The following is a 287,287-nucleotide window of genomic DNA, read 5'->3' on the forward strand; positions in this document are numbered from 1 at the left end:
AAACATGCTTCGAGATGTCTTATTCAAACATACACATATCTGATGGGTCCAATACTTTGCACACACATCAATGCCACATATCTTGAGGTGTGTGGATATGGTTTACATGGTCGAAGTCGCATTAAATCATATTTTTCACCATGTTTGATGCAGAACGGTGGTCAAGAAACACGCTCCGGAATGTCTTATTCAAACATGCACATATTTGATGGACATGATACTTTTAATGCATGTCATTCACACCTATCTTGAGGCATATGTAGATTATCATTGCCATTGGATATGGTTTGCATGGAAAAATTGCATTAGACCATGTTTTTCACCAAGTCTTATCCACAACAGGGAAAAAACCCTCCGGGTTGTGTTATTAGAATGTGCACATATTCGATGGCAACAATACTTCTCATATGTGTCAATACCACCTATTTTGAGAAATTTGCAAAGTATCTTGTGCATCGGATATGGTTTGCATGGTCGAAGTCACATTATACCATGTTTTTTATGAAGTCTCATGTAATCAAAAAACACGCTTTGGGTTGTTTTTTTCAAATGTGCACGTATGCGATCGGAACAATCCTTTACATGCATGACCACCCCACATATATTAATATCTGTGCAAATTATCGTATACATCAGATATGGTTTGCATGGTTGAAGTCACATTTGACCTTGTTTTTCACCAAGTGTCATGCACAACAGCTAAAAAACACAATCCGGGGTGCCTTATTCAAACACGCACAAACCCATGGCCACAATACTTTGCGTACACATCAATACCACCTATCTTGAGGCACATGAAAAATATTGTTTCCATCAGATATGGTTTGCATGGTCAGGGACACATTACATATTTTTTTTCACCAAGTGTCATGCACAACCATCACTGAACACGCTCCGGGGTGTCTTATTCAAATAGACACATATTCGATGGCCACAATAATTTTAAAGTAGGAACATGTATTCGATGCCTGCATCCGACATTCCATTCAGGGGGTGAGTTGGAATACTAGTTAATGTTTTATTTGGTCTTCCACTTTCAAGCTTCCATACTGGTGTATGTTTTATTTCTTGGTTTGTTTCAAAAATAAGATGGTTGGCTCGAGAGGTCTTTTTGGATAAGATTAAGAAACATGCAATAGCAGTGCTTGAGGGATTAAAGACAGTGGCAAACAATGGCCATCTTTTTGCCCTACCTCAGAAATATCCTCTAAGCTGGTATTACGATGACATTAAATTGGAGGGAAGGAAACACACGTTCATGTCTCTTAAGATAAGGGAGTCTAGTGAGTTGCGGGGTGTTTCAAAGACTGAGAATCTTACTGCAAAAAAAAGATAAGTTGACCAAGCAGCACATAGGGTAGCCTTCAAGTACAGACCAATTTCCCTAAATTGAATTGCCATTCTCCTTTGCAAATTATTGGATATATATTCTTACTTATATACTTATTTTCCTTGTAAAATTTTTAGATATCTCACCCATCTAAATTCTGAGGAAAAGATAGAAGATCTCCCACGCCATTTAGGGGTTGGACAGGGATTTCCAACCCTACCACCTCTATGTATCCTATGACAATGCATGACCGTCCACAATGGGAATTGGCAAACTGTCCATGGTGGCTAGACTTCTCTAGTGGTGATGTCCTCAGAGCTCGACCTTTATATTAGGTATTCAACAACCAAGAAGATGAAAGAGTCCACAATGGGTAAAGATACTGCAAGTAGGTAAAGGATGCAAACAAAGGAAAATAAAGATGGTAAAGAAGAAGGTGTGTTTTTGTTTTGTGTTGCAAGAGGAAGAGTAGTGTTGTTAAAACCATGGATGATCTTAATGCATTAATGATAACTTTGTTATCTCCATCTTGTAGCTGTGGATGTGAACCACACACCATCACCACCACACGGGGAATTAGATCTTGGTTTTGGAGAGGACAGTGATGGGCAAAACTTCACACTTTTGGTCAATTGATATGGACCTACTTCTATGAACTTCAAATGGATGTTTTTGATACTATATTGATTCTTTTTGGTTTTTAAGTAGATAAGAAAATGGTAAATATCGTTACACCCTTTGTCTTTTTCCCATCTCCCTTGTCAAACCATTCCTTGGGTCCAGGAGGATCGGCCATGTAGGCATGCTCTATAGGAGATTAGATTGGAATGGGTCAAGACTTTACACGTGGGAAAAAGAATGACATGTATGCTAAGATACATGACTTCTTTTTTCTAGCATGTGACCCTGCACGAGAGTATAAGAAAAAGGGAAGGGTTTTTAAATGGGCTGTAAACTTTGTTTTTCTAGATTTACATATGGGAGAGGACTTGGGCATCAATATTCCATTGCCTTCCTGGAATATGCTTTCAAAGGAGCACGTGAAGTATGGCTTGGCTACTACTGTAGTAGCTAGTCTTGGAGATAGCGGGTGGCTTGTGATTCTGTGTCTCATTTCAGGTACTTGGTATATTGAGATCTTTTTTACTAAGGAAAAATCTCTTCTATTTCATTTATTAGAAGTTGTGAACTACTATAATGTATTGGCAAGCCTATGCTTGACATTCATGGAGAGATACATTCACATCCAAGACCTTTAGGTGGTGAGGCAAGTAGGGGCCATGGACAAGAATGACTATGGAGGTGTCAAGCAAAACATGGGGAGACTATGACAGTATGTGAACACTATCATTGCAAAGGTTTGATGTTCCTTAACTTCTCTATGTTACATGCTTTAAATTCTCTTGTGCAGCTTCGGTCATCTATATTGGTATTTGTATTCTACATGGGAGCCACACCACCCATATTCATAGCTGAGAGTCGATCCATATTTGATATGCATCGGGTACGGGTGAGTGATGATGTGTGGACTCATTACCTGCCCGAGGCTTGTTGGACTTGAGGACACTCGTCTTCCATGGCAACTTGTGGGTTAGTGTGATAAGCCCCAACTCCCGAAGGTGTGGTTGGACTTCAGGATTTAACGATCTCCCTTTTCATTTAGGATTCTAAGTGCAATGGCTAGGAAATGTAATCATGTTGGGTAACCTGAGGGCGATGCAATAGAAGTATGTAATGTTGCCACTACTGGGTTAGATGCTAATTTTAATTTTGGAGAGCAATCACTACTTTAATACATATACATTGAAAATGCGTAAACTTATAATGTAAGCGTGATCACAACATATTTTGAGAGACTAGGATATACAAATAAGTATCCATCCAATCACAATTCTGCTGTATTTACTCAAGTGGAAGTCCATTTGCAATCACATTTCTTTCATTGTGTAACTATATAGGTTCACCTTCTATGAATTCATTTCTCATTATACTATTGTGGATTGGCAATTGTAAAAGAACTTGGAATTGTAAAAGCCTTCAAATGGTCTTTAAAAGTATACAATGGCATAGATTCTAGGAAAATTTGCTCGAACTTTAGGCTCGCTCAAATGCAATCACTCGATGTTTTGACTTACTTGAGCTTGGTTTATTCATGCAAGAGATTTAGAGCTTATTTGTTGCCCCTGTATTGACCAGTTACACACTTTTACCCCTGCTACACAATAGTACTAATGTTTTCGAAAGCATGATAAAGTGGATTATTGAGTTGCAAGAATTTGATTTCATGTTCTTGATTGAGGAGTCCACTTGAGCTTCCTTGGCTGATCTTCTTACATATAAGGAAGGCCCAATCTTGGTGAAGGAGGTGGAACAAACAAGTGAAGGCAAGGAGGTAACCTATCTCACAAATGCTCCTATTCTTTGGTTTGATGGTTCTTTCACGAGGAGTCTAAACTAAGCCATTGGAGGATGGTACTTTATGATCCCCATGGAGAGGAGATACACAGGTAGGGATTTCCACTCAATGCTAAAAGTAATAACGAAGCAGAGTATTCAATTTGTGTCAAAGTCTCAAGGTATATGCCTCAAACGTAGAATCCAAAGACTTGTCATTAAAGGGGATGCTTTCTTGATAGCAAAGTAAGTATTGGGAGTATGGTGAACAAAATATATGCATCTCAAAGCTTGGGTTCGAGAGGTGAAGAGGCTGTTAGGATGCTTGAAGCTTGAAAAATTCAACATATGGATAGAGAAGGGAACCATAATGCACATAAAGTAGCTCAGCAAGCCATTGTGGGGATGGTATATGCAACTAAGGTGGATGGACTGTTAAATCATGAGAGGGAGTATCTTGCCAAGGAGGAAGCATTTCTACTGAGACAGGAAGGGTACTTCAGGTATGACAAAACAAGGGAAGTATCAATTTGTGAAGAAATGTCAAATTTTTTGTATTATTGGTGATGCTCTTTTCATGAAAGGACCAGATTTGGTATCGAGAAGGGTGCCTTGGAAAGAGAAGATTTATCATATATTGGAAACCAATTATGAGGGAGTATGTGGAGGACATTTTGCTTTCAAAATCACATTGCATAATATATTTTTGGAGGGCTATGTGTGGCCTTGTATTCAAAAGGATGTGCAACATTTGTGTAGATCCTGTTTCCAATATCAGAGAATGGCAACAAGGGTGTCGAATTCCTAATCTAAGGAATATCATACTTGCTTATAACCTTTTGAAAGGTGGGGGATGTATGCCATTCGACCATTGCCTATAACTCCTCGTCGAAAATGGTACATTATTACATCCATTGACTACTTATCCAGATGGGCATAAGCTAAGGCAATGAAAGCAGTCAATGCAAAGGAGGTATGCAAGTTCATGTATGAGGAAATTTGCTACCAGTTTGGAGTACCATTGGAGCTTTTGGCAGATAGAGGACTTGGATTTCAGAGTGAGTTGATGGATCATTTATGTGAAAAGCTGAAAATCAAACATAAATGTGCTACTCCTTAGTATCCATAGTGTAATGGGACGAATGAAAATTTCAATGGTGAACTTACGATCATGCTTAGCAAAATGACTCAATCTCATGAGAAAACATGGCACTTGGAGCTTCGTTGTGCACTATGGGCTCACAAGATTATAGTAAAAGGAAGCGCCTAGTTCTCTCCTTTCCACCTTATCTATGGAGTTGAAGCTTTGCTGCCTATTAAAGTAGAGGTAACGGCATTAAGATTCTTGATGGAAATAAATGAGGAGCCTCAGCATTACTTCAGAAACCACCTTTTGGAATTGCAAACAGTAGAGTTGGATTGGATGCAAGCATTGGAACATTATCAAAGGACCCAGGAGTAAAATCAGCATACAGCTAATGAGAAGATCAAGGACAAGAACATTAATAAGGGTGACCTTGTGCTCCACTGTGACAAAGTTGGATAAAACTTTCAAAACTAAGTTTAAGACAAAGTGGGAAGGCCCATTTTGAGTGCAAGAATGATTCTCTAATGGATCATGCTAGTTAGAGAACTTAGATGCTACCCTATGCAAAAAGAGAGTTAATGGATATCGGCTTAAGAAATACAGTCTGGTTAATGATGATCACTATAGGACAGGTACACAAACAAGAGGATGAGGCATGGTCTACAAACACTATGAAGGAGGAGGAGGACTACACCAACTCACTACATCAACTTTTTGAAGACTATTGGACATGAATGTCCGTAGTTGAGGGGTGTGCAAAAATGATTGGCAAATTTCGAGGACACCAATTTTGAGCTTCTAGTGATAGGAACTAGATAGATTTGACACTATCATACATCTTAGGTCATGTTTGGCATGCTAGGACTAGATGTTTATTTGCATGAAGAGGTAGATACATCTTAGGTCATGTTTTGCATGCTAGGACTAGATGTTTATTGTTGATTGTGGAACTAATGGTAGATAGGCCAGTGGAGGTGTGGTTAAAGAGCATGCTCCCCCAAAAAGTAGTTGCACCTCCCAAAAAAGTAGTCATTATTTTTGCAATAACTTTTGATCCATAGCTCAACCATAGCTCATATTTGGGAGTTTTTGTTATCAACACAAAGTTGAGATCCATCTCTATGCCTTTCTAGAAGAATATGGGGCCAAAATCTATAGAGAAGTGGGTCAAAAATAGAGAATACGATAGCCAATTGGTTTATCTTGATAGGCTACTCCTATATGTTATGTATGCTTGTATTTATGGGAAATCAACTTGAGGTATTTCATATATATGTTTATGAATATTATGTTTCTGGCATAGCACACTCTAGAGAGCGTGGGATGTTGCAAGCGATTGAGAGGTTGATGAAATATATAGGTTATGGGTTCATCTATGATGCGCTTATTGTGTTTGTGAGTTGAAGAGCTGTTATAGTGGTCACTTACAGTCCCTCAGTTTCTCTTATTAATGTATAAATATATTCTTTCAAATTATAACCATATGCTCTTTAACTTTTGAAAACCTTTGCACATTTGTCATGCTTATGCTTTCAGACTTTTCTAACATCTTTTGCTTCATTTTAAAATTGAAACAAGAATTCACCTTTGATTTTGTACTCCTCTTTTATTACTTTTTAGGATATTTATTTTGACAAAATTTGTAATACCATCTTGACATACAAGATTTATATAAATTTATAGCTTTGCATGCTTATAAAAATTCATTGCAATCAAATTGACAACATTGCATTCCACCATGTTCTAATACCCCACGAATTTAGTTTGACTTGGGTAAATTATCCAAATATACTAGGAATACACCCCAATTTATGCTAGTGGGGTTAGGATATTGTATTCCACTATGTTATAAGCACCAAGTTTGGTCCAAACATGCCAATGATACACCCTAGCCTAATGGCAGTAGGTTTACAATTTTAAAAAAAGAAACCTCGAATATAATGAGGGTGTGAATAGGCCCAAATGGCACAAAACTCAGTAATATGCTAGCTCATACATGGTTCTAAAATCCTACAATCTAAACTTAGTAATATGCTAGCTCATACATGGTTCTAAAATCCTACAATCTTTGGTCCCACTTGGATTACTCTAGCCTAGCATGCCAATGATAGGTGGCATTAAGGTTTAAGAAATGGAAATGTTCATTAAACATGTGCCTGCATAAGTCCAAGTAGGACTAAACTTGGAAGTATATTGGGACCCACCATGTTAGCCCCCCCAAATTTGCTCCCACTTGGGTCACTCGAGCCCAATATGCCAATGATATACCCTAATTAGTGTGTATGTGGGGTTAGAATTTGAAATACAAAAACATCCTTTAAAAACAAGGCAAGCATAGGTCCAAAGGAGACTAAATAAAGTAGGAAACTAGGTCCTACTATTTTCTAGTTTCTCATCAAGTTTCATCCCTCTTGGGTCACTTTGTCCTTACATGAGATGGCACACTCCAATTTAGCACTTGATGGAGTTCGAATTTTAAAAACATAGCAACATCCAAGTACTAGGTGTGCACAGGTAGCTTCCATTGAAACTTGGGTGTGAAATAGGTCCAAATGGCACAAAACTTAGTAGTATGCTTTCTTTTGCCTTGTTTCAGAATCCCACAATGTTGGTTCCACTTGGATTACAGTACCTTATCGTGCCAATAATACACACAGTTTAGTGCTAGGTGGTGTTAGGATTTAAAAAACGGTAACGCTCATTAAAAAGCAAGTGCGTAAGTCCAAGCTCAATCCAAACAAGGCATTTTGGAAGCATATTGGGCCCCACCATATCTAGAGCCCCACATAATTTTGTCCCACTTGGCTCACTCCAACCCAACATGCCAATAATAGACCACTTTAGTGTGTAGATGGGGCCAAACACACAAGCATCCATTAAAAAGTAGGTATGCATAGGTCAAAATAAGACAAAATATAGTAAAATGCTAGGCCCCACAATTTCTATTTTCTCACCAAGTTTCATCCCGCTTGGGTGAATTTAACTCAACATGCCAATGGCACACTCAATTTTAGTGCCTGGGTGGAGCTATTATTTTAAGAAAACATTCATATCTATAAAAAAACAAGTGTGCAAAGTTTTAGATATGATTTAATTAGGAAGAGTTTGGGTTTAATAATGTTCTAGCGACTAATTTTTATTTTACTTGGTTCATTGTAGCCTAATGATACACCCTAATTTATTACCTAGGCGCGATTAGGGTTAAAAATTGTTACATTAATTTAAAAGAAGTTGTCCATATTTCCAATAGGATTAGAAATGATGACATCCATTAAAATGAAGTTGTGTGTAGGCATAAAATTACCAAACTTTATAGTTCTTAAATACTAATATAAATGTCAAAATCAACCTCCAAATGTAGCATACCTAGCATCAATATAAGCATCAAGATAACGCTTTCATAGAGGCAATATAAGACAATATGCCTCTTGCACCCTATACTACCTTTGTAACAAGGGAAGACAATCCAAAGGCAAAAAGTGAAAACAAGGCATGCATACTTCTAATGTCTTGACTTTTTGGTATTTTGGAACATTTGAGACTCTTTTCTTATCAAACACATTCACACACTTCTTACATTAAAAATAGTGAACGTTTGGAACATTTTATAAAAAAAGTAGATATGGATGCATGAAGGGATGTTTGTATTAGTTTTCACTTGATGTTCATGAAGTTTTTTTGCTCTTTTGAACACCTCGTAAATTATATGTTAGGTTCAATTTTTGGGGAAAGGTGAGTTAGATGTGGATGCATGGAAGGGGGTGTGAGTTTTCAAAGTTATGTTCATTTTACTATTGAGATTCTCTCTTGAGTTCTTTGCGAGGTTTCCTTCTATTGTGGCTAGTTCCCTCTCTCATGAAGTTGAGGTTGATTTGTTGTTGTTTGGCCATGGCTACATGATCCAATTTCCAACTCCTACCACTCTTACAAACGTCATTTTCCTAAAGATAGGGTATTTTCTAGCTTCAATAAAAATAGAGAAATATAAAAGTGAATTTAATGTTTGAATGGATTTCTTTAAGGTTTCAATGCTCATAGTAAACCTCATCAAAGATCAACTTGAACAAACAGACAAACTACTCCCTATAACACCAAACGCAACAAAGACTCACAATAGCTACAACACATCAACTCTAGCAGACCTATAGAGAACACACACAATAAGCAAAAGATGAGCAGAAAGATGTTATAGCAAGAACAACTGATGTAACTTCAAAATTGAGAGTAACGACTACTATAGCTAGCCATTTAACAAAGACAAGTAGTAGTTGTTGTCAATAGCAACAAAATGACTAGCAACCAAGCAACCCAAAGAATGATGGCTACAAGTACTTCAGAATGCGACTCCATAAGAGCAACAAACATATAATCAACACATAAACGTAGACTAGTATAGCCTCAAAGGAGATTTAACTCCATTAATCTCTGTGAGCCATTATTTGAAACACCCGACTGGTTCCTAATGGAGTCAATTCCCTCAGATCTATTATCAGATTCACATTCATACACCTGATTTCATATTAGTACCTTGGTAGTAGACAATTCATCACATTGATGATACACTTGGCAAAGTGACCTTCTATTGGACATAGGATCATTGCACACATTTTTCACTACACATATGCCACCCTTGTAAAGTCACATTTTGCCTATTTTTGTCGTTGAAATACATCATCATTATAAAGTCTCTTGGCTATTCCTAACACATTGTTATTATCATTTTATTATCGGCTTGATCTTTGGTACCTTTAGTACATTGTTCTTTTATGATGTAGACCATACATTTTTTGAGTGCTCTTCTCATATCCACATAAGTTGGATTATATTTTACCAAACACTTTGTCTTCAGAGTTAGTATTATAGATTGAGTTGGTGTAAGACCCGCAATGATAACTCAAAGCATAAGCCCCATAGTGAGACAACTCAGATATTCATACTTAGGTTTATGGATGCTCAAAGATAAACATTCCTTGTTTCCACAATCAGTAGCCTTCCACCACCATGAAGCATTCAATGTTCCCATGGGTAGACACTCTCATTGGAATATGGATAAGCCTGTAGCACAAAGCATTAGATAGTATCCAACATGGAGCCATTCTCAAAGCATAAGCCCCATAGTGACAACTCAGATATTCATACTTAGGTTTATGGATGCTCAAAGATAAACATTCCTTGTTTCCACAATCAGTAGCCTTCCATCACCATGAAGCATTCAATATTCCCATGGGTAGACACTCTCATTGGAATATGGATAAGCCTATAGCACAAAGCATTAGATAGTATCCAACATGGAGCCATTCACATTGTGATGATATTCTAGTTATGGATCCATAAGAGTTCTGTGTATGGAAAGAGCAATCCTTTCGTCCTTTGTTGCCACTTCAATACAACATAGTATATAGATTATCATTGCTTGTGCACTCTAATCTCTCTCCCCTAGATCCTCCAACAAATCCAAAACCTTACAGAACTCATGAAATCATTTAAGTGTTGGGAAGGTCACCTCCCTATTTGTAACCCACATATGAGGAGAGCATGGGGGGGGGGTGAACCTAGTGTTTAAGAGAGTCTTCATTGTAGGTAGATGGGTCATTTAACTAGAGACTGCCCTTGCAGCCAAGGCCGGGCTCCACCCCCCCACACTTGTAGGGCAGGAAGAGCCAGCAAGCCAAGGCCCCCAACACCCCCCGGACAATAGCAACAGGAGTCTCAGACCCCCTAGGTGACACCCTTCAGAAGGGGATTGGACCGGAAAAAGCAAAAGAAACCAAGCAAACTGGCTTGAAAGTGCCACAGGCAGTGGGCTAGACACAAGAAGCGAGAGAGAGTAGTTTGAGAGACACCCGCAGAGGAGCAGTTGCTACAGGAGCCCATAATTGGAGACCCCCCTCAACGACAAGGGCCACTGTACAGCCAGTTGAACCTCCCGTGATGGAGGTCCAATGTCGACAATCACCCTTGTATTAGTAGTGAGCCCCAGTGGCTCCTGATGCTGCGATGGCGGAAGCTATAGAGGTTAGCTCGGTAGCGATTGAGGAGGAGCAAATCCAGAGCCCTAGCAAGCTTGATCAACAGGGTGGGCCTATGGTTGCCCTACTCCCCCCGCCCCCTCCTCCCCTAAATCCATCTCCCTCTCCACTCTCTCCTCTTACGACACCATCTCCTTCTGGCGAGAGGCTCAAAGGTGTGGTCCCTGCCGTAGGATGGAGTGGAGGGGTTTGCATCTCGATCTCACAAACGGTGGTTCCAAAGGTCTATGATCAGGACGAGCTTGGATGGGAGTCAGATGAAAGAGTCTTGAGGGGATTCAACAACGGAAGCGGAAACGGAAACGGAAACGAAAGAGGATGAGAGGAGAGCCACACAAGTTTTAGTGGGTGCAGAACACCCTAATCTTTCATGTCATCCATATACATATATGTATTTGAGTATTGTACATAACCGGGGTTAAGGCACGGTGGCCTTTAACCCCCCCAACTTCCCACTTAAAAGACCAATGTGCCTTTAAGGGAGAATAACCAGTGAGCATACTATCCAATGCCCATGAATACATGACAATACTCAAACTGCTGACTAAGTAGACTCTTTGTCAGCATATCTACACGGTTATCATATGTATGAACCTTGACAAGCTCTATGCAGTTGTCCTCAAGTATCTCCCTAATGAAATGGTACCTGCCCTCAATGTATTTGGTCTTTCCATGTAAGACCGGATTCTGTGCTAGCTGAATAGCACTCATGGAATCACTATGCAATGTTGTTATACTTGTATGTAATTGCTTCTATCTCGATGTTAATGAGACTTACAATAGATGAAATCTCAACAAAGATGCTTTGAAACACTTTGCTAAGAATAGAAAGCCGCTCTAGAATATCCGCCATAAAGTGAAGATTATATATAAATTCAGATGTTTTTTAAAAAACAAAAGCAGTTCTCTATTTTTGTTAGTGCCAATAATGGCTAAAGAGATTCACAAACTTATGAACCACGTGGTGTCTATTCAACTAGTGGACTTTATGAATGCGACTCATATGCAATATGGTGCAACCAAACTCAATTTCCAACTCCTTTAAAAGTGTTGTTTTTAAAGCACTTTTTGAGAATAATCCAGCAATTGAGCTCACACATTCATCGAGATATTGTGTAGTTAGAGAATCTTTAACTACATCTGATACACATAGATACAAATAGACTAACTCTATGTTCAACACAATGAATATTTATCATAAAGAGAGTATTCTTTTTCAAAAGAGTGGATAATCCTCGATGATGACCAGTCATAGCAGAGGCTCCATCAGAGCCAAGAAAATCATTTTTCTTATATCAAGACCTAGATGAGATAAAAATTGCATGGTTGCATTATGAAGACTCTCTGATGTTCCACTCTCAATCTCTAACAATCCTAAAAAAGTCATTTTTGGGCTAGAGTCCTCCAAAAAGGATGCATAGACAATACGATGCCGAGTCACTGCAATGTCAGTATACTCATCCATCATTAGACTAAAGAAAGGAGACATATTTAGTCTTGAGATATGTGTATTATGATGGGATATCTCAAGGTGTATGCCCCAGGCACACCTTGGTTTCTATGTGTGTGTGCTAGAGGCACAGTTAGGTGCCCATAAGCATTGTTAGGTGGTGGTAGAAGCCACATAGGATGATTGAGAGAATCTAGGAGCAGATTGAGGAGATGATTGTGGAGATCAGAGGTCATCAGTGATGTCAGTGATCATGTAAGAGGTGCCTACATAAGGACCTCACCTTTCTTCATTCTATAAGCAAGAATTCTCAGTTTCTGTTCACTCCATGCTTTCCTTTCAGTTCACCAACATGGTATCAGAGCCCTTTGATCCTCCTTGAGCCCATTTGTGCCACATCATCTTCTTCTTCTCCATCTTCTTCTTCTTCATCTTCACCATTTCTTCCCTTTCTTCCCAAATCTTGCTAGAGCTTGTTCTCCCTCGTTTCTCCGCCATTCTCCAAGCCCTTCCTGCTGGAGATACCCCTCGTATGGGCGAACTTCCACCTGCAAGCAATTGAAGAAAGGTTGTTGCTGCTGGTCATCATTCCATGAAAATTGTCAAAACTATCTTCTGCGTTTTCTCTGTGTCTGCTCCACCTTTCTCTAATTCCTTTCAGGGGAAGCTTCTCCATATCTTGGGCTATCTTGTGTTGAAATCTAAGCAGCAATGGTTGCATATTCAAGGAGAATAGAGCCAAAAACTAGTCGATTTTGACGATGCTCCAGCCAGCGATATCGCGCGCCATTTCGCCCAATCTCTGTGCTGGATCTTCTCTGGTATATGAGCTTTCTTTTGCTTCAGAAAGCCCTGTTTTCTTTGCTTTGAAGAGTGAGATACAAGCCCTCCAAGTTCAGGCCTCTGTTTTGGACAGTTTTTGACAGGTTGTGAGTTTGATGCTACGTTAGATGCTACTTTAGCATTTCTGATACTTTAAAGTATTGAATAGCATCAATACAATTGTGGCTACAACTTTCCTACAAGTTGCTATACCTGGATTTTCTTGGAATACTTTCATTTAGTCACCTCTATGAAGCATGCAAGTGAAAGCATCATTGATTTGCAGTATGGATTTTGGTTGCAAGCCTTTACTACTCTAAATGCTTGTATTTTGAAGCTCTTCAACTCTTTCTAGCCTTGTAAGAGAGTAGACACTACCCATTCTGGGTTAGACCCTCTCATGGCTACCATCTTGAATATGGATAAGTTAAATGGTAAGGGCTTTTACATGGAAGATGAAGGTTAAGTTTGCATTGATGAGGGAAAACCTCTGGGGGCTTGTCAAACCGGCTTCAACTTCTTCTGCAACAGCCTCCAATGCTGGAGAATCCTCAGCTCCGACACGCTCGGCAAGAGATCCTGCTAGAGAGGAGAAAGCCTATGGCATCATTGCTCTTGCCTTAGGAGATGACTATATTCATCACATCTTTGATTTGGAGTCTCCTTCTGAAGCTTGGCAGAAGCTTGATATTATTTTTGGTGCTAGGTCTCACATCTCAAAATTGTCACTTAGGATTGCTTTCTTTAAATTAAAGATGGCTAGTGGCACTCCTTTGGCTGCCCCTGTCAATCATATGCGAAGTCTCATGACTGAACTTGCTTCCATCAACTCTCCAATCACTACAGATGATGCAATGGCAGTGTTGCTCAAGAGTATGCCTGAAGATTATGATCATGTTGTTACCACTTTGAAAATCTTCCTAATCCTAATCTTGAGGGTCTTATTTCTGCTCTTCAAGAAGAAGAAAGGCACATGGAACTCCGGAGAGGCAATGACACAGCCTATGCCATAAAAATCCAGAAGGGCAAGTTTTCACCTTGCAAACATTGTGGGAAGACTAATTACCTCTCAAAAGACTGCTTCAAGATCAATCCATGTAAACACTGTGGCAAAAACAATCACCATGAAAAGTTTTGTAGAGCAAAAAAGGAAGCAACTACAAAGTCAGAAACTGCCAATCTACTTTTAGTTGATGTGCCTCCACAAGATGAGGCATCCTATGAAGATTATGCTTTTTGAATCATCTCCATATATGCTCCAGATCTCTTTTTTTAATGTTGAGTCAAGATACTCAGCCTGGATAGTCCTCCAAAATGAATGAAATAAACTATTGTAAACACCTCTGGTCACCATATGATGTAGGCCATGTGTTTGTGTTTTTGCTCCATGGTACCTCCTGCAGACATTGTGTGCATGTACATGCAGGGGAGATAACCATTGGAAGGTCTTTTGTATCCCTTTTGTTTACTTCACACCCTTGGGAACCCCTTGCTAGCATGAGAACCTAGCCATAGATTTATCCTTGACCACCATGAGATGGCATGAGAAACTATGAGACTAGATGTATCCTTGACATAGCCTCAGGCATTCCCTTGAGGGGAGGTATGATGGGATATCTCAAGGTGTATGCCCCAGGCACACCTTGGTTTCTATGTGTGTGTGCTAGAGACATAGTTAGGTGCCCATAAGCACTGTTAAGTGGTGATAGAAGCCACATAGGATGATTAAGAGAATCTAGGAGCAGATTGAGAAGATGATTGTGGAGCTCAGAGGTCATCAGTGATGTCAGTGATCGTGTAAGAGGTGCCTACATAAGGACCTCACCTTTCTTCATTCTATAAGCAAGAATTCTCAGTTTGTGTTCACTCTATGCTTTCCTTTCAGTTCACCAACATATTAAAGATTGATTGACTCATGTATTCAACGAACATAGCACAACCTTTGTCATTATGATATGTGCCAAGTAGCAATGCTGGGCATTTACAAAATTGAAGTAACTCTAAGACAGGGGTGTACTGGATAAATGCAAGATCCTGATTTGCTACATGATATGTAGTAGCAAAAAGATTTAAAGTTGCAAGATAGCCTTATCTTTGTTTTTGCTTAAAGTCTCAGCTATAACTACCTTTTCTTTTCCATTTAAGTATGATGCTATTTTATGAGCTCGATTCTTCGCATGTCAGTAAGAGCACTATGTTGGATATTAATGGATCCAGACTTACCAAACTCACTCTTGCACCCTTTATTTGCTTTGCAAAAGATGCAAAAAATCCTATCCACCTCTCTATCAAAGCATACCTAGTCAAAAACTTTAGTCCATCCCAAACTCTAGTCCATCCCTCATTCCACTCACGATGTGCCCTTCTTCTGCGACTAGCTTCCTCATTTCCAACATCATCATCTTGATCTTTTATTTATTCGTTCTCTAAATCTATTCATGCTCAATAACTGAAGATCATCTTCAATAATTGAAGATGTGTGCTTCAAAGTTTTTATTTTCTTAGATTTCTCCAATGCACCCTTGTTTGTAAACCCACGCATCCCAAGCAAAGATGATTGAACGAAAGACATAATGCTCCCTTCACATGAAGGAAAAAGAAGAACATAAAAAAGAATTATTCATGTACTCAAACGAACTTTATAAGTGATGATAGTTTTTGTTTTAAGGCTAAAACAATCACTAGTAAATAAAGAAATAAAGAAATATGAAATCATTTATCTAAAGATAAAATAAAGATTGATAATGATGTTTCTTTTACATGGGGAGTATGCTCATAAAATTACTTGTAAAACCATGTATTTTTCTTTTAAAGAGAAAACCATAAATAAATAAGGCTCAAGAAACAAGGTTACACTTGAGTGTGGCATTAAGTCTTCATTCCAGTCTCTTTAAGTGATATAGATTCAAATGCAATATCATAGCGAAACTAAATTGCTAGACAATTGAAACTCAAGAGCATTTTAATCTTTTAATTGGGAAGCAAAATTTGCCTATTTCATACTGACATGGAATCAGGCATGTGGTCTAATATTGGGTAGTTAGATCTTGATATTGACCATCTTTTATTGCTTAATCGTATAAGTATTCATGTGTTGTATCTATTCCACTTGCACAAAAAGGTTTCCGAAAGAAATATAGACTCGAATGTCCAGTTATTGGAAAGCCCAGCTAACTTCTAAGTTGCAGCCTAGCGTAAGGATAGAGAATTTTTGTCATGAACAAGCTTGGCAAATCCAAATGGCCCAAATAAATCCTCATGAGTCATGACCTGTGGGCGGATTGGACGAATCTCTACGTAGGGAAGTAGGGACCTCGTGATCTAACTTTTAAGCGTTCACATAGTAAATTAGGAGAGCTAAGCACTCTCCTTTGTCTTCGAGAATTTCTCAATGCACGCAACAACAAATCCCAAAGATAGGCGGTCATGAGCATTGAGGATCACGATTCACCAGCACCGTTGCGTTTATTGTGACCGCCTTCTTCCAATCTTGCTTAGCATTCTGGAGCGCTCGGTACTAGGCAAGAATTGCAATTGAAGCACAACTTGCTTATTCCATGCCTTACAGTCAGGATCTATGGTAATGTTCATCGAGATTCTGATTCTTCCAACGAAGTTGGACTCGCATAAGTGAAACTGCAGGCTTGCAGCATCCGAGTTCGTGAGTCTGTACTAGCTAATTTTTGCACTAAAAAGTCACATTTCTATTAGCTCGTGCACTGCCGCAATATTGTTAAAGAGGCATAGGCGACAACAAGTGACAAGGGATATTGGAAAATCGCTGGCTCTTCTTTCACCAGCCACCACTAATGTTTCCATAACCATGTAGAAAAGCTGAAAGATCAAATGCTCAAGGCAAAGTTTGAGGCTTCTACATAGAAGCTTATAATCAAGAAAATGAGCTAGGTGTTAAACAACAACGCTGAGCGAACCGATCAAAGCTTTGCAAATGATTTAGAGCCTTTTACGCAAGGACTTGGGCGGCAGCATGCTCAATTTACAAACTAATTTTCGGTTTGGGGGGAAGAGCATTAAGCAAGCAACAAGCAGCCAGCTACGAAATTAAGAATAGCAAATGAAATTGAATGTTGAAGCATTGAATCAAGCTTCAAAGTACCTGGAGTTTAAGTTTGGACTGTGGAGGTTCTTGATTTCTTGGAAGTTGGGAGTCCAGATTCACGAATCGAGAGTAACTTTCTTGAAGTTTGGTGAACGAGGAAGTTTGGTCTTTCAACGTTGCATGCAGTGTGAGCAACTGAGCTCTGAATATAACTAGTTGCAGAGTGTACTATGTACTAGTTAGAAAGCTGTTAAAGACTGTGGAAGATGAGATACTATGAGTGACGAGTCTAGACTCTGGAGGCTCGCGTTTGCGGCCGAAGAGTGAAGACTGAAAACTACAAGAAAGTCCTTGCTAGCCCCAAGAGAAATAAGATCATAGGTGGCTTGATCTATGGCTATAAAGAAATTAAATCTACAGGTATGAATCGATCTACTATTTAGTGTTAATTATTTTAAATGTTATCTCTTTTATATTATATAGATGACTAATTTAACGAAAAGATCGTGAAAGCAAACTCCGACATATGTGAAGCTTACCAAGCAGCCACAGAGATGACCATGTGGGTGACCTTCCATATACAGTATCACGCAAGGTGCTCCATCATGGAGTTGGGCACCCTCGTTGCGGTGGGCCATACCGCAAAGCTAGGCAAGGAGCATCAAGCTATGGAGACGCTAAAACAATGTGCAACGGTGGAATTTACCTGGCTCCCTCATCAAGGAACTGCAGACGGCGCAGGACAAGTATGCTGATGTGATGAGGCTGTACAATGAAACTCGCAGGCAGGTGCATGGAAGCAATCAAACCAGTATATGTTTGCTTGTGCATGGGGCTAATTGTGGCAAGCGGGGTAATGCTAGCGATTGGCATTGCATTTCCGCCTATACTTTGGGTAGCGATAATTGTAGATCACTCGGGCGTGTCGTTTGTACACATGGACGCACGGGTCCTCAACCAAACTATTTATGTTGTGATGGCTTAAATAGCTTTGTGTCCCAATGCACATGGCAAAATTTGATTTGATGCCTTCAATAGCTTCATAACGCAATGCACATGGCGACATACGGTGTGATGGCTTGAATAGCTTTGTGTCCCAATGCACATGGCAACTTATGAATTGATGGCTTGAATAGCTTCATGTCCCAATGCCTATCGTGACATACGGTGTTCCGAGTAGGTACACATGTCTTAAATGCACATGGCGACATATGAAGTGATGGCTTTAGTAGCTTTGTGTCCCAATGCATATGGAGACACATGGAGTGAAGCCTTCATTAGCTTCATGTCCCAATGCAAATGGAAACATGTGGAGACAAATGGCTTCAATGGCCATCAGTCCATACGTCTAGACGTGACAAACTGAGAATAGCCTTATGTTTGGCTTCTTGCTGGTCATGTCCCTACAAAGCCGTGTGATGTCTTGACCTTGAAGAAAAAGGGGCCTTCAATGGTTTGGTATTCGCATGCCTAAACATTTTGGAATGGTCTTGAATGTGGACAGATGATGGCCATATGGAGGAGTGAAAGTTCTAAAGCTTTCAACTCTATCTTTGTATTTTATAGTAATCCAATAAATTTCCATCAGCACGTGTAAATATGCATAGGGTTTATCACTCTCTTACCATCATGTATTGTGCAATTGTAGCAGAGGAAGATGAAATTCCCAGTGGAAGCAATCCGATAGATTTATGCAGCCCTGATGTGGAGAAACACCTTGATGTGGAAGGTGTGTACTATTTTATTCATTGTATGTTTATGACTTGGCATTCCTATCCCACCACTAAAGCACATGTATTTAAGAATGACAGCTTTCAGTTACTGTGTCCAAGCAAGGATTTTGCATGACGACTTGCTTGACTCGGCTCCGCATGTGGATGCAGCAGCTTCACAGAGAACTCCGATGGATCATGGAAAAGATATAGATGTTACCATTCTGTAGAATATTGCATGCCTCTTGTTTGAGAGTCTGGCTGCTTGAATTGGCATTCATAAACTACCACTCGGCACCTGTGTGTTCAAAAATTAATATATTTAATGTTTTGTGTCCATGCAGGCATTTTGCATGACGACTGGCATGTGACCCGACTCTGGATGTGGATGAAGCAGCTTCACAGAGAACTCCCGTGGATCATGGAAAAGGTATAGATGTTCCCATTCTGTAGAATATTGTATGTCTCTAGTTTGAGAGTCTGGCTGTCTGAATTGAAAGCGTCAGATTAGGAGTGCAGGGTACAGGAATGCACTGCATTGGCGCGCTTCTACCCTACCACAATCTCCCCTCATGTCACAAGGCTTGGGTCCAAGCAGGCTGCAACATCTGGAGTTACGGGGAGTCCACCGGATCAAGATTTGCGGAAGTCTCCAAAGAAGAAATGCCTTGCTGATCTGTGAACATCCCATGACATATGATAGTTTCTTGTAACCGAGACTTGCTTTGTAAGTGAGACATATTTTATTTATAATATAGCCACGACATATGGCTCTTTTTTATCTTGAAGTCATGAAGGCATTCAATGTATGCAATTTCTTGATGAGAAGTGTATTCTATGCCGTGTACGCGTGTGTTGGGGGCTTGAAGTAGATATTGCAGGCGGGCTGCTCATCCACTTAATGTTTTGAGCCAAAGCATATGTGCAAACATGAATTGGGGCAGAAGCTAATGGCCTCAGGTTAATTTCTCAGGGTTGATGTGTGTTTTGTGGGGTTGAATTAGATGTCGAGAGCATGTTGCTCATCCACTTAATGTTTGGGGCTGAAGCATATGTTAAGCGAGGGCTGAAGTTCATGTTGAGATGATAAGGCTATGGGGCTGAAGTTGTTGTTCAGATGTTAATGTTCAGGCTGCTCATCCACTCAATGTTTGGGGCTGAAGCAATGTGCAACAAGGCGTGAAGTTCATGTTGAGATGATAATGCTATGGGGCTGAAGTTGTTGTTCAGATGTCAATCTTCAGGCTGCTCATCCACGTAATGTTTGGGGCTGAAGCATATGTTAAGCGGGGCCTGAAGTTCATGTTGAGATGATAATGCTATGGGGCTGAAGTTGTTCAGATGTTAACGTTCTCGCAAAGTTAATGTTCTTAGATTTGGTGTGTGTGTTATGGGGCAGAAGTAGATGTTGAGGGCAGCTTGCTCTCATCCACTTAATGTTTGAGGCTGATGTAGATGTTGAGGGTGTGATTCTCATCCCCCTAATGTTTGGTGTTGAAGTAGATGTCGAGGGCGGGCTGCTCGTCCACCTAATGTTTGGGGCTGAAGCATATGTTAAGTGGGGCATGACGCCATGTTGAGATGATAATGCTATGGGGCTGAAGTTGTTGTTTAGATGTTAATGTTCTCGTGAAGTTAATGTTCTCAGATTTGGTGTGTGTGTTGTGGTTCTGAAGTAGATGTTGAGGGCGGCCTGCTGCTCATCCCCCTAATGTTTGGGATTGAAGTAGATGTTGAGGGCGGGCTGGTCATCCACCATATGTTAAGTGGGGGATGAAGGCCATGTTGAGATGATAATGCTATGGGGCTGAAGTTGTTCAGATGTTAATGTTCTTGGATTTGGTGTGTGTGTTGTGGGGCTGAAGTAGACAATGAGGGCGGCCTACTCATCCACTTAATGTTTGGGGCTGATGTAGATTTTGAGGGCATGCTGCTCATCCACCTAATGTTTGGGGTTGAAGTAGATGTCGAGGTCGGGTTGCTCATATACTTCCCATGCTGCATGATTTGGGGCTGCTCCTATACTTCCCGTGTACAATGCACACACTGTGTACGGTTGAAGTACAATGTACACACTGTGTACAGCTGAAGTACAATGCACACACCGTGTAAGGCTGCTTACAACAAGCATGTGTTCGGGCTGGAACCAAGCATGTCATCAGGCTGCTCATGTACTTCTCATGCATGCATCATTTGGGGCTGCTCATATACTTCCCATGCTGCATGATGTATGGCTACTAATGTACTTCCCATGCTGCATGATTTGGGGCTGCTCATGTCCTTCCCATGTTATTGTATCGCTTGGGGCGCTCACGTTCTAAATGTTTGGGTTTGGGCCATGGGATGACAAACATATAATGAACACAATGCTCATGTGTAGAGGACAATGCAAACAAGGCATGCGAAGCATACCACAAAGCATATAATGCCTCGGGAGTATGGAGTGCACACAATGCATACAAATGCATCCCATGCATAGAATGCACACAATCCATTAAGAATAGAATGCATGTAATGCGAGAAAAGCTCCGAGCATCCAATTTGTGTGAAAAACCAAAGTGTTGGCTAGAAAGAGACGTGTTTAGTTGGAATGATACAAGGTTCAAGCAGGCTGCAATGAGACATGGTTTTGGACTGAAATGAATTGATCTTGGGATTGGAATGACATAAGGTTGGGTCTGGAATACTATCTCTGTATTGGAATACAATGCATAGCATGCATGGGCATGTGTACAATGTCTTGGGGCTGAAATACACTGCATAGCAATAATGAAGCATATTTTGAAACCTCTTTTTGTGCTGGAAATAGAAGAAACTATACCATCCATAAAGGTCATATTATCCATAAATCTGAAAACAAATAATTGTGGGCTGTGTTTCCAGAAAATACATGTGGTCAAGTCCATTTCATTCCATACATCTAACAAAATATTCTCCATAAACTTACAGGCTGCCCAATTTCCGAGATCCATAGAATAAAGTGGTGTGAGGCCACCACACAATATTGGATTGCAATGTTTTGGAAACAGTGCAAAAAAGTTACAAGGCAATACTCAGATGTGAAGTCTCAGAACTGCAAATCACAGCACTATCTAATGATGTGAAGCCCTTGCATCCATGGTCTCATTCATTGTTCTTCGTTACACGCGACACACAGCTTGGAAGGTGGGCGAGCTTCCACTCGGCTCGGCTTCCTAGACCTCTCTCTTTCGCCTCGTAACTTTCTCGATTAGAGGGCGTGCCCTTTGTAGCGAGGTACCAAAGCCATGCTCAATGGCTTGCAAGGCAATATAAGGATGCAATGTTTGATCGGTGGCACGTGCCTTGAGCTCAATGAGTGTGATCAGGCTCTTCTACATCATGTGCAACAGTTGTGCACATAGGAAATTGTCTTCCCTTGCTGAAACAAAAGACAAAACAATAAGAAAAGCACGTAGTAGTCAAAACATAACGAAACTCACAAGAGCAATCTAGAAGTAGGACCTGCTACACTCATGCACTCGGTCCAGAGTTTCCGTTAATAACTATGTACTTGTGTCGTGCATTGCTCTAGATCGTGACATGGGCCACATCAATACTACCATCAACAAACAATACATGTGAGTCAGGCTTGTCTAATTGCATGCTCCACAACCTCCTCTATGGCATTATTCTTTCTAAAACCATATTTTTCCAGCATGTCCACACACCAAAAATATGCAACGAAACTGTGAACAACTTATGTATCAGCCAATTAACACGTCTGCCATACATGGTCCTCTTTCCAGTGAGAAACTTGGACTTTAGTGTGTTGTGGAAGGACTTTGTGGGGCCATTCGTATCCTGGTTAGAAAGAGGTATGGTCCTTGTTGCATGCACCCACATATCTACCACATCAAACAACCAAATAGAAGCATTGGTATTCGGAGCTTTATTTATAACATACTTTCAGTGCTATTTGGAGCTCTGCATTGGTATGACCTTCAGAGACCTGATCGTATTCTTTCTCGATTTTCATCTTTGCTGAAATGTTTGCTGGATACTAATGCTTCTATTTGGCCGTTTGATGTGGTAGAATGGGGCCATAGAGTCCTTCCACAACACTTTGAAGTCCAAGTTCTAGAGGACCATGTATGGCAAGCGTGTTGATTGAGTGATACATAAGTTGTTCACAGTTTGCTTGTCATATTTTTGGTATGTGGACATGCTGAAAAAATGTGGTTTTAGAAAGAATAATGCCATAGAGAAGGTTGTGGTGCATGCAATCAGACAAGCCCAAGACATCCGTGACTCACATGTACTGTTTGTTGATGGTGGTGGTGCTGTGTCTGATGTCACGAGCCACAGCAATGCACGACACAAGTACATAGTGCTTAATGGAAACTCTGATTGGGCTTGCTGTAATTGCGATTAGGCACAAAGAGGGAACCTGTGCAAGCATCAGGCCAAGGTTATGATGATGTGTGGCATTCCAATGGTGACCATTGTAGACAAATGCATAAATCTTTACAAGGAGGCACTAAGGGAACTTGAAGGCACACCGGCACGAGCACGGGATATGGGAGAAGGTCCATGTCAACTTCTTCAGTAAATCTTTTTGTTGGATACATGTTTTTTGCTAAGCATTCATGCTAACTGCTGTTTTCTCATTATTTTAGCGGGACCGGTCTTTCTAGGCAGCTCTACCGTCTCCATGCCATCCACTTCGGTTAGCACACCACTCTTCCAAAACCTACATGAAATCAAATTCTAAGGTTTTGATCTTTAATATGATGATGACACATGGCAAGTTGATTTTCTCGACATGCTTTGTCTTGGATTGTTTACAAGAACATCAACACAGGGTTATGAATCCGTTGGCCGGTCTTCTCTGTTGAGTAGAGTTGTTGGCAATGTCAAATGCATGTGTTTCTCTTGCTACCCATCCCCTCTTACAGCCCATACTTGCATAGGACTAACATGTCCTTATATCATGTAGATGTGTCAGGTTTCAAACTAACGAGAAAATGGACCGAATACATGAGTGTAGCAGGTTCTACTTCTAGACTTCTCTTGTGTGTGTTATTATGTTTTGACTACGTCCTTTTCTTACTGTTTTGTCTTCTGTTTGAGCAGGGGAAGACAATTTTCTGCGTGCACAACTGTTGCACATGATGCAGAAGAGCCTGGTCACACTCACTAAGCTCAAGGCACGTGCCACCGATCAAACATTGCATCCTTCTATTGCCATCGAGGATCGCTTTGGTACCTCGCTACAGAGGGCACACCCTCTAATCGAGACAGTTATGAGGCGAAAGACGAAGGTCTAGGAAGCTGAGCCGAGTGGAAGCTCACCCACCTTCCAAACTGAGTGTCGCGTGCAACGAAGGACAATGCAGGAGACCATGGATGCAAGGGCTTCACAACATTAGATAGTGCTATGATTTGCAGTTCTCAGAGTTCACATCTGAGTATTGCCTTGTAACTTTTTTGCACCGTTCCCAAAACATTGCAATCCAGTATTGTGTGGTGGCCTCACACCACTTCATTCTATGGATCTCGGAAATTTGACAGCCTATAAGTTTATGGAGGATGTTACGTTACATGTATGGAATGAAATGGACCTAACCACATGTATTTGCTCAAAACGCAACCCACAATTGTTTGTTTTGAGATTTATAGATAATATGATCTTTATGGATGGTATAGTTTCTTCTATTTCCAGCACAAAAATAGGTTTCAAAATATGCTTCATTATTGCTAATGCAATGTATTCCAGCCCTAAGACATTGTATGCATTGTACGAATGCCAAACATTGCACACATTCTATGCATTGTATTCCAATTTCCAATATATAGATAGTATTCCAGACCCAATCCTATGTCATTTCAATCCCAAGATCAATTCATTCCAGTCCCAAACCATGTCTCATTGCAGCCTGCTTGGACCTTGTATCATTCTAGCTAAACATGTCTCTTTCTAGCCAACACTTTAGTTTCCACATAAATTGAATGCTCGGAGCTTTTCTCGCATTACATGCATTCTATTCTTAATGGATTGTGTGCATTCTATGCATGGGATGCATTTGTATGCATTGTGTGCACTCCATACTCCTGAGGCATTATGTGCTTTGTGGTATGCTTCGCATGCCTTGTTTGCATTGTCCTCTACACATGAGCATTGTGTTCATTATAAGTTTGTGTCACGGGGACGTGAAGTTATGAACCGTGACTAACTTTGGCTTAGGGAGCTAGCCCAGGGAAGCGACACTTCCCAGAAGTCCCTAGGTGCACACACTAGGCCTACTTGCTAGAGGCAAGGCAAGGTTTAGAGGGGTCCTAAAGTTAGGCCCAAGGAAACCAATGTTTCATTGGTTAGAAGGGGTGAGGATTTTAATGTGAGGGGCAAGGGTTAGAGCTTTAATGAGGGGGCCATATGGCACTCCCTCATGCACACCTACACTCTTTCTCTCCTTCCAAGGCTAACGTAATGTTTCTTTTTGGTGGCTCATTTTTTCACGCATCTCGAGACATGCCGTACGAATTCCAAGGACCCATTCCAAGGATTGACTCCTTGCATTTTTTGTCTACACGCATCTCGAGGCAGTTCGTACGGCTGTACGGACTACATGAACTGCATTCAAGGTGTCCGTACCTGCTGTACAGTCTCTTTCAATGCTGCTGTATGGGTCTTTTATTACTGGCTGTACGGAAAGATGCACGCTTTTCTGGGCTGATTGTACGGACTCTAGTTTGCTGCTGTACGGGATTCCACTGCTGGCTGTACGAACGCCATTAATGCTGCTGCTGTACGGATACCAAAGGCTGATGTACAGATGTCCATTCACAGTTGTACTGCCCTTTTCCCCTACTATACGGCCTGCTCACCTTCTCTCTCCTGCCCGTGATCCTCTTGCTCTCTTCTGTCTCTGATTCCAGCCCATTATCCCTCTCTTTCTTCCCCTCTCCTAGCTGCCAGTTCCTCTTGCTAGCCTCAACACTGGATGTGTTGCTTCTGGAGGCGTTTCGGAGCTGGATTGAAGTCCGTGGAAGCTGGTTTGAATTCTCTTGTCGCTATCCCTTTCATGTGATTCCATATGGTGATTTTTGGAAGCTTGTTGTTGCTCCGTTTGCTGTTTGGAGCTTCCTCTGGACCTTACAGGCTTAAGCAAACACTCAGTTACAAAGGGTGTGCCTGGGAGAGTGCCAGAGGGGCAGTGTATTGCATTTGGAAGTTTTGAGGCTGCTTGAGCATTTTGGAAAGTGTATGGATGCCTTGTCATTAACAGTTGGTTACAGTCTTTATGCTTGGGCACCTTTATAGTTGGTCATGGACAAATGGTGAATGCCTTAGCTTTGCCTTGGCACTTGGGTACTAGTGTGTGCACTAGGATGGAATGTAGGTTATAGCCAAGGTTTGGCTTGGACAGTGGAATTGCCCATGGGGTAGAGCACAAGGGTGAGCCCTTCTTGTATGAACAAATCTCATTCTTAAAGAAATAAATAAATACCGGAAGGGGCGCCAATAGTTTGGGACCAGTGTGGTGTCTTGTACTTGGTTTCATTGAGCAGGGGCACTCTAGCCTCCATCTAGTTATTTCTCAATTGTTTCTAAGTGGTATTGTTTAAAGTTAAGTGGTTGGAAATGATGCGATGTGGCTGTGAGTAATGAATATGCAATGCAAGTTATGGTCTACTGTCCTTTAGGAAACTAAAGGCTGGTTACAGTTTGTCATCCCATGGCCCAAACCCAAAAATCTAAAACGTGAGCGCCCCAAGCGAAACAATAACATGGGAAGTACATGAGCAGCCCCAAATCATGCAGCATGGGAAGTATATGAGCAGCCCCAAATGATGCATGCATGAGAAGTACATGAGCAGCCTGATGACATGCTTAATTCCATCCCGAACACATGCTTGTAAGCAGCCTTACACGGTATGTGCATTGTACTTCAGCCGTACACAGTGTGTGCATTGTACACACGAAGTATATGAGGAGCCCCAAATCATGCAGCATGGTAAGTATATGAGCAGCCCGCCCTCGACATCTACTTCAACCCCAAACATTAGGTGGATGAGCAGCATGCCCTCAATATCTACATCAGCCCTAAACATTAAGTGAATGAGCAAGCCGCCCTCAACGTCTACTTCAGTCTTCAGCCCCACAACACACACCAAATCCGAGAACATTAACTTCACGAGAACATTAACATCTGAACAACAACTTCAGCCCCATAACATTATCATCTCAACATGGCCTTCATCCCCCACTTAACATATGCTTCAGCCCCAAACATGAGGTGGATGAACAGCCCGCCCTCAACGTCTCTACTTCAAACCCAAACATTAAGTGGATGAGCAGCCCGCCCTTGACATCTACTTCAACCCCAAGCATTAGGGGATGAGCAGCACACCCTCAACATTTACATCAGCCCCAAACATTAAGTGGATGAGTAGGCTTCCCTCAACATCGACTTCCGCCCCACAACACACACACCAAATCTGAGAACATTAACTTCAAGAGAACATTGACATCTGAACAACAACTTCAGCCCCATAGCATTATCATTTCAACATGAACTACAACAAAAGGGTGCAATGCACCATGTATATATTATCTATCTTTTTCATTATGTATATACTTCATAGTTAGGAGAAACGGAAACGGGGAACGGAAACGGAAACGTTTTGGGATTTCTGGGAGGGTTGAAACGGGGAAACGCCACGTCAGCAAGGGAGGTTTAGAAAAGGGAGTTTGGAGATGAGAACACACACATTTAGAATGCTACAGCCTACAGCCTACCTGTAACTTAAAATATAGTGCATAATACTTACCACATGGCACAATGTCACTTAGAAGTTAGAAGTTAGAACAAGTTACAAATTATAACTTAGAACTTGGAGCTTAGAAGTTAACTTAGCAGTGAGCAATACATATTACAAATATAAATGACAAATCTGAAATCAATGAGAAAAGCTAAAGAATGACAAGTTACAAAATGCCAAAGGCAATATAATATATGATTCATATATTATTATGTCTCATTGTCAAGAGTCAAGAGTCAAGACTCAAGACTCAAGAGTCAAAAGTACAAAATTCACATTCCCAAAAGCCTAGGCTCTAAGCCTTAAGGCCAACCGCTACATCACTGATGATATGATCAAAATCCATAATGTAGATTCTCGAATCTAGATAGCTCAGCTGCTCAAGAGTCCTCCTCCTCCTCCTCCACTGCCACCTCCTCATCGTCGTTGTCGTCGTCGTCGTCATCGTCCTCCCCCTCCTCATCATCATCAGTGAGGGTGTCATCAGGCTTATGAAAACCAATGAACTTGTCATGAGTGTACTCCTGTCTCATCCTGTTAAGCAAACGCAAGTTTGCATTAACAAAGACAAGATCGTTCGCCTTGTGTGCTTTGAGACGGTTCCTCTTCTTTGTATGGATGTGGGCAAAGCTGCTCCACATGCACTCACAAGAGGAGAAGCTACAACCCTGGCTGAGAATCCGAATGGCAAGCGATTGCAGCTGTGGGGAATCAGCTCCATAATCCTCCCACCATGTAACAGACCCAACTCGAAATCTGAAATTTGAAAGATCATAAAATTCAGATATATGGCAAAGCTCATGAAATCTGAAAATTATGAATCATTAAATAGTAAAATTTAAGAATTTAAATGAGTTAGGATTACCTGTCATGCTGGGCATCTGGCCATCCAAATATGCCCTCCTTATTGCTGTAATTGGCGAGCTGGTCCTTCACTGTCCGGCGAGCCTCTGGCATTTGCACCATCTTCTGAAGAGTGAGGTTCCAACCACGGACCACCTCTGCATCACTTTGTTGTGCAGTTGCCTTGTGTTGAAACTCTGGGTCCAACACAAATGCAGCCGCATGAATGGGAGAGTAGTACTGATTCCACCTAGTCACAGCCAAGTCCTCCAGCTCTTTCAACCTGTGGGGATCTTTCTCTAACACTCTGATATTTTCTATCATACGATCCATCCCCTCATATACCTTGCCAATAAAAGGCATGTCTCCATCAACCTTTTTTAGCAACAAGACAATCGGCTTACACAAGTCATACAAGTGTGATGCATCAGCCCAAAAGTCATCGCTGCCTATGCACAAATCGTACACCAATATCCCAACAGCCTGCTTTGAAGTGGGCCATGCATCCCACTGTGGGCTTGCCACAACTTGCCTAAGAGCAGGTCTATAGTCTGCGAAGCATCATATAATTGTATGCAAACCTTGTCTATGCATACTTCAAAAGCTCCTTCCTTGCATAGGTGCGATACAAAGAGAGAGAAAAATGATGGTGTGTAATGAACCCAACTATCTCTCTTCCATTATCAATTACAATTTTTACCCAAGGTAATTTGCCAATGTCTTTCAACAAATTATTCAAACAATGGGCAACACAAGAACTCCATTGAATATGGGGGTACCTTTGTTCCAATAATGCACCTGCAGCCCTATTGGTATTTTCACCATCTGAAACCAACTGCACAACATTAGACGGGCCCACATACTCCACTTCATCTGCCCACATCTGCATCAAAACATTTGCTGTTTTTTGTTGTACTCCGCACTCTATGGAGTGTATGTACAAAGAAGATCCTCTGCAATATGCCAAAATACCCTCTAGTGATCGACTATGTACATCACTCCAGCCATCTGCTACCCAAAGTGACCCCATACTTATGCCATTTCTCCTTAACATGCTGAATGGCCTCATTAACTGCCTTCACCTCATCCTCTAGAAGCTTTCCCCTCAATGCATCAAAAGTGGGAGGGGTGTATGTGGGCCCAAAGGCTGTAATTTCAGTCACCATCTCCTTGAAATAAGCAGACCGTGCCACATTGAAACTAATCCCATTCGAGTAAAAGAAACGGGCCACGGCTGCATCTACCTGTGCCTTCCTTTGTGGATGCCATGCAGTATAAAGGGTGCTTTGCCTTCGTGTAGGTGGGAGAGGTGAAGGAGATGCAATAGGAGTAGAACCTGTAGCTCCAAGAACATGTGCACTCCCAGAAGATGAAATTGTAGTAGCAGCAGCAGAGGAAAGAGGACTCCTTTTTGAGCACCTGAAGTAGCTCCTCCACCAGTGGATGCAATAGTCCTACCTTTCTTCGCGGAAGGAAATGCCTCAACCTCTCGTGCCAACCTTGCTTTCTCTTCCTCGGATATTTCATTGCATATTGTAATCCCCTCTCCCTTGATGCCAAGAAGATGGGCCTTCACCCTATCAGGAATCCCACCTCTTTTCAATCCACAACGCCTGCACATGAACTTGCGAGTGCGTCCTTTCTTGGAGTCGTAGGCACCCATGAGATCGACTTGACTCCACCAAAAATCTGATTGGGTGAATTCTACCTCGAAATGAGACTCAGGGGTACGGTGTCTTGAAGCCATGGAAGCTTGTTGCTTGAAAGGGGAGCTGAAACTACAAAGAGAGCCAAGGGTTGAAAGAGAGGGCTGAAACTTGAAAGTGGGGCCTGAAAGAGGAGGGAACAGAAGGCTGAAAGAGAGGGCTGAAAGAGGGGGCTGAAGGAGGGCTGAAGGAGGGCTGGAGGGAAGTAGATGATGATGGAGGGCTGAAGCAGGCTGCAAGAGAAAGGAGAGGAAAGGAGTGAATGGGGCTGAAGGAGGGCTGGAAAACCTTGAGGATGGAGAGAGTATGTACTATGAGGCTGAAGGAGTGGAAGGAGGCCAAAATCGGAAGCAGAAAGACAAAAAACGGGGCTGGCAGCGGATTTCGCAAGATGTTGGAGACCTAGCAGCCTGTCTTGTCTCAAACGTCACGTTTTAGGGCTCTGAAATGCGTTTCAGACTGGCTGAAACGTTTCAGCCAGCCGTTTCAGGGTCTTGAAACGTTTCAGACTCTGAAACGCGTTTCAGGAAATGGCACTTCTCTGAAACGGCGTTTCAGGCCTGGCTGGGCTCTAAAACGCGTTTCAGCGTAAATGTGATATACTTAGCGCACCATGCATATACTCATGTCCTCTCTAGCTCTTTTTTTGTGTTGGGAGGTAATTTTTTTCCTATAAGATTATTTTCACCATTTAGTTGGATAGATTTTTATAAATATATCTTTTTACATCTCATCAATCCGAGCTACGGTTGGAGAGTTATGAACATTTTTAATTCTCATCACATCTCCACGGACCCTTTCATTGGCGAAAGGATACTAGAAGGATGCAAAGAGTTAATTTTGATTTCATGGCTAGATAGAACAAAAAATAACACAATTTTTCTTTATTCAAAAACTTACTTTTGATTGCATGGTTAGATAGACCACAAAAATTCCATCTTTTTTTCTTTTTGTAGCTCATCAATTCGAGCTACAGTTTGAGAGTTATGACCATTTTTTCACCATCATCACATCTCCATGGACCCTTTCTTTGGAAAAAAAAGTCTTAGAAGGATGAAAAATATTATTTTTAACTGCATGGTTAGATGGACACAAAAATTATATCACTTTTTCTTTTTACAGCTCAGCAATCCGAGCTACGGTTTGAAAGTTATGACCCATTTTTTGTGTTCATCACATCTCTATGAACCCTTTCGCTAGTGAAAGGGTCCTAGAAGGATGCAAAAACTAACTTTTGATTGCACGGTTAGATAGAGAAAAAAAAATTAAATCACTTCTTCTTTTTACATCTCATCATTCCGAGCTATGGTGTCAAAGTTATGACTATTTTTTCACCGCTATCACGTCTCCATGGACCCTTTCGCAGGCGGTCTCGAAGAAATATTATATTTGATTGCATTATTAGATGGATCACAAAAATTACATCACTTTCTTTTTATACCTCACCAAATTCGAGCTACTGTTTGAGACTCGTCACATATCCATGGACCCTTTCACTAGTGAAAGGGTCCTAGAAGGATGCAAAACACTACTTTTGACTAAATCTTGGCTAAGAAAAAATCTCTCCTCGGATCCTTTCAAAAATGTTTGTTGCCCAAAGTGTGAATAAACTAATATAAGTTTTTTAGGCTCTTCAGTAAAAAATAAGCTCATAGGACCCTTTTGCTAGCAAAAGGGTAATTTGAGCTTTTTTTGGATGCATTCAAATTGAAAATAAATAAATGAATTTCGGTCTTTAAAAAGCCCATGAGATTGGATGAAAGGGTCCTATGAGCATTTTTTCGTTGCATTCAAATAAAAAATAAGTCAATAAATTTAGTTCTTAAAATGGTCAAAGTGAACCTTTAGCCAGTGGAAGGTCCTATAAGCAATTCCTTTTTAATAATTTGAGGCATAATGCAACAAAAAAAGGACAAAGAATCTTTTCCCGACCAAATAGTCCTATGGTCTTTTTCCAAACCAAACTTGATTTAATTTCTTGAGACTCAATACAACAAAGAAAAAATCCAGGAGACCCTTTGCCCAACAAAAGGGTCCTATGGGTATTTTTAAGACCTTAATTTAAGAACAACTCTCTATGTATTACTAGCCCTTCTCCATTGCAACTTGCATTGCTTCTCTTTTGGAGCATCCACTTCAACCCCCCTTTTGACCTTCACCTCATCATCTCCCCTTCATTAAGGAGTATGATAAATGGAGGTGACCTTTCAAAAACCATGGAAAGTTATCATGATGATGGTTAACAAAAGTGCTCATAACTCTTTAACTATAGCTTGAGTTTATAAGATGTAAAAATAAAATGTGATGTACTTTTTGTGTTGTATCTGACTACGTACTCAAAAATAAAATTTGGCATCTTTCTAGGACCCTTTCACTAGCAAAAGGGTTCATGGAGACGTGATGATGGTCATAGCTCTCAAACTATAGCTCAGATAAAAAGGACAAATGACAATCTAATTTTATAAAAAAAGTTGATCCTCCCAACATTATAAAAGAGAGAGAGAGAGAGAGAAAGAGAGAGAGAGAGAGGATTACCATGCCAAACATGAGTATATACATGATGCAGTGCACCAAAAGAGACTCTTCCTCTAGAAAAATAGGAAGAGGAAGAGGAAATACTAAATTTTCTAATAAGAGTGGAGGCAAGAGGGCTTCAACTAGCCAAGATGTTAGAGTCAAGAGATTTGGTGGGACACATGAAGAGCTTCTCCATGATATTGAGGGGGAAGACCAACATCATGATGAGAAGGAGGAGAGCAAGCCTCAAGTATGTAGATGATAGTGAGAGAGGTGGGGATCACATTGGTTTGGAGACCAATGATGCCAACTTTGACTTGGTAAGTGGGGGAGATATCATTAGCAAATGGAGGGTTTTAGTTCAAATTAATATCCTTGAATACCCTTACGCACACCAATCATTTGTTCAAGGGTTAGGTGGTATGTAGTAGTCCTTAAGGTGTGTGGGGACTCCATATGTCACGATCTGTGACGTATTCCTTTCTCCATATCTTAGACTTATGGATGGTTTGATGAATGGACACTTGTGGAAGGGTATGCCCTTTTGACGGGACACTTCCTATGAGGCACAACCCTTCATAAGAGAGATTCTATTAAAGAGACACTCCTATTGTAATGTACCCTCTCACACACCCTACACAAGGGGTACACACCTCTTCATGCACATACACTTTGGGAGTACACACCTTTTTATGTGTGACTCTTCACTCTCTATATAAGAGAGGCCCAACTGTATGGACAGCCACTACAGACACTCAAGCAAGACATTCTACTCCAAGTCAGGGATCATATGCGAAAAGCGCAAGAGCGGTATCAACGGTCTGCCAACAAGCATAGACGTCACTTGGAATTTGACACTGGTGACATGGTGCTATTATTTGTAGCCCCACATCGCTATGAAGCAGTTCCTCCTGCAATTCTGCATATAGCACGTAGTAACTTGAATTTGGCATATAGCACTTTGCATTTGGTACATAGCACTTTGCATTTAGGTCATAATGTTATATTATATTTATTATAAAATGCACACAAAATAGCATTTCCATGATGTATTAAGAAATGTTCTATTATTCAAGAAGTCTATTGATTAATTACCATGAGGAAAAACTTCATTTTTTACTTTTTTGAATGCTAATATAAGAAGCTACTTTTTCTTTTTTACTAATTGATGTTTTCATGTTTGAGTAGGTGAACTTGGAAGATATACCTGGCCAACGATTTAGCCTACAAAAGGAGGGGGCAGCCCCAGCCTCAGCTATTACAGCAATAATAAATCAAGACACTAATGCTAAACTAGAAAAACTACCGAGTAAGTGAACTAGGAAGATACACTCGGCTGACCATTAGCCTACGAAAGCGGGGGCAGCCCCCAGCCTCATTAAACCTCCAGTTGCAGCCTTCAGACACCAAGATGGACCTTCAAAAGAGTATCAGATAGCGTCTACATGTGCAATTAAACTATAGTAACAGCATCCCCTCAACTGAAACATGAATTGATGAGCTAGATTCAATGTGATAAGCCAAATCCAGGTCAAGTCTTCGCTATTAAGCAATTGAGGCATTCGTATTTAGATCTAAAAAGTACCATGGCTGACTTTTGGCATGCTAGAAGCAAGCTCTCCTCACCAGTTTTTCCCCACTGTTGTATTCTCAGTTCATGTTATACTTCCCCAGCTTGGAGTTTTTTGAGTGCACCAATTTTGAATGTTCATAATACGATGTGCATTCACGTTGTCCATCAAAGTAAATCCTAGTCAGCACCATCTACTGCTGAATGAGTTAAGTCTAGTGGCACCAGCCCGCATTTCTAGTCACAGTAGTTCTAAGAACCAGAATGCTAAACAAAAATGTAAAAAAAAGCCAAAGCTGAGGACACTCTAAGTGCATATTCAGAAGGGCCCTTGGCTCACCACAAAATTCAGCCACAGCTTCACCGTTCATCATAAAAATACACATAATGAGATGATCCATAGCAAGACAAACATTGCTATGCACCAATGTAGAAGCCCATGATGGACTCAGAAGGGACTTGAGAGGGTGAATTATCCATATCCATGTAACACCATGCCAAGGCATCACTAGCTTCAAGCTGACTTCAAGCCTGCCTTATAGGCTCAAGTCATCAAAGCCATTAACCCCATGCTCTATGCAATCTGGTTCAATGGCTTAAAAATGGATCCTTTCAGCTAAGCTTCCAAGTCCAAGCGAATCAAGATCAAGAGTCTCTCTACTAATGGCATGTCTGGAGCAAACAGAAACTCATGCTTGGTGATGCCCCTGCACATGATCCACAAGAGCAGCCTGTAGGACCCAACTACTGTCTCTGTTGGAATGGTCACCTCCCCATCTGTAAGCCCCCATATGAAGAGACCATGGGGGAGGTAGACCTGGAGATATTGGGGCTGTCACATGGGCAGCACATGAGCTGCCATGTGGGAAGCTGTCAAAGCAAAAGACAGGCGTACGGCCTGCAACAGGACCCTGTGAAGGGCACGCTGATGTCAGCTGATGTACGGACCTGTGCCGGTGCACACAGCAGGGTGTACGGAGCATGAGCAGGTGACTCTAGGGCCAGAAGGAGGCTGAACAGAGGCGGAACCACAGAGGCAAGAGGCACAACAGATGGATAGGTTTTGGGCAGCAAAAGAGGACCATTGCATGTCGGGATATAGGGCTGCATTGCCTGGGCCAATGGCTGAAAGCCACGTGGCTAGGCGGGGTCCACAAGGGCCCTAAACGGGGCTGCCTACAGCATGTATTCCTGCAGACCAGGGTTGGCCCAAACAGACCCTGAAGTCAGCCAGTTTGGGTCGGCTATTTTGACTCGGGCTTTGCCCTATAAAAGGGGTCCCTAGGGGCCTCCATAATCATTCCTTGGAACAGCCCTCAGGACAGCAGACAGGAGCAGCAAAGGGGGAGCCTTAGGCCTACATTCAGGAGGACAAGGTGACCCAGGAGAAGCTGCAGACTGAGCTAGAGTGGCAGCCCACCTAGGCTGGCTTCCGGACAGCAAGGTGGATGCTCGAGGTGGAGCATGCGCGCTCAGACATCTAGAAGTGTCAAGCTTGTAGTAGAAGGACCTTTTGGTATTGTATCCTGTCCTAGTTTCTGGACGGACGGAAATATAAAGTGTTGCTTCTATATTTGTCTCTGAGCATTGTCTATTTACTGTTTTGCACATCTATGCACATAAGTTAAGAAGTTTGTGATTCCACACCCCACATCACACTGTGTGAGCTCCTAAGCATTACTATCAGTCGTCCACTGTGCGTACCCTCTGTTGGGCCATTTCTAACATGGTATGAGAGCCCAAGTAGGAGGCTCACAGGTGTGGGAGCTTGAAGGCAGGGACCTTGTTGAAGGACGACCCTGATTCGGAAGCTCTTGGGAATCGACTTCCACGACTTGAGGACAGTGCCCTTGCGAGAAGGAGGGTGACTCAAGTTCAGTTAGGTGCATTCAGAGTTCTGGTCTACTGAAAATTGAGTTTGGTTGACTTTGTTCTGTGGTAAACAGCAGAGATGTCGACTGCTACAGCCTCTTCAGCCCCTGCTCTCCCTTCCTCCTCCCCCAGTTTTCTCTCATTCACTATCCCTAACTTTGGAGAGTCTGGAAAGTGAAGATTCGGAGTCATTTAGTGGCTCGGAAGTTGTGGACGCTGACGACGGAAGTGGAGGCAAAGCCGGAGGACATGGTGGATAGGCAAGGGAACATACTCATGACAGTTGACAGAGAGGAGCTCGAAGCTTGGGAAGACAAAGATGCCCATGCCCTGGCATTAATCATAGGGACTATGCGGACTCTGTTCTTCCACATATCCAGATGGCCGAGACGTAAGTAGAGGCATGGGTCACTCCGAAGGATTTATACGAGACGGACAACACCTCCCGGATTTTGCTTCTTCAGCATCAACTTTACAATCTTGATATGGAAGAAGGAGATACGGTACATAGCCACTTCATCAAGGTGGTGAGGGATCAACTAGCGGCAGTTGGTCAGAAGACGGACTCATGCCATTTGGCCTTGATGGTACTGAGGAGACTACCTCGGAGTTTCAAGAGATTTGTTACAACCGTGATAGCAAGACACAGGACCAAACCTCTGACGTTTGAGGAGTTGGAGTCAGATGCCTTTGTGAAGGTGAAGGACAGCATGGAGCGCTTGGTATCTTCCACGTGCATGGCTGTTGACACTGACACGAGGGTGGATTCCATGGAGGGCCTTGGGGTCTCATGGTCAGATGGATCCTGTACTTCAGAAGGGGACATTACAGGATTACACATGCTTTTGGTTAGTGCCTCGATGAGGTATAGGGTTTGCCTTCAGAGCAAACACACAAGCAGTACAACAGTCTGGTATGTACTTGATATTTTTCATTTGAGCCTTTATAGCATGCTGTGGAGAGACTCTGCTCTTCATTTGTCTCAAGTGATACGAGATTGAAAGGAATTGGCCTTCTTCGAAGGCAAAAGGGGAAGTGTTGGTGTTTCTTCAAATCTCGGATGCGGATTGCTGAAGGTAATGGACAAAGAGTCCTGAAGCCAGAAGAGTAGCTGCTTGAGAACTCAGCGAGAGTTCATGGTCCAGGTTATCTGGAAATATTCATTGGTTGCAGACCTTGCCAAAGGAAGGACGGGTTGAAACAAACCCTCAGAGCATGGTGCCTGGAAGACTCCAGGTTGTTCACTCATTATGAGGGGGACAACTGGAAGATCGTGACGGTTGGATTGCTCGAGTTTGAAGGCGGGAACGTGACTGAAGGAGGTGGTGCCAAGAGGTGCTACCAAAGATGGACCTGTGTACTAGGATGGTGTGCGGGAGCGGAACCAAACCTAGTGGAGTAGGAGCCACAGGATGAAAAGCCAGGAAAAGATTTTGACATCGAAAAGTTCCAGACGACTACGACCAAGGAGTTACTGGAGCATCATCATCGACGTGTTGGCATTGGGCCTGGATGTGTTGGTGAGAGGGGGTGTTGGAATGGTCACCTCCCCATCTGTAAGCCCCCATATGAGGAGAGCATGGGGGAGGTAGACCTGGAGATATTGGGGCTGTCACATGGGCAGCACATGAGCTGCCATGTCGGAAGCTGTCAAAGCAAAAGACAGGCGTACGGCCTGCAACAGGGCCCTGTGAAGGGCACGCAAATGTCAGCTGATGTACCGACCTGTGCGGGTGCACACAGCAGGGTGTACGGAGCATGGGCAGGTGACTCTAGGGCCAGAAGGAGGCTGAACACAGGAGGAACCAGCAGAGGCAAGAGGCGCATCAGATGGACAGGTTTTGGGCAGCAAAAGAGGACCACTGCAGGTTGGGATATGGGGCTGCATTGCCTGGGCCAATGGCTGAAAGCCACGTGGCTAGGCGGAGTCCACAAGGGCCCTAAAAGGGGCTGCCTACAGCATGTATTCCTGCAGACCAGGGTCAGCCCAAACAGACCCTGAAGTCGGCCAGTTTGGGTTGGCTATTTTGACTAGGGCTTTGCCCTATAAAAGGGGTCTCTAGAGGCCTCCATAATCATTCCTTGGAGCAGCTCTCAGGACAGCAGACAGGAGCAGCAAAGGGGGAGCCTTAGGCCTACATTCAGGAGGACAAGGTGACCCAGGAGAAGCTGCAGGAGTGGCAGCCCACCTAGGCTGGCTTCTGGACAGCAAGTGTGGAAGGGATCTAGACAGAGAGTCTAAATATGCTCGAGGTGGAGCACGTGGGCTCAGAGATCTAGAAGTGTCAGGCTTGTAGTAGAAGGACCTTTTGGTATTGTATCCTGTCCTAGTTTCTGGACGGACGGAAATATAAAGTGTTGCTTCTATATTTGTCTCTGAGCATTATCTATTTACTGGCTTGCACATCTATGCACATAAATTAAGAAGTTTGTGATTCCACACCCCACATCACATAGTGTGAGCTCCTGGGCATTACTATCAGTCTTCCGCTGTGCGTACCCTCTGTTGGGTCATTTCTAACAGTCTCAGCATATGCATAATTTGGTCCTTTGACAGACAGATTGGTGACCATTCTTGAGGTCACAAAAATAAGGTGGGTGGAGCTGCCTGTTGCTCTCATCAGCCTCCCTCTCTAAGATGGAGAAAGATCACAATGGGAGATAGTATGATCTCTAATGGGAGAGCATCCGGACCCTCCACAACCAATTGTAACTTTGAGACTTTGTCATCCATCAAAACTGAAGCCACCATTGTTGGGGTCTCCAGCACTCTGCCAAAATGCATACCAATCGATAAAAGAATGGCCCTATACTCCCCAAGAAGGCAACGAATCTCAAGGCAACTAGAACCAAAGGAACATGGTGCATGGTGCAATAGCAAGTCGTAAGGAGTTCATCTCATGTAGCTCCATTGGCGTGTAGTTCCCGATAACTGTTCCAGAAATATTTTTTGAACCTACGTCCTGCATCACTTGATGCAGCGACTTTGTAGTTTACTCTCAAAAAAATGCCTCTCCTCATAGAACTGAATGCTTCTGCTGGAGATGGAGAAATAGAAAATATGAGCAGCTCCCAATAAGTTAACTTTGAAATTCTATCCGCAACTAACGAAAGGACGCATGGCTGATTTTGGTAGGAGTTAAAGTTTCAGATCTTTGCAAATAAACAATGCATGGAAGAAAGGCATAGGTAATCATGAATTGTGCATGCCTTGCATTCCAAAAAAATGTTCATTTTGAATGATGCGAAGGAGTGAGGGCAACAAACGAACTTACTTTCAGAATTGAAAGTGTAATTTCCAGGAAATCGATGGATAGACGAATTCTGCCCACTTGCTGAACCAAGGAAAGTCAGGACAAGCTGGACCTGCTCGTAAAAACGAGAAGAGCGGTAAGGTCACATAATAAGGCTCATATCCACGCAATGCTTGATGCTTGGCTTGTAGAAAATCTCACGGTATTTCCCGTACAACTCTCGGGCAGGAGTGACGAGACTAGTGCACTTCTGGCTTTGCCTGGGCCTCTCTCCGCAGTGTACAAAAGAAAACCGGATGTAGAGACTGGGGATTATTCATACTCCGATTGAAGCCACAATTCGATCGTCTCTCAAAACAAGCTTGCTTTAGGATGAGATGCGACGTCATTATGTTACTGGATTCCCTAATCCAAGAATCTGAGATGCTGCGAGCATGATCCTCCCAAAATCTGCTTCTTGTTCGTGAACATCGCTCTCAATTGCCCAGTGTAACAAACCATTGATGGAGATGAAAGGAGATGGAAACGTTGACATTGGAAACATCCGCCACGCAACTATGGTGACGAGACGGTTGGTTTGAAGAAAATTAGAACTAATATATAAAATTATGACACGTGGTTCAATCACAAGGCAATTCATGTCACAATGCTACCTTCCTAAAGAGAGAAGTCATGCCGAGCACTAAATTTTTTAAACAAAGAACTTAAAGCTTCTAAGGGTAGTCCCTTGCTCAAAATTCTCATTTATGTTTGATGAAAACACGAACTGTTACAGGGATCGATCAATGTTGTTGCAATCACCTCCAGTATGTGTTTCACAGTGAAGCCTTTGGCATTCCGGAGACTCTCATAAGCTTGAGACACAGTCTACATGAGCTCGTGACAATTTGCCTTGAGTTGGGACACACTTGAGAGTTGTTGCTCGACTCTTCCCAAGAACTCATCCGAGTGTATTGTATAAGCCAAATTTTCACTCTGGCTTGCACATCCCGTGCTCTTCCCAATCTCCTGTAACTCAATCTGTATGATTCGAACCTCATCCTGTAGACTACGTACGTCCATACACATGTCTTTGGCCTGTCTCTCTACCTGTGATAGAAGCTCTTGTTGGTGGGTCTAAGCTTTCTCCACTAGCTGCTGCAGCCGTTCGGATTGAGAAATTGCGATGCTCCAAGTAGGCAGAGGTTAACGAAGCTCCAAGTAATGTCACACAAAGAACCTAGCTGGTAACGATAATTGTAGATCACTCGGGCGTGTTGTTTGTACACGTGGGTGCATGAGCCTCATTGCCAATCAACCAGACTTTTCGGTGCCTTGTCTCTAAGGCACAATGTGTCCACGTGGCACGCGCGCTCCATTTTATCCCCACTCGCCCTGTCACCAGCCTCGTCACATGTCCTTCACATGCCATGTCATCACCATGTGGCATTCTTCCTTTATGCATGCTTGCACGTCACACCACGACGTGGCGATCTCCCATTGTGCCAACTTGTCGATTGAACTGGCCATGCAAAGTGTCAGTTAGGAATGAATTCTGCCATTTCCATTTACTCTCGCGTCGTCTTCCAGACTGAAACTTGTTAGAAATGGAGCATGAGCAAGTGCAAGTGAGCAAATGAGAGCAATAGCAAGTATGATTTCATTCATGTGTAGAGTTACATATAGTGGAATGCCCCTGAGTAGGTGGCTCCAAATCCATGATTATCGCCCTGATTGTCTCCATCAGTAACATCCCCAAGTCCTCCATCAAACTGGCCACCAAGTCCCTAACTTATCTTAATCACACCTAGATGGGTGACACCTAACTGATGAGTCACCTGACACACCTACCATGGTGCTCACTAGCACTCACACCATGTCCTACACAAGCACTAGCACACTGGCACACACACACCACATGACCATGTCCATAAGTGTGTCCCCTAAACATCAATTTATCCAACGTCCCCCCCCTTAAATTGATGACCTTCTACCCTGGTAGTAGACAATGGGATACTACATGGTTTTCATGCTCCCGACCTTGTTCTCACTCCAGTTGCATCGGCAATAGACTCATGTGGACACCCAGTCTCCACCATGATCTCACTCCAAATCAGGTTACCTCGCTTTACAATAAGAGAGTCCACCTGGAATATGTGTCTTTGGGTATCACCATAGGACATATGACTCAAAGCAGGCAAACATGGCTAAATAACATATCATTTTAGGATGGACTATCCATGGCAGAGCACCTTATTGACTCAATCACACAACATAAAACTAGGTGATAGGGTCAATGCCCCCCTGGATGAAATCTCCCTTATTGATGACAATCATATCATCACAGTAGACTTCATACTTCTTGTTGCTTGGATCCTTTTCCCGTAAGGCCTTGTCCTTCATGACCTCTTCTTGCTCTTCTCTTTAGGGCAGAAGAAATCTCCTTCTCCATACATGTGTAGATTGCTTGCCATAAATTCAGAGAAGCCTAATTGCTTAGCATAATAATAACTAGTGGGTTTTTCCCATAGCCGCTTCGGTGATGTCTTCTTGATGAGCTTGTACTTGGGCTTTTCTTCCTTCACTTTTGAGGGATCCATAATGAGTAGGTCTTACTTTCAATAGAAAGCAGTGTCTAAACTCTTACAAGATTTGATTATCTTTTTGAGGAGCTTGGAGAATCAAACCAAAAACAATGATAACATTAAATGCGAGGTAGATACTCAATGCATTTCTGGAAATCAGACTTCAGGGAACTAAAACACATATATGAGCAAACTTTTGGATGGTCAACTGTAGGAAATAGTCAAACTTTAACCATTACCTCCCAAAATTCCCCAAACTGAGAAATCAGAGACTGGAGGCCAAAATTGGAGAGCTATCGTGCATTATTCAGAGGGCTTTTGAGTGGAAAAGATTGCCCTTGTAGCCGCCCATCAGTAGCAGAAAGCATTCGCTTAGAATCGCACCATGTTGCTGCGCATTACATAGTGAATCCTAACTATAAAATCAATGAGTGTGGCTCGAATACTTTACCAACAAAGATGAAATTCCATCAAGAGGTAGCCCTTGGGGTCGCCCAGCCTCCTGTCAGAGGAATTTGAGAATGGTTTAGTATGCAGCCAACATTGCAAAAATCCCGCCATGAAGAAGAGGAAGCGACACACAAAATCGGCGACAATTTGGGGAGATCCCTTCAGTTAGTTGAGCAAATGAGAGCATAAGCAAGTATGATTTCATTCATGAGTAGAGTTACATACAGTGAAAGGCCCTTGAGTAGGTGGCTCCAGATCCATGATTATCTCCCTGATTGTCTCCATCAGTAACACCCCCAAGTCCTCCATCAAACTGGCCACCAAGTCCCTAACTTATCTCAATTGCACTTAGATGGGTGACACCTAACTGATGAGTCACCTGCTAACACACCTACCATGGTCCTCACTAGCACTCACACCATGTCCTACACAAGCACTAGCATAGTGGCACACACACACCACATGACCATGTCCATAAGTGTGTCCCCTAAACATCAATTCATCCAACAAAACTTTCGTCCTATGAGTTGAGTGATACAATCTTTGGAACTGCACACCAGGAGCACACATACCAGGTTGTGGCCAGCAAAACCTGTTTCACAACCACCACTCTAGATGCAAGGTCCAGCCTAGCTAAACTCCAGAAAAGGAGTTTCCTCCTAATGCTCTCCAACACAGGAACAAAGTGCTTCGAAGTAGAGATACCCAAACCGACCTAGCATCCTAGGTATTTGACTGACACCCCCCTCTAAATCCAGGTGAAATCTAAATCAGCCACCCCAATCTAGAGTGTCATCGTCACAAATCCAAAAGTCATTGGACTTGTTCCAAATGATGTGACCACCCGTTGTTGCAGTACAATACAAATCCAAAGCTGTCCTAAAGGAAGAGAGAGTCTAAGGAGAGCCCTCCAAGAAGATAGCAGTGTCATCCACTAACTCATAATCCACGAGGTCCTCTTCCCGTTTGAGTGGAAGTCTGAGCCCAAGAATGTCAGCTTGAGACCTAAGAAAAATGCTCATAGCCTCAACCACAAAGATGAAAAGAAAAGGCACAAGAGGGCATCCCTGACGGACTAATTTGGAAATTTGAAACGTGTCTCCCCTAACCCCTCCTATGAGCACAACTGACCTATACAAGGTTGAGACCCCTCTGATTCATGCATCTAAAAATCAATGTGATGAAGGAAGCATCTCGCCGGAGTCCCAAATGCCCTGCAGGGCTGAGATGATGTGATCCCCAATCATATCCCAAAAGGTTAAGAAAAAGGAGGGTGTAAGCCCATCTGAACCTGGGCACTTACCCTTATGAAGGGAAAGAATAACAGTCCTGAATTCTAGGTTGGTAAAAGATGCATTAAGAGAGACTCTCATATCTGGACTCACCAACCTAGGGATACACTGCCAAATGACCTGTTGGCATCATCTATAGCCACACTAAAGGAAGGCATAAAAATCTGTAGCTATGCGCATGACGATCGTCATCTTTTTTGCCTATGGGTGTAGTTGGCTATGCATGTTGGCCTTTGTAGCATTGTCTCTATGGGAGGTGTATGTCGATGGAGTCGATGGACGTTGAAGATTGGTGAATGCATCATGTAGATGGGTGGTATGCAGTGGTCATTGTCATGTGCCCTAGATGTTCGTTGTAGTCGCGATTCAATCTATGGGATGAGCGTTGATGAAGGCACTTTGTAGTTGCAATAGATGGTAGAGGCCGTTGCACGTCTGCTGGAGTGTGGACGTCGACTATGTGATTGACGAGTACTCTTGGCTATGGCGAGTTTGAGCATTACAGTTGTTGAATGTGTTGGGTGGCTTGGCCAGTTCGTTTGAGGTGTGTGAGATTGGTGCTACTATGGTCGAGGGGCTAGCCCATTTTGGCTTAGCGTGGTCACAGCCCACCACCTCAAGAGTCGTCCTACGTAGAGTCGGCTAAGGGTCACTACAGCCTGTTGTTCATTGCCCATTTGTTTGTTTGATGGAGCCTTTTGCTGGTTATGTTGTAGTCGACTGCAAAATTCCATCTGAGTCAATATGTTGAGAGACGCTCTCTCTACTATGTCTAGGGCCATGAGTAGAGAAGAACTGCTTATTGACTCTACCCCCCACTTGTATCTAGAAGGACTCTCATGCATGAAAGGAAAACTCTGCTCTCTAACCTAACAAAATCTATTGATGAGCCCTTGCTGCAGCAAGGCACTCCTGAATCCAAGCATCAAGTGGCCCCTTCTGCTCTTCCCTCTGCAAACTGCCAATTTTTGATGAATATCAATCTCTCGCCTAAGAGCATCACGTCTCCTGGTACTAGCAACTAGATGATAAAAGTCGCTAATATCAGAGAGGGCTACTACCATATGTGAAGGGGAGGGCACTCTTGAGAAACCCAGATCTGCAAAGATGCCTCTGAGAGGTCCTCCTCTACATAAAGAGTATCAGGAATCCTAATGCTGGTAGACCATCTTCTCAAATGCAGCTCGAAAACCATCAGAACCATCGGAAAGTGATCCAAAAGTGGCAATCCCAGGGGCAATGCAAATTGATTCTCCTCTATTCAAGGCCCAATCATCAACATAAAACAGATCAATCCGTGTATGGATAGGCATCTGCGGCCTTCTATTTGACCAAGAAAATAGGAGTGATTATGACTGAGTGTGAAAAGCATCGTCAAGCCAAACATCTTTGCCGCTGAGGAAGGCATCCCAAGCTGCCCTCTCCAAAGAATGGATGCCGCCCTCTCTGCCCACTTTTTTATCTGAGGGTAACTCTACCATGTTGAAGTCCCCTCCTATGACCCATGAATCTGCAATGGGGGCCTAAGAGAGTAACTCCTTCCAGAATAGTACACAATTCCCTCTGTTATTGGCGGCATAAAGGTTGAGGAGTCCCACCTTGCGACTCCCAACCAAAAGAAGAACCCATTGGGCTCTAAGAGGGTAAGATCACACCATGTCCGACAACCAAGGGGAGAAGAGAATCCAAAACTAAAATACAAGTACCTCTGCAACGGGAAACGCTCACGGAACCTGCAAATCCTTGAAAAACACAGCAACACTCTTCAAACTCTCAAAACTGACAAATGGAAGAGACAGAACAAGCGTGCTGGGTACAATCTCCCCCCATAGGAGTGCTGCTCTCCTTCCACCTCCTATGTATTTATGTATATTCCTCCAAAAAGCTTCCGAGCAAAAATCATACAAAAGCCTTTGTGCTTTCCTCCATGCACCCTTTTACAAAAAGCCCATCCACCTTCTAGAATAACTGGCTTTTTCTAAAAATAAAGCTTTTTCTACCTTTAGTTTATTCACTTAGCCAAGCCACTAATATTCCAAAATTCAAGTATGTACATAAGCTTTTGTAATATAAAAAATTAGGCATAAGCCTTATTCATCCCCGCATCACTGAAGTTGCGCCTACACGCCCAAAATATGGCAGATCATGCTTGCCAGATGCCATTGCCCGATCAATTACTCTTCCCCTGGATTCACACAATCAATAGTAATGAAATATTTCAAGCATAAGATAACCTTGGAATTAATCACCACAATCAATCAACCTTTCAGTATTATAGCAATGCGAAATCAATAAATCACAGATGAATGGTGCACACATGCGACACATACCATCTCATGGTGCACCTGATGCTACACATGAATAAAATTGTATGGATGGTGCACACATGCTACACATACCATCATTGCATAAGTGGTGCACACAATGCTACACACTCATACAGCCGCAGCTATATATCCAGCCATGTAGGAGCACACATGCATCACTACGGAACAACGAGCACACATGCATCAGCTGCGCGACAAAAATGCTGGATCTCACTAAACTAATTACTGAAGGATTAAATTAATGGGATAATTCCAATTCTTGTAACATCCCTCTTGCTTGAAATCGCAATTGCCCTCAATTGCGCGACAAAAACGGGGTGGTTCTTAAATGTAAGAAGATAAATAGGATATGAGTTTCCACATCTTGTTTGAGTGATTCGTTGATCAATGATTAGTCTGGCTCTAAGAGCTGGGTCTCTCCTTGAAGCAATGGTGCATCGTCTAAAATAGGTCGAACTGGTGGGTCTCCATGGAAAGGTTTCAGGAGGTGCACATGAAAAGAATTATGAATTTTCCAATTGGGTGGTAATTTGAGCGGATAGGCATTGTCATTAATGCATTCCAAAACTTTAAAGGGACCATAGGATTTAGGAGCAAACTTAACTACAGGGTGTGTCTCAATACTCTTAAGTCTACGCTTCTCAATACGTAACATAACTAGGTCACTTCAGCAAATACAACTTTCTTTCTACCCTTGTTTGCACGTGCAGTATACACAGCTTGAGCATGATCGATATTCTTTTTGACAGTAGCCAAAATGCTAGAGAAATCTTTAGTAAATCGATCAGCAGCCTCTACTTAGTGCTTAAGGTGGGTCAATGGAGTAGGAATGGTCTTTCCATAGACAATTTGGAATGGAGATTTTCCTGTAGCAGAGTGCTTAGTGGTGTTGTAGGCAAATTGTAATATGTGTATAAATTTGTCCCATTTGCCTGGTTGACCAAACACGTAAGCACGTAACATGTCACAAATAGTATTTTGTGTGACCTCGATTTAGCCATTAGACTCGGGATGAAAAGCAGTGGAAAAATCTAACTTCGTACCAAGATTGTCAAAGAGTGCGATCTAGAAGGCACTACAAAATTTACTATCCCAGTCTGACACGATTACTTTAAGAAGGCCATGGTGTATAAAGATGTGCTTGATGAACAAATGAGCAGCCTGAACTACGGTCAAGGTCTTCTTACAAGGAATAAAGTAAGCCTGCTTGCTAAATCTATCAATGATAGTCTAAATCATATCAAAACCTGAGCTAGTTGTAGGAAATCCAGTAATAAAGTTCATAGAAATTTGCTCCCATGGGCCATCAGGAATTGGTAAAGGCATAAGTAAACCTTGATATTTGCCCTTGTAGCTCTTGACTTTTTGACAAATAAGACATTGTGCAACAAAAGTTGCAACATCAACTTTAAGCTTAGGCTAGAAAAAAAATCTTGAATTACAGTCTGATATGTAGCAGCAATGCTCTATGTCCCATGTAGGGTGGCTGATGTACCTCTTCTAGTACCAAGTGTCGTAATGGTGCAGTGACACACAAGCGCTTTTTGTAGAATAGATAGTCATTATGAATGGAATACGAGGCCATAGGGGTGCTATTAGCTTGCTTAATCTTATGCCAAATTTTTGAAAAGTCTCGATCAGTAGGATAGTCCACCTTCATAGGCTCGAAAGGGTCTCCCTCGATGACTGAGATATTATTTATGCTAGGTCAATGGCTCAGTGCATCGGCAACTACATTGTCTTTGCCTGGTTGATATTGGATCATTGGTTTAAAGCTGTCAATAAAGGCAGCCCATTTAATGTGCCAATCCAAGATCACCGGCTGAGTAAGGAGATGTCTAAGACTCTGGTGATCAGTATAAATGAGTAACTCGGAACCCATAGGATAGTGTTTCCAGAGTTTAAGGGCATGCACCACAGCGGCTAATTCTTTATCATACGTGGAATAGTTTAGCTCTGTTGGTTTTAATTTACATGACTCGAATGCAATTGGATGGTTATCTTGCATGAGCACAGCCCCAAAACCCTGTCCACTAGCATCAGTAACCATGAAAAAGAAGGGTCTCGTAAAGTCCGACATGGTCAAAACTAGTGTGTGTCATTGCACCCTTAAGTCGTTGAAAAGCTAAAGTGTGCTGCTCACCCCAAGAGAAAGCACAAGTCTTACACAGTAGTTCGGTCAATGGATGTGCCTTGTGTGCAAAATTTCTAACAAATCTTGTGATAGAAACTACACAAACCTAGAAAAGATCATAACTCATGGATATCTTTAGGCTGTGGCCAGTTTACTATCACTTCTACCTTCTTGGGATCTACTCGAATGCCTTCAGTTGAAACAATGTGTCCAAGATATTCAATTTTAGGTTGGAAAAAAGAACTTTTCTCTGAGTTAGCATATAGTTGGTTCTCACGTAAGGGAGAGAAAACAAGATCTAAGTGTTTCTCATGTTCCTCTCGACTCTTGCTATAAATCATGATATCATCAAAGAAAACTACCACAAAGTCTTGATAGGGTAGGAAGATACGATTCATCATAAATGTGGCAGGTGCATTGGTTAATCCAAAAGGCATAATAAGAAATTCATAGTGACCAGTTTGGGTTCTAAAAGCAGTCTTGAAAATATCGGGCTTGATCACTCTCACTTGATGATATCCTAACTTAAGATCAATCTTGCTAAAGATTGTGGATCCTTTCAACTTGTCGAGTAGATCATCAACTCTCAGAATAGGGTATCAAATTTTCACTGTGATTTTATTTGAGTTACAGATAATGCCATGGCACTGAGTTATGAATAATCCCACAGATGGTTGACTTGCGGTTAACTCAGCGCACAAAAATCGATGCACATTTGGAAAGTTCCATTTTTCTTCTTGACAAGAAGAACGGGTGCCCCAAACGGTGAGCTACTAGGTCGAATTAGGCCTCTAGCCAAAAGATCTTCTATTTGGGATTGAATCTCTTGTTGCTCAATAGGATTGCATCTATATGGTGATTTACACGGTGGTGCACTACCTGGAATAAGGTCAATCTTATGATCCTCAGGTCTAGATTGAGATAGGCCAGGGGGTAAGTCTTCCATAAAGCAGTCATCATATGTAGCTAGAAAAGGATCTAAAGGCTCTTGCTTAGTTTTCTTAGTCTCCGGACTAGTCTCAATCTTATTGACCATAACCAGATATGTCTTCTCATGTTTACGCAAAGCTCTTTTAGCTTGGGTATGTGACAATATAGGCTAAGAGGAAAGATTCTTGTTGCATTCTAGAGTCATAGTCTCAATGCCTTGAGTCAAAGTAATGGTGCATTCAAGATAATCAGGTTTGGCATTATGATCGACGTGCCAGGGCATCCCTAGAATGAGATCTTGCTCACGCAAAGGAGCAACTAAGAAATCAAGGCTCTTAACTAATGGCCCTAAAGTCACCTCAAGATCCTTAACCATTTGCAAACAATTATAATTCGATCCTTGAAAAGCTGATTTGACTTTATATTTTGTTTTGATGGTTGCGAGCCCTAACTTTTCAACTAAACGTTGCGAAATGAAATCATGGGTGCTTTCATCATCAAAAAAGACACCATGTTCTTTTTTGTGCAATAGTGCAGTCATATGTAACAAAGAAGTATGAAAATAGGATGCACTTTTACTTTAACACTTACCTGAAGGGGTGTAGTCGGCATCTTCAGCATCATTGTCCTCATCCTCGCCCTCTTGCTTGAAAGATTTATCATGGGATCCATCATCAATGTAGTTGATCCGTATGGAATTGTTGCACTGACTATTACCATTGGTTCTCCCTCCACTGCCTCCGTTGTTGTTGGTAGCATTCTTGGCTTGGGTACTTGTCATGTGTAGCAAGTGGATTCTTTGGACATTCATAAGAGTAGTGTCCTTTCTCTTTGCATTCGTAACATGTGGTAAGTTCTTTGGTTCTTTGACTAATACGTGACTTAGCAGATTTCCAATTAGACTTACCATCATATCTACCAACTTTACCTCTTACACATGTGCGAGTAGCAAAGCTTCTTCCCTGCTTTCTTTCTGACTCTAATGCCAAATCCATATCATCAGAAGCTATAGATGGTCGAAGCATACGTACATCAGCATGAATAGTAGGACGTATACCCTCAACAAAGGTACGACATTGCTCCTTTCAGGACACTTTCTCAATGGTTTGCAATTGAAGTAGAGAGGAAATATATTTCTCGGTGTATGCGTCCACACTCTCATTATTAACTGCCTCAATCTTTGCTATTGCCTTCCAGTATCCTCTTCAAACTGTGTAGGTAGGAAGCGCTTCTTGATTTTATCTTTGAATGCTTCCCATGTCTTTGGAACATGAGTGCTTTCAGCAACCACACTCCACCATATTTGTGCACTGCTTGTCATGTGACTTGTAGCAAGTTTTACCTTCTCGATCTCTTTGTACCGTTATCCCAAAAAGTATTGATTGAAAGAACTAATCCATGCAAGTAAAGCTTGTCGATCTCTTTTACCATCATATTTTGCAAAAGAAAAAGTTTTGCGATTAATCTTACCAGAATTCTTCTTATCATGAATCTTGAGTGCTTTCAAGATGGCCTTTCCCACTTTGTCTTCATCGCTAGACTCATGTGAAGGAGTAGTGTCATGATGTCGTCGTAGTGAAGTCTTCACATGTCGCTTCTTTTTCCTTTGATGTCTCGTCCTGCTTCTTCCATGCTCACTATCACTGGTGTCTGATGATTTGCTGCTTTCACTTTTTTCATCATCTCTATCCTTCATACGCTTCTTTGTGACTTTAGTCATCTCTTTTAACACTCAATTTGCACGTTCTTCATTGGCTTTATGCATGTCGCACATGTTGCGCATGTACTCAAGTTCCTACTCAAGGTCCCGTGCATGATGTTTCCATGCATCTAGGGAATCTGATGCATGCATATGTTCCTCATCCTCAATCGATATAGGTAGCTTCCAAGTTGTCATCACTTGGCATAGAGCATCTTCAATCTCTTGACGTTGTTGCTTCTCATGCTGATAGCGTTCTTGCCATTCTTCCTCAGTAAGTGTCATCGGTGTTGAACTTCTTCTTGACCGATGATGATCGTTTTTCACATCCTCATCATGATGTAGATCTTCAGGATAACCTATCTCTGATGGAATACACCTTCTAGACATAGTTAAGTATGTGCACGGTGCAAAGAAGAAATCACTATGAAAGGAAATACACACAAACACAAGACTTATCTCAATTTGGTTTCCAAGCTTTGAAAGCAGCTATTTGTCAAATAGTCTCTCTGTGGGCTCTCGAACTCACATGATTCCAACAAGTGAATCCATGTTGCGAGGTACAAAGCAAAGCTTGTGTCCGATAGCACTTCTAGACTGCCTCCTGCTCTTGTGAACACTTGCTTTTGAGATTCTCCTCTTCCAAAATCCGTTGGGTTGCTCCCTTGGTGCATAGTCACCAATTGTTAAGTGGACTTGAGCTAGAACAGTACCGAGATGGGGGACCTCTCGGAAAGTTTTAAGAGCAATCTCCCAAGGCTTCCTCGCATGCAACCAATGGTGCCTTTAGTGCCAAGTATGCCAGGGACTATGCCTTGGTCACCGCCTTTGTGGAGGAGCTAAGGTGAGGGTGTGCGTTCACAAACTTCGACCTCTCTACGTATGGCCGACTTCTTTTGCGTGATTTTTTTCCTTCATCGCACGTTTTTCTGGCGAGCCGTTTTGCACTGTTCGCTTCTGCTACTTCGAACTTCGTTACACTCTTGTATGCAGTGTCAGTAATCTGATGCGTGTTGCGGTTTCTTGTTCGAGGATGTGGGGTGCATGTGCTTCCCATGCTATGGACAACGAAACCTTGGCTCTGATACCACTACGATGGAAAACGCTCGCGAAACCTGCAAATCCTTGAAAAACACAGCAACACTTTTCAAAAATACACAAACTCTCAAATCACACAAATGGAAGAGACAGAACAAGCGTGCTGGGTACAATCTCCCCCCATAGGAGTGGTGCTCTCCTTCCACCTCTAATGTATTTATGTATATTCCTCCAAAAAGCTTCTGAGCAAAAATCATACAAAAGCCTCTGTGCTTTCCTCCATGCACCCTTTTACAAAAAGCCTATCCACCTTCTAGAATAGCTGGCACTTGATGCTACACATGAATAAAATCGTACGAATGGTGCACACATGCTACACATACCGTCATCGCGTAAGTGGTGCACACAATGCTACACACTCATACTGTGGGGGTTAAAGGTCACTGTGCCTTTACCTCGGTTATGTACAATACTCAAACACATATATAAATGAATGAAAAAGAAGATTAGGATGGTTCTGCACCCACCAAAACTTGTGTGGCTCTCTGTCTCTCTCTCTCCCTCTTTGGTTCTTGCTTCCGTTGAGAGCATTCTCAACTGGTATCAGAGCCCGGGTGATCTAGCTGAGCGTGCATGAATGCTTAAAGCTCAGCAACTCTGTGGGAGGAAGGAGAAGCTCTGTGAGAAGCTTTGTGGGTGACTTTACTTGCATCTGAGTGTGTAGAGACCTTGGAGGAATCTTTGGAAAAGTCACTTTGGTTTTACAAAGTGGTTTTGAGAGCCTGTTAACTGTTTTCAAAGAAAAAGTCGTTTTTTGAGCTTTTTCCTATTCCGTTCAATGATAGAGACTCTGTATTGACTTGTAGAGGCAACTATTGCTTGCTTTTGGTGTCCACATCACTTCAGGAGCTTGGAAACATCTTCATTCTTGAATCTGGGATCATTCCATTGGATTTCTGACTCACTGTGTCAGTTTCTGCGTTTTTCTGCCCGAGTATTGGAACTCAAGTTTGGAGCAACCATTTGTAGATCTGTTAGTTCTGGTGGACTCAGGAGGTCCTAAAACTTCTATGTTGCTCATCATTCGCACTCCAGTGGAGTTTACAAATAGCTCTGTTTCCAAAAACGTTTTTCAGTCCGTGTGTTGGACCCAGTGAATGAGACTACGGTTTCCAAAACCGTTTATCCCATTGCGTTTCGGACGCCCAAAAACCCCTACCTGTCAGTTCTTATGTGATTCGGTGGAGGATTTTTAGAGTTATAGATCTTTGTGTATTCGATTTCGTCTCTCTGTTATGCATTTTTCATTCTAAGGTTTTGAACCCTTAGATTTATGCCACATGGCAGTGGAAAAGTGTTGACTCCCATTTCTCACTCATCGGTTGGGATTTTGGAGTTCTGACAGAAGAGAGATATTTGTAGATTTTCTTGCTGAGTCCGATATGCAATGGCACCCATGTTTTGAGGCATCTCAGGTTCTATTTTCAGTAGCGGTCATTACTGTGGGACTATGATTTCTTGAGCATACCTTATGCAGATCACTCTGGTTGTAGTTTGAGCAGTGTGCGCTCATTCGTGGTGTGCATTGGGTTGCAGTGGATGATTTATAGGCCATTTGGATGCATTGCGGTCCTTATTGGATGTGCTGATAGGCCTAAATTGCCTTGTGGGATGCTATTTTTATGGACGCTTTGCACATGGATGCTATTTTATGTTGAGGGAGAGCTTTGACACATTGCAGGTGATGCACTGATAGTGCTATGCTCTCTTGGATGAGATATTATTAATGCATATGCCAGTGGATGGTGTTTATGCTTGAGTCATTTGGCACTTATTGGCATTTTGGATTGCCATTGCAGTTGGCATTTTCTTTTGGGCTAGATTTGCTCATATGGATGCATAGTATATGCACATGAGTCAGATGCTTTGAGACATGAGTTTTGGTGATATTTCACTCTATTGTGGCATACACATTTGGATGCACTTGGTATTTGGTGTGATTCTCTCTTGTAGGCACTAGCATTTGGGGATTTTTGCTTCATTTGCATCATGGCATCCTCTTCCATGTTTGAAAAGGAGGATTTTAGCATTAAAAAGTTTGATGGGACAAACTTTTCTTTATGGAAAGAACAAATAAGGGATGTGTTTATTCAAAAGAAGCAAATTAAACCCTTGGCAGGGATTGAAGCTAAGCCTGCAAATATGTATGAGGATGATTGGAATGAGTTGGATGCATTAGCAAAATCTACTATTAGACTTCATCTTGCAGAGTCAATTTATTTCACAGTAGTAAATGAGCAGACTACGGAAGATTTGTGGAAGAAACTGTGTGCCACTTATGAAAAGGAAATTGCCTCTAATAAAGTTTACCTCATGAAGAGGTTGTTTGAGCTGCAGATGAAGGAAGGGGTCTCCATTGCTTCTCACTTGAATGAATTCAATATTATTTTCAGCCAGCTTCAGGCTTAGAAGATGAATTTTGATCCAGAGACTAAGGCAATATTTCTCTTATGTTCATTGCCATCCTCATGGGATACCTTCCATACAGCTGTCAGTAACTCTGCACCTAGTGGAGTACTAAAATTTGATGATGTTGTGGGTAGCTTGTTGGCCGAGGAGATTAGATGGAAGTCTATGGACAGCAACAAGCAGGATGCAGCCTTAAATGTGCAAAGGGGCAGATCACAGTTCAAGGGGAAGTCCCAAGAAAGAGGGAAGTCTCATAGCAAATCCAGGGCACGGAACATTGAGTGTTACTGCAAATTGGGTTGCAAATCAAAAGGAAGAGAGTCCAAGGGAGGACAAAGGAAAAGTGAAGATCGAGGAGATCAATGCAGTCACACATGATAGTGACAATGATGTTCTCTTCATGTCTAGTTTATCTGCAGAGTTGCTTACCACTTCACATGATGCATATTCCCAGGATTGGATTTTGGATTCTGGTGCTTCATTCCATGTTACTCCCCATAGGGAATGGTCCTCCACTTATGACAGTGGAAAGACAGGTTGTGTGCATCTTGGAAATGACTATGCATGTGAAATAGTGGGAGTAAGTGACATAAAGTTTTCTTTTGCAAATGGGTCTGCATTTATTTTGAAACATGTGAGACATGTGCCTAAGTTGACCAAGAGTCTTATTTCAGTGGGTCAACTAGATGATGCTGGTTTTCACACCACTTTTGGCTTTCAGAGTTGGAAAATTCAGAAGGGCTCTATGCTTTTGGCCAGGGGTGCCAAGTGTGGGACTTTGTCATGTATCAAGGGCATTTGATCATGTTGTTGCAATAACCGAGCAGCCAAGCACTTCTTTGTGGCATTGGAGGTTGGGGCACATGAGCGAGAATGGAATGAAACTCTTATGTTGTTTGGGTTATGTATCGCATTTGAGTTTCTCTGATTTTGAATTTTGTGAGCACTGTCTCTATGGGAAGCAGACTAAATCAGCCCATGAAAGAAGGGGAAAGAAAGAGTTTGAAAAGCTTGATTTGGTGCATTCAGACGTATGTGGTCCCATGCTTACACGGTCATTAGGCGGGGTTGAATACTATGTGACATTCATTGATGATGTAACTAGGAAAGTGTGGGCTTATGCTATAGCTCAGAAGAGTGATGTGCTCCAAGTATTTCAGAAATGGTTGGCCTTGGTTGAGAATCAGTCAGGTAGAATGCTTAAATGCCTATGGACTGACAATGGTGGAGAGTATCTCTCTCATGACTTTCAGCATTTCTTTGATACATGTGGGATTAAGAGGGAGCTCACATCCCCTCGTACTCCAGAGCAAAATCTAGTTGCAGAAAAGATGAACCGTACCATTCAAGAAAGGTTGCAATGAATGCTTTCCAATGCAAGTCTTTCTGGTGGTTTTTGGGCTGAGGCAATGAAGACTGCAGTGCATGTGATCAATAGATCACCTAGTAAGAGTTTGGATGGTGGTATTCCTGAAGAGGCATGGAGTGGCAAGAAGCCCTCTTACTCTCATTTGCGTATATTTGGGTGTGAGGCATATGCACATGTGCCAAAAGAGCTTCGAAAGAAGCTAGATCCTAAGTCTAGGAAATGCATCTTTCTGGGTTATGGTGAAAGTGGAGAGATGGGCTATCGTCTCTAGGATACAGAAGCAAAGAAGATCATACGCACCCATGATGTAGTCTTCAATGAGAAGAAGATGCATAAGGCACCCATGAGGGATGTGGAAATGAGGACAATCACTTTCCAGGATGTGAATCCACCTGCATATGTTGATAGACAGCAAGCTGTCCATGCACCAAATGTGCAAGAAATGGTACCACCAAGTACTCCCACAGCAGGTATACAATCAAGGGTTGATGATGGATCATCTATTGGTGGAAATGATGAGCCAAATGTGGCTGATATGCAGGTGGGACAGCAAGCTGAAATGCCCTCGAGAAGATCATCTAGAGTGTCTAAACTGCCTGATAGGTTTGTTCCAGAGGTAGACTATGTGATGCTTACTGATTGCGGGGAGCCTTCTTGCTACAGAGAGGCTATGATGCGCGAGGATCAATGCAAGTGGGAGTATGCTATGCAATCAGAGATGAGTTCACTTATGAAGAATAAGACTTGGGACTTGGTTTCTTTGCCACATGGAAAGAAAGCATTGCCATGTAAATGGGTCTATAAAATGAAGGTCACACGTGACAATGTGCCTAGTTACAAGGCCCGTTTGGTCGCTAAAGGGTTCAAGCAAGAGAAGGGTGTGGACTTTGATGAGATATTCTCTTCGGTTGTGAAGTAGACCACACTTAGATGCATGCTTGGACTAGTGGCATCAGAGGATATGGAGCTTATGCAGATGGATGTCAAGAAAGCTTTCTTGCATGGGGATTTGCATGAGGAAATTTACATGGTGCAGCTGGAAGGCTTTGAAGAAAAGGGCAAAGAGCATCTAGTTTGCAAGCTGAAGAAGAGTCTCTATGGTCTTAAGCAAGTGCCTAGAGAATGGTATCAGAAGTTTGATGTTTTCATTCGGTCCCAGGGTTTTAGAAGGAGTGAAATTGATCACTGCCTCTACACTAAAAGGGCTAAGGATAATAGCCTGATAATCTTGGCACTATATGTGGATGATATGCTATTGGCTAGCAAGAATACTTATGAGCTAGATGCATTAAAGGCCAAGTTGCATGAGGCCTTTGATATGAAGGATTTGGGACTTGTAGGTCATATTCTTGATATGTGCATCACAGGTGATCGGAGTAGGAAACTCCTTTGGCTTTGACAAAAAGAGTATGTTACAAAAGTATTGCAGCGTTTCAATATGGAGGGGGGGAAGGCAGTGAGTACTCCATTGCCTCCATATGTGAAACTGAGTCATACAGATAGTCCCAAATCAGATGAGGAAAGGGCCATAATGGCCAAGGTTCCTTATGCATCAGCAGTTGGGAATCTTATGTATGCTATGATAGCTACTAGAGCAGACATTGCATTTGCAGTGGGAGTTGTTAGCTGGTATATGGCTAATCCAGGAAAGAGGCATTGGGAGGCAGTTAAGTGCATCATGAGGTACATGAAGGGTACCAAGGAGATGTGCATCTGCTTTGGTAGAGGAGACATGTGTGTACTTCGGTACATAGATTCAGACTATGTAGGGCATGTGGATAGTAGGAGATCCACTTCTGGTTATATCTTTGCAGGTGGTGTAGTGTCATGGATGTCTCGTGCACAGAAGTGCGTTGATTTGTCTACCACAGAGGCTGAGTATGTTTCAGCCACAGAGGGTTGCAAGGAGGCTATATGGCTTGATCGGCTAGTGGGAGATTTGGGGATTCATACAAGTGTACCAACATTGCATAGTGATTCCATGAGTGCTATTTAGTTAGCACGGAATCCGGTCTTTCATGCAAAGACCAAATGCATTGAGGTCAGGTACCATTTCATCAGGGAGGTACTTGAGGACAAGCGCATAGAGCTTGTCAAGGTTCATACAGATGATAACCCTGCAGATATGCTGACGAAGAGTCTACCTAGTCAGTGGTTTGAGTATTGTCATGTATTGATGGGCATTGGATAGTATGCTTACTGGTTGTTCTCCCTTAAAGGCACATTGTCCTTTAAGTGGGAGGTTGTGGGGGTTAAAGGTCACTGTGCCTTTACCCCGTTATGTACAATACTCAAACACATATATAAATGAATGAAAAAGAAGACTAGGGTGGTTCTGCACCCAGCAAAACTTGTGTGGCTCTCTGTCTCTCTCTCTCCCTCTTCCGTTCTTGCTTCCATTGAGAGCACTCTCACATACAGCCGTAGTCGTATATCCAGCCATGTAGGAGCACACATGCGTTAGCTGTGCGACAAAAATGTTGGATCTCACTAAACTAAATACTGAAGGATTAAATTAATGGGATAATTCCAATTCTCATAACAACCTCCCCTAGTACCAAAGGTAGGTGACCAAAAGGTGTGACCTGAAAGTAGCTTGCCTAACTTTGTATAATCATTGGCATCTAGTTTGTGCTCCTACAAGAGTAAAACATCAACAGAGCCACCAATAACACCTAGATGAAGCTGATTTCGAATTAGCTGTCTACGGGGTAATGGGGAATGCCACCAAGGATCTGTATGTTTGAGCTAACCTCTCTAACTCCTTATGGTGTAGCTCTAATGCCTTTGAGCTCCTCTACTTGACTGGCATGACAATTGTTCATGAACAGGTGTACTTCTTTCAAGCACCACTACTGGTTATCCAAGTTCTCAAGGCTATTGGCTGTTCATGAGCCATCTTAGATTGCCTTATGATTTTCTCTAAGCTCTTCTCAATAGTTCATCTTTACGGAACATGTGGGCTGAAGCTCTTCTACAGGCTAGGGCTATCTTGCACATAGGTGATCTGCCAACTACAAAAAGTGATATGGGTGTGACAGTCAAAAAGACTCGCACACAAAACAAAGAATATTATCTTAAGTGTTGTTGATCCTTCGTCTCGATTCTTCAGGCTGTCATATTGTGTGTTGTGTCCCTGTCCACAACAGAGCACACAATCATGTAAGAGAGGGCTCGTTGGCACTTTATCTATTATCTCAATGAATAGCTTGCATGAGAGACGTTGGAAGCAATGGAGCATGATCACAATAATCTTACTGACTTCATAACAATGTCTACTTTCGCAAAGGCAAAGGTAAGTCTAGAGTACTCTACTCTAGCCATGAGGGCGTAGGAGTTTGGGTGTTTCCACAGAGGCCTAAGAGTCTCAACATTGTTGTGACCATCCGTGCATGCTCCTTTTTGACTTAGGGTATGCACATGACATCTCCTGAAGGCAAGATGAGCCATTTACACATGTAAAGAACTCCAAAAGATCAACAGTATTCCCGCCCCTAGACATTCAGCAAGTTAGAAGGAAGCTTGAAGCTTGAGGAAGAATGTGGCCGCCTAGCCTTCATGACCACACTAGATCTTACTGACAAGAGAGAGCTAACACATCACATTGAGAAAAGAGATGCAACTATTAGGGATGACCTAGGGGTGGTGAAGGAAGTGAGGGTTGCACACACAATAGAGCTGACAAAGACGAAGAATGAGTTAGCTTATTCCAGACAACAACTGTTGGTGTGCAAGATTCTTTAAAAAAAGAGTAATGTATGGGTGCAAAAAACTCACAAGATACCACGCATGCATCATTCCTAGCCTTTTTTGTTTTGACAGGCCTTCGCAAGCTCTTCAATGAAAAGAATGAAGCAAATGGAAAGAACTAAGTAATTGTCAATATGAAAGAAAGCATGAAGTTCGAAGTTGAAGTATGAAGTCTAAAGAGAAGATCAACAGCAAAGAACTATGTCCATAGAATCGTTATAAAGTTGAACCTCTACCACCTCACTCTTTGAATCGCATGATTTGAAGGTCAACCTTGGTAAAATAGAGGTCATGATCTTCAGTAGATCTAGGGCACCTTTGCATAGAGAGCAGTTCACTTTTGATGGCTCACCAATTGAGATTGTTTCATCATACACTTATCTAGGGGTTCTCTTTTCTGGTCCTATTTTCATGATGCAGCCGCCAACGATACAGGCCCATTTGAGTAGAGGATATGCCTCGTTGGCCAAGTTGGAGAGACAGTGCCTCCACTCATGCTTTCAGGACCCTCAGACCAAGGTTCTCTTTGATTCCCTGGTTTGCCCAATAGGCATGTACATTAGCCCTTCCTAGGGACCGGATCTCTTGGATGTAGAGTGGTGGGTTCAAGTAGAGCGTCTCCACGTTTTCACATTGTCAAGGATGATACCATCGATCCCGCACTAAATCCTTTAGGCTGACTTTGGGCCATCTCCACTACAACTTGATGTAGCTTTCATGTCCTCACTTATCTATACGGAGTCAAAGGATACTGTGAACTGCACTTCAGGTTGATGTAGACTACCATGGCTAGCACTATCCTTCTCCATGGCTCTAACTGTGAGAGATCAGAGAAGTGGTTTGAGAGACTGGGGCTACACATGGACAAATTATCCCTCTTCCATGCTCAACTTTTATAGAGATCACTGTTTGTGTTTTTTTAATGATCACTGTTTACAGAGATCACTGTTTGTGTTTTTTTAATGATTGCTTTATTGACCACCTAGGATATACCTGGATTCATCTCCCCCTCATCGAGGACCTCTATTGGGTAGTTTTTGGGTTTCATCACATCGACTCTATATTGAGAGTGGATGAGCTGAGGGAGTACCCAAAGAGTGCGTTATGTGATGTACAGACATTGAGTCAGAGGAGCAATTTATCCCCAGATGCCCTGTATTTATGAGATCCAAGGCCACTACTATTATCTCTTCAGAGATAGCTCTGAACTGTTCTACCGCTTTCTTTCCTATCGGAATTAGAGATGCTTAGCGACCTTCATTCATGAGGCAGTTAAGCATTGAGAGTGCTTGATCAGAATATAGAGGCACGGGTAAAGCCACACAAGCAAGCTCAGTTCTTTGAGCCAGATCACATAGACCCTCATACTTCTATTTTGTATGATAGAAATGGCCAAATAGCAAAGCACCCAAGGCACAAATACATCATGCATAACATGAGAAACCAGTGATGAATCGTCTACCCAAGCCTAAGAAGATGTCACTTCCCAATCACAAAAGGATCAACTGTGGACGTCGAAATCGATGCTCTGACTGTAGAAGAGTGTGGAGTAGAAGAGATGCATCATGGCACAAAGAGAGAGAGCTCAAGTGAGGCAAAATCCATGTATTAGAATAAAGGAATGCCCTCCATTATATAGAAAGAGAGGATGGTGTAGGCACCTCCCCTATATCAGTGGCAAGCAGCCCCTACACGTCCCCTGTATCAGTGGCAATCAACCCCTACATCAGTGGGACTAGCCTAAATCAAAGGAACCTCCCATGTGGTGGGCTTTGGCTTACATCATCACTTAGGTCACACACTAGACACCTCATAGCACTAGATGTGCTTCTACAACACACACACACACACACACACACATGTGACTCCCCTAGATGCACACATGCACCTTAGAGCAAGCCCTTGACCATACTTATCCCAACATACCCCCCCTCAAGGGTTTGCCTCTTGCAATGTCAAGGATTCATCTAGTCACATAGTTTCTCATGCCATCTCATGGTGGTCACACATGGCCATCTCATGGTGGTCAAAGATAAATCTATGGCTAGGATCTCATGCTAGCAAAGGTGCCCAAGGGTCAAGGTTTACAAAACTAGGATAGACCAAAAACATATCACATGGCCTACATCATATGGTGACCAGAGATGATTTACAAAAGACAAAACACATGACATTCTTTTTGGAGTACTACTTCAGACATAGAACCTCAAAATTTGACCAAGTGATGATAAACAAAAATTCATAGACAAGTTGCTCAAAAGGGAAAACCCTTGTCGTCTGCCACAAAGTTGGATGCCTCATTTTTTTATGGAGTTCTCTCTTCAACCAGATTTGTCATAGTCCTCTTTTTCTCATTGCAAAACTTTTCAGAGTGATTATTCTTGCCACAATAAGAGCAGAGGTTGATTTTATAGCAATCCTTCTCAAGATTGTTTTTTCCAGTGTTTACAAGCCTTGTACCTGCTCTTTGAATACTTCACTGAAAGTGCTTCTGTGTGCATTTTGCCCATTCTTGAAGTGTTCTTTCTTTCCTCTTCTTGTAAGGCACTGATGATGCCTTCTAATGTGGATTAAGGAAGATTCTTCAAAGTAGTAACCACATAATCAAAGTCTTGAGGCATCCTCTTTAAAAGCACTGCCTTAGCACATCCTTAGTGACAAGAGAATTAATTGAGGCTAGTTGTGTCATAAGACTCCTCATAGTGTTGACATGTGCAGCAACATTATCTCCCTCCATTTTAAGTTCAAAGAACTTAATTTTCAGATTTAATTTGGAAGTATGAGAGCTAGCACCAAACAATATGTCTAACTTATGCCATGCTTCAAAGGAGATTCCAATCTGAAATGTGGTGTACATAATCATCACCCAAACCTAATGCAATGATTGCATAGGCTTTCTCTATCCTTTTTGCATCTGCAAGTGTAGAAGTAGAGTCAGTGGCCTTTCCTTTACCTTTGGTTGTAGTTGATTCACCTTCTTGAGAGGTTTGAGTTCCTGCCTTAACTAAGTCCCATAAATTTTATTTCATAAGCATAAACTTTATCTTCATCTACCAAGTATGGAAGCCTTGGCCATTGAACTTGTCAATTTTATAAGTAGCCATGAGAGGGTGTTACCTTTTTCAAGCAGTGTCTACTCTCTTACAAAATGACTAATCTTGTTGAACAAAGAAATCTCCCTTACCATACAAATGTAGATTGCTAGAGATGAATTCAAAAAAGCCTAATTGTTTAGCATATTCATACCTAGTTGGCTTCTCCCAAAGTTTCTTGGCTGGGGTCTTCTTCACTTTGAACTTTGTTCTTCTTATAGTCTTCTTCAAGTGCTTAGCATTGGAAGAACCTTCAGAGCTTGGCATTTTGACAAGAGATCAGTCCCAGCTGAATTTCAATCTGAAATTGCATTCTCTAATCTGTACTTTAGCATTACTTCAATCCTCAAACATCACTCTAGCATTTACTCTAGCATCAAATGTCCAAAACTATCAAAAATGCTTTGCAGAAGACTAGCTCTCAACTTGGAGGGCATAATTCACACAATTGAAGAAGAGTTTGAGAGGGCTTTCTGTGCAAATCTAAAGCTTGAATACCAAGGTAGCTTCAACACAAAGCATAGGCGAAATAGTGCACCTTCTTGTTTGGGAGAGCTACGAATTCTTTGACTGTCTTTTCCTTGATTTCTCCTTGCTCCAGCAAGCATTGGCCTTCAAAATTCACCAGCAACAGGCTCTAGACATGGACCAACTCGTGCTAGAAGGGCTCCGGCAATGGATGAGCAGAAGGGCATAATTGTGCGTTTTTTTGTCAGAGCTTGCTTGGATCAACACGGGTGATATACTCCCATCTCTGGGGAAATGCTTTGAGCCAGAGAAGCGTCTCATAGGGTAGAGTCTTCAGATAGGAGGGCTTAGCAAAAGACGCAAGGAATGAGGAGAACAGAGCTAAGCCATTTCTAAAGAGGAAGAAGGAAGAAAGCTCAAAAAGAGATGATGGAGAAGATGATGAGGTGGCACTACCAAAATGAGTTCTCCAAATCCTACCAACTCTGATAGCAAATGTAGAAGAGTGTGGAGTAGAAGAGATGCATCATGGCACAAAGAGAGAGAGCTCAAGTGAGGCAAAATCCATGTATTAGAATGAAGGAATGCCCTCCATTATGTAGAAAGAGAGGATGGTGTAGGTACCTCCCCTATATCAAAGGCAATCAACCCCTACATCAGTGGGATTAGCCTATATCAAAGGAACCTCCCATGTGGGGGCCTTTGGGTTACATCATCACTTAGGTCACACACTAGACACCTCATAGCACTAGATGTGATTCTACGACACACGCACACACACATGTGACTCCCCTAGATGCACACATGCACCTTAGAGCAAGCCCTTGACCATACTTATCCCAACACTAACTATGGACCTTCTCTACCATTTCCTTTCCTATCCGAAGTAGAGATGCTTAGCCGCCTTCATTCATGAGAGAGTTAAGCATCGAGAGCACTTGCTTAGAATACAAAGGCAAGGGCGAAGCACATAGATTCTCAAGCATGATCACAGAGTTATTTCAACCGGATCACATAGACCCTCGTACTTCTATTTTGTATGACATAAACGGCCAAAGAGTAAAGCACCCAAGGCACAAATACATCATGCATAACATGAGAAACCAGTGATGAAGTGCCTGCCCAAGCCTAAGAAGATGTCACTTCCCAATCATGAAAGGATCAACTCTGGATCTCAAAAGCGATGCTCCGACTATGGACTTTTGTCATTCAAACACTTGGTTTGTATGCCTCGAGAGCTATGAGGACACAACCCAAGATAAGCCGAGGCGAATGTTAACCTTAGATTAACATGGAAGGTCAATCTCAGGTCGAGAGCACACACGCTCCAAGTGAGGCTATACAGGTGAGCAGAATTGGAATTTGGCCAACACAAAAAGCTAGGTGGTGTGATCACGAGTTTATTGAAGAAGGCAAAGGTCAAGAACATCAACACACCAATCTTGATCAACAACATAATGGATTGGCAGGTCCAAATATAGATGCAACAAGCTCGACTGCCTGAGTTTGTTGGTGCCACTGATAAAAACTACATGGATAAAGAGAAGAGGAAGAAAAAAACAAAGGCAAATAGTGAGGAAACAAAGATACCCACACTTCATTTGCTATCCATGGTGCTCTTTTGTAATAAGGTTTTCAACATCTCACGTGTGTAGATTGTTCCTAGGGGAGTCTCTTTGAGATCATGCACAAGTCTCAAACAAGCTTTTGTTAAACGTTTTCAAGATAGAATTTTAGTAGAAAACTACGCGCTCGTGTTTTGCTTGCTTTTCTCAATGGTGCTAGACACAACAAGTGCTCCTAATTTTCTTAGGATGTTGCTTTGTGAGAGACAGGTTTTGCAAAATAAAACTTTGAAACTTATTGCTTTGCCATACATTTGGCTAACCCAATCTACATGTAGTCTCTTCTTAGTTCTTACATGTAGTACCATGTAGTAAAACAGGAATTTAGAAAAAAGCCTTCATTACATGACCATTGTTTAAGCTAGGCCTCCCCTAATATATGTCAGAGACACTATCAACCTCCTGAAACTTATAATTTCAGTTATTTGCATTCCCTTCCCCTCATCTTAATGATAAAAATAAAAATAGAAACAAACAAGATGAATGATAAAGAGGAGGAAGAAAGAGAGAGAAAGGAAGAGAGGGAGTCTAGACTCGGAGGGAGGGGCGGAGAGAGAGAGAGAGAGAGAGAGAGAGAGAGAGAGTAGGAGAGAAAGGGGCTAAAAATGTAGAGAGAGAGGAGACTCTAGATTTCTACCAAGTGGCACAAATCCCTTAAAAAAAAAGAGCTTCTCAACGCCATCGCTTTACTTAGGCCTCCATTTATGGCAGGCCAAAAAGCATTTCAAACAATATAAGGCTGGTGGCTGGTCGAAGACTGATTCCCACAAAGCATCAAGCTCTATTTTTGTACCAACTCTTACAATAAACGTATGTTAACCTTTAATTTGCCTACAGCACGAATTTATTGAGCACCATACATTCAGATACAAACTACACAACGATTCATCGTCAACCATATGACTGGCTATGATAATAAACCACGTGGCATTCTCCTTTTTATTGACAGCAAATTCACGACTCACATCGAACAGCGATGTATAAGCTTAGTAGTGTTATTGCTCTAGTCGACAACGGTGAGATAGGCTTTAAGGTTTAGCTCTAATTATGCACCCAAAAATTGCCAAAGCACCCTCAAAAACTTGATACAAGTAAAAGAGGAGCTGTCTAATCAGGCTGTTACTCTTTCTGAATTCAAACCAAGCTCACAAATAAGAGTAAACGCTCTGCCGTACAAAAGAAAGACTTATTCCCTAGGATATTTTAGTCACAAGCAAAGCCAGTTCAAAAGCCGACTGCACAGCACGTCCATTTACAAATAGAAATATGTAGCTGTTCTGCAGCCTTAGTTTGAGATTGTTTGAAATAATCCAAGAGGAAATCACGCCGTTACCCTAGGGATACCCAGTGGCTCCCTGATGGAAGTGGCTCGTCCAGGACTGACAGCATCGCAATTGCATATTCTTTCTTTCCCTTTTTTTTCGGCCAAACGGTAAAGCAAAAGGAAAGCGTACATCAACTGGTTTACAGCAATTAGCGTTGCACGAAGCTAGATATTTCCCAGGGTTCCATTTGCTTCTATGTGTTTCCCACCAACGAGTAGTTACAGCTCCGCATCTGAAAAGTAAGGTAGGTATCTGCCCCTGAATTACAATTTCCCCGGAAAGCAGAGATATTTAAAGCTACCGGAGGCCAATATCATGGGGTCCTCATGGACAAATATAGGCAAGCTTGTGCTGTGTATGAGATATATCAGCTTGTCAAGACAAGATCTTCCTTTACAAAATATTATTTCCATCATCTTTCAGAGCATACAAAATCCTTTCTTTTGGCGCAGGCTGAATGAAGCTTTACACACTGTGAGTCATATCAGATTTAAAAATCAATTTCTGTTTTAGCCCAAACTTGGAATTAATACTTTCAGAGTTCCAGGCTATTACTAAAATTTTGATACAGTATGTTTTCATATATAATTTACAGATAAAAGTGGTACGAACTCAAGTATGTTTTCAGAGTTCTGTGATATTACTAAAATTTTGATACAGTATGTTTATACATCCTCACTAGGTTGCAACTCCAAAGTCCGACTTATACAGAGATCCTCTATTTGCATGAACAACATAGATAAGCAAAGTGCACCTTTATTTCCTCCTATGAGGTTGAGATCCTTGAGTTCAAACAAAACTACGTAACTTCCTAAAAGGAATTGTGTCAAAATTTCAAGGTATGATTCTTGTGTACTGGCTACATAAATGAATAACTGACTGGCATTTATAGATTCTCCTTTTTGTACGTCCAACTCCTCAGTCACACACCTAGGTGTACCCCTGATGTGGTTGCACAGCAAACTAGAGGACTTTCAAACCCAATTACAAAAGGCCCTCACTTTTTGAACATTTAACCTGGCGTGCAAATTCAGAGTGGAAGCAAAATGCAATGCATGTTACGTGTCTGTAACTCCCTCTGCTACGACCAGGTGTTGTTACACTTTGTGAACAGTTGGAGAGTCCAAGTGACAGATCCTTCCATGGAATGCTATGAATTTGGGACTTCGAAGGAGCTTACATGCCAAAATATTCTGAGCCTTCAAGAAGAAAACTGCTCAAGTAGTTCTTCAAACAATAAAGCAGCCTTTGTTTGGTTCCCGTATCTATACATCTCTGCGAGCCTCTCAGTTACCCTTCTGATAGCTTCTTTTCTTTCGTATAATGTCTCATTTTTACAAGTAACATTTCCTTCATCATTCAAAGCATACCAAATCCTCTCCTTTGGAGGAGGCAGAAGTTTTTCTCTATGCATGGAACATCTAGTAAGATGACTGCTACTGTTTCCGTCATGAGCTTTGTTCTCCTGGAATTGACAGCCTGTGGTAACTGCCGGTAGAGCTGAATTGTATGCCGTTTTGAGCCACCCTTCAAAGAAAGGTCTTCGCTGTTGCAAAAATATTCTCTTTTAGGTAAAGGATGGTGTTTCTCCATAAATTCTACATGAAAGAGCACATAGAAAAAACATTTTGCCTTGATACCAAACCTTAAGTAAAAATTCTTGAAGGCTGTGATATTCTTCAGGAGCCAACAAACCAAGAACATGAATAAAGGTAGCTGTCAGCTGCAATCAAAGTTTCAGAGAATGAGAACTGCTGTCATTGCAACAAGGGCAGATGAAGAAATAAATCACAAAGGGAGACCCAATTCGAATTAGAAACAATCTTTCACACCTGTTCATTCAGAGCATTCATGTACTTGAAACTTGATGGAGCAACAATTTGATATGAATCAAGGGAGTCAACTGCAAGCGCCAGGGCTTGAATGACATCATGAAATGATTCTCCATAATCTGAAAATCAGAGGTGTTCCACATCATGAGCTACAGACATGATTTGATAACAAAATTAGAAAACTATCTGATCAGCTGGAAGCAACATGTAATTACCTCCTCGAGACTCTGGCACAGCTAATGCTGATGCTGCTTGAATACGTATCTTGAAATTAGCAGAATCCCGAAGCAATAGTAGAAGAATGCTAAATACAGATGCTGCCCTGGTAAGACAACATTTCATAAACATTCCACAAGAAAATTCTCTGTCATTAAGCAAATCACTTTGAAAATATAAGATACATCTGCCAGCATGTAAAAATTGTAAATACATATAGATATAAATGTGTGTGTGGCCGATGTCTGTCCCTGCGAAAGTCTATGCCACATTTACTTTGGCATTGCCGAGGATCACGGAACTTTTGCTTTTCCTACAACAGCGGCTTCAGGCCTGTTTCCCCACTGCTTGATTTGGTAAGCTATTCTGGCTGTTTGGTTTTTATGCTGTCAGGCAGGTATATGATCTTCTCTTCTCTTGGGTTCATAATTGGGCATTCGAATTCTGTTTAAGGATCAAAACCATAGGGTCTTTGGTGCACTGTCCCTGGCTAAATATCATTTCTTCCGCGCATCTCTGCAGCAAACCTTCTACGATTGCCTTCATGCGCAGGATGTTGATTATGTCATATACTGAGATCTTTCGATGATTGTAATTGGCCGTCCTTTTCTTGGGGACCATTTTTTCTAATATAAATACAACTGGATTTCACCCCCAAAAAAAAAGTGTGTTAAGAGAATATGCCTGAACTCATCCTGTGAAAGCACAACAAATAGTGCAGTTTTGGAGCGATAATAGTATCCTACAAGGTAAAAACCATTAACCCCATTACACATAGCACTGACATCCCCACTGGCATCAAGACCATAGGTGAATGGCAGGTGAATGTCATGATGAAGGCTAGCCTTGAGGAGAAGCTCCAGAAGAAGCTGCTTGTGAATTTTTGTCTCTTCTTCTAAGCAAAGATACATCACTGATATTGCATAAAGAAGAGGAAGAGTGAGCACATGAGAAGTTTTTATTTCTAGCAAGTCGCCTTTCAGTCATATCCTATGCAATATGAGAAGCAGTTTTGGGGGAATGTGCTTTGGTGACAGAGTTTAAAAGCAAGACTAGTTTTGAAACGGACTACAATCGATGTCCATAATCGGTTTTTTGCAGACATTCTGTCAATGCAAGGAAATCCTTTCTTCCTTGAAGTCTTTGGAAAAATGTATTTTGTCAACAATGCCATGTTCCACCAAACTTTTTTTCCCCCTCCTTGGGAATATCTAAAGAAGTGTGAATATGAGAAACTTCAAAGTTTAGATTGAACTCCTCTATTGATTGCATTCAAACTTGAAGGTGTGCTCACCAAGTCATTTCAGACAAAGAAATGGATTTGTTTAGAAATAGATTGCCTAAGGCATGGCACACATTCCATTGCACCTGTTACAGGCAAAATACGAGGCATGTGTTATAGGAATTCCCCCACTAGAAGATCCACAGCCTAAGAACACTGATCAGAAATTTGATCATGAATCATTCTCGGCAACAATGGTGCAGTATTTCAAACCTTGACATTTCCTGTTGTGACACACAAAACCAGGGTCTGTACCATCCTTTCAAGCCAAGGAAATGCTTCAGGTGTTCCCTCCTTCAATCTTGTTAGTTCACCAGAGTCCTTGTTGCAAGTCCCAAATGCATTTTGACCACCAAACCTAACAAATCTAGCAAGGTTTCCGAGTGCTCTTACAGCATTTGCTCGTACCTATAAAGAGAGGACAAAGTTCCTTAGTGAAAATTAGTCACATTTTGCAAGCATCACAAAATCTTTATCACAAGATAGAGGGGATTTAATATGACACGGATGTACAGATTTAATAAATATCAAGGTTTGCCGCAGAGAAATATCAGAAAAGTTTAAATACCCAGTTCTGTAATATTTGGTATAACATAAGGCGGTTTGAGTTAATGTTATTTGTGTCTACTTATATTTGGATTCTCTCTCTCTCATATATATATATATATATATATATATATATATATTATAGAGAGAGAGAGAGAGAGCAATATCCAAGGTGAGAAAATTTATGCACGACCCAAAGACTTCACATTCGCAAGCTGTGAAGCGTGTGTTCAGATACCTACAATGTACTCGGTCTCTTGGTTTGCTATTTCCCAAGGGGTAGCTTGCATTTACATTTACATACAAGGATTCGGATTGGGATGGTGACTTTGACACTAGGCAGTCAACCAATGGTAGTTGTTTCTTTCACGGGCACTAGTACATTTCTTGCTTGTACAAGAAACAATTGATGGTTGCTACCTCACCATGCGAAGGTGAGTATAGGCAAGCTTTCACAACCACAAGGTTTCACTGCAAAGCATCTTAATTGCTAAGACGATGGCCAATGTAAAAAGGGCCAGCGGCAATGTTTGCCTTTCGAAGGTCTTTTTCCCTAACCTCAATTACAAGCTGAGTATATGGTGAGTTAGCCATCACACATGTTTCGATCCTAGTTAGGGTCCATCCTAGGGTTTTGTCTCAATGTGACTACCTAGTGTACTCTTTGATTTTTGTTGCTATAATTTCATTTCAGCTTCCTTCAACTTTGTGTTCTCTTTAACTCTTGCTTCCAATTTCCCACAATGCGTTGACCCTAAAGCTTGCATCATTCACGCTCTCAAGAGAATGATGACATCTACAGCTTTCTTAGGGAGGATATGCTCTGCTTTCGACGCTTGATGGCTCCAAGTCGTGGCCGTAAGATAAGAGTAGTTTGAGCTGTAATGGACACATCTGCACGTGGTACAGAGTCAGTCGTTATAGTACCCAACTAGTTCGTAGTTATCAACATCAATTATGAGGAGCTCGCGACATGGGATGAGTGGCTAGGGCTTCATCATCATCGACGTTGAGGTAGAGTTGAGATTCACGAGCAAGAGAAGTAACAAGTCACATCGAGCAGGTTACCGAGCTTGCATCTAGGTTGGGAAGGTAGTTTAGGTCCCTGGGGCGGCACCATAGATGTCAGTTCATTTTGGCAACGAAGTCAAAGCGGATATGATCGGTTGATTGATTTGAGGATTGACGGGATAAAAAATTAGTGATCACACTCGAGGTGGAATCTGACTAAGCACCTTGAACATGTCTATGTGCCTTGCAGCTGGCATCTATATCGTATTGCCTCATGAATGAAAGTCACCAAACATCCCTGGTAGAGATATGTGATCACTGGAATGCTGTGTCAAGTTGTAGTGGGGGTATCCCAAACTCAGCCAAAATGATATGGTGTGAAATTGACGTCTTACTGCAGATCATCCTTGACAACAAGGAAACCTTGAGCTTCTTCACTCGAACCCAGTCTATTTATGATAGATCAGGCCCCTAGCAAGGATTGCCACACATGCCTGCTTAGTAGACCAAGGAGTCAAAGATTAGAGACTGGGTCTGGGGATCCTGGAAATGAGAGTGAAAGCTCTGCCGCTCAAGTCTAGCAAATGCAGCGCATTATCCCCTACTCAATCAGGCATATAGATACATACATACATACATGTGTGTGTGCGGGTTCTTCCTCCGGAATCCCTCCTTCATAGTATTTCTAAGGCACATCAATATGGTATCTACCTCTACTTCATGGGTCGCATTATGACAGTGGATACACCTCGAGCTTGGTCATCGGCGGCTATTGGAATTAATCGCATTACTTCTTTCGTTTTCCTTGGAAAGGGGTTCTACTATGCTCGTTGTTTAGATGTGGCCACGGTTTATCAGCTGGTTAGCATGGCAGGGGTTCCTGGTGCTAGTTTTTTTGCCTATGAGCCTTGGGATCCCCTATTTGGTCCTGCACAGAATCTTTTGCATTACTGTCCTGTTTGGATTACCCTCAAAGCTTTGCCGGTTCCTCTTATTCCTCATCTTTTCTCTATTGCCCCCCTTCTCGGAAGAGTGTTGCATCTTCCCAAGCAAGATTTCCTAGTCAAGAGCAGAGATATTCGAATCTGTGTGCTATGGGATATGGCCCAATCTATCCCTACTTGTTTGGATATTGATTTTGGCTTTACTCATCCGTTGCGCATAAAATTGCATTTTGCTTCATTCCCCAACGCCTGTTACAAGTGTAAGCAACTAAGTCATTTTGCTCGGAGCTGCCCTTCTTCTATGGTTCAACCAGCTCCTAAAGAGGCGGTCCTGTCTCCCCTTGCTATTTCTTCACATAAATCTAAGTTCATACAGGAATGGAGAAGGGTACAACCTCCGCTTGTTACTCCATTGTCAAATGTCTCTTCTCCAGTGGTCTCTCTTGGAACTTCTTCAGCATCTCCGCCTGGTCTGAATGCAGAGAACTCACATGTTTTGTCAGAACAAGTCATGCCGATCCTGGGTCCTCATACAGCTCCTAATGACACTTTTGCTACTTTGGTGGACTCTAATGATGATCATGGCGACGTGATGCATTTTGTGGATATGCCTACTACTGATGCTATGCCCGATGATGCCTTACCTATTGTGGATACAATATCTTCTGCCTCTTCTGATGCTCTTTTAGCTTTACCGATTCATGATGACACGATAGATGGAGGTCGCTACTCTTGTAATATAATCAATCAAAAGTTTCCACTAAAAAAAAAAGAGTCTGTGTGTGTGTGTGATCTTTTCTTTGTTTGGGTTCATCATTGGGCAATTTGGACTTTGTGGAAAAACAAGAATTGTAAAGTCTTTGGTGATCCAATATTTTCTTTATTTGCTTTCTTCAAGCATTCTCTGCAGCAATCTTTTTTTGATTGCTTGTAGACTCGCTACATCAATCATGATGTATATTTAGCATATACAGAGATTTTCAGCTGATGTAATTTCTAACTCCTCGCTTTGAGGTGGCTTTTCTTGTAATATTAACAATCATGGCTTTCACTTTTTTTATTAAAAAATGTATGTGTGTGTATACATATATGGTCTGTGAGACAAGGATGCCCACTTAGTGCTTTGCTTTATGCGATGGCTACGCATCCAATGCATCCAATGCTCTGTTATATTGATCACCTTGTTGACACATTTGTTTTGCATGGCCTGCAACATGGCAGCAAGACCATGCTTGGGTAAGCTTATGCTGATGACTCTTTTTTTACTCGTAAGAACACAATAAAGGATCTTGTTCAGCTCATGAATGCTTTATCTTTATATGGTTTAGCTATTGGTCTGCAGGTGAACTTCCAAAAATCTACGCTTTTGCCCTTGCATGCCAAGGATTGGTATAGCTTTTTGTGGCCAGGTCAGATTGTTCCGCCCAATCAGCTTGTTTGTCATCTTGGATATCCTTTGGGCTGGAATATCACTCATCGGCAGCAAATAGATTGGGTGCTTGAAAAACTCTCAAAGATACTAGAGTACTGGAAATTAGCCACATGGCCTCTTCATGTTTGTCTTCGAATTGTGCAATCGATTTTGGTGGCTTACATTCAGTTCTTTTTGCCCTTGATGATGTTTCAAAAGAAAGATATTTCTGATTTCATGTCCATCATTATGGAGACTTTTTGGTTACTCAAAGCGTGGTCGTAAGAGTATCAAACTACTCTCTATGCAGCATTTGTGCTCACCTAAGATGCATGGTGGCTTGAACATACTTGATATTCACATCCACCTCCTTGCGCACAAGGGAAAAATGATGCTGCATTTTCTACAAGGTGATCTTGGACAGCCATGATCTCTCATTTACTTTTGCAGTTGTCTACTCCCATTTTTGGGCATTGGCATCCCACTTCATGGGACTTCATTATGGGGCACCTTCATGGCAGGATTAAGGGCCGTCCCTTTGTTTCTCAAATGCTCTTAGCATAGAAGGAGATTCTATCTCATCTTAAATGGACTGGGCGTGACTCTTTGCAAGGCAATTCTTTAAGGGCCGAAAATTTGCACTGGTCGAAAGTCTTTCAACCGCTGCTTGCTCTACAGGAACCTAGGCGTTCCTATTTCCGTTCTTCTAAAGGTATTTCACTTGTTGGTGATGTCCTTCGTGATGATGGTACTTTATTGCCTTTTCCATTGGCCACCAGACAGTATGGATTGGGGATGCATTACATTCCACTTTGGCATTCCCTCTCTCATATGCTTTTTCCTTTTCTGCCAGCACTCACAGATCGGCTTACTGATTGGTCTTTGCATCACCAGGGTTCTTCTATGCCCCCTTTGCGCCTGGCTGATATTTCAGTGAAGATTTGTAGTGGAATTGTATTGAATTGTTGCCCATGTCTGGCATAGATTCTCTTGTTCATTAATAGGGATTATCGGGATTATCTATTACAAGTATAGGAGATATCCAAGGGCATTTTATGCTTATTTAAAGACAGGTGCCACTGCTTGTCTTGATTGTTGCAACCATGAAATTGATGTTCTCAGGTTGCACGTGCATGTGACATCGCATGCAGTTGAAAGCGTTTCCCTATTTTGTGTACTGTTTTATACATGGTTCTGCTCCCTCCTCATTGGATTATGCAGCATGCTAACCGATTCTGGTCTCAATCGTAGTGCCAAATGGTGGCGTAAAAGATTGCATCAAATTTAGTCTTGCAAACTGTCCCTTCGCCAACAAGTTTTTCTATGGAGAGTGCTGCTTGGTGTCATTCCCTTTGGCCAACTCCTAGCTCGTCGGCATATTGCTCCTACAGTATGCAACAGATGCTTGGCTCCTAGGGAATCTATGCTTCATCTGTTCTGAGGACTTGCCCCGCCACTTGGGATTTTTTCTTCCTGCTTCGGCGGTGTCTTCAAGCACACTTTCCCTCTACTACATTTGGAAAGCTTTTCTGGCTCTTTGGGATTCACCTGCAACGACCAGAGTTTGATTTGTTCTTTATATGGGTCAGATATTAGGCACTCTGGACTATATGAAAAGATAGGAATCAAACTGTCTTTCATGATCCCACTGCTTCCATGTTCTTTTTTCGGATGTCACTCAACCAATCTTTCTACGATTGCTTGTCTGTTTGCCAGATAGACTATGCTGTCTACTTATCTTATACTGAAATTTTCTGATTTTGTATTGGCTGATCTCCGCTTTGGGGACGGTCTTTTTATGATCTAAAGAAACATGGTTTTCACCAAAAAAAGTGTGTACATATATACACATATATGCATATGTGTGTATATATATGCACACACACATACATATGTATGTATGTATGTATGTTAGTATATATACACACGCCTAATGTGAATTCTTCTTTGTGCATGGCTTCCCAAGGTCCAACCAAAACATAAGGATGGGCTATCAAGAAGATGTAGTCACCCTGCCATTAAAGAAGAAATGTATGGAGTTCCAGTACCTCTTGTAGCCAGCTCTGCAAAATACTACGTTGCTCACCATCAACTCCCATCCCCTTATTAGGCTAGAGGTGCACAGGGGTTCCAGAAGGCTAGAGTGCTACAATTCAGGCTGGGATTGCTTACCTTTAAGGTGACCTATAATCTTCTCCTCAAGGTTGCAAAGAAGCACAGCCACCTGTGTGACACAAAGGATAATTTGATGGCACCAGATATGCTTTTAGATATAGAAGACAAAATTCTTTGGCAACCATAATAATGACTTGACCACATGTATGGAAATATCAAATCTACATCACCACCACACAGATCCCATCATTAACACTAAAAGGGGAAGCTAGAAGCCATGAGCATTATGCGAAGGCCTTCGTTAAAAGTTTGAACTAGCATGGTGCGAACCATTTTTACAGTGGCCTTAGAAAAGGATGAAGAGATCCTTGGCCAGATCCTTGGCCATTACTGAAAGGACAGAAATAGGGGCTGCAAATCTGCAACCACCATTCCAAAAGAATTGGCGTTCCACAAGGACATATGACTCCTTGCACAATGAGCTGAATGGAGCTACAATTCTTGAGAATTCAGTTTACTGTATGAAGCTGCAAAAGAGCAATACTGAGCCTCCATAGATTGCACAAGCACAGAGGCATTTATGAAATCCTCTATCTAGGAATCATCCTATGTTGGAACTTGGAGACCTGATAAAAGAAGAAACCCTCCTATGTGAAACGAGTCTATAAAAGCAAGCAAGGCCCCGTAGAAACGACTAATCATCATTGAGCCCAGACTAGCTTCACATGCCCTTAGGGATGGCTTCACGTGAGGATACTCTTGTGGTGTGTCTTGGTGGTATGACACACCAAGGGTTACTATATGAAACGCTGCCCTAGGTGAGACCCAAGACTTGCTACCCAAGGATGGTCTTGGGCTAGCTCTATGACTGAAGGTGGTGAGCCCCTGCACTATATTTCACTAGGCCAATTTAACTCACATCCTTGCAAACAGTTCTCCTTCTTGTGTCCATCACAATCTAATTATTTCTGACCATACTGAGTACATAAACAACTGGGGCTTTCCTAACTCTCATCAGGTACAAGTTAATCCATCTTAGCTTGGATCTCAAACCTATCTACTCATGCTTGTTAGTAGGCCAAGCTGAGATTGGTTGCTACTCCCTCAACCAATCTCAAGTAGCCAAGCCTGGAAGCCTAGCCAGAAGTGGATGTCCTATGAGTAGTCAAGACCATAGTGTCTCCTAGGCCAAGGCAACACTCAGCATGTAGCACCACCTGGCAACCCATCATCTCATCAAAAGAAAGATATGCAAACCTTTGCTCCACCAATTGTAAAGAAAAAGCTCATAGATGGACAATGCAAGCTCCCAACCACACCTCCTACCCTCTTGACATAGACTAGAATAAGTATTGAGTCTCCTAGTGAGGTGGGTTTATTGATCACAACATTTTGAAAAGGTAAATATGAACTTTCTTGCATCTGTACTAGTTCTATTTTTTGAATTTCACTTAATGGTCAGATAGCAAGAACTTTTGTATGAGAGAGTCGTAGAGCTATCAGAGGAGAAAGCTTTTGATTATTTGCATTTTCCATGAAAACAGATGGTGCTTTGGACGTAAGAAGGAAAAGGAAATAGTAAAGTTTAATGGGATGCCTAGTAACATAGTGTCTGACAGAGATTCTAAGTTTACTTTCAACTTTTGGCAATTAGTTTTGGAAGCAACAAGAACACTGTAACAGTGACTACAACAATTCCATCCAGAGACTCATGAAGATATAGAGGTTATAGAGAATTGAACATACAAACCATAGGGAAAAAAATCCTATAACTAGGATAAATGATCTATTGGATCAGTTCAAAGATAGAACCTTCAAGCCCCTTAGGGCTTGTCCTCATGACATCTTACCTCCAGCTACATGACTCTAAAGGAGCTTGAGGGAACAATGCTTCAAGCATGTCCTTTTGGGAAGAAGCCTATTGCAAATGATGTTTCCAGGGAGTACTTCACACTAAATTTTATTTGATGCCAAAAAAAAAAAAAAAGAAACATCAACATCATGATAATTTGGAAAAAGAAAATTGACTCGGAAAGGAGATTCAACCTTGTCACCATCTTTTGATAATTTTATCGCACATTCTGCCAAAGCTGTCAAGGTAGTAGAGCTGACAGGACACACTGCATAAAAGATTTTAAAGTAGGCTTAATAAATTCTCATGGCACCATGGTTAGCAGATGTGCATTCTGTAGCTAAGCACAACAAAATCCATGATAATGACAATTCAAAATCAATTTTCTTACAAATGCTACTTTCAGCAGCACTGCGAAGAGCATCACAAATATTTGCCAAAGCCCAGGACGCTGTGATCCGTACCTGGAAACATCTACTGATAAGAAGTTCAAACATGCATGACCCAAAAAGTGATACAAATCAGACTGGAAAACAAACATGTGCACAAATTTTAGCATTGATACCATACCGCAATAGATACATCACCAGTGGAGGCAATTATCACATCCATTGCAGATGTTAAGACATCATTCCTGCCATGCAAAACACAGATTCTCTTGTTGAAAGCAGATATGTTCCGGAAAAATTGCAAGGGAATCAGATGAAAAACAATAAAAGAACATTCCATAAAGATGATACATCAGACATCACCTCCAGGACAGTAATGCTGCAGACAGTTAAGCCATGCACAGATAAAGAGATTATTCCGGCAACAGCAAGACCTATGCACTTTTGTCCTTAACAATACAATATCAAAGAGGAAGGGAGCATTAAAACCTTGCAACAAGTTTTGGGAAGCTTATAAGAACACCAATTGCTCGACATGCAGCTGATCGCACAGATGGAGTTTCATCTTGTAAAACTGCCTCCAACTAACCAAAGAAGAAAAGCTAATAGAAACAAAATCATATGCTGGTCCTTGACACAAAACCGTAAGTAGCAAAAACTCTGAATCATCTATAGAGGTAAACTAGAAAGGAAATTTCAAAGTACCAAAATCAAGCACATGAAACTGAAACTTGCAAGGTACTTACTACAGTAGCAATAATCCAGCTTTGCTTTCTGTCTGGTAAAGCAGAGAATATGGCATAAGTTAATCCGGCAAAGCAGGTAATGGATCCACCACGAACCTGTTCAGTCATTCACAAAAAAAGTATGACAATGATCCTCACAGACAAAGCAATCTGCCGGTCCTGCATGTTACTTCCTGGCGCTCTGCTTTGAGCACCTACTGGACAATTCTTATCACCAAAACTAAGAACAAGATACTAGCATACGCATTATGAAGTAAATTAATATGGATGGTGAAGATCTCTTAGTGGTGATATCGACAAACAACGAATAAAGCCAGACAAAACAGGAATTTAAGCAGAATACATGTGATTATGGTTCATGGTTACAATGGCAGCGATAGATACACACACTCTGGCATGACTTTCTCACGATCTAGGCTGAGGCCACTAATCTCTGGAAGGAGGTAGCGGACCTTCGACCACGAGCAGATTTAACTCCAGTGAGCAGCCAAGCTATAGAAAAAGGCCTCCAAGTGGGTAGATGTAGTGAGAAGAGAACCTGCAAAGGCAACACCTTACTTGAGGAGCAGTAGAGAGCCAGTGAGGCTCTCAACATCATAGTCCGTGGGATTTCCTGCAGCACCTCCACTGTCATAGATGCTACTACCATTGTGATCTCCACCTTGGGGGTACCATAGCATGGCATTGAGGGAGCCTGGCATGTAGGACCAGACCCCACCAAACAAAAAGTCTACTAGATGTTACATGTTTCACATTTGGTAGTATTTCACGTGTGAGTGAAAAGCAACATACTATTCTCCTTCGTCTATAAAGGCTAAATACATGGCAGAAAATATGTAACAAAGGGGCTAGTTTAGTTGGCTAGTTAATTGGCTTCCTAGTCCCACATGAGGCATCTCACTGAAGTCCTCAGAATGCAACTCAAACCTATCATTGCTTGACACTATCATCTCCCCCAACTTTGATCTAACTCTATCACATTCCCATTGCCAAAGTTCAAGAATACTTGGGCTCAACAACTACTAGAAAGCTTTGAATACATGTTCACTTGAGCTTCAAGATTTGCTTCACCAACCCGATTGAGTGCAATGTCCTTTACATGGAGGAAGAGTTTCCTTTATGTTGCATGAACTCCTCATTGATTGTCCCTCGTTCGTCTTTCCATTTGGTTATTGTATACTCATCCCTAACAAAATCAAGGGTTTCAATAGAACCTCATTGACCAAACCGTGTGTATCCATTGCCAATGAGGGATTCAATAGAAAGCAATGCATCAGACTCCCAATTCACAATGCCGGCAATCACACAAAGCAGGTGATGCCACATGGCACTTTTGGGGTATTATCCCACACGCACTCTGACCATCTCAAGAGAAGCCAGATTCAAGAAGGGAAGAGACCCATGGAGACTATCTCGAATTGTGTTAGTAGTTGATGTTGGGAAAATTTGTTTCTAGGTGGCTGTGGGTGGTTGTCTAAACTAGCATGTGAATGTGTGTGTGTAGGAGAGAACAACCGCTATGCAAGGGTTCTCTTCTAAAAGTGGGCACTTTCGACAAACAGATCACACTGATGAGCTTCAAATCTCCTAAGTTGACAGTTATACCATTAAGGAAATTGGCAAGGGATCTGAAAGATGTTTCTATATTCTATCATGTACATTTTGCTAAAACAGAGGACCGCAATGGACTGTTCGTGGAGAATAAAGAAATGCAGGAGTTTCCACATTAGTTAGTAGATGTTTTTTATGATCTTCCTCATCATCTACCTCCATGGAGGGATATTGACTATTCAATTATTCTTGAGCTAGAATCAAACCAGTGAATAAAGCACCCTTGGACTTTCAGAGGTTTATCTCAGTTCAAGGTCATGGCATTTGGCCTCACTAATGCTCCAGCAACATCAAGCAATGCTGAAGCAGGGACATGGTGTAATAGCCTATGAAAGTTGTAAGGTGCTGAGCTACCAAATATGACCAAGAGATGCATGCTATCAAGAAATCGAATCATTTCATATATGCGAGTCATTTTAAGGAAAAGAGTGATCATCGAACTCTCAAAAATTTCCTATCTCAGTCTGATTTATCTCCTAATGTAACATGCAACGGTTAACTGATCGTGTAATCACAGCAAAACCTTCTTTAAACCTTTAGCGAGGAATTAGCGTTATGCACCATAGAGAGAGAAAGGAGATGAGGGTAGCGAGAGAATAGAGTCGACAACCGATAGGGTCCCTGTACCCACTGAGGGCCCCCTAGGAGAATTTGCTTTATACTTGGAGAACTGAAAGATACAAATAACACTCTTCAGGAGAGCACGTAAATGCGCTTCTGAAGTACACTGTGCACATTTTGCAAGGCAAGGAAGAGGATTGTGATGTCCACCAGCATGCAGGGTTATTGCGTGAGTGAGAGAGTGAAAGCTAAGAGTAATAGATTCTAAAAGAGAGCTGAGATGTAGAGCTGTGAAGTGAACTGTGTGCAAAACTGTAAAAGAGAACTGTAAATAGCTGCTTAAACAGTACCCCAAACCTTACTCTGTTTGCTGGTCCGAATCCCCAACTGTTGTGCTGCATAGTCACCTCCCAAGAGGACTGAACTGAGGCCAAGAGCTGAGGCTGATCAGGAGCCAAACTCTAGAAGTGTCAGGGCTGCACAAGGGGCCGAAGAGGAGCTTATAGGAGTGCTGAAGGCTGGAAGGCTGAGTGAGGAATGAGGGCAAGGAGCCCCCCTTTATATAGGGGGCTGGAACTGAGCCAACCAGCCCCAAAACTGGCCGAAGGCAGCCTATAAAGGCTGCCCTTCCCCAGCCCATTCCTCTTCGTATGTTCCAGCCCTGAGGAGGCCCAGAAGGGCTCCTATCCTAGTCTTGACCTAGACCTATCTAGAATCCTAATATGGAAACACTACCCTACTGTTCTCCAGTGTGTAGCACTGAACAAGGACTGACTGTCTAACTTGACCTAAGCCTGAGAGACTGACCTACGTAGCTTGTGCCTAACTGTCCCTGGACAAGGGCTCACAAAGGGTCACAGCGTACGACAAAATCTCCTATTAGGGAACTATAATGCACTTGTCGATGTAGCCAGTGTCACCTTGAACCCAAGTGCAGGGGTGCATGTGACACCTAAGCAGAGAAATGGCTTTCCATTGTGCAAAACCATGGTCTTGACATTGAATACAAGGTGGGACAGAGAATATAGTTGCTGATTGACTCTAGAATGTGGGCATGCACTTGATCTTCTATAACAGAAATTTAGAAAGGTTGGATCCATGGGGTTCAAGAGGAATAGATTGCAGATCCAGCAAGCTGCAACTTTTATTTCAGGACCTGCAGGACCCCGATGGCCTTGACCAATTAAACTATAAGCTCTATAATGGGCTGATCTGTTACCATGACAGAAAATCCTTGTAAAAAATTCAGTGTTTAGGCGGCTAGTGTCAGCTTCATTCTTCTCTCTTGGCTGGTCATAAAGGGCTGTTCAAGACCTATGAGAGAGTGAAGCAAAGTTTCCATTGGAAGGGACTTTCGAAATATGTGCACAATTATGTGCAAAGCTGCAAGCCCTGTGAGCAGAACAGAACCTAGTCTCCAACCTCTACCCATTCCAAAGGGGAAATGGACACAAATTTCCATGGATTTTAGAACGGTGTTGCCTGTGACTGCTAGAGGCTGGAACAACATTTGTGTTGTGGTTGACAGGCTTACTAAGGCTGCTCACTTCATAACCACCAAAACTCAACACTCAGCCTCCATGATTGCTTCCCAATTTATGGAGAATGTATTCAAATGGGATGGGCTGCCACAAGATATTGTCAGTGATCATGATGCGAAATTCATGGGACATTTCTGGCAAGAATGTTCAGATCTATGGGCACACTTCTGACTCATAGTATAGCTGATGATCCTCAGACAGATGGCCAAACAGAGAGGGTAGAAGGATGGCTGAAAGAGTATCTTAAACATTCCTGTTTTGACACTCGAACAACTTGGGATAAGTGGCAGCATTTGGCTGAGTTCTGCTATAATGATACTAAGCATACCTCCATTGGGATAAGTCCATTCGAAGCTCTGTATTGCTGCAAAGTTCATGTACCTTACATAGTTGTTGATAGAGCATTGACGAACCAACAAGCAATGGATGCAGCAAATAAAGATAATATGATAAAGGACCAAGCCCGTATAAAAGTTTATGCAGATCAGAACCGCAGGGAACTTTGTTTTGAGGCGGGAAACCATGTGTTTCTTAGGGCCCACAAGCCCCAATATGCTTCCTTAACGGGGGACAATATACTAAGGGTGGCTTGCCAGTTGGAAATGCCCCTATCTTCTAGAATTTATAATGTATTCCATGTCTCATTGTTGAAGAAATACTTGGGCCCTTTGGAGCACGTCCTTGAGGAATTGCCTCCCATGGATGAGGAAGGGTATGTCTAGTACATTCCAAAGAAAATTATTGGATTCGAGAACTACATCAAGTGGAGGGGCCTTCCAGATGATGAGCCTTCTTGGCAGCCGTCATCTATTGTGGAGCAATATCCCTATCTGCTAAGCTGATGCACTATTTGGGAGGCTGTAGCATCAACATTGCTGCATCGAGAGATCTGGTCCATCTATCCTTATTATTTTCCCCTTACTGTTCCCGTGACTTCAGAATTTGAGGATAAATTCTTTTTGGGTAGGGAGGACTGTATGGCTAGTTGATTGGCTTTATAGTTCGTGCTGTGTAGTCTAGGCTAAGCAGGTGATGCCACATGGCACTTTTGGGGTATTATCCCACATACACAGCTGTTGAACAGCCCGCCTTAATTCTATAAAAGCCTTGGCTGTCCCATTTGTACATTACTTACATTCTATCACCGTGAAATTGGGTTGTACAGAAGAGCTCATTGCTAAGCTGGGAATTCAAGGAGGAATTAACCTTTACTATCCTTGTGCATCCCATCTCAAGTTCCTGTGGTACATTCCCTAAATCTAAAAGGTAGTCTCTGTCAACTTCAGCATTGCAACTTTAAACTAAAATAATTAAAGAAGTTGGTGCTCTAGCCTAGGCCTCATGCTAGAATAGAACTCTTGCTAGATTTGGTCATTTCTGTTCTACTGTTAGAGTTGGTCTAGTCTGAGATTAGCTACTGTTCAGAAATAATCAGAAGTTACTTGGAATAGCACAAAAGGGTGAAGTCATTATTGGTTGTGAACACAATCAGGCATTGTTTTGGCCAAGAATCATACATTGACCCAAATATCATTTCATCTACGAAGCAATGGAAAATCAGAAAGTCCATATGATTTACTGTTCTACCACCAGGGCTTTACCAAAGCAGGAATTTTCCTATGTACGCATCTCTTTGGTAGGCATGACAAGTCTCTTCTTCATATGGGGATTGATGATGAATGATTGCATTCTATACCAGACTCCTACAACCATGTTGCATTATGGAGTCTTTGGGTGTAATAGAGGGTGTGTATCATAAAACATGCATTTATAATAAGGGATCTCAACAAGCCTGCCATGGAAAACAAATCTCCAATTGCCAAGCTTGGTGAATCTATAGACAACTGAATGATGCTTAGTATTTTACAAAGATAATTTTGAGGTCAGCATCTTTGTCAAAACGGGTGGTAAGCATAACACAACCTTTCGTACGGAGACTTACATCCCTCTAAAATCTATGTGAACCAAAATCAGTCCCCCCAATCTAGGGTGTCCTCCTCACTAATCCAAAAGCCATTTGGACTTATTCCAATTAATATGTGCACCTGCTGCAATATTAAATGAATGCAAGGGTGACTTGAAGGAGGGAAGAGTCTAGGGAGTGGCTGTTATGGTACCAGAAGGTCTATGCAAGGAGTAAATTTAAGCACAACGACCTCTCCTCATTTGTTTGTGCTTTCACGTCCGTGCATCAACAGCAGTATCCATGCACCTGCCTAAGCTAATAAGCATGTTCATTCATGGACTTAAGAAACCACAAAAGCCCTCACATATTTTCATGAGCTCGTCCATTTGATACCTTGTCGGGTCGCTCACTAAGGCGCTTCTTGGGCACAAACAAGAATCCAATCACCTTCTTTATCTTTGAAGCATGCAAGAAACACTACTCAATACGGTTCAGCCAGCAAGGCACAGTAAAAAATCATGCCACTTAGGTTATTACAACCTATTGGACCCCAAGCATCTATGATGACTTGAGGATATGCTCTTTAAATTTCTTGCTATCAATAAAGCAAAGGAGCACAGCTCGCAATAGAACATGTGGACATTATTCTGTTGGCATGAATTTGGGGAAAAGCTGCATGTAGCTTCCCCTTAATTGAGGACAATGAGATACACTCGGTTCGGATGCCAAAGACAAGCACAAGCAATAAAGTGAACGAGGGTGCCTACCTGGTTTCACCATTGCCTATGAAAAAATTGTAAGCAATCAAGATGAATGCCCATAAATAATACGGAAAAAAATTTAGAGGAAGGATGCCAACCCTTGTTTATGGCTTGGTATTACATCCTGCAATATGGGAAGGCTGTATGTACCCTTCTCTTATCCAACATGCTCTACGAAGGGTGGAAAACCACAAGGCTACAGATCTAACACACTTTCAGATAAAGATGCTTAAATGAATACGAGAAATGACAGCTCTATGTTGTGATATGATCGACTGTGTCATGTGTGAGCTATTTTTGGCCTGGTGGACAGAAAATTAAATCAAACACTAGGCAATTGCGAAACCGTTATGGTTTGTTCAATCACGGAAAATCTGTTTGGGACAGATGTGGAGATGACAACCAGCCAATGGGATGGAGAACATTAAAAAAGGGCCAAGGGACAAGCGGTTTTTGCAATCACTTGATCACTTTGTGTGCCCTCATGGAAAAGCTCCGGTTACGGGGGGAAATCCTTAATGATGTCTTGTTGACTAATGAAGCCTTTTGATAAGGGTCCAAAATTCGCCTCACTGTTGAATTCTTTCTTGCTTTTTGGAATAGCCTCGAATCCCCTCTGCTGCAAATGGCTAATTCAGGTTGGGAAAACCAGCAAATAACCCTGTCATGGAAAAAGGGACTGGTAAAGCTCCTTTCTAAGAAGCAGATTTTTTATTTTATCACTGATTGGAGACCAATCACGCTCATGCCAGCCATTTACAAGATCATAGCTAAAATGCTTGTTGACTGTATCAAAGGCTATCTGCATGATGGGCTACATCCTTCTCAATATGGCTTTCTTCCTCGTAGGCATATCATGGACAATATTGCCAATGCTTATGTTGGGATTGAATATGCCAAGTACACACAGCAGGATATTTTGCTCTTACAGATTGGCATTGCCAAAGCTTTTGACACAATTCAATGGGAGTTCATCTCGCAAACAATGCGATCCTTGGGGTTTGGAATAAAAATGCAGCAGGTTATTTATTGGCTCTACAGGGATAGCGATGCTACTTGTATTCTTTCTGGAGACATCTCTGAAGAATGGACTCTTCGTAGTTCGGTTTGTTAGGGTTGTCCCCTTAGTGCCTTACTGTATGCTATTGCTACTCATCCTATGCTGCAATACATTCATCATCTAGTGGCTACAGATTCTCTCCATGGTTTGGAATTGGATGAAAATCGCAGCATGGTTGCTCAGGCCTATGCTGATGATTCTTTCTTTACTCCAAGGAATACTCCGCCTGATCTTTCTGCTTTGATGTAAGCCCTTTCAATTTATGGTTTGGTAGCTGGCCTTCATGTTAACTTTCAAAAGTCTAAGCATCTTAAGCTGCTCCCATTGCATCTTAAAGACTGGCACAGTCTCTTATGGCCAGGGGAGATCATCCCACCCACTCAGTTAGTTCGACACCTTGGCTATCCTTTGGGCTAGGGACTTACTCGTTGATAGCAAATTGATTGGGTTCTAATCAAGCTCCGGAAAAGCTTGAATATTGAAAATTTGCAACCTGGCCTGTATATGTTCGCCTCCGAATAGTGCAGTCCATACTTGTGGCGTACATTCAATTTTATTTGCCTTTGATCATGTTCACCAAGGCAGATCTTGATTTCTTTATGTCTGTCATTATGGAGATCTTTTGGAGTTCCAAACATGGCAAAAAAAGTCTCAGACTGCTTTCGGTGCAGCGAATTTGTTCCCCTAAGATGCATGGAGGTTCTCACAAGGGAAAAATGTTGCTGCAATTTCTGAAAGGTGATCAGCCCTGGGCTCTCATGATTCAATCTCTGGTCACACATATCAGTACTCTTGCTTTTGGTCATTGGCAACCCACTCAGTGGGATTTCTTGTTTGGGTGCATTGATGGCACTTTGCATGGCTGCCCTATGGTCTCCAATTTGCTTCTTGACTTGAAGCATATTCTGTCTCACCTGGAATGGCATGGTCGACAGTCTCGGATGGGTAATTCTTTGCGGGCTGAAAGCATTCACTCGTCAAAAGTGTTTCAACCTCCACTTGCTTTACAGGAACCTCGCCGTTCTTACTTTATTTCTTTAAAGGGATCACTACTGTTGCTGATGTTATTCATGATGATGACTCTATGCTTCCCTTTTCTATGGCAGCCACACAGTATGGTTTGGGTTCTCATTATCGTACCTTGTGGCATCAAATCACTTGTATGCTTTCATCTTTGGTTCCGATTTCCCCTTTGTAACTCCAGGATCGATTAGAGGATTGAGCATTGACTTCCCTTGGGTACTCCTCTCATCCTTTCAGGCTATCTCAGATTACTATGCTTGCATTATACAAAATCCTTTTGCCTCAACCCTGGGTTTCAGAAAGGGGTTATTCTCTTTGGCGAATGCATCGGCCAGCTAAGTGGTGGAGGAGAAGACTGCTCCAACTTTGGGCATACAAGGTTCCACTTCGGCAACAACTTTTTTTATGGTGAGTGCTTCTGGGAAGTTTTCCATTTGGACAGTTGCTGGCCCATAGGCACATTGCTTCTGCCTTATGTCGTCGGTGTCTGATTTCTCAGGAGACTGTGCCTCATTTATTCTGGCATTGCCCGTCTTCTCGATAGTTTCTGGATTCTCTTCGACAAAGGCTACAAGCGAGATTCCCGGCTGTTCTCTTCGGGAAATTTTTGTGGCTCTTTGGTTTTCATCCACAATGACCGGAGTTTCATCTTTTCTTTGTTTGGGCTCGCTATTGGGCACTTTGGACCTTATGGACAGACCGCAATTGTAAAGTCTTTAGTGATCCCAAATTTTCTTTGTTTGCTTTCTTTAAGCGTTCTTTGCAACAATCTTTCTTTGATTGCTTGCAGACTCGCCAAATAGATCAGGATGTATATTTGGCTTATACTGAGATCTTCAGTTGATGTATTTTCTAGAGCCTCTTTTCTTAGGTGACTATTCTTGTAATATAATCAATCAAAGCTTTCACTATAAAAAAATAAGAGAGAGAGTGTGTGTGTGTGTGTGGCATCTTTGTAACTATAAGCTCAGCTATGATGGGGATGTGTGAACAAAGATTTTGTGATCAAATGCCCTTGAGAACGAAAATAATAGCATTTGCTAGATAGTGACATGTGGCACTTCAAAACATGTGTAAAGAGGTTTAGGGTAACATTGAGAAAACCCTAAACCTATGTAAGTGCGACCACCCCTCAACTCAAGATCATCCAGCATTTTTCCAAGTTCACTCCATGCACTAGACACTAGATTTGGCAGAAACATAAAAGCCATTCACATGCCTTGAGATTGAATCTTTGGGGTGGAGGTCTTGCATTGACCCTTGTATGGTTGTGTCTACCACCCTTGACCTCCCTCTAGCGCTCTTTGTTACTTGACCACTTTCTGTCCGAAGTATATTTTGACATTTAGTTCGTCCTTCATTAATGGATGTTAAGTTATGTGCATCATATCTGAGGTTAAGAATTCCACTCATGTTTAAGGTTCTTTTGCCATCCTCACATACGGTTATGTATTGATGTATCCAAGAGATTGGCGACCCCAGAAGCTGGTCATAGCTAAGAGATTCTTGGAGCTACCAAGGCTTCCACTTTTGATAGACTCCCTCAATTAGTCTAGCAGACTCTAAATTAATCGATCCTTGACATACATACAACACAATTCTTGTGCATATCACGTACAATCATTTGCTTGATTCTTCTATGACGACGACTGATGTCAACTTCAAGGGATAAAATATCCCTCAAGGCCTTCTGATGGAAAGCTTAAAGAAATTTAACATTTTTGCTCTCCTAGAACCAAGCTATATAGAGCTATAGTCCTACTTCATACAATCATAGAACCAAATTTCAAGGAAGCAACTGAATTTTTATCCATATTGTTATGTGTCAAGAGTGGAAAGAATCACTCCCTTCCACTCTAAACATTTGTTCTATGGAGTAGAAAGGTAAACCAAGATTGGATCCAACATTTTGCCCTCTTGTTAATGAAGAAAATCCATGGGTCATCTAGCCAAAAGTGTAAAATCCACTTATACTGGCAGTGATCGTCAATGCAAAAGTCCACAAACAAGAAATGGCCCTACCATTGTCACAAAAACCTCTTGAGGATATAGAATTACTCATATAAATGAATTTGAGAGATGGAACGAGCCGAGCGTCTAGGTTGTAGATGTCTTCTAGGTTGTTTATGCCTCAAAGAGCGCTTGATCTAATATGAGTGTGCCTGGGATCCTAGATAGTTCTAGTGTCTCCATAGCATGTTTGAGATCTACCGATGTCGTCCCTCTACACTGGCTTGTGCAGCAGTTTGACATTATGAGGCAACTTGGCATTGCAATGTTGCTTGCACAAACCACAGACGGGACACCTGCTAACTAGCCCTATAGCCATCTTTGTGCTAGTTTGGCATCTATGAAGAGCAGGCTTAAGATCTCACGCCTAGCAATCTCATGTCTACGAAGAGGAAGCTCGAGATCTCATACCCTACGGTTTCCCATTCAATGTGATTTCCTTCCTCGAAAAGAACCCAGTTTAGTTTTCTTCTAATGCCCAGGTACTCGATTTCCTATTCGTTGCATTAGTGTTTGCATATGTCTCATGACTTCCACACAAGGAGTGCAGCACAACGCTAGTCGATATCTTAGCTCATGTCTAAGAACTCAAAAAGGCCCACAAAGCTGCCACGGATCTCATAGTACACGAGCATCTCGCAATGTGTGCTCCTCCATCTCCACCTCTTGCATGTTGCATAAGGTGTGCAGGACCGGTGATGTCGCATGTGGCCTCGCAATTTCGTCTTGTGTTCATGTGAAATCAATGGGAACATTCGGAAGGAATGTTTGTGTGGGGCCACTAGCTAGAACCTAAGCTGGTATTATATCATGCACGGTAACACCTCTTTTCTCAAATCATGCATGATAACACCATGACCTGCAGCTGATCAAAGTCTAATCAGGTTTATTCTACAAATGTGTTGTGCAATTGCATTATGAGTACGTGCGTGTGTGTATGTGTATGTGTGTGATACCAATGCCATAACTCCATTGGATCAGATACTGGGCATTGTGGACCCTCTGGCTTCAGCGAAATCATGCATTCCTGGATTCATCTTTTCAGCACCCTTATGAGTTCTTCCGGCCTCATTGTGGCAGTCCTTATATGATGCCTTGCATGAGCAGGATTTGGATGTCTCTTGCATTGAACTTTTCTTTTACTGTTTCTGATGGGTAGGGCATTGGCTCTTTTCTGGAGCCCAATGATTATTTCATAATATAATGTTCATACTTTCACCCCAAAAAAAAAAAGTGTGTGATACCAATAAAAACGTTGGAAATGCAAAATGCTAGAATGAACGTGCTTTTTCTCTCTGTAAAATCTACTGCAAATACTCTCTCTGGCTCTCTCTCAGGATCTCCCTCTCTCTACAAAAGGTTTTTATTCATTAAGAAAGAATCTGAGTACATAGTTCAGCGTAGAGCTGTCTGTTACAAAAACGTGAATCAAATTTAAGCTCATTCCAAAAAGGGAACATGCCACTCGTGAATAATTTGGACTAATTCCTATTACATGCCTTTGAGGGCAATTTCTGGGGTCTTCGTAGCACTTGGTCACGCGGGTGGCCTCCGAAATGCTTGCTACACTCCAAATTACTTGGGTCTTCAGCCCCTCACAGTACCTGTAACAATTAATTAAAGTGCACCACCATGGCACCCATTAATTGTTAGCGCTTTGCATGCAAATAATAAACTGTGGACTAATCCTAGTCACGGTGGGCGTCCCCACTGAACACACGTGCACATAACATATATATATATATATATATATATATATATATTCTCTGGTTGTCTGAAGTCAACGCTCCGATCATAATTAAGGGGGCTTTTGATCAATGGTCGAGGCGCCTTAATTATGGCCAAGTCTCTCCAACCGAAGCTGGCACAACTTGGTTAACTGTAGTTAACCCTCTTGGCGCACGCCAAGTCTTGTTGACCGAAGTCAACAGTCTCTAACCGTAGTCAGCTCTATGGTTCTCTCGTTAACCGCAGTTAACCCTCTTGGTAATAAACGAAGTCTCCCCGACCGAAATCAGGCTTACTTTACCAGAGTCAAGTATCTTGATCGTAGTCAATTCTTTGACCATAATTAACACAAATGAAAAACTCTTTAATTATAATCAATAAATGGTCAACTTAGGCTTTGACTTTGGAATCCCTCGGCTTCTATTCAGTTGACCTCAACTGAAAAGCTTCCTTGTAAACATCCAAAAGCTGTGGATGATCGGACAACATGTCTTCATCCATCCACTTGGCATCCAATGCCGTATAATTCTTGAATTTTACAAGGTACCTGTAAAATTCCTTGCCCTGAGGGCCTTTGCGTACAGTATGGTACACAATTTGCTCTAGCTGAAGTACCTCCTCCAGCTCATCCACTTCTGGTGGATCCTCTGCTATTAGCTCTATAGGCTCTGACGCCTAGAATTTCTTTAGAAGACTCACATGAAAAGCATTGTGAATCCTCCAATGCTCTGGCAATGCCAACCTGTATGCGACCTCATTTATTTCTTCTGTAACCCTAAAAGGGCCATAGTATCTGGAAGATAACTTTGCATACACTTTCTGTTTGTCTTTAAATTTGCAGAGCTTAGCTTTCTGAACTTCAAAAGTACCCAATCCCCTTCCTTGAGATCTAAGAAGTCTCGCCATATGGACAGCAAAAAGAGGAAAAGAGCAAGTCCTCTTCCCAAGAAGAAAAAGACGAAGCATCATCACAGTTCATCCAGTTCGTCTTCTTCTTCTAGCTCTACCTTTTCATCCTCAACATCATCTCCTTCTTCTGGATCTTCAGAGCCAAAGAAGAAGAATAAGTCCAGCAGGAAGGCGGAGACTAAAGAATTCAAAGACGGTGGGAAGTCAGTAAGATTTGCCACTTACAATGGCCAGTATGGCCAAGCTGAAAAGGCCATGCAGTTCATAAGGCAGTTTGATGCTCCCTTCAGCCTGAAAAATTTCAATGAGTCCTCAAAGCTTCGTATGGTTGGTTTGCACTTAACTGGTACAGCCAGTGCATGGTGGATAGCTAAAACAGCCAACTATGTAGCTCCCACGAAATGGAAGGACTTCAAGAAAGCTTTCTATAAACAGTTTATTCCCAAACAGTTTCGAGATCACGTCCTTCTTGGTTGGAAGAGCATTCATATGGAAGCACTTGAGTCTTACAACCAGAAATTTTGGGACGCATACTTGCAAGTTTCACCTTTCAAGAAAATTTCTGACAAGACTCAACTTAGGAAGTACCGGGCCGGACTCACTCCAAAGATATAGGCCCAAGTGAACACTAAAGATATTAAAAAAATATCAGATCTCAACCAATGTGGCTAGTCTCGTGTATATGCAGGATCCTACTAGTGTGCCTTCACTACAAGCAGGGATACCGAGGGATAAAAAGCCAGTGACTCCCAAGATTGAAATAAGAGAGTTTCCCAAGGGACTTGTTGTCCAAGGGGCTGATTCAGCCCAGTTTTTCTCCTTTTTGTTCCCCTGTACTGCTAGTACAGAAGAAAGATGGCTCATTCCGTATGTGCGTTGATTACCGCACACTGAACAAAATGACCATCAAGAATAGATTCCCTATTCCGCGCATTGATGATGTGTTGGATCAGTTAAATGGAGCTTCAGCTTTGATAGACTTAAAGAGTGGCTATCACCAAGTGAGTTTGCATTACAAACGATAGGCTGCAAATATTTGTCAGGTCGCCTCATGGTTCTTGGTCTTCATCTCGCTCTGAATTTGCTGATTTTTGTGTGCAGCACTTCTCCTCCCATTTTGAGCATGTGGACTTTCCTTCTCCTAAGATTTTGTCTGCACGTCAGCTTCTTTTACAGCATGTCCATCTAATTCTTTCTCAAGCTCAAGCTTTGGAGCTGGAACTTCCATTCACTGAAAAGGAAATTGTCAGATGCAGTTGAATTCAGTGGTAGATGCAAATCTCCAGGATGGGATAGCCTCACTGTTAGATTATTTCTTGCTTTCTAAGATAGCCTCAAATCCCCTCTGCTGCAAATGGCTAATTTAGCTTGGGCATATCAACAAATGCCCCTATGATGGAAAAAGGGACTGGTAAAGCTCCTTCCTAAGAAGCAAATTTTTTATTTTATCACTGATTGGAGACCAATCACGCTCATGCCAGTCATTTACAAGATCATAGCTAAAATGCTTATTGACCGTATCAAAGGCTATCTGCATGACGGGATGCATCCTTCTCAATATGGCTTTGTTCCTCGTAGGCATATCATGGACAATATTGCCAACGCTTATGTTGGAATTGAATATGCCAAGTACACGCAGTAGGATGTTTTGCTCTTATAGATTGACATTGCCAAAGCTTTTGACACAGTTCAATGGGAGTTCATCTCGCAAACAATGCGATCCTTGGGCTTAGGAATAAAAATGTAGCAGGTTATTTATTGGCTCTTCTACAGCGATAGCAATGCTGCTTGTATTCTTTCTGGAGACATCTCTGAAGAATGGACTCTTCTTAGTTCGGTTTGTTAGGGCTGTCCCCTTAGTGTCTTACTGTATGCTATTGCAACTCATCCTATGCTGCAATACATTCATCATCTAGTGGCTACAGATTCTCTCCATGGTTTGAAACTGGATGAAAATCGCAGCATGGTTGCTCATGCCTATGCTGATGATTCTTTCTTTACTCCAAGAAATACTCCGTCTGATCTTTCTGCTTTGATCTAGCCCCTTTCAATTTATGGTTTGACAGCTGGCCTTCATGTTGACTTTCAAAAGTCTAAGCATCTTAAGCTGCTCCCATTGAATCTTAAAGACTGGCACAGTCTCTTATGGCCAGGGGAGATCATCCCACCCACTCAGTTAGTTCGACACCTTGGTTATCCTTTGGGCTGGGGACTTACTCGTCGACAGCAAATTGATTGGGTTCTAATCAAGCTCCGGAAAAAGCTTGAATATTGAAAATTCGCAACCTGGCCTCTATATGTTCGCCTCCGAATAGTGCAATCCATACTTGTGGCGTACATTCAATTTTATTTGCCTTTGACCATGTTCACCAAGGTAGATCTTGATTCCTTTATGTCTGTCATTATGGAGATCTTTTGGCGTTCCAAACATGGTAGAAAAAGTCTCAGACTGCTTTCGGTGCATCGAATTTGTTCCCCTAAGATGCATGGAGGTTTGAATATCACTAATATCCAGGTGCACATCCTTGCTCACAAGGGAAAACTGTTGCTGCAATTTCCGAAAGGTGATCAGCCCTAGGCTCTCATGATTCAATCTCTGGTCACACATATCAGTACTCCTGCTTTTGGTCATTGGCAACCCACTCAATGGGATTTCTTGTTTGGATGCATTGGTGGCACTTTGCATGGCTGTCCTATGGTCTCCAATTTGCTTCTTGACTGGAAGCATATTCTATCTCACCTGGAATGGCATGGTCGACAATCTCGGATGGGTAATTCTTTGCGGGCTGAAAGCATTCACTGGTCAAAAGTGTTTCAACCTCCGCTTGCTTTACAAGAACCTCGCCGTTCTTACTTTATTTCTTTAAAGGGATCAATACTGTTGCTGATGTTATTCATGATGATGGCTCTATGCTTCCCTTTTCTGTGGCAGCCACACAGTATGGTTTGGGTTCTCATTATCGTACCTTGTGGCAGCAAATCACTTGTATGCTTTCATCTTTGGTTCCGATTCCCCCTTTGGAACTCCAAGATCGATTAGAGGATTGGATATTGACTTCCCTTGGGTACTCCTCTCATCCTTTGAGGCTATCTCAGATTACTATGCCTGCATTATACAAAATCCTTTTGCCTCAACCCTGGGTTTCAAAAAGGGGTAATTCTCTTTGGCGAATGCATCGGTCAGCTTAGTGGTGGAGGAAAAAACTGTGGCAACTCTGGGCATACAAGGTTCCACTTCAGCAACAAGTTTTTTTATGGCGAGTGCTTCTGGGAATTTTTCCATCTGGACAATTGTTGGCCCGTAGGCAAATTGCTCCTGCTTTATGTCGTCGGTGTCTAATTTCTCAGGAGACTGTGTCTCATTTATTCTAGCATTGCCTGTCTTCTTGGTAGTTTCTGGATTCTCGTCAACAGAGGCTACGAGCGATATTGACTGTTCTCTTTAGGAATTTTTTCCTGGCTCTTTGGTTTTCATCCACAGTGACCGGAGTTTCATCTTTTCTTTGTTTGGGCTCGCTATTTGGCACTTTGGACTTTATGGACAGATCGCAATTGTAAAGTCTTTAGTGATCCCAAATTTTCTTTGTTTGCTTTCTTTAAGCGTTCTCTGCAGCAATCTTTCTTTGATTGCTTGCAGACTCACGAGATAGATCAGGATGTTTATTTGGCTTATACTGAGATCTTCAGTTGATGTATTTTCTAGAGCCTCTTTTCTGAGGTGACTATTCTTGTAATATAACCAATAAAAGCTTTCACTATTAAAAAAAAGTGGGGGAGTACAAGTTGCTCCTCTTTGGCGCAACTTTGGATGTACATTTTCCTTGGTTTTTCTTTTGATCTTCTTCCAGTGTAAGAGTAGTAGCTGTCTTACTTTGGAGCAGCTATGAATGTACATTCTTCTTAATGAAAGGTTCTTTCACACAAAAAAAAGTGTGTGTGTGCGCGAAGCGCCTATCTATCTAGCAAACCTTGCACGATTTGTATAGTTGAAGATTAACTCCGGATACAAGGCTGGTGTGACGAGTGTATGAATCAAGATTTTGAAGGCTCCTTATTGAGATGAGATTCAAGGAAGCTCTATCTTTCAAATGATGCAATATAACTTGTATAGGATGAGGTGCATTGTTGCCAGCTGATGCAGTGGACATAGATGTATCTAACAGGTCTACTTTAAACGCATCCAGTCTCCAGGCCCTCATTTAGGATGCCAGACACCCAAAATAGAACGTATGCTGCTGCTTATGGGATTTTGCAAGGCTTTCAATGTGGTTGCGACTCCGGGCATTGGGTATTGGTCGTTTGGGCAGTCAAGAGCTTATACAAGAAAGTGGTAGGTAGAGTACGTATGGCATAGGGAATGTCAGATGAGGTGAGTAGCAGCATCGATGTGAAATAGGGATTCCAATCTCCCACTCCTCTCGACTTTATATTGATGAGTTGACATTCTTTATAAACACTCTAGGAGGACAAGGCTTAGTGTTGGCAGAGACACACTTATTTCAATTTTTCCATTCAACTCTATGCCGATGATGGAGTGCTGATCTCAAAGGGCTTGCAGGGATACTTGTCAGCATTTTAAGATAGTCCGGACATGAGCGTAAACCTTGGCAAGACCCTACATGAGTCATGTACTTCAGCAGGAATGCCGTGGTTGAGATTCACATCTTATGTGTATTTGGGACAAGTTCTCAGGGAGCCAGGACATTCCAGAGCCCATCTGACTAGAGGATGCCAAATTAGAGAGAAGAAGAAGAAGAAGAAGAATATATTATCGTCCTCTGAAGACCAAAACCGGCCTATGGGACCTGGGCAATACAATATCACAAGTACATGAAAGCTCCTCCCGAAGATGGGAGGGTGGAAAGAGAAACCACCTTCTAGGATTCAGGTGGATTCCTATGCTTGAAGAGCTTATACACAAATGTTCCTAAAGCTGAAGGTGACCCTTTATGCAGCAAATCAGCCAGTTTGTTATGTCCCTCAAGGAGGTGATTGAACTCTTCCCTAATGTGTGCATAGTGAGGGCATATCATTACCATGTGTTCTTCTGTTTCAACCATACCTTGATCACATAGTTGGCATATTCTACTCTCCCTTGGCATCTTTTTCCATCCCCCTGTTTCTATTTGCAGCTGGTGTGATCGGGTGCGAAGTGAGAGAGAGAGAGAGAGAGAGAGAGAGAGAGAGAGAGCTTCCAGGCTCGCTTTCAGCTAGTAAACGTGAAACCCCTCCTCTTCGAATCTCTCGTCAGACTAGTGGCATTGCATGGGGATCCTTTTACATCAGTGAACTCATTTCCTCATTGATAATTTGCACCAATAAGCTTCGTATTTGTTATAATAGGGACACCAGTAACGCACTTACCAGGGCTACAGAATGCTTCAGTAGAAGCGGTAGGTAATCCTGCAATGTTTCATCCCAATAACTAAGTCCTGCTACTTCAGTACAATTTTCATGGCCCCCAACATTGCGAGATCCAATTGCAGATGAGATATTCCAAAGTTCTGTTGACTGTGCTTGAAAGGTTGACTGAAGAGGATGGTCGTCCTGTAGTTCATCTGTAATTCTTGACCCCGAAACAGCCCGAAGAAATTCATCGAGTAACTGCCATAGTCATCTAGTTTTGTAAGTACAACAAAACAATGCATGACAAGCATAAAGAATTATATTGCATCTTACATCATACCTTTACAGCAGCGTAAACTACTCTTTCATCTGCAATTGTTTGAGACCTCTCTGGTGACAGATTGTATGATGTGCTTGAGACATACATAGAATGTTCTCCTGGAGGGCTTTGAATTAATTTTTTAATAGTAGAAGAGATGCTAGTCCAATATAGCACCATTATAGACGGGTAATTATGTACAGCAAACTTTAGCGCCTGCAAAATGAAACATGGAAATCTTTTAATGATATACAAATCTGCCAAATCAGCTCTGCTAGGGTAGCATGCTTCTAGATTGATTAAACAATGGAGGTACAACCTATGGATTAGAGTGTCTTTAAAAAACAAATATCTCCAAAAAAAAATAACAGAACACCAGATCCACCCGAGTATAATATCTCCAAAAGATTTTTTAGAGCAGCAGTTCCACCGAAATAAGCAGGCAATCAGTTTCTAAACAATGTGAACAAAATCCTGGACTGACGGGAAGGACACCATCTCCACAATTCTGACCAAACAAGTTGGTGTGGCAGACATGTTCCACAGCAGGCAGATTTCTCTGCCTAATAAGTTGATCAAGCATTTGAATGCACTTTGAGAAATTAAGTGCCAAAGTTTCATCTTCCAAAATCTTCCCAGGTACATTGCTGTCAGCCCAGTCATGCATTGAATTAGCTGTTCAGCCTAGCTGGACCGAACTCAAAGATCCTCCAGGTCCCTTGACTTATTTGATTGTCATACACCTTACGTCTCTCATTTAAGTCGTGCATCAACTGCTGGTCCTCTGTCCCAAAACAACAATGGTGATCTCTGGCCACCTTTTGTACTCTGGCTGAGGAGGACCGAAGAGTTCTCCATTTTGCCTTCATTCCTGAGCATCTGTTTCATATCTATAGGATAGACTATCTATATTTATCTCTCTAGACGCTTTTTTTTTTTTTTTTTGGGGAGGGGGGGGGGGGTTTGAAATCCATGTATACTTATATTACAAGAGGCGGTCCCTCAATTGGAGACCAGCACTTACAATATCAAAAAATTTCATTGTAAGACAAGTAAACAGTGTAGTCTATCTATGTTTATCTCTCCCTCTACACACACGCGCACGCTTGTGTAAAGACAACTGAGGGCCAGGCTGCCTGAATAACATCAGAGAAAGCAAGTGGGCAAGCAACCAGTTCCTAAGACAATATAAGACTAACAAAGAGTGATGCAGTAGAAAGCAAAAGCAACCACCAATCACAGCATGACATAGTAACAAACTATCAGCACAACCTACAAAGCAGCAAACAAGAATTGGAGCTAGCGACTCAGACATATGGTAGACCAACACCTACAGCAAGCTGTAACAATAGATATACACAGCAAGCAGCAGTCGAGCACGATGAGCAACGCAATTGGCAAGCAGCTACAATAGAATACAAGCAAAGACAAAATACAAGCAGCATAGCAGCAACCAAGCCCCCGCTCCTCTTGTTCCTTTGCCCATGTGCACCCCTCTGCCCTTAGCCATCAACCTCCCCTGCTCTCAACTAGTGTTTTGGTTGCTGTCTCTTGACCTGCATGCCTGTCATCTACTACCTACAGCAGGCTGTCGTGCCAAGCTACTATGCCCATTGTCTATGTCTGATATGCTTGTTTTGTCACTAGGGTTACTGCCTAGATTTAGTCTTACTAAAGCTATTTAAATCTTTTAGCTTTAGGAATATAGAAGCTACAGCTTAGCTTTTTAATTGAATTAACACGTTTAATGCAAAGATCCTGTTTAATGTACCCAAAAATCACTTTTAGCATGTAGTTAAGCCAGTAATAGGTCAATTCTAGTGAGTTGTCAAATAATGTGACAGAGGAGCGTTTCATCTTCAAGTGTCCTGTGTACTATGAGATCCGAGGGTGTTTCCACTGCCTCTTCAAGGATAGTTATGGGATTTTGGCCTGTTTCCTCTCCTACCCAGACTAGCGGTGTTTGGCAAGTTTCATTCATGAGGCACTTAGACACCGTGAGAGGATACTCCGAGCACGGAGACAGGTGCAGACTTCTTCCTCGGCTGATCCCTCTCAGAGCACTATCACGGAGTTCTTTCAGCTAGATCACATGGACCCCCACGAGACGAGGCCTTGACATGGTGACCCGACAGCTCCGACAGAGGGTCGAAACACAGATCACACTTGGGGACATCCCCTCCTTGTTTAGAGTCGGAGCCCGACCGACGAGGGTCACAGTAGCCCTGGTCAGACGCAGAGCTACGACCAGGAGACGTGCCAAGACCGCACCTCTGAGTGGCCGACAGCACTCTATTGCCGACTCATGCCTCCACTGCCTCATCCATCCTGATATCTTGCTACTGCCGATGATGATGATGATATTGATGACGATGCTGAGATTGATATATAGTCGACCATCGACATGACTATGTTGTACTTAGGACTTAGTACTGCCATTTTGCATTGGTATGGACGCTCGTTTAGTAGCTCCACTACCACAGCTGCTTGTATCAGGATTTTCACAGTCTCATAGACCCATCGGTCTTCCGAAGACTTTAATAAACTTTCTTTCTTCCCTTGGAACATATTTGTATACCAGTCTAGTAGGAAGCTCTCCATCAGTCTCTACTTCCTAATTTCAGTTTTTATAATACAATACATGTGACATATAAGGGATATCTGCAGGTCCAATGAGTGTTCGTGTGATTGAACGTTAGATCATCCCATGCACAAGGATGGCCAATGCTACCCTCACCTGAGGACGATGTTTGCAAGACGATGGCCAGCATTACTGCTTGGAACTTCTGGGTCACCCCTTGGAGTTTGATTATGGGAGGCCAGCAAGTATGTGAGGTGCAAGGTCACAAAAGTTGAGATTTCACACAAAATAAAAATTTTAAATTTGGAGAAGAAAGAATTTCTTTATTCCAAAAGAGAATCCTTTACAACTCTCTCTCTCTCTCTCTCTCTCTCTCTCTTTCAGCACCACCTTGTTGGAGGCCCGTATCTCCCAAACGGTGCGGAATCTGAAAATAATCAGTAGTATGACTTTGAACCGTCTTTCAATTCCCTACAACATTGGTCATCATCACTTTTTGCAAAATCTGCCATCTTAGGCCTCAAATCTGTGTTTTAGAATCTTGCATGTAAATCCAAGAAAACCAGTCCAAAGTACTTTTTCCTTATATTCAGACTATTATTTCCCCATCCAAATGGTTTACAAAGTCTCAAAACTGTAGCCTGCTGGAAAGTCTACAACTCTCTCCTATATACTTTTCCCAAAATGAATCATCTACCCATATATATTAGCCTTTCATAAATGGCCACTATCAATCTTTTGATGACAAAAATATTAGAAATGCATAAATAACAAAACATGGAAGCAAAATAGAGTGCAATGAGCTAGGGCCTCACATACATTTCCACTTCACAAGGCTCTGTCCCTAGAGCAAAATCTAAAATTCTGCGCAAAGAGTGTCCCAATCCTTTCATGTAGCATCCTCAACCGGATAAAGATCCCACTTTACCAGCACCTCTCAGATCATCCTGTTCCTAAGTTCTTTTACCAGTTTATTCAAAATTGCTAGTGGAACCACTCTTAGACTTCCATCTTCCTGTAGTCTGTAAATCCTGTAAAACATGATCAGGGCTAGCCACATACTTTTTCAATAAGCTAACATGGAATACAGAATGAACTTTAATGTCTTTGGGAAGTTCTAAGTTGTAAGCAAAGTTTCCATATCGTTTCAAAACCTTGAATGATCCCCCATATCTATGTGAGAGTCTTTTATCTTGACCCAATCTTAGGTTGCTCCTCCTGGATCAAATCCTCAAAATGAGTATGTCCCCTTCTTTATTTTCTTGTGGCATTCTCTTCTGGTCATAATATTTCTTTTGTCTATCCTACGCATTTCCATGCATTCTTTGATCATTTTCAAGTCCTTCTCCATGCTCTCAATTAAAAACATGTACTTTATTTATAAGATCAAAGAAATTTACTAGTACGCTACAATCTTGTCCATACACGGCTTTGAATAGAGACATGTTAATGCCATGAGTTGTTATAGGCGAACTCTACTAGAGGTAGTAACTCAACCCAATTCTTTTGTCTCTCATCCACATGCATCCTGAACATATCCTCTAGTATACGAGCCAGGGAACTGGAGGCTGGAGCTGACCCGCTACGCACAGGAGCAGGCCACTCAAGACTTGGCTCGAATGGTTCAGGAGTAGGCTCGTCATATTAAGGAGCAGGCTAGTATCATCCAGGTGCTGAGGCAAGACATGGTTCAACTCAGGGAGGAACTCTCCTCTACTCGTACAGTTACACGGAGCACACTAGTAGTAGAGGCCCAGATTGCGAGCATGCAATCCGTGATTGAGGAGACGTCTAGATGGGTCGACGTGGCTAGACGGGAACCCGCAAGGGCAACCGTTTCGGCTACCCTTGTGGAGCAGCAGCAAAGAACCAATAAGGCTCTCAACATCAGAGTTCGTGGGATCCCACGCATTGAGGCTACGCCGATGACGACAGATGCGACAGCTTTTGTGGCCACCATTCTGGGTGTAGCTGAGCACAGGATCGAGAGGGCGTGGAGGGTGGGGAGAGACCCCAACCGGGAGCAGCCCCTGATCATACGGTTCCATGACTTTCGGCCTTACGATGCAAGTCAGTCCTACAAGATTAGCCAACGATCTCCATGGATGAGGACCACTACAGGTTGAGGAGAGGCGCTCCTTGTTGCAGCAGCGTGATCAGGCCCGTAAGGAGGGGAAGTGGGCAGTAGTCCGAGATGGACGACTTCTTACAAGCCCCCGTCGGGTATCATCCCCACCTCCTCCCACATAGGGAGGCGGGGTCTATGAGACTCGGATGTTTGAGACCTTATCTCGTACCATTTGGAATTGTAATGAAACCTTATGATCAGAACCACGGAACTTCTCGGAATCCCAAGTCGCGACATAGTCTTTTACACAGACACATCAAAGTCCAGAGCGCCCACTACCAATCGTCAACGGGTACACGTGGGAGTCTGCTTACAGAGATGAGACTAGGGACACGGGGAGAGTACGTGGATCAAGTGGAGTAGCAGTTCTCTACAGATCCACCCTTTTGGGGACCATTTCAATAGAGCAGAGAGATACAGATTCCAGGTTTCTTTGGATCCGGATTCGACACACAGACAGCCAGGATCTGTTTGTTACAATATGCTACTTCCCTCCCGAGACCTCCCACTTTGCGAGAGATATCCCAGATGAGGCTGAGACATCTCCATTTGCAGCCCTATATCAATCCATCGTTGATTTCTCAAGCTGTGGAGAAGTCCTCCTAGTTGGAGACTTCAGCGCGAGGACATGCACCCGTCAGGTACCACTCGTTGACTTCAGGGATGATTCCATTCTACTGCCACACGTTGACCTTGAGGATGCAAATATGATACAGGTTTCAGCTGACAAATGAGGGCCAATCACACCTTATGGGCAGGCCCTTTTAGACCTTGGCAAGATGCATGATCTCATTATCTATAATGGTCTCGACAGATGGCCCACCTCGGGTGGTTTCACATGCTTCCCACATGGGGGAGGTTCTAGCGTTGTTCATTACATCATGGGATCCCCTGGCTTCACATCACGCATCACCGATTTCATTGTAGTACCTCTTCCTCCAGGGGCTGATCACATTTACCTTTTCTTTAGCATCATTGCACAACACCTTCCACCCCACTGAGTTCTTACTCCACTTATCATGATATACGCTTCGACCTTGACCACTCACCTACTTACTCTGGCCGTCTGTGCATACTCCTTGCTTACATTGACTCCATTTCCCTATTAGAGGACCATGATGCCCTGATCACCCGCTCACTACACGAGGTTGCCCTTCATGCTTTCCCACACACCACTCGCTCCACACACCCACCACTTCTTGGGACCATACCCTATAATAATTGGTACGATCAAGAGTGTAAGGCTATACGCCGTCAACTCAGATTCGAAACCAAAAAACAACATTCCGAGCGAACCAGAGCCGCTACGCGAGTATCGTCGACTGGTACGCATGAAGAACCTAGATTTCGTTCGTCGGACGAGGAGGAACTATTGAACATTTTGTTTAGTAACAACTCTAAAGACTTCCACTCAGGTCTGGTATAACTATGCACGCACATTATATGACATCCAAAACCAGCCAGCCCCTGACCTCTCACATATGCCATGTCCCACATCTTGCACCCTCTTCACTGCGGGAGGAGTAAAGGATGCCGTAATGAAACTTCATAATAGCCAAGCGAAGGATCATGTGGGGTTATGCACTGAGTTCATTGCATATGATGAAACTCCGGTCTAGGTAGATGAAAACCAAAGAGCCAGAAAGACTTCCCAAAAGGAACAGTCGGGAATCTGCCGAAGAAGATCAATGACCTCACGAGAACATGGACAAAACCAGAATAAATGAGGCACAATCTCCTGAGAACTCAAACATCTATGGCAACGAGCGGGAGCAATGTGTCTACGAGCCAACCTCTGTCCAGATGGAAAAATGCCCAGAAGCACTCGCCAGAAGAAAACCTGTTGTCGAAGAGGAGTTTTGTAGGCCTAAAGCTGCTGTAATCTCTTTCTCCACCACTTGGTTGGGTGATGTATTCGCCAAATAGAATTGCCTTTCTCTGACACACTTTTTTTTTTTGGTGAAATCTTTAATTGACTATATTATATGAGTAGTAACCTTAAAATAAGGTGCTTCTAACTGAAAATTTCAGTATATGCCAAAAAGACCTCATGATCTATGCAGCGGGTCAGCAAGCAATCAAAGAAAGATTGCTGTAGAGAACGTCTAAAAAAGCCAAACAGAGAGAAAGTAGGATCACCAAAGACTTTACAATTCCTATATGTCCATAAATTCCATAGTGCCCAGTAGCGAACCCAAACGAAGAAAAGATGAAACTCCGGTCTGGATGGATGAAACCCAAATAGCCAGAAGAACTTCCCAAACAGAACAGATGGGAATTTCCCTCGCAGGCGCAGATCAAAAAACTCACGAGAGCACGGACAATGCCAAAACAAGTGAGGCACGATCTCCAAAGAAGCAGAACATCTGTGGCAAAGTGCAAGAGCAATGTATCAATGAGCTAATAGCTGTCCAGATGGAAACACTCCCGAAAGAACTCGCCAAAAGAAAACCTGTTGCCGAAGCGATACTTTATAGGCCCAAAGTTGCTGTAATCTTTTCCTCCACCACTTTCTCTGACACACACACACACACACATTTTTTTAAAAGTAAAATCTTATATTTCGCTGTGGGAAACCTCAAAACGAGGTGAAAACCCACCAATAAGTACAAAGATAAAATTTACAAGCAAGCCTCATAGAGAAAAACTCATGAGGCGACCAAGATAAAATTTACATATCAGTTGGAGGAGGATCTAACAAAACATCCTCCACACACACACACTTTTTTTTTTGTAAAACTTTATTAAGAAGTGGGAAACCTGAAAGAGGTAAAAACCCCACACAAGTTACAAACATCAAAAATCTGATAAACTAGGAGACTGGAGGAGAGGACATAAGAACCACATCCTCCAAAGTGAGCCCTACGCTAGCTAAAAACATATGTAAAGGCATAGAAGTGCCGTCATCAAAAAAGATTTTCTTGGGACCCTTGTGTGCTTTCTTCACATAAGCAGACAATTTTGAATCAAAGGATCATAAGCAACTTGCATTGAAGGGTGAAAATCCTCCAAAACAAAATCAGTAGGGGTTGTGCCCAAAGTAGATTAACCTCCTAGCCCCGATCTTGACTAAGCTCTTTAATGAAGCTGTTTGTTTGGGGTTTCCACGCACCTGGACTATTAACACTATTTCACCCATCCACAAGGGAAGGGATCCCATGAGCCTAGAGAATTACAAGACCATTATGATTGGACATGTTATGTCCAAGATCTATGCATCAGTGCTTGACTCCGAGGTCAGCAGATTTGCGGAGTGTCGAGCACTTAGAGTAGCAGGACAGGCTGGGTTCCACCATGAATCGCATTCTCACACTCACGTGTATCATCGAGGAGGCAAGGGCACGGAAGCAGATGGTACTGTTGCTTTGTGCATTTCCGCAAGGCGTTTGACACAAACCTGAAAGCCCACCTCATACGACGCCTAGAGGATTTGGGTTATGACCAGGAGACCATTTGGGCTGTCATGGCACTTTACGAGAGTCGCTGGCAGGTCCGAGCAAGGTCTGGGTGGACAGACGAGATCATGAGCACCATTGGGGTCAAACAGGGGTGTCCTTTATCACCTACCCTATTTGGCCTTTACATAGACGAGCTCAAGACAGTGATGCAGACACTAGGAGGGGATGGTTGCTCTCTTGCTGGCACGCTAATCCAGATATTGCTTTATGCAGATGACGTGGCTCTTCTATCTTCCTCTGCAGAGGGACTCTAGAGACACCTTGATGCACTTCAGTCTTTTTGTGAGTCTCATGATCTGAAGGTCAATCTAGGTAAAAGCAAGGTTATGATCTTCAATACATCTCGAGCTGTCATGCGCTAGGAGCAGTTCAGGTTTGATGGGTCACCTGTTGAGATAGTCTCATCATACATGTACCTTGGGGTTGTCTTCTCCGAACCCATCTTCACTATGAGACCCGCGATGTAGGCACGCTTGGGCAGAGGATACGCTTCATTGGCCAAACTAGAGAGGCAGTGCTTCCGTTCGCACTTTCAGGATCCACGGACCAAGGGGCTGCTCTTTGACTCCTTCGTCCGCCTAGCGAGAATGTATGGCAGCCCTTGTTGGGGGCCGAACTTATCGGATACGGAGTGGGCGCGGGTGGAATGGCTACAGGTTCTCATGCTATCACGGATGATTCACATTAAGCCTTCCGTTCCTCACCAAATCATTCAGGTTGAGTTTGGGTCATCTCCATTACAGCTAGATGCTGCATTTCAGGTTATCACATATCTATAACGAGTCAGAGAGTATGGGGATTACTCTTCCGGACGCAACAGGCTGCCGTGGCTGGCATTGTCTTCCTCTATGACACTCTCAGCAGGGGGTGACCAGAGATGCTGGTATGCACGCACAAAGAGAGGGTTTGAGGGACTGGGGCTCCACATGGACAGACTCCCTTCCTTCCAGTATAGTATGGACGCTCCATTTTCTCCCCTCGTGACACACGATGTCAACAGGTAATCCGTGAGGATCTCTTACAGCTACACACATTCCGGACCTGGTTGGGACCGAAAGAACTCCCAGTGAAGCTTAGCTTCTACAGAGATCATTGTTTACATATCACAGAGGAGGGTTTCATTGACCCACCAGGATACACGCAGATCCACTTACCCCACTCACTGAGATCTCTATTGGGCAATTCCGGGTCTCTTCACATAGACTTCGTATTGAGAGCGACAGAGCAAAGCGCCTACCCAGGGAGAGGCGCTTATACACATTATGTGACATGCAGGAGGTTGAGACGGAGGAGCACTTCATCTTCAGGTGTCCCGTTTACTATGAGATCCAAGGGCGTTTCTACTGCCTCTTCAGAGAGAGCTATGGGGTTTTGTCCCGATTCCTCTCCTATCCAGATCAGAGATGCTTGGCATGCTTCATTCATGAGGTAGTAAAACACCGCGAGAGGATACTTTGATCACGGAGATAGGAGCAAACCCCTCTTAGAGCTCTATCATAGAGTTCTTTCAGCCATATCACCTGGACTTTTTCGAGACGAGACCTCAACATGATCGGGACCCAAAGCCAGTGACTCGATAGCTCAAACAGAGGACAGGCGCACAGATTACACTTGGGGATATTCCCTCCATGTTTCGCATCGGAACACGGTCGACAGGGGTTAGTATAGCCCTTGTTAGGCGTAGAGCTATGACCAAGAGACGTCACAAGACCGCACCCTCAAGTGGTTGCTAGCACTCTATCGCTGACTTCATGCTTCCAGTGCCTCATCCACCCCTGATGCCTTGATGATGATGGTGATGATGACGCTGATGATGATCATGATCATGATATGACTGATATGTAGTCGACCACCGACATGACTATGTTGTACTCAGTACTTAAGACTACCATTCTGCTTTTTTTGCATTCTGCATTGGTGTTGATGTTCGTTTAGTAGCTCCACCCTCACAGCTCGCTTATATCAAGATTTTCACAGTCTCATAGACCCATTGGTCTTCCGAAGACTTTAATAAGCTTTCTTTCTTTCTTTCTTTCTCAGTCTCAGTATCACTCTGAGGTTGAAATGCGGTACTCATTCTTAGTTGAGTTTCTGTCATCTTGAAGATTAATGGCCAAAAGTTAGATGTGAATTTGGAATCTCTAACTTCAAAAACTATTCTCTTACGCATTCCGTTAAGCCTAAGATTGCCTTCCCAAACACTTTGGCTACATCAACCGCTCCATCCGTCTTCTTCATAGGTATGAAATGAGCCATCTTAGTAAGTCTATCTACCACAACATAGATTGTATCATATTCTTTCTCGCAATAGGTAGGCTTGTAATGAAATCCATAGAAATCGATTCCCATTTCTGCTCGGGTATATCTAACAGCTCCAACTCACCGCTCTGCTTTTATTTTTTGACAGTACAGGCATTCATTGACATAGTTAATCACATCTCTTTTTAACCCAAGCCAAAAGAATGATTTTCTTACTTTCCAATAAGTTTTATTGAACCCAACAAGGCCACTGTAAAGAACATCATGATAATTTCAAGGAGGTCAAGCACAAACAATCTTTTCTTATAGAACAAATTTCCATTTACTTTCACATGATTTTCAGCAACAGAAGCATCACTATCGTCCATAAGTTTTTGCGAAATAGCTGCAAATAAGAGTCACAACAATATCATCAATGAACTCAGAGCGAACTATACATGTGGAGTTGCAACCTGGCCTACAGCTGAGAACATCCACTCCTTATTTTCCTTTCTCACAATACTTTTAATAGCGAAATCATACTCACAAAGAAGCCCCATCTATCTCCTTTGTCTATTGTTCAATTGCGGTTGGGTAAATAAATACTTCAAACTGTCATGATCAGTCCTTAGCGCAAACTTAGAACTTAGAAGAAATTGTCGCCAATGTTTCAACACGACCTACGGCCACTAATTCGAGATCATTAAGTGGGATACTTCTTTTCATGCTCCTTAATCTTTCTTGACTCATACTCAACCACCCTCCTATCTTGGCGTACAACAGAGCCTATTTGATATCTACACCAATTTCTCAAATTTTCAAAATACAATTCCCAGCCACTTTGTTTCAAAGCTTGTTGACATTGGTCATCCCAATAACTTTAATTTCTTTCTTTATTAAGTCCGTAGGAGTCATGTAATCTTGGCAAAGTCCTTTATGTGCCTCCTTTATAACTTGCTAATCTGAGAAAACTTCGAATTTCTTTTACATTCTTTGGAATTGGACTCAACAACTACTTTACCTTTCCTCTCGTAGCTTATGGAAGAGATGAATCTCATGTTCCTCTTCATTATTTGAATATCGTCTAGAAAAACAAGAACCAAATTGTGAGAGATTCACAAAAAATGTTATTCATTAAGCACATGAATGTGGCAAGAGCATTAGTCAAACTAAAGGTGGGACCGTACACTCCTAGTACTTATAGTGAGTCCTGAACGCGGTCTTAAATATATCATCTTCTTTCATTCGGATCTAGTGATACCCAGAACTAAGATCTATCTTAGAAAATACTGTAGCTCTAGATAATTACTCTAATAGTTCATCTATTTAATCTACGTATAGATTATATGTTTTGTCTTTCTTGTTTTGAAATATTACTGTGCGCCCCAAGGAGCCAAACTAGGCCTAATGAAGCCCTTCTGAGCAAGTCCTCTAGTTGGATCTTTAACTCCATATATTCTTTTGAAATATGACGGGTGCACCCCAAGGAGTCAAATTGGGCATAATGAAGCCCTTCTTGAGAAAGTCCTCCAGTTGGATCTTTAACTCCATATATTCTTGCTGTGGGAATCTATATGGAGCTCTAACATAAGGGATTGTTGCTAATAGTAACTCCATGGCATGATCAAGAGGTCTAGAAGGAGGCATTCCAGGGAGATATTCTGAAAATACATCCACATACTCCTCAAGAATCTTGTTTATGTTCTCTTACTCTTTTTTGGGAAAAGTTCTTCTAAATTCTTGAAAAACACCATGTACCATTGAGCTCCTTTTCTAGCAACTTGCTTTAGTTGCATGGCTGAAATCTCTTCTATAACACAAGTAATTTCTTCTCCACATGTGACATACGTCTTTATCTCCTCTCTATGCTTGAGCTTAACGACTCGGTTTCCACAATCAATTATGGCATGGACTTTTGTAAGCCAATCCATGCCAATTATGACAGCTTAACCATCTATATCCAGAATTTGAATTCTTTTTCACTCATGATCTCTCCCGATTGGAAACCAAGATTCTCTATTACTCCTCTTGTGAACTTCCATTTGCCCCTTGTCATCTCAACAATCTGTAAGCTTTGTTCTCTTGGACCATAACCCAATGTTGCTTCACGTTGTGTCGACATCTAGACTAAGGACCACCGGTACAATCAAAGTCCCATATTTCTATGTCAAGAGAAAGAAAGAAAGAAAGAAAGACAATTTATTGAAGTCTTCGAAAAACCGATGGGTCTATAAGACTATGAGAAATATGATACAAAACAAGCTAAAAGGGTGGAGCTACTAAACGAGCATCAACACCTGTACAAAATACATGCCACATAGTCATAACAACATCAGTGATAACATCATATCAATATCAATATTGCCATCTCCATCCTCATTACCGCCACATGTCATCAAAGTACAAGGCAAGACCAAGTCCAGTATCACAGCTGCAGCTCCCCCCCCCCCTCTTGGACAATGGGGGAGTGGTAACATGAAATCAGAGATAGAGTGTTGTCGACTACTAGTGGGCGCGGCCGTGCATTGTATTCTGACTATGGCTCTACGTCTAACAAGGGCTATGGTGAGCCCTCTCTCAGTCGCACTCCAACCCTGAACATGGAGGGAATGTCCCCAAGTGTAATCCGTGCATCCGTCCTTTGTCGGGTGTGTCGTGTTGCCGGCTCTGGATCATGTTTGTGTCAGAGGCTTGTGAGGATAGAGGCTATGTGGTCCGGCTGGAAGAACTCTATGATCATCCAAGAGTCTGCTAGTGTGCCCCGTCCCTGTCTCTGCGATCTAAGTAAGCGATCTCAGTGCCTGACCATCTCATGAATGTAAGCGGTCAAACATCTCTGGTCCAAAAAAGAGAGAAAGCAGGATAGCATCCAGAGCTTTCTCTGAAGGGACAGAGTAGCACCCTCAGATCTCGTAGTACACTGGGCATCTAAAAATGAAATGCTCCTCCAACTCGATCTCCTATAGATCACACAAGGTGCATATGTGCCTCTCCCTATATACTCCCTCAGCTCGATCACTCTCGATGTGAAGACCCGAAACCGCCCAATAGTGATCCCCAGTGAATGGGGAAGATGAATCTGAGTATATCCTAGAGGATCAACAAAGCCCTCCTCCGAAATGCGTAGGCAATGATCTATGTAGAAGCTAAGATTCACTCGGAATTTACTCAGTTCCAACTAGGTCTAGAATGTGTGTAACTGCAGGAGGTCCTCATGTGTCACTTGGTTAACCTCATAATGCCCAAGTGGGAGGAATGGTGCATCAATTTTGTACTGGAAGGAAGGAATCCTATCCATGTGGAGCCCTAATCTCTCGAACCACCTGTCTACATGTACATACCAACACCTCTGGTCACTCACAGAGCTGATAGTGCCATAGACAAGGATAATGCTAACCATGGTAGTCTACGATGCCCTGAAGTGCAGTCTCTATACCATCTGACACGCCATAGGTAATGATGACCTAGAATGCTACGTCAAGCTGTAGTGGGGATGATCCAAACTCAACCTGGATGATCTAGTAGGGAACCGACGGCTTACCGTGAATCATCTGTGATAGCAGAAGAACCTGTAGATATTCCATTGAGAGATCCGGCCCCCAACAAGGGCTGCCATATATCCCAGCCAATCATCCATGGGAAGCTCTCATAGTGCATCTATAACCTTCTGAAGAGATAGTGAGCAATCCACATTGTGTTTGGCAAAACAACATGTAGAACATGATCCCATACCTCCTCCCTTGCAATAGCTATCTCATCTATCAATGGATCTATTGTATAGAGACTAGAGTAGAAGTCAGATGTAATCTCCATGAGACGATGGGGTGCCACCTGTAATACATGTCTGCAAGATATCAACAAACTATCTTTGTCCTACTGCTCTAAAAAACTCTTTGAAGCATATATCACCCTTTTGTACCCAAAAAGTCTGTTGAGAGTGGAAGTGAAGCTGAGATCTCCTACTTCTACTCATCTTGGACAATGTGTTCACTTTTTGTCAGCACGATGTAAGATCTTGTTCTCCTACTTCTTGATTTTGAGAAGCATACGACATAGTTGACTGAGTTTCCTACAGGGCACCATGAGTAGACTTGGTTCCTGTTATAGATGGATCTCATGGGTATCCTCCTTATACTCACAGTAGAAAAGTAATATGATGATATGTGGAGGACGAGGCCTTGCACTCCAGCTATCCAAATCAATTACCCTTCCTCCATATGTTTTCTTTTTGTAGTTGAGGCTATGGGTTACCGCTTGCACACTACAAGTCAGGGGACATTGGGGCTATCTCTTCCAATCAGGCAAGAGCACAAAGCTCTTAGATACTGAGTTTGCAGATGATTGGGAGATCAGCACATTTCAACTACCACTGCCTCATCCATTGACAGGTTCTCCATAACCTCAAAAGGACTTGTCCATTGGAATAAATCAAATGGCATTTGGACAGGTGCTATACAAGATACACTGGCTTGAAATGTTGACAAAGGTTCACTTGGGTTCCCAAAGGCAGTTCCACTAAATAGCTTGGCTTTCCAGTCAGATTCTCTCATTTCAAAATTTAGCGAAGAGCCGCCCATCATATCATCTACCCACAGTTGTTCAATACAAGCAGGCACATGCGATTTTCAAGCATCGTCAGTAAAGTTTTTTGTATCAATTTTGGGGATCATTACATCAAATAAAGTCTCATTCTTTCTTTGGCTTACTATTCATAGAAGTATTCCAATTGAATCTTGGCTTCCGCAAATGGACAAGCCTTGAGATGCCAGCTTGCAAACAAATCTAGCAAGCATTGGTTGTGGAGTTGCAATATTGCCAACATGGCTTGGACAGGAGTCTTCAAATTAATCTCAAATCACCCAGTCCTACACTCTAACATGGGGAGTAGCTCTTTTGGGTAGAGGATTTGTCCCTTAGCTCTAGATGAGTCCAATGAACATGCCTCCTTCATGCAACACGTTACAAATGTGGCCCTTATGACCACAGAGCCTCAAGATTTGTTCGTACTTCCCATGCCGACTTAGGACCCACTGCCTTCTCCACAAGCAGGCCGGCTTGGAGGTGGTTTCCAGCATTAGTTTATGGCAGATATGTTGTTCGAGATGTGCTGGTGGACATATCGATTGTTGCTCACATATTGACTTCCATTTGGGTTGATCTCCTTTTTACTATCCGGAGTCAATGGAAGAGATGCATTGGAGCCTCTACAGCCACTAAAAGAGATTGATAGCATTCACGAGGACCTAGGATTGTTCCTTGTTCTTTTGCGTCACTTCACTTGGGATGATGTGGCCTTATAGACCCCATGGTTGTTCACTCTCCTATTGAATCCTTGATAGCTTTATTCCAAAAGAGAACCCCCAATAGAGTTTTCACTCTCCTACCTCCTTGTATACTTTGTTTTGAATGGAATAAATTATATCTTACTGTTTTTTTTTTAAGTGACATGTGATAAATGTTTAGATTGGATGTAATTATTTACATATGGTGGCTTTTGGTTAGGGCTATGCTAGTAACCAAATCTATACATTTGTATACTTCTATATATTTTCAAATTATATATTTGTAATTATTACAAAAAGATGTCTTTCTTTAGGACACTTAAGATACCTGCATCTAGACCATGTATGCAGATCGTATCTTAACGCATCTATCAACCATGGAACAGAATCTTGCACAAATCAGACATCAAGAAATTTTATGCTGAAAGACAGAAACTCTAGCCTTGTCTTAGAAGAAGGTCCTTTGGCGGCTGCTCTCGCTGCCCCCCCCTCCCCGGCCATCTTCCTCCGCCCTCAAGCTTCCTTCCACCTCCTCCTTCCCCCGCCATCTCCTGCCTCCATCCCTGCCTACACTCCGCCGCCTCCATTCCTCCTCCTTCCCCCACCTCCAATCCTCCTCCTCCCGTCATCTCCCGCCTCTAGCTCCGCCTCCTTCCGCCTCTACTCTGCCCCCACCCGCCTCCATCTCGCCGCATAATCCGCCTCCCTCCCACCCTCCATCTCCGCCTCCCCCTCCGCCACCTTCCCCGCCTCTCCCTCCACCTCATCTCTCCCCCTTCTCTGCCTCCTTCCCTTCTCCCCTTCTGCCTTCTTTCCTTCAACTTCCTACCCGCCTCCTTCCCTTAAGGTTGCCAAGGATCTTGCTGAACTCTGGCTCTCTCCACAGGCCTCTGCCACTGATCGTGAAGATGAACTGCTCCCATGTGCTCCGCTCTACTGCTGGCATCTCGGAAAACGAGGCACCCCCTACTTGTCCTCCTCAAACTCCAGGTTGTTGAACTGAGATGCAGAACCCTCCGCTTCGTCCTACGGCAGGAGACCAATCCTCCGGGCCTCTCCTCGGAAGAAGGTGATGGCGCGGTCGGATGTTTGATGCTGAGAACATGTGCTCCTGTATCAAAAGGAAGTCCACTGCTCGCCCTACCACTGCCCTTTGCCACTCCTACTGAAGGATCAAGTACTGTGACTGACTACATGCACGGTCGTGGAGCCTGTGGACGTTTATTACTCACTATGGTCCAACACATGAGGACGGGGAAGCAAGAAACAAGGCTCTCCTGTGGGTGGGTGCCTATTCTAGAAAACTGCCTTTTGTGACTTTGAGGGGGGTTTGGAGAGCAAGTAGTCCATGTCTATGTGACGGCGTACCAGGGAGGGCGGGGCCGGGGGGGGGGGGGGGGGAGGCGAGGGGCTGGTGGTGAGGATGACCATAGCAGGAGTGGCGAGGTTGAAGAAGTTGCCATGGAGGGGGAGGGCAGGACAAAGGGAGGGGGGTTGGTGGTGAAGATGACCATAGCAAGGGTGGCGAGGGGGGGGGGGCGGCGAGGAGAGGGGGAGGGGGCGGGAGGGAATAGGGGCAGTCACAGGCCCGCCCTACTGATCAGGCACAGGGCTCTGCATCCCCTTCTCCTCAACCGCTCTCGGGCTACCCTCCACAGATTCTACCATCGCAGCATCCGGAGCTCCTGACGCGGGCTATTGGCACAGGCGTGACTGTGGTCGCTGGACCTCCACTGAGGGAGGATCACCTGGCTGAACCATGACCCTGCCATTGGGGGGGAGGGGTCTCCAACCAAGGGGTCCTACATTTCTCTCTCTCTCTCTCTCTCTCTCTCACGGCACCCCTTGACGGGCGCCAGCGTCCCATCACCAGCTATGCACCAGCCAGGGCGACATGACATACGGAGGATTCCGCTCCGCTCCAGTCCTTTTCTTTTCTTTTCATTGTTACATCCATATGTATTTGATTATGTATGATCAGACTTAGGGTTCAGCACGCGTGATGATGCTCGTTTCAGTAGCTCCACCCTTACTCTGATTTGTATCAAGTTTTCTTTCACTCTCATAGACCCATCGGTCTTCCGAAGACTCTAATAATCTTCTCTCTCTCTCTCTCTCTCTCTCTCTCTCTCTCTCTCTCTCTCTCTCTCTTACACAGAGGCCGTACCCGTCGCTTTATTTCTAGACGACGGAGGATGATGGCAGATTTTCGGAGGAGATTGCTCCATGGAGACTTGGCACCGCCAGCAGCCCATTTGACACTTGCCCAGATCTTCACACTCATGGCAGGAGGCATGGTCGATGGCCATGACTTCCATCATTTCTTTGGATCACAGACCCCTTAGGGAAGACGATGTTCCTCATATTCCATATTTTACATTTTGTATCTAGGCAATTTTGGTACTCTATTTCATTTCATTTTGTATCTAGGATTTTTGTAGCCATTTTTGGCATCTTAGCGGTATTACGATGAGGCCACCTAGTTGGCGCATCGTTGATGATGTATTTTCCTTTCGGATGATTTTGTGTCCCATAGGCCATGTATGGCCTTCCGTGGACCTTTAATAAAATTTCTTTCTTTCTTTCTTTCTTTCTCCCTCCCTCCCTCCCTGCCTCCCTCCCTCCCTCCCTCCCTCCCTCTCTCTCTCTCTCTCTCTCTCTCTCTCTCTCTCTCTCTCTCTCTCTCCCCCCCCCTGCATCTAGCCCGTTGCCTGCGGCGCTTTCGAGCCAATCTACTTCTATTTTTTTTCTTTTTGCCCACATGGGTCCACTCTCCCTCTGAAGGTGTCAACGAAGAGTTGCAATCTCACCCGCTTAGATGGAGGAGGGCTCTTCAAGAACGCGAGCGTGCACTAAGACGACACCTCGCCTCCATAAAGAGGCTCAAGGAACATGACCTAGGATCCCAATGGCTATGTGATAGATATGAGAGTGCGCGTCTTGAGCTCCAGGACGCAAAGTTCGACAGGCTGAGTTTTCCTACGACTCCACCCGGGCCCACTGAGTTCAACAAGGGGATAGGATCACTGGACCTCGATCGGCAGGCACGCAGCTTCAACGATTACGAGCTCCACGAGGCATCTTGCGCACTGATCCATAGGAGATTCTAGAGCTGACCAAGGATTTCTACAACCAAGTCTTTCAGGCGGAGAGGGTGACTCCAGCTTGCCTTGTGGACAGTGAGTTAGTTTGGGACGATGTTCCGACAGTAGTCTCAAGGGAGTTGTGCAAGAGACTAGAGGAGCTTTTCATGGATGAGGAGCTTTGGGAAGCCCTCAAGGCCCTTATAAGCCAAAAGTGTCTTGGCAAAGATGGCTTATTGACTCCGGCCTTCTTTCTTAACCTCTAGGAGATCATTGCCAGCCCTTTCCGCTCAGCTTGCCAAGAGAACTTTGACATGGGTTCCCTTCCTCAGTCCCTAAGCAAGGGGTGGATTTGTTTGATCCCGAAAGGGGGAGATAGATCAGACGTCCGGCAGTGGAGACCGATCACCCTGCTGGACACCACATACAAGATCATTGCTAAGGTCTTGAGTTTGCAGTGGCCGCCTCATCTCACCGACATCATCTATGATACACAAACTGGCTTTGTACAAGAGCGCAGCATCCTGGACAACATTTTTTGGGAGGTAGCGGATTGGGCTAGGGAATGGGCTAGGGAAGAGTCACAGCCTTTGGCCATCCTTCTCTTGGATTTTGAGAAGGCTTACGACAGGGTGGAGTGGTCTTTCCTGGAGGGCACTATGTAGAGGTTGGGTTTCTCAATCAGATGGATTAGAGGAGTCTCCGTGCTCCATGCGGGGAGCTCCAGTCAAACGCTTATAGGTGGACACACGGGTGAGGCCTTTTCTCTTTCTCGCTGGGTCCACCAGGGCTGTCCCCTAGCTCCCTTTCTTTTCCTTTTGTGGCGGAGGCATTGGGCTACTACTTGAGATCACAAGTGGTGGGCCTCTTAGGGTTGAGGCTCCCAATTAGACAGGAGGAGGAGCTATAGGATTCCGAGTTTGCAAATGACACAGCCTTGTATGTAGAGGGCACCACAGTGAGCTTGGAGAGAGTCCGGGGAGCCCTCGCTATTTATTGTGAGGCCTCGGGTGCACGGATCAATTGGACAAAATCCATCGGTTTCTTCAGTGGCTATGAGTAGACACAGGAGATTCGAGAGTGGGGGAGTGCCTTTGGCTTCGGTTCGATACTGTGGGGCCAGGTTGTTCTTGAGAGTGTTCAACGCAAGCTTCTCTACTGGAGCTCGAACAAACTCTCCCTAGCGAGCTGTGCCTTAGTCATAAACCAGGTCCTTCTTGCCAGGGGCCGTGTCACTGTTGCTCTGTTGGAGTTCTAGAGACGATCCCTCATTGCCTTTGGAGCTGTCGTAGCACAGTGAGGATCTGGATGGGACCCTAAAGACTATGACCCGCATATAGAGCCTTCAGAGGGACTACACCTAGGGGATGCTGGCTAGGTTGACTGAGGGAGGTCATGCGTTCCAAATTGATGAGGTCTCTCCAACTTACCGGATATAGGGTCAGAGCATCCAGAGGATAGAGCTCCATGAGGCGGTCCCTCCTGATAGCCTGAATCCTCATTCCCCTCCGGAGCATAGCGTGTGGGAGATAGTAGCTAGTATCACGGCATGGAACATTTGGGTTGCTTGCTGTAGTCTAGTAATGGGTGAGCATCCGGTTCCCCCTTGGTCGCCATTTGGCAGGATATCATCTACACCCTGCGCTCCACCTGGGAGCGTGGGACCCCGGGCTCGAGGGCTACTGTCGCGAGGCGCACACATTTCCGCAAGGCTTGGCCTGTAGGAGCTTTCTACATATTCACTCCGCGAGGGATTCGCTGGTTGTATAGTCCCCCCACCTGGCTGTTAGCTCCTATACCAAAGATTCCCTACGCAGTGAGCTGGGTTTCTCTAGAACAGGCTGGTTTTCTCTGTCAGCCTTATTGGTTTTTCCATACTCGCACCTTCGGGGCTGCTGTTTTGTATGAAGTTTTTCAAGCATTAATAGAAGATTCCTTTCTTTGCACACACACAAAAAAAAAGACAGAAACTCTAGCCATGCCTCCATTGTCAGTATATCAAATGGCAAGCCATATATCGAGCTGTAAATTCAAGACTATTGTACGTAACTAGATGCAAGCTTGTTAAGAGGGCATACTTTCTCAGAAAGATCTCCAAATCACGCCAAGCATCATGCCTAGGCATGGAGATATGGATTCTAGAGGCAAGACGATTATTTTGTATACGATATGAGACTCTAATGAGTCTAGCTCTATGAAGGATTTAGAGTCATTAGAAGCAAATTCAGGTTGATGTTTGATGCCCTCATCTAAATCACGAAAAAATAAAATTTAAAACTCTATGTATGTTTATGGTCACCTCCCCATCTGTGAGCCCTCAAATGAGAAGTGCCTAGGGGGGAGGTGGACCAGCAAGGGTTAGTTGCCATATGGGCAGTAAGAAATCCTTCCACATGGGCAGATCTAGCAGAGAATGTAAGGCTGCCACATGGGCAGCACATAGGCTGTCATGTGGGCAGTAAGTAGAGAATCTCCAACAGGAAAGAAGGGCTGCCACATGGGCAGCATAGAGAAGTGAACTATGCTGTAAAGGTCAGGGCATTCTGAATCTCAGAACTCCATTCATCACCATAAATGTGATGAAATGTTTCTCTATTTTCACAAAGGTACCAGACAATTATTTGTGAATAATTGTAAACCATGCTTTGTAAGAACCATTATGTATGTCAACCATTTAAGAGTCACCGATTCATATAATTTGCAAGGAGCTGCAAATCCCTGCACCTGTCTCCACTACACAAGAAACCATAACAACCTAAAACCCTTGAAGGCTTGTGACAAAAGTCTTGGCATATTCCACGTAACACAACAGCAAGCAAAATTGGGCTTTTCCCAAAAGGAAGCTTAAGAGGCTAAACCTCCGTTTCCTTACTTAAAAGCATGTCACTTACTTGTAAGGCCTCCACACAGACAAGTGAGGGCATATGCAGATTTGTGTAATCCAGTAAATCCTGCAGCAGTCGAAACCTGCTTACAGTACCTGAATCAAATATTCAAGCTGTCATAATGAATAACTGCACTCATCTCGCATAAAACTGGCATACATAAGTTCTCAACTATGAGAGTACAATCTATCACTATTTTAAGCCTGTAGAGTGAAAAAAGGGCCAACACAATTATTGTCCTACACAACACAGCTTGCACTTAAAATAATGACGATTGAAGTATCTGACTTTCATCCACGTAGCTACACCTTAGCAACAGCAATTCAAGACCAAAGGCTGACCTGCAATATCCTCTGAAAGTATCATTCCTACATGCGGCGATGGAGGAGTAGTATTCAAGGCACATCCCAAACAACCCAGTGCCATGCACTGCAAAGACAACAAACCATCAGGGAAATGGATTGCAGTACAACTTGACAAAAATCCATACTGCTTCAGAATCAGCACCAACCACTGCGTTTATCTGGTCACTTGAAGAAGGAAGCAGGCTTTTAATCCTCTTCTGAACAGCTTGAATAGTATTGGGGAGAAGCTCATCAGGAAGGCGGGAGAATCTACACAATGATAATTCCTCAATGTTTAATCTCAAATTAAGAACTCAACTTATTTCTTGGCACTTGCACATTAGAGTCCAATCATAACCTGCTGAATTATACATGCTCTGTTGTACTACAATGTAGAAAATTATATACGCTAAAGGAAAACAGATTCGTACGGTGCAGCTGCTACAAATAGAGAAAGTGCCTTCAAGCTTGCCACAAGAAGCCCAATGTTAGGCTCATTTAGAACTAAGTATGTAAGGCCTGCCATCCAGAGGTTAAACATCTTTATTCCTATGTCAGACCAAACCAACAGCTCCCTTCAGAATGCAATTTTGATTCAGCTCTTCCGTGTTAAAAAAGCCTCACATTATAACAAACCTCTCTGAAGCTGCAACAAAATTTGACCCAATGAGCAGGACAATGTCATGAAAGACCCTAACTTTGCTGACTCTCTATATTCTGCCACTTGCATGAATGCCCGCGAGGGTCCCTCTAGCATCAAAGATATTGTGGAAATTGCAGCCATGCGGACCTGAACATAAAGTCATACCCTTGACACCACAGCTTATTGCAAGCAACTGGATAATATAATTGTCAAGTGCGAGAAAAATGGAGCATCTACAATGAAGGAACGCATATGCCGACCTTCAAGATGGGATCAAACAGTGCTGTTTTCAGCAAGGTTGCCTGTGAACGCCTGAAACCACAACACCAGAATCCAGAGGGGCTGTATGAGGAAACCATCTAAGCTTATTACAAATTTGAAATAATGATCACTGTTCAGCTTCATAAATGATTTTTTACATAAGACATTTGCACTGAAGGATACCATGTCACACCTCAAATTCAAAACATCATGAGTTGGGAGCAGGAGAATCCAATGTGCATGAAGAGCTTTAGGATCTGCACGAGCTAGAGCCTTCAAAGGACACATCACCCCACCCAAAAATAAATAAGTGAGACTGATTATTGTCCATCCTATTACTTAAATGGTTGCTTGAGATGTTATGCATATATAATCACACCCACCCACAATGACACCCCCAGACACACAGGCCACCCTCCACCATTTCTCATCCCCATACCCACACACGCACACAATCACGCTTTGCCTAAGCAAAAAGAAATGTTTATATCCACCTTAGTTTAATGACATGCAACTGACAAGCATGTTAACAAAGCAGCAAGACAATCACGTGACCCTCCTATATGCACACTTATGGCGCATCTAGACCTGCAAACTCTATCCTCTTACAATGAGCCGCGTTGGCATTTCTTAGATTTCCTTAACAAAAGAGAATATAAGAGCACCATACACATTATCGACGTTTCTATCAACCTTCGTCCTTAATTCAGACAGTTGTTATCAACGGTGGTCTGACAGACAAAATAGTTCACATGCCTGGATTTAACTAGGAGTACAATTAACTTGGCGGCGTTTGTACGAAACACTGCCTATGTACATGGCCATACAAGCCCTTAACGTATATTTAATTTCCTTTTCTACTTAGCGTATAATGTTTAAGATCTGTATATTTCTTTAAGATGATAATGACCACTGTGATCAAAACACGAAATGCCAAACATACATTTATTTAAAGACAAAGGGGGTTATAAAGATGGTGGAAGGATTATTACTTGGATACAGAGAATAGCAGAAGCTCTCGTCTTGGAACTCTTAAATCGGTCTCCATCTCCAACAAATCCATCACTATCGCTCTGTTCCGAATCAGACGAGAAGGTTTTCACTCCTTCTCCAGACTCAACGCTCTGCAGTCCATGACTTATATTCTTGTTTAATGATCTGCGTAGATGAGGAGGCCTGTACACAGTCTTGGTGGAGACTGCTTTTCCATTTGCGTCAGCCATTCTGTCATCCGCCCTTGGTGAGTCATAAACTGGATGATGACTGCTCTTTAAACCATAAGCGAAAAATTGCCGTAATGCTGTCACCAATCTCGCAACCTGCCCCATATAGCCCAAATTGAAGTTCAAGTTCAAATCAATACTTCATACATTATTTTTAAGAAAAGGAGGCTGTAATACCACTACCTGATTCCTAAGAATACAATCCAGCTTGTTCTATGTAAACATGATCAAAGAAGGTACGACCACCAGAGTATACACAAGTAATAAGCTCAGTCCAACATTTTCTGCTCATCTAGCCATATATTCAAATCCCATAGACGTTTTCTAAAAGAAGTCAAGTCTTCTAGCTCTTTCTGTAAAGGGGTATAACCCTTGAAAGGAAGCTTAAAGTACTATATTTGTCAAAAGAAGAGATTCATCATCATCAATTCAAACAAATGCTAGCATGTGTGCTGAATTCAGTCTATAGGTTTGGCACACCAGTAGCAATGGCCAGGCTTAAATGATGATAAGACTGTATCAACAGTGACAAGGACACACTGGCCAGGCAAGCAAAAAAATTATCAGCAGTTATAAGAATGCAGAGACTTTGTCATGCAAACAGATGCTGACCTAGTGCAGAGGACTGGCGGAAAATAGGCACAGTGTAAAACTCTGACAGGTGAACCTGTCAGGCACAGGTTGAGGAAGTCCAAGCGTCATACGTTCAAAACACAAGCATTGATTATTGTCAACAGGAAAGGGACGTGTCCAAGAGAGAAAGCCCCTCTCAGAGAGAGAGTGTGGGATGTGTCCAAGAGAGCCTGTCAGGCACAGGTTGAGGCAGGCCTAGTGTTATACCTTAACAACACAAACATGGATCATTGTCAACAAGAAATGGATGTGTCCATGAGAGAAAGCCCCTCTCACAGAGAAATTGAAAATACTTATCTAACCAGTCATTATATTGCCACCACTCAATATTCTGCACAGCAGGAGGATGTGGAGCAGACAGCAATGCAACGGATTGACCAATGAACAAGACTTCTAGATAATTTTCCGAGAATGGATCACAAGACTGCATGTGTTTCTCACATAATTGTATTGTCCAATGTCAATGCATGCAAGTCAGCATTCAGGCATGCCATTGCATATGCAATCAATGGCCAGCAGTAAACCTTACGCGATTGTCTAGCCAGCCCCATGAAACATTTCAGCAATCATGACACTTCTCGCTTGAGGAGATCAGTTTGGATAGTTAAGTTGTCAAAGAGGGTGCTTTCAAGTTCTAAGTGTGTTGTATTCTTGCAAAAAATTAGTCCTTCCAAGCTTCTGTCTGATCAACCAAACCATGTCAAAGTCTGGATTCAGTCTTATGCAGTAGCAAGACCAGCTGAGAGGCTCAAGGTCTACTTCTTCAACTGAAATGCAAAATGATTCATGAAGTCGCTAGGGCTACCAACTTACTGGAGCTTTGGCTGACTCAAAAGAGAAGCAGTGACCTTAAGTTTTTAAAAAGAGACTTCAAAGTCTCAAAGGAAGGAGCAGCAGAGGAGGAAAATGAGTTTAAGGAAGAACTCATCTGGCCATCCATGCTGGAATACATACGTGCATCCTAGAGAGAGTGAAACTCATGTTGAAAGTCTATTGCATCCCAAAGAGGGTGAGACTCATGTTAAAAATCTATTGCTTGTCTTTTTTAGCCGGTCAAGTGGAACACTTGGTGGGTTTCTTCACAGATACAGAAGACTCTCTCATTGGGGGGACGACCCTTCGTTTGAAGAGATTCTTGGAGGTGGGACGACATGTTATCTTGGATGCCAAGTTGGGATTGACATGTCCACAAAGCAATAGGTGGCCCATGCATTGCAGAGCATGCACTCTTTGCTCTAGGTAACAATTGTCTCCCTCGCAAACAGGAGAAAGGAACTACCGAAAGGGGGGGAGATGATATGAATAGTCCTAAGAATGCCCCCTAGTCTATCGAGATGAATATCATTGGAAGAAACCTCATCGATGAAGAATACTTGGGACTTATCCCAGCTTGATTCATCAAGTAAAAACTCCTCATATGAAACACTCCTATATGCTATAACCTTTCAGATTTTGAAGTGACGTTTACATTGAATTGAAAGCCGTGTTTAATATCCCTTGATATTCTCATTTGATGCTTATTCACCAGCTTCACAACATAGGCAATCATCTGTGGTGGGATCTGGGCTCTCATGAACGAGGTGACTCCTTCGGACCCAGCTTCCTGATTCTTCATCCGCTTATGTGCCCATGCCTTTTCCTTAGCCGTGGATAAAGTGGTTATACGGTTCACAATACTAGGGTCAATATTACATCGACCAACAAGGATATCATTTTCTGTGAGCAAATATCTAATGGCACTGTCCACTGCATCACGTTTCCAGGGGACAACTTTCCATCCCTCCCTCTGGGATCCCTCCACTATCATTAGATTGTGGGTTCCTCCCAATTTCATGCATAGAGACTCGGAATCTTCCTCTGCGCATGCACACCAAACCTCCTTCATGGCCAACAAGATCAGGCTGCCTCCACGCTTGCAGGTCAAGCTCATCTGCCAGCTGCATCTAGACTCATAGATCCATACAACATTGCTTGAATTTAAAATAAATGCAAGCTTCTTTCAGCTGCATCTAGACTCATAGACCCATACAAAAAAAATCATATTCAAAAAGTATTGCTTGAATTTAAAATAAATACAAGTTTCCTTTCAGTTGGAATGAAGCTTCTAGCAATGAAACAAGGGAGAGGTGGACTTCTAGGTCTGCCAAACATCATTATTTGATGCCCACAGTAGGGGTGTCATCTGGCATGTTTTCATTAGCTCCTGCAACAGTAGGCAACAAGTTCCAATGAACTCCCTTCACTCTTTGTGCTAAGGTGAATAGACATCCACCATTGCTTGGTAGATGCACAAGTCCCACCTTAGCCAGCAGGTTTCTATGTGTATCTCCTTTTCACCACATGGCAAGGACTGCACTCTTCTCAATTCTAATAGACAAGCAGACAGATACAAACTAGAGACTAGGACGGCCATCATAGCAGAAAAACACTTTGATAACATACTCACCCTCAAGAGGAAATCCATAAGACCTGTGATAACCCAACATAGCAAGACAAGGAGAGTGCATGAGGTAACTCATGAGCCACGTGAGGCCAAAATCAGCAATGCATGGTCATCCAAAATCGAGTCATTCATCTTGCGTCTGAGCTGCTGCTCCTCACCGTGAGCTACTGCCCTCCCCTCTCCCTCTCTCAGCCAGCCCCCTCTCCCTCTCCCTCGCTGCCCCCCCCTCTCCCCCCCTCGCTGCTCCTCCTCTCCCTCCCCTCTCGCCAGCCCCCTCTCCCTCCTCCCTCACCCTCCCTCTCCCCTTCCTCCTCTCCACCCTCCCTCTCCCCCCCCGCTACCCCCTACCTCTCCCTCCCCGCCCATCCTGTCCCCCACCCGTCAGCCCCCCCGCCCCCCTTCTCCTCCCCCGTCCCCTCCCCCGTCATCCCTCTCCCTCGCCAGCCCCCCCCGGCTGCCCCCCTCCCCGCTGCCCCCCTCTCCTCTCCCCTCCCCCACTGCCCCCCTCCCTGCTGCCCCCTTCTCCTCCGCCCTCCCTCTCCCCCGCCAGCCCCCCCGCCCCCTTCTCCTCCCCCGCCCCCCCCCTCGCCCTCCCTCTCCCCCCTGCTGCTCTCCCCCTCCCCGCTGCCCCCTTCTCCTCCGCCCTCCCTCTCCCCCGCCAGCCCCCCCGCCCCCTTCTCCTCCCCTGCCCCCCTCCCTCCCCCACGCTCTCCCCCCCCCTGCTGCTCTCCCCCCCAAGGTGACCCCCCCCCCCCCCCGAAAAAAAAAAAAAAAACGAGTTATTTAAAAAAAAAAACCCTCCTCCCTCTCCCTCCCCGCCCCCTTCCTCCCTATCTCAGCTCCCCACGCCTCCCCCTCAGCCTACCTCCGTCTCCCCTCTCTTTCTCCTTCTTCCTGCCCCTCTCTTTCCCTTCCCTTCCCCTCTCTCCTACCCTCTCTTTCTCCTTCTTCCTGCGCCTGCGTTCAGGGCGTCCTGGGTAGTAGTTTCACGGACGGAGATTTTTCAGTGTTGGAATCGACCTTTTCACATCGATTGGCGAATGGATCCCCATTCAGCCAATCTCCGTCCACCTCCACCGGCCGCGAGAACCGTCATTTTTTCAGAAGACGAGCTGCAACAGCTCAAGAAAGATGTGGAATTAGAGGGCTCCACATCACTTTTCGCCCGCATCTTTGGGTCACACCCTTCCAGATCACAAGCTAGAGACTGGATGCTGGCAGCGTTACCAGGAGACCTCGCTCCTCACCTCAGGGATATTCGACTTTTGGGACGTGGATTCTTCCAAGTGGTTTTCGACTCCCACGGGTCCACAGCCCTTGTTCTCAAAGCTAATCCCCTAGCTTTGGGTTCGAGGAGGATCTTTCTTTTGCCCTACACCTTGGGCTTCGATCCAATCGAGGAGGACAGGCAGGTCACATCACTGTTCATTAGGTTTCCTGGTCTTCCTCAGGTCTACCATCGACTGCTTGCCACTATCGGAGCCACATTCGGAGTGGTCACGGAGATCCCCTCCCTTCCTGGCATGCCTTCTTCCTTGGCAGAGGCAGTCAGTGCAGACGGGGTGCCTCATGTTAGGGTCATTGTCTTTGACCCTAACATCTCCGATGGCCACATTATGCTTCAGCGTCCAGACGGCTCTCTCTTTCGACAGAGAGTCGAGATTTCAGGTAGACAGGACTAGTGCAGGATTTGCAGGACCCTTGGGCACTTTGCTAGAGACTGCCCAAGGAAGAGAAAAAGACCCAAGAGGTCTTCTGGTGCAGCTCCTTCACGTACTACCACGACTGCACCTCCCCAGCACCCTGTACCACGCACTCCAGGACCACCAAGAGCAACAGGGCGCCCTGCTTCACGCACCCCAGGACCACCAGGGGCAGCAGGGCGCCCAATGCCTGCAGCACACCCAGTACCACGATGGAGAGCTATCAGAGCAGCTCCCTTACCTGAGGAGGAGACTTTTGATCCTGTTCAGACAGACGCCTTCCAGACTCCAGAGGTGGATGTTGCTGCAACCCCACACACTACAGTTCCACATCAGGAGAGGCCTTTAGATCCACCAGCCCCAGTCACTTTGGTCTCTGACCCCTTGGTTTCTGACCAGGAGGGGACTACAGGTACTTCTTCCCCACAGACTGTTACTACCACAGTCAGGACAACCGAGAAAGTGCAGGCGCAGATGAGGGCTCCTGATTCCTCTTCACCCCAGCCACAGGCCTCCTCAACTCCCAGCTCCAGCTCTGCTGATAGAGGCCTGGCAGGTCCTTCTCCTCCATCTTCCACGAGTGCAGGTCTTCTTCGCACTCCTCGGCCAAACTTGCTTATCAGGAATTCTTTTTTTACACTGGCAGATTCGACGACTTTCATGGATGATGAGGAGTTTGTGCCCTCCACCTTAGGGGTCTCGGTCATTGGGATTCCTTCTGACAGGGCCTCCCTTTCAGCAGGTGTGGGGATCCTTTCACCTGTTGAGTTTCTTGCCCTCAGCAGGAGTGTTTCGGCCCAGGGGAAGCTGGTCTCCTCTACTAGGTCGGGTAAGCCTTTCCATCTAGCATCCTCCTGTTGATAAGGATAGTCAGCTGGAACATACAAGGCCTAGGCGGAGTTCCACACCGTCGCCGTAGGCAGCTGATTCGGAACCAGCTTCATCCAGGCGTCACTGGAGGTGCTATTGATATCCTTTTTATCTAGGAACACAAGCTGGATGCCAGTGATTGCTCTAAGTCTGGCAAACTGCCTTTAGGACATACCTTCTGGTCGCCTGCTATGGGCACAAGGGGAGGTACTTGCATTTCGGTATCTCTTTCTATTCTCCCCTTGGTTGCTGGTCATGGTATTATCTCCCCTTCTAGAGCTCAATGGATCATTATTTTGATTGGAGGGCGTAAGATTGGTCTTCTCAATCTTTATGCTCCCAACAGCAGAGGGGAGCATAAAATACTTGCTCTTCCTTGCAACTTGCTCTGAGAAAATACAGCTAGTCCTACATAAAATACTCCATGTTGTACATCAAGGTACTTCTCAACATTTAAAATAAATCATATATGCATTGGAAGAGCAAGTTCTCTTTTCCTCTTGCATCAATGAGGATCTCAAGTCTCTTATGGAGGGTGAAGAGGGGATTTCCGGGGAGGTGCTCATCTCAACTAAGTTTGAGATATGAGCTGGGAGATGAGGAGGAGCTGTGGTATACTGTGGCATTGCTGATTTTTTTTTTTTTCCCAAAAAAGAGACTTCTATTAAGTAAGAAAGAAACCCGCTAGAGCAAGCTCTGTGCGGAAATACACCATGCTAAGCATGTAATAAAAACACCTCAGAGTAATGAGGTAGAAAGAAACCAAGGCTGAGGCTGAAAATGCCATCTCAACCCTGTAGAAGTCTCAGCAAAGAAGGGAGAGTCTGTCCAATCTCTGAGAAAAGTAACTCTCCTGGAGGAGGCTGCTCGAGATGATCCTTGCATGGTCGCCCAAATGGCCATCAGAGTGTGTATCCTATCTGTCCAAGTACTGGCCAAGATCTGAGAAGGGTGAACCTGAGAACCCTCCAAAGCCTCAGTGCACCTGGCTCTCCAAATGTGCCATGCTGCAATGCTAGCTAGGATCTCCCATGGAGAGTCGATCGAGGAGTGAGCAGCCTTGAAAAGAGTGGCCGGAACATCCTCTAAAGAGCACGACTCCACAAGGTGTCATCGGATGTGAAGAGCCCAAGAGGAGTCAAGTCTCTCAAAAAATACCTTGGGCCCTGAAAGAGTAAGCCAAGCCACTGATCCCTAGGTCATATAGAAAGGTAGGCGAACAAAAGTGCTGAAAAGTCTTGCAATCCCCTTCCATATGATTCTCGCGTGTCTGCAATCCCATAGGCAGTGCTGTATTGTCTCCAAAGCAGAAAGGCAGCGAGGGCAAGAAGGGTCAACTCCGAACTTGGACCTCCAATGGTTCACTGTTATCCCACCATGAATAAAAAGCCAAAAGAAGACAGTGATTTTTCTATTCCGGTGGGATTTCCAGAGCCTCTGCCAAAAAATTCTCTGCAAGTCAGCAGAAATCTGAAAGTTCTCCCAATGAGGAGCTCTGGTAGGCTTCCAACCCTTAGAGCTGAGCTGGAATTTCCTAGCATTATTGACCGTGTAACGAAAGAAGGGGATGCCCTTCTCTCGGTGCCCTTCATCTATCCATTCCCATTCCCCAGGGTCCCACTGCAAAAACTTAATTGGGACACCTCCATAGAGCTACAGCCTCCATGAGCCAAGGGCGAGGAGCAAGTACCACTGTGAAAGAGAGCCATGCTCCATGAAGCCCACTATCCTGACTGGCTGAAACGGTACCTCCAACAAGATATCGTCTGTGGATCTGGACAGCCTGCCCCCCGAAGAAACATCAAATACTAAGGCATCCTCATGTGGGTCAAGAAAAGCAATCACCTATAAAGGAACTCCCAATCTGGAAAATGCCCCCATCCAGGTGGAGCAAGTAATAGGCATGTCATCTGTGTCCACCCAATCCAAGGGCAAGGCTGCATCAATCTGCTAGACTCTCCCTGTACTCCCTTTGAGATTAAGAACCATCTGGGCCTGTTGGTCTGCAGGAAGCTTCTTGAAGGCTTTCCATGCTCCCACTGTAGATGCAGGGCCCCTCTCCCATCTTGGCCACTGCATGTAAGGAGAAGCTCCAAGTGGTCTGCCAAGCTCATCCAAAATCCTGTCATTCCACATGATAGGCTGCCTTTCAATCTCTTCACGGGTGGATGGGGGAATCCTGCGAAGAGTACTCCTGAAGCTGGCCCATGCTTTCAGGATAGCAACCATAAGAGGGGAAGAGGGAGACCTGAGGTGGGCTGTGGTGAAAACCCATCTAGTACTGTGTGTCCAATCCTCTCCTGAAGTGGGTGTGCGAGACTGTATGCATCTGATAAAAAAATCCTTCCAAGGCTCTTGTCCTGGCATAAGCCCTCTCACAACGAACTTGCAGAGTAAAGCTCTGCACTGTAGATCTGGGTCGATGATATTCAAACCCCCTTCTCTTGTAGGAAGAATCAAGGTCTCCCAAGCCACCCTGGCTGTAACATCAGTTGTGCCATCTAGACCACTCCATAAAAAGTTTCGTACAGGCCTCTTAAGCTGAGTGATACAATCCCTAGAGTGGCACCAACAAGATCATACAAACCATGCTGTGGCTAGAAGAACCTGGTTAACCACCACCACCCTGGAGGCCAAGTCAAGTTTGGTTGAGCTCCAAAGAAGGAGCTTTCTTCTGACGCTTTCCAACACCGGAGCAAACTGTTGTGAGGGAGAGATGCCCACCCCAACCTGACAGCCCAAATATCTGACAGAGAAGCCCCTCTGTACCCAAGTGAAGCCAATATCATTACCCCAATCCGGGGTGTCATCCTCGCAAATCCAAAAACCACTGGATTTATGCCAATTAATGTGTGCACCTGCAGCCGTGCAAAACAAATCCAAGGCTGTCCAGAAGGAAGTGAGTGTCCTGGGGGAGGCATCCAAAAAAACAGCCGTGTCATCTGCCAACTCACTATCCAGGAGCTCTTCTTCCCGGCGGATAGGAAGCCTCAGCCCATAAATATCAGCTTGATCTAATGTAGATACTCATAGCTTCCGCCACAAACAGAAAAAGAAACGGGGCAAGAGGACATCCCTGGCGGACGGATCTGAAAATCTGAAACCTGTCCCCTCTTACCCCCCCAATGAGCAACTGGCTATGGGCTGATCTGTAGAGAGAGGATACTCCTCTAATCCATGCATCTGAAAAACCAAAGCGAGATAGAGTACCCTCTAAGAAATCCGAGTCTACTCTGTCGTAAGCTTTCTCAAAGTCCAAGAGTAGAATGGCCAATCTCTGGCGGCTCTGCATTGCCCATTCTGAGGCCTCCCAAAATGAGAAAATATTATCAAAAATACTTATGCCATGCACAAACCCTGTCTGCGTGTCATGAATCAAATCTGGAAGAAAAACCTGTAGCCGCAGATTGATGGCTTTCGCCAGAATCTTGTAAAAAGTGCCCAAAAGAGTGATGGGTCTCCATTGAGACACAAGATTCCTATTACCCCCCTTTGGGATGAGATGAATGAGACCATCTATGAGTGAGTCGGGCATCTCACCAGAGTCCCACACGCCCTGCAGGGCTGATGTAATGTGATCACCAATCTGCTCCCAAAAAGTAATAAAAAAGGAGGGGGTAAGTCCATCTGAACCTGGGCACTTGCCCTTGTGAAGGGCAAGTAATGCAGTCTTGAATTCTACATTGGTGAAAGGTGCATCCAAAGAAACATACATCTCATCCTTCACCTATACAGGGATACATTGCCAAATAACCTCTCTGGCATCATCAATGGCATGTGTGCTTGGATCTGCAGTAAGAAGGGATGCAAAAAAATCTGAAGCTACAAGCATGACAGCATCAGGATCTGACTGTAACACCCCGTCTAAGTCAACAAGCTGCGAAACACTATCTCTACTATGTCTAGGCCCATGAGTAGAGAAAAAGTGTTTGTTGACCCTACCACCCATCTGAATCCAAAAGGATTCCCGTGCATGAAAGGCATACTCTGCTCTCTGATCCAACAATGTCTGCAAATGAGCCCTTGCTGCAGCAAGGCGCTCCTGAATCCAAGCATCTGTGGGCCTCTTCTGCTCTTCCCTCTAAAGGGACGCTAACTGCTGGCGTATACCAATCTCACATCTAAGAATCTCACGTCTCCTAGAATCAGTGACTGAATGATAATAGTCACTAATTCCGGATAAGGCTGCAGCTACCTGAGATGGATGGACAGCTCCACCCTGTATGTGAGAAACCCAAATCTGTAAAATATCCTCCGTGAGGCTCTCCTCTGCATAAAAAGCATCCGGAATCCTGACACTGGCAGAGCATCCTCTCCGATGAGGCTCAAGAATCTGCAACACCACTCGAAAATGATCTGAGGTGGAAACCCCAGTAGAAATGCATACAGATCCTCCTCTGTCAAGTGCCCAATCGTCTACATAAAATCTGTCAATCCGCGCATGAATTGTATATTCTCCTGTTCGACCAAGAGTACAGGAGTGACTGTGGCATGATATTAAAGGCATCATCCAACCAAGTGTCTCTGCCACTGAACTGAAAGAGAAAGGCATCCCAGGCTGCCCTCTCCAAAGAATGAATTCCACCCTGTCTGCCTCCCTTTTTGTCTGAAGGCAACTCAACCATGTTGAAGTCGCTACCAATGATCCAAGAATCTGCAATGGGGGCCCAAGAGAGGAACTCCTTCCAAAAGGAGATCCGCTCCCCTCTGCTGTTGGGAGCATAAAGATTGAGAAGACCAATCTTACGCCCTCCAATCAAAATAATGATCCATTGAGCTCTAGAAGGGGAGATAATACCATGACCAGCAACCAAGGGGAGAATAGAAAGAGATACTGAAATGCAAGTACCTCCCCTTGTGCCCATAGCAGGCGACCAGAAGGTATGTCCTAAAGGCAGTTTGCCAGACTTGAAGCAATCACTGGCATCCAGCTTGTGTTCCTAGATAAAAAGGATATCAATAGCACCTCCAGTGACACCTGGATGAAGCTGGTTCCGAATCAGCTGCCTACGGCGACGGTGTGGAACTCCGCCTAGGCCTTGTATGTTCCAACTGACTATCCTTATCGACAGGATAGATGGAAAGGCTTACCCGACCTAGTAGAGGAGACCAGCTTCCCCTGGGCCGAAACACTCCTGCTGAGGGCAAGAAACTCAACAGGTGAAAGGATCCCCACACCTGCTGAAAGGGAGGCCCTGTCAGAAGGAATCCCAATGACCGAGACCCCTAAGGTGGAGGGCACAAACTCCTCATCATCCATGAAAGTCGTCGAATCTGCCAGTGTAAAAAAAGAATTCCTGATAAGCAAGTTTGGCCGAGGAGTGCGAAGAAGACCTGCACTCGTGGAAGATGGAGGAGAAGGACCTGCCAGGCCTCTATCAGCAGAGCTGGAGCTGGGAGTTGAGGAGGCCTGTGGCTGGGGTGAAGAGGAATCAAGAGCCCTCATCTGCGCCTGCACTTTCTCGGTTGTCTTGACTGTGGTGGTAACAGTCTGCGGGGAAGAAGTACCTGTAGTCCCCTCGTGGTCAAAAACCAAGGGGTCAGAGACCAAAGTGACTGGGGCTGGTGGATCTAAAGGCCTCTCCTGATGTGGAACTGTAGTGTGTGGGGTTGCAGCAACATCCACCTCTGGAGTCTGGAAGGCGTCTGTCTGAACAGGATCAAAAGTCTCCTCCTCAGGTAAGGGAGCTGCTCTGATAGCTCTCCATCGTGGTACTGGCTGTGCTGCAGGCATTGGGCGCCCTGCTGCCCCTGGTGGTCCTGGGGTGCGCGAAGCAGGGCGCCCTGTTGCTCTTGGTGGTCCTGGAGTGCGTGGTACAGGGTGCTGGGGAGGTGCAGTCGTGGTAGTACGTGAAGGAGCTGCACCAGAAGACCTCTTGGGTCTTTTTCTCTTCCTTGGGCAGTCTCTAGCAAAGTGCCCAAGGGTCCTGCAAATCCTGCACTGGTCCTGTCTACCTGAAATCTCGACTCTCTGTCGAAAGAGAGAGCCGTCTGGACGCTAAAGCATAATGTGGCCATCGGAGATGTTAGGGTCAAAGACAATGACCCTAACATGAGGCACCCCGTCTGCACTGACTGCCTCTGCCAAGGAAGAAGGCATGCCAGGAAGGGAGGGGATCTCCGTGACCACTCCGAATGTGGCTCCGATAGTGGCAAGCAGTCGATGGTAGACCTGAGGAAGACCAGGAAACCTAATGAACAGTGATGTGACCTGCCTGTCCTCCTCGATCGGATCGAAGCCCAAGGTGTAGGGCAAAAGAAAGATCCTCCTCGAACCCAAAGCCAGGGGATTAGCTTTGAGAACAAGGGCTGTCGACCCGTGGGAGTCGAAAACCACTTGGAAGAATCCACGTCCCAAAAGTCGAATATCCCTGAGGTGAGGAGCTAGGTCTCCTGGTAACGCTGCCAGCATCCAGTCTCTAGCTTGTGATCTGGAAGGGTGTGACCCAAAGATGCGGGCGAAAAGTGATGTGGAGCCCTCTAATTCCACATCTTTCTTGAGCTGTTGCAGCTCATCTTCTGAAAAAATGACGGTTCTCGCGGCCGGTGGAGGTGGACGGAGATTGGCTGAATGGGGATCCATTCGCCAATCGATGTGAAAAGGTCGATTCCAACACTGAAAAATCTCCGTCCGTGAAACTACTACCCAGGACGCCCTGAACGCAGGCGCAGGAAGAAGGAGAAAGAGAGGGTAGGAGAGAGGGGAAGGGAAGGGAAAGAGAGGGGCAGGAAGAAGGAGAAAGAGAGGGGAGACGGAGGTAGGCTGAGGGGGAGGCGTGGGGAGCTGAGATAGGGAGGAAGGGGGCGGGGAGGGAGAGGGAGGAGGGTTTTTTTTTTTAAATAACTCTTTTTTTTTTTTTTTCGGGGGGGGGGGGTCACCTTGGGGGGGAGAGCAGCAGGGGGGGGAGAGCGTGGGGGAGGGAGGGGGGCGGGGGAGGAGAAGGGGGCGGGGGGGCTGGCGGGGGAGAGGGAGGGCGGAGGAGAAGGGGGCAGCGGGGAGGGGGAGAGCAGCAGGGGGGAGAGGGAGGGCGAGGGGGGGGGCGGGGGAGGAGAAGGGGGCGGGGGGGCTGGCGGGGGAGAGGGAGGGCGGAGGAGAAGGGGGCAGCAGGGAGGGGGGCAGTGGGGGAGGGGAGAGGAGAGGGGGGCAGCGGGGAGGGGGGCAGCCGGGGGGGGGCTGGCGAGGGAGAGGGATGACGGGGGAGGGGACGGGGGAGGAGAAGGGGGGCGGGGGGGCTGACGGGTGGGGGACAGGATGGGCGGGGAGGGAGAGGTAGGGGGTAGCGGGGGGGGAGAGGGAGGGTGGAGAGGAGGAAGGGGAGAGGGAGGGTGAGGGAGGAGGGAGAGGGGGCTGGCGAGAGGGGAGGGAGAGGAGGAGCAGCGAGGGGGGGAGAGGGGGGGGCAGCGAGGGAGAGGGAGAGGGGGCTGGCTGAGAGAGGGAGAGGGGAGGGCAGTAGCTCACGGTGAGGAGCAGCAGCTCAGACGCAAGATGAATGACTCGATTTTGGATGACCATGCATTGCTGATTTTGGCCTCACGTGGCTCATGAGTTACCTCATGCACTCTCCTTGTCTTGCTATGTTGGGTTATCACAGGTCTTATGGATTTCCTCTTGAGGGTGAGTATGTTATCAAAGTGTTTTTCTGCTATGATGGCCGTCCTAGTCTCTAGTTTGTATCTGTCTGCTTGTCTATTAGAATTGAGAAGAGTGCAGTCCTTGCCATGTGGTGAAAAGGAGATACACATAGAAACCTGCTGGCTAAGGTGGGACTTGTGCATCTACCAAGCAATGGTGGATGTCTATTCACCTTAGCACAAAGAGTGAAGGGAGTTCATTGGAACTTGTTGCCTACTGTTGCAGGAGCTAATGAAAACATGCCAGATGACACCCCTACTGTGGGCATCAAATAATGATGTTTGGCAGACCTAGAAGTCCACCTCTCCCTTGTTTCATTGCTAGAAGCTTCATTCCAACTGAAAGGAAACTTGTATTTATTTTAAATTCAAGCAATACTTTTTGAATATGATTTTTTTTGTATGGGTCTATGAGTCTAGATGCAGCTGAAAGAAGCTTGCATTTATTTTAAATTCAAGCAATGTTGTATGGATCTATGAGTCTAGATGCAGCTGGCAGATGAGCTTGACCTGCAAGCGTGGAGGCAGCCTGATCTTGTTGCTCTTCCAATGCATATATGATTTATCACCATTCTTATCCAAGGAAGAGCAAGTTCTCTTCCATTGATGCCGACAGGGATGGGTGTAAATTTCCAATGCATATATGATTTATCACCATTCTTATCAACATTTGCTGCAATATATCAGCAAGTGGAAGCTGAAAATGTTGAAATGCTGTATGTTGATATGGGTAAGGGCTAGATTCTCGAGGCCTTTGCCTGCATTCACAAATAGGTGTATGGTAAATCTACGGAGGTAAACGAAATAGGCCACTGATGAGATTTAGCACTTACACATGAGGAAAACTTCAATTATCCTCACCCACACCCTTATTTAGTTGACAAAATCTGGTTGAAGTGAGATGCATAGCATCTTGATTGCCAAAGAGGAGCACAAAAGTATGAAAGCAAGCTGCTTCAGATGGTTCTCTTGTGCAGAACATTCAACCTGATTTAAATAGACGACTCTATCATAAGTATGAGGCTATATTGTAAAGAAGCACAAATATTTGCTAAGATCATATGATGTTTATGAGTTCAGATGCCTCAGCCAAAATAGTCATCATATATGATTTTCCCCTATCAGAATAAGCAATGGAGATGGTCAAGAAGTGGAACTGCATCCCATGAGTAATGCTTAGACTAGCTCTACAAGTCAGTCTTGGTTGAGCTCCCGAGCTCCCGCGTGAGTCCCTGCCCCCGCTGCACGCCTGGCTGATCCCGCTGCCCCCCCGCCATCTCTCCCTGCCCGCAGCCTGCTCCGCCTCCCTCCGCCCTCCTCCTCCATCTCTCCCTTGTAATCTCCTCCCCCCCACCTTCTCCCTCCTGCTATCTCTTCCGCCCCCTCCCTACCTTCTCTTCTCCCCCCCGCTTTCTCTTCCATCCCCCCGCCTTCTCCTCGGCCTCCCCCCGCCGTCTCTTCCGCCGCCATCTCCTCCACCCCGCCATCTCTTCCGCCCCCCTCTGCCACCTCTTCTGCCTCCCCTACCTTCTTCTCCGCCTCCCTCCCGCCTCTCCTCCGCCTCACGCCGCCCCTCCCCCTGCCTCCTTCTGCTGCCCCCTCGCCTTCCCTGCCTTCTCCACCTCTTCCCCCCCGCCTCTTCGCCGCCACCTCCATGCATTCCCCTACTGCCACCCCGCCCCTTGTCCGCCTCCTTCCCCACCCTCTCCCTCCTTTCCTGTCTTCTTCCGCTCCCCTACTCGCCTCCTCTCCGCCTCCTCCATAGACATCTCTCCACCTCATCCCGCCCCTCCTCTTTGCTTTTTTATATTTTCTCCCTCTGCAACGGGGTTTTTTGTGCTTGTTCGGAGAAAGAAAATCTTGGTGGTGACCCTTGGTCTGGCCAGAGGGGCTCTATGGTAGCACCCTCGAATCCCACAGCCGTTAAGGTCCTTCTTTCTCCAGCCGACAAGCAAGCAGTTCAGTCCCTCCAGGACAAGGCGATCGTGGGCAGAATTGTGGGCCTCACACCCACAAGGAGATAGATGCGAGAGTGGATCCAAGCAAGCTTGGCACTACAAGGTGACCACATTCAGATGGTCACTATCTATGGAAGAGGCGTCTTCCTCATCCAGCTGAGCTCCCCCGATACAGCCTTAAAACTTCAGATGAGGAGCTTTGGGAAGCCCTCAAGGCTCTCCCGATCCAGAAGTGTCCTGCGAGGATGGCTCGACTCCGGCCTTCTTCCGAAACTTCTAGGAGATCATCTCCACCCCTTCCCGACCATCTTGCCAGGAGACTTCTACATGCAACTTCTATATGCGAGTTCTACATGTAGAAAGAGAATGTGTTACAACTTCTATATGTGAGTTCTACACGGGCTCCCTCCCTCAATCCTTGAGCAAGGGGTGGATTTGTTTAATCCCAAAAGGAGGAGATAGGTCAGATATCCGGCAGTGGAGACCGATCACTTTGCTTGATACTGCATACAAGATCCTCGCCAAGGTCTTGAGTTTACGATTACGGCCCCATCTTACTGACATCATTCACGACACACAGACCGGGTTCGTCGTCCAAGAGCGCAACATCCTGGACAACATCTTCACGTTTTTAGTGAATTGGTCCAGGAAGGAGTCACAACCGCTGGCTGTCCTCTTGGATTTTAAGAAGGCCTACGACAGGGTGGAGTGGTCCTTCTTGGAGGGTACTGTGCGGAGATTGGGTTTCTTAGATAGATGGCTCAGAGGAGTTTCTGCGCTTTATGCGGGAAGCTCTAGCCAGATGCTTATCGGAGGACACACTGGCGAGCCCTTTTCTCTCTCTCGCTCGGTCCACCAAGGCTGCCCCCTCGCTCCCTTCCTCTTCTTTCAAGCATTAATAGAAGGTTCCTTTCTTTGCAAAAAAAAGAAAAAAAGAAGTGCATCCCATATGATTGACAAATGTCAAAAACAACCACAAACTGCATTACTCTCCCACAAATATATGTGCACAGTTGAAATTGTCAGACTTAAAGAACTTTACATAGAAGGAAGCTCCAAGGAAACATACATGCTCTGCTATAGAAGCCTTCATATCTGATAAACTGAGCTGCATACAACGGAGTATCCCTGCATAAAACCTGGTAAAACATTAAACCATCAGTGCATAAGCAATTAATGTTCAATTCAGGCTTGCATTTAAAAGTTATGAAAATCCATAAACCAGAAGGAGCTAATGGTGTTTATGAAAGAAGACAGGTTACCTAGATGATCTTGTATCTTCTACAAGCTGGCCACCAGTTGTCAAAGCCTCTAAAGAGTCTCTCAGCGTCTAAGCCCTCTCCAAACGTGTTCAAAAAGTAAAACAGATCTTAGGCAATAAATTCATTTAATCAAAACATCTATGGTTGATATTTAAATGGCATCCATAAAATAATACATCATTAACTCTGGAATTCACGACACATAAATAAACTAAATAAAAGATAAGACAAACAAATCTCTCTCTCTCCCTCCGCCTAGCACCGCCAGCCCTCAGCCTACCCCCACCTAGCCCTCACCAACTAGGAACCCGCCTCCTCCTCTCTCCTACCTCCTCCTTCTTGCAGCCTACATTCTTTCTCTTCCCCAATCTCTCTCCCTCCGCCTAGCTCCGCGTAGTCCCGCCGCCTCTCAGCCTACCCTTGCCAGCCCTCCGCCCCCCGCCTAGCCTCACCGGCCCTTGACCTAGCCCTGCTGCCCTCAGCCTACCCCCGCCAGCCCTCCTCCTACCCCCGCCTAGCCCTCACAAACTAGGAACCCGTTCCTAGTTGGGCTTAACCCCCAGCTCAACTAGGGAGTTAGCTCAGCCAGGGGGTAACATGAGATATTGCCAGCAAAGAATGGCCTAGCCTACCCTCCTCTTCAAAATCACCCTCTACTCCAGCAACCTCCAATAGCAGAGCCCGATACGCCACAATTGCAGCCAAGATGCCTTCCTCGTATGCGCATATCTATGAACGAAGTGGTCTTTCTGACCGACCCAATATTGGGTATCAAGAACAGATTTGCTTCCTATAGGATCAAGTGAGAGAGCTGAAGATGCAACTCGCAAATGCCATAACTAGAATTTAAGTTTTGGAAGGACCTGGTAAGAAGGAAGTCATTGACGAGGTTGTAAAGTCGTATAATGCTTCCCCCCTACCCCCCAACTAGTCTCTACAGTCAAGAATCTAGTGCAAACAGAAGTGCAGACAGCCAGTCAAGAATTGATTGTGGAGTTTGATGCAAAGGTCAAAAAAGCTGATATTCAGGAAGAGATTAAAGAACATGCAGCTAGAGAAGATAATGCTTTGAAAAGTAGAATTGCGAGGCTTCCAGATGAATGGTATAAAGAGGAGGAATCATTCAGTGATACCTTTGCACATGTCAAAGCAGCCATGCCTACTATTGATTGGACAGCTGACACAGATGACAATCCTGATGATGATGGTGAAGCTCGAGCAGTCCAGATCGGTAGGCGCAATGGTCATGCTATCATTACATTCAACTCACGAGACCTACGTATAAAAGTACTACGACAATCTCATAAGCTGAAAGGGACTCACAAAAGCTCAAATGAAGGATAAGCAAAGGAATTAGCAAAGGTTCGGGCTGCGAGGAAGGACGGTAAATAGGCAGTCTATCGTGAAGGAGTAGCACTCATTAAAGAGTTTAAATCAAAACCAAAAGACTCTCTGTCCTAAACTGATGTATGGCCAGCTATATCTATGTATGTTTTATCTAGGTTATCACGTAGGTACTTTAAATAAAATTGAGCTGCCTTTGCACTCCTTGGGAGCTGCCCTGTGCCCTCCCTAAGCTGATGTACTAGTTGGTTTTCACGTTGTCCCATAGACCTCTTGGTCTCCCGTGGACGTTAATAGACTCTCTCTCTCTCTCTCTCTCTCTCTCTCTCTCTCTCAATCCATGCTGCTCCTTGCTCTCCCTCGGCCATGCTGCTCCTCCGCGCCATGCTCCCCTCCACGCTACTCCAGCTGCTCCCCGCCATGCTCCACCTTGCCCGCCGTGAGCCTCCCCGCCTTGCTGCTCCTTGCTCGCCTTACCGCCATGCTTGTTGCTCCCTGCTCGCCCCCCCGCCACGCTTGCTCCCCACCTTGCTTCCTGTCGCGGGAGCCATCCTGGCCGTCGCCGGCTCCAAGCTGTCACGGGAGCCCTCCTCCATCGCGGGAGCCCTCCAGGCCTCTTCCAGGCTGTCACGGGAGCTTCTCAGCCCCTCTCCTATGTCACGAACTGAGGCACCTGTTGCCGGGGTACTAGGGGTACCTGTGTGAGCCCCGAGGCTTTTCCAAGCAGCCCCACGGGCTGCTCAGCTGCAACAGCCAGTGCCATAGGGAGCCCCATGGCTCCTAGCAGCTGTGCGCTGCTTGTGAGGAAGCCTTGGGCTGCTAGACATCCAGCCTGACCTTGGTGGCCAGCCCCCTCAAGACCTCAAGGCCTCACTCCCTCCTTAGTCCTCACAATCTGCATCGAATCTGCACCTGCAAAAGTACTCTCAAGAAGACTATCAGATCACTCAAGAAAGGCTGCCAATATGGGGACAAGAGAGAGCTCACTATACCAGAAAACAAGGGGTGAGAAGGACCGGAAAGCCTCATTTGGACGAAGGCGGAGAATATAGAAGACCCGAGTGTCAAGGCTTGCATATCAACACTCAAGGAAATATGTAAGATGCAAGACACTGAAATTGAATGCCTACGCAAGAAGCTGAGAGAGACTAGGGAAGACGAGCTCTCAAACCTCCGAGCCCAAATGCAAGATGAAATGAAGAAATGGCAAGAGGAGATGCAAACCAAATGGACATGTGAAAAGGTGAAATGCTACAGGACATGACTCGTGTTCTAGGTGAAAAAACCAGTAATTTGACCTCTCAGATTGAGACATTGGAAGCCCATGTTGCTGCACTTAAAGATGAAAATGACAAATTGAAGGCAAGTGCACATTGGGAGGAAGGGGAGTTTCAGCCACCTTTAAACGAGGAGCTGAACACCATTAAAGAACACGTGCAACAGCTCAAAGATGCTAAGGGGACGTCAAAGGAAGGATGCAAGATCATTGATGTGCTGAAATCAGAGAATGAACAGCTCAAAAAGGAAATGGCAGCTTTGCAAACAACGGTACAAGGGAAACATGCTGAGTTCGTCCAGCAAAATAGTGACAGCATATGGGAGGCATCTACTCGAGTTGGAGGCTATACATGACTTGATCATATATAGCAATCTCCGAAGATGGCCATCATCTGGCGGGCTCACTTGTTTCCCACATGCAGGGGGAGTAGTACGATGGACTACCTGCTTGGTCCACTAGCCTTTGACCCACGGATACATGATTTTACTGTGCTGCCTCCTCCACTCAGAGCCGACCACTCATATCTTACCTTCTGTATATTGGTCGCCACGACAGCCATGAGGAGGACCCCCTGCCACACACTCGCGTTCAAATCCATTTTGACCGTGCTCTTGACCCGGTGTACGTGAGCCACCTGGCTTTTGAGCTTCCAGGACTACTTGGAGAGGGGATGGACCTCGACAACAGATACAGCTGAGAAAGAGTGCAAAGTGTAGGCCATCCAATGGGCTACCCATTGGTACCTTCTATTCCCTAGTATGTTAGATATAGGCAATTAGGACATATGGTACATTTAGTACATGTACCAGTTAGTACACTAGGTACTACTAGGACACACGTCGTGGGGTTTCATTATTTGGTTGTACTTTGTACTAGTTCTTTCATTCCTGCAATTCATTACAGCAATACGGTTTTGCTCGTTTGCTTCCACCTCCATTACTTCCATTGTTTGCCCTAGTCTACAATGGTATCAAAGTAGGTCAGGTTCACACCCCTCAGCCATTTCCAGCCACCCCGAGCCCTCTAGTACTCATTGGCAGCTGTTTGGCAGCCTGTTCATCTCCTAGTCTGCATGTTTTTCAAGGCGTGCTGCACGTGTGGTCATTTGGAGGAGTTTCATCGCCAACAAACACCTTTCTTATGCTCCTGCTGCATCGGTGACTACTCCAAAGCTGCATTTTAGCTGTTTTCAGCATTTCGGCCTGTTGCTGTGTTTCGGAGTGTTCTCTTGCAGCCGCCTTGCTCTCTAGTTTTGGTTTCTTACCTTAGGCTGAGAGTCCTTCATCCCTGGCAGCTGTTGCACACATTTCGAGGTCTTCTCTTGCTGGCCCTCACTTGTGGAAGCCTCCAAACAAGCTCTTGACTGCTATACAGCATATACCCTTGCTATATGATGGGGCATGTCTTGGTTGCCAAGAATCTTTGGAACCTTGTTGTGGGTACTAAGGTCAGACCCACTCGACCTAATGCCTCCCGTACATCTGGTAATGCCTCTGGCTCATCTAGTGATGGGTCTAATGCTTCTTCCACAACGGCTCCTTCTCCCACTACAGCTGCTTCTTCCACTGCAACTGCTTTGCCTCCTACTTAGCAGCGGATTCAGTGGGATGAACGTGATGCAAAAGCACATGCCTTGATTGCTCTGTCAGTAAAAAGCGTTATTACCCCTCATATCCGTTCATGCAGGACAACTAAACAAGCATGGGATCAGCTTGCCTCCTTACATCAAGTGCGGAATGAGGCTAGAGTAACCAATCTCCGCAAGCAGTTGAGGGACTTTTTTTTTTTTTCACACAAGGCACCTTCTATTAATGCTTGAAAGATTTCATACAAGACAACAGCCCCGAAGATGCTGCGTATGAAAAAACCAGAAAAGGCTGAAAGAAAAACCGGCCTGTTCCAGAGAAGCCCAGCTCACTGCCTAGGGGATCTCGGGAACTGGGGCTAACAGCCAAGTGGGGGGACTATACAGCCAGCGAATCCCTCGCGGAGTAAAAATGTAGAAAACACCTATAGGCCAAGCCTTGCAAAAACGAGCATGCCTCTCAATAATCGCCTTGGAGCCTGGAGTCCCCGCTCCCAGGTGGACCATAGAGTGTAAATGATATCCTGCCAGATGGCAACCAAGGTAGCCGAGGGTGGAACCGAGTGCTCTCCCATCACGAGACTATAGCGAGCCACCCAAATGTTCCAAGCCGTGATGCTGGCTACCACCTCCCAGACACTGTCTTTCCTAGGGGAAGGAGGAGCTAGGGCGTCAGGGGGGGCTGCCTCGTGGAGTGCAATCCTCTGAATGCTCTGACCCTGTATCTGGTAGGCTGAGGAGATCTCATCAATCTGGAACGCGTGTCCTCCCTCTGTCAACCAAGCCATTATCCCCCAGGTGTGGTCTCTGTAAAGGCTCTGCATGCATGTCATGATCCTGAGGGCTCTCATCCAGATCCTCCCTGCGCTACGACAGCTCCATAGGCAGTGTGGGATAGTCTCCAAGACACCATCTTAGCAACAATGGCACTGCCCCTCCACTCGCATCTGCTCCAACCACGGGCCGATGGGCAAGCCTCCATGGGCTGCTAGCCAAAAGAAGTAAGAAATCTTCCTCGGTCGCAAGCTGAACCACAACCGCGTCCAAAACCTGGAGCTCCATAGGTAGTCTGCTCCAGCGACCAAAAGACCCTGCTGGACCACTGTCCCACTGTGCCCAACCAACGTGAGTCCGCTGCCCAAGCATACATCCCCCCTGATCTCTGACCTCTAGGTGCCACATAAGGGGCTGACGCTCGAACTCCTCTCTACATCTGGGCGGAACACGGATGAGACCCCCTACTAGTCTCTGCCAAACCCTGTGAAGGCTCCTCATCAGGAGGGAGCCCTTCCCCGTAAGGGGGGCCTCTGAGAAGATCCATCTATGTGAAGACTGCCACTGTCCTCCAGTGCATGGGGTGTTCCTCAGAAGCCCTCTCTGTAAGAGGAGCTTCCAAGGCTCAGCACCTGGGGTGAGGCCATGAACCACCAACTTGCCCAGAAGGGCCCTGCTCTGCATCTCCAGATAAATGATACCCAAGCCTCCCAATGCATGCAGCATGATCACCGTCTGCCAAGCTACTCGGGCCCTAGTGTTCCTCGTGCACTGAACCGGCCCAGAGGAAGTTCCGTACCAACCGTCGGAGCTGCCCAATGCATCCTCTATGAAAGCACCAACAGAAGGCAATATACCAGGCAGTGGCAAGAACGACCTAGTTTGCCACTAAGGCACGACCTGCGAGGGAGAGTTTGCGAGCTCCGATAGAGAAGCTTGCGTCGAACACTCTCAAGGACCAGTGCAATTTGCTGCTCTGCTGTAATGTCAGTACCCACCTGGCATCCGAGGTATCTCGCTGTATGGGCCCGCGGTATCCATCTGAAACCAAAGTCACTCCCCCACTCACGGATCTCCTGTGTCTCCTCAAAGCCCGTGAGGAAGCCTATGGATTTCGTCCAGTTGATCCGTGTCCCCGAGGCCTCACAATAGATAGCCAAGGCACCTCTGACTCTCTCTAGACTCACCGTGGTGCCCTCAACATACAAGACTGGTCATCTGCAAACTCCGAGTCAAGGAGCTCCTCCTCCTGCCTGATTGGGAGCCTCAACCTTGTGAGACCCGCCACCTATGATCTCAAAAAGTAGCCCAGAGCCTCCGCTACAAACAGGAAGAGGAAGGGAGCTAGTGGGCAGCCCTGGCGAACCGAGCGAGAGAGAGGGAAGGCCTCGCCCCTGTATCCTCCGATAATCATCTGCTGACTAGAGCTCCCTGCATATAGCGCTGAAACTCCTCTGACCCATCTGTCTGAAAAACCCAATCTCCTCATAGTGCCCTTCAAGAGAGACCACTCCACCCTGTCGTAGGCCTTCTCAAAAGAGAAGAATGGCCAGTGACTGTGACTCCTCCCTGGACCAATCCACTGCCTCCCAAAACGTGAAGATGTTGTCCAAGATGCTCCGCTCCTGGACAAACCCAGTCTGTGTGTCATGGATGATGTCAGTAAGATGAGGCCATAACCGCAAACTCAAGACCTTGGCGAGGATCTTGTATGCAGTATAAAGCAGAGTGATCGGTCTCCACTGTCGAATATCTAACCTATCTCCCCCTTTCGGGATCAAGCAGATCCACACCCTGCACAAGGACTAAGGAAGAAGGCCTGTGTCGAAAATCTCCTAGCAAGCTAAACGAAAGGGGGTAGAGATAATCTCCCAGAAGTTCCGTTGCTTGCGCGCGTGCTTGCTTGGTTTCTTTTTCTTTTTAACCTGTGTCCAATTCCCTTCTCAGGGGATGACCCATGGGGTCTAGGACTCCTGCTACTCCTGCCTGAGAGGACACTGAACTCGGGCCTGCTGACTCTACCTACTCTGTGGAGAAGGGGGGAAAGGCGCACGAGGGTGGCCACCGGGGCAATCTCTAGTGAGGTGACCCATCTATCTGCAACGAAAACACTGGCTTGGTAGCCCGGAGATCTCCACCCTCTGGCGAAGTGTACCCCCTTCCAGGGTCTCGAGAAGGATTAGCTTTGGGAGGAACTCCGGGCTCTCCACCACCAGTTTGATCTTGGGGACTCCATCATCCGCTAGGACGGAGGCGGCCATCTCTGGCGGGGACTCGAGCACTGTGCCAAATGCCCGACCAATGGAAGGGAGGATAGCTCAATACTCCTTGGGAAGCCCTAGAAAGCGGGGTGTAACCGGAAACCGTGGAACATGTCCTCCACTGTGAACCCATGATACCAAGGAAAGAGGTAGACAAGGTGCGAGCCAAGGAGAATGGGGCTATGCTCCACAAGTGTCGAGGCGGTGTCAGGGGAGCTCAACTGGATGAGGAAAACACCTCGTCCATAGATGGTGACCTCCTGGATGTGGTCGCCCTCTAATGTCAAGCTCGCCTGGATCCACTCTCGCACCTGTCTCCGTGTAGGCATGAGGCCCACAATTCTACCCACAAGCGCCTTGTCCTGGAGGGACTGGACTGCCGTGCTATACCTGTTGCTTGTTAGCTAGGGAAAGAAGAACCTTAACGGCTATGGGAGTCGAGGGTGCTGCCATAGAGCCCCTCTGGCCAGACCAAAGGTCACCAGCAAGATTTTCTTTCACTGTAGCAAACACGAGTGCTCCCGCTACAGGGAGGCAAATGAAAAGGGGGACAAAGCGGAGAGGCGAAGGAGAGAGAAGGAGAGGGCAGAGGAGGAAGGAGGGAGCAAGGGGAGGAGAAGGAGGAAGGAATGAAGAAAGGAAGGAGGCGGAAGAGGAGGAGAAAAAGGGTTGGGAGGAGGCAGGGGGGGTGCGCTGGCGAGAGGACAGGAGGGCAAGAAGAGGTGCGAGGCGGCAAGGAGGGGAGGTGAGGAGGCGGAAGGAGGGGGGAGGGGGGGGGGAGGAGAGGCAGAGCGGAGAAGGCAGCGGGCGGAGGTGAAGCGGGAGAGAGAGCAGGGCGGGGGGGCGGAGGTGGAGTGGGGTAGATGGCGGAGATGGAGAGGGAAGAGGAGCGGGGGAGGTAGGGCGGAGCGGGGGGCGGAGGTGGGCGGTTGCCCTTTTGACCAGCTGGTTGCCCTTTTGTTACAGGAAGAACAAAGTTGTGTGAATAGAAATGCTTCTATGGCTAGTGATCAAGCCTTTGCCACTTAGCATAGAAACAAGGGCAAGGGGAGTCGGGTCTTGCAGTTTTTGGTGCTCCTAGTCCAGATGACAGGCATGAGACAGCCAATTTTGCACACGATCAGTATTGGGCTTTTCTTGTTACTTATCAGTACAATCCTTCTATTCATGATGCCCGCATGATAGTTTCTAATGGTTATGATGCATGGTTTTTTGACGGCAATGCTAGTAAGCACATCACTTCCTGCCGGAAGTTATTCAATTCACTTGCAGATGCACCAAAGGGGGGAATAGTTAAATGTGCAAATAATGCATCTTATTCAGTAAAAGGCATTGGGCAAGTTGCCATTACTTCAGTATCTGGTGGTCTAGTCACTCTAGGCAATGTGTTATATATACCGAGCATCCGCAAAAACCTCATATCCATTTCAGCCATAGCTACTTCTGGATATCACGTTCTTTTTATGGTGTTAGGTGTGCAATCTATGATGTTACACATGCCTTTACCATGGTATTGACTGGCACATTGCTTAGAGGACTTTACAGACTTCTTGCACATGACAAATGCTTGAATGATGCTAAACTTGCAGATGCAGATACTTATGCTGTTGATGCTTCTATCATGGCAAATACTCATTTATGGCATGAGAGATTTGGACACCTCAACTTTGGATCTTTGGTAAAGTTGCATAAAGGAAGAATCTACCTTGTGGAAAACTCCACTTATAAGCAGCTGGTAATACAGGAAATGCATTCTTCTCCCTTAGCTGGACATCATGGTCTGTTTAAAACCTATCAAAGGATAAAGCAAAGCTTTATTTGGAAAGGGCTATGGAAAGATATATACAAGTTTGTGCAAGGATGCAAAGCCTTGTTAACAAAACAGAGAGTTGAATTTTAGATCTGCAGGGTTGCTTCAACCTCTCCCTATACCAAATGGTAAGTGGACTCATATATCCATGGATTTCATAACTGGCCTACCTATCACATCTAAGGGATGGAACAGCATATTTGTTGTGGTGGACTTACTAAATCATCTCACTTCATTTCTACCAAGACACAGTATTCACCACCCATGGTGGCCACCCAGCAAGTGTTTAAATTTAAGGAATGCCACTGGAGATGGTAAGTGACCGTGATGCAAAATTCATGGGACAGTTTTGGCAGCAACTATTCACAGCAATGGGCACTCATCCCACTCCTAGTACAGCACACCACCCCCAAACTGATGGACAAACAGAGAGGGTTGACAGGTGGCTAAAAGAGTTTAATACTCAGTCCACATGGGACAAACATTTGGCTGACTTTTGTTATAACAATACCAAACACTCTTCAATTGGGATGAACCCATTTGAGGCCTGTATGGTTACAAGGTGCATATTCCCTCAATTGTTTTTGATGCAGCTATTACTAGTCAACAAGCTCTTGATGACTTGGCTCATATGTCTGATATTCTCCCCAGCAGTGCAAGGACAACATGGTCAAGGCACAAGCACGCATGAAGGAAAATGCAGATGAGCATCGTAGGGAGAACACATGAAGAAGGAAACTATGTCTTCCTAAGACTTCAAAAGTCCAGACATGCTTCCTTGAAGGGGAACACCAATATTAAATTGGCTCATAGTTATTATGGTCCTTATAAGGTGCTTCAGAAAGTTGGTAATGTAGCCTACAAGCTGGAACCACCTCCTTCAGCAAGAATTCACAATGTTTTTCATGTTTCCCTCTTGAAGAAATATTTGGGTCCCATACACCAGGCTATGGAGGAGCTTCCGCCCATTGATGAGGGACAAATGCAGCATATACCCGAGAACGTCATTGGATTTAGGGACCATATTCTGAGGAGCAAGTCCTTTACTGAGTACTTCATCAAGTGGCAAGGATTACCAGATGAAGAATCCTCTTGGCAGCCATCGTCTATAATAGATCAGTACCCATACTTACTCAGCTGATGCCTTGTTCAGTTAGGTGTATGGAGTTGCAGTGAATTCTTCCTAATCCTGAAAAATCGAATGAAAAGAGAGAGTGCAAGTTGCAAAGGAGTCGATAGATTAGCCGTCACGTCAACTAGGATGAAAGAAAATAGAGAGTACAAAGTACTTGTATCTAGACCTAGGACTAAGTGTCCTAGGTGTCACATAGGACTAAGTGTCCTATGTGGCCTAAAAGGCACTAACACTACAAGTGCCTATATTTATGCCTACAAGGCACATACCATGGCCTATAGGGCATCACTAGAACCACCAAGAGATGGCCTACAAACCCCCCTCCATGCGATGGGCTGAAGTACTCTGGAAACGTCTCAGAATACCTAGTATTTTCTGGTCATGGTGACACATGTTCATCCAAAAGGATATAGCCACCTATGAATGTACAAGGGAAGTCAGATCATGTAACAAAGGGAACCAAGTGTAAAGCCTGTCGGAAGACTTCGAACTTGGGACGAGGAAGTGCCTTTGTAAACATATCTGCTATGTTGTCCTCTGTGGGAAGATAGGACAACTCTATGTCTCCTGCTGACAACCGCTCCCGAACATAATGATAGTGAACTTCAATATGCTTGGTACACGCATGAAACACTGGGTTACGCGCAATGGCCAAAGGACTATGGCTGTCAGTATAGACAATAGTGGAGGATGTCTGGCGAATACCAAGATCTGTAAGTAACTGTCGAAGCCAAACACACTCTACTGTAGCGGTGAAAGCTGCCCTGTACTCAGCCTCACAGCTAGATGTGGCAACTATTGGTTGCTTCTTGCTGAGCCAAGAGATACATGAATTGCCAAGCAAAAAACAATTGCTAGTATGTGACACTCTGGTGTCGGAACATCCTGCCCAGTCACTATCCGTGTAAGCATGCATGGTAAGTGAGCCCTGATCACCATAGAAGAGGGCTAAATCCTGAGTGCCTCTGAGATATCTGAAGACTCTCTTCACTGCCTGCCAATGCTGTGAACTGGGCATGTGCATGAATCTGCTGAGCTGAGATACTGCATACTATAAGTCAGGTCTGGTGTGACATAAATAAATAAGGCATCCAACAGCCTACTGATAAAGAGTGATATCACATGGTGGGCTCCCATCATGAGCTGAGAATTTGGAGCCAGGGTCTACTGGAGTAGAGATTGGCTTGCAATCCTCGAACTGAAAACAATCAAGGAGCTGTCCAATATACTTGGACTGTGACATCATGATACCCCCCTCAACATGAGCAAACTGAATGCCCAAATAATAGTGGAGCTGTCCCATGTCTGACATTTCAAAAACCTGCTGCAAATCAGCCTTGAAAGCTGCAATATGCTAAGATGCAGGTACTGATCTGTACGGCGGCATAGGTACGATGGCTCTGGTACGGAACGGACAAGTACGGCGATGCAGGTACGTACATGCGTCCGTACATTCGTACAGACTGTACGAAAAAAGAGGGCAGAAAGCAATGAAGGTCCTGGGTCACGGAGCAGGTCCTAGCTCTGATACCACTGAAGGATCGAATGAAAAGAGAGAGTGCAGGTTGCAAAGGAGTTGATAGATTAGCCGTCACGTCAACTAGGATGAAAGAAAATAGAGAGTACAAAGTACTTGTATCTAGACCTAGGACTAAGTGTCCTAGGTGTCACATAGGACTAAGTGTCCTATGTGGCCTAAAAGGCACTAACACTACAAGTGCCTATATTTATGCCTACAAGGCACATACCATGGCCTATAGGGCATCACTAGAACCACCAAGAGATGGCCTACAATTCCACACATGACGCTGCTTCAGTTCATTCTGTGTTGGAGGCCAATTGGCTGCTGGATCCACTGCTCCACCTGTTATGACCAGATATGCATTTCCTTTCATTCCATGGTTGTAATCCCTTGATACATTCACCCTTGCAAATCTGAGGGCAAATTTCATTTGGGCAGGGTGGACTGTAACAAAGGCTAATTTCACCTAGAAGTTTTGGTTTTATTTGGCCTTTAAATGGCTAAGTAATAAGTAGCTTTTTAATGGTGAAGCCAAATGTTGCCAAAAGGCATCACAGGGGCCATCCCATAAGCAAATGGTTCTTGAATAGCCTAGGCCTATTCATATTAAAGGGCCCATTGTACTTTGCCATCATAACTTTGAATGATCATTAATGCAATTCACTCCAGCTGAGTTTTCATTACTCTTGGCTGTCTAACTAGGATGGTTTCCTAGCCTAGGAAAGTCTTTTCCTAGCCTGTTCTTGTGCAGCCCATCACAAGCGCTTGTTCTCCCTAATATTCCAGGCACTTTGTACTTTTATGCTCATGGATCATGAAGTTTACATGACATTTCATCATTCTGCACTTAGCTGCTGCTGCTTCTAAGCCTCTAGTCATAGGAAATATAGCTAGATTGCTAAACTAGTGGCTGATCTAGTTACAACTTCCATCAAGAAAGAGATAGAACTATGCATTTTTGCCAATAGGCAAATGGGTACACGGAAGCTATGATGGCTTCCAAGTTAAACAACCTCAAAAGCCTTCGAGGATGCATCCAGGAATTTTTACGCATTTTGAAACTAGCTCTCGTTTTGCATTCAGAAGAGCTTCTCTAGTATATATGATAAAAAGATCTTGTAGCTTGTTGAATGTTTGGAAGAGTTGAAGGCAACTGAAACAGAAGGAAAGATTTATGTCCTTGCATAATTGAGCAAGTTGATGCAATGGCTGCTTGTAAGTTGACAGTACAAGGGCTTTACATTTTGGTAAAAAACAAGCAGGCTGAATTCAATGCAGACAGAGTTGCAGCTGTATTATACAACAAGAGATGAAAATTTGCAACAACAGATGTAAGCCCAAAAGGATGCTCATTCTAGCGTGCAACACTACAACGTGAGCATGAAGAGCGGCAGGCTGAATTGGAAGCATAAGAATTGCAAATGTGATTACAGAACCTGCAATTAGAAATGCAGACCCAAAAAGATTATAATTCTAACATGTAGCCAGAGATGTGAGTGTACAACAAGATCACAAAGATTAACATGTAGCACCCAACATGAGATTAAAAAGGGGCTTTAAGGATGTGTGTTAAGTGGGAAGACGCATGGGGCTGATAAAAGTTGACATGTACTAAAAAATGCTCAAAGAAAAAACAGATTTGTTACACTTACCCATCTCCTCAATAAGATATAATATAGTACATCTATTACAAGCCCTGTATCTCCTGTAAGGACGAGATTGACCTTCTAGAACCACTGAGGAGAATAAGAAAATCGAAACAATCCCCTTTATTCTTTTTAGAAACCTTATAACAGCTGCATGATGGCCTCTTCCAAAATACTGTTGCTATCATAGCAAAATGACTACAGATTGGATCAGCCAAGTAATGTGTATGAACCTCTCTTATGCACTGCAAAAAAAAAGATGTTAAGAGTAGAATTGTCCAAGCATGGCTTATAATCTTTAACGCAAAACAGGCTCTGCAAGGTTCCCAAGACCGCATCAGAGCATCTACATACATAGCTTCCAAAGAGATCCATTCCAACCCTAGAAATAACAAAACAAATTATGCTCAAGGCCCAATGGTTGCATGTCAATCTCCCTCTAGGTTCGATAACCCTTGGATAGATCGTAAGAGAGCTTTCAGCAAATATTGTCTATAATTTTCCATATACATGCGTGCGTGTGTGCTTGTGTGTGTTGCATGCGCACGCGCATGTCCATGCATGTGGAGCTAGGCACACTTGTGCTTTGTCTTGTGCATGCATGACATCCAGATTTGTACTTCTAATATACTACAACCTATAGTATAGCTCTTAAATCTATATTGAGTCCTAGATTAGGTCTCAGTACATCCATTTATACTCTGCCAATTCTTTTGGAATTCCCATAACTGGCAGCACTTTAGAGCTGAAACCATTGCAACTCAATGATCTTCCCACCGCACACATGGGAAAAATGAAAATCTAGGCATCACTTTCAACATATTGGTAACTGCCAAAACAAATTAGTGAATCACAGAATCTGCTAAAACTTTGGATGTTCTCTCTACGTTGCAGGTAATTTGATCCTAGTCACCTCTAGAAGAATGCTCAGCTATGTCAGTAAAGAATAAAGAAATGAGTTCACCTTCAACAGATCTGCTAAAACTTTGGATGTTCTCTCTATGTTGCAGGTAAAGTGATCCTAGTCACCTCTAGAAGAATGCTCATCTATGTCAGTAAAGAAGCAATGAATGCCTAGCAAGAAGGTCAAATGAGTTCACCTTAAACACTTCGAGCCAAGTAACACTTGAAATACAGTTCCCAGATCGGGTAAGTACATTTCCAATTGCAACAAAAACAAGCCTTTGAGTCTCCATAATTGTACTTTTTGACCCATAGCCTGCATCTTCAGGATGTGATCCTAACACACCAGGTAGGGGAAACTCGGGGGATTTGATCGTATCAAGAAGAAGAGTGATGACCCTGGTGACATCATTGGAAGACAACTGATCTCCATAATCCTGAACAATTTGCCTGCATAAGTCAAGATAGACCTGAGCAGGTTAAAAGAAAAAACCGATACCCAAATTGACACTACGTGAACCTAATGATTTTCCTGGACTCTGTAAGATCCGTGCAACCTTATAAGGTCTTACCCCAAAGCTTGCAAGTATTCTAGATTACATTTCTGTATTTTCAAGCGGGTCTCCTGTTGTAGAGCTGTTTTCTTTATGCTGCTTGAAGAGGCTTGAATAAGCATCTCAACAAAGTGCAAAACTGATAGAACATATGTCCGTACTGAACCTAGGCATGCACGCGAATTAATGTCCATGATCTGCATCAACAAAAGCATGATGAAACAAAAAGTTCATGAAAACGATAAAATTTTACACTATGCTCTGACTCAAAGGTTGAATTTGTATTGAAACGAGAGCTTTGCGCAAGAATTGCATAGCTTGTAAACACTCTAAAAGATGAACTTGGTTGAATTTGTACTGAAACGAGAGCTTTGTGCAAGAATTGCATAGCTTGTAAACACTCTAAAAGATGAACTTTTCAAAATTTCACCAGAAGAAATCATTTCAATCATACCAAAAACCAAGACTAAAGAATTTTAGTATTCAAATGCAAAGTAAGGTCAAGTACAATCAATGAAATTGAATTGAACCTCACAACTTCACAGGCACAAAGCAACCTCCTCCCATATAAGAGCATTTTGAAGAACCTAGGCTTATGCATGGGAATTAATGCCCATGACTTGCATCAACAAAAGTGCAATGAACAAGAAAGTCAGGAAAACAATACATTAGATCATCCGAAGTTGAGCATGTATTGAAAGGAGAGCTTTACGCAAGAATTGTCAGAACTTATGAACGCTCTAGCTTTCAAATATTCACCACGCCAAAATCATTCAATCATGCCAACAACCAAGACCCTACAAATCTAGTACACAAATGCAAAGCAAGCTTGAGTTCAATCAATGAAATTGAATTTGACCTTACAGGTACCAAGCAACCTTCTTGTGAAGATTTAGAGACAAAGTCAAGAGCACCATGAATAACGCTACCTCTTCTATATCCTTGAGATATAGGAACGTGGAATCATTTTTATTTTGTTTCCAGTTTGCTTGATGATAGAGACTGCATTAAACATTCATGTCATCAAATAACACAATTTCACCCATCTCAGCTAATCTGTCACCAACTCATGGACAATCTATAGAAGCTAAAACCCAAATGTCCTTTTGGCATGTCGATTCCCCTATTAATATTCACAACTTCATGAAGAGCTGGTCTATCGACTATAGAATAAACACTTGATCTACCAACAACAAAATAAGCAACATATGGGACGCCAACAAGAGGAAACTACCCTGGCTACCTACCAAATCAGTAACCACGCCACCTATGTATGAGGCAATGAGGTACCCTTTCTACTATCCCTTGCAAACTGCCTGCAAGTTGATGCACTTGACTACTTTTATGCACTCTACTGATGTGTTCTTTGTGCATTGTTTTGTAACATGAGCCAATGAAAGAGAGTTTTGTGTTCACTCAACATTCCTTAAGGTAGCAAGACACTTCTTTTCTGGACGGCCATTGTGCACAGCTCTAAGAACTAGAGTAGAGTACTAAGCGAATTCAACAATTGTGGAAATACAAATTGCTTCTATCCAATCATCTTTAACTTGTCCTTGGTTGGGGACAAGCACACTACAATCGTCTTGCACGTTATAAAGTCATGGTGGCAATAGCATGGGCGATGCAAGGTTGGTCCTTAGTTGCTAGTCTCTCAAGGCCCATGAAGTAATGACCATGTCAAAATCAATCTGAGAGAATCTTACGGCTCTAAACCAAGGATCGTCCATGTGCCATGCACAATGCCACGCCATTACATGGTCCACATTTGCTCCAAACCTAGAGGACATATAACTACCATGTGCCAACCAGCCAAGGGAGCCACATAAATGTTTCAATTGGCTCTTGATCGGCAAGGAGCCAGCCTCGAGTCAACCCCAGGTCATCCACCATTCCATGTTGGACCTGGAAAATGGGCGGCATATCCACGTGAATCACCAAGGCCGCCAGCCTTGGAGTTTGCCTTCCAATTCAGCTTATTGTGGAAATTGTCCCCCTACCTTTAGAATGGGTTGCATCCCTCACCTTTTCATTCACTTCTTACAACGTGAAACTATGTCTTTGCAAAGCCCATCAACATTTCTAGACTTCTTGTGATTCAGCCCACTTTGAAGCAACATCTTGCAAAGGAAGATCTTGTCCATCCATTGTTGGTCTTCAGGTTCATGAACAAGTATAGAAGTCCCTTTTGGGAGATAGAACTATCTGAGGTAAACAAGTCCCACATCAAAATTTAGCAGGGTTGTAGGTAGGGGTTGTACACAGGCTCGTGAATCAGGAACCCCTAGCTGGGCTGAACCCCAATCTCAACTAGGAGTTGCTCTCTGGGTATGCCTGCAACTCTCCTTGTCTCAATCCTCAGCTAATCTAACGAGACTCGCAACTGACCAATGGCGATCCTCAATGCATGTGAGACTCTCATGTCCTTGAGGTACTGAGGTCTAATGATGAGACCACGCTCCGAGACCCTTAGGAAGTGGTCATGGTCGAACTGGATCTTGGTGGAAACTCCTCTCCCCCCCAAGCCCTAGATGTATGGAGCTGGAGCAAGTCCAATCGTATGATACGCTTGATCTCATCTCGTGGGATCATCTTCAGTGGTGCATCCATGCTATACTGAAAGGAGGGAAGTCTGTCCATCTGGATGCCGTGATTACCAAACCATGTGGATACCCGTACGTACCATGCTATTTCAACACCACTCTCTGCTAGTCGCCTGGAAGACTCCAATGCTAGCCTCGGTAACCTCCACTGGAGTAAGGCCCAGACTCTATGGAGGAAAGTCACTGTTTGAAAGATGGCATCAACCTCGAAAGCACATTGAGCTTATGTGGGCTTTTCTTGGATTTGCCCCAATTTCAGCCCAATCTACCCACAAAATTTGGGGCTTTTGGTTTTGCCCTGCAATTGTCTGCAAATTTGGGGCTTTCCATTCTTTTGGATGCAATTTCCCTGAAGAAACTGCTTTTGGCATTCGGATGCAATTTGGCAATGTTCTAGCTGTTTGTGACTGTCGCAAGCAGTTTTGGACTCAATTTGAGTGACATTGCAGACATTAGTCATTTTTGCAGTGTTATATTGGCAGCTTTTGGGCACATTTTGAGCCTTTGATTGGCTTTGACAGTAAGCTGTCATTGTGGACATATTTTTTGGCAGTTTTGGGTTGTGCATCTAAAATCCCAAGAAAGGATACTCTTTGTCACAGTTTGGCAGTTTGTTTTCTTGTCACACTTTGGCATTTTGTTTATTATTCCACACATTCGGTCATGCAAGACCTCAAAGGCAGCTTGGGATATTTTGGAGAGTATGTTTTCAGCCCGCAATGATGCTAGGGTCTCTTTCCTGAAGAGAGAGTTGACTCATACTCATATGGATGAGGGTGACTCTATGTCTGAGCACCTCACAAAAATTCATGATTTGCAAGAGCAATTGTTGAATATTGATGAGATCATTGCAGATTCAGAGATGGTTACTACCACTTTGAATTCTCTTCCTAAGTCTTATCTTGGTTTTCACACCTCATTGAACCTGTCTTTAAGGGGGGGGGCAACCCTCTCACTTTTCATGAGTTAATAGGGCTTTTGTTACACAAAGAACAAACCAGGGAGAACAGGCTGATGAGCATGCCATGCTTTCGAAATTCAAGCCCAAAGGGAAGGGGTAGCATAAGCAACATGCAAATCAGCCTACACATCAGCATAAAGCTGATTCTGGACAGCCTTCTCACAAGGCTAAGAGCGATGCAGAGAAGCCCAAAAGAAAGAGCATTTGTCATTATTGTAAAAAGCCAGGTCACTACATAGGAGAATGCAAGAAAATAATTGCCAAGGAAAAGAAAAAGGATTCAAGTATGGCTCTCACAGATTCAGCTCCTCATGGACATGATGGTGGTGATGCTTCAGCCAACTTAGTGGAAGAAGATTATGCCTTTTTGACTTGCATTTCTGATTTTTAGGTGGCTGCTCCGGATACTACAGCCACATCTAAGGATGACTCTTATGCTTTTCTGACTTGCAGCTATGATCCTTCTAAGGATTCATGCACTTTCAATGTCAATGAGACATTGAATAATTGGTACTTTGATAGTGGTGCCACGAAACATATCACTTCCAGGAAGTGTTTGTTTGATTCTCTCCATCCATCACCCACTGGAAAAAGGGTATCTTGTGCAAATGATTCTTCTTATTCAATTCATGGTATTGGTGAGACTGTACTTACAGCCACAGATGGCTCAAATTTCAGAATTCATGATGTGCTTTATGTACCTGGAATCAAGCAGTGCCCTCTCTCAATAAAAGAGGATTTTAAGTTGTCTTTGGTGTGCAGTTTGAGATAGAGAAGATGATTATGCCTTGAGGCTATTTGGCACGCTGTTTCGTGGTCTTTTTCAGCTTGATGTTTTCAAGAAAAGACCAGATGATGCATTTGCAGTTTCTTCTCGCATTGTTGCTATGCAAAATGCAAAGTTATGGCATGCTAGGTATGGGCATATGAGTTATGGCAGCTTGATGACTCTTCAAAAACATTCTATGGTTGATGCTTTGCCTCCCTTGGAGTCAACTCCCCCTCATGCCTGTGAAGGGTGCATATTTGGGAAGATGCACAGGTTTCCCTTCAAGAAGGATGGGGCACTACGAGCTGTTCGAAAATTACAGCTCATTCATAGTGATGTATGCGGTTCCATGAGGACTCCTCCATTGGGTAGTTATCTCTGTTATGTAACATTTATTGATGACTACTCAAACTACACTTGGGTCTATGAAAGAAAAAATCAGATGTGTTTAAGCATTTTCGACACTTTGTGGCAAAGGTTGAGAATGAAACAAGACTCAAGGGGCAGATTCTACGTACAGATATAGGAGGGGAGTATATGTCTAATGAATTTGAGGCTTATTTGAAAGAGAAAGACATCACACATCAGCTTACAGTGAGGCTTACCCCTCAGCAAAATGGCAAAGCTTAGCAAAAGAATAGAACTCTTATGGAGATGGATAGAGGCATGCTCACAAGCAAAAAGTTGCCTGACAGGTTTTGGCTTGAGGGTCTCATGAGTGCCAACTATTTTTTGAGTCGGGCGCCCACTAAGGCTTTGAAAACAAAGACTCCTTATGAAGTTTGGCATGGGAGAAAGCCTTCAGTGGAACATTTTCGTGTCTTTGGATGTGTTGCATATGCCCAAGTGCCTGTTGAGTTTCGACATAAGCTATCAGACAAGGCACTTAAATGCATATTTGTTGGGTATAGTGCAAACAGCAAAGGTTACCATATCTACCATCCTGTTTCACACAAGATTTTTGTCAACAAAGATGTAATCTTTTCAGAAAATTCAGCACATACACAAGCTGAATTCATTATCCCAGCTTCTTCTACATTGGATGATGTTTTTGAGGGATTACTACCCATTGCTTTGGGTTCCGCATATGACATCCCTGCTGACAATCAGCATTTACAGCAAGCTCCTCCTGTTCCATACACTCCGATTCAGCCACAGGCTGATTTAGTTCCTCCACACGCAATGGAAAATGCTGTCAAGCAAGAGACTACAGAAATATACAGAGCCATACAGGCTTGATGCTCCTTTGCCTGGCAGAACTCGTAGTGCAGCAAGGCACGAAAGGCGGGCTCTTTCTCTTGAATCAGCTTATGCAGGTACTCTTCTTGATGAGGAAGAGCCTGATACTTTCGAAGAAGCTAAGGACAATGGGCATTGGATGCATGCCATGCATGATGAGTTGCAGTCTATTGAGAAAAATCAAACCTGGAATATTGTGGATTTGCCACCAAGAAAGAATGCCATAGGTACCAAATGGGGTTTCAAAGTAAAAAGAAAGTTTGATGGGTCCATTGACAGGTACAAGGCACGGCTGGCCGCTGGTTGCGAAAGGCTATGCTCAGAAGAAGGGCATTGATAATGAGGAGACATTTGCTCCTACTTCCAGGATGATTGCTAGCAGATCCGTTATTGCTATGGCTGCACTGTGGCTTTGAAATTCAGGTAATGAACATAAAGTTTGCAAGCTGAATAAAGCTTTGTACGGGCTGAAACAAGCCCCACGTGCATGGGATTGATGCCTTTCTGACCAGCAAGGGACTTCATAACAGTCCAACTAAAAGTACTCTCTACATCAAGAAGGATGGGGGGGATATTTTGGTCATCATTCTTTATGTAGATGACATGTTGCTCACAAGGTCCCATGAAGAAAAAGTTGCAGATTTCAAAGCTGAATTGAAAGCTACATTTGACATGTTACATTTTTATTTGGGGATCCAGTTTATACAAGAGAGACATGGCATTATTATGTCTCAATCCAAGTATGTGCAAAAAGCTCTTGGATCGGTAACCGGCTCAACATGCAAGATTGCAAGCCTACAGCCACTCCCATGGAGCCAGGGCTGAAGCTTACTATGTATGATGCAGGTGAATCAGTAGATGCCACACTCTACAGTCAGGCTGTTGGATGCCTCATTTATTTGTGCAATACACGGCCTGATATTCAGTTTGCAGTATCACAAGTGAGCAGGTATATGCACAGCCCAAAGACAGCACATTGGCAAGCTGTAAAACGCATTTTCCGTGACTTGCAAGGCACAAAGTCTTATGGCTTGATGTTTCCTAGGGGGGGTGACTAGCAAATGCATGCTTACAGTGACTCAGATTGGGCTGGAGATTATGACACTAGGCAATCCATAAGTGGTAATTGTTTCTTTTTGGGACATACTTGCATTTCTTGGCTAAGTAAGAAACAAACTACTGTGGCTACTTCCTCATGTGAAGCTGAGTACAGGGCAGCTTTCACAACAAACAGTTGAATGTGTGTGGCTACATCGCTTATTTGCTGATCTTCATCTATCATTGGAGGGTCCTTCTCCAATTCTCACTGATAGTCAGAGTGCTATAGCAGTTGCAAAGAATCCTGTGTTTCATGCTCGCACGAAGCACATTGAGGTTCATTATCATTATGTCAGAGAGAAGGTGCATGCAGGGGAGATCAGTATGATCTATGTCCCCACACATGACAATGTTGCAGACATCTTCATCAAAGCACTTCCACGTGAGAAGTTTGAGGCATTTCGCAATGCCCTCAACTTATCTCCTTTTGGTGATTGATCCTTTCCTTGTACATCATCACATTAACACTGCAAGGGCGTGTTGGAATTATCGCCATAAATCATGGCAATGACCAATGTATAGTCAATAATTGAGTTAGGGACACTTTTCCCTCATTACAAGTTTTTCCCTCTAACCACAGTTAGGATCCCTAACTATGGTTAGTGGATAGGATAAGGTTTTGTCCCTTAGACAAAACCTTCTCCTTTTGTATGTTATTTCCTATCTCTTATTCAGTACGTTTTGTGTGGCTTGCTCTCCATCTCTTGCTTTCCTTCACTTCTACTACGAGAAGCTTGGCTATTATGCTAAAGATTGTCGCAAGAATAAAGCATATCTAAAGCAGAGGAGCAGTTCGACAAAAAAGATGACAAGGCCCTATTGGCGAAAGACAAACCCGGCAAGGAGAAGTCTAAGGATTCCAAAGGAAGTCTAAGGATTCCAAAGGCAAAACAGAAGATGCAGAGAAGAATGAGAAATTCAAGTGCTTCTACTGCAAGAAGCTTGACCATTATGCTAAAAATTGTCGCAAGCATAAAGCAGATTCGAAGCGAGAGAGGGAGTCCAAGCCCAAGGAGGAGACAAAGTCCGACTCACCAAACATTATTACAGGTGAGCTTTGCCTAGTCATTGAGCATTGCTCAGCTCATGCAGTGAGTGAGGACACGGAGGGCAGGTATGTCAACAACAGGGCATCAAAACACATTTTGAACAAGAAGGAATGGTTCAAGACCATGGAAAGTACACATCCCAACTCTAAAATGACGGTGGGAAACAATGGGACATGACCTGTCAAAGGTATTAGTAGCATACCATTCCGCACCAAGTTAGGAGCAATCGAGGTAATCTCTAGTGTTTATTATGTTCCCAAGCTGTGCAAGAACTTGCTTCTGTTAGTCGGATGTCGAAGACCGGGAAACTTTGGGTGATATTCGACGACAAGGGGGTTGTTGTCAAAACCAAAAAGATTAGAGATATTGTAGCTCAAGGAATTGATTGTACCGAATCGATGCTTTCCTAGTTCGAGGAGATCATAAAAGCTCCAAGCTGTGGCACGAAAGATTCGGACACAGGAACTATAGCACCTTATCAAAGATGCAGAAGGTGAGCATGGTGGATGGACTCCTGTCAATTGCACAACCAAATGGTGTTTCCCAGGCTTGCTTGGAGGGCAAGCAACACAAAGAGGGATTCCCACAGAAGGCCTCATCGAGGGCCACAAAGCCACTAGAGTTGATTCATTTTGACATTTGTGGTCCCATGTCTACTAATTCATTTGCAGAGTCTAGATATTCTCTTACATTCATAGATGACTATAGCAAGATGACCTGCCTAGCCAAAAAGTCACAAGCTTTCGACAAATTCAAAGACTGGCAGGCCAAGGTATAGAAGGAGTCAGGGAAGGTTGTGAAGGCCTTTCGAACTGACACAAGGGGTGAGTTCACATCTATTGAGCCCGATGCTTTCTGCAAGAAGCACACAATCAAGAGACAGCTCACAACCACACACACATCTCAACAAAATCGTGTAGCCTAGCAGAAGCACCGGAATGTGACAAAGATGGGTTTGATCATGCTAAGGAGGAAGTCTCTCTCTAGAGCTTTTTGGGGTGAAGCCGTGAACACGGCCGTTCGTATCCTCAACAGGACCAAGACAAAGGCCATTGAAGACAAGACTCCATATGAAGCATACTATGGTAAAACGCCAACCATCTCACATTGACGCATTTTCGGTTCTAAAGATTTCATACATGTGCTCAAGGACGAAAGAACAAAGTGGGATTCCAACAGCATTTTCATCGGGTACAGTGAAGATCCAAGGCTTAACGTCTCTTCAATGTGGCAACAAAGAAGATCCTTATTAGCACGGACGTGGTCTTTGAGGAGACAGAGTCTCAACCTGAGGAGGCGATTTAGGAAATTCTAGTTGCACCCTCACCAGCACTTAGGTTGACCTCACAGAGGTGGAGAAAGATGAAGAGTCTGAGGAGTCTGGGGGAAAGCAAGATGCACCACAGCCACCTCCGAAGACACCATCTACAAAGAAGAAGTTACCCCAGTGGTACCTACAGACCTTGCACGATCATCAAGTGACAAACATACCTGAGACCCTTCCGGGCCACAGAGACCCCAACGCATCCCGAGGACTCCTACCGCGAACTACACACTGGTAGCACAGATCGACGAGCCTAGATCCTTTGAGGAGGCAAAGGATATTCCAAAGTGGCAGGCTGCCATGAAGACGGAGATGGATGCTATTCTGGAGAATGACACCTGGAACTTAGAGGACAAACCTTTTAAGCAGAGAAGGATGTTGTCACGAGGACGCGAAAAGTGATGTAAAGTATCTTCGTAACTCAACCTACGCTTAACCCGAGGTTAACCATGGTTAAGTGTTGTAATGGTTTGGCCGTGAGGGACTGGCTAGAGGAAGTGCACACTTCCTAGAAGTTCCTAAGGGCAAAGTCTAGGTGCACCACTAGGTCCTAGGGGCAAGGCAAAGGCTTTAAAAGAGGGGTCTAAAAGTTGGACCCAAGGATAACCAACATTGTCCTTGGTATGGGGGTTAGGACCTTAATGAAGGGGCAAATGGCAAGAAGGAGGTGCCATTTGTCATGCATGTGTATGCATGCCCTTCCCCCACCTTCCATCTCTCTCCCCTCACTCTCCCAGAGGTGTTGGACGTTTTCAATTGTTCTTGTGCAGTTTTTGAGCTGTTTGAGCTGTTTCAAGCCTGTTTTCAGCCGTTTTAAGTCTGTTTTGACTGTTCCAAGGCTAGTACACACTTCTAGGAAGTGCCAGAAGTCATTTTTGAACTTTCTGAAATTTTTCGTACGGACTGTACGGAATCCGTACAGACGTGTTCAGCTGCCTCCAACAGGTGCCCGAGGTGTCTTTTGCTGTGTTGGACCTTTGTGCATATGTTTTTGGCTGCGTGGTGGCTTCTAGAGCTGTTTTGGAGCTATTTTGGACCAGTGCAGGCTGTAGGAGGAACTTTCCCTATTGCTTTTGGCACCTTCTCTTAGAAGGACTCGGGCACAGATCCCGAGGCAATCATTTCGGGGCAGATATGTGGACCATCTTTCCTCTACAGCTCTTTCTTGTTCATTCTCCGCTCTCTACCTTCATTTCTCTCTTCTCCTGCCAGTGGTTTGGATGCCTGAATGCCTCTAAGTTGTGTCAGATCAGAAGTGAATGCTTGAGTATGCCTTGACAGTGGGAATTCTAGTGGTGCACTTGGATTAGATGCCTTGAAGACAGGTAGAGGATTTGCAGAGAGGAACAGTGCAGGGTTGAACCCTTGTTGTAAAGCATTTCCATTCAAAAGCATTAAATAAATACAGTAAGGGGCGCCAAGGCATTTGGGGCCAATGGGTGCACTGTGTACTATTTACATTGAGCAAGGGCATTCTAGCCTCACCTTTGTTGTTGTTGAAGCTTGTTTCTAAGTTGTGCTAAGTGATTGAAGTGACTGAAGCTTGCATTGTGGCCATTTATGAAGTTTATGATTGAGTAGAAGAAGATCACTGCCCTTTCGTTTATCGAAGGCCGGTTTCAAATATTGGTACCAAGTGGGTGTATGAACTGAAGTTCAAGTCTGATGGTAGCTTGGACAAGTACAAAGCCAGGCTCGTGGTAAAAGGGTACGCTCAATCAGAGGGTCTCGACTTCGATGAGATATTTGTCTTGACAGCTCGGATGGCAACCGTTTGGACTGTTATAGCCTTGTTGCCCATCATGGATGGCCGATATTACAGATGGATGTAAAATAAGCTTTCTTCAATGGGACCCTGGAGAAGGAGGCATACGTGGGCAGCCACTGGACTTTCAGGTTCTAGGTTCCGCTTCCAAGGTATGCAGATTGAAGAAGGCATTGTCCGGGCTGAAACAGGCCCCGAGAGAATAGTATCAGCGGATCGACGAGTTCTTCTCCAAGATCGGATTGGCTCGAAGTCCTTCAGATGCCAATCTTTATCTCTTTTCAAAGGTGGGGAAGAGGCTGGTATTGATCCTGTACGCGGATGATTTGATACTTACATGAAACCACAGGAAAAAGATCTCTATTGTCAAGAAGCTTCTTATGGAGGAATTTGAAATGACAAATCTGGGATCTCTCCATTATTTTCTTTTGATTGAGGTCAAGAATAGTAACGGCAGCATATTCACCTCACAAGAAATATTGTCGAGAGTTACTGCCATATAAAGCCACAATCTGTACAGCAAAACCAAAATCTATGGAGCCCAATCAAATGGGCATGATCAGAACTAGAAAACCACCCAAACAATAATAAACATTTTTGAAGAATAGATAGTTCACTAGACATTTATGTTAGATTGAACAACACATAAAGCACAAAACGTATGAGGTGCTGTTCTGCTCATATTGAGATTAAAGATTTTGTTCTTCCAATGTTCTGCTTATATTGAGATTTGAAATCCTTGGATTATTTCTGTCTTTTTTACATTGTCATTTGCTTCTCTTCTTTTTTAAGTTGAGATCTTGTATACTCCACATCTTTGGGTTGCAAACAAAAATGCTCAAGCATCAATCACACTCATAGTTTAGAGCCAACAGAAGCAGTTGGTTCAGCCTATTACATGTCAGTAAACATCCAGTGTGGATTGGCTCTTAGACTCTTGTAGCAAATGATTTTTAGGAGACTCCTTGAAACACGAAGGAAGCTGTTTGTCAGGCTCATGACATCCATGATCTGCCAATTTTTTATTCTTCTATGGACTCCATGGCATCCTGATGTGTCCATCTTGTGTAATCCCAATATCAGTTAGTCTTAAGAACTAAAGTGGGTGATACATCCTTGACGGTTCTAATTTTGTACAGAAAATAAACCTATTGTTTCATAATATTAAGAGTCTAAGCCAGAAACGTATTGAGGAAAAACAAGGAACTGCTAACAGAATCAAATCACAAATCCCAACTCTCATCAAATATTTTAAACAACACCCGCAAGGAAAGAATTTGACTCTGCTTTTCTGCATGGTCTTACCAAACAGCAGACTTTGCTACAGACAGTTCTGATATCGTAGAAGTCAGGAAGCAAACTCGGCTCTGATGAAACCAATTGTATTAAATACACAATGTCTTCTGCAACCTGCACAACAAAAAAAGTAATACATGAAACTAAAATACGGCACTATATCGAAATCAAACTGTCACATTTGTCAAATGCCTGATGCCTGAGCATACCATGAAACCAGCTGAATTATGATAGACATTATAAATAAAGCCACCAGAGAGTAGAATACCCGAAAAGATACATTCACAAAATTTTAGATGACAGAGACAGGAATAACTTCCAACACATGAGTGTATTACCCTTTCTAGTTTCAGTTTCGACATTAGACCCTTAGGGGGGTACTATACACCCCTAGACTACTAGAGATGTTTTTCCCATGACGTACTTTGATTTGGACTCATAGGCTTCCTTGATCTTCCACAGATGTTAATTAACTTTGGTCCGAGATTATGGTACAAAATGAAAGAATGCCTAGTCCTATGTATGAAAGAAATGGCCAGCTTTGCAGAGATGCACAAGTCTATTGGGAAAGAGAACAAAAATCTGTAAAAGATTGTGGAAGAACAGGCCTCCAACATCAAGGCACTTCCGGAAGTTGCTACTAGTAGATGAAAATCCTTAGTGCAAAGATTTGAACTTCCATGCCCAAATAGTAGAGTACAAGAGAGCTGAATGGGTCGAGCCTCTAAGCGTGCCTCTGCACTTGACAAATATAGCATAAACATAAACACTAGTACAAAGTGTCTAAGCCCATGGAGAGGATGGGAACTGCAGCATGAAGTTACTATGGTGGTCCTCTGTATGTTGTCTGAGGAACCATGTTTGCATGGCGAGGCGATTGAGAATGGATAAGGAGGCCTTCGCAGAGAGAGGCTATGGAGGTGTACGGGGCTGCTCCGGAATAACCCATGATAGAGCATTGACATCAGTAAATATACATAGTCCGCCATTCTGGTCTCCTAGCTGTGGCGTTGGACAAGTGCCACTGTCATAGCCGCCGTCAAATGTGCCTCCGGTTTAGTCAACATGGAAGGAAGATCCACAAGCCTGATATGTGCATCAACATGTTGATGGACCTGTCGTATCTCTTGCTCCGGGCCTCGAATATGCCATATTCCTAGGGCATGCTGGTATGTGCTATCCGATGGAAAAACTCGGTGATTACACTATACGTAGGCTCTAGCTAAGCACCTTAATCTCGTCTATGTGCCCTGAGCAACTAGTCTCTATGTCGTGAATGAAAGTCATCGAGCGTCTCTGATCTTTGTGAGACAAGGGGATGGAGAGGAGTTTGAATCCATCTTTGAAAAGACAGAGGTGACGACCTCGGATCTCATAGTACACAAGGCATCTAAAAGCACAGTGCTCCTCTAACTCAAGCTTCTATAACAAATGCGGCCCTCCCTATGTATGCCCTAAGCGGGTCTAGTCTCAATGTGTAGTCGGTGTGTGGAAACACTGAATTGCCCGAACAAAATCCGCAAAGCGGGGGAGGTGGATCCATCTGTAGCCTAGCAAATGGATGAAGCTCTTCTCTAATATCTGTAAGCAATGATCTTTATAGAAGCTAAGCTTCACAGGAAGGTTGTCATATGAGGTCCTCCTAAATAACCTAGTTAGCCTTGTGATGTGTGAGCAAAACAGAGGGGGCCTCAAGGCTATACTAAAAGGGGAGCAATCTCAGAATCTGGAGTCACAAGCTCTCAAATCATCTACATGTAAGAAATGCAACGGCCAACACGAGGCACCAACAGCTATGGAGGCACTTGTAGCAACAAGAGCTATGAACCTTGGACAAGAGCAAAGATTGCAATCATAGTTAACAATGAATGTTCCCCCTTCTTGGAACATGGGCAAGTCATTCAAACAAAGCCGCTTTTTGGGATTGATCCTCGCCGACTAAGTTTGAGTTGTTCTTTTCATGGGTTCGCCACTAGGCACTCTGGACTCTCTGGAAAGATCGAAACCACAGAGTCATTGGTGATCCTACCTTTTCTAGTTTTCTTTTTTTTCAAGCGATCTTTGCAGCAATCTCTCTTTGATTGTCTGCAAACTCATTACATAGATTACAATGTATACTTGTCATATACTGAAATTTTCAGCTGATGTACCCTTGAGCTCTCTTTTCAAAGGAAACTATTTTGTAATATAAAGCTTCAAAATTTCCACCCCAAAAAAAAAGTGTGTGTATTTATATTTATATTTATATATTTGTATTTCTTTGTATTTATTTATTTATTTATTTATTTTATTTTTATTTACACTTATATTTATATTTACACTTACATTGCTCTCAAAAAATCTCTCCTCGTATATTAGGATATTGAAAATTGTCTTCTCATATATTAGGGAAGAATTTAGTTATCCACATACAAGAAGCATAGAGTATGAAACGTTCCAAATGTGTGCTTTTCAACGGAAGTGGAGGGTTCAAAGCTATAAAAAGTTAATTTCTTTCATGTTTTAGTAATATATTCTAACACCCTCTCTGCAGCCCATAGTGTACAAATAGTTTGAAGAGAAAAGCTGATGAAGATGGAACCATGGACCCTCCAACACTACCAATATAAGAATCACCTCGAAGAGAGCACCTGCTCGCCTAGATTCTCAAAACACAATGCCACCATAACAACAAAGAGATCTGCTTGGCTTTGATTTCCCAAATGTGTGCTTTTCAACGGAAGTGGAGGGTTCAAAGCTATAAAAAGTTAATTTCTTTCATGTTTTAGTAATATATTCTAACACCCTCTCTGCAGCCCATAGTGTACAAATAGTTTGAAGAGAAAAGCTGATGAAGATGGAACCATGGACCCTCCAACACTACCAATATAAGAATAACCTCGAAGAGAGCACCTGCTCGCCTAGATTCTCAAAACACAATGCCACCATAACAACAAAGAGATCTGCTTGGCTTTGATTTCCCATGCCAGTGTGCAGTCAATTCCAAGTAAGGAATGATGCTGTAGAACAAACCATGCCCAACATCCCCTAGCGAACGCATCACGTCCAGTAATCCCAAACAATGAGCTCAGAACACATCCTGTCCATAGTCTATGCTACATCAAGCAATGAACTTCAAACACGTCCAGTTCATAGCTTTTTCTTCAAAGCTTACCATAGCTGCTAAGCTTCAGTTTTATATGAGATGTAATCAGCTCGCTCTCCCGCCCACAAGCCCTCTCTGGATGTAGCATGTGGGGGAACTCATACCTTACTGCTAGAAAGCAAGTACAGTCTGGTCTTCCTAAGCAAGAGCTGCCCTTGGACCACCAAACTTGTCAAAAGATGAGTCTGCCTGTTTTGATGATGTTGTGTCCTGGTCCTTAGATTTGCTCGTCCTTAGACCGACAATCTTTTGCTGGGTGACCTCTCTCCCCACAGGAGTAGCACTAGTCCAACTTTTCTTTTGCAATGTCGAAAGTGCCTGATCAACACCATGAGACATTGATATTCAGCAAGCAGACAGCGAGAGGCTGGGCCTCCTCCCATTCTCAATCTATTGTGTTTAGAATGCTCCTCTCATGCATCAAACCTATATGGGTGTCGCGGATTATGTTAGGGGGTGTGGACTATAGATATATAGAGAGAGAGAGAGAGCCTCAAGCTCAAGATGACCTTACCTAACGCAGTGTCCAATAATGGGATCGGGCACCACTGACACATGCCATCCTTCTCCCCCCCTTTTGGTATCAAGCAAATCCAACCTTAGAAAGCGATTGGGCGAACAGGCTTGAACCGAGGCTTGAACCGAAGATCTCTTAAGAAGCCAAATGTGAGAGAGTGCATTTTACTCCCAAAAGCAGCCAAAGAATACATGCTCGCAAAAGTCAATTCTTATTCGCTTACCCTAGGACAATAGAACAGATTCCTCCTCCAAGAGAAAGGAGCAGAGGTCATGAAAGTCCAATTGATTTTTTGTGACCTGGCACCACAATGCTTGAAAAACCATATCATACTCCTGTGGAGGCTTTGTGAGGATGAGTGCAGCCAGCTGAGCAGAGGACAACGTAGCACCAATCGCCAATAACTGGTCATGGATGACCTTGGCCTTCATTAAGCATGGCTGCTGAAACACTCTGTGCTTTTCAACCATTTAAACAAATGAATTTATAAACTAATAAAAATTGAAATGTAAAAGAAAATAAATTACCAAGCAGGTGGATACAAGTTTGCTGAGGAGTGACAGCTGCAGCGAGCTCCCTACAAAAAGTTCAAGAAAGTAGAGCTGACCCTAGAACGTGACAGTCCGCATAGAAAAATCCCGAGCATAGAGATCCTCTAACTTGGATCACACTTCAGAAGCACTACTTAACGTTTGCACCGCTGGGGAGACCACCTTTGTAAGGTGTGCCTTAGATCACGGTCTTTCCAGTCCTGCAATTCCTCAAGGAAAGCATCCTCCGGGTCTTGGGTCCGACACTTCGTGCTCATACGACATTTGAGCTTCTTCTCATGGCCCTGGACGATTTCCCAGAGACCCTTTTTTATGAACTAGATCCGCATATTGGGCCTCCAATGAGCATAGTTGAGTTTGTCATCCTGCTCAAACACAGGGGTGCCATGGATCCACTGCAAGCACTCACACTTGCTGAGCTCAGATCAACAACAACTCCAATCCCCTCTGCTACTGCAACTACATCAAAACAAAATTTAAAAAGAACTGAAAAATGAGCTCAAGTCTACAGCAGCCTCCCTGGCATCTCCATCACCTTCTCCAACAGCCGCCCGATCCTTCTCTCTTGCTGCAATTAGAGGGTGTGACATAAGTTCTATCGTAAGATCAAGATACAAGCGATGGTTTCATCCATGCACAATGCAATAAGGGTGGGTGGGATATGGGCAGCGACGATATCCCAAGGTTCAACCAGCAGCAACCTGTGTCCTCCCCACACAAGAACAAGCTTATAGACGACCTGGAGCTCTGATACCATGTCAACATTGCACATATTGCAGAAGCATTAAGGAAAGAGAGAGAGAGAGGCAAAATAACTTCATTTATAGCTTGGAAATACAGTGCCAACCAGAGGGGTGTGTGTGTGAAAGAAAGAAAGAAAGAAAGAAAGTTTATTGAAGTCTTCGGAAGACCGATGGGTCTATGAGACTGTGAAAATCCTGATACAATGAGCTGTGGTAGTGGAGCTACTAAACGAGCGTCCATACCAATGCAAAATGCAAAATGCCAAAAATGCAAAAAATGCAGAATGGCAGTACTAAGTCCTAAGTACAACATAGTCATGTCGATGGTCGACTATATATCAATCTCAGCATCATCATCAATATCATCATCATCCCCAGCAACAGCAAGATATCAGCATGGATGAGGCAGTGGAGGCATGAAGTCGGCAATAGAGTGCTGTCGGCCACTCAGAGGTGCGGTCCTGGCACGTCTCCTGGTCGTAGCTCTGCGTCTAACCAGGGCTATTGTAACCCCCGTCGGTCGGGCTCCAACTCTAAACAAGGAGGGGATGTCTCCAAGTGTGATCTGTGTGTCGACCCTCTGTTTGAGCTGTCAGGTCACGGGCTCCGGGTCACGGTCATGTCGAGGCCTCGTCTCGTTGGGATCCATGTGATCTAGCTGAAAGAACTCCGTGATAGAGCTCTGAGAGGGATCAACCGAGGAAGAAGTCTGCTTATGTCTCCGTGCTCGGAGTATCCTCTCGCGGCGTCTAAGTGCCTCATGAATGAAACCTACCAAACACCGCTGGTCTGGGTAGGAGAGGAAATGGGCTAAAATCCCATAACTATCTCTGAAGAGGCAGTGGAAACGTCCTCGGATCTCATAGTCCACAGGACACCTGAAGATGAAATGCTCCTCTGTCTCAACCTCCTGTATGTCACATAGTGTGCATATGCGCCGCTCCCTGGGTAGTCGCTCTGCTCTGCCGCTCTCGATGCGAAGTCTGTGTGAAGAGACCCGGAACTGCCCAAGAGAGATCCTCATCGAGTGGGGTAGGTGAATCTGTGTGTATCCTGGTGGGTCAATGAAACCCTCCGCTGTGATATGTAAGAAGTGATCTCTGTAGAAGCTAAGCTTCACTGGGAGTTCACTCGGTTCCAACCAGGTCCAAAAAGTGTGTAGCTGTAGTAGATCCTCACAGATAACCTGGTTGAGCTCGTGTGATAAGAGGGGAGAGAACGGAGCATCCATGCTATACTGGAAGGGAGGTAGTCTATCCATGTGAATGTCTCGATTCCTAACACAGAAGTCATCCTCTTGTCGAGGCATCATAGCGGCAACATCGCTAGTTGTAGGAGCCAAGTACTACTGCCTTGAGGTTAAGCAACTCTCACAAATAACCATCGTCAAGTTTGCATGTGGATTTGTTCTCAGCACTTGCCCCAGAACTACCAATGCACTGGCATATGGATTGCACTCATGCATCATCCTTTGCAGCAACTTCAAAATGCTTGCCCATCCCAAACGGTGTTGTAGTTCATGATCTTTATCATAACATACAATTGTGCAAAATGTGGCATCTCTTGACTGGCCTCATTAGGCAACAAATTTTTGACCTGGTGATACACAGTCGACCCGAAAGCTTGATATACCCTATTCCCAAAGAACATTCGATCAATCTGGGCTCAAATGCCATCACATTGTTATAATCCCCCTATAGCCGCTCCACCCCAACAAGGACTGCCGTACATCCCCGCTGGGCGAGCCAAGGAGTCAAAAAGCAACCCCTTGGTGCGTGGATCCTGAAAGTGTGAGCGGAAGCACTGCCTCTCTAGCCTGGCCAATGAGGCATACCCTCTACTCAAGCGTGCCCGCATCGCGGGTCTCATAGTGAAGCTCGGTCCGGAGAAGATAACCCCAAGATAAGTGTATGATGAAACTATCTCAACAGATGACCCCGCAAATGTGAACTGCTCCTGATGCATGATGGCTCGAGATGTATTGAAGATCATGACCTTGGTTTTACCCAGGTTGACCTTCAAATCATGAGACTCACAAAAGGACTGTAGTGCGTCTAGGTGTCTCTGAAGCCTCTCTGTTGAGGAAGACAAGAGAGCCACGTCATCTGCATAGAGCAAAATCTGGATCAGTGTGCCCGCAAGAGAGCAACCTACACCCCCCTGTGTTTGCATCACTGTCTCAAGCTCGTCAATGTAGAGGCCAAACAAGGTAGGCGACAAAGGACACCCTTGTTTGACCCCGATGGTACTCATGATCTCGTCTGTCCACCCGGATCCTACCCGAACTTTGCCAGAAACTCTCTCATAAAGTGCCATGACAGCCCAAATGATCTCCTGGTCATAACCCAAGTCCTGTAGGCGCCGTATGAGGCGGGCTCTCGGGACCGTGTCAAATGCCTTGCGAAAATCCACAAAGCAACAATAAACCCTCTGCTTCCGTGACCTCGCCTCCTCGATGATACATCTGAGCGTCAGAATGTGGTCCATGGTTCCATGATCACGCCGGAATCCGGCCTGTCCTGCTGCTCTAAGTCCTCGACACTCTGTAAGTCTGCTAACCTCGGAGTCAAGTACTGATGCATAAATCTTGGACATGACATGTCCAATCATAATGGTCATGTAGTTCTCCAGGCTCATGGGATCCCCTGCCTTGTGGATGGGTGAGATAGTGTTAATGGTCCAAGTGTGTGGAAATCCCAAACAAACCGCTTCATTAAAAAGCTTTGCTAAGATCGGGGCTAGGAGGTTAATCCCATATGCAATGAGCTCAGTGCATGGTCCCTCATGATCCTTCGCTCGGCCATTATGAAGTTTCATTACAGCATCCTTTACCCCTCCTCTAGTGAAGAGGGTGCAGGATGTGGGACGAGGCATGTGTGAGAGGCTAGGGACTTGCTGATTTGGGATGTCATAAAGTGTGCGTGCATAATCAAACCAGATCTGGGTGTCAGTGAGTGGCGGAGGGGACCGTCCTTCTAAAAATCTCTGCCAGAAGTCCTTAGAGTTGTTACTAAACAAAATGTTCAATAGCTCCTCCTCGTTTTGACGAACGAAGTCTAGTTTCTTCCTTCGTACCATTCACGTAGCGTATCTGGTGCGCTCGGAAGACTGTTTTTGGTTTCGAATCTGAGTTGACGGCGTAAGGCCTTACACTCATCATCGTACCAACTATTACAGGGTACGGTTCCAGGGGGTGGTGGGCGGGTGGAGCGGGTGGTGTGGGGAAAAGCGTGAATGGCAGCCTCGTGTAGTGAGCGTGTGACAAGGGCAGCACGATCCTATAAAAGGGGTATGAAGTCAATATAAGCGAGAAGTATGTACAGATGGCCAGAGTAAGAAGGTGAGTGATCCCGATCAAAGCGTATATCGTGGTAGGTGGAGTAAGCACTGAGTGGGGTGGAAGGTGCTGTGCAAAGGGAGGTGGAGATGCGAAAGAAAAGGTATGTGTGATCAGCCCCTGGGGGGAGAGGTGCTACAGTGAGTCACTAATGCGAGATGTGAAGACAGGGGATCCCATGATGTAATCAACACTGGAGCCCCCTCCATGTGGAAAGCATGTGAAACCACCTGAAGCGGGCCATCTGTCAAGACCATTATAGATAATGAGATCATGTATTCTGCCCAGGTCTAACAGGGCCTGCCCATAGGATGAGAGTGGACCTCGCCTGTCAGCCGAAACCCGTAGCATACCTGCCTCCTCAACGTCAACATCTGCCAAAAGAGTGGAATCATCTCTGAAATCAAGAAGTGGTACCTGATGGGTCCTTGTCCTCGCGTTGAAGTCCCCCACTAGAAGGACTTCTCTGCGGCTAGAAAAGTCAACGATGGACTGATAAAGGGCAGCAAATGGGGATGTCTCATCATCACCTCGAATATCTCTGGCAAAGTGGGAGGTCTCCGAGGGGAAGTAGCAAATTGCGACAAACAGATCCTGGCTGTCCATGTGTCGTATCCGGATCCAAAGAAATCTGGAATGTGTATCTCTCTGCTCTACTGAAATGATCCCCTGAAGTGTGGATCTGAAAAGGACTGCAACTCCACCTGAACCTCGAACTCCTCTTGTACCCCTCGTCTCATCTCTGTAGGCAGACTCCCATGTATATCTGCTGACTATTGGGAGAGGGCGCTCTGGACTCTGATGTGTCTCTGTATAGAAGACTATGTCGTGGCCTATATAGGATTCCGAGAAGTTCCCTGGTTCTGACCATAAGGTACCATTACAGTTCCAAATGGTGCAGGATAGGGTCGTGGATATCTGAGTCTCATAGGCCCCACTTCCCTATGTAGGGAGGGGGCAGGTGTCCTACGGGGGCCTGTGAGGAACACCTAATGAGTGGCAAGGGGACCCTATTTATAGGGAAAGCCCACCCAGCAAACCCACCAACCATGTCTGTGACCTGGCCGACTTAACCTGACCAGATCTGACCAAGTCGGGTCAAGCCTGGTCCGGGTCCTGGATTGGCCTTAATCTTGCCATTATGTGGCCTGGTCTCTGGCCCATACAGTGGCCTATACCAGGCCGTAAATAGCCTCTACCAGGTCTGCTATCTCAATGAAAGAGAACTACTTGAGTATACCTCTCTCTGGGCGGGCACAACCACATAGAAGCCCTCATTCACCACACATGAGATGCAATATATTCTAATGAAATGCCCCATGTACTATGAGATCCGAGGTCAATGTCACTTCCTGTTTGACCACGGATTTCTAGACTTGAGTCAGATCATTGTACTTGGACCAGCTTGCGCTGCTTCTTTGATCACTAGACATAGATACAGGTTCATGAAAACCATAGCTAGACAAGGACCCAGTGACCACAGATTTCTTCTTCACTCACATTGAGTGGGCACTGCAGAACATGAAATCCTGAGCCCATCCTACAAAGAAGCTCGAGGTTGGCTAGAGGAGCGATTTATCACCTCATTCAAGACACCGCATTGCAGCATCACTGCACGAGTTCATCCAATGGAGCAAGGTAGAGGACCACAGCAATGATCTCCAACATGTTTCATAGGTGCCAGCATTCCTGGCAGGACACAGTCAGGCATGCAGAAACCTCAAATCATTCATAGTGATAGAATGTATTTCTATTTACAGTTTCAATTTCTATTGGTTGATTAGGGGCTCCAATTCCCCTATGATTTCCAACTTGGTTTCATAGGCCTTTTAGGCTCGTTGCACCTTCCTGTCCTTGCCCGCAGGCTCCCCCCCCCCACACCGGCTCTGCTCACAGGCAAACCCTCCCCCACAACCTCTGTGCTCTTTGCAGCCAATCCCTTAACTTAGGCTGTATGCCCCCTGCTCATAGCCATGGCCTCCCTGGCCTGTTCCTTGCTGCTGTACTGTAGGCAGCCCCGCAGCTCCAGAGTGGGTGCTGCCCGTCTGGGCTGCCCAGGACGCTCACGCCGAGATGCCATGGGGAAGGGGATATGGCATCAACACACTCCCATCTCCCCTTGGTTGTCTTCAGCTCCACATAAGCCCAGAGTTGCCAACTTCTTATCGATAGGTATGGCAGCCATTCGAGCAAATCCACAACCCATATTTGTTAGAAATTGACCCTAGCAGGAGCTTGCAGTCAAAAATCTAGATTGCTCCTCGCTTCTTAAAACAGCCACGGCACAGGACAGGATTAAACGCAGCTGGCACAACGATACAGTTTGCCTCCTCATGATAAATTACATGTGCTTCATAATTTTGGATGCCAAATTTTTATCTTCTTTTATGTGTATGGTCGCGGGTGCTTTTGGGTTCAAAGTGATTCGCAAGGAACCATGGAAAATAATAAGTTGGGATTGTATATCTCTACTAAAAGTTGCATTTTTCCTTTACCTCTTCGGGGGGAGAAACTAAAAGTTGCAATTTTCCTTTACCTCTTCGGGGAGGAGATCTGAGGCAGCTGCGATCAATATTTTTGATTGCGTGAAAAGATCTTCTAGCAATGTGGAAGCTCCTATAGGCGACGCTGGTGCTTCTCGAAGACGAGAGAACGCTGCGCGCCATGATCGTACACGGACGTTTGCCATTCTCTTCCAACTAAGACATTGGACTACTGGCGATCAGAAGGCGCTTGCCTAGCAATTTCGAGTCGGATCACTGCAATGTCAGCTCTACCGCGCGCGCACGTGAGTGCAAGGTCTTTCCAAAGGGGACAGAATGTTCTTCAAATGTTTACCCGCCTTCTTGGGGCTTACTATGGATATTCACTCTCTAAAAATAAAATCAATTAATTAGTCAAGCCTAATAATTATTCACTCTCCTTGCTCCCGTGATGAATTAACATATCCTAGTTACGAAAATTAAACTCCTCTCTCGCCCCGCCTCCCCTACTCTAGCTCGCTCTCGCCTCCCCTCCTCTAGCTCTCTGGCCTGCTAGTTGTGGCTTTTTGCCCTCCTCTTTATTACAGCCGGTGCAAAAGATTCTGGAATTCTCTAGGTGGTAGTCGAATTCTCGAGTCCCAGCCTCCGGCGACGGGCCAATGCTTCATTAATTATGCTTCACCTTACCTTAATTAGCGCATAGAATATTTGCCCTCGAGCAATAAACAAATTAATTGTAATTTTTCACTGTCGTGCGAACCTATGGAAATACTTAAGGTTAGGAATCTAATGGAATTGAGAGAGAGATTATTGTTTTGAAATCTATGCACATAATGTGGCTAAGACTAGTATGGCACATAATGTGGTTAACACTAGTGTGGCAAACCACTGGCTCTACAATTGAGAGGGTAGAAATTACATATGCAAAAACTTCTCAAAATGATATATCTCAAGTGCAACAAAACACTCTCTTGGAGTTTTGCACCCAGGATAAGTAATGTCAATTGTGCACAAATTGGAAAGCTGAAGCAAATGCCAATGTTTCTTTCTTTTAACTCAAATCACAAATCCTTCATAGTATTTCTTCTTAGAAATGATGGGCATTTTATTGATATATAAATATATACATCACGTATCTCAACGACCACCAAAACATCATCCATGTGCTAACGAAGACAAGTAGCACCATTTTGTGCGCCATATCCTTGGCAAAGTGCCATCATGGCTTCTAGGGTCCCTTGAAACAAGCTTAGAGGAAGATTGGGAGCAAAGATGAGTTATAAGGGATTCCAATGTTTCAAAATTTAGGAACTTGACATGCTTATTTTTAGTCAAGCAGAATTACTAGAACTTGCTCCCCACTATATAGAGTTCTTATAAAATCCTCAATCAATGATCGACCTGCAACAAAACTATTAACCACAAGGGTGACCAAAATGGTGATTTGGGACAAAGAGGTTCCCATGATTGATGTCAAATTTTGGAATCACTAGCAACAGGAGTGCTCATAGATAGAGGCTCTAGAGTAAAATTCCTCTCAGAGGAAGTGCAAAGGTGGCTCAAATCGAAAAAGTTGAAGCCATGTCCCTTTAAAATTTGCATGGTGGATTAAAGGTTGGTGATGTTGAATGGTATGCTTAAGGACGTATGCATTAACATCAATGGAGCATAGTTCATGATCAAATTCATTGTGGTCAAGATGGATAATGAGTACAGATACCCAAAATACTATTGAAATACAAAGAAGAGAGTAGTCCATAAACCATCCAAAAAGCGATGTCCCGAACTTGGCTTTTTAGTGCACCTTATCTTGAATATACCCAAACACATAATTGGATAAAGAGAGTCTGGCTATTTTGTAAATGTAAAAGGAACACTCACTAATCTTTGCATATCTTTATCACTATTGTATACTTTAATTGTTTGTAAAAAATTAAAGTAGCATTGTTACATTTTAGAGCTTATACTTTTACTAGTACTTTTAATTTTACATAGATTTAAAGAAAAAATAGTAATATATTGCCTTCAACACTAGCAGTACAGTAGAGGTGGGAGAGTAGTCTCCATCGCAAGCCTCTGCAAAGAAAATCAAAAAAGGTCATGAGGTTGGAGATTTAACAAAATAGATATACAATAGCATAAACAACTAATTGAAATTCATAACAACAAGTCCTGATAGGTCTAGCAAGCCAAACCCATGGTGGCATTGAAATCCATGCTGATTTTGCCCAGTAATTGCAACCAATCACAGCCTAGGACAACATCTATTGGGCCCATGTCAAGTGCCAAGAATCACCTGCAAATGTATAGTCATCAAAGAACTTAATCCTTGCATCTTGGCAACAAGATCTACTAAGCATATGCTGTCCATTGGCCACTTCTACTCTCAGCCCATGGTCTATCTTAGTAGCAATCAATCCCACCCTCTATAAGGTCTTGTAGTTAACAAAACTGTGGGTGCTACCGCTGTCCACCAACACATGCACAATCATGCCATTAATCATTCCTGTTAATCTGATAGTATCAGCACTTTTGGCACCCATTAGGGCATGCGTGGAAATAGTATAAAGTGTTGACTGGGCATCCCAATAAACCTCCTCCTCGTTCACAGGAGCATTGCCACCTGCATCTTCACGTGCATAAAAAGGCATCGCATCGTGATGCTCCACAGAAAAGAGTGTGGGCCTACGGCCTCTCATGCCACCAGTGGGCAAAATCTCATACGAATGCGAAGCATGAGTGTCATGCACAATAGCACCACCAAGATCAAAAGGAAAGTCAGTGCCTTTTGTGGCTCCAGTGTCAGGAGCCTCATCTGCATCATGTGTTTTTGCCATCTCATCCTGAGATGTATCCAAAGAACCTGGGGCATCAAACAATTCCTCGTCATTTGAGAGGTCAATGATCATGCTGAGCTTGGCAGTACCACTGTTGCGCATCTTGCACACATTCCTGTGCTCAAGAGTCCATTTCTCACCACATTTAAAACATAAGTTGGCAACATCAGCATTGTAAGGGCTAAAGCATTGGATCAAGTTGATGTATCATGATTTTGCTATTGTTTCTCTCTTGAATACAATATCTAACACTGAGCAATGCTAAATATGGTATTCAAGAGAAAACAGTAGCAAGATTGCAACATGATAAACTAATCCAATGGTTTCAGCCATGGTGGTGCTAGATGATGCCCTCCATTGTCACAATCAAGGCTAATTGGTATAAAAGGAGGAGCACTTTGAGCTGACTAGGCCAAACCCAACCCATAACTTTGGTAGTGCATAGTTCATTTTAAAAGGCATACTTTTAGAAAATGAGCTCATGCACTTCTAGTGAGAGCCTAATTTTTGTTCCTTGCATTGATGAGTGATTTCATTGTAAAATTAATGGCTTGCACTAGATGTGAATTAAATAGTTCATTGCAAGGCTGTAAGGTAGAGCGAATCCAAAAAGATAGCCTTTGTTCAAATTGTTCTCTACAACTTGAGAATATAAAGTTGGAATCGCTAGTAATCGTGGATCAGTATGCCATGGTAAATGTATACCCAGGCCCCATACACACCACCCATCACACCTTGGGAATTGGTTTCTCACACAGCACTAACCAAGGATCATCCATTTCTAAATTGTTCCATGCCTAGTTCCATGTGGTCTTTGTTGTGCATACCATGGTAGTGACTGGGGTGAAATTGCAACATGATAGTCATAGAGGAACATATTGCTAGAGGGAATTCTAAAGGAAGGTGCCAATATCCTCCATTAATTGTACAAACATTGATAAAGTTAATTCATTGGGTAAATGCCAGGCGCTATGCACAAGCAGAAAGCACTATGCATGGGGAAAGTTAGGCAAGCTCAGGCTACGCTCAGGTAACAAGAAATGCACTTTCCCAAGATGGTAGATTAGTTTGGGTTGTTCTTAAACTAACTAATGCATATCCTATTCCATTAATTTATACCAATATTCCTTGCTCGCAAAAGAGCTAGCCCTAATTGAGTTTCCTCTTTCTTGATTCTATGGGTGGTGGTGCATGGCCGTTCTTAGTTGGTGGAGTGATTTATCTGGTTAATTCCGTTAATGAACGAGACCTCAGCCTGCTAACTAGTTACACAAAGGATCCTCTTTGTGGCCAACTTCTTAGAGGGACTATGGCCGTCTAGGCCATGGAAGTTTGAGGCAATAACAGGTATGTGATGCCCTTAGATGTTATGGGCCACACACGTGCTACACTGATGAATTCAACGAGTTTACCACTTGGATCGAGAGGCCCGGGTAATCTTTTGAAATAAAAAAAGTTATCTCCTACTCATGCATCCTAAGCTACCTTTGAGCTTAGCTCCTTGGTGTCTACATATTGAAGATGGTAAAAGTCCACACAAAAAAACCCTTCAATTTTACATACTCGTAGGGGTTTCGATTAAATCCTAGAATGAGGAAATTTATAGAAATTTAAGTGTAGATTCCATTAGCTTTTATTAGCTCGAAGTGAGATTTTAAAGAAGTAAAGGAGCAAGGGAAAAGGGAGTAAATGGTTTCCTAGGTAAGGTGTCCTAGAATCTCTCCTTTTGCTCAACCCTCCTCACTCTCATGCTTTTTCTCACCTCCTCTTTCATGCTCCCTTCTCTTGCTTAAAGTCTCTGACCTCCTCACTCTCACTTTCTTTCTCACCTCCTCTTTGATGCTCACTTGCCTTGCTTAGAGTCTCCAATCTTAGCAAGTTGGTCACACTCTAGGTCAATTTTCATTGGCTTTCAACTTTGCTATTAGTGTCACTTTGATCTACTTGATTGTTTCATTGTTTGTGTATAAGATAGGAGCCGTACTTGCTTCTAAACATGTGGGTTAGCCATACTAGTGGGTGCCCCTCATGTCAGTTTTTGCAACTATCATGTCAGCACTATTTTGGGTAAAAGAATTTTTGGCAAAGTGCAACAATCTAACCATAATAAGATAGCCTCTATTATTGATAGATTTCTTCAGCCATGGATGGACAATACCTATTTAAGAAATCCATTTAAAGTGGGAGAATTCTTCCATCCAAATGCAAGGCCTAGTGACTGTCACATTGCTTGTCATTGCCAGGTTGAAGCCATCATCATCACCATCATATAGGAACTACTGGGGGAATCAGATGCAAAGCAAGATAAATTGGGGAGTTTGGAGCCCATTTGAAGGTAGTACAGGATAGGGAGAGGGGGGTGCAAGGGTTGGGGGGGGGAAGAGGATGAAAAGTGGTGGAATTTAGGGAGGAAGCATGGTCAACTCCCAATATATTATGGGACATGATGATGGATTGATCTGTATTTTGCATCGTAAGGATGCTAGATTTAATAATCAGGCTTCAAACATTGTAGAAAAACTTCCTTTTATTATTGTCACACAAGTCAAAGAATCTGGGCTATGAAATTGTGAGACAACAATGAGACTTTGTTTGCCCACTATCTTCATTTTTTGGACGCTGGTGAAAGGAAACTTCCTTCTTGCTTCCTATCTCTTCCCCATACTGAAAGTCAAGGTTCCGACATGGGCAATAAATAGAGAAATGGGATTGTAATCCTATTTTAAACACATGCTCTATGCATTTTATGGATGGATATCCAACAAATGCTTCTTTCTTCTTGAGATACAGAAGTTTCTCTTGCTTCTGTGATTTGTACATGTAGGAGAAATGGAGAAGATATAACAACCAACCACATATGGAGAGTTGGCCATATCACATGATAAGTCTACTGAATGAAGATGATAACTTTGAAGATTATGAAGATGAGGAAAAAGGGGGCTTTAGATGCTTTGATGGACCCACATATGTAGGACATCATGAAGCTATCTCTGATGCTCTTTTTGTAGGAGATAACTTTCTTGCAAACTATGGGGATGACAATCCAAACATGGATAAAATATAATTCTTATGCAGACACCATCACCCCTCACTGTTGGCTATCTTATTATTTCAATGTATAGGTAGACTTACCAACACAGGTGTAAGAGTAGGTGGTGCTTATGATTGGAGATCTAGCGAACCATCTCATTAGTTAACTTTTAAGTGGCCAGTGTCAACAATGGAAAGTGGTGACCCCAAGTCTTAAGAAGAGGCAACTTGGAGCTAAGACCGGTAGTCCAATGGCAAGCAACGGTCTAGTGAACTGAGCATGCCAACAATAGAAGAAGTCAGTTCTGTAGTAGGCTTCGTAGAAAGAAGCGTTGTAATAGGGAGGAGGAGAGATGAGTGATACTATGGTTCTTGTGCTCTCTCTCTTACCTAGAAGCCGTAGAGGCTTGGTTGTAAACAGACTTCATTAATACAAGTGTGGCTTTTACTTCAACATGTTCATATGATGTTGCTTTTTACCTATTAAGAACTTGATCATCATCATATGGTTTCCCCTTCAATAGCAAGGTTAGACTTCATTAATACGGGCTTATACTTCAACCTATTTATATGATGTTACTTTGTCTATTTACCTGTTAAGAACTTGAACTTGTTGCACATCATCATACTGTTTCCCCTTCAATAGCAACCCCGACCTCCAAGTCTTTTTGTTGACATCTGCATCCATCACACCCAAACATGCACATACACAGGCCACCAAGAATTACAAGAGTGAGCATTTTCATCGGAGCACTATGTGGGTTGGATTGATGGCTCGTGAGTAACCTAGCATTGGGGAGTGATCAAACCAGCGCGTCAACATTTGGCAATCTAACGGGGGAGTAGTCAATCGAATTTGCGAGTTGACATGTTATTAGTGGGGGGAAATTTAGTGAATTGGGTGTAGCAAGACTAGGATTGAGTGCACAATCATTGATAGAGGTTCATGCTGACCAGCAAACAACTAGTTGAAGCGATTGCTGAGTGTCGCGAGCTACTACATGAAATACCTCTGAGTAACCGTAGACGAGTGGCACAATTTGGTGTTTTTCTTGAAGGCTAGGGTGTGGACTATGGAAATCATTCACATTACCAATCGAAAAATTCACAACTTAGCCAATGTCTGACACACGCTCGAAAAGAAGACAAAGAAATGTAAACAAGCGTGAAGAGCTCCTCACTTAAATAAATTGACTAGGTCCACCATCAGAGCTAGAATGGTCTCAGAGCTAGAATTGGGTTCCCGAAGGAGGCATGAAAAAGCATTGGCTATCCAACAGGAGCACAGAGCACAAGGAGAGAGACTCGGCCTTGCTACCCCAGGGGTGGAAGTTGATTAGTATGTAGTACCATAAGTATGAGCCACTAGTAATTGGCCAAGGCATTTCAAAAGATCGGCAAGCGAGGGTCCATCATGGCAACTGGAGTTTGAGCACTCGTCGTCTACAAAAAGCTTGTGACCTAGAACAGTTAGCCATTTCCTATATTAATCCTCAACCTGAACATGAGGATTACAACGATGAAAGAAGAGAAAGGCTTGTTCAATACCCGGATGTTCCATTGGAAGAAATGCATCAAGAGAGGCATAATTGTGGAAGACCAACCATGGTAGGTGGTCACAAAACTAGTAGAATTAAAGAAAGGCATGCTTCTTATGGAGATAGATGCCATTGAGCAAATGAATGAGTGAACATAGAGCAACTAAGGCAATTTGTTTGAGTTCCTCTTCCTACGTATAGAAGGCCTACATACAAGAGGTGTACCACTCAATCGATCTTCGACAAACATAAGTCCTTGCAACTCTTCCTATGGATCAACTTAGAATACATCATCAATGACTCCATACACATAAGAGTGGGTACAACAGATGGAGGTCTAGAGACCTTATTCTTTCGAGCAGATGACATCCGTAGCTGATTCATATATCCAATCAAGTGGAAGATTCAAGGAAGTGAATAGGGAAATATAAAGCCACATCAAATATTAATAAGGTAAAATTCCAAAGTTTCAAGGGTATTGATGATGAAGACCATTATAGCCATCTTCAAAGTTTCTTGCAAATGTGTCATATAAATTGTGCCACGATACAAGAAGATATTTTCCATGTTCTTTGATAAAAAATTCGTGGAGATGGTTCAACCAAATCTTCCAATTGGGTACTTCCCTGATTGGTATGCTATTTCTGAACCATTCTTGCATCAGTTCATACAAGAAATTAATGAGGAAGATGTTCACACCAAGCTGAGTGAAGTGAAACAAAATAATGGCGAGTCTGTCCAAGACTTTGTGCTTTGGATGCGAGCTCTTTTCAATCAGTGATCTGCGAGATGACAAGTCCATGAGGGCTTGGTTGATTACAAGATGCACTTAAGTGGACTTGTGCAAGCTGAAAATAGTAAATCCGATGAAGACATATGTGGAATTGATTGAGCAAGTTATAGCTCTAGAAAAGGGTGAAAGCCTTAAGGGCAAGACAAAGAACAAAGATGCAGACATTAACATTTAAGAAATACCAATGAAAAAAGTTAAACTCAAGTTCAAGCAAAAAAAGGCATTGAAGAAATTGGGAATTTGAGGGAAGATAGTCCGGTACTGAGAAATAGGTTCTAGAAATGGAACATAGAAGTAGATTGCAAAACCAAGTATTCAACACCTACACTAAATTTGGGCATGATGACTTTCATTTTTGGTTCAATGGTAAAACTTGTATCTACTAACTAGATAACAAAAACTGATATTTGGCCTCCACGTGCAAACAATCGCATTCTAAGTAGAATAAGGACAAAGGTAGGAATGGTAAGAAAAAGAATATAGTGAGAGATCTCAACAACAGAAGTGAAATGGAAGAGGGTTAGGGAAAGGGAGAGCCAGAAGAGAGAGCCACACAAGTTTTGGTGGGTGCAGAACACCCTAAACTTCTATTTTATTTATATATATATGTGTTTGAGTATTGTACATAATCGGGGTTAAGGTACAGTGGCATTCAACCCCCACAACCTCCCATTTAAAGGCCAATGTGCCTTTAAGGGAGAACAGCCAGTGAGCATACTATCCAATGCCCATCAATACACGGCAATACTCAAACCGTTGACTGGGTAGACTCTTCGTTAGCATGTCTGCAAGGTTATCATCTGTATGAACCTTGACAAGCTCTATGCGCTTGTCCTCAAGTACCTCCCTGATAAAATGGTACCTGACCTCAATGTGTTTGGTCTTTTCATGAAATCCCAGATTCTGTGCTAGCTGAATAGCACTCATGGAATCACTCTGCAATGTCGGTACACCTGTAGGAATCCCCAAATCTCCCACTAGCCGATCAAGCCATATTGCCTCCTTGCAACGCTCTATGGCTGCAACATACTCAGCCTCTATGGTAGACAAAGCAATGCACTGTGTGTGAGACATCCACGACACTGCACCACTTGCAAAGGTGAACAGATAACTAGAAGTGGATCTCCTGCTATCCACATGCCTTGCATAGTCTGAATTTGTGTACGCAAGTACACGCATCTCTCCTCTGCCAAAGCATATACACATCTGCTTGGTACCCTTCATGTACCTCATGATGCACTTAATTGCCTCCCAATGCCTCTTTCTTAGATTAGCCATATACCGGCTAACAACTCCCATTGCAAATGCAATGTCCAGTCTAGTAGCTATCATAGCATACATAAGACACCCAACCGCTGATGCATAAGGAACCTTGGCCATCGTGGCCCTCTTCTCATCTAATTGAGGACTATCTGCTTGACTGAGTTTCACATATGGAGGCAATGGAGTACTTACTGCCTTCCCCCCCTCCATATTGAAACGTTTCAACACTTTTGTAACATACTCCTTTTGTGAAAGCCAAAGGAGTTTCCTACTCCGGTCACGCGTGATGTGCATACCAAGAATATGACCTCCAGGTCCCAAATCCTTAATGTCAAAGGCCTCATGCAACTTGGCCTTCAATGCATAGAGCTCATAAGTGTTCTTGCTAGCCACTAACATATCATCCACATAAAGTTCCAGGAGTATCAATCTATTATCCTTAGCCCTTTTAGTATAGAGGCAATGACCAATCTCACTTCTTCTGAAACCCTGGGACCGAATGAAAGCATCAAACTTTTGATACCATTCTCTAAGCGCTTGCTTAAGGCCATAGAGTCTCTTTTTCGGCTTGCAAACTAAATTCTCTTTGCCCTTTTCTTCAAAGCCTTCTGGTTGTACCATGTAAATTTCCTCATGCAAATCCCCATGCAAGAAGGTTGTCTTGACATCCATTTGCATAAGCTCCATATCCTCTGCTACCACAAGTCCAAGGACAAATCTAAGTGTGGTCATCTTCACAACCGAAGAGAGGATCTCATCAAAGTCCACACCCTTCTCTCTTGCTTGAACCCTTTAGCAACCAAACGGGCCTTGTACTTAGGCACATCATCACCTCTGCCTTCATCTTGTAGACCCATTTACATGGAAATGCTTTCTTTCCATGTGGCAAAGAAACCAAGTCCCAAGACTTATTTTTCATGAGTGAATTCATCTCTAATTATTGCATAGCATACTCCCACTTGCACTGATACTTGTGCATCATAGCCTCCCTATAGCAAAAAGGATCTCGCAATCAATAAGCATCACATAGTCTGCCCCTAGAACAAATCTTTCAGGTGGTCTACACACTCTAGCTGATCTTCTCAAGGGCATTTTAGCTTGCTATCCCACCTGCATATCAGCCACATTTGGCTCATCAGTTCCACCAATAGATGATCCATCATCTGACCTCGATTGTGTACCTGTGGGAGTACTTGGTGGCACCATTTCTTACACATTCAATGCATGTACAACTTGCTATCTATCAACATATTTGGGTGGATTCACATCCTAGAAAGGGATTCTCCTCATTTCCACATCCCTCATGGGTGTCTTATGCATCTTCATGGCTTTGTATGATCTTCTTTGCTTCTACATCCCAGAGATAATAGCCCATCTCTCCACTTTCACCATAACCCAGAAAGATGCATTTTCTAGACTTAGGATCTAGCTTCTTCCAATGCTCTTTTGGCACATGTGCATATGCCTCAAATATATGCAAATGAGAGTAAGAGGGCTTCTTGCCACTCCATGCCTCTTCAAGAATACCACCATCCAAACTCTTACTAGGTGATCTATCAATCACATGCACTGTAGTCTTCATTGCCTCAGTCCAAAAACCACAAGAGAGACTTGCATTGGAAAGCATACATGGCATACTTTCCTGAATGGTGCAGTTCATCTGTTCTACAATTGGATTTTACTCTGAAGTACGAGGGGACGTGAGATCCCCCTTGATCTCACGTGTATCACAGAAATGCTAAAAGTCATGAGGCATTTAAGCGTTTTACTTGACTAATTTTTAGCCAAAGCCAGCCATTTCTAAAATACCTAGAACACATTGCTCTTCCGAGCTATAGCATAAGCCCACACTTTCCTAGTTGCATCATTAATGAACGTCACATAGTATTCAGCCCCACCTAATGACCATGTAGGCATGGGACTACATATATATGAATGGATCGAATACGAACTTTCAAGATCTTTCTTTCCCCTTCTTTTATGGGCTAATTTTGTTTGCTTCCCATAGAGACAATGCTCACAAAATTCAAAGTCAGAAAAACTCAAATGCGGTACATAACCCAAATGGCATAAGAGTTTCATTCCATTCTGGCTCATGTGTCCCAATCGCGGCAATGCCACAAAGAAGTACTTGGCTGCTCGGTTATTGCAACAACATGATCAGACACCCCTGATACATATAAGGGACACAATGTCCCACACTTGGCACCTCTTTCCAAAACCATAGTGCCCTTCTGAATTTTCCAACTCTGAAAGCCAAAAGTGGTCTAAAAACCAACATCATCTAGCTAACCCATTGAAATGAGACTCTTGGTCAAATTAGGCACATGTCTCACATTTTTTAAAACAAATGCAGACCCGTTTGCAAAAGAAAACTTTATGTCACTTGCTCCTACTATCACATGCATAGTTATTTCCAAGATGCACACAACCTGTCTTTCCATTGTCATAAGTGGAGAACCATTCCCTACGGGGAGTAACATGGAATGAAGCACCAGAATCCAAAATCCAATCCTATGAATATGCATCATCTGAAGTGGTAAGCAAGTATGTAGGTAGACTAGACATGAAGAGAATGTCATTGTCATCATTATTATCAGTGACTGCATTGATCTCCTCGATCTTCATTTTTCCTTTGTCCTCCCTTGGACTCTCTTCCTTCTTATTTGCACCCCAATTTGCATTCTTTTTCTTATCCTTTTGCTCTCTTTTCAACTTGTAGCAATCCTTTTTCATGTGGCCCTTCTTGTGACAATGGTAACACTCAATGTTTTGTGCCCTGGATTTGCTACGAGGCTTTCCTCTTTCTTAGAACTTCCCCTTGAATTGTGATCTTCCCCTTTGCACATTTAAGGCTGCATCCTACTTGTTGCCTTCCATAGACTTTTGTCTGATCTCCTCGGCCAACAAGCTATCCACAACATCATCAAACTTCAGTACTCCACTAGGTGCAGAGTTACTGACAGCTGTATGGAAGGTATCCCATGAGGATGGCAATGAACACAAGAGGAATATTGCCTTAGTCTCCGCATCAAAATTCATCTTCTGGCTTGAAGCTGGTTGAAAATAATATTCAATTCATTCAAGTGAGAAGCAATGGAGACCCCTTCCTTCATCTGCAGCTCAAATAACCTCTTTATGAGGTAAACTTTATTAGAGGTAGTTTCCTTCTCATACGTGGCACATCATTTCTTCCACAAATCTTTCGTAGTCTACTCATTTACTATTATGAAATAAACTTACTCTGCAAGATGAAGTCTAACAGTAGACTTTGCTAATGCATCCAACTCATTCCAATCATCCTTAGACATATTTGCAGGCTTGGCTCCAATCCATCTGCTTCTTTTGAATAAGCACATCCCTTATTTGTTATTTCCATAAAGAAAAATTGTCTCATCAAACTTTTTGATGTCGAAAAACTCATTTTTAGACATGGAAGAGGATGCCATGATGCAAATGAAACAAAATCCCAAATGCTATTACCTGCAAGGAGAGAAGACACCAAATACTAGGTGCACCTAAATGTGTATGCCAAAATGAAAGGTAATATCACCAAACCTCAAAGGATCAAAGCATCAAAATGCATCTGACTCATGTGCATATACTATGCATCCACCTTTGAATAGATTTTTGATAGACAAACAGATGATTCGGTGCCTCAGAGAGACAAAACTTCTCCAAATCTCTACAGAATCATGCAAGAGTTGACAGGTAGGGGTTTTTGGGCCTCCGTAACGCAATGGAACAAACGGTTTTGAAAATTGTGGTCCCAATCAACAAGTCCAACACATGGACCAAAAAATGTTTTTGCAAACATACCTATTTGTAAACACCACGGAAGTGTGAATGATGAGCAACACAGAAGTTTTAGGATCTCCTGAGTCCACCAGAATTGACAGATCTGTGAATGGTTGCTTTAAACTCGAGTTCTAACACACTGGCAGAAAAACGTTGAAGCAGAGACAGTGAGCCAGAAATCCAATGAAATGATGCCAAATTCAAGAATGAAGGTGTTTTTGAACTCCCAAAGTGCAATGGGCACCAAAAGCAAGCAATGGTTGCCTCTACAGGTCATTTCCAACTCTTAGTAGTCGAACAGAACAGGGAATCATAAAAAAAGGTCTTTTTTGCTCCAAAACCACTCAGAGAACTTTCCAAAGGTTTTTGCAAGGTCTCTACACACTAGGATGCAGGTAAAGTCACCAAATGGAGCATCTCTTTCCTTCCACAAAGCTGTAGTAGTAGACTTCGGGCTCTAGGCTCACACCCGAACTCAGCTAGAACACATGCGCTCAGCTAGAACACCCGCGCTCTGACACCAATTGAGAGATCTCAACAATGAAAGTGGAATGGAAGAAGGTGAGAGAAAGAGAGAGCCACACAAGTTTTGGTGGGTGCATAACACTCTAATCTTCTATGTCATCCATATATATGTGTGTTTGAGTGTTGTACATAACCAAGGTTAAGGTATAGTGGCCTTTAACCCCCACATATAGGTACTTCAAAGATCAAAGTTTTTGTTGTGGAAAGAATAATCTTTGTTTTAATTTGGGTTGAACATATGTTCCTTAAAACCAATATGGAACAAAAGGAAGTAGATCCAGAGTGTCGAGTAGTTATAGCCGAGTTACCAGACACAATGGAAGCCCAAGTTGTCACCAAGTTGAAGGGTCTAGTTGCACCCTCTACAAACATTGGTGTACAGACAAGGATGGTAATTGCAAATCACAAAAGGAGGTAGCTACTAAAATTGCAACAGAATCGAAAGGTAAAGCACCAGTAGTTGAAATGCCATCCAAGCAGTTTCAACCAGGCAACTCCTCAAAGTCTAAAGAACAGAGTATGGAACATGAGCTGAGCACTGCACTAAATTATAGTGCGAGCATGGGAAATATTCAACAGTATGAAAATTAACCTTATATTTGTTGAATTGATGCAGATAGGCCCATATTGCTATGTATTCTTTGCTCAACAAATCAAGGAAACTGAAGAATAACCAAAGGAGGTCGATTCTTTGGTTACTAGTATTGGCATCGACACACTTGTGGTGGATGCGATGGTGTATAGCTAGGCTTAGGGCAAGCATGGATGGACTATTGGCTATTCTCGCAAGGCTTGGGTACCCATATACAAGAGTTGCCAAGGTAATATCACTGGTGTGGGAACCCATTGGTAATGTGCCTTCCTTTTTGGATGGTGTCTTCTTCTTCTTTGATCTTGACTTTTGTTGTTTACATGAGGGGGTGGTAGGTGATGGTGAGGCTCAATGTTTAGAGGAGGGGTGACTTTATATGTTGAGGTTTCTTTGGAAACCAAAAATATAATTCACCCTCAAAGTATCCTTGAGCATTCAGTAGATCCTTTTGGACCCATATTTGCTTGGTTGCTTTTTTTCTTTGTTGGTGAGGTGCTTGTCGAGGTTGAGAAGCGAAAGTGGATGTTCATGTTGGTGCTTGAATGTTGGGTCGATTGATAGTTATTTAGCACATCTTGTTGGGTTGACTCATCACCAAATAATCCTTTGTGTCTTGGATCCAGATTTTACCAAGAATGGCAGCTTCCATTAAGGTACTTGTAGGAGCTACAAAAAACTTGCAAGGCGCAATGTAATTGTCCAAGGAAGCATTCAACATTAAAAAACCAATAACCTTAATAAAGGTACCCTCTTTCGATTGAATTTTAGAATCACATACTTCAAGGTGTACCTGGCCAAGATGCTTTATGTCTCCCTGGAGATGAGGTTGTGGCTTGCTCGCCAATCTGCCATGGCTTGTATTCAGCATGTTGCACCTATTGATGTCAGCTCTACCCAAAGTTGAGATGGAGTTGTATCTATCTCATTAGGATCAATAACATTATCAATTGTAGGTTCAACTTGATTAGTTAGTACCACCCTTATGATGTAAAAATCCATAATGGAGTTAAGTTGTTCATCATCAAGGTGCATCGTTTGAGTGCCCTCAGTGGTTGTGGTAGATCTATTGCCACCAATGTATGCATCCAATTAAGTGAGTCTTCTAGTTTTGGTAAAGAAGCACACCAAGACTCTTATCATTGTCCTCTTTTTCAATTTTTAAAACTATCTTTACTGGCACAAACCTATTGGTGGTATCCGCTTCAACTGTAAATAGATTTCTGGACATAGTGTGAGCCTTCCCTGTTTGGAGATCAACCCTTATGACTTGTTGATCTTTCCTTAGATAAATGTTGTTGGAGCGCCAATCATGGAACAATCCTGCCACATGCAAGAAAGGTCTCCCTAGTATATCCTCATACCCAAGGTTGTTTTGGAAATCCATTACAACAAGGCACACTTGATATGTGAGACCAAAGGTTTTGATTTTAATGTCCTTGAGTACTCCTATGGGATGAGCCGTGCCTCCACCAGCTAATTTAACTACCTAGAAAGTACTCTCTCGTCGATCAGGACTTCCCCACTTTTTCCAACATTGTTTTGTGATGATGCCAACACCTGCTTCTCCGTCTAAGATTGCCATAGATTTCTGGGGTAACACTGCATTTGTATTATCACTCTTAAAGTATTGGCCCAGACTATTGATTGGCACCCTTGGAAGGCCTTGAGCTTGACTGGGAGATTTAACATTCTTAAGATTAGTGGACTGGGGTGTCACTATGAGAGGTCTCTCCATAGAGTAGGATTACCCCTAATACTGTCATGATGGGCATCTTGATCTTAGTGGATAGGAATGAGGCTAATCCTGCAATGTTTTGAGGATAGTGATAGGTTCCCTGCCGATTGATTTCGACTCTTCTAAGCCATATAAGGACATGTCATCCTCCTTTAGTTGTTGCAAGGCGGGGTCTTCTTCAAACATCCATTGCATCAGGATGGATCCCTGTGTTAAAGGGCATGTCACACCTTCTTCATCTACCCTTTCAAGTATTTGCAAGGCTTTTGAGGCTAGAGTGGTTATCTCATGTATTGGATGAATTATATCAGCACTCTTGCTTGCCTTGGGCCTCTGCTCACATTCCTCTTAGCACTTGCATACCAATTTATGTGCCTCGGTGATACATTGTTTCCCCACCCATGGTTTGGGATATTCACCATGACCCTTAGGTGTTGGGTCTTAGCCATGGGTTGAAGCTGCTATCATTGCCTCATTTGCCTCATGCGGGTGCTTGTTGATGCTACCATTTGATAAGGTACCACCAGACGAAGAGGATGCACCCTTGGTGCTTGCTCACGCTAGTTCAGTTGCCTCTCTAGGCTATGATGTGCTAGCTTTATCCCTTTTGGATTGTTTGCAAAGCTCTTTATTAAGGGATTTAGCTTACAACCTCGTGATTACGTTCAAGGATACAGTTGACACTTGGCCTCTCTCAATGCTTAACAAGTTAAGGCTTGTGGACTTAGATGGCCTTCACATCGAGCAATCCATAAAAAGATGGTCCACACCAAACCTAGTGCACAATGGTGGTGGTGTATTAGATGCTGGTGCAGATGTGATTGGCTGCTTAAATTTCCCCTTATATGGACACTCATTGGTGGCTGGTTGTGGCCCTTGACACATATGGCATTGAATGGGTGGTGTCTTGTCCAAGTTGTTCATATATCGCCTTTTTTGAGGAATCGGTGCCGTTTGGTAGACCAGTCATCTTGTATAATGTAGTGACTTATAATGCTAGACCGATTTGCATTGTCACCATCTTGGGGATAGTTTTTTCCAATGAAGGTAGTTTTGGGGTCTCCCCAATCACTAGGTAGCTCTTCCACCAATACTTGATTCAGGGGAGTAATTGTGGTGGTGGTCGTTGAGATCCCAGTAATGGCGGGGTAATGGAATATTTTGAGCCCTAAATTTCCCTTGATTGGCTGATGTGGCTCCTTTTATTGCCAATTGTGCATGATTGGATGGATTGGGCAATGCAGGCAATGGTAGATGCGGCCTTTGTTGATACATGGGTTGAGGAATCACCCTAGGATAATGACATTGCGATGTATTATGATTTTCCCAACGAACACAATGGGCACAATAGAGTGCTGGCCTAGATCTAAGATGAGGGCATTACTTGGTGGGATGATTTCCATTGCATACCCCACACCATATGTTATCTCTTTGTGGAAATAGATGGGGGTTGCTAGGAGCATCTTTTGGCACTTCTATCTTCCATTGTTGGCTCAACTTGTTTAATAGATTGGTGGCCAACTCTTCCATGTTTAGCACCTTGGGAATCATGCTTGCATCCTTAGTTGCTTCTAAGGTTGAAGCCTTTATCATTTTGTACATATTAGACAAACCTAAGGATTTATACTTTTGGGGATTCTCCCTCATGTTATTCCCTAGGCATATCGCCATCTTGCTGCATAGCTCCAACGATGTGGGATTCATAGCAAACATAATGATCATGCAGCTTAGCATCTCGTAGCCCTATGAGGAAGCATGGCAGAAGCTACACATCACTCATCCTCTTGTGGGGTTCACATCGCAAGTTCAGATGTTTAATCTTGGTGATATAGTCTCTTAAGGACTCATTGTCCTTCTGCTTCACCTCATAAAGCTAGTTAATTGGGCTCCACTTGGGACCACTGGGGGCAAACCCCATAATGAAAGATTTATGCAATGTGTCCCAATTTATTTTCTCCTCAAGGTTTAAGGCTCTAAACCATTGACTAGCCTTGCCACCATCAAGACTCAAGCTAAAAGCATTGACCTTGTCTAGATACTGATATCACCAAATGCTTGCACTAGCATTCTCATAGCTTCATCCATAAGGACCGTTTGCAATATAGGAGGAGGTTGTGGAATAGTGGTTCTGATGAAGGGTTCCATGGATTTGATGGCACAAGGTTGGGATGGGAGGATCCAAGCCGGCTAGCCATTTGCATTGAGACTTGGGTCCCTTTGAATGCAAACAGAGAGATTTCTTGAAGAGGTGACTGTCGATTTTTAGCTTGATTCCTCATTGTTGGTTGTTTTTTATGAGTTTTGACATCGTACACTCCTTAGCAATATTCCCAACTATTTTGCTACCAACTCAAAGCACTAAAAAACATAAGAAGCAAGCTTCAAATGATCCAAAATGCTTTCCAAATAGAAAATGACAATTTTTATCTTTGTTGTCTACACTCCACTGTGGTTATTTGTTGTCTCTATTACTTGCACTTGCATTTGTCTCTTACCTTTCCATCCTCAAAAACCATATCCTCCTCATCAGGCCCTCTTGCCCTCAATCCCATCTCCACTCCTGTCCGTTGCAGTCAACACTACTTTTTGAATCATAGGGAAATGCAAAGCTCAAATTGTTTGATAGAAGAGGCACAAGGCACCTTCACAGGTTGCGTCCTCTCATCCCATCATAGAATTTTTGAATGATTTCATCAAGGGGATCTTGAAGTGCAACTAATAATTGAAGTTCGCTAGGCTCCCATGGGTGGAGGTCTAGAATGAGCCCTTGCAGAGGAGATACTGGACTCCTACGATGAAGAAGACCACAATGTCATGATTCAAGATATGCATATTTCATGAGTAGAATTGGGACTCAGATTGAATTAACCCTTTTTGAAGAGACAAGTATATAGGTTTCACTCTCGAGGGTATAGGGGTTGGAGATGCACCCAAACTTTGCCAGAGTTTGTTTTTGAAGTGTTTTAAATGGACAAGATATCATTCTCTTCACTATCCCGATACCTAATTCTTTGCATCATGTACCGGGGTGTGACCAATTTCCTATCTCCTATAAGGCCAAGTGACATATTGTTCCTGCAGATCCACCCAGCCTGCCATAGCCTCTCCACAATGGCGTACTTGGACTGGTCACACCACGAGTGTCCATCTATGACCATGCCATCCAAAATTTTGATATTTTTGTTCAAGATTGAGCAGCTTGCCAGCACAGTATTCATAAGTCATAATGATGCCTTATCACTGCTCGGATCCATGAGTTGCCATGGCCTACTATGCCACGACTGCCATATTATTATGCAAAGCTACAAAGGGAAATAGAGAAGCTACTTGGTAGCCATATAATAGCAGCAACGACTATGAGAAATAATGCAGGAGTCACCCTAGCTTGTCGATACAATTTTGATAGTGCCTTTGTCATTTCTAAACCCACCAAAGACCCTCTTGCTAAGCTCTAGTCAGTGGATTGGTTGTTGGAATGGAAGCACCCTCCAATCGACATTCATGATATGTACCCAAGGATTAGTGCCCAAGGCTGAACCCTTTTGATCCCCCATTACCCAGGCCATCTTCCTCTTGAGCTCCTCCAAGTGACACCCCTAGTTACTTCTCTACTCTTGGTTCTTGCTCTACTACTCCACGATGGTGGCAAAATCCCATGCGATGATCTTAAGGATTTAACCCTCGCGCATCGGCATTAGAGGAACACTTGGTTCCAATGTGCCTTGATGTGAGGGCCCGATCATAAAAAAGCCAAGGAAAAATGTTGGCCCTCAATTCAAGCCAACGTACTTAGACTTACCAACATAGGCATAAGAGTCGATGGCACCCGTGATTAGCAATTAGGTGAAGCATCTTATCAGTTAACTTCTAAGTGCCGAGCATCAACAAAAAGCAGTGACCCCAAGAATTTGAAGAAGAGGAAACCTAGAGCTAAGGGTGGCAGGCAAATGGCAAGCAACGGTCTAGCGAACCGAGCATGCCATCAATAGAAGTCAATTTTGCAATAGTCCTAGTAGAAAGAAGCATTGTAATAGGGAGGAGGAGAGACGAGTGATAGTGTGTTTCATGCTCTCTATCTCACCTGGCTTGCTAGATTATGAGCTTGCTACTATTGAATGCTTAGTTCAAGCCGAGGAAGATTGGTTGTAAACAGACTTCATTAATACAATTGTGGCTTTTACTTCAACTTGTTCATATGATGTTTCTTTGTCTATTTAATTAGTAAGAACTCAAACCCTCATCTCATCACATGGCTTCCCTTCAATAGTAGCCCCGACCTTTAGTTGTTTTGCTGAAATCTGCTTTCATCACACTCGAGCACACACGTACACATCTCACCAAGAATTGCAAGAGCGAGCATCTTCACCCGAGCACTATATGGGTTGGGTGAATGGTTCATGAACACTAAACACCGAGCACCCATAAGTTAACCATTGGGGAGTGAGAAAAGTAGACCGTTAACACTCACATGTTCACACAAAATATTTAAGCCAAAGAAGATCCTATTTTCTCTAATTTGAAGCTTGGGGATCAGCACCTTATGAGTAGATATTGACATACTAGATGCACGTAGTGTATGTTGGGTTAGGTTACCACTCTATGACTAGCACACTGGATCTCTCTTGGCTATCAATTGCACTAGCTGCATTGTGCAAAGAAGCCCTAAGTTAAGATTTCTTGGGTCCTTGGCCTTAGTGAAGTTTTGATAGTGCTCATCATGCCTCGTGGTACTAGGTCTTGTTCCACTTCATCTATCAATTAAAAAACATGATCTACACAATCATTGCACTCTTTTTTGTGTCATCCTATTTCCACTTTCAATTATGGAGATTTACCCCTCTTATTCTAGCTTGAATTACAGATGCTTGTGATCTATAGCCTATGATTCTCCCTCACATGACAATTGACTTGTTGAGATGCATTCTCATCTTCTTCTAATTGCATTGAAAGTTAGAAGACCTATTTTGTGTCTCTCGCTATTCCAAGTGATCTTCTTTGTACTCTGCAATGTGCCTAGGTGACCAATTCTAGTCCTTATAAAATTTATTGTATGCTTTGTTACCTCCATCTTACCCAAAAAATCTTCCATTCCTTCATAGGAGGATCCTTTAGGAGAGAAGGTGATCATAGCTAGCCAAATAGTATGGGCATTCGGCATAGTATTTAGTCACTCCTAGTTGGATATAGGGAGAGTTTCAAGGTAACATGGTCTTAGAGATGATCCTAAGACCTTAATATTTAATTCAAAGGAAGGAATTTGGACTTCATAATTATATGCTTTTTGCAAAAGATACTAGGACTTGATACATAATCTCTTAAATTAGTTCTATCTAAGCAATGGGAATTAACAAAGATTGCCATTTCCTACTACCATTCCCACCTAAGAAATGACAATCAAGACATGGTTGGCATTTTTTGTTGCCATTTCTTCGTAAGATATGACAATTAAAAAATGGTTGCCATTATGTGCTACCATTTCTTCCTAAGAACTGGTAGTCAAGAAAAGGTTGCCATTTCCTCCCAATAAAGGAACATCTGTTTCATTCATTTTGGACTTTTTCTTTATTTTATGATAGAGGCAAAAACTCCTACCCAAATGAGAAGTTAATTTTGAGACACTATGACTTCACATTAATACTAGGCTATGAAAGGAAACTTACAAAATTTTACACAACCACACAAGAATTTTAGTTATTAAAAAAAAAAATCCCCCTCCTAGCCCTTCCCTTCCCTCCCATGATCACAGTTGCATGGTTTGTTTTTGTTTTAAAAAAAAAAGTGTGGATGTAGCCATGTGAATCTCCTTCCCTCCCACCCCCCTTCCCTCCCCTCCCCTTTCTCCTTCCCTCCCTCCCCTACCCTACCTTCACTCCCTCGTCTCCCTCCTCTCCTATGCGGTCCTTGCAGACCTCCTTGTCTCCCTTCCCTCCCTCCCCTCTTTCCTTCCTCCTCTCCCCTCCCCTCCCTTTCTTCTATCCACTCCCTTCCCTCCCTTCCCTCCCTCCCTCCCGTCCTCTCCCCTCCCTTTCCTCCCCTCCCTTTCTTCTATCCACTCCCCTTCCTCCTTGCCTCCCTCCCTCCCCTCCCTCTCCTCCCCTCCCTCCTTGCCTTCCTTCCTCCCCTCCCTCCCCTCTTTCCTTCCTCCCCTCCCCTCCCCTCCCTTTCCTCCCCTCCCTTTCTTCTATCCACTCCCCTTCCTCCTTGCCTCCCTCCCTCCCCTCCCTCTCCTCCCCTCCCTCCTTGCCTTCCTTCCTCCCCTCCCTCCCCTCTTTCCTTCCTCCCCTCCCCTCCCCTCCCTTTCCTCCCCTCCCTTTCTTCTATCCACTCCCCTTCCTCCTTGCCTTCCTCACTCCCCTCCCCTTCTCCTTCCTTCCCTTCCTCCCTCCCGTCCCTCTTTCCCTCCCTTCCTCCTTCCCCCCCTCTCCCTTTCCATGATGAGGAGTAACTTATGGAAGGGAACGGAGTCAATATATAGGAATTTTGTGAACCTAGGGGATTTAAACCCTAAAATGGTGAGAAGAGAGAGAATTAATATAGGCAAAAGAGCTATTTAGGAGAAAGAAATAAGGAGGATTTCTTCTCCTTTCCCTTCGCTACCCTCTCCCTCGAGCCCATTCCCCTCCTCTCCTTTCCCTCCACTTGGGGCTCTTCCCTTTTGGTCTCCTTCTCCCCTTCCCTTCCTGCTCTTACCTTCCATTCCCCTCCCTCCCTTCTCTTCCTACCCCTTTTCCCCTCGTCTCCCTTTGGTTCCCTTAGTCCCTTCCCTTTTCTCCCTTCGGTTCCCTTGGTCCCTTCCCTTTCCTCCCCCTCCCCCTCCCCCTCCCTTCCTTTCCCTTCCCTCCCTTCCCTTCCATTCCTCGCTCGTCCCTTGCCTTGACTCCTTCCCTTTCTCCCTGCTATTCATGTCCTCGCATCCCCCTGTCACCACCTTTTATTTCTCTCCCTTCCCTCCCCCCTTCCTCCCTTCCCTTCCCTCCCCTCTCCCTCTTAGCTCCCTCCCTTCCCTCCCTCTCCCCTCCATCCCTTCCCTCCCCTCCCCTCCCCCTTACCCGTCCCCTCTCTTCCATTCCCTCCCTTCTACCCGTCCCCTCCCTTCCCTTGCTCCCCATGATGCCCTCCCTCCCATCTCCTCATCCCCCCCTTCTCATCACCTCCCCTCCCTTCCCTCCCCTCCCCTACTCTCTCCGCCTCCCCTCGCTTCCCTTCCCTTCCCTCTCATTCCTCTCCCCCTCCCCCTCCCCCTCCCTTCCCTTCCCTTCCCTTCCCTTGCTCCCTAAAAACTTATGTAGCTCTAGTGTGAACCCTGCTTCTGTACCCCCTTCATGTCCCTCTTAGCCTTGCTTTGCACCCCTCTCTCCTCAAGTCTATTCCTTCTCTACTACATAGAATGAGTGTTCCCTGGCCAACAGACACATATATCCATGGTATAAGCATATCGATGCACAATATTTCTAAACTTATGGGGATGGGAGGGAAGTCAAGAGACGAGAGGGGAAGAGAAGGGGGGGGGGATATGGAGACAGGAGGGAGAGATGGGAGAAGGGAGGGAGGGCATGCAGGGAGTAAGGAAGGGGAGGGAAGGGGAATGGGAGAGGGGAGGAATGGTTCAAGAGGAAGGAGAGGGGAATGGAAGGGAAGGGAGGGCAAGGACGGAGGGGTGGAGGAGAAGGAGGGAAGGGAGGGGGAGAATGGGGGGGGGGGGAGGGGGAGAGGGGAGGGGAGGGAAGGGAAAGAAGGAGAGCAGAATGGAAGGTATGGGAGGGAAGGAAAGGGAGGAGAGGGGAAGGGGGAGAAAAGGGAGGGAAGGGAGGAGGGAAGGGAATGGGAGGGAAGGGAAGGGAGGGGAGGGAAGGAAAGGGAGGGGAGGGGGAACAGGATGGAAGGGAGGGGAGAAGAAGAGCAAGGGGGGATGGGGAGATAGGAGGAAGGGCATAACGAGGAGCAAGGCATTGGAAGGAATGCAACGTTTGTCAAAGAAGGGGAGGGGAAGGAGGGAGGAGAGGGGTGAGGAAAGAGGAGAGGAGGGAGGCAAGGAGGTTCAAGAGGCTGCGGCCGAACAACTTTTTGTTTATTTAAAAAAAAAAAATGTCGCATGGCCATGGCACATGGAGTATAGCCTTCTATAATTTTAACTTATATCTGCTCAAAAAAACTTTGAAAATATCCTTAATATAGGGTTCCATTTTTTTACAATTTTCATGCAAAAGTAATTATTGAAATTGTTTTTGAGAGCACACTAGTCTAATATTAGTGAAATTGGTGGGAAGGGTAGTTCAAGAACTAGTTGCCATTTCTACCAAATAAATGGCACTCTAAAGAAATACTCTCCATTTCATACATAAGCAATGGTAAAAATGAAAATCGGGTGCCACTTCCTATTGCCATTTCTACCTAGTTTTTTAAGTAGTGACTTCTTAGTTCATTTTGATATGTTCAAGGGTTGTTCGAACTCTTTAAAAACACACTCACATACCTCATGCTCTGGAAGTTATGAAAATTTTCAATATTTTTGGCAAAAGCTAAGGTAATATGGGTTCTTATAAAGGGGAGGCAATTATTGCACCTTTGACGAGTTTATATCAAGCTTCTAGGTTTCTAATTTGGGGCTACTTGCACGTACATTGTTTTTAAGTTTGGGACCGCTGCTTATATTACGCTAGAATAGTGTCTAGTGCTTTGGGAGCCAAAAAAAGGGCTTTTATTACCTCACATAGTAGCATGGAGAAGAAGGTTTATAGGAACCTTCTCTGAAAAGCTACATCCTAAGGGGGCAGGGGGAGAGAGAGAGAGAGAGAGAGAGAGAGAGAGAGAGAGAGAGAGAGAGAGAGAGACGCATGCAAGAGCTTGTCGTGGAGGAGGAAAAGACCCAAAGCATGAGCCAAGGGGTGTCTAACTCTATTTCCCAAGAATATAGTGGTGCTCAGAGGACACAAGAGCAAGAGCCATTACTAGTCTCATTTTAGTGGGTGGGAGTGGTACACAAGATATTGATTCAAAAGCATCCACAAAGCTTTCATATGCTATAGATTTCCATTACAAATTGTAATGGATGTAAGGGCAAGGCTATCATCTGTACACTACGGAATTTAGTGGCAATATATACTACGCTTCTTAAAACAAATGTACTTGATTGATTACATGCGAGTTTCTAGTGGGATCTTATAAACATGCATTAAATAGTTCATGGATAAAATAAAAAATGATCCATATTATGAAGACTAGAAAAGACTTGATTCAAAGCGCTACTAAAGAGAATCAATCACACCCACCATTGTCTCACAAGAATGATAGGAGGAAAGCCAAGTCTAAGTTCAAAAATATGCCAAACTTGCATAAGCAAAAGCGTGAGGCCACTACAATAAGGGTGGAGAAGGGCAATCCCACTTGGGCTCAAATGGCGAGGGTTGATTCAAGACACACTTTTGTAATTGCTCTTAAACTTTATTCTTGTAGAACATATTAATGCTTTGGAATTGCATGCATTTGACTTACATTGTGTATTGTAATTTCAATGCTAGGTTATACATAGGGTTGAGTGTACTGGATTGCATGGAGAAAGAGTGTGGATGGGTATAGCAATGGACGAGTGTACTCTTTGAGAGGATATAGAATTCCAAGGAATAAGTTGATGTAATATCTATTCTATGCTTTTAATTGTAAACATTCATGACATATGCATCTTTCATAAGAAAAGCACTTATTGGGCTTCTATATTGAGAGGACTTCAAATGTGATACAATTTGAGGGATGCTCAAAATGTGATGGGAGGAACCTCATAAAAATGGCTATAGTACATCATGCTTTGGCCCACCCCTTATAAACATGTATGCATCACATTGATTGCACTTTCATTTGATAGTCTCATGCAACTATCCTATCATAATCTCAAAGAGAGAGAGAGAGAGAGAGAGAGAGAGAGAGAGAGAGAGAGAGAGAGAGAGAGAGAGAAGGAAACCTCTTTTTAAATAGCAACTAAGAAGGGGAAATCGGCCAACTAAAGAGAGAGCAACAATTTTTGTGAGGTTGCATTTAGAAACCATCACTAGAGGAGAGTTTAGTTGGACATCTAGTTGAGGTACTATTTTTCAAATAGTAAATGTAAGAGAGTAGAGCCATGATAAACACATTGAAAGTCAGATTAAACAATTTCCAAGTCTTAGGTAAAACAATCCTTTCAACGAGGTAGTACTAATATGTGACTTAGATCTTATAAACCTATAAAATTATGAAGTGGCCTAGTTTGGTAGCATAATATGACATAAAAGTGTTCTTTTGATGTTTTGGCAAAATAATACAACTTGATGTAGATGTGATTTCCTCTCTTGAGTTGGACTATTTAAAAAAAAATATAAGAAGCACCGAAAGCCGTTACATGTGCCATTACGAAATGCTCACAAATGTATGGTAACACACTTTTTCACCCATGCAATACTCAAATTTGAAACTTTGTTTGCATATGATTTCAATGAGCTAGCATTTTTTACAAAGTGTTATATAATTATATCAAACATGTAATGACAAAACTTTGTTAAAAATTCATTTTGGCAAGATTGATTTAGCAATTAACAGCCTAGTGGGTTGCATTGTAAGTCGCATTTCATAAATAAGCATCTTTATTTACTACACATAATTATCCTATTAAGAACATATACAAAGTATGGTTGAGTTAGGAACTTGTTATACATGTCAAAGAGTGTGCAAAAGATCAAATTTTGCCTTGCTTTCAACATTCACTAAAATTACATTTAAGGCCATAGATCAAAATAAGTATAATTATTTAGCTCCAAAGTGTTATAGTTGTCCTTAGACATTGGGGCTTAAAAACTCTAAAAAAACTCATTCTAATTAAGAAGTATGGCCATTTTTATCTAAAACTTGAGAAAATAGCTTGAAATTTTGGTGTCACGTCGACCTTAAGACTTTAGGTAGAACTCAAAGTAAAAAGTGAGAGTTCCAATCCATAATAATTCCAAGTTTTTTTCAAAGCATAAGCTATTATGGTAAATAATCAAAACCCCAAAATACCTTATTAATACTTTTGAATAATTCTAAAGTTAACAAGACATAAAAGTGTCCTAGGACATTTTTACGTCCTTCTACCATTAATTGTATATGTTAAAAGTTACCATTAATTCCTAGAACAAGAGGCCACATTCATGCTTCGATGCTTCTTTAAACTTTTAAATTTCTTACACCACTTCCGAAGAGAGATTTTACTCACGATTTCTCAAAAGGTGGTCCAAACTTGAAAGAGAACATTTGATTTCCAAAATTCCAAGGTATATATTTCCAAGAAGATGTCCAACAACGTCCCCTGAAGTGTAGATATCCATATATCTACCAGTAACGCATCATTAATTTTGAACAGGAATATAGAACATTGATAGAGGAGACCTGCCGCTGAGAGGAGAAGGTCGCACGGCAAACTTCGGACGTTTGTCTCCATCGAAAGATTACAGAGTGTCAAACCTATCACTTCGCTCTCCTTTATATGTTAGAAATGGAAAGGTATATGCAAATGCGTACAGAGTCGATAGAGTGAGGCAGGGGGAGAGATAGAGAGAGAGAGAGAGAGAGGGAGGGAAAGAGGCACGCAATGGTTGCAAGACAGTCACACGGCAACCACGCAGCAACTACTACACAGGTCCTTGCAGATATCCTCCACCGGCTCAACCATTTTCCATTGCGATTCAGCATCCTGGGCGGTGGTGTCGAAAATGTAGATGGTGTGCAATGTTCTGCTAGTGTCACAGAGCTGCCGATATCCGCCCAGGAAATAGAGGCAGTTGCCAATGGGAGCCATGGTGAGGTAGCATCTCTCTGTGTTTAGGCACTCCTCTGGATGCGTCATCGGCAGGAAAGAGCCGTCGACGATCTTCCACATATTGAGTTCTGTGTCATACTCTTCGATGCGACCCTTCCAGGCTGTGAGCGCATCGCCAGAGCTAAAGAGTCGCCCCTCCACGCTTACTATTTGATTGGGAGGAACGTCCAGTTGCCACATCCCTTTGAGAACTTTCCACGTTCCTTTCGAGGGATGGTACACATCCACACAGCTTCGATCTATGGTGAAAGGATGGATCATCTCAGAGTCTTCAGGCCCCGCGAAGCCTCCCACGATATGGATTTTGTCTTCGCTAGTTACACCAACACACTTATACCTCCCGGTGCTCATGTTAGGCAAGGGAAGCCAACAGTCCTTGTCCGGCATGTATACTTCGGCGCTTGAAACTCCCTTCTCCTGGCCTGTGACACTTCTTCCTCCAGCCACATATATGTAACCTTTGCAAACAGTGCACGCGAAATTTACTCGGGGTGTTGACATGCTAGGGCACTGCTTCCACTTTCGGGTGGTGCAATTAAATACAAACATCTCCTTCCTTACCTGTAGCTCGAGCTCCATGCAAGGACGTTCCGCACTTTTGGTGCAAATCCTGCCGCCCACTACATACAGCTTGTCGTCTAGAGCAACAGAAGCGAAGCCCTTGAGATATTGAGAGTCTGACAGTCCAGGAAAAGGGCCGAGGTGGTGCCAAAGGTTCAATCGAGGGTCGTAAGCTTCCAGCCAAGTCGAAAGGTAGCTCTCGTTACTGTACCTCCTTGGACAGAAGGCCAGATATATCCAAGGTTCAAGAATACCCAAAGCTTTACGCAGCCGATGCAGCTCTCCGTTAAGGACCGCGTTGTGCCAGGGCTTGGAAACGCCCATTAGCGCACGATGATCCTCACGGGGCACGCGAGCGAGGCACATGAGCGCGAGGGGGCGGCGGAGGCCAGGAATGAGCTCATGCTGCTGGTCATCATCATACAAGGAAGCGGGGTCTGGATCTCGGACAGCAGCGGAGGAAGCGGGAGCGAGCTGATGCGCCTTGATGGCCACCATTGCTGCAGCTGATATTGGACGCAAGTGTGGGGAGCTGGGAACGGAAGCAGGAAGGGTGGAGCTACGGCGAGCTCCAAATGCATGCAGGCAGCCGAGGAGGAGGAGGAGGAAGAAGAAGAAGAACGGAGAAGGGGGGGAAGAAGAGGACAGGGCATGGCGAGGTTTGGAACGCACGCCGGAGGAGGAGGCTATCGGGAGTAGAAGAAGCTTGGACGATGCAGCTGCTGCATGGAAGTCATCGAATTTCGGCGGGTTGCCCGAGGCCACAAACACCAAATCGCCATTACCTTAATACAAATCGGATAGGTCCCCACTTGCCAAAGGAATTCAAAATTGTATTCGGCAAATGAGATGGAAAGGCAAAAGGGAGGGGTAACTCATTTAGCCGTCTCGAAGTCTTTTTGGCCTTGTAGGGTAGGTCTTAGTAATGTTTTGCTTTGTGAAAGTGAAAAATCTACCTTTTAGATATTCAAGTGCCTTGTAATTTTGTCCTCATCCAATAGGTGCTTGCTAGTTTTGTCCCAAGCTTTTTCTCCCCCTTTTTCAACATAGCTTAAGGCTATTAGTAGGGGCTAGGCACCTTATAAGCTTGAACCACACTTGTGCATGTTGCACCATCACCTCCCTATCAAACCTTGTGATGGGATGAGAGGGTGCAAGCCTTGTGCCTCTTCTATCAAACAATTGAGGGTCTATGTTTCATCCTTGATGTTTCTAAGTGCATGTCACATGAGGCGGCAATGCCATAGGATTCTTCTCATGTTGATGATGATCTCCTCTATGATCTGGAGGATGAACTTCCTGGCTTCGACCGACCTCACTGATATTTTAATAGATTCATGGATTCTGGAACTTGGTGCAAGGACCTAAATAATAGCTACCAAGCCTAAGCAGTGCAGACACGAATATCACATGAAAAATAAGACTGTGCATGAATAATAGCAGCAAACCTAAGCAATGCGGACAAAAATATCACCTTTGTTTCAAGGTGGAAAAAAAGCATCCTTGAATAGCACCTACCTTGGTGTAGGCAGTGCAAACATGTTACGGGTTTTTATAAAAATATAAGTAGTGTGGAGATATCGTGGATTTTTTTTTAAATTGAAACATGTTCAATTAGATTCCAAGGGCCAACCCTCCATCCCAACTTTAGATAACGTTAGAGGCCAACTAACTCATACTGTGTTGGGTCTATGCACACTAAGCAGTGATGCTATTTGTGTGGATGAAATGGTTGGCTAGTGAATGAAACTATCTTCACTCTTACATAGCCCTAGAACATGAAGGAACACGTAGTACAAGTGCTTGCAAGACAAGTATGGTTTTTTAGCCACCTCTCTTTTCTGGAAATCAGGATAGCTACAAAAGGGTTTGGTCTTGATGTGCACTTTGTAGGTGCATCCACTGTCATTGGAAACATGGAACATGCAATGTTGAAGGGGTTTATTGTCATATTTGCGGGGATACCACTACATTCATCTCCTCTACACTTGCAATTCTCTTGGAGGCCTCCTTTGAAATTCCATGTCTCCATTTGGACGATCTTGTAGCTACAGCACTATCACTTTGCTCAATCAAGGTCGTATTGTTGGTAGGATTGGAGACAAGCTCTATTGGTATGCTCAAGGACACCGCTTCAACCCATGTTGACTTCACATTTTTGAGCTTGAACCTAGCTCGTTGTAGGTGACATATCTCCGCAGATGTTATATTTGTTCCTGCATCAACCTGCCAAAATAATTTATCGCACATCTCACAGGAATCTTGGAGATTTGGCATTGTAGATGCCATGGTATTGAGTCAATGCGATAAATTATGCCACTCCACCAATCTCTTTACCGGGAGCCTAAGAAGTAACATGACTCCATCAACTACCTTGCAGAGGAGCTTAATGAAAGATCTTTTCAAACGTCCTACAAAGATCTTGAAGATCTTGCATTGTAGAAGTCGGCATCACAGAAGAGTTTAATGAACATTAGTCAACTCCGTCACAATAACCTCTCGCACATTTTCATATAAGGTTTGATTGTCAACCTCTTGAATTTCGATCTAACATGACATACAAGTGAGCCAGTGTCATAACAAAACACTGCTAATTACATTGTGGATAATAAACACCCTAACAAAAGATCTGGCTTTGCTTTGAACATGCTGTGGTGTCGTGACGGCATGATAATGACACGATTAAGTTCATAGAGGACCTGCGAATCCCTCTTTCCAACTTGTGCCTTTAGACCATCTACATTCTGTAGCCCTAAACCCTAAACCACCTCCGCAACTCAAGTCCCACAACCATTCTTCTTTGGACTCTCTCCAAGCTCTCTTGCATTGGCAGAATCCTACTCCCTCATCACCAATTGGGAACTATCATTGCTAAGGTATTTCTCAAACTCCACCTTTCATACCCTATCAAATTGTTCCATTCGCTTTTATACCTAATGAAGAGCCTTCTTGAATTCTTGCATCGCTCCTTGCTACTCCATTCCTTCAGACTATCAATTCCAGACTCCACATTTCCTACAATGTTGTATACATCCATTGCAGGGAGATGATAGAGATGGAAGAGAACAAGAGTTTGCGGAATGGACTCGGGTGGAGGAAAAAATGACTAAGAGTGAGGAGCAGGATGGAAGGAAGGTTAGTTGCGTTGATGCATGAGGGAACCAACAACCAATCACGTGATGCATGGCATGCATGGAATTAGGAGGGAATAGTATCGAAGGATATTCTGCATGCAAGAAGATCTTAGTTTAGTTTGGAAGTCAGCAATTTGGTGTGTACTATGTGTCCGCAAGTCCCTGCATGGTGTGGAAAGGAGCCAGAATGTAAACGCAATGGCACCCTGTAGGTGACCCCCAAAGTTCTCCACATAAAATATCCCTCTACATGTGCAATGTGTAGTTGCTTTCTTTGCAAGTGATTTAAGAAGAGGTGGAAGACGTGGAAAGAACCGTGGATCTTTTGGAGGTGTGTACACCTTCTTTATTCAAAAGCTCTGTGGACTATTTTCCTGTAATTGTCGTATTTCTATACTGTATTGGTTGTCTAGACACGTACTCCAAAGAGCTACATGTTATGATCTGGGATTACTGGTGGGAGAACCATGAGCCTAGAGGTGAGCTCTTGTACTCGGACACTAGAAATGCCTATAGGACAAGAGATCATGCCGAGGAGGAATAGGTCTCATAGCAATAAGGCATGACCACAGATGAACTTATCACTGAAGTGGAAGGTGATGAGGTTGGGGATGACGAAGTGCACACCCAAGGAAATAGTTTCAGAGTGGTGGGTAGTGAAGAAAGGGCCAACAATTCCCATTAGGGAGTTCTTGGCAAAGAGATAAGGCTTGGGCTACTGCAAGACGTGATGACAAGCTTTTATCTTCCAAAAAATTTGGCACCCCCATATACCTTTGTGCAGATTGCTACCAAACGATTCTATCCATACAGCCTCGAATGGAGTTTCTTTGTTGAGGGACAATTTTGATGCAAAGGGCTATGTGGACTCTAGTGCAGCTTTTCTTGTGGCCCTTTAAAAGCCAGGAAGTGAGGCACACCTGGAAGTTTCCCACCTCGATTTGCAGGAATGGGGGCCAACTTGGGCGGTTGTGAATGAGCAGCTTGAGAATGAACTAGCGAGTGAGTAGGAGGAATTGAAAGGCAGGAAGTTCTTGGTGTGGGGGGATGGCAATCATAGGCTAAAGGCCTAGTTAGCTCAGATTTTTGAAGGTTAATTGCCTTCATGGACTATTTTTATAGTACAGAGACATTGCTTTGGAACTCTAAATATTTGATCATGTGTTTTTTGGTTTTCTTCTAGCATATGGGCATTACCCATCTCGCCATGCTTGTGTGAGATGTCAATTTCTAAAAGTGGACAAAAGCAAAGAGGGAGTTGAAGTCCATGAATGAGTGCATCTTATGTGTTGTTAATATTTGAATGCTGTTTTGAATTTAGAGAACTGCACTCATGGAAATCGTCATGCAGGGTTGCTAGGGCTCATGTGGCACCAACTTTGTCATCACACGAGATATTCTTGTTTCAAAAGTTCAGAATGGGGGACAAGTCACCCCTTCTCCATGTACTATCTGAGGAGGATAGAAGATGGGTGGAGGTTGAGATGGCAATGGAGAGAAGAAAAGGAGGTTTATTAATGTGGTATACTGCCCCAACCATGGTAACTTGTATGGAAGGTGAATAGTTTTTGCGAGGGAATAAAGTATATGCAAGTTTAATTAATATTACATACATTGATATGCAACTCTGGGTGCTTGCAGGAAGACCTGTGACGAAGGCCACAGGGAACCTATCCAACAAGGGTTGAATACTCTATGAAATATAGTAAAGCAATGCGGAGCATGTAGAGCAACTTCTGAGATAGGGTCTATAAAACACTGCATATTGCAAACCCACCTAACAGAGACGGTTCTTCCAATTGCTATTTGGTCGTAATTGGTCCAAAAAGGGACTTATTCCTACATCAAGGGAGAAATTGTATACTCTATGTCAGTCCAAGATTTTCCTAGATAGGTACGTTGTTTCATTTTTGCGTGGACTCCTGGCATTGTCACACTAGTCACACTATGGTACTTGCAGGAGTGGAATCTTGTCTTCAATGTAGATGTGTAATGCTTGTATCTGTTGTCTCTTGAAGGAAAAAGAGATCTTGCACATGATGTTAAATGCAAGGATAAAAGACAAGTCCTCTACTCAAAAGTTTGGGGATAATAAGAAGACCCATGCCTTTGTAAAGAGGGACACGTACTAGGAGCAAATCTTCCATTGAGGGCAAGCAATAATAGAGGACATGGAGGCTCAGGGATTTCAACCACCTAATGGGTTCAAGGCCTTTTGAAAGGAGTAAGGGGAATATCATGCGACTACGGCCTTCCATGAACCATGGAATGACATGAAGAACACAGTGGACCCAAAAAAGTAGTTGCAGTTGGAGCAATTGTCTAGGAGAATAGTGTACAGGGGGAATTGTTTTCTTCGGTTTCTTTGACTGTAGGCTCCCTCTGTCATGTTTGATATGTATTAGCTGAGAAATAGTTTGTTGTGTTAGCTAGATACGATCCTTCTGCCGAGCAAATGTGCTTCCATGCATGCTAGTCTTCTTTATGACATGCACATCCATGGAGCATGAGGACAGTGTGTATCACCAATCATGGGTGGAGAAAGGCCTCTCAAAATGGGAAACCATGGAGTGCCCTTGGTGGTTGGACGACCCCTTGGGATGCGTACCTGATAGTGAGTGTGTCTTGCATTTGGGAATGCTTTGAAGGCCCTCTCCCCCGCATTCACAGTTTCTGTATATCATTTCTGTTGCATCGCTCTTGCACATCGGCCGTGTTGAATGATGCTTCATTGTGATGCTTTAAGAGGTCGAGAAACCCCAAGGGGAGGATGCACTAGGACAGACATCACTGTTGCTTGATGCACAGGAGGTGGTGTTAATAGGAGAAGCCGGCTCCTATTTGAAGCACAAGCATGCATCCTCCAGTGCTCCTCGCGAAATCAGAAGCAAGAGGGTGCAAGATTTCCAACACTCCCCTCCTCCAACCATATGAAGTAAACCCTTAATGATGGGTTATCCTTTTTCACTACTGTAGATTCCAAAAGTATGTGATCCCTTGTACAGTTATTCATTATCTAGAACAAATCATTGTTGCAAGAAAAAATGCGGATGTGTTCGACGTTCCATCAACCGTGCAGGGTAAAAGTTGGTTTCTTGACATTGCTTTATTACGTTCTCTTTTGAGAGTGTACTCTTTGCCAATTCATGGATGGTGTGAGCTATGAAACCAGTGTGCAGAATCTCTTACCAAATTGGTTTATCACATGATTAGAGACGTACATACATGGATATTGTCATAGCAGATGTATGAATGCTTGTCGACCACCTTAATACATAAGCATAACTTATTGGTTCAGAGCACTAGAACATGGCATGACATTGCGGGTAACACTAAATTAATGTTTCCATGCGAAAACTTTGTGCTTGAGAATGTTTGCTTGTTAGTTCACAAGATACAACAATTTTTGGTGAGAGTAGATGCTCAGGGCCTCTCGCATGCAAATTTGGTCACTATGGATGTCGCTTCTCTCTTTTGGGTGGAATTCCCAACAGGTTCACCGGTAGAGCTTATTGAGGACAGTGGCGTTCCCCCTTGGAATGTGTTCTCTAGAGATTTGTCACCAGCCATGACAAACCTTGCTACAAGGTTTACTATAGACAAGGCATGGTACATTGCTCTCGGGGTGGCAAATCATTCCCATGTTATCCACTGACATGCGAAGTGAGCGGGGTTCATTCTGCAAAGGACATACCCTGTGCTTTTGGAAGCAGGTTACCTATATGATGATGGGGAGAAGGTAATCGACCTCTGTTTTTTTTTGAATAAGTACATTGCGATGGACTTGACCTGAAATGGGCTCCTGTTGGCACTTGCATGTAAGGGCACTATTGATTAGTGTGTTTTGGAGGAATGCAGTGGGTGAGACCCATCATGGACAAACAACAAGGACAAACAACGGACCATCGCTTGTTCAAGGCAGACAAGAAATGGCTGTTGGAAGCAAATGCCCGTTTGCTTTTCGAGCGCACCACTAGAGAAGGTCTTATGTTCACGTGGGTGTGGAGCGGTCAAGTCACCTTTACAATTGAGTTGGATTCCTGGCATTATTTGTGCAATGCATGGCTTTCATTTCCTCAAGAGTAACTTAGTGTTGGTAATCTACCGAGAGGGTTATTACATATGTTCACAAAGCTGGGGAAGGCGGTTATTGATGTACTTTTGCAGGCATGGGAGGACTTAGACGGCAAGCTAAATGCATGTCACGCCATTACATAGGAATAGATAATGACGTGAGCTTGCAACCCATCTTGGTAGATTTTCTAGATGTAGAGTAACCACACAAACCAACCAATGTGCCACAATGAGTTTTGAGTTCGAATAAATTGAGATTTTGTTAGCACTGCCTTCGCTCTACTTACACTTTCATGAAAAAAATGTCCCCCACAACCTTTTGCCACATGGATTCTGTCTATTTTTGTGCTCTCTCTCTCTCCCCCCCCTTCCCTTCCCTTTCCCTCCCCCTCCTCCCTCCCTCCTAGGTAGTAAAGGCACTCCTTCTCTACCTCTCTCCCGCTCCCTCCCTCCCTCCCTCCCTCCCTCCCTCCCTCTCATAGTAAAGGCAGTGCTCACGAGTACTTGTACCCACTTGTTATGCACCACTGCTTTGATCTTGGTTTCTTTTAGAGACATATGATTTTAAATTGTAAAACTGTGCTGAGATGAGTAGACACTTAAATAGAAAGATGGAAGCTAAGGTCTAAGGGAATAAATACAATAAATCCACAAGAGGGTGGCCCAACGGCCTTACACAATGACCATAAAAATTCATAAGGTGTACAGTAATAACAACATAGTTGGGATTATACCGTGAATCACATGTTTTATAAAAATAAGAATAAATAGCAATTGTTCATAATTTTTCAATTACAGTCGCACAAATAGCACTACAAGCCAACTCCCTTGAATAGTGGACCTTAAAGCACGATTGGATGAGAGGGGCCGGTTCCCTCCTCTGCAGCGGGAGCTCCACCTTGGGTACTTGTTGGCTCATTTGCCTCAGTTTCATCCTCCGCATTAGGAGCTCCATCTTCTGTGCCTGAATTGTCCACTTTGGCACTTGGAGCTTCTCCATCATCCCTGCCAATCCCCCTCCTTTGTTACAACATAGCACCAACTTGTCATCGTCACACTGAGTGATGATGCTTTGACGACAAGCCTCATCGACGTCAATCAACCACGGTAGCAGATACAGCCTTGAATAGTCCCAAGAACTTGCCTTCAGCCACTTTGAAGAGAGGCGAGGGATATTCGCACAATACTATCGGTGGTTGCTCATAAAAAGTGGCCAGTTTATCAAATGGATGTTAAATCAACATTCTTGAATGGTGACCTCAAGGAGGAGGTGTACGTGACTTAGCCACCTGGTTTGAGGCCCCCCATTCTGAGAACAAGTTATGTAAGTTGAAGAAGGCTCTGTACGCGGGCTGAAACAGGCCCCAAGAGCATAGTACCAATGGATAGATAAATTCTTTCATAAATTAAACTTCAAAAGATGTGCCTCAGATGCTAACTTGTATGTGTATAGGAAAGGTGGAAAATTTGCTATTATTGTTCTGTATGTGGATGATCTCCTTATCACAGGTGATTATGAAAACATGATCTAGCAGACTAAAAAGGCATTGAGCATAGAGTTTGAGATGATAGACTTAGGCTGGATGTCGTACTGTTTGGGGATTGAAGTTTGGCAAGAGCTAGGAAAGATCTTCATCTCTCAACAGAAATATGCAAGGGAGATCTTGAAGGTATTTGGTATGTCCAAGTGCAAGGAGATAGCTACACCTATGGAGGTAAATGCGAGGCTGTCTATGGAGGATGCCTCACCACCAATGGACATCGGGAGGTACAAGAATTTGGTCACGACAATCTCATCTATTTGTGCAACACCAGAGCAAACATCAGTTTTGCTGTTGGCATTCTCCAATAAGCCCGGGGAGAATCATTGGAATGCAGGGATGCAGATGCTCAGGTATGTGAAGGGCACTCTTGATTATGGCATCACTTATGGTACGAGCACTTCCTTGGCTGGTCATTGTGACTTAGATTGGTGGGTTGGAGATGTTGATTCCAAGAAATTAGTTTTTGGATATTATTTCTCTTTAGGTTCAGGTATCTTCCCTTGGATCAGTAAGAAACAACCAATAGTGGCATTGTCTTCTACCGAGGCTGAGTACAAGGTAGCATGTTTTGCTGCTTATGAAGCAGTGTGGCTGAGGAGGATCTTATGGCACATGGGAGTGCAAGAGGATAAGGCAACTATGATGAGGTGCGACAATCAAAGTTGGATGGCCATTGCTAAAAATCCAGTGTTTCATGTGCACACAAAACATATAGAGATTCAGTATCACTATGTGAGTGGACGGGATAGTGGAATTGGTCTACTATCCAATAGAGAAAAATGGAGTAGATATCTTCACCAAGGCACTCGGGAAGCATCAGAGCTTCAAGGTCATCTTCAGAGACTCGGCGTTGGGCCGAAAATGTAGTTCACCTATGGGTGGTCCAAGGTGCTCAAGTTGTAAGGCCCCTATATGAGGAGAAGTGATGTGTGAGCCCAAGACACTGGATGGATCTTAACGCATGTCAGATGAGGTCTATCAATGAGATCGTTGATGGTAGAAAGGTGATCTATGTGAGTCTAGCCTATGGGCTAGGTAGGGTAGGTAAGCTAGTAGCACAACGAGGCACATTGTCTTGATTGTGTGGGAGCCCCTTACTCTTTGGAGGGAGATAATGTTGCAGCTCATGTTAATACTTTGAGGAGTCTTATGACACAATTAGCCTCAATTAACTCTCCGGTCACTGAAGATGATGCTATGGCTATGCTCTTAAAGAGTATGCCTCAAGACTTTGACTATGTGTGACTACTTTGAAGAATGTACCCCAACCCACACTGGAGGGCATCATTGTGCTTTACAAGAGGAGGAAAGAAAGAACACTTCAAGAATGGGTAAAGTGCACACAAAAGCACTTGTAGAGTGAAGTTTTCAAAGAGTAGGTACAAGGCATGCAAGCATTGTGAGAAAAACAATCATCTTGAGAAGGATTGTTATAAAATCAACCTTTGCTCTTATTGTGGCAAGAACAATCACTCAGAGAAGTTTTGCAATGAGAAAAAGAAGAGTATGACAAATCTAGTTGAAGAGAGAACTCCATCAACAAATGAAGCATCAAACTTTGTGGTAGAAGACAAGGACTTTGCCTTTTGAGCACTTTGTCTTTGAAATTTTTGTTTATCATCACTTGGTCAAATTTTAAGGTTCTCTGCCTGGAGTAGTACTCCAAAAAGAATGTCATGTGTTTTGTCTTTTGTAAATCACCTTTGGTCACCATATGATGTAGGCCATGTGATATGTGTATTTGGTCTATCTCATTTTTGTAAACCTTGACACTTGGGCACCTTTGTAGCATGAGATCCTAGCCATAGATTTATCCTTGACCACCATGAGATGGCATGTGTGACCACCATGAGATGGCATGAGAAACTATGTGACTAGATGTATCCTTGACATAGCAAGAGGCAAACCCTTAAGGGGGGGGTATATTGGGATAAGTGTGATCAAGGGCTTGCTCTAAGGTGCATGTGTGCATCTAGGGGAGTCACATGTGTGTGTGTGTGTGTGTAGTAGAGGCACACCTAGTTCTATGAGGTGTTTAGTCTATGACCTAAGTGATGATGTAAGCACAAAGGCCCCCACATGGGAGGTTCCTTTAATTTAGCCAATCCCACTGATGTAGGGGAGGTGCCTACACCTTCCTCTCACTCTATATAATGGAGGATCTTCCTTCATTCTAATACATGGATTTTGCCTCACTTGAGTTCTCTCTACTTATGTCATGATGCACCTATTCTCTCCCACACACTTCTTCACACCTTCCCTAAGTTTCCCCTATTCCCCCTAATTTCCCCTAATATTCTTCCTACTCTCCCCTTTCTCCCTCTAATTTTTTCTTTTTCTTAACTACGTTTTACAATTTTTTCTATTTTCTTCTTTTATTTTACTTTGTTTCTCGATTTTTTCACTAATTACCCTACTTTACTTTTCACTAAATTACCCTACTCTATTTTGTACTATGGTTCTCTATTTCTCCTTTTCCCCTTATTAATTTTCTCACCAATTTCTCCCCTAATTTCACTATTAAACTAATTTTCCCCTATTAATCCCATGGATCTCTAAAGCCCTTAATGTCCCCCACGCGAGGCCTACCTATGACCTTTCTACCCACCCAAGTAGCCCTTAATACTACTCACCACCCATGCGCCCACGGGTGCCTCTTGCCATCCTCCTCTCTTCAACTTCCTCGGGCTCACCTCCCCGACTTCCCTTGCCTCGGTGACCTGCATATCAGCCACATTTGGCTCATCATTTCCACCAATAGATCATCCATCATCTATCCTTGATTGTATACCTGTGCGAGTATTTGGTGGTACCATTTCTTGCACATTTGGTGCATGGACAGCTTGCTATCTATCAACATATGCAGGTGGATTCACATCCTGGAAAGTGATTCTCCTCATTTCAACATCCCTCATGGGTGCCTTATGCATCTTCTTCTCATTGAAGACTACATGATGGCTGCGTATGATCTTCTTTACTTCTAGATCCCAGAGATGATACCCCTCTCTCCACTTTCACCATAACCCAGAAAGATGCATTTCCTAGACTTAGGATCTAGCTTCTTTCGAAGCTCTTTCGGCACATGTGCATATGCCTCACACCCAAATATACGCAAATGAGAGTAAGAGGGCTTCTTGCCACTCCATGCCTCTTCAGGAACACCACCATCCAAACTCTTACTAGGTGATCTATTGATCACATGCACTGCAGCCTTCATTGCCTCAACCCAAAAACCACTAGAAAGACTTGCATTGGAAAGCATACATTGCAACCTTTCTTGAATGGTACAGTTCATCTTTTCTGCAACTGGATTTTGCTCTGGAGTACGAGGGGATGTGAGCTCCCTCTTAATCCCACGTGTATCACAGAAATGCTGAAAGTCATGAGAGAGATACTCTCCACCATTGTCAGTCCGTAGGAATTTAAGCGTTCTACCTGACTGATTCTCAACCAAGGCCATCCATTTCTAAAATACTTGGAACACATCACTCTTCCGAGCTATAGCATAAGCCCACACTTTCCTAGTTGCATCATCAATGAATGTCACATAGTATTTAGCCCCGCCTAATGACCGTGTAGGCATGGGACCACATACGTCTGAATGCACCAAATCAAGCTTTTCAAACTCTTTCTTTCCCCTTCTTTTATGGGCTGATTTAGTCTGCTTCCCATAGAGACAGTGCTCACAAAATTCAAAATCAGAGAAACTCAAATGCAGTACATAACCAAAACGGCATAAGAGTTTCATTCCATTCAGGCTCATGTGCCCCAACCTGTAATGCCACAAAGAAGTGCTTGGCTGCTCGGTTATTGCAACAACATGATCAAATACTCTTGATACATGTAAGGGATACAAAGTCCCACACTTGGCACCCCTGGCCAAAAGCATAGAGCCCTTCTCAATTTTCCAACTCTGAAAGCCAAAAGTGGCGTGAAAGCCAACATCATCTAGTTGACCCACTGAAAAAAGACTCTTGGTTAGCTTAGGCACATGTCTCACATGTTTCAAAACAAATGCAGACCCATTTGCAAAAGAAAACTTTATGTCACCTGCTCCCACTATGTCCCATGCATAGTCATTTCCAAGATGCACACAACCTGTCTTTCCACTGTCGTAAGTGGAGAACCATTCCCTATGGGGAGTAACTGACAGCTGTACGGAAGATATCCCATGAGGATAGCAATGAATATAAGAGAAATATTGCCTTAGTCTCCGCATCAAAATTCATCTTCTGAGCCTGAAGCTAGCTGAAAATAATATTGAATTCATTCAAGTTAGAAGCAATGGAGACCCCTTCCTTCATCTGCAGCTCAAACAACCTCTTCATGAGGTAAACTTTATTAGAGGCAGTTTCCTTCTCATAAGTAGCACACAATTTCTTCCACAAATCTTCCGTAGTCTGCTCATTTACTACTGTGAAATAAACTGACTCTGCAAGATGAAGTCTAATAGTAGACTTTGCTAATACATCCACTCATTCCAATCATCCTCAGACATATCTATAGGCTTAGCTTCAATACCTGCCAAGGGTTTAATCTGCTTCTTTTGAATAACACATCCCTTATCTATTCTTTCCACAAAGAAAATTTTGTCCCATCAAACTTTTTAATGCTGAAAAACTCCTTTTCAGACATGGAAGAGGATGCCATGATGCAAATGAAACAAAATCCCAAATGCTAGTGCCTGCAAGAGAGAATCACACCAAATACTAGGTGCACCCAAATGTGTATGCCACAATAGAGTGAAATATCACCACGACTCAAAGCTCAAAGCATCAAAAGATACAGTTGACTCATGTGCATGTACTATGCATCCATATGAGCAAATCTGTCCTAAAAGAAAATGCCAACTGCAATGGCAATCCAAAATGCCAATAACTGCCAAATGGCTCAAGCATAAACACTGTCCATGGGTATATGCATCAATAATATCTCATCCAAGAGAGCATAACACTATCAGTGCATCACCTGCAATGTGTCAAAGCTATCCCTCAGCATAATATAGCATCCATGTGCAAAGCGTCCATAAAAATAGCATCTCACAAGGCAATCTGGGCCTATCAGCGCATCCAATAATTATCGCAATGCATCCAAATGGCCTATAAATCATCCACTGCAACCCAATGCACACCACGAATGAGCGCACATGGCTCAAACTGCAACCAGAGTGATCTGCATAAGGTATGCTCAAGAAATCATGGTCCCACGAAAAAGACCGCTACTGAAAATAGAAACTAAAATGCCTTAAAACATGGGCGCCACTGCATAATCAGACTCAGCAAGAAAATTTGCAAATATCTCTCTTCTGCCGGAACTCCAAAATCCCAACCGATGAGTAAGAAATGGGCGTCAACACTTATCCACTGCCATCTGGTATAAATCTAAGGTTTTAAAACCTTAGAATGAAAAAATGCATAACAGAGAGGCGAAATCGAATACACAGAGATCTATAACTCTGAAAATACTCCACCAAATTGCGTAAGAACTGACAGGTAGGGATTTTTGGGCGTCCGAAATGCAATGGGACAGACGGTTTTGGAAACTGTGGTCTCAATCACTGGGTCCAACACGCACTGAAAAACGTTTTTGGAAACAGAGCTATTTGTAAACTCCACCGGAGTGCGAATGATGAGCAACATAGAAGTTTTAGGACCTCATGAGTCCACCAGAACTGACAGATCTGCAAATGGTTGCTCCAAACTTGAGTTCCAATACCCGGGCAGAAAAACGCAGAAACTGACACAGTGAGTCAGAAATCCAACGAAATGATCCCAGATTCAAGAAAGAAGGTGTTTCCAAGCTCCTGAATTGAAGTGGACAACAAAGGCAAGCAATAGTTGCCTCTACAAGTCAATATGGAGTCTCTGTCGTCGAACAGAACAAGGAAAAGCTCAAAAAACGACTTTTTCTTTGAAAACATTTAACAGGCTCTCAAAACCACTTCGCAAAACCAAAGTGACTTTTCCAAAGGTTCCTCCAAGGTCTCTGTACTCTCGGATGTAAGTAAAGTCACCCACAAAGCTTCCCACAGAGCTTCTCCTTCCTCCCACAAAGTTGCTGAGCTTCCAAGTATTCACACACGCTCAGCTAGATCACCCGGGCTCTAATACCAGTTGAGAGTGCTCTCAAAGGAAGCAAGAACGGAAAAGGGAGAGAGAGAAACAGAGAGCCACACAAGTTTTGGTGGGTGCAGAACACCCTAATCTTCTTTTTCATTCATTTATATATGTGTTTGAGTATTATACATAACCAGGGTAAAGGTGCAGTGACCTTTAACCCCCACAAAGAGGAGAATCTGCATACCTACCACCATCTAACAAGAAAACATGATAAGAACCAAGTTAACTTAAATTGGGAAGACAGGTGTCATAAACACTCCTCCCTTGTTATCGGGGTCACAATAAATTTAGAAGCTTAGCCATAAATTTAACCAGTATGATGTTAAAAAATTAAGTTCAAAATATGGGTTTTACAAGTGTGGAAATGTACAATAATAATTTTGGTTACAAATAATGAGAAGATGGAGGGTGGGAAACCTTACTTGGGGAAATTAATAAAGGGTAAAAATTTTAATTAGGGGTAGAGGTGGGTTAGAGAATTGAAGTACATATATGTTGAGGATGGAGAGAACCTTGTATAGTATATATTGAGTGAATGAGTATATTGTAGAGGAGCATTTTGGTTTGAGAGGGAGAAAAAATGTAGAGAGAGACAAGGGGACATAGTTATATATGGAGAAGGGTGCAAGAAAGAGGAAGATTTATTTTTTATAAAAATGAGAATTAAAATTTTACTATTTAGAAACAGTAATAGAAAACGGGAAGTGAGGGAGAAGGTAATGAAAGAAAAAGTACATTAAGTGCAAGTTTACTTTAGAGAAAAAACAAATAATCAAACATTTTTAATTTAAAAAGAAGGGGTTATAATAAGGGAAGCAATCTAAGGGAATTAAGAGGGAGGGGAGGGGGATTTTGAAGATACATAAGGAAACAAATCATGAAAAACAACAGGGGTGGGAATTAAGAGAGGAGGGGGGCAAGGAGGGAAGCAAAAAGATAGAAAGGGTTTTTTTAGAGAAAAAACATGTAAGGGGAGGGGAAAGGGGGCCGTGAGGGGGGGAGGGAGGAGGGGGGGGGGGTTGGTAAACAATAATAATGTAAAAAGTATTTAAAATTGAAAGAAAGAGGGAGGGGGGGGTACCATAAGTAACTATGCTTAATGAAAAGACCTATTAAAAAGGAACCTGAGAAGTCGACGACTGTGGGGGAAAGGCAGGTGCGAATAACCAAGAAGTACGTGCACAGCAGTAATGATGGGCAAGGGCAATGGGTAGCACACACGTAGCGCTGGGTAGTAATCAAAGAGCAGCCTTATAGATAGCGTGGATTGTGGAGGAGCGTGGGAGCCTAGCTTGATGTTCGTAGGCCACCGCACAGTCAGGGCCAGAAGGCACATAGTACATATACTGCACCAGAAGCGTTTGGGAACTGGGGAAGTAATGAGGGTAGTGAAGAAGGCCGCGATGGTAGGCAACAAAAGTAGTCAGGGTAGAAATGTGTAGATCTAGGTAGAGGCGATGAGGTTTGAAGAGGGTAGTGTAGACTCTAGAGGTAATGCCTCTTTAAATATGCCAGCATGCGAGCAGCTAGGGAGTTAGGGGAACATGGAGAGTTTGGGAAGGCGGGTCGGCTGGGAGACTTAGAGTATGAAATTGTGGGTTGGCAGGAAAAGCAGGAAGGGTATAGAATGGCAGGTGGGTGGAAAATGCAGGGAGGGGGTTTTTTATTTAAGATAGGACACTAAATTAGGAGATCATTAAGAGAAGGGTCTTAAGGACATCGAATTTTTTTTTTAATCCATGGGAAATTGAAAATACAAAAATATATAGAGAGAGAGGAGATAACTAAATTCAAAAAATTGTTTTAAAGAAAATTAAAAAAAACAGAGAAACAAAAGGGGAAATAATTTAAAGAAGGAAAAATAAATGGATAAGAGGAGAAATAAGGGGAACAAATCAAAGAGAGAGAAAAATTTGGCGAGGGGGATTTTATTACAGTTAGGACAATAGGTTAGGCTATAGGATAAAATTGATAATTATAAAAAGTTAGCAAGATAGTAATATAGGAAAAATATTAAGGAAAATTGGGATAATAAACAAGAAAAGAAAAAGTAATAAGGTAAATTAAAAAATTATTAAAGGAAATAAAAAATCAGGAGATAAGGATGAATAGTAAAAAATTAGAAAAAACCAGTAAAATTAGAACATAGAAAACTTAAATAAAAAATAAAAGAAAAATTAAAAGAAAAAAGTAGAAAATTTATAGAAAAGAAAAAAAGCCATTGATAAAGGATAGAAAAAACGAAAGAAAAAATAAGGGAAATGGAAAAAGGAAGAAAGGAAGAAAAACATTGAGGTAGGTAAAATTTCAAAAAAATAGATTTAAATACTACGAAAAATTGGAGATAAAGTGTTAGAAAAGGGAAAATAAATAAGGAACATTAGGGAAAACAAAGAGAAGTAGGGAAAATAAAGGAAAAATAAAACATTAAAGAGAAATTAAGGAATAAGAAAAACAGGAAAGAGAGAGAGAGGGAGAGAGAGAGAGAGAGAGAGAGAGAGAGAGAAAGAGAGAGAGAGAGAGAGAGAGAGAGAGAGAGTGAGACAAGGGGGCTAGGGTCTAACCAAAAGAGAGGACGGTGTAGGAAGTGTGTGTGTGTTTTTCCTATTAAACAACTATCCTACTACACTACTAGACTAGTCTCCAATGTCAAAATAAATCAATTACAAACATCCACAATTGCCCTTTTCAAACACCTAGTGAGAGTAATCCATTAGTAACCAACCTCTTAATACTACATAAGTGAGAATAATTTATATCCTACCATTCCTTCTAGCAAAGTATCAAAGTGAGGGTCAATTTATGTACTCACATTCATGTCAGTACATTGCAAAAAGTACAACAATACCAATGGCTAGTCTTCAATAGAATGTCCACTCTTAATTAACAGTACTTGGAGATAATCTGCTGTAGAGTATGCCTCGAAGTTGCCAACACCGTATCTTCATGCCTTAGAATTTTCAATGCAAATCTGATGGAGAGGTATGCCGACTCACCTGCATCCATCCACAAACATAGCACGTTAGAACATGTACACTATGAATTGTGGGACTGCAGGCTTCAATGCCAGCACACACTTGTTATTTGTGTCACTCGATCTAGATTAGCATAGTCAAATCTTGGCATTTTACTATACAATAGTAATGAGAGGTGGGCAATTAAAGATATTAAAAAATGTATATAAAATGTTAGTGAAATCCAAGTAATAATTGGGAATCTCAAATAAACCATAAATATGGGAGTTCTAATCAAGTCCAAGGGAATTCCCAAGGTCAAAAAATCAAGATATAACCTCAATATACTTATACCTTTTCTTGATTTCCTGTTGGCATTTTCTAATTCCCAGTATCATAATTAAACTTATGCATACATCAAAATTATAACAATGGGAAGTATCATGAAAATGACCTATTATAAAATCCCAATTATCAATATTTAGGCTTAATGCCTCCTTAACCTTGGGACTTGTCCCTCAACAAAGAAAATGAAATAAATTCCCAAGGGGAATTCCAAAGGTCCTTTTTCAAAATACAATCCTACCAAAGTCACCCAAATCCTAAACCTAACAAAGTCATCAATCTCTACAATAAAGGAAATGCCATCTTTATGCTCTTGTTTTTAAGCAATGGACTTCATGTCTAAAGTATAGGAATCCCAAGTAGAAGGGTGCCTTAGTGCAAGTGTATGATTCCCAAGTAACAAATTGTAGTAAGAGAGTGTTTAAGAGTAAAATTTTCCTCTTAACATTATAAACTTGCCCCACTTGCCTATACTTAGTAGTTCAGGAAAGGGGATCTGCTAGGAAACCATATAAGGAGAATCCAATGGTAGGGGACCTTCAATGAGATCCTTACACGCTCTTCTATAATCATGCTCAAAGGCTCGGGTAATGGCATGAAGCCAAGAGGTAAGATGCATGAGTAGTTAAAGGTCAGGGAGATCATAATTACATTTCATCACAAAGGAAATTTTCCTTATACTCCAAAGAAATCACAAGATCCTGATTCCAATGCTTAGGAATTTTTCTAACGGAATCTTTCTAACAAAGGAAAATTCCTAATTACTTTGCTCAAGATCATATATTTATGAATTCCCAAAATATACCAAGGACTAATCCAATCCAATGATTCTGAAATAGATTACCAAAATTCAAAGTGCTTGCTACACAGTCAAGGGGCCTACTAGGTAATCTTCCATATCAATGAAGTCAAGGGACCTACTAGGCAATCTTCCATATCAATGAAGATTATGCATCCATATTCCCCAAAGGAAAATTCCCAGTGGGACTTCCTTGTGTTTCCCAAAAGAAACTTGTACCAAAGCATGCTTATCTCTAAAGAAACTATATCAAAGTATGCTAATCTAAAAGAAGACAAAATAAAGTGTAATAAGCCTATTAATTGTAGCATATGCTTCTATAGAAGTAGAGAGGTCTATCAAAATGTGAGCCGTCATGCATCCAAATCCTTCCTGAATCTAAGGGCCACCGTATAAAGAATCCTATAGAAGATATATAGCGCTACTTGTGATGAGTATCCCAATGATATAAGTTTTTGTAGCCAATATACATGTATGATACATAGCTTTCTCTCCCAAAATTATGGGGGCCAATTGTAAACTAGCAAAGGAGATATGCTTGATTAGAGAGACATCTTCCCACATATCTCTTGCACGACTTTCATGCTCACAAGTAGAATAGCTTTTGCGCTCCCCAAGTACCCATCCTCTTTGAAGAGTGTGCTATTCATGGATGAGCATAACTCGGGAGGCCTCCGTGCAAGAAAAGACTCAATACCTATACGTAAGTAGTGAAAGAAATAGTCACAAGACCAACGACTAGCCAAACCACTTCGACCATTCTATCAAGTAGACAAAAGCACAGTCAATATATAATAGTGAACAAGAGAACCGTGCCCATCTCTGAATGTGTGTTTTGCATGGGCCAATCACATGACAAGACTAAACTCAGTCTCAGGGAAAAATCTCTATGGTCACAATCACTACGAGGTTAGCCACAGAGTGGAGCATCTTGATCTTGACTCAATCGACATCAGGCCTCGAACCCAAGCCTTGATCTCTGCCATGAAACCATAGATATTGGAAACGAAAAGTAGTGATCCTTAGGGAAGCTACGTATACGTGATCCTTAGACAACATAGTGGCTACAAAGAGCTGTTACTCGGGTCTCAAGTAAGCACAGTGGCCATAGAGAACCGAACTAAGCCATGTCCGATCTCTGAAATGTTCTCAGACTTGTGGAGCGATGCGGAGTGAATTCAACACAGCAGAGGAGAAAAGTTCTGCTGGAGAGATTAGAGAAGATGCCATTTGGCAAAAAGAATTCTCTGCTTCAGCAAAGAGAGATGAGCCTATCTCATATTCGCTTTATCACCCAACAGAGACATTCCTCTGTTTGGGAAGGCGGTGGCAGAGCTGGCTCCGTCTCCTCCTGTTTCTTTCAACTTTGATGAGGAATGTCTATCCGAGGGTGAAGATACAGCAAATTCTAGGGAAATTGCTTCGATGAGCAACACCAAATACGACCCTCCATTGCATCAATGAAGAGTTGTGGACACCACTTGCCTTGGACAAAGCTTCTCCAAAAATGCCTCCAATTCTTCTTGTGAGGAATGCATAGAGTAGCATACATGCCAAATACCAAATGGATCTCTCTGTGTTTCAATCGACACCGACTTGGCCCTTCTACGAGTGATCGAGGGTGCTTTCTGAGAGACGCTAACTACTTCATGAAAAACACACAGAACATAGAACACCGTGAAGCTATGACTCGAAGCTATGACAACTCTAACATGAACTCAATAAATGGAATACCTGGGGTTTTTTGTGCAGAGAGATGAAAGGAAAAGGGTGGGAGAAGGCCAAAATGACAAGGCAAATCCAAGCTCATAGTCTGTCTCCAAACAAGGCATACCTCATTATCCACCATGCTTGCAGCAAGTTATTGTAAAGTCGTGAAGCATTCCTCTTGAGATACGTCTTCTCTTCTCCAAACTACAGTCGAGTCGACTAGTCCATGTAGTCATCCCTTCTACCTCCTCCTCCAAACAAAATTCCTTCTCTAAGTCACGAGTAAACCGTGGCAGTAAGATCCTTCAAAGCAAGCCTCCATTCCCTGCCCTTGATGGATATACATCATAATGGACAATGTTGTCCCTACACCACTCTTTCAAGGAGTAAGGATTGGTACCTTAGTGGGTATACTCCATTTATCCCATGTCTCCCATAAATTCACTTGAGAATTGGTGGTCCAAGTAGCATGACTTAGAGTTACTAGGGACCTCCAAGCACTACAAATAAGATAGGTTTATACTTAGCTATTATGACTAAGTTTTCATTTTTACATGTGTCCATAAACCATAATTATATATAATGCATGAAGACCATGCCTTATAGCTTGGCCATGTTGCCCTATTATTCCCAATAGCATAATTCCATGTTCAGTAATAAAAAGCATTATGGAGCAAACAATAATAAACACCATTTTCATGATCTAGAAGATGTAATAATCTCCAAGGGACTGAGTGCGCTTAAGTAGGACATCATATACTTTATGAAAGTCTCCAATATGATTTCCTATTTTCATGGGCCATTAGTATGTCGACTAGCCTGAATCACACAAGGGTCCCCAAAGGGGTGTGTGTGTGTGTGTGTGTGTGTGTGTGTGTGTGTGTGTTTGTAGTAGACATTTACAATACCCCTTTCCATAGTGAAGTGTAGACAAATTTGGAGTAGGAAAGAGAAATGTTTGATAGATAAACTTTGCAATAAACATCACAAAAAAAACGAAGTAGCATCATTAAAGGATGAACAATTTTTCTTAGAAGAGAAATTGTGAGCAGTAAAGCTTTGATAAGTCGTCGTTGGTAGCATTACTTTTATTGAAGAGGGGAGTCTGCATACCTGCCACCATCCAACAAGCAAAATAGTGAGAACCAGTTTTAACTTTGGTTGGGAAGATAGGTGTCATCAACACCCCTCCCTTGTTATTGGAGTCACAATAAAAATCGATGCTTAAGCCACACACTTAACAAGCTCAAGTAGCGAAGATAATGAACCTTTGTAAGAAAGGTTTGGTTTAATATAGAGCAATGTTTAGCACTATCAGTCTAAAGTTTAAGATGTAAGAATAATGCACCTTTGTAAAAAAAGTTAATACAAATTGAAATAAGTGAGAGAGAGAGAGAGAAGGGGTTTAATTAAAAAGAATTTAATGAAATAGGGGTGGTTCAAAGGGGGTTTAAGAAAGGAGGGAAATACAAGGGGGAACTTTCAATATTTATTGAAAAGAGGGGAATTAGCTGTAGCTATACATAAGGGGGGAATGTTGAGACAAAGGAAGTAAAAATAAATAGAAAAAAAAAAGGGGGGGGGAACCTTTTAAGTAAGATACTATTGATGTAAAGATAGGAGAGGGGGAATATAAGAAAAGGTAAAGAAAAGAGGGAAGAAGGAGGGGGGGGAAGGTGTTAATAAATTTGAGGGAAGAATGAAAAAGTAGCAGGTGAAGGGGAAAGACCAATGGCTTATAGGAAGGGGAGGGGTAGATAATTTGAGGAAATTTTTTAAAAAAAGAAAGAAGGGGGAAAGGAGATTTTAGAGGATAGAAGGATAGGAAGGGGTTTAGGTTTAAAAAAAGAAGGGTTAGTTTCAAGGGTTTGTTAAATAGAAGAGTATGTAATAAAGGAGCAAGTAACGAAAAGGAATTAAAAATCACAAATTAAAAAAGGAAGAATTACGAGAGGTAGAATAAAAAAGGAATAAAAATCACAACAATTAAAAAAGGGGGGGTGTTTGGTTTAATAATTAAGGCAAAAAGGTGGAGATCATCTAGAGTGTCTAGACTGCCTGATAGGTTTGTTCCAGGGGTAGACCATGTGATGCTTACTGATTGCGGGGAGCCTTCTTGCTATAGAGAGGCTATGATGCATGAGAATCAACGCAAGTGGGAGTATGCTATGCAATCAGAGATGAGTTCACTTATGAAGAATAAGACTTGGGACTTGGTTTCTTTGCCACATGGAAAGAAAGCATTGCCATGTAAATGGGTCTACAAGATGAAGGTGACAGGTGATGATGTGCCTAGGTACAAGGCCCGTTTGGTCGCTAAAGGGTTCAAGCAAGAGAAGGGTGTGGACTTTGATGAGATATTCTCTCCGGTTGTGAAGATGACCACACTTAGATGCATGCTTGGACTAGTGGTAGCAGAGGATATGGAGCTTATGCAGATGGATGTCAAGACAATTTTCTTGCATGGGGATTTGCATGCGGAAATTTACATGGTGCAGCCGGAAGGCTTTGAAGAAAAGGGCAAAGAGCATTTAGTTTGTAAGCTGAAGAAGAGTCTCTATGGTCTTAAGCAAGTGCCTAGAGAATGGTATTAGAAGTTTGATGCTTTCATTCAGTCCCAAGGTTTTAGAAGGAGTGAAATTGATCACTGCCTCTACACTAAAAGGGCTAAGGATAATAGCCTGATAATCCTGGCACTATATGTGGATGATATGCTATTGGCTAGCAAGAATACTTATGAGCTAGATGCATTAAAGGCCAAGTTGCATGAGGCCTTTGATATGAAGGATTTGGGACTTGCAGGTCATATTCTTGGTATGCGCATCACACGTGATCGGAGTAGGAAACTCCTTTGGCTTTCACAGAAGGAGTATGTTACAAAAGTATTGCAGCGTTTTAATATGGAGAGGGGGAAGGCAGTGAGTACTCCATTGCATCCATATGTGAAATTGAGTCATATAGATAGTCCCAAATCAGATGAGGAGAGGGCCATGATGGCCAAGGTTCCTTATGCATCAGCAGTTGGGAGTCTTATGTATGCTATGATAGCTACTAGACCAGACATTGCATTTGCAGTGGGAGTTGTTAGCCGGTATATGGCTAATCCAGGAAAGAGGCATTGGGAGGTAGTTAGGTGCATCATGAGGTACATGAAGGGTACCAAAGAGATGTGCATCTGCTTTGGTAAAGGAGACATGCGTGTACTTGGGTACACAGATTCAGACTATGCAGGGCATGTGGATAGTAGGAGATCCACTTCTGGTTATGTGTTCACCTTTGTAGGTGGTGCAGTGTCGTGGATGTCTCACGCACAGAAGTGTGTTGCTTTGTCTACCACAGAGGTTGAGTATGTTGCAGCCACAGAGGGCTGCAAGGAGGCTATATGGCTTGATCGGCGAGTGGGAGACTTGGGGATTCATATAGGTGTACCGACATTGCATAGTGATTCCATGAGTGCTATTCAGCTAGCACGGAATCCAATCTTTCATGCAAAGACCAAACACATTGAGGTCAAGTACCATTTCATCAGGGAGGTACTTGAGGACAAGCGCATAGAGCTTGTCAAGGTTCATACAGATGATAACCTTGTAGATATGCTGACGAAGAGTCTATCTAGTCAGTGGTTTGAGTATTGTCGTGTATTGATGGGCATTGGATAGTATGCTCACTGGTTATTCTCCCTTAAAGGCACATTGTCCTTTAAGTGGGAGGTTGTGGGGGTTAAAGGTCACTATGCCTTTACCCCGGTTATGTACAATATTCAAACACATATATAAATGAATGAAAAAGAAGATTAGGGTGTTCTACACCCACCAAAACTTGTGTGGCTCTCTGTTTCTCTCTCTCCCTCTTCCGTTCTTACTTCCTTTGAGAGACTCTCACTCTTCAGTAAATAAGATGCTTGTCAGGACTGCACAGGCGTTATTATTTTTACACTTTTGTACCAACTTTTGGTTTTATGAACAACCATGTAATAAATAATTTTTATCCACCCTTATCTGAGCTTCGTGTGCTATGTTGTTAAAAGCTTTTTTATTTTGAACACACACACACACACCCAAACCTTGTTAGCCTTTGGCCGGTTTAACCATGTGCCACTTTGGTAACCCTTGGCTAGGTTGCCACATGGCACATGCCACGTGCCATGTTGCTCGCTAAACTTTTATCAGGTTGGGATGAGGTTCTTGTACAACTCTTCTTGAGGTAAGACTTATCCCTTTTAGGTTGTACTCTTTGGTGGAATTGTCATAATTATGCAATTGTGGTCCCTGGTGTGTGATTGTTTCAAGATAGTTATGGTAATTTCACTATATGTCAAATTACATTGAACAACGTGATAAATACCCACTTAGAAACACTTACGATATAATCCCTTTTGCAAATACTTATAAAGAGGCTTCCTCTTTTTAGGTGCGGGGTAGGACGCCACTTGATGGGTGTCCTGCCCCCATCTTAGGGTGTCCCCCTAGGCAAGGGTGGGAAACACACACACACACACACACACACACACACACACACACACACTCCCTACACTGTCCTCTCTTTTGGTTAGACCCTGGCCTCCTTGTCTCACTCACTCTCTCTCTCTCTCTTTCTCTCTCTCTCTCTCTCTCTTTCCTGTTTTTCTTATTCCTTAATTTCTCTTTAATTTTTTATTTTTCCTTTATTTTCCCTACTCTTTGTTTTCCCTAATGTTCCTTATTTATTTTTCCTTTTTCCAACACTTTATCTCCAATTTTTTGTAATATTGAACTCTATTTTTTACCTACCTCAATGTTTTCTTTTCTTTCTTTGTTTTTCCCTTTCCCTTATTTTTTCTTTCCTTTTTCATTTTTATGCTTTATCAATGGCTTTTTTTCTTTTCTATAAATTGTCTACTTTTTCCTTTTAATTTTCGTTTTAAGCTTTCTATGTTCTAATTTTACTGGTTTTTTCTAAATTTTTACTATTTGTCCTTATCTCCTAATTTTTTATTTCCTTTAATATTTTTTAAATTTACCTTATTACTTTTTCTTTTCTTGTTCCTAATTTTCCTTAATATTTTCCCTATATTTCTATCTTTCTAACTTTTTATAATTATCAATTTTATCCTATAGGCTAACTTAGTGTCCTAACCGCAATAAAATCCCCCTCCCCATATTTTTCTCTCTCTTTAATTTGTTCCCCTTATTTCTCCTCATATCCATTTATTCTTTAAATTATTCCCCCTTTTTTTCTCTATTTCTTTTAATTTTCTTTAAAACAAAGTTTAAAATTAAGTTATCTCCTCTCTCTATATATATTTTTCCATTTTCAATTTCCCATGGAATTTTTTTAAAGTCCATATTCTTGTGGAGCTTGCCCTATCTCTCCATAGTTTTCATGACATGCTCTGACAAAATATGAAGAGGGGAGAGGAGAAGAGTGGAGATGAGGAGAGAGGGCACAGCTAGAGAGCACACCACAAATGAATAACTGTACACTAGATTTAGTTGAAAAAATAGAATATATACAAACCCATTTCGGGTTAGGGTTAGGGCATCTAACCCTTTCCTTTATAGCACTCTATTGGGTTAGTGCTATGCACATATGATCACATGATGGTGCTATGCACACGTGATCAGATGATGTTGAGCGTGAACTCTCAACACCTTCTCTCAAGATCAACATCATGAAGTAGGCCTTCCCTCAAGATGATGATTTGGGGGAATCAAAGAAGGACTGAGCATTACATTGCATCACACCCCTTTAATGGGAATGTCCTTCCTCTGCATCAAACCAAGAGCTAGTCGGTGTTTCTCGAATAGCTCTTTACCGAGTGGTTTGGTAAAGATGTATGCAACATTCTCTTTGCTATCATAATGCTGCAGTGTGATGTCACCAAGTAACACTCTTTCTCTGATGAAGTGCTCTTTGACATCAATGTGCTTTGTCCTGGAGTGATATACTAGATTCATGGCCAATGCTTGAGTCGATTGATTATCATAGTATATTGTTGTTGGCTTTGCCTTATCAAAGTAATCTGTTTTTGATAATTGTCTTTTGAGCCATATAGCCTCACATGCACCTGTAGTGAGTGCCCTATATTCTGCTTCAGTCAAAGACAAAGAAACAGTTGTGGCTATTTGTTTGACAACCATGATATAGCACCTTGACCAAGGAAAAATGCATATCCCTGTGTCGATCTCTTGGCCTCATGATCTCTGGCATAGTCACTGTCATAGTATCCATGCAACCGTGGATGACTTCCTCTATATTCTATCCCAAACTGTCTTGTACCTCTGATGTATCTCAAGACTCTTTTGGCTGCATTACAGCGAGACTGTTTTGGATTTGCCATAAACTGTGCTAGTGAGCTTACTGCATAACAAATATCTGGCCATGTGATTGTCAAATATATAAGAGATTCGATGAGCTGCCTATAGTACCTATCATTGACTGTAGGCTTTTCTGAATCTTTAGTAAGTTTCAAAATCTATTCCATGGGAGTGGCTGCAATCTTGCAATCTGCCATATGAAACTTCTTTAGGAGACTGTCAACATACTTGAGCTGACTCATGAATGTGCTGTTTGAATCTCTCCAGAACTCAATTCCAAGACAATAGTGGATAAGTCTAAGATCTTTCATGTCGAACTCTGCAGATAATTCTTGTTTCAATTTTCTGATGAAGCTATCCTTGCTTCCTGTCACAATAAGATCATCTATGTACAAAAGTGCAATAGTAATGTCTTCCCCTTGAACTTTGTAGTAGAGAGTATGATCTACATTGGACTTCATGTATTCCAGATTAGCAAAATACTTATTAATTATGCTGTACCAACTTCTTGGTGCTTGCTTTAAGCCGTAAAGACTTTTCTTGAGATGACAAACCTTATTTTCTTTTCCTAGTTCAATATATCCTGCTGATTATTGCATGTAGACTTCCTCGTCTAGATAACCATTGAGAAATGCATTCTTGACATCGAGCTGATACACATTCCATCTATTGAGTGTCGCTAGTGATATCAAGAACCTTATGGAATCCATCTTTGCTATTGGAGCATAAGTCTCATCATAATCTTGACCATATTGCTGTGCAAATCCTTTTGCAACTAGTCTGGCTTTGTATCTCTAAATACTGCCATTTGGATTGTACTTCACTTTGTATACCCAGTTGTTTGCTATGGCCTTCTTTCCTGGTGGAAGGTCGCATAATTCCTAAGTATTATTCTTATACAAAGGATCCATTTCTTCATTCATAGCAGTTTGCCATTTTGGCTTGTCTACTGCGTCTTCAAAGTACATTGGCTCTTCTGTAGCCATGATGGTAGTCATGAGAGCATAATTGGTGGTTTCAAGCTGAATTGCTTTGCCTTTCTGAGCATATGTCAATCTGGCTGGAGGTCTGCCTTCCATAGTAGACCGTCTAAGCTACTGTGGCTTTGCTTTGGGTGTTGCTGGCAATTCTTGCTCTTCTTCATCAACCTGTTCTGTAGATGACTGTGAAGTTGATGCTTCTATCTCCTGTGTAGGTGAGGTAAACCCATTCTGATTCCTCATCAAAGATTACATCTCTGGAGATAATGACCTTACAGTTGATGGGATCATACAATTTGTATGCTTTGCTTTCTTCACTGTAGCCAACCATGATGCATTTGCATGACTTCGCATCCAATTTTCTGTGATGATCATCATGTATGTGGGCATATGCTATGCAACCAAATATGCAGAGATGCCCAACGTGTGGCTTGCGTCCAGTGAATGCTTCATAAGGAGTCATACCCTGTATTGGTTCGGTAGGAAGCCGATTAAGCAAGTAGTTTGTTGTAGCTATTGCTTCTGCCCAATACTAATTTGGAAGATGCTTTTCACTAAGCATTGCTCTAGGACTATCTGCTAAAGTGCCATTCTTCCTTTTAGCTCTTGCATTCTGCTGAGGAGTATCTACATATGTGAATTGTCTTCGTATGCCGTGACTTTTGCAAAAGTTCATGAATGCTGAAGACATGTATTCACCTCCTCTATCTGATCTCATGACCTTGATCTTTTTGCCTGTCTAGTTTTCTACCATGGCTTTGAATTCTTGAAATCTAGAAAACACTTCAGATTTCTCTTTCAAAAAGTAGACCCAACAATATCTACTGTAGTCGTTGATGAAAGTCAAGTAGTAAAGTGAACCATTGATGCTATAGGTCTGGGCATATAACCCCATACATCTATATGTATCAAATCAAGAATACCTCGTGCACGAGAGGTACTTTTGCCAAAGTTGGTTCGCTTTTGTTTGCCGAAGCAGCATGCTTTGCAAACTTTTCCAAGAAACTGTAGCTTCATAATCCTAATTGCCATATTCTAATTCCTCAGATCTAACAAGTACTTGAAATTAACATGACCATATCTCTTGTGCCATTTTGCAGATAGTGGCATCTGTTGTGGTTGAGCTGACATGGCATGCTTATGTGGTACTTTAGCTAGCATTCTATATAAGTGGCCTTCCTTGATAGCTTTTGCTACTAGGCTAACATCTTTTGGATTTGTCTCTAATAGTGCATTCATCACCGTCTAAGATGAATCTGTAATTGTGTTCCATCATTTGACCTACTAACAAGAGGTTCTTGTTGAGCTTTGGAACATAGAGCACATCTTTCACCAATCCTTTCGTACAGTGAAATTGTTCATAGGGATAACGCCTATCCCTTGAGCTGGATTCGGTGTATTGTCTGCTGTGTAGATGACATTCTTCTGACCTTCTAATGGCTTCATTTCTGTGAACCATTCTTGATGATTTATCATGTGAGATGATGCACCGCTGTCACTGTACCAAGGATCCTATTCCACTCGGTCAACTTGATAGCTGAAATCCTCTTTGGGATTGAAATAAGTGTTTGGGTACACTGTATCACTCTGATGCATTTCCTCGCTTGCAAGAAACATATTCCCATGTTCATTTGCAAAATGACTGTGACTAGAATGTCCACCACGATGATTTCCTCTACCACCAAAATTCCCTCGATTGCTACTAAATTAACCGCCTTGGTCGTACTACTTCTTGCGGCAATCTCTTTCATAGTGTTGAAACTTGTGACAGTAGTTGCACTGAATGTTTGACAAATTGGTGGATGCATTCCCTCATCCTTGAAATATTCCTTAGTTGGAATAATTTCCTCTTTGCTAATTTTGATGCTGCTGAGGATGATGCTGATGCTGATGTTGATGTTGATTTTGATTTTGTTGCTGATGATGACCACTTTTCTAATATGATCTACCTCTGCCTTTGCTTCTGTCCAAAGGTGTGAATGCCTAATCATTAGAATGACCTTTACGTGCTTGAATTACCTGAGTTTTGAGTTCTTCACCAAGTAGAATTGAGTGAAGTTCTTCCAGTGTCGGAATTTGTCGTTGAATGGCAATACTCTGGACTAGATTCTTGTATCCCTCTCCTAGTCCATTTAGAATGACTTGAACCACCTCTACGGGGTTCATAGTCTCTCCTGTTCCTACAAGTTGATTGCTGTAGTCTTTTATGCGGAGTACATAAGCATGACCGATTTTGCTGCTATTGCAAAAACTCTGTTGATTTGGTTTCTTAGGGTGAGAATCCTGGATGTGTTCTTGGACTCGTAGAGAGCTACGAGCATATCCCATGCTTCTTTTGATGTCTTGATTGTGTTGAGCTGTCCTAACATGACATCTTGCAGATTCTGCTTGATCAGATGATAGGCGTGCTTGTCTTTCTTATCCCATTCTGCTTGAGCTCGAGCAATGGCAGGATCTACTACTGGTGCAAAAACTATTTGTCTAGATGTAGATCCTATTGTTGGTGTGGTGACAAGAGATGGAGTATAGCTACAAGTGGCTGGATCATCCAATGGTCTAGGTGTAGACCCATTGACATACTCCCATTTGTCCTGACGTATAAGAATGGTCTCCATTTGGTATTTCCATGTACCGTAATTGGAGTTGTCTAACTTAGCACATGCCTCTAGATTGAGGTTGCTAGTTGTAGACATGGTGCAAGAAATGTACTTAAAAGTGTCGTGAAAATCTTTGTATGAATCAATTACAAATACACTGACTGTGCCAAGTGAAATCTCTAAACCGTCGATGAAGATAGAACTGCAATATATAAAATCTGATATGTATTACAAGGCTTGTGGCAATGATGCCTGGAATAGCGAAGAGGCTTTACAAGGCTAAAATGATGTGCACAATGCTGCGAGATAGCCAAATAGGCTTTACAATGGTGGCATGTGTGTGTGAAATCAAGTGCTATCTGCCCACTAAAACAATCTGCAATGCCTCTGTACTCTCTGAAGTCTGCTCACTGAACTAATGAACGTAAAGTTTCAGGTAATGTAATGATGTGAAACTGTATGTGAGCGTATGGACTGACTCCGAGTAGGTACTAGTCGGGAATTTCGAGCATGGCTTAGATTGGCAACTTGGGTAAATTCAAAGCGTCCCCTCTATGGCGATCTAGTCTACTCTAATCTAGATCTATACCAATCATCGATCGATGAAAGAACAACGTCGATGTAGAGGCGAATGTGTGTGAAGGAAGTGGTTTTGTCAGCGGTGGTGAGGCTCAAATGTGAGTGTTACTTGCATCGAAATATGCGCATGATGTGACGAGCATGTAGAGCATAAAAAATTGAGCGATTTTCCTTTTTGGAGTGCCCTCAAATTCTTCCTGGATCAAGAGATACGAGTTGATCTAGGTGGAGGGGCAAAAGGAGTGCAACTGTGCTTAATGATGATGTGTCACTCTGGGGCTCATGCAGTGTGATGATGTGGCATTGTGCCTAGCAAGATTTGTGCCAATGGAGCCCTATGCTGAGGCGGCAGGAGTAATCACATGTAGTGACTGTGGAGCACTGTGTGTGCTTGCAGAGGTCCACTATTGACTAGACAGCTGAGGTGGCATAGATGATGATGTCAGTAGATGATGTGGCAATGCTGATGTGGCAGATGATGTGGCAGGTGATGTGTCCCTGATGATGTGGTAGATGACGTGGTAGGTGATGTGTCCTTGATGATGTGGTAGATGATGTGGCAATAATGTGGCAGATGATGTGGTAGGTGATGTGGCTAATGGGCTGGCAAGGTGACATGGCTAGATGATGTGGTCTGCTGATGTGTCAATGATGACATGGTTGCCATCGTGGTAGATTATGTGGCACTATGGATAAGGTGATGATGTGGCAGCCTCACGGGGCTACTGACGTGGTAGTTGCTGAGGTGTTAGATGAGATGATGTGGTAATCAGTTGCCACATGTCAAATTTCTAACCAAATGTGTGGTCAAGTAGGGGATAGGGGTAGCCCCTTATCTGCCACATGTCAGAGAAAAGGAGGCCAAAATCTTCTAAAGATTTTGACAGAATCTTTCAGACTCTGTCATCTTCCCCGTTTGGTCTTCTTCCTTTTGTAGGGGCACCGCTTTGATGAGCTGAGAAGCTCTTGGAGACTTCAGTGGTCGTTGATGTTATAGAGTCCCGTGACGTGACGAGTGGAGTCGTTTGCTCGCATCTGGAGTTGGGGTGTCATTGGGCTAGGAGCTGTGCTACGGGCTTGTAGTTGTGAGGATGCATTGGAGGTTGGATTTCATTTGGCGATGGCGACTGGAGCTTTGAGCTTGGCTACGAGGAGCTGCTGGCAGTGACTTCTTATGGAAGTCCTCCCTAGATTGGTAGAATTGCATATGTTACAGTAACTCTATGTTTGGTGTATGCAAATGAGATGTGCCATTGAAAACCCAATGAATTGAAAACACATGGGAAGCTTCATAGCACTTTGGAGAAACAATGCAGCAAGAGTTCTTTACTTAAGTTTGTACCCTCCATGCACGCATGCATGCGCGCGCACAGACATACACACACACACATGTATGCACGCATGCGTGCATGTACACACACAGAGAGAGAGAGAGAGAGAGAGAGAGAGAGAGAGAGAGAGAGAGAGAGAGAGCTTTTGAGCACTGCTTTGAGATAGCAGCCATTCAACAATCTAGAACATCAAGCTCTACATAAGATGGCCATGGGGGGGATGAAGTGCATTCAAAAAATGGGGGGATGGAGTGCATTTGAAATTTAAGGGGGATGCAGTGCATTTGAAAGTGCCTTTGGATGATGAGGAGTGGGCTTGAAGGCAGTTCTACTGCAAGATGTTATTGCAAGGTCTTTCAAGGCGAGTCCCAAGCATGCATAGTTTGATGTCAAAAGTGCTCCCACTTGTGCATTTTTTGGAACTATATACTTGACCACCTTAAAGTGAAAAAACTAAACCACCTTATGCTACATAGACCCATTTACAAGATTCAAAATTGCATATTATACATGACCGAATGCTAGGAGCCATTGCAAATACTATATTAGCGTTGTAGTTGGTGAGGTACTCCCTCATCTTACAAGGTCTTTGATTTTCAAGTTCGGCACTATGATTCCATAGTGCCTAAGAGCCTTCAATCACTTCTTTAAAATTTGAGCCTTTTGTTCACTCCTCTACTTCACAACCTTGCTAGATTTCCAATGCAAAGAATCAACATCCACGTGCATAATGATTTGGACAAGGGACCATAAAAGCTAGTAGTGCAAAGACCTAGGCATACCTTGCCATGCTAACATAATCATTGGTAGCCATGAAATGGAATTTCTAGCATTTATACACATGGAAAAGAGGTTGTGGAACTACATAACATGTCTGCACTAAATTTGACATCACCTATGTGATAGAGAAAAACTTGTAGCCCTCAGTTGTGAATCATTTCTAGGTTGTAGACAAATAAACCCTCGGTGTCTCATTAATTAATTATTTTCCACTTTGTATTCTTTTAGGTATTCCACATCATAAAATGTTTTCTTTTGCTATAAGGACACCTAGTCATTGGCAAGGAAGGTCATTGGTAAGGAACCTATTCTAATAATCATAATTTGTATGTTTCTAGAGCTTTTACTTCTCCCAAAGGTGCTATAATGTCACTTAGGAAAGAATTGATTGGGATGTTTCTAGCTACTGATAAGTAGCATGGCATTACTTGTTTGGATGTGTTAGTTGTATTCATTACCTTTACTAGACAACTCAAGGTTGTAATCAGTATGATTGTACTTGAGTGAACATAATTTTATATTGATGGATTTGCTTTATGCTTTATTTTGGTACAAATTTTCTTTGTTTAAGAGCCAAAAATAACGTATAGCAATGTGCTCAATATATGCAATCATTATGGTGATGATGGACATCATGCTACGCCATGCACCCAAGAAGATAAAGGAGTCAATTTAAAGCAAGTTAACCAGTAGGAAGCAACAAAAATTAGGATAGAGACAAGGATATTTTGAAAGAGTAAAATTGAATCGAGTGCAGTTCATGCACAATAAACATTGCCCACATGGCTATAGATTATAGCTTCTTGCAAGCCCACGACTTGCCATAATTTGCAATGGTAGAGGCATTTTCATAGTTTATAGTTGTTCTTGGAATCTTTGAAGCACGATCATCTACTTTATATAATCTTTCTAGGAATCTTTGTAATATACTCTTTTTCTAGGAATCTTTGAAGCTCGATCATCTATAAATCCACCTTCTTTTACTTCAAGCTAGCTACCCTTACATACACAAACAATCATTAAGTGACACAAGGGTTGCTAGACATAATCTAGCTAGAAATAATGGGCCATGCTTATTGAAAGCCTTTAAATAATGATGAATATAGCTTGTATTCATAATCATTTCCATACTCTTGATTTAGCTTAGCTCTTATTGAGGAGAGAATAGAGAAATGGGAAGGTTCATTTAGAGGGATTGTAGTACCCTAATGTACTATTGAGTCAAGTTAAGAAAGTTCCATTGTGGAAGAGAACCCAATTGGTTGGGAAGGCTCATCTAAAGGGATTGTAGTAGCCTCATGTAATACAACTTCTAGCTCATTAAAATTTTACTTTTAGTGCCCAATATTCATTAATTTGAAGAAGAGGGTCATCCTCAATGTTTATACTATCCTCAACCCTTTTGCCACCACCAACCTCAATGTTTATACTATCCTCAACCTCAACCCTTTTGCCACCACCAACAGTAACAACCTTTGCCTTTGGCTTTGGCCATCACCAACTTTTTCTGTAAATTAAGCATAAGTGATATATGATTATAAAGGTGTAATATCTCAAAAGTGTTTTATAATACTTTTAATAAGCTTTTGATAGCTTTAAAGTGGTACTAAAATAGATATAGACATGTATCAAATCTTTAAAGCAAAACATAATGTTCTGTGCTTAATACTATACAATTGCACCCATGGCCTTCAAGCTGCTTTGATGCTTAGTCACCACTTTAAATGTTGGTCACCACCTTAAATCTTGGTCCTTGCTTTAAACCTTGGTCACCTCTTTAAATCTTGGTCTCCACTTTAAACCATAGTTACCACTTTAAGGCCTTCAAGACAATGCTTGAAAGCATTAAATGATGATTTAAAGCTTAGGTACCACTTTAAAGCTTCATGTTAAAGCCTCTATATGGCTTATAAAACATATACTACATAAAAGCCTTTATATGATTTAAAGCCCATATACAACATAAAAGCCTATATTTGCTTTAGATCATATATGCTACTTTGAATCCTATATACCACTTTAAGGCCTATATACTACATAAAAGCGTATATCTGTTTGAAATCCTTTAGCCTATACTTTATAGAATATAAAGTGAAAGACAAGTAGAGTGAGAAATAACCACTTGTGCTTGTTCTTGAATCCTTCGTCCATTGACCAAGCACACCATTTTCTTAACCTCAGGTGGTACTACATTGCTAACAAACCATAGTGGGTGGAACATGTGGTAGCAATGCAGCATGCATAGGGCCGTGACATTGTTTGTTGAAATAATAAATCCACATGAAACACAACCTTGCAACTCTAAATTACCACCACCACTTAGATACTTATCTCCTTTGGGAAATAGGGGGAATGTGGCCCCCATTCCTCAAGCCCTTGATAAAATTTAGTTTACCTTTTTCTCTCTCCAATATCCCTGTGATACCATGGTAATAATCTTGGATGCTAACAATAGAAAGCAAACCATTAAACGTGGAAATACTACACAAAAATCTTCACCCAAATGAGTGAAATATATTATGTACTTTTAGAGGGGCTACAAATCTTCCTTGAATCAAGGTTGGCCTCTTTTTCCTAGTTGCAAGATCTTTTGTCTAAATTGAAAATATATAAACACTATTTCCCAACCTAGAAAAATTAGGTTCAATAGATTTTGGGGGTCATTTAGCCAATTGACCTCTATGTTTTCAATAGAAAGCTTTAGGCTAGTTGCATGACCACCACCGACCAGCTTTGGAAGGTGCTATGTGTTGACCAATAGTAGCTAGATCTCCAATTCTCTAACCATGCTCTCATTTAGAAAGGGATCTAATCTCAAAGTAGACAACCTATGCTAGAGACTTTGTCTCCACCTAAGTAGACAACCTATTCTAGGTCGAGACTTTGTCGCCACCTAGAACTTTACAATGTGCTATTGGATGCCACTATGCAGTAACCACTTTTTCTTAGCTACATCATAGTCTTGCTTTGCATGCAATATATTGGTGGTAACCGATTCTCCACCCAATCCCATGCATATCTTACTATGTTATGAATACCTTTCCATGAATCCTTCGAATGCATGAGTGTGCAAAAACTGCTAGTGGAGTAAGATTTTGAACTCAAATGCTTAGGTTGGCCTGTAAATGTGCTCTTAGCATCCAAAAAAATCCTGGCCAACTACACCCTATTTTTAAGCTTTCTATCTAGACTCGTAGCCTACTCACACACTTTGGTGAGGTCCTTCTTTGCATACCTTGCCCATCCATAGTGAATTCACTTTTCTTTGTTTGTGTAATTTGATGCAACTAAATGCCTTTCTAGAACAAAGCTGCAAAAGCAAATGAAATGGTCAATGTATGGTTAAGTGGGCTCTTATGGTAGACAAGATAGTGCAGAAGGCAACAATTCTAAAGAAATTCTAGTTTGATTGTCTTTAACTCACCTTTGGATTTCCTCTATGCTTTCATTTGAAGACATAGAGCCACTACCGTTTTGTAACATTGTTGTTAGTTAATAGACAAAGATTTTGACCCTACATGAAAAGTCTATGCTATGCATGGAGCTCTTCTTTCATGCAATAGAAATTCATCTAGGAAGGGTAGTTAGAAATGAAGCTTTCCATCATTTAGACTTTGATGGGGAGGGTGATGAATTAAGAAAATTCAAGAAGGTTTTTTGGGAAGCCAAGCAATCTGAGAATCCAGTCATGCAAAAATGGAAAGTAATTGTATGCAATAACTTGAGGATTGGTAATGGACAAGAAGAGCAAGCAAAAAATCTCTATGTTAGAATATGATGGGTAGGGGAGGAAGACTCTAGGAGGATGGAAAACTTGAGCCTCACATTGATACTAATGATTGTAATCCTATCAAAATTCTTAATTCCACTGAGGCTCATTTGAAAATCCATTGAACTAGACTTTAAAGCTCCCCTACTTTTAACACTATCAAGCATGATACTTTTTCCAAAAAGTGTACCATCTAATCTATCTTTCACCCACCACAACTATGGGTGCTACATGGACTTTTTGTTTGGTTTCATATGCATTCATATTCTATTGACTTTTGGAGTTCTTCCTTACCTACATTTTTCATAGTTAGGGTTTGTTGGATATTGAGTCTTCCTTAGGGGATATGTTTTTATGGGAATTTTATGAACAACCACTTAGGAAATGAATTTATTGAGTCTTCCTTAGCTAGTAATTGGGATATATTTTTATGGGAATTTTATGAACAGCCACTTAGGAAATGAATTTATTTCATTAATGGGACCTTAAGTTCTTGTATCTTCTTGTGTGGAAGGTCGTTAGCCATAAAAGTATGCTTGCTAGATTCTCTAGAATTGAGAGATCAACCATTTTGATTTTGGCAAGCCCATAATAAAAGGTCTACCCTTCCTGTAGATTATTTTAAATCTCTTAGAAGGGCTATACCACTAATTCTCAAAGTATTGGTGGAGAAGCCATGTTGAGGAAGATGGCTCGAGGCCTTTTCAAACTCAAAGAAGTTTAAAGCTAGTAGCTTGACTTTTAGGTTCTTTCATTTATTTGGGATCCAATATTATAGAGGAGGATAAGTTAGGAGTCCTAAAATCAAATCTTCTTCTTGACTCATCATCTTTTATGGAGGACATCCATAAAAGGATTTACAAAAAGAGAAAAGTGTGATTTTAAGAACAAAATTCTAGGACCTATATAGATGCTAATTGCATAAAGGATGAAGGGTTAGAGGTGATTTACAAGCTCAACATGAGGCTTCTTTAGACGTTCATATCAAAGAGAGCTCATTGCAATTTCAAGGGTATGATTTCAAGAGACACGATAAGCCTAAAATTTAAAAGAAATTAAAATAGTACATCCAATTAGATACAATTATGACTAGTGTAAATAATATGAAGAGAGAGACAAACATACATACAAGATGAGCAAGTTCTAGTAGTAGAGTTCTAGCATTGTAACCAATGAACACACACAAATATATGGAGAATGGTGTATAGAGTTATATACCACAAATTTAACATTTTCAACACTTATTAACATGCTAAAGTAATTATTAAATTTTAATTCCTAAAAGCATACCATTCTATCAATTAAACTAGGTAGCACAGGCACAAAAAATTAAAATAGTAATTTATCCAAGAGAATGCTAAAATCCTTCCAAATGGATAGAGTTGTTCAAACAATGTCATCAAGTTCTTCATTTGCCATTGAAGCATCACGCTTTCATCATGGGGGTTCACTACTTATAAAACACTACTTAAAAAACAGTACATAAAATGTGTTCTCAAGGAGAGAGAGAGAGAGAGAGAGAGAGAGAGAGAGAGAGAGAGTTTGGGGGGGAGGAAAAAGTGGAGGATTGAAGGGATGAAGAAGAGAGAGAGAGAGAGAAAAAGGTGGAGAATTTCATGGGATTCTCACATGCTCCTCCAATCAATGGATGCCAAAAAAAAGTGAACATAACAAGGTGAATGATATATATCTATCATTCATTAGGCTTGCCTGTGGGTGAGTGAAATGCTTAAGAGAGAGCATAAAATTGGAGGCATGAAAAGGAAAGAGTGTACAAAGAGTAGTAAATGCAAATGGTCCAAAAGTCAACAAGATGAATTTCATTCAGAGAGAGAGAGAGAGAGAGAGAGAGAGAGAGAGAGAGAGAGAGAGAGAGAGAGAGAGAGAGAGAGAGAGAGAGAGAAGTCACTAAATGCATGCATTAAAGCCTCTTACAAGGAGCATACTTGGACCAGGCACCTTTGTACCAAAGTCATAGATACCAACCTGCCAAAGTTGCTAGCAACCAATAGGAAATTCTCACCCCAACAAATAGAAATAATCAAGATTTTTAGCTTTGCAAAACTCGAACCGTTGCTAAGGCTACCTAGAGGGCAGGCCAAAAAGACCTAAATACTTATTTTTATGGCAAGCAGCCTAAGGAGAAGTTTGGGTTTTTTGAGCTCTTGTTGAGCCACTGGACGTAATCTCAGCCCTTAATTGTGATAAAGATCCAACGGTGAGTGTAGAGGTCCACCAAAAGAGTGTAAAGCTTAAAAAAAACAAGGTTGCTTTTTCTTATGTATAAGAGTTTGGAGACAGGCCTCATCTCCCTTGGAGGAAATCTTATCGGTATGGATGGGTCAAGGGGACGATGGGAGCTCAATTTGTTGTGTTTCCAGAGCAAGCCACATAAGCTCTATCTTTGTCTCCAAAGCCTTGTGCATACTGCTAATAATTTCATTTAAAACCTTTTGAGGAATCCTTGATCATTGGATTTCTTCCTCGTGTGCTCAAGCATGCTTTCTGCATGTTGCTTTTGGAAGGCTGATGTATGTGTAGCAAGGCCGACCCTTATGTCAAGGTCGACGGTGTGAAGAGAGTAGGCGAGAAGGAAGGAGTCTCACTTGCGGCTTTCTCACATACACAATGGGGGAATACACACAAAGGTGGAGGCTGAAAACAATTTTTCTCTTTTTAGTTGTGAAAGCCAAAAGAACTCTAAGTACAAAAGAATAGGTGAACCCTATATGTGGGTCTCAAACCAAACTCAGCTAACTAAGGTGGCATACTAACTGAGCTACTAACTAGAGTACATAAAGATAGCTATCATCCAGCTATTATTCATGGGCAGTGTACCAACCACATCTATAGCTAACAAGTCGGTGACATAAATGCACAATGGTCACCCTGGCATATCACGAGTGGAGCTCGATATCTCAACAGACGGTCGGATGGAAGGGAATCCCAACCGTCTGATCGTAGACACTTCTTTTACAGAACTTTGCATCCATCATTCTGTAGGTCGCCATCAAATTGAGTGTCACTGTCCCTTTGTGGAGGTTCTCCCGTACATTGTTGTCTATGTAAGAAAATAAAGGAATGCTGATGTATTTCCTGGAAGATGAGCCTCCTGCCCAACCTCAACATTTGTGAATTGCCAGCAGTCGGCAATTCTAGAAAATAATTCAAGTTTTAAATATCAATGCTCTCCTGGTCTAAGGACACTTATCGTCTCAAACAAGCCTTCATAGTTCTAGAAACAGACAGTGACAGTGAGACAAAATCCTCCGACCTCAAGGCCAAATCCATCAATGAGGAGGTCATGAATTCATCATCGCCATGGTGGACCTGGATTGTAAATCTACCAGCCCACTTTTGCATACGTACGCATATAAGTGCTTGGTATACTCTATGTTTTTTGCTATTTTGCACTGCATGTAAGGTTCTGAATTGAAGGTTGTTGCGGCATCTATTCGTGCAATGCCTTTAGCCTTTCGAACTCTAAAGGAATACATTCACTCAGCGAGTCTGTATCATGGATGAGTTCTTCCAAGGTATTGATGCAGTTGGCTAAAGCATAGATATCAGTGACAATGAACCCATTTTGGCCGAGCTATACTCATTCACAAATGTTTCAACTGGCTGAGCTGGGTGGCAGGGAGGGTTCCTGTGAAATGATTGTTGGAGAGGTCGATGATTTGTAAGGAGGTGCAATTGGCGAGGAAAGCAAAGGGGGTAGGACCGGACAAATAATTGGAGGAGAGGTTAAGGGAGAGGAGGGAGGAGGGAAGGGAGTGGGAAGGAGGGAGGGAGCCATACAACGAGAGACCAGCGATGTCCAACGAAACCACACGATCATGGAGGTCACAAGATAAGCCCACCCAAGGCATTGTATTGGGGAGGCAACTAGAAGAAGAAGTGTTGCTGCAAGTATTGTTGTGTAAGGGTCTAAGAGAGAGGCCTTGAGGGCAAGCAAAGCTAAGCTAATAGTTTCCCAACCACTTTTTTCTCATAGTTCTTATGCTTTAAATTCTTTGACGTGCACTCCAGCAACCTTGCCACAGTCCTGCATGAAGCCTTGGTAATAAAAGTTTGACAATGCCTAACCACTGGATGGTTTGGCACTTTGCATTCCTTGCTTTTGGAATCCTTATCCTCAAAAATGTGGTCAGACAAGCTTAAATTGTCCATTGCGACTCCTTGGTATACGTCTGTGTTGATATGGAGAAGAGACTCATCTGACTCCAATCTAAGGAATCCACAAAAATACGAACAGCACTCCAAATCCAGTTTCACCAAAAAAGTGTCCTCAACAGTGAGAAATCTTAGTCGGGTCTTCTCAATTTTGCCCAAAAAAGGCATAAAGTAATTGAATGCGAACATTCCTTTACGAGGAAGCCATTGCAAGGTTAGGCCTATACGTATATTGATAATTTCGAAGAAAACCCAGGAAACCTTGTGAGCCTTAAAGTAAGGAATAGGGAAAGTAAAGGAGGCCTTTCTGACTTAGAAAATGGCAAGCACATGGCCAATTTTTCCTTGGGGAGGTTGATGACGTGTCTGAGATTCGAGATAGGTATGTTTGGAAGAGTTTCAACGCCTGATGACGAAGGAGATCAACGGCACTTACTTTCTCACCTTGATGGTTCTAGTTTGTGTGCAGCAAAGCTGGAACAAACAAAGTATCAGCAGTCGCTCGTGGTGATTTTACCGATGTTCGAGTACGATTATGACTATTGACATTAAGGTAATATGCTAATATCTTATCCATTCACGAGACTTATTCTTGGCACGTAACGTTGGGTAAGTGGAGAGTGAGAATGTTACGTGCTCTACTTCGGACTTCCTCTAATGATACTTGTCTTTTTGTGTTGTCCAGATTTTACTAAACGATCTGAGAATGTTGGAATCATCCCACTCAAGGACACACACATATCCTCTCAAGGTCATATTGGTAAGTTTTCCAGATATTGCCTCTCGGCATTCGATTATGATTACGACTATTGACATTCCTAGGTAATATCCCAGTTTCTTATCCATTCGCGAGACTTTATCCTTGGTGCTAATATTCTTGGTGTTTATATTCTTGGCGTTATCTCAGCACCCAAGGAACGGCCCGTTCCCTTGAATTATAAATCTTTAGGGAAGGAAGCGCGTTGCCTTCCCACCCACACTATGTGTGGTTATAATAATTATATATTGTATATTATCATATAAATATTTTTAATTACTGGTCCATTCAAAACTTTTTGTTTTCAATCTGAATTCTTACAACATTCCTCTCATTTAATGCATGTTATCGATGCGAGGTAGTAAGGAAATCCAAGATGGATGCAAGATTGAAGGATGACAACACCTTTACTCATATGGTTGTAGTTCATGTGACAATATTGTAAAAATTGCAATGAAGATCAGTTATTGTATCACGTTATTCATATATTTGGTGGACTTCAGCTTCCAAAATATGGATATCACAAAATCAATAATAAATCACCACCCCTGATATTTGCAGGGAGGATCGGGTCCTAAGGGACCTTGTGTCGTGTCTCATGTTCACTATTTTACGCATTCTCTTTTTTCCTTAAACAATTGATAAAATAGTAGGATTCAACTTCAATTTCAAGCTAGTAGTTACTTGCTCCACGACGGAAAGACTTAGTGCCGCAAATCTACTCTTTGGAGGCCAAACTCCTACCCATTGAGGGCAGCCAAAAAACTTGGATGCATCTTAAAATCCAACTATGCTTAGTGCATGCCAGTTTGTAATTATATCTATACGCAGAATATCAAATCCGATCAATCGTGAACGATTTGAATAGTTGTATTCCTTCACCGACTTCAAAGTTCATACGAATGGACACGCCAAGCGCCTCGATCAGCGTCTCTCATCGGCCACCTTACATTTCAATTTTCCAGTTGTAGCCTCTTCAACTTCTACGTGTTGAAGGATGTGAGGCTGGTGACGGGGACATATTCGTCAATGATCATTCGTGTGATGCTCGTAACGTATTGCTGACTTCCGTAGACTGCGAGGAATGAACCGGTCCTGACTCCTGACGGGGGGAAGGGAACAAAGCAAAGGATGTCGTTTGGGACCTGGGTCCTTGGGACCCTGTCATGAGACATCATTGATGTAACTGTCTATCCGTCCTACGCTCCTACAGTCTACTGACGCTTGACGTGCGGCGTGCCTCTCTCTCTCGGTCTGTGTTGAGTCCAGGACTAGCAGAGCAGGCTTCTCGTGTCCTGTTTGTAAACGGTCCATGTGCAGATCTGACGCGGCCTCACCGACTTCGTTGGAAAGTTGGAACTGGTTCAGTTGTGTTCGGTTGGAAAAGTGGGACCAATTTTTCACGTCTACCAGAATTGAGAGCTGTTCGTCACTCGCACTTTTTTCCCAGGTAGATGGGTTTTCCTAGTCTTATCTGTCGTTGATTGTCATCGTTGCTTCCAACGTTCATCACACGTTCATCGTCATTTTCGTATTACTTCTCACCGCTAGGAGGAAACATGAGCTTTGCCATTTTTATCCAAGGGATCAAGGATCGACAACCAAATTTCGTGTTGACCTGGTCAATTTGAGATTCGCTTTTGCTTCGGTTGCATTGTCAAGGAAGATGGATCACCACTATCAAACAGCATTTTCTCGTGCGCTCGAGTGGCTTGAAGCTTCTTTGAGTTCAATTTCTTTGGGCGATATAGGAATAGTTGATCAATAGTTTGTCGGATAGAGAGGATATTGCTCGTTTGCGTGCGAAAAATGGATCATCTTCTAAAGTTCTTTGTAGAAAGCTCCAGAGTTTGCTCAATTTGAATTTGAAAGCCATGGAGAACTATGAAAAGTTGAGCTTTTTAGTCCCGCTAGCTTTGGTGCTTTTGCATGAATTACTCAATAAAAAATCTCACAATCATCAATTTGAATTTGAAAGCCATGGAGAACTATGAAAAGTTGAGCTTTTTAGTCCCGCTAGCTTTGGTGCTTTTGCATGAATTACTCAATAAAAAATCTCACAATCATGTGGAGAATCATCCTTGCAAGAGCTTGAAATGGGCTTCCCTGAAAGAAACTTGTACTTAAAAAAATAAAAGAACAAAAAAAAAAAGATATCAAATCTATTAAAAGGGAGGTCAACCCCTAAAAAGACCATTATACAAAAATTGGGCCCTAGAGGACCTTCAAAGCAAAATTTGGTCGCTAACGGGTCTAGCCCTGGACCTACGTTGCAAGCAACCTACCTCCCATTACCCACCGGTGAAGGCACCCTCCACTTCGGCTAGCGCGCTGCTTACTACCGAGTTGAGGTCTCGAGCAATTGTGGCAAAGTCCCGTAGCAACGCCCTTACTGCCCTCAAGATCGCCAATTCCCTCAAAGCCGCCCCCCATTGCTGGCAGAATATGTTGCCATTTTTAACCTCCCACACCCCTAGTAGCACAACAGAGCGTATGTATGACCAACTGGTGGCTAGGGTTGAGGTCAGATTCGCGGTGTCGCCCAAGAGGGCTCTGCACCAATTGTTACCCAAAAAGAACTGTCACATCAACCCGGAGGCCCTGATGGCCGCTTTGACTCTGAACCATACCTATCTCGTCACCAGGCACCCCCACATGGTGTGGAGTTCGAGCTCCTTTGCTCTACCACAGAGAGGGCAGGAGGGGTTCACTGCTAGTCTCTTTGCTAGACACCCTCTAAGGGGGAGGCAAAGGTGCATGATTTTCCACAACAGGAACCGGGCCTTGCCCACCCTACAACTCTTCCAAATATCGTGGAACCTAGACTTCCACCATTTAAATCCTCTCCTCAACCCCCACCTCCGGTTCAAGTCAGGGGTGGTGGAGTGTGTCTGCACTGGAGCCCTAAATGCCATCTTGGCCGTCATTCTTTTCAATCCTATCCACCAATGGAGCACCCTCCTATCCATCATGGTTACAACGTTAGAGGGCCAGCCTTCCACAATGCGTTTGAAGACCGCCGCTAGAAGATCCGCCTCCCCTGTAGTCGCGTGAAACTTAGCTTGCAGTGTGTCAAGGGGGAGCTAGACTGCCCACACCCTCGCTCCCTTCTTGAACAAGTTTTGAGCCCTGACTCGTTGGTCATGCCACCTGAATGCCTCACCCTCCTTCTTGAAGGCCTTGCTCCACCAAATCAATTCCTATAGCCCATGCCTGGGGACCCACCTCAAGAGTTTGCCAAAATCCTTCCAAGCTGCGACTAACTGGGCCGCCGGATCAGAACCTTTAATCTACAAGGGGAAATTCAAGATTAGGTGGTCATATCAGGGGAGATCTGGCAATCTACCAACTCCTGTGCCTCTGCCTTAGCTGATGAATAATCACATTCCGTGAACACGTTCGGCAATAATATTCTCCAATGCAGAGGTGGCGAGGAGAGCCAAGGAGGTCTCCAACAAGGTCTGGTTCGAGGTGGGCAAGAAGCATCCCACGGCGTGCGACCTCGACCTCGAAGACATCAAGCATGAGCTTGAGAGGTTGGCGAGAGGGGGAGTTTATTTGTTTTTCACGAGCGGGTGCTATCCCTTGAGGAGCTGGAGAGTTTTTTGGCGTATGAGTGTGAGTTGCACGCTAATGGGTGAGCTGCGAGGTTTGTGGGCAGGGGGTTCTTTCTCCTTCGGTGTGTTTTAGAGGCATTTTGAAATGATATCCTCGGTAGGTCTTTTCGTGTTTGCGGGTGCGTCGGTTTTGGTCATCCCTTGGAGTGCGAGTTTCAGTATTGATGAGTTTTTGTATAGGGAGTGTCCGGTGTGGGTGGATTTCCCAAGCTTACCCCCCTGGCTGGGTAACATTGTCAAGAGGATTGCGTCAACCCTAGGAGAGTGCTCCTCATGCTGCATGTAGCAGAGCGCAAGAGTGCCTGGATCCTATGGGATAGGTCTTAAGACCTGCCTGATTTAATTGATGTGCGCTTTCCAGATGGTCTGCTGCTAGCCCAACAGGTCCGTTTTGGCCCATTCACAGATGCATGCTTCATCTGCAAAAAGGCAAGCCACTTTGCCAGAGCATCCCTAAAGAGAGCAGCAAATACCGCATTGGCGCATGGAGAAGGCATGCAGGAACTTGGGGATCCCCCCCTCAAGGAGAATGAAGGGAGCCACCACTCAAAAGCTGAGAAGAGCTAGGTCGAGAAGGGGGGACACCCTCAGGTGCCAGATATTAGGTCCATCAAGAGGGACAAGAGTGAGGGAGATAGAGAGGAAAGAAATGATGTCCCGGAACGTGGTGAGAATTGACATGTTGTGGGAAAGAAGGGCAGGACTACGGTGGTTCTAGTGGACTAGGAGTCAAGGGATTCAGGCAATCAGGCACAATTGGACCTCAAAGAGTCATGGGAGGTTACATCTATGGTCAGGTAGGAGTGCGGGGGCACACTAGAGGACATGCTGTTGGTGCAAGTCGATGGCTCGAAGGAAGAGCTCCTAGAAGCCTACCACGAGAAACGTGGGTTGGAAGGAATCCTTGCGGATGGTGAGAAGGGTGGTGAAGGGTCGACGGGTTCAAAGAGCTCACATCAAGGAGGTGGCGAGGTTTGCTGTTTCGAAGAGGGAGAATTATTTCAACTTCCTCAAAGATGCCTACAAAGCAATCACCCACTAGGCGGGCATCGAGCTCGCAAGTGTGGGAAGGGTTGAGGGTGGTGTCATTGGTAACATGGAATTTGAGGGGCTGTTGTGACCTGGTGAAGCAGAGGAGATTTCTTATAGTCATAAAAAAATTGAAGCCTGATGTGGTTCTTCTGCAAGAGGTGAAATGTGGGCCTCAAGATGGGGTTTCTGGTTTGCATGCAACCAGACGAGGTATGCTACGCTCGTGAACATCCTCGAAGAGGTGTCGAGGGCACTGTGGTGCTTGTGTTGTCGGTATTCAACATGCATCTGGGACTCATGGCTGATGAAGGGTGGCTCATGGTAGTGTCGATCAAGAGGTATGGATGCATGTTTTGGGTGGCTAAGTGTCTACGATTCAAGTGGTCAGGCAAATTCTTGGGCTGAGTGCAAAAACCAGCTTGGCAATGGCAATTGGATCATCGTAGTTGATTGGAACTTCACTGAGGGCCCGACGGATAGGTCCCACTAGGGATCGCCGAGATCGGGGGAGGAGGTGTCTGCATGGGAGGAGCTTAGCTTAGCCCTTGGGTTGGTTGACTGCAACAAGGGGCAGGGGATTTGGAAGGATTTACATGGTCTAATACATGAAAGGGGGAGGACTTCAAGGTGGCTAGATTGGACCTACTCTATGCATCGCATGAGGGCTGGTGGCTAAGAAGCCCCTTCAAGGGGGAGATCTACACAAGAATCTGCATTTTGGACCATATTCCGATGAAGTGGAGTTTTTTCCTCCCCACTAGCACGGGATGATCCTTTGACATCCCATTTAAATTCAACAACTCAATGTTAGAGTCGAGTAAGGCATGTTAGCAACTGCAGGAGGCATGTAGTGTGGTGCGAAGTGCAGCTCATGACCAAGGTGAGTTATGGGACCTGGCAATGATTAGGTGGGTACATGTTAAGGCAAAGGAACTACACAGGCAACAAAGCCAAGACAGAAGAACTCTAGGCGATGATCAGGCAGTTGCACGTCAAGGCAAAGGAACTACACAGGCAACAAAGCCAGGACAGAAGGACTCTAGGCGATTAGGCGGGTCACATTAAGGCAAAGGAACTACACAGGCAACAAATCCAGGATAGAAGGACTCTAGGCTGCGGCTTGGTAATGACGTAGGCAGCCCTTAGGGCAGCATTGAGAGAAGTACCAACGGATGTGATCCTGGGAACCCTTATGACAGAGGTGGAGTCAACTATATGTGCCCAGGAACTTGAAGACACTCGGGCTACCAAAATTAGGAGTTGGCAACACTCGCTCAAAGTTGGGGACTTGTCCACCCAAGCTGTTCTTCCAGGCATGTAAGCGTAAGCATTCTCAAGAATTGCTGGACAGAGTGGAGGACACACAGGGAAAAATAGTCATCGAGTACTGGCATATATTGGAGGTGTTCCACCAGCAATTAAGCAAGGTGGTAGGGGAGGATGTAGTGTAGTCAGCCGAGTGGTAGCCCAACATGTAGGACTTGCTCTGGGGCATTGGTGGTAGGATCTTTGATATAGTGCGGGGAGCACTTAGCACTACTATGGAGGCTAACCTTGAAATCATAGCATTAACAAGTATCACAACTAGGTAAAATTTGGCAAATCCAAATTCGGTTTATTGTATTTAGCACTACTAGTCCTTTAGATAGTACTTCTACATATTAGGTAGCACTCTACTTTGCATTGACAATCCTTGAGATAGTACTTCTACATAGCAAGTAGCATTGTACTACTTCTACATAGCAGGTAGCACTATACTTTCATATTGTGTAGTGGTTAAGGTACTATCTAATAGCTATATAATTGTATTATTTAGTACCTCCGAATCTAAACCTTATCTAACTATGTTGTAAAGAAGATAGAAATGCTTTTTATCACTTAACATTGCTATTTAATAACTACATTGTAAAGTAGATAGCAATACTTTTTATACTTTACAATGCTATTTAATCGCTCCTTACTAGTTGCTAGCATAGTACCTAGCACTATTATGTAGCAGCAGTTATGCTTTTTGGTACTTAGTAGCTATGCTTGTTCCATTTAAAGATTATGCTTTTTAGCACTTAGAAATCCTTTTTAATAGTTAACAATTCTCCACTATCTCTACGAGCAACCATTTCTATCTAGCAATTGATAAAGCCATAAATTTAGCACAATTAATGTGTATTTCTAGATAGAAATTAATGAGATATATTATACTAGAATATGATGACATGAATTGTAGTGATGTTGTGACTTTGGATGAAAAATTAAAATATGAACTTAGGAGAGCAACAATGCTCTCATGTGGGTTTGGTGGCTACAAGTGGATATATATTTAATGTCGAAGCCAATGTTTGGAGATGCACAATTGGCCAACATTCCCTTGAGAACTTGAATCTTTTTTTTTGTAAGGAAGCTGAAAGATGTTGTAGTGTCAATGATTAACTTTTTTTGAAACTATAGATTTAAGGAGTAGAATAGGATACAATTAATGAATAGGTATTATGACAAGGTTACCATATTTATGTACATAACATATGAGCATGTTTAATATGATATTTTAGATGGTGAAGCTATGGCTCTAGACAAGTTAAATAATTGGGCCTACAAAGAAGATCACTAACTCTCATTCCTAAATCGTATTTTTGGATTTTCAAAGAATAATTAAACTCAATTGAGAGAAAAGAAGCTAGCATGTTGTAATTTATCTGTGTTATGTGGAAAATGGAAAATATGTAGCAATAAGTTCACAAGCAATGAGTCTATATTATTTTTGTGAATATTTTAAAATGTCGATTGTTAATAAACCTAGTAGATTTAAAGTCCACAAGCATTGAGTCTATATTAGTTTATTGAATCTTTTAAAAAGTCAATTGCTAATAAACTTAGTAGTTTTGAAGTTCACAAGCAATGAGTCTATATTAGTTTGTTGAATCTTTTAAAATGTTGTTTGTTAATAAATTTAGTACTTTTGAAGTTCACAAGCAATGAGTCTAAATTAGTTTTGTAAATCTTATAAAATGTTGATTGTTAATAAATTTAGTAGTTTTGAAGTTCACAAGCAATGAGTCTACATTAGGTTTGGGAATCTTTAAAATGTTGATTGTTAATAATCTGGTAGTTTTGAAGCTCACAAGCAATGAGTCTATATTATTTTTTGAAGCTTTTAAAATGTTGATTGTCAATAAATTTAGTAGTTTTGAATTTTAAGCAATGAGTCTATATTACTTTTTAAGATATTTTAAAATGTCGATTGTGTTTTTGGAAAGTGTCATGGCAAATTATTCTCATGATTTATAGTATGAAATCGTGGTAATATATTTGAATATTGGTTCCTAGATTTATAAGAAATAGGCTATTATGTTTTATTGCCCAATATTTTATCCCCTAGATTGTATTAGTCACCATTGACTTTTAAGAGTGGTTTAAAGAGTCCAGAATCAATTGCATAAATTCCCTAGGGATAAACATAGCCTTTAGTGTGCTCATCTCCTAGACACAACCTCTTCAACCCTCAACTCGCACCAGCTTCCACATATCTCCAATGGCCATCTTTTGTGATACATACTACCAGTTCATGGCTTCTACTCATTATTCGAGTAGAGAGGCATACTTCTATAATATTTTTGATCGTGAGATAGATGTAGCGACGATGATCCATAAGTGCATGGACACTTTTTGAAAGGTGTTCTTGATTACATCAATGAAAAATGTTAGATCTTACATGATTCATTTAGGCATAGAAAGAGTAGACTAGGTTTCTATCAGCCTTCTTTTAGATAGTCATCATAGCACTAATCCAGATTTTAGACATAGGTTGCAAAGAATATATAAAGCATTTAGTCCAAAAAGTTATAGGAAAAAGTCAAAGGAGGAGGAGTTGGAACTTTGAAAGGGCCTTGTAGGAATCCCTATTGTGTCCTTACCTATAGCATGTTGTGCAATCATTCTCAAAATGGAGGACACCATTGCACCTCCATTCAAGTGCCAACTCTTCTTATAGTCGAGCAAGAAATAGAGGTGGAAGAAAATTTAAAAGTGATTGTCAAATCTAGCCTTGCCTTGGAGTGGTCCAACAAGACATCGGACAAAAAGAAGCACACTAGAGAGGTGGAGAAATTGATTGGCTTAGAGCTAGCTATGGTCTCTAAAGAAGCAGCTGGTACATCCTCTATGAGTTAGCCCGCTATGATAGAAGAGGAAGAAGTAAAGGAGGGTATCATGGAAGAAGATTTAATGCAAACCCTTATGTATGTTTCAATTGAAAATAGAGAATACTTGTTTCTAATTGGCATCCAATATGTCACAAAGCTAAGGGAGGATGAAGTATTGGGGGCACTCGCCACTTGGGAGAGTAATATTGATCTGGGTTGTCTACAAGAGGGGCTTAATAGGTGCATGAGTTTGGCACCTGCCGCACTAATACATTGGAGCATTTTATCTTAATTGTATGGGAGGAAATGCATGACTTGGGTCATGTAGGAGTCATAGAGATGGAGTTCCAAGAGGTCTGGGCAAAAATGATGGTGGAGTAGTAGGAGAAACGTCCAAGGATTGAGAGCAGTGCAACAGCCTTGCCATTAGCACCACCTACAAACATTGAGGAGAGCAAAGCTCCATCAACATTTGTATAGAGGGTTACAACAAAAGAGATGCATAACAAATCGTAAGTTAATGGCATTTTTTTCAATATTAATTATTTAATGTTTTTCATTTAATGACTTTAAAAAAAGATTACTAATCCACTTATACAACTTTCAAGATTGATCGAAGTTGATGATAAGATTGATCAAAGTTGATGATTTTGCAATGTGACATGGGGGTCAAGGTGAGAGAATGAGTGTGGAATCTACACTTGTACACTACATGGGGATGTTGAAGCATCATAGCCTAGTTTGCATGCATTCTTTATTCTCACCTGGCAGAAAGGAGGAGCTAATAAAATGCAGGGCAATTTCAAAGTTGGTGTCCATTGTGCCTTTACCTCCATCTGTGCATAAGTGTATTTGGGTGAGGTGAGATCTAGCCCTTTCTATTTTTTGGGGAAAGATTAGTAGTAAGGACTTTGATGGTTGCTGCTATGGGGGCTATGGTAGGTGTTTATTATGCTGCTCAAATTGTGGAGACCTTCACACAACTGGCTACCTTGGCACCGCAACAAAGAGCAACAATATTAGATAAAGTGAAGGAGGCAAAGTAAGAGAATATCTTGTGGAAGAAATCATGTTAAACAATATCATGTTGTAAAGACTTCAGTATATCAAAAACGTTGAATGCAAATGGAAATCTTATATATATATATATATATTCAAGATGATATTATTAAATTTGATTGTGGTAAAATTGTCTTTACATTATGTGCTTTTATCGTAACTAATTTTAATGTGGAATATTAAATTAAATGTTTTAAAAAATAAAGTGTTAATAATGTGCCAAACACTTTGCATGAGATGTTACTAATTTGCTAAGAACAACAAAGGATTGCCACTTTACATGATAGTGTCCATTAATTTGCTGAGGACTTTGCATGAAATGTCATTCATGTGCCAAGAAATGTCATTCCCCCTTTTCAATTCACTTCTTATTGTTGCCTAAAGGATTGCCTTAGAAAAAATTTGCCAAAATTGGCCAAGTGAGCATAAAGACCACTTGGCCAATTTTGGCAAATTTTTGTTAAGCAAATGCATACAATTTGTGAAAATGCCATCTCCATATCTCCAGAAGGAAAACCCCCTAAAACCATCATTCAAATATGGCCAAATCAGGCCCATATGCACATTGGCACAAAATTGGGCTAGATGGTACACCAACGCACATGGGCCTGATTTGGCTACATTGTCTGGCCCAATTTTGCATGGACGTGCATATGGACTTGATTTGGCCATTTTTGAAGGATTTTTAAAGGGGGTCTTCCTTTTGAAGTTTTGTAAAGGGGGTTTTCCTTTTAGAGGTGCAAACACGCAATATTACCTTCAACCCCTAAAAACTACAAACATGTAAACATTACCTTTAATCCCTAATTAGTACAAACAAATCTTACCATATAAGGAGATTGCAAGAATTTGGGAAAAACAATTGGGGCAAATGTAAAATGTATGTGCAAATGAAATGCACTCTCCATGTTGCCATTCAGGGCTTTCTTAAATAAAATTTCTCAAAATTAGCCAAATTTGGGAGTAAATGCCAAAATTAATCATGTGGGGCAAATACAAAAAACTTGGGAAAAAAATTTGAGATAGATGCAATATTTTTGCACAAATACTCCAAATCACCAAAAACATTCATGAAAAATAAACATAACAATTCATATTATACCCAAAACAATTTCTTATAGCATTGAAAACTCAACAATGGTTTCATTATCAAAATGCCTGTTGCACAAAATGTTGGATGGGGGCTCCATCAGTCGGGCGCTTCAGAGTTTGAGCCGCAAAAGACACAGCTTTCACGTTTTGTATTCTATTTGTATCCTGCTTAAAGAATGAAATGCTATCTGGGGAAGATAAGAAATCTGCTAGCAGCCTTTTGAGTCCCTCATCAGCTGTAACTTTATGAATGATTTGCATGCCCTTTTCTTCCAAATGTAGGGTAAAGCTAGGCAATTTTGCTAGATCTGCCTCAACAGCCTTGTCTCATGATAGCTCTTGCATGTCTACATCATGAGTGATGTTAGCGTTTGTCTCATGATTGGGCCTTGCCTCGGGAAACTCTAGTTCTCTACCAGTGGAGTCATCTTTGGCGGTGGCAGTGTTAGAAGCATGAGGTGGAGACAACCCTATTTCTTGTGCCATCGTTGGAAAAAACCATCCTTCCAACAAAAAAGACATTTTTAAAATTGTAGCTCAAATAAATAAGAAAAATGTCACTTACGCCATGCTTTCATTAGTAGAAATGCTACCATTGTAGCTTGGACCCTACATACATCTAAAAAGACATTATTACGCTCTATGTACTCAAAGGTGCTTGGTTCTTGATTTGCTCCTTTGGTAGTCTTTCCACCTCTATTTTTGCTCAGTTGGCCTTTCATCTTGATTGTGCCTTCCAACATCATGGTTTCTGAAATGTGTATAAATCCACCCAACAAATCTTGGGACATCCTAAATTTTTTTTCTTAGCATTTCTAACATGTACTAGCCCTACAAATCAAGGATTCTTTACACCTTGATCTTGAAGTGAGTTACCAAAGACATTAAGTATAGTTAAGTTCCATTGGTCACTAATGCCAGTAGCATCACATGCATGGATAAGTTTTGATGGATCTACAAGATTCTCTGAATCAACGGCAACCTCTTGTAACAGCAATGCACACCAACAGAGATCCCTAAGAATTCTTTCTTCTTTACTACACTCTTTATGGCATAAAGTGTTTTGGATGAATGTCTTGCAATAACCTCCTTATAAAAATTTTGCAAAAACCATGACAACATTAAAAAAATAAATAACTACATTATATGCATGTAGCACTTTATAATTACAAAATAGTCCAAAAATGCATACTGTGTTAGCTTGCACCCTTCGCTTCCTTGCTCCACCATCATACGCCAAGCTTTCCATTAGTTGCACAGGATTGATACTATCCTTGTAACCTAGAGGGATTCTTTTTATTTTTTCCTATCTCCTAGTTAATGTAGCAAGATGTTATAGGAGGGACCGAGTCTCTTTTAACAAATTGTTCTTATCATCAATTAATCTTGTGATTGTCTCTTGTGACCTTGCTTTTGGAAGCTTAGAATCAGAAAGTCTTTTTGACTCTTGGGGATTTTGCATGGTATCTTTAAGTCTTTTAATATCTCCTTCCATCCTCAACAAATGAACTTTGGAAAATTGTGCTTCAGCATTGGAATGGTCGATGCACTTACAATATCCAAGTAAGCCTTATGTTGAGGATGATGTAAATTGTACCATACCTCTAGGGCATTAGGGCCAAGCCCTAACCCTAACCCTAAGGGGCTCACATGTATATATTCATGTTTATGTTCAATACAACATAATGTACCGGTAGCTATATCGTGTGCACTCCTCTCTCTCTCTCTCTCTCTCTAGATGGAACATCAAGGAAGAATCAGCAAATGAAGGAAAAATAGAGAGTTTATTCAAGTATGGAGAGGCCCTTATAAGGGCAACTGATACAATGCATATGCCCCAAAGGAGAGCACCTCCAGATCCACAAATCACTCCACTGATCAGTCAATCAAGCCCATGAATCTCTCAGTCACACCTAATAGAACCTTCTACCACCTAACTTGGTTACACTAACCCAACACACAACACTTGTACCCCTTGGTACATCCCATTACATGAATTTGTCCTTCATAACCCCCCACAAATTGATGACCTCAACCCTAACAGTAGTCCATGGGAAACTTCATGGCTTGCCCACCTCTAGTGGCAACACTCATGATCCCAACCTGGAACTCACTCTAGTTGCATCAGCAGTAGAATCATTTGGGCATCCTCACCCCAACATGATCTCACTATGAGTTTGGTCTCTGGGTTTACAATTGGAAGATTGGACAATGACTATGCATGGGAAATTCCCACGGGTCTAACAAGGTAAAACTCATATAAGACTAACAATGACTATGCATGGGAAATTCCCATGGGTCTAAGAAGGTAAAACTCACATAGGACTAACAATCATTTGAGGAGGACATCCTAGGGCAAAGAATCCTTATTGACCACACACAAAAATTCCTTAAAAATTCTAAGTTGAAGATGTGGGGAGATTCCCCCGCTTAATGGCAATCTTTTTTTGGCATCATTTCCAAGTCACCATTGTATCAGACTCATAAACTTTCTTTTCCATTGCATTGTACTTAGTGTTGATGAAGCAAAGTTTTCCTTCTTTGTGTATCTTCTTGGTATGCCAAAGCATAATCTTTTTGTCCATGTGAAGAAAAGTATCCAATTCTAGGCAAGGACTTATCACATGGGGAGTGTCTAATGCCTTACAAGGTTTGACAAATAGACTCAAGCAAGTGGAACTTGAGAACATATTCTTCGAGAGCACAATCATCATGTCATCCCCATATAGATGCAAAGAAGTTGCATACATCATAAGATATATTACATAGACCACTAAGTCATCTCCATAAATGCAAAGTACAATGACAGCCATGAGTTCCATAACTAAGTTCTAATGCTCAAGAAGAGTCAATATACAAAAAACTTTTAGTCAAGCTCAAAAGTGTTAGATATGCTCGATTCCCCACCCTCCTGGTAACCACTAGTCGTCCAAGGTGCTCAAGTTGTAAGGCCCCCATATGAGGAGAAACCATGTGTGAGCCCGGGACATTGGATGGATCTTGACTTGCATGTTAGATGAGGTCTATTGATGAGACCGTTGATGGTAGAAAGGTGATTGTGTGGGAGCCCCTTATCCTTACTAGGCCTAGGGGCCAGTTGGCCCCTAGCTGGGGGGTCCCAGGGGGGCCAGTAGCCCCCCTAATGGGGGTTCGGGGGCGAGAGCCCCTGAGGCGACGGTATAGGGAATATTCCCTAAATATTCCATGGATGACTAGTCGATTCCACTGACTAGGTTGACTGGTCGGCTTCACCGACTAGGTTGACTGGTCGGTTCCACTGACTACGTTGATCCGACTACCACCCTCATAGCTATGAAGAGGTGACTTCCGCAGTCCATTGTACCAGATCAGATCTTCCAGTAGAGATCTTCGAGCTAGTAGTTCTTCACCTAGTATCTGTCTAGATCGCCATCTAAGCTCCACTGTGGGAGTGCACGGGTGGACGGAGCCATCATCTATACTACATCAGTATTGAAGGAAAATTTTGTTCGTCTTCAGTTTGTTGTGTACTCTCTATTCTTTGTTAAGTTTCTGTTCCGCTATGCCGTGTAATTTAACATGGTATCAGAGCCCAAGCGACTCTAAGGATCAAAGAGTAGAAGAGAGGCGACATGCAACAAGAAGTAGCTCGAGTTCAGCAGCAGTTGCACCAACAATCCAGGCATTGAGGATTCACCCACCAGCCTTCACTGAAGGCAAGCTAGATGGTATGAACTACACTTTGTGGAAGTTTAAAATTACTGCTATTCTGGATTCATATGAGCTTCTGGAGACAAAACTAGGGACCGCCGACCCAGAATCACAAGGAACCCTTGACCTAGCAAATTTGGGGAGTATAATACCTCCTAATGCCGACCTACGAGCTTGGAAATGCAGGAACACATATGCTCTGTGTGCCCTGGTTACAAGTATTACTGATAGTGTTTTGACCTTGATTCAACAGACATCTAAGGCAACTGTGGCCTGGAACAAATTGAAGAGTCAGTATGAGATGCGGAATCAGACAAGGATCTAGAACTTGGAGAATCAGCTTGCAGTTGAGAAGTTTAATGAAGGAGAGACAGCGGAGGCGTTCATAACCCGAATAAAAAATCTACTTGACCAAATGGGATACACAAGACTAGCAAAGAGCTAGCTCAGCGGTGTCTCTAGATATGTCCACCAAGGTTTGATGGACTTGTAACAACGCTTAACACTCAGGTGAGACCCCAACCATTATCATTTGAGGAGTTCTGTGCTTTACTTATGGAGGAGGAATTGAGGTTTAAAGCTCGAGATGGAGGTCACAATGGGGATGCTGCATTCTCTGCCATTGCAAAAGGCAAAGGTGGTTCCTCCACCAAAGGTGAGTCCTCTACTAGTGGTGACAAAAAGAAGAAGGGTGGCAAGAAGAAGTTTCAGGGAGAGTGCTTCTACTACAAGAAGGGCCATGTGATTGCAAATTGGCAGATCAAGAAAGCAGATAAAAAGAATGGTACCCTAAAGAAGACAGATTAGGGGAAAGAGACAGCAAACATAGTGGAAGTAGAGTTGGATCTATTCTGGTGCCATTGAGGAAGAGTGTTCCTTAGTTCAAGAAGCTTCAACCACTGATTCATGGGTTTTGGATAGTGGTGCCTCCCATCACATGACCTGCAAGAAGGGTTTATATTGTTCCATGCCGCCTCTATAGGAACCCATCATGATGACGGTTGGAAATAACGCAAAATGCCTTGTTGAGGGTACAGGTATGGTTTCATTTGTTTTTGTAAATGGAGATGTTAAGAAACTATCTAATGTGCTGTATGTTCCACAAATCAAGAGAAATCTGCAATTAGTTACTTCCATAACTGACCTTGACCATGAGGTGAGGTTCAACAAGATAGGATCAAAAATTCTGGATAGTGCAGGCAATCTTGTTGGCACAGGAGGAAGGAAGAACAACCTATAAGTGCTCTTACAGCTGCCGCTAGAGTGGGCACAAGTAGAATTTAGCACGAAAGATTCGGCCACATCGGATTTGCAGTGCTGAAGGAGATGCAGAAGCAAGGTATGGTTGCTCACTTACCTGCAGTAGTAGAAATCAAAGAACCATGTGAAGCTTGCATGATGGGCAAGCAACAGAGGAAGGCATTCCCACAAGAAAGCAAGAATAGAGCAAATGCTCCTCTAGAGTTGGTGCATGTTGGCTTGTGTGGTAAGATGCCTACATAGGCCTTGGGGGATCTCCCTATTTTCTATTGATTGTCGATGACTATAGTAGGAAGATGTGGGTGTACTTTCTTCGTGAAAAGGCTCAAGCTTTTGGTAAATTGAAAGAATGGCTATAGCTTGTTGAAAATGAAACAGGGAGAAAAGTGAAGAAAATCAGATCGGATGGTGGTGGTGAGTTTGTTTCTACAAAGTTTGGAGATTTTTGTAAGAGCAAAGGGATCAAGCAAGAAACGATGACACCACATATGCCTTAGCATAATTTGGTTGTTGAATGCTGAATGTGAACCACCATGGAGATGGGGAGGTGTATGTTGAAAGGTGCTAGACTGCCAAACAACTTTTGGGCTGAGGCTATCACAATACTACGGTTTACATCCTTAATCACAGCTATACAAAGGCACTCAAAGGTAAAACACCATATGAGGCTTACATTGGTAAGAAGCCATCTGTCTCCCACTTCAGAATGTTTGGGTGTGAATGCTATTTATGCGCATGTACCAAACAAAGAGAGAAAAAAGCTACAACCAAAAAGCACCAAATGTATCTTCTTAGGCTATTGTGATGAGAAGAAAGCCTATAACTTGTATGACCAAGAGGCAAAGAAGATCATAGCGAGCCATGATGTGGTGTTCAGGGAGCAGCCACATGCAGTGGAGGCAGAGAAGAGCTCTTCCACTTTATCATCAAGCGAAGAAGTAATTCACTATGGACCTGTCCCAAGAGCTATAAAGGAGGAGGAAATATCAGATGATGAAGGTATAAGTCACCAACCTGTTGTTACACCACCAGAAAAGCGATTGTCGAGATGGGTAAGGCAGCTCTATGACCATGATAACAAGATGCCTGTGTTTGTTGAGCAGCATGCAGATGGACCAAGGTGGTCTCAAAGAATCGAGGAGCAAAGGAGGGCTTCAGAAGTAAAGGAGCCTGCGAGTTTGGAGGAAGCACTTGTAGATCGAGACCAAACTGGTTAATTTTCATTGAAACATATGAAATTGGGGCGACTCCATGTTGGTTGCATAGGCTAACTAGAGTGAGTGTGCTTCAATGCATGGATTGAAATAGCAACCACCATGTTGGTTGCAAGTCACCATACTGGTTGCATCGAGTGTTCTTGAATGCATAGGTTTTCAATATGCTCTTTACATCAACCAGCTCTGTGGTTGAAATACCAACCATCGTGTTGGTTGCATCTAATCATGCTAGTCATGATGGTTGTGGTCAGTATGCTAATTGTGCTTACTATACTACTTGTGTGGTATGCTGGTTGTAGCCACTCTTTAGTACAAATAATGAAGAAAAAGTAAAAGTACTTAAGTGTAATGAGATTATTCTCTACTTTATCATAGAAACCATTGACTCTGTGATGTTATTATATATCAAGATAAATCAAACATAGCTCAATATGACTCTATGTAAAGCTACTACAATAGAGTTCATTCTACCATTCTAAGTGATAGAGAAATATATGCATTATTTGAGTGTATTAGAGTCTTGCATCGAGTATGATGATAGTTGTTATTGTTAGATATGCTCAATGCCCCACCCTCCTGGTAACCACACCAGTGGTCCAAGGTGCTTAAGTTGTAAGGCCCCCATATGAGGAGAAGCATGACATTAGAGGATCCTTACTTGCATGTCAAATGAGGTCTATCAATGAGACCGTTAATGGTAGAAAGGTGATCTATGTGAGTCTAGCTTATGGGCTAGGCAGGGTAGGTAAGCTGGTAGCACGATGAGGCACATTGTCTTGATTGTGTGGGAGCCCCTTACTCTTGCTGGGGCTTGGGGACCAACTGGCCCCCCTAGTGGGAGTTCGGGGGCGAGAGCTCCTGAGGCGATGGTATATGGAATATTCCCTAAACATTCCATGGACGACTAGTCGATTCCACCGACTAGGCTGACTAGTCGGCTTCACCGACTAGGTTGACTGGCCGGTTCCACCGACTATGTTGATCCGACAACCGCCCTCATAGCTATAAAGACGCGACCTCCCCAGTCCATTGTACCAGATCAGATCTTCCAGCTAGTAGCTCTTCACCTAGTATCTGTCTAAATCACCATTTAAGCTCCACTATGGAAGCACACGGGTGGACGGAGCCATCATTTGTACTACATCAGTATTGAAGGAAAATTTTGTTCATCTCCAGTTTGCTGTGCTCTCTATCCTTTGTTCAATATCTGTTCTGCTGCATCGTGTAATTTAACATGGTATCAAAGCCCAGGCGGCTCTAAGGATCGAAGAATAGAAGAGAGGCAAGGGCTTCAATAGCATACGGAGTGATGGCAACAAGAAGCGGCTCAACAGGAAGTAGCTCGAATTCATTAGCTGCTGCTACACCAACAATCCAGGAGGCAAGGGCTTCAATAGCATACGGAGTGATGGCAATAAGAAGCGGCTCAAGTTCAACAGCTACTGCTACACTAATAATCCAGGCATTGAGGATTCGCCCACCAGCCTTCAGTGAAGGCAAGCTAGATGGTAGGAACTACACTTTGTGGAAGTTTCAAATTATAGCTATTCTGGATTCATATGAGCTTTTGGAGATAGTATTGGGGACTCTGACCCAGAATCACAACGAACCCCTAACCCAGCAAATCCGGGGAGTACGATACCTCCTAATGCCAACCTTCTATGAGCTTGGAAACACAAGAACATAGATGCTCTGTGTGCCCTGGTTACAAGTACTACTGATAGTGTTTTGACCTTGATTCAGCATACATCTAAGGCAACTATGGCCTAAAATATATTGAAGAGTCAGTATGAGACGCGGAATCAGACAAGGATCCATAACCTAGAGAATCAGCTCGCAGCTGAGAAGTTTAATGAAGGAGAGGTAGCAGAGGCGTTCATAACCTGAATCAAAAATCTACATGACCAGATGGTTGGTGCTGAGATACAAAAGACTAGCAAAGAGCTAGCTGGGTAGTGTCTTCGGATATGTCCACCAAGGTTTGATGGACTGGTAACAGCCCTTAACACTCAGGTGAGACCCCAACCATTGTCATTTGAGGAGTTCTATGCTTTACTTATGGAGAAAGAATTGAGGCTTAAAGCTCGAGATGGAGGCGGCAATGGGGATGCTGCGTTCTCTACCACTGCGAAAGGCAAAGGTGGTTCCTCCACCAAAGGTGAGTCCTCTACTAGTGGTGACAAAAAGAAGAAATGGGGTAAGAAGAAGCTTCAGGGAGAATGCTTCTACTACAAGGAGAAGGGCCATGTGATTGTAGATTGCTGGGTCAAAAAAGCAGATGAAAGAATGGTACACTGAAGAAGACAGATAAGGGGAAAGAGACAGCTAACACAGTGGAAGTAGAGTTGGTTTGGATCTATTTCTGGCCATTGAGGAAGAGTGTTCCTCAGTTCAAGAAGCATCAACCACTGATTCATGGGTGTTGGATAGTGGTGCCTCCCATCACATGACCTGCAAGAAGGGTTTATATTGTTCCATGCAGCCTCTACACGAACCCATCACCATGACGGTTGGAAATAACACAAAATGCCCTGTTGAGGGTACACGTATAGTTTCATTTGTTTTTGTAAATGGAGATGTTAAGTAACTATCTAATGTGTTGTATGTTCCACAAATCAAGAGAACTTTGCTATCAGTTGCTTGCATAACTGACCTTGACCATGAGGTGAGGTTCAACAAGATAGGAGCGAAAATTCTGAATAGTGCTAGCAATCTTATTGGCATAGGAGTAATGAGGAACAACCTATATGAGCTAAGTGCTCTTATAGCCACTGCTGGAGTGGGCACAAGTAGACTTTGGCACGAAAGATTTGGCCACATCAGATTTGCACTGCTGAAGGAGATGCAGAAGCAAGGTATGGTTGCTCACTTACCTGCAGTAGCAGAAATCAAAGAACCGTGTGAAGCTTGCATGATGGGCAAGCAACAGAGAAAGGCATTCCACAAGAAAGCAAGAATACAGCAAATGCTCCTCTAGAGTTGGTGCATATTGACTTGTGCGGTAAGATGCCTTCACTTGGTATCAGAGCCTGGTTCATGGTAAGGAGCTCAAGAAAGCAAACTAAGTTCGCGGTGTCCTGGTAAGAGGACCAGTGTTGCTTTCCTTTTTCAAGTTTGGGAGCAAATCTCTACAGGTAGCATAACCGAAAAGTGCAAGAGTGCATTGTCTCAGATTGAGACGCCCTTTGCAGTGTGGCGAGAGGGCAATATATGCTGCGGGAAAGGTCGAAGCCCTTGGTCACTTTATTTTTCTGATTTGAGGCCATTTCGAGGCCCGTTTTGGAGGCGGAAGTTCTCCACAAGCACTGAGAAAAAGGCCCTGTTTTTACTGTGTGACCACTGCTCTGCAGGTCGGTGAAAAGTTGCTGCAGAAATTGCATCGTATGCCTATGCGTAGAGATATTGGGAGTTACAAAATCATCCTTATTGCTTGTTGATACAAAATCGTCACTAGGAAGTGACTGTGTGGTCAAATACCACTTTCGTCAGTTTTGCTGATTCGCCCTTGTGAGGCAGAAGCTGTGTTTTTTGTAGTGAGAATATTTTGTAGTGTTCTGTAATGGCGTCTGATTCTCTTTCACAGATTGTCACTGAAAAGCTTGACAAGAACAACTTCCAAGCATGGAAGTTTAGAATCACGAATTTCCTTATGGGAAAAGGCTATTGGGAGTTCATTACAGGAAATGAAGAAGAACCAATTCTTCCTAATGTTCCCAATCAATAGGAAATGCAGGCATTTCAAGGATGGCATGAGAGAGCTAGAAAAGTTATGTACTGGCTGTCTATCAGTATTTCAAATTCTATGATTGTGCATATTCAGGATGCAAGTATGCCAAAGGAGGCATGGGATACTTTAGCAAAAATGTACAGCAAAAATGTACAGTACAAATATGCAAGCCAAGAAAATGTAGCTCAAACAGGAGTTGCACAATGTGCAGAGAGAAAATACGAGCATCAATGACTACCATATGAAGGTGAAGAAAATTGTAGATGCACTTGCTTCCATTGGGTCGCTAGTGGAAGATGATGATTTAGTTTCTATGACCTTGAATGGTCTAGGAAAGAATTATGCACAGTTCCGGACATCCATTGCCATCCGTGAAAAGTTTCTTAATTTTGAGGAGTTGTTTGCTCTTCTAATTTCTGAAGAGCAGAGAAATGGTGGTGCATCTTCTTCAGGAGGAACTTCAAAAGAAACTATCTTCTACTCAAATGCTAGAAGAGGTAGAGGTAGAGGTAGAGCAGGCCGATCTGGAGGCTATGGTAGAAATCAGAATATGTAGCAAACTCAAGAAAACCAGTCCTATGGAGGAGGACGTGGTAACTCTAGAGGCAGGGGGAGCCAAAGAGGTCATGGTGGATGGCAGAGAGGCCAAAATGCAAACAGCAATGTTGAATGCTACTATTGTGGTAAAATGGGTCATATGGCTAAAGATTGCTACAAAAAGCAGAATGACATTATGAATGGAAAATTGCAGCAAGGCAATTATTGTTAAGAAACTGAATGAGACCGCCGCTAAGCCTAGGGCTACATGAGATTAGTGTAACAATCATGGAGGATTGAACCATACAAGAAAATCCATAATGGAGAAACAACAACGTAGGCAACACTCAACAATGTATTCCAATGCTTGATAAACAATACAATGATAGACCTCTTATATAGAGAGTCTCAAGGCATAAGCCTACTGTGTGGCATCCTCTGATCCACATCCAACTTGTGGTGACCAATGTCCCACATCCATTCATGTAGTCCACATCCTCTTGTGTGGCTACCACAATTCCCACAAACATACCCCTCTAGGGTACCAACACAATATCCCAACAATTGGACATTGCACATTTCAACACCCTTCCTCAATGTACAATCATATGTAACCATCTCACCTCTCACCCCCAATGATTTGGCATTTCCAAACTCACTTTCTCAACACTCCCCCTCAATGACAAATTTGGAGTGTACAACCAAGTACGTGTGCATGTGTCTACCAATCTAGACACCTAACATCCACTTTACACACCATGCTGTGTGGGTGGGACACCCAAGTGCTTTTTAGACACCCCATGTGTCAGGGAGAAGGAACCAACCCAAGTAGTGCATCATCAATGTACAATCATCAATGTACACTACTCCTGCACACCACAATCAAATATCTTTTTGAGCACCCGTGGGCTCGGGTAGAGGACCCTCATAAACATGGGTGAGAGAAAATTACATCCATTTTATGCCAATGCAAGGGCAGGGCACCCACAGTAATCTCAGTCATAGTACAACATATCCATGATTTGCCATACACGCTGATGCTGTGCCAATTTTTCAAGGCGTAAGAAAAAATTTCTTGTACAAAAGGGGTTTTTAAGGTGCATAAAATAAGGATAATGTGCATGTGGCTAAAATAGATAGGGTTCCAACCCTAAGGACTTTGGCTCCATGTTTGTAATCGTCTACCATCAAACTTTTTCCTGCTGCAGCTACTGTCGTGCCGTCATGTCGAGTTCTCCTTCAATCTGCGGTTATGCTCTTCTTCAGCGAGCCTTCTTCAGTGCCTTTCTCATAGCTTACACTTCTCTTTACTTCTTTCTTGCAAGATCTGCGCGAAGAGCTCCCTCCTGTAATGTAGAAGGGCGCCTGCATTTCCCCATCCATGGCTCCTCGATAGTGGCTGGTGGGATACTATCAACAACTCTACCTCCCTGCAAGATGGTGTCTATTTTGCTCTTTGCTCGGCTTACGCTTTGGTCGGCACTGCTGCCTTCGTTCCTCTTTTCTACAGATCGTCACTTGTTCTTGTGATGTTGAATGTCATTCAGCTGCTCTCCCTGGGCTTCTATGGCATTGAATTCTTCAAATCGTTAAAACGATTCCCATGTTCAGAAAACAAATCAGCTCTCCATTGGCTATTTGTTTCCTTTGTCTATTGCATACATCAGACGTCTACTCTAGGTAGCAACTTGGTTGATTGACTTCAACAATACATCCGAATCAATGTCACGCTATTTCTCTTTCTTCTTTTGCTATTGTTGCAAGTCTTCTTTCACACTTCCAAGACATCGATTTGTACTGAAGGTGCTCTTCTCTTGCACAAGTGGCCCTTCACTGGCTCCTGTTGGGTCCGGTTGATTGCTCCTATCTCTCAACCAATTCATTGATTCGTTCTTTGCCTGCGGAGCATCCCATGATGCCGTCATTGCTGCTTGACATTTCTTCTTGAATTTGCAAGCTGGTGCAACCTCTAAGCTTTTCTTCTTGCTGCACCATTATCTTCTTTAACAACATCTGCCCTGTTCTCTATCAATCATTTCAGTCTAGAAATAGTTTTCAGGCATGCTCGTTGCTTTGTGGCTACACCAGTCATATCCTTCTTATTGAGGCACTAATTTTTATGAGCACACAAAGCTCATAAGGCCAATGTGTCCTTCAGTGATCTGTCTATTGTCTTGAGTTTGCTGTCAAAGCTTCCAAACATACACCCATATGCGCACCTAAACTGTGCCTTTTAACACTACTCGCTCAACTTTCTTGAGCACAAACTAACATCTGTGTGCTTCGGATCTTAACCAACAGCAAATTGCAGTAGCATGTGATTCGAATCTTAACCAACAGCAAAATTGCAGTAGCACTCTCTAGTATTTTTTACACCAGCATCAGTAGGAGCAACGGCGTTCAACAATCTTCATCGTCCCAGCAAATAGTGTTCTTTTCTTTGTAGCAGCAATATCTCCTCACAGCAATAGTTCCTTCTTTGCAGCAGCGGTATGTCTTCCACAACATCTTCTTCTCTTCGGCAGCATCTTCCATAGCAATAGCTTGCTTCTTTTCTGCAGCAACAAGTCTTTGGCTTTCTTGAGAAGTAACTGAGCAGCCACAACATCACAACAACCATCCTCTTGAGCAGCAACTTGAACTCTTTCTCGGGCAGTAGCTTGATTCTCTATTCTTGCACAAGGTCTCACATAATCTCTCCGAAATCAAATGATAAAGAGTGTTGCCATATTTTTATCTATACAAAAGACATGAAAGAAAACACACTAATCTACCTAAGCTTGTGGACTACCAGCTCTGATACCATGTTAAGAAACTAAATGAGACCGCCACTAAGCCTAGGGCTACATGAGATTAGTGTAACAATCATGTAGGATTGAACCATACAAGAAAATCCATAATGGAGAAACAACAACGTAGGCAACACTCAAATTCCAATGCTTGATAAACAATACAATGATAGACCTCTTATATAGAGAGTCTCAAGGCATAAGCCTCCTGTGTGGCATCCTCTGATCCACATCCAACTTGTGGTGACCAATGTCCCACATCCATTCATGTAGTCCACATCCTCTTGTGTGGCTACCACAATTCCCACAAACATACCCCTCTAGGGTACCAACACAATATCCCAACAATTGGACATTGCACATTTCAACAATTATGCATCCTCTAGTAGACAGGGTGATGATAGAAATGAGCATTTATTTATGGTGCAGCACATGACCAATTCTGTGACAAGTGCAGAAGAAAGCAATGATGTGTGGTATGTTGACTCAGGTGCATCAAACCACATGACAGGTCATGCAAAATGGATGCAGGATGCAAGGAAAATGGAAAAACCAGGATTTGTGGAGACTGGTGATGATATTGCACATCCTATTGTGTAGATTGGTAAAATTCCTTTGTCTATGCAGGATGGGAAAAAGAAATACCCGTCTGATGTATTTCATGTCCCGAATATCACCAAGAACCTAGTTTCTGTTGGTCAAATGGTTGAGCAGGGCTTGCAGGTCAGATTTAATCCTCATGGATGCTTTGTTGAGGATATGAAAAATAATGGTCACTTGATAGCAAAAGGAAAGAAGAAGGGCAGGATGTTTACGTTGGATGCGGACATGCCTGAATTGAGTGCAGCAATGTTTGCACATGGGACCGGTGTAGTTGCAGATATTGATATCTAGCATAAATGCATTGGTCATGTTAATGTACAACGACTTAAATCAATGCAGGTCCAAAATATTGTTGCAAGATTGCCTAAATTCAAGGTTGCAGAAATGCATAAGGTATGTGAAGCCTATCAATATTGTTGCAAGATTGCCTAAATTCAAGGTTGCATAAATGCATAAGGTATGTGAAGCCTGTCAATTTGGAAAACAGGCAAGGAAACCATTTCCTAGACATGTTCAAGAGAGTAAGAAGCCATTGGAATTAATCCACTCTGATGTGTGGACTACTAAAGCTGCATCTATTGGAGGCTATCATTATTTTGTCACTTTTATTGATAACTACAGTAGAAAAGTTTGGGTGTATTTTATGAAAAAGAAAAGTGAAGTGTTTGGGCATTTCAAAGCTTTTAAAGCTATGGTTGAAAAAGAAACAGGCCTGCAAATAAAATGCCTAAGGTCAGATGGAGGGGGAGAGTACCTCTCAAATGAGTTTGCAAGGTTCCTGCAGGAGCATGGCATAAAACAGCAATATTCATGCAATCATACCCCACAACAAAAGTGGACTTGCAGAAAGGAAAAACAGGCATATTGGAGAGGTATCTCAGGCCATGCTAAATGAAAAAGGTCTACCAGATTATTATTGGGCTGAAGCAGTTGCTACAACAGTTTACATAATGAACAGGACTCCCACTGCAACAATACATGGCATAAAAGAAATCAAAGTAGTATGTGCGTATGTGAGCATGTGACTATGTGGTGGAAGCATGTACAATGAGTACAACTTATGAGATTCTATACATAACGTGGATTTCCCTCTTAAGTTGTGGGTCATCCTTTGCCTTTGGGAATAAAACCCAGAAGATAGGCCGAAGGGAAGAGGAAAGAAATATGCACTAGAGAAGTCAAGAATCTTGAAATCTCAATCAAACCCTACAAGGATACATGAGACTTTCTAGTGGCACCCCTACAGGGAGTGGACATCATCTTAGGAATGCCATGGAGGCATCAATATAATCCTAAGATAGATTACGATTTGTTGGGGTAAAGGCCAATGGCCTAGTATATACCCCTTTGTACCATACATACATAATAAGAGCTTACCTTGATCTGGGTGAGTTAGCACCCACAATTTCCGTGTTCTCCCTTTCTTTGTTGCTCTCCGATAAGACCTCCTCTCAACAAAGAGAGCTTGGTTGAGCGAAGCCAACAAGGAGACTATAGCATTGTGGTGTTGCTGTGCCAAGAGCCCGAACTTGTTGTGTGGAGTCTCCTACTGCCCATGGGCTACCCCTGGGAGCTGTATTTTGACATATACTAGCTGTTTTTACTATTTCAGCCATATATATCAGGTTGCATCGACTGTTCCAGCAATCTATTGCCTTGTTTGAGCGGGGGAGAAGGAATATTATCCATCTACGATAAAAAGCGACCTGCTGCTTTGCAATTCTTGCCACTGGAAGTTGCTTTTTTGGGGCCCGAAAGCAAAAAACGTCTTTTGCTTGTGGCGGACTCCAGTTGATCAAAGGCGGCTGGTACATTCAGATTTTAATTGGGTTTATGCCTTCAAGTTGATGCATATCAAGCCACAGGTTGGCTGAAAGTGATTGCTTACAATTGATGCATTTTGAGCCTTTGTTTAGCTGAGAAAGTGAGCATAAGTGAGCAGTGTTTTTCTAAAGCTGTCTTTTCAGATTTTAGCATGTGTGAGCATTGCATGTATGGGAAGCAAACACGGTCTTCACATAAAAAATCTTTGGGCAAGAAGAGGCTTGAACCATTGGAGTTGGTTCACAGTGATGTGTGTGGACCTATGCCTACTATCTCATCAGGTGGTGCCTCTTACTTTACTACTTTCATTGATGATGCTACAAGGAAAGTGTGGGTCTATCCTCTCTAGAAGAAGAGTGATGTCTTTGATGCATTTCAAAAGTTCTTAGCATTTGTTGAAAATCAGTCAGGCAAGAAGCTCAAATGCTTGCGCACTGATAATGGAGGAGAGTACACCTCTCATGCATTTAAGAATTTTTGTGAGCTACGTGGCATCAAGCAGGAGTTGACTACTCCTAAGAATCCTTCTCAAAATGGGGTTGTTGAGAAGATGAATAGAACTATTCAAAAAAGGAATATAAGCATGCTTTCTAATGCCAGTCTACCTCATGGCTTTTGGCCGAAGTCTATCAAGACAGCACTACATCTTATCAATAGATCGCCTAGCAAGGCACTAGATGGGAAAGTGCCAGAAGAGGTTTGGTCAAGCACGCCACCATCTTATGGGCATCTTCGTGTATTTGGCTGTGAAGCTTATGTTCATATTCCTAAAGAAAAATGCAGCAAGCTTGATCCAAAGTCAAGGAAGTGCATTTTTCTTGGATATGGTGATTCAGGTGAGATGGGATACCGATTGTGGGATCCAGAGGCCAGGAATATAGTACATAGCCATGATATTATCTTTAATGAGGACAAGATGCACAAGAAGCCAGAAAAGACTATTAAGATACGCAGAGTGGTGTTTTAAGAGGATGGACAACCACCATATGAGAGGCATGCACAACCTGTTCCACATGATGTAGGGCATGGACAGTCCATAGATCATGAGGTGGGAGAGCCACATCTAGGTGGACAACCTCAGGTTATGTAGGAAAATCAGTTGGGACTACAAGATGCTCATGGTGAGCAAGTGTTAAGACGTTCCACTAGAGTCTCATGACCTCCACAGAGATATGATCCATCTCTAGATTATGTTATGTTGACAGATTGTGGTGAGCCTTCATGCTTTGAGGATGCTATGTCTAGGAATGACAAGCATAAGTGGGAGAAGGCTATGCAGTCAGAGATGGATTCTTTGATGAAGAATGCTACTTGGCATCTATATGCAGTAGCCAGAGGGTTTTGTTGTGTAGGGCAAAGAACGGATGGTATGCAAGCTTCAGAAAAGTCTTTATGGGCTGAAGCAGGATCCTAGGGAGTGGTACCATAAGTTTGATGCATTTATGCGATCCCAAGGGTACACACAGAGTGAGACAGATCATTGCCTCTACACAAAGAAGGAATCAGATGGCAACCTTCTTATTTTGATTTTATATGTTATCAAGCATTTGTTGATTAACCACTAATATCCGATAGGCATATCAAATGGGCATCATTTATATAGAGTTTTCAGCCCATGATTCAGTATCAACCTGGAAAAGAAAATGTAGTTGCTGATGCTCTTAGCAGAAAGCCAAGCATTAATCACATCACTGTTGTAGAGACCCAACCTTTCGAAGGTATGAAGAATTCTGATTAAGGGGATCCAGACTTTTCCGTTATATGGAACAAATTAGAGAATAATAATTGGAATCCTATGTTGGACTATTCATGCAATAATGGATACCTCTTTTATCAAAAGAAATTATGCATCACTCGACCCTTTAGACAAATTGCAATGGAGGAAATTCACTGATCACCATATATGGGACATAGGGGGGTGACTGCCACTTTACAAGTGATAGTAAGAGAATTTCATTGGCCTACTATAAGAAAAGATGTGGCTAAGTTTGTAGCCGAATGCATCACTTGCCAGAAGATCAAGAGTTACAAAGGAAAGACCCTAGGATTGCTAATGCCTTTGCCTTCATAACAGGTTTTCCTACTACAGCGAATAAAAATGATATGATTTGGACGATAGTAGATCGCTTTAGTAAGCAAGCTTATTTTGTCCCATGCAAGAAGACTTTAATAGCTCAGCAAGCTGCACATTTATTCACCAAGCATATCTTTGTTCATCATGGCTTGCCAAAGATTATAGTGTCTGCTCAAGATTCAAGATTCGAAGTTTTGTAATAATTTTTGGACTGCATTATTTCATAATCTAGGCACTAAGTTAGATTTCTCATGAGCTTTTCATCCAAAATCGAATGGAAAAACTGAAGTTACAGACAGTACTATTCTGGATATGATAAGAGCTTATGTAGGAAGTCAACCAAAGACTTGGGACAAATACATTCATCTCTTACAGTTTGCTTATAATAATACTCCTCATTCTGCAACTGGGAGAGCCCCCTTTGAGATTATCTATGGGAAGGTTTTACCTATTCCTATCACACGATTGACCCAGAGAGTGGAGATAGCAGATGCATTTACGCATGACTATTAAAATATTCTCAAAGAGGTTCGAGAAGCCATTGCAATCGTTCAAGAGAAGTACACAAAACAAGCTAATAAGAAACGGAAACACATGCTTTTTAAAGAAGGTGATTATGTACCTCTTCGGATTGAGAAAAGAAGATTCAAGAGTGTTGAGAAATGGCTAGTAATCAAGATGTCCTCGCGTTTTTATGGACCATTCAAGGTGATTCAAAAAATCAATGATTTAGCTTATAGGCTTGAATTACCTGATTATTGGAAAATACATAATGCTTTCCATATCAGCCTCTTAAAGCCTTTCAAAGGACCTTTACCTATTCATCCTATCTATGAAAGGCTCCATTGATTGTTGATGAAGAAGAAATTCTAGAACCCGAATGCATTATTGATCATCAACAGACCTCAACCTGAAAAAGAAATGTCTATATTAAATACTTGCTCAAATTTAAGAATCATCCGAGAGATGATGCTCAGTGGATGCCTGAGCGGTTCTTTTGAACTTTTCCAGACCTCATTAGTTCCTATAATCAAACACACAGCTCAGGTTAGTTAGCAATCCAAGCAAGAGGGATGTTACGAAAATTATATTTCTGATATATCTTGCTTCGAGCATTATTATTTTAGTCAAGCGTGACTATGGCAAAGTACTCCTTAGGAGTGCACCAAATGCGACGGGGGTCCTAGTGGATACTTTGTGTGGTTAGTCAGGGATGCCTGACTAGCTTGTGTTTTTCCATGCTAGATGGTCGCTCAATATTGTGGGTGATCCCATGTTAATACTGATGTCGCTAGTGTTATTGGTGTTGTGCTTGATTATTATGCTTTGAGCACAGCTTGTGAAACATCCATGATTCTCCCCTTCCAAATGTTTGGAAAAGTCCCCTGCATCCTTTTGTTTAACTTTACAATAGCCTTAAGTTTACATCCATGATTCTCCCCTTCCAAATGTTTGGAAAAGTCCCTTGCATCCTTTTGTTTAACTAGTTTGTTGCATTGTAATCTGACAATATTTCCTATAAAGTTGGGGGATCCATTTTCGATGCTCATTGTTGATGTTCTTCAATAGAACATATTGTAAGCTACCTTAATAATAGTACCTATTCCAACACCATATGATGAACAAAATCTCTCTCTCTCTCTCTTCTAGCTCCCTTCCCCCATCCTAACCTCTACCCATGCCACTTGCACCAACCACAAAAAGCCCAAGCGAGATGCTCTAGGGATGTTCTATCATTTCCAACCTAACATCACTCACGAGACGTTTGTATCCCCCCATGCTTGTCATCACAGGACCTACAGAGGGTGCTCCATGGCTGCTCCAACCATTCTTTCCCATCATGGGACCTTTGAAGGCTACTCTAAGCCCCAATGCTTGGCACACGATCTTGCTCCACAACACTAACGCTATGCTCCATAGTCCATTGTGGAACTATTTCAAGATAGCAAATCTATCTATAGACAACCTAGATGCCCATAACCTACTCGAGGACCTATGCATTCGAAATTTCCTCTAAGAATTTATTGTAATTCTATGCCGCCCCCCCCCCGGACCTCTGCCCACTAACCTTGGTACCCAAGGGACCAACAAAGAACCTATAGAAGCTTGTTTTCTTGGCTATTTCCACCACAAGAATAGCACCAAAAAACATCTCAGAGCTAAGCACACAGAAACAAATAAATCTACCTTTTTAGTTTCCAAATAGATTTGTTTTGGGGAATGCAACACATAAAAGATGGAAACACACTAAGATATTCTAATACTCTATTATGCACTCTGATATGGTAGAGATTTGTTACATTAATAAGTAAAAAAGTGCACAACTATGAGTCCAATTCACCAGACCAAATGGCTGGTGGGGAGAAAGAGAGAAAGTATAGTTGGACGAACACATATTAGAAAATAAATGATGCCCTCACCAAGACATGCTTGTCCACAATGGAGGTTTGCAAAATGCAAGACACATAGATTGAACAATTGCAAAAGTAACTAGGAGAGAATAAAGATGATAAGCTCATGTGCAAGCTATGTGTTCACATGTAAGAGGAAATGGACAAGTGGAAGATAGAAATGCAAGAAAAATTGGGGAGCTAGTTAAGCAAAATGCAAGAGGACCTGCACATTAGTTGAAAAATGAGCTACCATGAATCTGGATCTAAGAGTTAGAGCCTCAAATTTCCACTCTCAAAGCAGAGGATGAGACCTTGAGGACATGCACACAATGCAAGGAGGGGGAGTTTTAGCCACCCCTCAATGATGAGATGAACACAATCAAAAGCAGGTGAAGACCCTCTAGGCACAAGTCAAGAGGAAGGCAAGAAAATTGTTGGAAGAGTTCAAGTCAGCAAATGAGAAGCTTAGGAAAGAGATGGCTACAATGTAGGCCACTATGCAAGGGAAGCACAAGTGCCAAAGAATTTACCTAGCAATGAACTAAAGGGAAGGCAAATATGTTTGAGTGGAAAGAGTTGTTCAATAAGGGCACTTCAGCCCCAAGAAAGAATTTATTTTTGATACCCTAGATGAGGACCACTACAATCCCAAAGAACAAGTTTATGTTGATGCCCTAGAGGAGGAGGAGAGATATAGTAGCAAAGCTCTAAATGTTCTTGATAGAGGCCTAGCAATGGGTGATACCTTGATGGAAGATACAAAGCCTTGATCATCAGGATGGATGTCAATCTTGCCTTTCAGGCAACTTAGAGAGTGGGCAAGGACAATGCACCTACAAGACTAATGGTGGTGAAATTCTAGGTAGTGGCTAGACAAATCTACCTTCATGGTTATGTGGGCTACACTTAAAGGGACCTAGACATACTTGGACTATGACCTTATTCTCCTACAACATGAACATTAGAGTGAGGGGATGGTTTGAGTGATGGTAGCTAGATAGGAGGGAAAGTAGGCTACATATAGAAAGGAGAGGGAGGAAGATAGCGCATGAGGTACCATGGGATAGCGCATAGAGGGAGGAAGATAGCGCATGAGGTGTCAGGACCAGGGGATGGGTACAACACATAGTGAGTATGGATATATGTAATTGCAATGGTGCTCTTTGGTATGACAAAGGGGGTTTCTTAGAAACCTGCATTGATAGAAGTATCATGTTCTACATTGAGATACTTGAGAGCCTAGAGAGAGGATTGCCCACAGTGAAAGGATATACCTAGGAGTCAGCTCATAGGAAGGAGATAAGGAGAGATAGCGGTATATGAGTCTTCAAGGGCATAGCTATTCTTTCTAGATCATACTTGATACTGCTCATATCTTTGTGATGCAAAAGGAGGAGCATGTGCAACATGTGTATACAAGTTCAAACATTGGATGCATGACCAATTTTTGTTGCTATGTCTATGTGTGAGGTCACCAAAGAGGTTCACAACCCATATGAGATTATACATGATGATATCAGAGAGTTTTCAATATAGGTAGAGATTCTCCTTCATATGGGGAATAGATAAGTGGGCCTAGTTGACTTTGGAGCAGGACCCCTTAGAGTACCAGAGATAGACCTAGCAAAGCTTGGGATAGTGAGACATTCTAAGGATGCACCACATGTGAAATGGTATGGGTGACAATTATTGGAGATGGGTGCAGTACATGACTTGATCATAGGGTCTCTAGAGATAGTCGTTATTTGGAGGGTCCTCTTGCTTCCTATATGGAGGGGGGACTAGCATAATATACTACTTGTTGATGGTCTCCCTCATCTTTGTGCCACAAGTATATGCCTTTATTATCCCTCCCCCTCCTACTCAACACTGGCCACTCTTATGTGGCATTCCTCATCTTGACCTCAAAATCAACCATAGGCCAAGACCCTACCACCCCTACCCATGTCCAGATACAATTTGAACATGCTCCTGATGCAATTTATATGAGCCACTCATATCATGAGATAGCAATTTTCCTTGGAGATGATACAGACCTTGTCCATGCCTTGGACATTATTGCCTTCCATTTTGTTCATTACACGTAATTTTTAGGCTGCATTGTATTTGCTCCACATTTAGAGAGACCAAGAACATTAGGAGCTATGGATTGAGCACTTTTAACATGGAAAGGAGATCTTGGCTGTGGAGGTTAAAGGTCACTGTGCCTTTACCCCGATTATGTACAATACTCAAACACATATATATATGAATGAAAAAGAAGATTAGGATGGTTCTACACCCACCAAAACTTGTGTGGATCTCTGTTTCTCTCTCTCCCTCTTCCGTTCTTGCTTCCATTGAGAGCACTCTCAACTGGTATCAGAGCCCGGGTGATCTAGCTGAGCGTGCGTGAATGCTTGAAGCTCAACAGCTCTGTGGGAGGAAGGAGAAGCTCTGTGGGAAGCTTTGTGGGTGACCTTACTTACATCCGAGTGTGTAGAGACCTTGGAGGAACCTTTGGAAAAGTCACTTTGGTTTTGCGAAGTGGTTTTGAGAGCCTGTTAAGTGTTTTCAAAGAAAAAGTCGTTTTTTGAGCTTTTCCCTATTCCGTTCGATGACAGAGACTCCGTATTGACTTGTAGAGGCAACCATTGCTTGCTTTTAGTATCCACTTCACTTCAGGAGCTTAGAAACACCTTCATTCTTGAATCTGGGATCATTTCATTGGATTTCTGACTCACTGTGTCAGTTTCTGCGTTTTTCTACCCGGGTGTTGGAACTCAAGTTTGGAGCAACCATTTGCAGATCTGTCAGTTCTGGTGGACTCAGGAGGTCCTAAAACTTCTATGTTGCTCATCATTCGCACTCCAGTGGAGTTTACAAACATCTCTATTTCCAAAAACGTTTTTCAGTTCGTGTGTTGGACCCAATGATTGAGACCACGGTTTCCAAAACCATCTGTCCCATTGCATTCCGGATGCCCAAAAACCCCTACCTGTTAATTCTTACGCGATTCGGTGGAGGATTTTCAGAGTTAAAGATCTCTGTGTATTCAATTTCGTCTCGCTGTTATGCATTTTTTCATTCTAAGGTTTTGAAACCTTAGATTTATGCCACATGGCAGTGGATAAGCGTTGACTCCCATTTCTCACTCATCGGTTGGGATTTTGGAGTTCCAGCAGAAGAGAGATATTTGCAGATTTTCTTGCTGAGTCCGATTATGCAATGGCGCCCATGTTTTGAGGCATCTCAAGTTCTATTTTTAGTAGCGGTCATTACCGTGGGACTATGATTTCTTGAGCATACCTTATACAGATCACTCTAGTTGTAGTTTGAGCAGTGTGTGCTCATTCGTGGTGTGCATTGGGTTGTAGTGGATGATTTATAGGCCATTTGGATGCATTGCGGTTCTTATTGGATGTGCTGATAGGCCCAAATTGCCTTGTGGGATACTATTTTTATGGACGCTTTGCACATGGATGCTATTTTATGCTGAGGGATAGCTTTGACACATTGGTGATGCACTGATAATGCTATGCTCTCTTGGATGAGATATTATTAATGCATATGCAAGTGGATGGTGTTTATGCTTGAGTCATTTGGCACTTATTGGCATTTTGGATTGCCATTGCAATTGGCATTTTCTTTTGGGCCAGATTTGCTCATATGGATGCATAGTATATGCACATGAGTCAGATGCTTTGAGACATGAGTTTTGGTGATATTTCACTCTATTGTGGCATACACATTTGGGTGCACCTAGTATTTGGTGTGATTCTCTCTTGTAGGCACTAGCATTTGGGATTTTTGCTTCATTTGCATCATGGCATCCTGTTCCATGTTTGAAAAGGAGTCTTTTAGCATTAAAAAGTTTTATGGGACAAACTTTTCTTTGTGGCAAGAACAAATAAGGGATGTGCTTATTCAAAAGAAGTAGATTAAACCCTTGGCAGGGATTGAAGCTAAGCCTGCAAATATGTCTGAGGATGATTGGAATGAGTTGGATGCATTAGCAAAATCTACTATTAGACTTCATCTTGCAGAGTCAGTTACTCCCCATAGGGAATGGTTCTCCACTTATGACAGTGGAAAGATAGGTTGTGTGCATCTTGGAAATGACTATGCATGTGACATAGTGGTAGTAGGTGACATAAAGTTTTCTTTTGCAAATGGGTCTGCATTTGTTTTGAAACATGTGAGACATGTGCCTAAGTTGACCAAGAGTCTTATTTCAGTGGGTCAGCTAGATGATGTTGGTTTTCACACCACTTTTGGCTTTCAGACGTGGAAAATTCAAAAGGGCTCTATGCTTTTGGCCAGGGGTGCCAAGTGTGGGACTTTGTATCCCTTACATGTATCAGGGGTATTTGATCATGTTGTTGCAATAACCGAGCAGCCAAGCACTTCTTTGTGGCATTGCAGGTTGGGGCACATGAGCCAGAATGGAATGAAACTATTATGCCATTTGGGTTATGTACCGCATTTGAGTTTCTCTGATTTTGAATTTTGTGAGCACTGTCTCTATGGGAAGCAGACTAAATCAGCCCATAAAAGAAGGAGAAAGAAAGAGTTTGAAAGCTTGATTTGGTGCATTCAGACGTATGTGGTCCCATGCCTACACGGTCATTAGGCGGGGCTGAATACTATGTGATATTCATTGATGATGCAACTAGGAAAGTGTGGGATTATGCTATAGCTCCGAAGAGTGATGTGTTCTAGGTATTTTAGAAATGGCTGGCCTTGGTTGAGAAGCAGTCAGGTAGAACGCTTAAATGCCTACGGACTGACAATGGTGGAGAGTATCTCTCTCATGACTTTCAACATTTCTGTGACACACGTGGGATTAAGAGGGAGCTCACATCCGCTTGTACTCCAGAGCAAAATCCAGTTGCAAAAAAGATGAATCGTACCATTCAAGAAAGGTTGCAATGCATGCTTTCCAATGCAAGCCTTTCTGGTGTTTTTTGGGCTGAGACAATGAAGACTGCAGTACATGTGATCAATAGATCACCTAGTAAGAGTTTGGATGGTGGTATTCTTGAAGAGGCATGGAGTGGCAAGAAGCCCTCTTACTCTCATTTGCGTATATTTGGGTGTGAGGCATATGCACATGTGCCAAAAGAGCTTCGAAAGAAGCTAGATCCTAAGTTTAGGAAATGTATCTTTCTGGGTTATGGTGAAAGTGGAGAGATGGGCTATCGTCTCTGGGATCCAGAAGCAAAGAAGATCATACGCAGCCATGATGTAGTCTTTAATGAGAAGAAGATGCATAAGGCACCCATGAGGGATGTGGAAATGAGGAGAATCACTTTCCAGGATGTGAATCCACCTGCATATGTTGATAGACAACAAGCTGTCCATGCACCAAATGTGCAAGAAATGGTACCACCAAGTACTCCCATAGGTATACAATCAAGGGTAGATGATGGATCATCTATCAGTGGAAATGATGAACCAAATGTGGCTGATATGCAGGTGGGACAACGAGCCAAAATGCCCTTGAGAAGATCATCTAGAGTGTCTAGACTGCCTGATAGGTTTGTTCCAGGGGTAGACTATGTGATGCTTACTGATTGCGGGGAGCCTTCTTACTACAGAGAGCCTATGATGTGCAAGGATCAATGCAAGTGGGAGTATTCTATGCAATCAGAGATGAGTTCACTTATGAAGAATAAGACTTGGGACTTGGTTTCTTTGCCACATGGAAAGAAAGCATTGCCATGTAAATGGGTCTACAAAATGAAGGTCACAGGTGATGATGTGCCTAGGTACAAGGCCCGTTTGGTCGCTAAAGGATTCAAGCAAGAGCAGGGTGTGGACTTTGATGAGATATTCTCTCCGGTTGTGAAGATGACCACACTTAGATGCATGCTTGGACTAGTGGCATCAGAGGATATGGAGCTTATGCAGATGGATGTCAAGACAGCTTTCTTGCATGGGGATTTGCATGAGGAAATTTACATGGTGCAGCCGGAAGGCTTTGAAGAAAAGGGCAAAGAGCATTTAGTTTGCAAGCTGAAGAAGAGTCTCTATGGTCTTAAGCAAGCACCTAGAGAATGGTATCAGAAGTTTGATGCTTTCATTCAGTCCCAAGGTTTTAGAAGGAGTGAAATTGATCACTGCCTCTACACTAAAAGGGCTAAGGATAATAGCCTGATAATCTTGGCATTATATGTGGATGATATGCTATTGGCTAGCAAGAATAATTATGAGCTAGATGCATTAAAGGCCAAGTTGCATGAGGCCTTTGATATGAAGGATTTGGGACTTGCAGGTCATATTCTTGGTATGCGCATCACGCATGATCAGAGTAGGAAACTCCTTTGGCTTTCACAAAAAGAGTATGTTACAAAAGTATTGTAGCATTTCAATATGGAGGGGGGGAAGGCAGTGAGTACTCCATTGCCTCCATATGTGAAACTGAGTCATATAGATAGTCCCAAATCAGATGAGGAAAGGGCCATGATGGTCAAGGTTCCTTATGCATCAGCAGTTGGGAGTCTTATGTATGCTATGATAGCTACTAGACTAGACATTGCATTTGCAGTGGGAGTTGTTAGTTGGTATATGGCTAATCCAGGAAAGAGGCATTAGGAGTCACTTAAGTGCATCATGAGGTACATGAAGGGTACCAAGGAGATGTGCATCTGCTTTGGTAGAGGAGACATGCATGTACTTGGGTATACAGATTCAGACTATGCAGAGGGCATGTGGATAGTAGGAGATCCACTTCTGGTTATGTGTCCACCTTTGCAAGTGGTGCAGTGTCGTGGATGTCTCACGCACAGAAGTGCGTTGCTTTGTCTACGACAGAGGCTGAGTATGTTGCAACCACAGAGGGTTGCAAGGAGGCTATATGGCTTGATCGGCTAGTGGGAGATTTGGGGATTCATACAGGTGTACCGACATTGCATAGTGATTCCATGAGTGCTATTCAGCTAGCACGAAATCCGGTCTTTCATGCAAAGACCAAACACATTGAGGTCAAGTACCATTTCATCAGGGAGGTACTTGAGGACAAGCACATAGAGCTTGTCAAGGCTCATATCGATGATAACCCTGCAGATATGCTAACGAAGAGTCTACCTAGTCAACGGTTTGAGTATTGTCATGTATTGATGGGCATTGGATAGAATGCTCACTGGTTGTTCTCCCTTAAAGGCACATTGTCCTTGAAGTGGGAGGTTGTGGGGGTTAAAAGTCACTGTGACTTTACCCCGGTTATGTACAATACTCAAACACATATATAAATGAATGAAAAAGAAGGAGACAGAGAAGAGATAAACTCAAGTACAAAGAGGGATGGAGGGAAAAGTATTGTTCTTTTTTTTTCCTTGCTTCTTCATAACAATACAAAAGTAGATAACAAATGTCAAATACGATATAAAGGTAGACTATTCTAACTCTAAGTCTAAGTGTGAATATATATGAAACCCCATACATTGGCACTATAAGAATTCCAGATATATAGTAGTTGTATAACTAATTACTAGTAGCCATAATGGAGAATCATTGGCACAGAATATAGAGTACTCACTTCAGATGCATGTGAGGCTATATGGCTCAGAAGACTATTGTCAGAAACAGATTACTTTGATGAGTCAAAGCCAACCACAATATACTGTGATAATCAGTCGGCTCAAGCATTGGCCAAGAATCGAGTATATCACTCCAGGACAAAGCACATTGATGTCAGAGAACACTTCATCAGAGAAAGAGTGTTACTTGGTGACATCACATTGCAATGTTGTGATAGTAAAGAGAATGTTGCAGACATCTTTACCAAACCACTCAGTAAAGAGCTATTCGAGAAACACCGACTAGCTCTTGGTTTGACGCAGAGGAAGGACATTCCCATTAAAGGGGTGTGATGGAATGTAATGCTTAGTCCTTCTTTGATTCCCCAGAATCATCATCTTGAGGGAAGGCCTACTTCATGATGTTGATCTTGAGGGAAGGTGTTGAGAGTTCATGCTCAACATCACATGATCATGTGTGCATAGCACCATCACATGATCATATGTGCATAGCACTAAACCCTAACCCTAAAAGGGTTTGTACATATTCTATTTTTTCAACTAAATCTAGTGTACAGTTAGTTATTTGTGGTGTGCTCTCTAGTTGTGCCCTCTCTCCTCATCTCCACACCATTGATACTGTGGGTCTGGGCATAACCCCATACATCTGTATGTATCAAATCAAGAATACCTCGTGCACGAGAGGTACTTCTGACAAAGTTGGTTCGCTTTTGTTTGCCGAAGCAGCATGCTTCACAAACTTTTCCAAGAAAATGTAGCTTCGGAATCCCAATTGCCATATTTTGATTCTTGAGATCTAACAAGTACTTGAAGTTAACATGACCATATCTCTTGTGCCATTTTGCAGATAGTGGCATTTGTTGCAATTGAGCTGACATGGCATGCTTATCTGGTACTGTAGCTAGCATTCTGTATAAGCGTCCTTTCTTGACACCTTTTGCTACTAGCTGACATCTTTTGGATTTGTCTCTGATAGTGCATTCATCACTGTCGAAGATGACTTTGTAGTTGTGTTCCATCATTTCACCTACTGACAAGAGGTTCTTGCTGAGCTTCGGAACATAGAGCACATCTTTCACTAATCCTTTTGTACCAGTGAAATTGTTCATAGGGATTACACCTGTCCCTTGAACTGGATTCAATGTATTGTCTATTGTGTAGATGACATTTTTCTGACCTTCTAATGGCTTCATTTCTGTGAACCATTTCTGATGATTTGTCATGTGAGATGATGCACTGCTGTCTATGTACCAAGGATCCTATTCCACTTGGTCGACTTGATAGCTGTAATTTTCTTTGGGATTGAAATTAGTGTCTAGGCACATTGTATCAGTCTAATGCAATCCCTCGCTTGCAAGAAACATATTTCCATGTTCATTTGCGAAATGACTGTGACTAGAATATCCACCATGATGATTTCCTCTACCTCAGAAATTCCCTCGATTGCTACTGGATTGACCGCCTTGGTCGTACTGCTTCTTGCGGCAATCTCTTTCATAGTGTCCAAACTTGTGACAGTAGTTGCAATGAATGTTTGACACATTGGTGGATGCATTCCCTCGTCCTTGGAATCTTCCTCGATTGGAATGATTTCCTCTTTGCTGATTTTGATATTGCTGAGGATGATGCTCAGGCTGATGTTGACGCTGACTTTGATTTTGTTGCTGATGATGATGACCACTTTTTTGGTATGATCTACCTCTACCTTTACCTCTGCCTCTGCTTCTGTCTGAAGCTGTGAATGCCTGATCATTAGAATGACTTTACGTGCTTGAATGGCCTGATGAGTCCTGAGTTCTTCACTAAGTAGGACTGACTGAAGTTCTTCCAGTGTCGAAATTTGCCGTTGGATGGCAATACTCTGGACTAGATTCTTGTATCCCTCTCCTAGTCCATTCAGGATTACTTGAACCATTTCTGCGGGGTTCATAGTCTATCCTGCTGCTGCAAGTTGATTGTTGTAGTCTTTTATGCGGAGTACATAAGCATGATCGGTTTCACTACTATTGCGGAAACTCTAGTTGATTTGGTTTCTCAGTGTGAGAATCTTGGATGTGTTCTTGGACTCTAGAGAGCTGCGAACATATCCCATGCTTCTTTTGATGTCTTGACGATGTTGATCTATCCTAGCATGACATCTTGCACATTCTACTTGATCAGGTGATAGGCATACTTGTCTTTCTTATCCCATTTTGCTTGAGCTTGCGCAATGGTAGGATCTGCTACTGGTGCGAAAACTGTTTGTGTAGATGTAGATCCTATTGTTGGTGCTGTGACAACAGATGGAGTAGAGCTACTTGTGGCTGGATCATCTAATGGTCTAGGTGTAGAGCCATCAACATACTCCCATTTGTCCTGAAGCACAAGAATGGTCTCCATTCCGTATTTCCATGTACTGTAATTGGAGTTGTCTAACTTAGCAGATGCCTCTAGATTGAGGTTGCTAGTCGACATGGTGCAAGAAATGTACTCAAAAGTGTCATGAACATCTTTGTATGAATCAACTTCAAATACACTGTCTATGCCAAGTGAAATCTCTGAATCGTCGGTGAAGATAGAACTGCAATATATAAAATCTGATATGTATTACAAGGCTTGTGGCAATGATGCTGGGAATAGCCAAGAGACTTTACAAGGCTGAAATGATGTGCACAATGCTGTAAGATAGCTGAATAGGCTTTACAATGGTGGCATGTGTGTGAAATCAAATGCTATCTGCCCACTGAAACAATCTGCAATGCTCTATACTCTGAAATTTGCTCATTGAACTGAAGAACGTAAGGTTTTAGGTAATGTAATGATGTGAAACCATATGTGAGCGTATGGACTGACTCCGAGTAGGTATTAGTCGGGAATTTTGGGCATGGCTTAGATTG

The 287,287-nt window shown here is 43.0% G+C and overlaps 3 protein-coding genes across 4 annotated transcripts; all 3 read right to left on the reverse strand.

Annotated features, from left to right (window-relative positions):
* Window positions 1-28,048: 28,048 nt before the first annotated feature.
* Window positions 28,049-30,258, reverse strand: LOC147901463 (uncharacterized). The gene is made up of 5 exons (XM_087375138.1): window positions 29,931-30,258; window positions 29,537-29,847; window positions 29,310-29,394; window positions 28,534-29,062; window positions 28,049-28,424 (listed from the first exon to the last, which is right to left on the reverse strand). Exons 1-5 carry the CDS (start codon window positions 30,256-30,258, stop codon window positions 28,049-28,051), a joined length of 1,629 nt encoding a protein of 542 aa, XP_087231264.1.
* Window positions 30,259-66,600: 36,342 nt separating this feature from the next.
* Window positions 66,601-175,711, reverse strand: LOC147901464 (ARM repeat superfamily protein). Of its 2 annotated transcripts, XM_087375220.1 has the most exons (27): window positions 175,455-175,711; window positions 164,635-164,739; window positions 152,540-152,718; window positions 152,165-152,417; window positions 137,709-137,776; window positions 137,516-137,585; window positions 120,977-121,303; window positions 120,178-120,257; window positions 119,984-120,035; window positions 119,717-119,870; window positions 119,512-119,599; window positions 119,248-119,350; window positions 119,078-119,165; window positions 118,743-118,831; window positions 97,103-97,297; window positions 96,781-97,020; window positions 78,307-78,402; window positions 78,050-78,144; window positions 77,742-77,805; window positions 77,563-77,635; window positions 77,366-77,439; window positions 69,506-69,700; window positions 69,305-69,378; window positions 68,010-68,116; window positions 67,795-67,913; window positions 67,608-67,685; window positions 66,601-67,508 (listed from the first exon to the last, which is right to left on the reverse strand). In XM_087375220.1, exons 1-27 carry the CDS (start codon window positions 175,605-175,607, stop codon window positions 67,164-67,166), a joined length of 3,564 nt encoding a protein of 1,187 aa, XP_087231346.1. In that variant the 5' UTR covers window positions 175,608-175,711; the 3' UTR covers window positions 66,601-67,163. The 2 variants fall into 2 exon arrangements, 1 of the variants encoding a protein (XP_087231346.1); XR_015541032.1 differs by lacking the exons at window positions 66,601-67,508; window positions 67,608-67,685; window positions 69,305-69,378; window positions 69,506-69,700 and having other exon boundaries at window positions 67,881-67,913.
* A 27,269-nt stretch (window positions 175,712-202,980) lies between these two features.
* Window positions 202,981-204,395, reverse strand: LOC147901465 (F-box/kelch-repeat protein At1g16250-like). Its single transcript, XM_087375139.1, has one exon. It carries the CDS (start codon window positions 204,393-204,395, stop codon window positions 203,124-203,126), a length of 1,272 nt encoding a protein of 423 aa, XP_087231265.1. The 3' UTR covers window positions 202,981-203,123.
* Between the last annotated feature and the right edge of the window lie 82,892 nt (window positions 204,396-287,287).

Source organism: Dipteris shenzhenensis, chromosome 5 (genome assembly GCF_047967505.1).
Source record: "Dipteris shenzhenensis isolate YYH24624 ecotype China chromosome 5, Dip_SZ_1.0, whole genome shotgun sequence".
Taxonomy (NCBI): Eukaryota; Viridiplantae; Streptophyta; class Polypodiopsida; order Gleicheniales; family Dipteridaceae; genus Dipteris; species Dipteris shenzhenensis.

Coding starts and splice junctions, on each gene's coding strand:
- LOC147901464 (XM_087375220.1), bottom strand. CDS start 175,607: ATGGCAAACGTCCGTGTACGATCATGGCGCGCAGCGTTCTCTCGTCTT. Junction 137,777..152,164: donor CTTGGCTCGAAGTGTTTAAG/GTGAACTCATTT, acceptor GAGAGGGCTTAG/ACGCTGAGAGACTCTTTAGA. Junction 121,304..137,515: donor AGGCTTCTATAGCAGAGCAT/GTATGTTTCCTT, acceptor TATATGGGGCAG/GTTGCGAGATTGGTGACAGC.
- LOC147901465 (XM_087375139.1), bottom strand. CDS start 204,395: ATGGTGGCCATCAAGGCGCATCAGCTCGCTCCCGCTTCCTCCGCTGCT.
- LOC147901463 (XM_087375138.1), bottom strand. CDS start 30,258: ATGGCTTCAAGACACCGTACCCCTGAGTCTCATTTCGAGGTAGAATTC. Junction 29,395..29,536: donor AGAAATGGCATAAGTATGGG/GTCACTTTGGGT, acceptor GTTTTGATGCAG/ATGTGGGCAGATGAAGTGGA. Junction 28,425..28,533: donor CCAGATGCCCAGCATGACAG/GTAATCCTAACT, acceptor TTCAAATTTCAG/ATTTCGAGTTGGGTCTGTTA.